The following is a 237,055-nucleotide window of genomic DNA, read 5'->3' as shown; positions in this document are numbered from 1 at the left end:
GAATGTAAAAAAGCTTTAAATTGGAGTTATTTTTTTCTAGTTCTGTAAGCTAATTCCTCGGAGAATCATGAATCCCTCTAAATGTAAATAAAAAAATACCTTGTTCCCCCTAAATGCAAAAGGCGCGTAGATCTGATCACATAGATATTACCTATTTATAAATTTGAATGGAGATGCTGGCGAAAAGTAATGTAATGAGCTATACACAAGCCGTGGACCTGTATCAATTCAAGCAGGACCAGGAGATGGATATCATGCCCAAAGAAGGTGCTGTTGTTATAGCATAGATAAAAAATAATGCACAATAATTGAAGAAAAAAAGGGGGTATCAACCAACAAAAATGATTCAACGAATCGATAGAAATTTTTGTCACAAAGTGGACCAAAACAAATTTAAGAAAAGTTGTAATTCATATAACCGAAAATGTCTAAAAATCTGGAACGCAGTAGCCGCGCCCGAACGTGACAAGTAGAGAGAAAAATACATTTTTTCAGTTCTGAATCTCCGAACAAGATAGTTTGATTTCCTGTGTTATCAGGTATCTGCTCAACTGGTTATGGTGCCCAGAGTAGCAGGGAATCAAAAATAGTGCTAAAGTGTTGAATCCTGTTGGTAAAAGTTTTGCACCTGTGATTGGATACAGCATTCAGAAGCATGGAGTTCTTGAAAATGGGATTCCAGAGACTTGGCTACGATAACTACGAGGGGTCGTGCGCAAATTACGTCACGCTTTTAGGGGGGAGGGGGGTTTGGCAAAATGTGACGAGCCATACAAAAAGTTTTAGGGTTGAAAAAGGTCGATTTTAGCGTGACATAATTTGTGTATCACCCCACGAAACTTGGAAGTTGCGTGCACGGCAAGTTTTGACGCGTGAAGGGCTATGGCAGTACATGGAGGACGACTTGCCTGGCATGCAGGTTAGGTCATCGGATGGAAAACGAAGAATGAACTGGTTCTGGGACCGTCGGTTTTCTGGTTGAAGACGCCCAGTTGCGGTTGATTCAGGACGTGGTAACTACCAAGGATGACTTGAGTAGGCTGCGGGCCTATTACATCAAGGACTCATCGGTAGGCGAAGTGGCTCTGATCAAGAAATTATCGAAAACAGAACTTTCCGAGGTAGGTGATTTGCGTCAACATCTAATGGATTTGGAACAGCTTTTCGAGAAAATAGAGAACGCGGGGTGTCGCATGGATGAAGATATGAATGCGGATTTTATACTTGCTAGTCTTCCGGAATCATACGAAAACACGGTTGCTGCGATACAGGGAAGAATGGAAGTTTTCACAATGAATTTTGTCTAGACGAAGTTACTGGAAGAATATGACCAAATTCGTAGATTCCAATGCGATGGTGGTGAAAGCAGTTCAGAGAATCGAGAACAAGCGATTATGCTACGCATGTGGAAGCCCGGAGAATTTGATTCGTGACTGCGACAAGCTGGAAAGTATGCGCGAGAAGACTTCGAGAAGCACTACTGCAGGTAACAGGACGCAAACAGCACGGTCAGCTCAAAGTGATGTTTATTCTGATCTTCACATCTACTTTGCAGCGCTTCAGGAGAAGACTGATGGGCATGGGTATCTTGATTCTGCTGCGTTAACACACATGACAGGAAACACAAATAATTTGGATTGGCATCGCAAGACGAAGAAGCAACGAGTGATCCTGGTTAATGGGGATGTGCTGCATTCTACTGCTGTAGGAGGAGTAATTCTACCCGCTGTTGCTCCTGGTGAAGAATCAGTTAATGTCGAGCTGAATAACGTTGTGGTTGTACCCGGACTCTCAACAAATTTAGTTTAAGTAGAAGTAATAACTAGTCAAGGGTATGCGATATTATTTAACGCGCAAACACCCGGGACGATCTACTTTTGGCAGAAATGCAATTTCATCTTTGTTTTTAAACATTTTACCCTGGATTTTTTTTATTGTCAAAGGGAATAGTTGTGCTATGAAATGCATGGTACCCTTGATGGTACCTCCTCCCTTTGCACCCTTCCCCTTTGGCTGGTAGCCGAAAATACGTGTTTTTTTTGTATTTTTTATAAATTCTACATGTTTTTACTAAAATTTCATCTTTTTGCTAATCATCAATACTTTTCCCTGATCCTTGACATGCATTGTATTACTACCCATCATAGTCTGGCGAAGTTTTGATCCCAGAGCTATTATAACTATCCAAAGTACTCCAAAGTTTGTGTCACAAATCCAACATCCTATACCAAATTTTATACACGATGAATCATCACAGAACATAGTCTACGGTACTCAGAAAACCTCAAAGCACTCCTAGAATATTCTAGGTCATCCAAACTACTCTGGCATTCATTTTCTTAAGATCTACAACATCTACCATCATTTGTGTTCACTCTGTTCATGAAATTCAGTCACGTTGATGTCCATTAGATCTCGCAATGCTACGAGCAACTCGATATTGTAGTAGTTGGACATTCTGTGAAATACAAATGCCCCCCAAAACACTTTGAAGTTTGGGTTACGATATCTACATACTGTATCATGTTTCAATTGTAAAAAATATTCGTGGGATGTAGTCTATACTGCTGATGAAGCCTCAGTGCACAACTATAATGCTTTTGGTACATTCATGGGGTATTCCAGGCTTTCCTAACTATTTTGGAATTAGGACCTTCAAGTTCTACAGGCTCTACTCATGTTTCTGTTCACTCTATCGGCATAATTCTTTCACGATTGTGTCTGTTGCACCTCAGAATATTGCGAGTATCTCTATGTGTTGCTATTTGGGTGTCCACTGGTATACAAATAGACCCAATGTATTTTGAAGTATGTGTCGCTATATCTGTAGATCTTATGATATTTATCGTAGCGAATGTTCGCAGAATATAATCTGCGCTACTCTTAGAGCCTCGGAGTGCAATTCTGATAACTAAGCAACATTCACTTGGTGATCTGATAACTTAGCAACATTCACTTGGTGAAATTATTCTGGAATTAGGACATTCAAGCTCCACAAGCTCTACTGAGTCTCTTTACTCTATCGGTGTAGCTTCTCTATTCTCTAAATCCTTCAGGAATTCTTCCAAGGCTTTCGCCAAGAATTCCTCAAATAATCTTTTCCAGGTATTCCTCCAAGAAATCCTGGAAGAATTCTCCCAGGATTTTTTTTCAAGAAATTCCTCGAAAAATCTTCCAGGAGTTCCTCTAAGTATTCTACCAGAAATTCCTACAAGAATCCCTCAAGTAATCAAGAATTTCAGGAATTTCTTCAATAATTTCTCCGAATTTCCCTCTAAAAGTTCTGTCAAGAACTTTTAAAAGAATCCCTCTAGGTATTCTTCCAACAATTTCTCCAGGAATTCCTCATAGACTTCGGCCAAGAAATTCTCCAAACATTCCTCCAGGAATTCCTCCAACAGTTTCTCCAGGAATTCCTCCTGGAATTCCTCGAAGTTATCCGCAGGTAATCGTCCAGAAATTCTTCCAAAAAATACTCCAGAGATTCATCCGAGATTACTTTCAGGCATTTCTCCAGAAATTTCACCAGAAATTCATGAAGAAATTTTTCAAGGAACTCCAACAGCAATTACTTCAGGAAATCCTCCAGGAATTCCTCCATGGATTTTTTTTAGGAAATTTCAAGAGTTCCTTCAGAAGTTATTTCATGAATACCTCCAGGATCCTTCAGGAAACTCCTCAGATTACTCTAAGAATTCGTACGAGAATTCCTTCAGAGATATCCTCAGAAATTCCTCCAGAAGTTCTTAAGGAATTACGGCGAAATTCCTCCTAAAATTACTCAAGGAACTCCTTAAGGAATTACTCCAGGAACACTGTCAGGAATTTCTTGATATTTTATTCCTGGTATTCCATCAGGAAGTTCTTCAGGGGTTCCTCTTATAATATCTTCTGGAACTCCCCCCAAGAATTCCTCCAGGAATTCCACCAATAATTCCTAAGCAGTTAAACTGCCAGTAAACTATGTAAGTCCACCTAGAAAAACAGCCTTTGACAAAAAAAAGTTACAGTTTAATCGCCAGTGAAAAAAGTCCATTTGGTCCAACGATGCTGGTTTTACTTTGCAAGTACTGCAAGTAGGGTCTGGGACCATTTGGGCAGGAGCACCTATTTTGGGCACTTGCTGCTATAACTCAGTCAAATTCAAACCAATTGATATGAAATTTTGTACATGGCTAGATTGGCTGAAAATTGACTGAGCTACAGCAGCAAGTGCCCAAAATAAGTGCTCCTGCCCAAATGGTCCCAAACCCTACTAAAATCTTGAAAATATTTGAAAACAATTTTAGGGCTTGACGTTCCGGAAACTGATCATCAACTGATAAAATTTATTAAAATAAGAAACAATATATCAGATCATGTTTAAATGTACTAAAATTATTTAATATAATGATCTCAGGTTTTCTTTGAAATATTTTTTTAGAAAAAATGGGGCATTCTGGAAAATAGTATAGAACCAATTCATCATAGTAGGGCCACAGACAATGCATACTGATAGACTCAATCAAGATAATGAGCTTATACAGGGGATAGACAAAATGATCGCCACAGGCAAAATTTCCCCTTCTAAGAAAAATTTCAAATAGCTGTAACTTTTCGAAAAGTGCATCGAATATTCTCAAATTTTTACTGTAAGTTGATCAACTATTTGTGTATCAGTGGACAAAATTCGGAAAAGATCGAACTATTCTGCACGAAATTATAAAAGTTCTAAAAAAAAGTATAATTCTACGATAGCCAACTTTGAGCTGTTATATTTCCGGATTCAATGAACCGAATGCAATGAAATTTTGACCATTTATGAGTTATATAATGAGCTTTAAAAACATTTGACATAAATTATAATTCTTAACACTCACAAAAATTATAACGAATAGATTTTTTTCTAATATAACACCAAATTTTCCAAAATTTCAACATCGTTTCAAAATTCAAAATGCTAATTATAGTTCCTTTAAATCCCCTCTGATTGTCTTGAATACAGATATGTTTTAAAGGAAAGTAACAACATAGGCGGCAATTCATTGAAAAAGTAATGGGATGCATATTAAAAATAGACCAATTTACTAAAAAATCATAAAATAATGAAATCACTATAACTTTTTCTCTTGTTAATCATTTAAAGTTGAGTCAAACGTTTTTCAGAGCTCATTATATAAGTCATAAATGGACAAAATTTCATTGCATTCGGTTCATTGAATCCGGAGATATAACAGCTCAAAGTTGGCTATCGGATAATTCTACCTATTTCTAAAATGCTTATATATCTTTTTGCTAATCATCAATACTTTTCCCTGATCCTTGACATGCATTGTATTACTACCCATCATAGTCTGGCGAAGTTTTGATCCCAGAGCTATTATAACTATCCAAAGTACTCCAAAGTTTGTGTCACAAATCCAACATCCTATACCAAATTGTATACACGATGAATCATCACAGAGCATAGTCTACGGTACTCAGAAAACCTCAAAGCACTCCTAGAATATTCTAGGTCATCCAAACTACTCTGGCATTCATTTTCTTAAGATCTACAACATCTACCATCATTTGTGTTCACTCTGTTCATGAAATTCAGTCACGTTGATGTCCATTAGATCTCGCAATGCTACGAGCAACTCGATATTGAAGTAGTTGGACATTCTGTGAAATACAAATGCCCCCCAAAACACTTTGAAGTTTGGGTTACGATATCTACATACTGTATCATGCTTCAATTGTAAAAAATATTCGTGGGATGTAGTCTATACTGCTGATGGGGCCTCAGTGTACAACTATAATGCTTTTGGTACATTCATGGGGTATTCCAGGCTTTCCAAACTATTTTGGAATTAGGACCTTCAAGTTCTACAGGCTCTTCTCTTGTTTTTGTTCACGCTAACGGCATAATTCTTTCACGATTGTGTCTGTTGCACCTCATAACATTGTGAGTATCTCTATGTGTTGCTATGTGGGTGTCCACTGGTATTCAAAAAGACCCAATGTATTTTGAAGTATGGGTCGCTATATCTGTAGATCTTATGATATTTATCGTAGCGAATGTTCGCGGAATATAATCTGCGCTACTCTTTGAGCCTCGGAGTGCAATTCTGATAACTAAGCAACATTTACTTGGTGATCTGATATATTAGCAACATTCACTTGGTGACATTATTCTGGCATTAGGACATTCAAGCTCAACAAGCTCTACTGAGTCTCTTTACTCTATCGGTGTAGCTTTTCTAAAAAATCCTTCAGGAATTCTTCCAAGGCTTTCGCCAAGAATTCCTCAAATAATCTTTTCCAGGATTTTTTTTTCAAGAAATTCCTCGAAAATTCTTCCAGGAGTTCCTCTAAGTATTCTACCAGAAATTCCTACAAGAATCCCTCAAGTAATCAAGTATTCTACCAGGAATTTCTTCAATAATTTTTCCGAATTTCTCTCTAAAAATTCTGCCAAGAATTCTTAGAAGAATCCCTCTAGGTATTCTTCCAACAATTTCTCCAGGAATTCCTCATAGACTTCGGTCAAGAAATTCTCCAAACATTCCTCAAGGAATTCCTCCAACAGTTTCTCCAGGAATTCCTCCTGGAATTCCTCGAAGTTATCCGCAGGTAATCGTCCAGAAATTCTTCCAAAAATTACTCCAGAGATTCATCCGAGATTACTTTCAGGCATTTCTCCAGAAATTTCACCAGAAATTCGTGAAGAAATTTTTCAAGGAACTCCAACAGCAATTACTTCAGGAAATCCTCCAGGAATTCCTCCATGGATTTTTTTAGGAAATTTTAAGAGTTCCTTCAGAAGTTATTTCATGAATACCTCCAGGATCCTTCAGGAAACTCCTCAGATTACTCTAAGAATTCGTACGAGAATTCCTTCAGAGATATCCTCAGAAATTCCTCCAGAAGTTCTTAAGGAATTACGGCAAAATTCCTCAAGAAATTACTCAAGGAACTCCTTCAGGAATTACTCCAGGAACTCTGTCAGGAATTGCTTGATATTTCATTCCTGGAATTCCACCAGGAACTTTTTCAGGGATTCCTTTTATAATATCTTAAGGAACTCCCCCAAGAATTCCTCCAGGAATTCCACCAATAATTCCTCAAGAAATCACTTTATGAATTCCAGGAATTCCTCCAGCAATCCAGAATGGGGCACGTTCGGTGTAGTACTAGATTTGTAGTAATGTGCTGAATTTTAGTACGGTGAGAAGGTCAGTTCTCTGTTTCTGCAATGAAATGGTACCAAAAGCGTGGGTATTATGATGCGTTGCCTAATTTGATGCTGTTTGAGCAAAACTTTGGATAACTATGTTGTTTATGTTGCAAGAAATGGAGAAAACAACAACACTGTTGCCCAAAGTTTTGCTCAAACAGCATCAAATTAGGCAAGGAATCATAATACCCACGCTTTTTGCACCATTTCAGTGCAGAAACGAATAATTGACCTTTTCACCATACTAAAATTCAGCTCATTACTACAAATCTAGTACTTCACCGATCTGTCCTATTCCTGCCGGAATTACCTTCAGGAATACCTTCAAGACTTCTTTTAAGGACAAACGTCTTGACATCCCGCTTCAACAATGCATCAAAACTTCAAACGCACAAATCTCAAGAAGCAAGCTTTACACAACAAAGCATTTTATTATTCTGTTCTTGATCACTTGTGATAAGCTTAAAATAAGAAGATCAGGTGCGCTGGTTTTGATTACGAAGAGATTTGTGCCCTCGAAATCGTGAGTAGGTGCCAAAGTCGGCCATTGTGGCGGCCATGTTGGGATTCTAACAAGTGTGTCCTGAAGAATTCCACCAAGATTTTCTTTAGGAATTTCTTCAGGAATTCCCTGAAAAATTCTTTCTGAAATTCCTGCAAGAATTCCTAAAACAATTCTACCAGGAATGTGTCCTAGAATTTCTTGAAGAAATTTCTATATAAATCCTGCAGGAATTCCTGGAGTACTTTTTGGAAGAATTCATGTAGTGTGAAGAATTTTTAAAAGAAAATTCTGGGGGAGTTTTTAGAGGAAGTCCTGAAGGAACTACTGGAGGAATTTTCGAAGTTATATTTTTTTTGCCATTTTTATTTCCTGGAATACGAATTCATGGACTACTTCCTGGTATAAATCTTGGAGGAAATCCTGGAGGAATTCCTGGAGAAATCTTTGGAGTGTTTTCTGGAGGAATTCCCGGAACATTTCTTGTAGGAATTTCCTGGAGTATTTGCTGGATTAATTCCTAGAGGAATTCCTGTAGTATTTCCAGGAGGAATTCGTAGAGCAATTCCTGGAGGAATGCCTGGAGAAATTCCTGAAGGAATTACTGGAGTACTTGCTGGATGAATTTCTGGAATATATCCTGGAGGTATTCCTGGACGAATTCTTGGAGAAATTATTAGCAGAAGTTTTGGAGGAATACCTGGAGAAATTTGCTGGAGGAATTTTTGAAGAAATTCTTGGAGAAGTTCCTGATGGGATTCTTGGAGGAATTCTGGGAAGAAGTCTCGGAGCAGTTCCTGGAGAATTACCTGAAAGAATTGTCAGAGGAATCCATGGGGTTGAAAAAATACTTGGATATATTCCTGGCAAAATTCCTGAAGGGATTCTTGACAGTAGTCCTGAAGGAACCCCTGGTGAAATTCTTGGGGAAGGCCCTGTAGGAATTTTAAGAGGAATTCCTGAAGGTATTCTTGAAATAATTTTAGGCATATGTCTTAGATGAATACCTGGATGAATTCTTGGAGATATTCCTTGGGGAATTCTTGCAGAACTTCCTGGTGGAGTCCTGAAAGAGTTCCTGGAGCAATTCCTGGAGTAGTTCCTGAAGGAGTTTCTTAAGGAATTTCGGGAGGAATTTTTGACGAAATTCCTCAACAGTTTTCGGAGGTATTGCTGAGGAAATTCCTGAAGGAATTCTCGGACGAATTCTTAGAGATATCTCAGGAGTTTTTTTTTTTTGAGGAATTACTAGAGGATTTTCGAAGGAGCCTAGGGGTGTTCATGGAAGAATTTGTGAAGGATTTTTTGAAAAACTGTCCAAAAAAATCCCTGGAAGAATTCTACGAAAAATTCCTGAATAAGTTCCTGGAGGATTTCCTGAAGTATTTTCTGTTGGAATTCCTAGAAAAAATTATTCACGAATTTCTGGAAGAATTTCTGGAGAAATGCCTGAAAATAATCTCGGATGAACCCCTGGAGTAATTTTTGGACGATTTCCCGGAGGTTTCAGGAGAAATTCTATGAGGGTTTTCTAGAGAAATTCCTTGAAAGCTTCTTGGAAAAAAAACAAAGAGTAATTAATGGAGGAATTCCTGGAGAAACTTGGAGGAATTTGGACATTTGCGGATGGACTTGAGAATCAGAGAAAATTTTGGAATACTTGACATGGCTATTATCACCATCATCACAATGTTCAAATTGGATTATGCACATAAGTGACTCTGTTGATCACATGTAGCTTACTTTTCCGTTAAAACAAAATCATGACGAACAAGGGTATGATAAAGATTACTCTCCAACATTACATCTCAACGCTCTGCACAACCAACCAAGAGAGCCATCTCTGTTATTGTGTGCTTAACCTTTAAATCCCACCCAATCGCGCACATGGCGTCTCGAGAAACCCCAACAAAAACAGAGCCCGCGCCAAAACAGAGAGGCCACAGCAAAGCCTTCCGCATGATTCTCTCGCTCTCCAGGAATTTTCCTTTCGTTTCGTGGAAATCAGGTCATTTTTCTCGCACTCTCCGACCAACCGTACCGACGACTATCATTTCCCGGAAGAACATTGGCCTCCACAGTTGGCCGACGGCCTCGACGACTGGCAGTTCGTGTTCGCAACTCCACTCGGACGGATACTAGTGTGCCTGTTTGTTTCGAACCCCCACCTTGATCCTGTGTAGTAGAAGACCCACCACCACCTGTGCTCCTTTCCGGTTCGCTTCCGCGTGCGACGCGTCGTCTATCTCTGTCTGTCCCAAGGGAAAGCGCGTTCGAATATGTTGTATATACATATTCTTATTTTCCCACCGCTTTGGTTGGTTTGAAGTGCACGCAGAGTCCTTTCGGTGCAGGTCCTTGAGTGAGTGGTGAAAAGAGTTCAAGGAGTGGTGAAGAGCAGCCGGATTTTGTTCAATCTAAAGTGCGATTTCCCTGTTTGCGGTGAATCTATGCTTTTCGCCACGGATGTCTAACATGTGTCAAATTATTTGCTGTACAATTTCTTTCCGTGAATAATTGAGCCGTCGTCGAGGGAAAGCATTCAATGTGACGAGGACGAGACCGAGCTGGGCTCCGACAGAAGGGAGGAATCCGAGGAATCTGTGTGGGAAAATTGAGTTTTCGTGTTGTTGATGCGGGTCCAATCGGAATCGTATAGTTAAATGGTGAAACAATCCTCGATGCTCGGTTTCCGTTTGTTCAGCGAGAAAACGTGCCGATCCTTTTTTCATGTTGTGTTTTTTTTTATCATCGTTCTATTCACCAGGGAAATTTCACTGCAACCGAGTGCAGAGCACACAGCTCGGTGCGGTCGTACACGACAATAATGCTGTCCCAGTGCTGCAGTGGAGAGCGGGTAATCAGATTATTTAGTTGATGCAGCAACAGAAGATCTCCGCGTGGAAAAGTGGCTGCGGAAAACGAGTGCACAGTGTTCTTGCTATCACGGGAAAGGGATGAAATTTGTTTTCTTGTCCGGTCGATTTTGACCAAGCTCTTGAATCTAACTATTTTTACATTTATTATTTCCAAATTTTTCTGTCCCTTATCGAATTGCGTTACGGAAGTATTGTATTGGAGGAGATAATGGGAATGGGTTTAGCCAGAGGTTACCAAACTATTTGCTGTCGCGGCGCCCTTTGACATTTCCAAAAATGTCACGGCGCACCAAAGTTTTTTTTTAAATTTTGGGCAACTTTCACTTTACAGTGTGCAAGGCAAAATAGTGAAACGCTTCTCTAATGTCATGTTTTCAGAATTCAATAATTGGAAAACTAACTATTTTTTTAATTAATTTTACAAAGACATATATGTAAGATTTAAAAAATCATGTTGATTTCATCATAGAAGTTTTAAAAATAAGAAGAAACTCAGATGTACAGGTAAAACAAGCTGGTAAATTTCAACAATTCAGCCAAAAATTCTAAAACGTTTGCAATAATTTAAAAAATCTTATTGAATGAAAATGACTGCACAGAACTTGACCAAAGCTTCAACTTTTTGCGGAAATTGCAAAGCAATTCTTTTATTTATTTTGGAAAATTTCGGCAAACTGGGACACATGAAAAGATTGTAAAGACCTGCCAGGTGGGCTTTGATTGAACTTATTTTCATAAATTTCAACTTAAACCCTTTGGGCCTGGATTGGCCATAAATAACCCCATTGATGCAACCGAGCCTAACAAACATATTCGAGTTCAGCGAGGTTGCGGCAGTACTGATGAAACAGTTCGGTTCAAAAAGGTCAAAGCTAGCTCCAAACCAGATCGGAAAACCTGCATGCCGATAAGCTGTTCCGAAGACCTTGTAATTATTCTGAAAAGAACGTAAATAATGTTCTTGAAATAAAAACTTTGGACAAGTTACCTATAGTAAAATCAAAAGCTAAGCTGAAGCTTAAGAATTCCAAAAACAATTTCGAGTCAAGTACAAGACACTGAAGACGACCTTACAGTTGAGGTCGAAAAACGTATCTGTCAAAGGATGCAAATTCTTAGTGGAATTAAAAGGAAAAGTACTTAACGCGATTTTCTTTTTTTATTTAATTTCAAAAACTTGAAATTTTAATATGTGGTTTCAATTGATATGTTTAAAAAGTATACCAGAAATCCTATGGAACAATCTGACTCTTCGAAAGAATAAAAAAAGTGAGCGACACTAGTTATTCTAATAAAAAAACATTAAAGATGTTCCGCAATACAAATAAAGAGATTGTTTTATTTTTGTTTCATCACAAAAGCCAAAATCCTGCGGCGCACCTGGGAAAGGTTCGCGGCGCACCAGGGCACCGCGGCGCACAGTTTGGGAAGCACTGGGTTTAGCTATAACTTTACTGTTAGTTTGCCAAAACGTCAGAGGTTTCATAAAAACTTTATGTAGCCATCTGAAGCACCCTGAAACGTCTTGACACGCCTCGACCTGGTCAATTGGCCAAGTACCCATACAAATTGAGCAGAATTTGATGAATTCAGATTAGTGTTCGACAAGCGATAGCTAACTTTGACCTAGAGTTGGCCGAAGCGAGTGCTTTAATAGCAGCTTGGCTATCCGAAAACATAGGTAGGGTGGGGCGGGGCAAGATGGGCCGCGGGGCAAGATGGGTCAGTGCCATTTCGGAGCGAGTCATATTTTGATTATGTTAATAATTTTGTTAGGTGACCAGCATGAATATACAAAAGTTTAGGGTATTGATTGAAAAACTATTCACTCTGATTGGAAATGAAAAATAAAATGGCTTTTAGCCATTTTTCTTATACGATACATTCCATATACAGTATGACCCATAAAAAATGCGGAAGTTTTCAAAGTCATCGTTCCCCTACTTCGAACTGATTAACCTTGCATGTATCTATTGGATAGTGGCTCTTTTTTTTTTGTTTTTCCTTCTAAACCATAGGGGGATAATCTGCTTAACAGACACCCTAACAGAAGGTTAGGGTAGTGTAGGTCTGACAGGCCGTCTTCTACAACAAAAGTAAAATCCAGGACTACTCTCTCCTCGTACCCACTAAACCATTCCTATGGTCGCCAAACCCTACGTCTCTCCGGAACCACCAAGAAGGTATTGCTTCAGAGAGGGGCTAGTGCACATCGCACCCACAAGGTTAGCTGCGTAGCCTGCAGCAACGAACATCGATGACTCGCTTTGGAGAGTCCATCACGGTAGCATGCTGGCGCTTAGCCAGTTTCCCGAGTGGTCCTCGCCACTCCCTTTGTCCTCGGAAGGCGGGCAGGGTCAACCCCGCCCGCGCCCTACTGCTGAGCGGACATCAAGAACTGATGCCCACATGCAACCCGATCTGACCTGCCCGCAAAGGAAGGGTATCACTACCCTTCAGGCCCTATCAGATGCATCCGTAGGTTGCAGACAGCAGGATCTCACCTACCCCGACCCTTGCCGGGGACCCCTTTCCAACCGCGGGCTCGGATCCAACCCAGTAGACCGACGCCACGACAGCACCGCTACCGGGACTTCCTCTCCGCGGCCACTTAATCGCTGTAAGGGTCGATCTCGACCACAGGGCACCGGTATGACCTACGAAGCCGACTCCGAACCCCTGGACCACCTCTTGTACTGCATCTGGACTAGCCATTCTCCGAGTCCACGCGCCAACTCCTCTGTAGCTCCCAGACGATGTGGGTAATAGCCGTTGAAACGGCGTTCCAGCCAAACTCATCCCTACACATCCTCTGGACCAAGTTGTCCGGAGTTGTGTCCTCCCCGCATGTGGCAAGCATGCGGTCACGCATTGTGCGAAAACGCGGGCACACGAACAAAACGTGTTCCGCCGTTTCCTCTAAACCATTGTACACTGGGCATTCGGGAGAATCCGCATGCCCGAAACGGTGTAGATACTGTCGGAAGCAACCATGACCTGTAAGGACCTGTGTCAGGTGGAATGTGACTTCCCCATGGCGTCTATTAATCCAACTATCTACCCTCGGTATCAACCTATAGGTCCACCTTCCTTTGGTGGAACTGTCCCACGCGCGCTGCCATTTGACCATAGAGGCCATCCTGACAGTCCTGCGTATGCCTCTTGTGCCGCGCATTTCGAAGCACTCCATGTCCTCACTGATAAGAATGCTGATAGGCACCATACCAGTAATGACGCAGAGAGCGTCGTGTGACACGGTACGGTACGCGCTCGCAACCCTCAGGCACATAAGCCTGTAAGTACTTTCCAGCTTCCGTCGATAGCATTTAGTTCTTAGCGCGGTGCCCCACGCCGGGCCGCCATACCTAAGTATGGATGTAGCAACACTAGCCAGAAGCTTGCGCTTACTGGCGTACACCGCAGAGCTATTGGACATCATCCGGGACAGTGCCGCAATAGCTGTGGAGGCTCTTTTACAGGCATAATCGACGTGGCTACCGAAGGTAAGCTTATCGTCGATCATCACGCCCAAGTGTTTGACGGAGCGCTTTGACAGGATAGTACAGTCTCCTACACTGATCTCCGTCTGCTGCTCCGACTTCAGGTTGTTAACAACCGTCACCTCTGTCTTGCGGTGAGCCAGCTCCAGTTTTCTGGACCGCATCCACGCCTCCACAACCTTGATCGAGTGGTTGGTAGTCAACTTTACCTCCTCGATCGTTTCACCGTAGACTTCGAGCGTAATGTCGTCGGCAAATCCGACAATCACCACTCCCACTGGATACTCTAACCTCAACACCTCGTCGTACATGACATTCCATAACACCGGACCCAGGATGGAACCTTGCGGGACTCCTGAGGTTATGTGAAAGCACTTCCGACCCACCTCCGTGTCGTAGACTAGTACACGATTCTGAAAGTAACTTCCGAGAATCTTGTACAGGTACTCCGGTATCCCCAGACGCAAGAGCGCATCGGCAATAGCAGACCAGCTGGAGCTATTAAACGCATTCCTTACATCCAGAGTCACTACCGCGCAAAAACGAATTCCCCTCCTCTTAGGCTCGAGTGCTTTCTCGGCGGTTTTTGTAACCGACAAGATAGCGTCTACGGTGGACCTCCCCTTCCGGAAGCCGTACTGGTTACTCGAAAGACCATTTTCGCCCTCGGTGAACCGCAACATTCTATTGAGGATGATCTTTTCGAGCACCTTCCCCGCCGTGTCAATCAAGCATATTGGTCTATATGCCGACGGGTCTCCGGGTGGTTTCCCCGCCTTTGGCAATAGTACCAGGCTCTGCCTCTTCCAAGCTTCTGGGAAAACTCCCTCGTCCAGGCATTTCTGCATAGCAGACCTGAACACTTCGGGAGCCTCTGCAATAGCTACTTTTAAGGCCAGGTTCGGAACTCCATCCGGACCTGGGGCCTTACCTACGCTAAGGGACTTAGGTATCCCCGCAAGTTCCACATCGGTGACCCTCTCCTCATCGCCAGCCCCAGTCCCCGGCTGTCCTACGAAAGGAGGCCAAGGACTAGGATCATGACGCGGAAAAAGTCCTCCAATGATCCCCTCCAACATCTCTGGAGATTGCTCTGTAGGAGCCATCACACCTCTCGTCTTGGCCATAACGATCCTGTAGGCGTCACCCCACGGGTTCGTATTGGCACTCTGACAGAGACCCTCAAAGCAGGCCTTTTTGCTTGCTCTTATCTCGGTCTTAAGCGCGGCTTTTGCAGCGGCGAACACCACCCGCCGTTCGTTTCGCTCTTCCTCTGATCGTGCTCGCTGCATCCGCCGCCTAGCCCGTAGGCAGGTGCGGCGCAGGTCCGCAATCGCGTCGGTCCACCAGTAAGCCGGTGGCCTCCCATTTCTAGGGTGGACTCGCCTAGGCATGGTCGCATCACACGCACGTGAGAGCACCGCTACCAGCTCGTCGCCGTCTAAACCGATTAAGTTTCGCTCACGGCGGAGCGCCTCCCTAAATACCCCTTCGTCAAAGTATGATGTCTTCCACCTGCGAGGGCTTGGCCTTGGCCTAGCCGCCTCTTCTTCTATCCGCTGTCTGCTGTTATTGTAGTCGATACTGTAGCGAACCGCCAGGTGGTCGCTGTGAGTGTAGCCATCATCTACTCTCCAGTTCGAACTACTTGTTAGGCCAGGACTACAAAAGGTCACGTCAATAATTGACTCCGCTCCGTTTCGACTAAAGGTACTCTTGGTACCGACATTAGCCAAGTCGACATCTAAGATGGCCAGTGTTTCTAGCAGGATCTGACCCCGCTGGTTCGTGAAACGGCTTCCCCATTCCACGGCCCAGGCATTAAAGTCGCCCGCTATTATCACCGGCCTTCGCCCTGTTAGCACGGTCGTTAAGCGGTCCAGCATTTGCGTGAACTGCTCGATCGGCCACCGCGGAGGCGCATAACAGCTACAGAAGAAGACCCCGTTTACTTTGGCGACCACGAAGCCCTCATAGGTAGTAGACACCAACTCCTGAACGGGGTATTTACCCGTTGTCCATATCGCCGCCATTTTTCTGGTCCCATCCGCGACCCAGTTGCCGTTGCCGGCGGGTACTCGGTATGGGTCCGATATGATGGCGATATCCGTCTCCCACTCAGAAACTGCCTGACAAAGCAGTTGCTGAGCCGCATCACAGTGGTTCAGGTTCAGCTGCGTTACCTGCACTGTGATTTGTTGTTCACTGCGGCTTTCTTGAAGGCCGGGCACCTTGGACCACCCATCGGATGTCTGTTATTCGAGGATTTCCCGGTACAGATCATGCAGATGGGCGGACTCGTGCAGCTTTGGGCCTTATGACCTTCAGCGCCGCATCGCCTGCACAGTTTGCGCCTGTCGGGGCCTTTGCAGTCCCACGACTTGTGTCCTGGTTCCAGACACCTGAAGCAAACCTCTGGTGGCTCGTGGAATGTCAGGTGACATACACACCAACCCACCTTTATGCTCCCTACTTTAACGGACTTTTTGACGTCCGCCACAGGTAGCTGAACCAAAGCTATCTGTGTCCCTGCTGGCCCTTTCCGTAGCTTAACGGCTGCGGCGGCCACCTGCACATCGCACTGTTGCCGCAGTGCCGTGACGAGCTCTTCCACTTCAGTGATCTCATCGATGTCCTTGACCTTCAGAGTCGCCTCATGTGTCAGAGCCCTCACCTGCACACCCTCACCAAGGACCTCTTCTGCCAGCCTCTTATAGGCGGCGCCCTTGTGCTCCTTCTGGCGCTTCAGCTCCAGGATCATCTCGCCCGTACGAGTACGTTTAATACTGCGTACGTCGGCTCCAAGACCCTCAAGCTTGGCGTCGCTTCGCATCATCTTCAAGACGTCCGAGTACTTGGACTGTTCCGTCTTGATGACGATAGCGTCGCCTTTCTCGCGCTTGGCACCTGCCCTCCTACGCCTTGGCTTGGCGTCCTGCGCTACTACCTGCGGATTCGCCTTCTTCTTCCTCTTCCGCTCTACCTTCGTCCAAGGGGGGTCCTCCCTTCCCAGCTTTCCGGGAACCCTGGCTGGATTCCGACCTTCCGGCATTATTGGGGTAATGATTCGCCTGGCCTTGCGGGCACCGCCAGACAGCTCCTCGCCTGACGGTTGCCTCGCCCGCTTCTGCGATTGCTTGCCCCGTTTGTCGCGAGCAGTCGCTTCCGCCAATAGAAATACACTAGAACTTCAATGGCGCTGTAGTCACTTTTCCTATTTAATTGATTTCATAACTTTTATTGTAATAATTGATCTTTTTTTTGTGTCCAGCTTGAAGAGGTTCTTTTGTTTTGGTAAACAAAATTTATTTGACACTTCTAGTACCGCTACTGACGCTGTAAGGGCGTGGCAAACTAGATGTTAGTCACACGAACAGTCGCGACATTGAACTTCTGTGGCTAGTTATTCTAATCTTCCGCCTTATTCGGACTTCCTGCAAAGGAGAAGGCCTCCGTTTGGGTAAACTTCGGCACTTTCTCATTTGCAGGCTCCGCTGCTGCAGCAGTCAGCAACGCGAGTGCCGCGTGCTCCTGCTTGGCATCGTCGATCGACGCCCTAAGTCGAAGCAAGGCCGTTTTCAGGTCCTTGCTTATGTTCGACTTAGTGGACGCAAAGTCGATGATTTTGCCAAGCTGCTGCTCAGCCACCTCTATTGCGGACCGTCCTTTGGATCCTCGGTTGACGGCCCTCAACAACCACGCTCCGTCCATAACCTCCACCGGCTGGCTTGCCGGGAAGTGGACTGGAGCACCCACGCTTGAGCTGCGTACGCAACTCCCAGCGCCTATCTCCTCACTTCTCCTTGTCGGAGATCTCATCAGCCCGCTTCTTGTGAAGGGGTTGATCCCACCACTATTTCCACCTAGATTCTGATTTTTATTTGACTTCATGATTAAATCCCACGAGTAGCACGGGAAAGAATGTCCACCACGCCAGAGCCCTGCATTAACGCGGTAAGGGACAGCTTACTGTGGGGGGTACCCAGGTACCCCACAGGCTCCGTTAAAGATCGAGCATCTTTTTCACCCCCTCGATCACTCATTCCTCAGCACGGGTCGCTTGACACCTTGAATTGGGGTTAGTAGTCCTATTCTTAGCCGGCGACTACGCGGCTGACTCGCAAGCGGGGGGGTGCGTCAGGCCCCAGGACTTTCGTCCCTGCTGCCCCTGGATAGTGGCTCTACTACCACTTATCTGATAATGGCAAAGGAACATAGACTTATTTCATGCACCTTTGGAAACATAACGTTGAACATATGGATGTCGAAATCGTTCACGCGCCAGAGGCCGTTTTTTAAGGATATAATTTTTTTCAATAGGACAGATCGGTGAAGTACTAGATTTGTAGTAATGAGCTGAATTTTAGTATGGTGAGAAGGTAAATTCTCCGTTTCTGCAATGAAATGGTGCAAAAAGCGTGGGTATTATGATTCCTTGCCTAATTTGATGCTGTTTGAGCAAAACTTTGGGCAACAGTGTTGTTTTCGTTTTTTCTTGTAACATAAACAGCATAGTTATCCAAAGTTTTGCTCAAACAGCATCAAATTAGGCAAGGAATTATAATACCCACGCTTTTTGCACCATTTCTTCGCAGAAACGGAGAATTGACCTTCTCACCATACAAAAATTCAGCTCATTACTACAAATCTAGTACTACACCGAACGTGCCCCATTGCTTTCAATCACATTCAATCAAATTTTATTTTCAAAATAGTACTTTTATGGCTGAATAAGGTCTTCACCAGGAGTTCGTTGGTTTGCCGAACAAGAACGATAAAAATATTAACTTATAAATTAAGAGACATTTTCTGAAAATTGAACTATTTGACAAATGACAGTTTTTAGAAAATATTATGTTTTGAGCATGAAATTGTTTTTAGGTACTTAGTATTTGTACCTATCATAAAGGTAGGTTTATATGCCTTCATCGACAAAAAATTGTTCTGAAAAATGTTCTTTTTTTATTAATTTTATTAATTTATTAATTTATCTTAAGCACAGTGTTCACTCGGACGTCGATGCGATAACACGTGTTTTATCGACTGTACTGAGATTTTTTTTGCCGCACGTCTAGTGCACCTTTTTATTTTCTCAAACGGAATCTATTCTCTGAATAGATATTACAAAATGGACAAAGTACGAAAGAATACGCTTAAGGTAGTTTTCGCGAGTGGACTCCGGGCACCTGCTCATCTGGATGTGATCCGGTTCACTGCAAATGTGCTGAAAATTCCCGCACCAGAGGTACACACGATCTACAAGGATGAAAACGACCGCTGTTTTTACATCAAGTTTCTGGACGAGCCGGACTTTAATTGTTTTGTGTCGGGAATTGAGGAGCAGTACCGTTTTGAGTATGGAGACGGAGAATCAACGTTTGTAAAACTCGAAGTTGCCAGTCAGCTATTCAGGTACGTGAGGATTTTCAACCTCCCTCCGGAGGTGGACGACAGGGACATCGCCGCGGCTCTTGGCCAATTCGGGACGATACGACAACACGTTCGTGAGCGCTACCCTTCTGACTACGGTTACGCGGTGTTCAGTGGAATTCGCGGTGTCCACATGGAAATAGCCAAGGAGGTCCCTGCCAACCTGTACATCGGTCACTTCAAGGCGCGTCTGTACTATGAGGGGTTGAAGAACAGATGCTTTTTCTGCAAGCAAGAAGGGCATTTGAAGGCCGATTGCCCCAAAGCGAAGAGTATGAAGGTTGCTGCAACGGCAGGATCATACAGCGGAATAGTAGCCGGCGCCCTTGCGAACAATCGGTCAAAATCCAATGATGGCGCATCTCAATTGAAGATGACGCCATTGCAATCGAGAAACGATGGAACTGCTTCGAAAGCAAGCGAACATCCCGTGAACCAACCTGGAACATCAGGAGGAACAATTTCGAAAACGAAGACAACGAGTTCATCTGTATCAACACACCAGGAGAGCGAGAGCATGGATGCTGCCGATATCGCTCTTGAGCAAAATAGGGATACTGTCGAGGCATCGGAAGGCTACAGTGGATCATCCAGCAAGGTATCACCAAGAAGAGCGCGCTCTCGGAGCAAAAAACAAACTGTGGAACGAATGGAACAACTGCTGTCACAATGGACTTATCCACCGATGAACCGAATTCATCGCGGTCCGAGAATTTTGACACTAGAGCGGGGCCGTTCCAATCAGAATTTGACGATTCTGATTGGAACAGACCCCGCTCTAGTGTCAAAATTCTCGGACCGCGATGAATTTGGTTCATCGGTGGATAAGTCCATTGTCTGGTAGATCAAGGTCTCGGAGTACGGGTAAGCGCAGAGAAAAAGCGAAAGGTAAGGAGAGCGGAGATCAAGCGTAGTGCTTGTCTCTGAAGATTAATCTGTAGAGCAGTATAGGTGAGTGCAGCGTGTTTATCCGGAACTCACCAATCAAAATGTGAACAATCCATGCCGTTTATTCGTAATGTTGGTACAATCAACCTAAATGGGATTAACTCTCAGGTCAAAAAGTCACTTTTAAAAGATTTCATATGGAATCACGATCTTGATATAATCTTCATTCAAGAGCTCGCTTTCGAAAATTTTGCGTTTATAGGTAGTCATACGGCCATAGTCAACATCAGCGAAGACAAAAAAGGAACTGGAGTCCTTTTGCGTAATAACTTGAAGTACTCAAACGTTATACTGAATATCAATGGTCGAATCACGTCATTAACGGTCGATTCGGTGAATTTCATTAACATCTATGCACATTCGGGTAGCGGTTTTAGAAAGGAAAGAGAGAAGTTATTTCGCGAAGATGTACTCATTCATCTTGTCCATGGCGTAGAAAATGTGTTGGTGGGAGATTTTAACTGTGTGTTGAATGGAGACGACATGCTGGGATCAGTGAAAAATTTTTGTGGTGGCCTTAGATCGTTAGTAGAATCTCTCGATTTAAAAGATGTGGAAAAAGTAATTTTGAAAAAGCATGCAAACTACACTTTTGTAAGAGGTGCATCCAAATCTCGATTAGATCGAGATTTTTAGCATCAGAGCGTATGATTCATTCGGTACGGGAAATCAAAACGATTCCGTTGTCTTTTTCTGATCATCACAGCGTTATTCTTAAACTTGATGTTACTAAGAACCAGGAGGTGATTTTTACTGGCCGTGGATATTGGAAATTGAACCCGTTTTTTTTGAACCATGACGATATCATGGAGAGATTTGCAAACATGTACACTAATCTGAAAAACCGCAATTCGTATAACAATCTAAATTTCTGGTGGAATAACGATTTCAAGTTTAACGTTAAAAAGTTTTTTAAAAGTGAATCTTTTCACCGTAACCAAGAAATTAATAGAGAAAAAAGTTTTTACTACAGATGTTTAGATGAACTGTTTATAGAACAAGCAAATAACAATCCTGTTGATAATGAAATGAAAATCGTCAAATCAAAGCTGATGCAAATCGAGCAGAAGAAATTAGAATTTTACAAAGGAACGTTCCACAACGACAATGTTCTACAAGATGAAAAATTAAGTTTATTTCAAATCGCATCCAGATTGAAAAAATCAACTCCAGCGTCAGCAGCCGTCTTGCGAATCAACGGACAACTAACTTCCGAGGCCAGAGTTTTGAAGGCCGGCATTTTCGATTATTATACTAACACATTCAAAAAGCAAAACAGTGATTTGGTCGATCATGATAATGCATTGAGTTCAGTAAGATTATTTTTAACTGACGAAGATAAAGAAACTTTAAGTAAACCAATTGAAATGTCAGAACTTGACGACGTTGTACGAAATGCATCCAAAAATTCTTCACCGGGTCCGGATGGATTATCATATGCTTTTTATCGAAAATGCTATGATATAGTTAAACATGATATGCTAAAACTTTTCAATCAATACCTAACGCAAGGTGAATACCCACCCGCACTTTTCTCAGCCGGAATCATAGCTTTAATCCCTAAGAAAGGCGACAGCCATGATTTGAATAACCGACGCCCCATCAGCATGTTGAATACGGACTATAAATTGTTCACAAAAATTTTGTGGACAAGACTGCACCCCTTGTTGAGTAAACTGATAGGACCAGGTCAATCTGCCTGTATTGCTGAGCAATCTTGCACAAAAAATGTACGCATCTTAAGAAACATCATGCTGAAGGCCAAACAGACAAGGCATTTCAAAGGAATGCTATTGAGTTTGGACCTAGAAAAAGCATTTGATCGAGTCGATCACGATTTTCTGTGGCTTGTTCTGGAAAAGTTTAATTTTCCTGGAATTTTTATTAATTGTCTAAAAAAATTATACAAAAATGCCACATCGAAAGTTATATTTAATGGATTTTTCACAAACTCTTTTCCGATTCAAACTTCAGTGCGACAAGGATGCCCATTAAGTATGGCGCTTTTTTGCTTATACATTGAACCACTAGTTCGCATGCTTTATGATGCTGTTGGTGGTTGTCTGATAAGCAACTACTTCGTAAAGGTAGTTGCATACGCGGATGACATCAATGTCTTGATCCGCAACAATCACGAGTTTGATAAGGTCTTGGAGTTAGTCAACTACTTTAGCATCTATGCTAAAATAAGGTTGAATGTTGTTAAATCAAAATTCATGCGATTTAACAATTGCAACTCAGGGCCCCATATGGTAAAAGAGGTCGACAATCTAGAAATTCTCGGAATAAATCTTCACAGTAATTACAGTTTAACAATTGAAAGTAATTATAACAAACTGATATCCAAAATAAAATTTTCTATTGCAATGCACGATCGTAGAAACCTAAACATTTTTCAAAAGACCGTAATACTTAATGTACTGGTGTTATCAAAGCTGTGGTATACAGCACAAATTTTCCCGCCTAACAACAAGCATATTGCACAAATACGTCAAATTTGTTTCAGATTTATATGGAAAGGGCATTTTTACAGCGTATCTAAAGATCAACTTTATCTTCCTGTTTACAAAGGAGGATTAGCACTAGAAGATATCGAATGCAAAGCAAAAAGCCTCTTTATAAGAAATATTTTGTACATGGACAAAACTCCCGACCAAAACATTGATGATTTCATGCTCCAACAATATCAAAACAAATTCGTTACTCGAAATACTCGAGAATGGTTGCAAGCAGCTGAACGACTAAAACAGCAGACTGTTTTAAACACAACCGGCTTAATTTATTCTTATTTGATCAACGAAAAAGCTATAACACCTAGAATTCAAAATGAATTACCTAACGTAGACTGGGAAAACATCTGGCAAAATTTGAATCAAAAGTTTATAACGACATCGGCCAAATCAACTTTGTTTCTTATTTTAAATGATTTAATTCCTACAAAAAGCAAAATGTTAAGGCACAACGTATCAGGGATTCAGAATTCCCTATGTGAATACTGCAATTCTCGTGATACAATGCAGCACCGTATCGAAGTTTGCGGTGATTCTAAAGTAACTTGGAACTGGGTAAGAAATATAATCCGTGATAGAATGAAAATTGTAATCCAAAGTCCAGACGAGATATTGTCACTGAACATAGGGGAGAAGGATCACAAATCAAAAGCAGCTCTTTGGATTGTTGTGGAAGTTATGAAATTTAATATAAGTAATTTTGGTAAAAAGAAAAACGGCACAGACTGCGTTAATGAATTTAAAAATGTAATACGAGAATCACGATGGAACAATAAGTATTGTTTTGCAAAACATTTTAAACAGTTTTTGAATATATGCTAAATTAAAACAGTTAATAATGTAATGTACTAAATGTAATATTGTAACGATAAAAGAAATTAAGAAAATAAAGCATTAAAAAAAAAAAAAAAAAAAAAAAAAAAAAAAAAAAAAAAAAAAAAAAAAAAGCACGGTTTTTAATATGTAACACCTTTTTTAGATTTTGTTTCCTAAACATTTGAAATTGTTTTTAAAATATTTTTTAAACATGGGCGTATTAAAGAGTACATATTTCTTCATGGTTTCCTCGCGTGCCTGGACATTTAGGCGCGCCCGACGTGTGGCCCTTGTTCGCCGTGCAAATCAGGCGCTTTGGTGCATCCGATAGGTGGTAACTGCAAGAAAGTGCTTCTTATTTAAGATGAATGTGTAGTAAAGCAACGTCAAAGAGAACTTCGAGCGCTGCCGTGGGAAATGAAGAGAACGCTCCAGAAATTGCCATTAAACACATCCTTTAGAGATGGCCTAATTTTGTTTGAGTTGTTCTCTCTTCGATCTTTTGCCACCATACAAGACATCCATAGGAAAATATTGGCCATTGTGCAAATCCATTTGATATACTTGGGGTTTAGACACCAAGTTTTGCCAAAGGTTCGCCAGCATTGGACGAAGGCCATACAAGCTTTTTTTTATTCTGAACTCGATATGGAGTGTCCAGGAAAGCTTGGAATCAAGAATAACTCCGACGTACTTAACCTGTTTAGTCAAAATGGTTTTAGAATCAAAGAGACGCAAAGGTTGAACGCCATCACGGTTTCGCCTTTCCGTAAAAAGAACAATAGATGTTTTACTCGGATATACCGAAATGCCGTATTGGCGACACCAACCCTCAACTACTTGAAGAGCGCTTCACATCGAAAAGGGTGCTGATACACATACCGACTAACAATGTTAGGTAGTCGTCAGCAAAACCATAAATATAGGAAAATCGCTGTTATTGAGCTGTCTCAATAGCGTATCTGCCACGAGAGTGACGACAAGACTCCCCTTTGAGGGCATCCACAAACATTCAATTAACCTTCCGTTAATCGCGCTGTTGTACTTTGTACAACGCATGAGAATTATCGACTATTACTTTGAAACCATCTTTTCTATCGATGTCAACACCAAATGTATTTTACAGGAATCTTATTTGGAATATTATAAGACCTTTTTTGAAAACAGTATAACTCCTTATAATGCGGAAAATTGAAAATCGCAATATGATGAACGTACTATATTTAAGATAAGATAGACAGTTGAATGTGAATTAGTGTATTTCAAAATCTAAATGATCTAGAAATATGGTGTCTTCGGCAAAGTTACTTGGGATATCAAGGGCCTTCGCGAGGTGATCTGAGAAATTCAGATTTCAACCGATAGGCGGCACTAGTGAGCATGTAATTTTTATATCCCATATAACTCAGGATCCTGAGTACTTAGAAAGATGGTGTCTTCGGCAAAGTTGTTTGGTTGGTTAAACACTTACTGATGGAGAGCCATTTGGTTTGAAATTCCACATCTAGGTGGCGCTAGTGGGCATTGAAATTTTATAACTCGTATGTCTCAGGACCCTGATTACTTAGAAAGAAGGTGTCTTCTGATCTACCAAAGATATCAACAAGATTCTGAATCTACCTAATAGATTCTGAATCTACCTTGCCAAAGATATCAACTTCCCAGGTAATCAGACTCGGAGATATATAAGATATAAAATTTGCATACTCATTAGCACCACTTACTGGCGAAATATTGATTTCAACGACCCATCAACCAAATGCACTTAACCTATTTGACAACTTTGCCGAAACCACCATCTCTCTTCTAGTAACCAGGATCCTGTGAACTATTGCATATACATTTTTTATGTTCACTAGCGTCATCTAGTAGTGAAACTACGATTCAAACGGACAACTATCTGTAAGTTTTCGATCTTTTAGAAGGTCGGCACAAGAGGTAACTTCTCCTCCATTTGGTCTTTGAACTACCAACTGAACAACTTTGCCGAAGACACCATCTATCTGAGTAAAGTGGAGCTTCGTGGCCGTTCGGTTAGCGTTACCAAGTGTGTAACCGCACCATGCTATCCACTGGTGCATGTAATGTATGTCGTGTCCATGGTCTAGTGTCATGTTCTTCTCAGTCTGTACAGCCTCTGGCTGAAGACGGTGTCCCGTGCCTTTTTAATCGGAACCCTGAGCTACATGAGATTAAAAATTTACATGCTCACTAGCGCCTCCTAGTGGTGGCATTTGAAATCAAACTGTCACTAATCTATAAGCCCTTGATATACCAATCATCTTTGCCGAAGACACTATCTTTCTAAGTAATGAGGGTCCAGAGATACATAATATATAATATTTACGTGCTCACTAGCGCCGCCAACTGATGAAATTTCAAATTAAACTGCGAATCATCCGTAAGTACTTGACCTACCAAACAACTTTGTCGAAGACACCATCTTTATAAGTTATCAGGTTCCCGAGATACATAGGATATAAAGTTTATTTGCTCACTAGCGCCGCCTAGTGGTGGAATTTCTAATTAAACGGCCAATAATCTGTAAGCTGTTTACCTACCAAATAACTTTGCCGAAGACACCATCTTTCTAAGACATCAGGATCCTAAGATATAAGATATAACATAATATTGCTAAATAAAAGAAAATCGGGTTAAGTACGGTTCCTTTGAATTCCACTAAGAATTTGCATCCTTTGACAGATACGTATTTCGACCTCAACTGTAAGGTCGTCTTCAGTGTCTTGTACTTGTCTTGTACTTGACTCGACTCGAGTCAAGTCAAGTACAAGACACTGAAGACGACCTTACAGTTGAGGTCGAAATACGTATCTGTCAAAGGATGCAAATTCTTAGTGGAATTCAAAGGAACCGTACTTAACCCGATTTTCTTTTATTTACAGATATTCCCCTAACAAGCCCAGGTTAATCATCATAATATTGCTCACTAGCGCCGCCTAGTGGACGTATTACGAATCAACTTTGTCAGCATCAATCATCATCATCGGTCAGGCTAAGGCCGGGGTGGCCTCTGCTGTACATAGTAGCCGCCTCCATTCCACTCGGTCCATGGCTGTTTGCCTCCAGTTCCGCACTCTGCGTAGGGTCCGCAGATCGTCCTCCACTTGGTCGATCCACCTAGCTCGCTGCGCTCCACGTCTTCTTGTACCGGTCGGATGACTCTCGAGAACCATTTTAGTCGGGTTGCTATCCGACATCCTGATGACGTGACCCGCCCACCGTAGCCTCCCGATTTTCGCGGTATGGACGATGGTTGGTTCTCTCAGCAGCTGATGCAGCTCGTGGTTCATTCGCCGTCTCCAAGTCCCGTCTTCCATCTGCACTCCGCCGTAGATGGTACGCAACACCTTCCGTTCGAAAACTCCAAGGGCGCGTTGGTCCTCTGCACGTAGGGTCCATGTTTCGTGCCCATAGAGGACGACCGGTCTAATCAGCGTTTTGTAGATGGTTAACTTCGTGTTACGGCGAACTTTATTCGATCGTAGAGTTCTGCGGAGTCCAAAGTAAGAACGATTTCCTGCCACAATGCGCCTCTGAATTTCTCTGCTGGTGTCGTTGTCGGCGGTCACCAGTGAGCCCAAGTACACGAATTCTTCAACCGCCTCGATTTCATCACCGTCGATATGAATTCGGGGTGGCGGGCGCGGTGATTCCTCCCTGGAGCCCTTTGCCATCAAGTACTTTGTTTTCGACACATTAATGACTAATCCGATTCGCCTGGCTTCACTCTTTAGTCGGATGTACGTTTCCGCCATCGTCTCAAATTTACGAGCAATAATATCAATATCATCGGCGAAACCAAGCAGCTGAACGGACTTCGTGTTTATCCCACTCGTGTTTATCCCCGCTCTTCTTATTACACCCTCCAAAGCAATGTTGAACAGCAAGCACGAAAGACCATCACCTTGCCGTAACCCTCTGCGAGATTCGAAGGGACTCGAGAGTGTCCCTGATACTCGAACTACGCACATCACTCGATCCATCGTCGCCTTAATCAACCGTATCAGTTTATCCGGGAATCCGTATTCGTGCATAATCTGCCATAGCTGTTCTCGATCGATTGTATCATACGCCGATTTGAAATCGATGAACAAGTGATGTGTGGGCACGTTGTATTCGCGGCATTTCTGCAACACCTGGCGGATGGCGAACATCTGGTCCGTTGTAGCGCGTTCACCCATAAATCCAGCCTGATATTGCCCCACGAACTCTCTTGCAATCGGTGATAGACGGCGGCATAAAATTTGAGAGAGTATCTTGTAGGCAGCGCTCAGTAGTGTGATCGCGCGGTAGTTCCCGCAATCCAACTTGTCGCCCTTTTTGTAGATGGGACACACGATACCTTCCATCCATTCCTCCGGTAATACTTCCTCCTCCCAAATCTTGGTAATGACCCAGTGTAGTGCTCCAACCAGTGCTTCTCCACCGTATTTTAGAAGCTCGCTTGGTAGTTGATCTGCTCCAGCGGCTTTGTTGTTTTTCAACCGGCCAACCTCCTCCTCAATCTCTTGAAGGTCAGGGGCCGGAAGTCTTTCGTCCTGTGCACATACTCCTAGATCTGTTACCACGCCACCTTCGGTACTTGCAACGTCGCCATTGAGGTGCTCATCGTAATGCTGCCGCCACCTCTCGACCACCTCACGCTCGCTCGTGAGAATATTCCCGTGATTATCTCGGCACATGTCGGCTTGTGGCACAAAGCCTCTGCGCGAGCGGTTCAGCTTCTCGTAGAACTTTCGTGTGTCCTTAGCGCGGTACAGCTCTTCCATCGCTTCGCGATCTCGTTCTTCCTGCTGGCGCTTTTTCATCCGGAAGACTGAGTTCTGCCTGTTCCGCGCCTGTTTGTAACGTGCCTCATTCGCTCTCGTACGGTGTTGCAGCATTCTCGCCCATGCTGCATTCTTCTCGTTTTTCAACTGTTCACATTCGCCGTCGTACCAGTCGTTTCTGTGATTCGGAGTCGCGAAACCTAGTGCTGTAGCCGAGGTACTACCTATGGCGGATCGGATGTCCCTCCAGCCATCTTCAAGTGTAGCTGCGCCAAGCTGCTCTTCCGTTGGTAGGGCCACTGCTAACTGCTGCGCGTAGTCTTGAGCCACTTCTACGTTACGAAGTTGCTCGATGTTGAGCCGCGGCGTTCGACTTCGACGCGTGGTGATAACTGTCGAAAGTTTTGAGCGCATGCATACAGCGACTAAGTAGTGATCCGAATCTATATTCGCACTGCGGTATGTGCGGACGTTGGTTATATCTGAGAAGAATTTACCGTCGATTAGAACGTGGTCGATTTGGTTTTCTGTTTGATGGTCGGGTGATCTCCAGGTGGCTTTGTGGATATCTTTGCGGGGGAAGAAGGTGCTTCGGACTACCATACCACGGGAGGCTGCAAAGTTTACGCATCGCTGGCCGTTATCATTCGATACGGCGTGCAGGCTGTTTCGCCCGATTACCGGTCTGTACATTTCCTCCCTTCCTACCTGCGCGTTCATGTCGCCGACAACAATTTTCACGTCACGCGGCGAGCAACCATCGTATGTTTGCTCTAACTGCGCGTAGAACGCTTCTTTCTCGTCATCGGGTCTCCCTTCGTGTGGGCAGTGGACGTTGATGATGCTGTAGTTGAAGAAACGGCCCTTAATTCTCAACATGCACATCCTTGCGTTGATCGGCTGCCACCCGATCACACGTTGTCGCATCTTGCCCAACACTATAAATCCTGTTCCCAGTTCATTGGTGGTGCCACAGCTTTGGTAGAAGGTAGCCGCTCGATGCCCGCTTTTCCACACTTTCTGTCCAGTCCAACAAAGTTCCTGCAACGCCACAATGTCGAAGTTGCGGGGATGTAGTTCGTCGTAAATTATCCTGTCACATCCTGCGAAACCTAGTGACTTGCAATTCCATGTTCCAAGTTTCCAATCGTAGTCCTTATTTCGTCGCGTGGGTCTTTGCCGATTGTATCGAGTCGTATTTTCTCCTATGTTATTCGCAATGGGGATTTTTACGGGTGGCTTATTGGGCCTACGCCAACACTCCTGTCTCGCCGGAGGGCCATCGTGCCAGTTCTGTTTAACGTCCCAACCAACACTGGGACGACCACGCTGATGGGGCTACCACCTTGGATCTAGCTGGGCGTGGTGCAGCGTTTCTTACTCAGCCGCTGGATGCCAGAACAGACGCTGTTTGAGCCGCACCTCCTTGGTGAACAGACACTCGGATCGTACCTCCTCAATCTAGCTGAAGTCAGAAGGACAACAGTGCCCAGGCTGCACTACCAGCTAAGCACACAACTCTTAGCTGGCGGTCTTTGTCATCGCTTGACCCGTGGAAGCATGAGGTAGGAACTTGTGAGGACCAGAGCTATATTGGATGCTCTCCTTATCGACTCACCGTTTTGTCAGCATCAAGTAGCCCATGAAATTCACAACAACTTTGCCAAAGACAGTCCTTTTCTGAACAATCAGGATCCTTAGATATTTCAGAATGTATGGGTGTTGTACAAAGTACAACGCGCGACTGTTCGCGTTACAAAAATTGGCGCGAGTACTGAAAGGTTAAGGAATCGCTGCTAGACGCAATATCGAGAGGAGATTTCGGTTTTTGAGAATTTGGTGAATCCAATTGGAAATCATTGGAGATATACCATGACTCCGTGCGGCTGCCAATATGGCATCAGAAGGCACGTTGTCAAAGGCACCTTCGATATCTAAGATAACACCCAATTAAGATTGCTTTTGAGCGAATGCCTTCACGATATCGTAAACAACTTTGTGTTAAAAAGTCACAGTGGACCAACCAGATCGGAAGGCATGTTGGTTCACATTAAGTGACATGTTAGCCAGATGAAAAGAGGTCAAGCTGATAGGCCTGCAATTCTTTGCTTCTTCAATTCTGCATACGACGCACGACCCACTTTTAGAATAAACTTGACAGTAATATCTTGCCAGAATTTGGGAGTATACCCTGTAGCATAACTGCAAACAAGTAGTTTTTTTTTCAAAACATGTTTGAAATAATCAAACCTCTTTTTAAGCAAAGTATGATATATCCCATCTGCCCCAGGAGATTTGAAAGGAGCAAAACTATTAAGTGCCCACTCAATCGATTCTATTGTTACAATACTCCGAGCCGAGGCCAGGGAATCATAACAACAAGAAAAGACATCAGGTTCATCCGAAGATGTTATATCCACACATCCAGGGAAGTGTGTGCTGAATAGGCATTTCAGCACTTCCTTATCAGAGGAAGTAAGATCGCCATTTGGCAAACGAAGTTCGTTCACTCGGAAATCCTTAGATTTCGCAAGGATTTTGTCTAACCGACTGACTTCACTCAAACTGGAAACATTTGTACAAAGGTTCTTTGAAACGAATCGACAATATACAGTGCCGGGCCGACTCAAGACGCAAGAGACTCTCCGGCAATCCCAGGGTCGGCTAGCTACCGGGTAATCAAGGGGGTTTCGCGATACAAAATCTAAGAACACAAATCCTTCACTTTTCTTAGTATAATTGATTAAAACCCTAATTTGTGGCGTGTGCGTGTTGTTCTGTGTATAAAATTTGTGTTAATTTGTTAAGTGTTGCCTATTCTAATGCTTGTACCGGTACATACCGCTGCTTTCGTTGGTTGGTGGGTTCGTTGACCGAAACAGCGACTCCAGTCGAGCTGTGCGGCCGGAAATCTCGCCGGATGGCAAGGCGAGCGGTGTCTAGGCCGGTACTCGGCCGACGGGCCAGCGGGCGTTGCTGGTGGGGGGATGCAGGCGTCTTCCCTCTTGGACGCAATCGGCCGGCCGTGGACTAACCACCTTGGACGGACGAGAGGGGAAAGCTCCTTAGCGATTAGGGCCTATGACCCGAGCTATTGGTCCTCGTACAAGGACTCACGGTCTTTTACGATTAGGCGCGGGAACCGTTCCCGGTTCCACGGGCCGAGCCGTGTGCTGGACGGTAGACCCTAAAGGTCCATACAAAAGAGGTCCTGAGCGGTACTCCCCCAACGTTTCTTCTAGCATCCGCTAGTAAAAGGGGGGGGGGGGGGGGGTATTACACTTTAACCACTGCACTGAAAACACGTCTAAGCACACGGATGCCTGATTTTATAATCCTCAGCCTAATTTTGGCAATGGCAGTTAGAAATTCAATTTTCCCCATTCCGTCATTCTCATCATATACTGAATTTGCTCATTGCCTCAGCCATCTTCATTATTGGTAGCAAGACATCACATTTACAGCGGCACATGACCTTTTTACTTCTGTGGTATCTCTGCTGTTTTTACACAAGAAACGTGAAGGGTCCGACACATACAGCATATTAAAAAACAAAAATCAACAATTTGTAACCAAACGGTTACATCTTCCAGCCGGATCGTCCGGAGCCTCCGAACTAGCTTGAAGCATGCTTCTTCAAAAGCTTCCATGATGAAGGTCGTTGCATCATCTAAATCACTTGGAGTGTCAATGGTGAGTATCCATGAAATTTGGCCGTGACCAAATCAGTATAAAGATCCCAGTTTGTTGACCGGAGATTCCTGGAACGCAAAGTTTGCGAAGTAACATTTAAATGTTCATAAAAGATGTAGCGATGGACAGATAAAGATTCTTCATCTGACACATGCCAATTGGTCAGCTCGTGACTAATTCTACTAGAGCAAAGCGTTATGTCTAACACTTCCTCTCTAGTAGATACCATGAGAGTTGGGCGGTTGCCTATGTTAAGTAATGCAAGATCTGTACTACTTAAGTACTCTATCAAACTGGAGCCTCTCAAGTTAATGTCTGAGCTGCCCCAGATGATATGGTGAGCATTAGCATCACTGCCAACAATAAGCGGAAGGCTTTTTGAAGTACAGTAGGCGATGACATGTTGAAAGCATCCGTAGAGGATGGTTCATCATGCGGTAAATACACCGAACAATATACGTGTTTCCTGTTGAGGTTTCCAGCAGATACATCAATTGTGATAGCACATACATCTCTGGTAGTTAGTTCAGAGATGAGTGTAGCAACCATTGCGCTGTTGACAAGCACACAGGCTCGAGGCATGACACGCGAGTTTGACATTTCATGTTTACCAAAAGTAGCAAACACCCCAAGTAACACAGAAAACATCTTTTAAAATATACTTTTCAAAAGATGTATTATAAATGTCATATATGAGCATTAGGAAACATCTTTTGTTAATATTAGGCTCTATTTATGTTTATCAATTACAAACAACAAAAACACAATTTGTTTTGCTCATCGACTTCATCATGTATGAAATGTAGTGAATTTACTTTCAAATAACAATACTAGAGCATCACACTTATCGTGCAAGCAAAGTTATTTGCGTTCTCCCAACATTCAACCAAAACCAACTCCAGGTGCGATCAGAAATCTGCTCCAGCTGCAAGGCCAGAACGGCAGTGAAATCCCAAACGCCTATCCACCAGGAATCTTCTACGCGCTACAGCAAACTTTTTGGAACCAAATCGTTTTTAGTGAAACAGCCCTGTAATTAAGGATTTGCCAGCTTCCTGATGTGGCACTTTTTCTCACGGATTTCATCAGCACCTGCCGGTTGCCGATTGTTACATAGAATCATCCGCAAGCAAGTGTGCAATGCACCGTGATTCTATCACAGAGATCCGATGAGCTCAAACACCAGTATAAGCGTCCTTGTGCAGATAGCCAATTTCCTTACCATAATCAATATTTCGTTTTGATAATTTGGATTATTCAAGATTGTTTACCTTCAACAAATCAAACGTCACGATGCGAGAAAAATATTTTGACATGTGTCAAAATCTTAGCCTCACTAAAGAATAAGTTGTAATATAGTTATTCTTATGTTGTAATGATTGCCCCAAAACAAACAAACGAATATTTTTATATGCACGTGTTGAATTAACGCTATCGAGACGTATTACAAATGTTATTTAAAACTACCTCCACAATCTATTATTGGGTTGCTGTCATAATGCAATTTCAACGTTGTTTCAACTTCACAGGGATAATGAAGGCTTGTAGAAATTGATAAGTTTTTTAGTAACAGTACCGATCAAAAACTTGTCTACATATTTTTTGTTTAAATGAAAAAGTGAAATAAATTAGCTTTAATATTTTTCTATTTTATAAATAAAACTATTATTAACAGTACGTATGTACAATTTTCATACTAATATTTATTTGAGGCACTGTTAGAGTGGATTATTGTGATTCGGATTGTAGGTTTAACCAAAAATGTGATTGAAGTTGTTAAGAATACTTTGAACGGCACTGTAGACCTTTCGCCAATCTGCCTGCCATATTGCTTCTGCACGTGGATTTAAAATATATATTCACAAAGCAGTATTAATTGGTTGGGACATGTAATTTTTTCAATTCATATCAGTGGCGCTTAATTCACGGGCAAGTAAAAAGTGTTGTTTCACGATAAATCTTGAACCGCATGAAACACATTTGTATGCACCATTGAGTAATACCCAATTCAGATTTTTTTATTTGAATAGCTATGAAAAGCAGCCATCACTTGAAAACTTTTTTCGGGTTGAAAACATTAAATTAATTATATGTTTTTTTTTTCATTTTTCTACATTTAAATTGATTTTCTTCTTGATAAGTTATGATCGTAAGTTATTTCACTTAGAAATAGCTTAATCTCAACATTTGCATATGCAATGAAATATTAGTGTATTCTTTTAGTTATATCACTTGAAAGCAGCTTATTTCCAACTTCCAAATAAGATTGTATTTGTATCGTCTTTTCCAAGCTTTTATTGTACATAAATAACTAAATTACAACTAATAATTACTCGTGCGTTGATTCGAACGTATTGTGGACGTCATTTTAAGTTCTAAAAGTGTATTCAAATACATTATTATAACTTAGAAGATGTTTTATAAGCCGCCATTTTTTGCGCTGTTTTGATTATATAGGTGTTCTGTTTAAAGTCAATTTGACAAGAAAAATACTTCTGAATAAGCATTATAAGTGATTTTTAAACTATTATGAAACATGTTGTGTTTCTTGGGACCGGGTTCACAAGGTTTCCTAGATAGAAATTCCCCTTACGCAAGTAAGGTTCTTGGACCAAGGCTACTTGGGCTGCATTTTGCATAAGTCTGCAAAGATTGATTGTTGCTGTTATTTTATGCTGAAGATTGATCTGAGCTATCCTAACCGTACATAGCCGCTACCCATTTTTTTTTTCATTTATTTAGTATTACATCAAATTCAAGATAAAACTGAATCAACAATATTTCTCCATAATACACGGTTCGTGGCTGCCGCTCTCCATCCTCGGTCGCGCCCGATGCCCGCCAAGTCACGCTCCACCTGGTCCGCCCATCGTGATCTCTGCGCTCCACGCCTTCTTGTGCCAACTGGATCAGTTGCAAACACCAGCTTTGCAGGGTTGTTGTCCGGCATTCTCGCAACATGCCCTGCCCACCGTATCCTTCCGGCTTTGGCCAGCTTCTGGATGCTGGGTTCGCCGTAAAGTGCAGCGAGGTCGTGGTTCATTCTTCTCCGCCACACACCGTTCTCCTGCACACCGCCGAAGATCGTCCTTAGCACGCGTCGCTCCAAAACTCCGAGTGCTTGCAGGTCCTCCTCGAGCATGGTCCATGTCTCGTGCCCGTAGAGGATTACCGGTCTTATTAGCGTTTTGTACATGGTGCATGTGGTACGTGGGTGAATCTTTTTCGACCGCACTTTCTTCTGGAGCCCGTAGTAGGCCCGACTTCCGCTGATGATGCGCCTCCGAATTTCACGGCTCACGTTGTTGTCAGCCGTCAGTAAGGATCCGAGGTAGACGAATTCCTCCACCACCTCGAAAGTATCTCCGTCTATCGTAACATTACTACCCAGACGGATCCGGTCGTATTCGGTTCCGCCTACCAGCATGTACTTTGTTTTTGAGGCATTCACCACCAGTCCGACATTTGCAGCTTCGCGTTTCAGGCGGGTGTACAGCTCTGCCACCGTTCCAAATGTTCTGGCAATAATGTCCATGTCGTCCGCAAAGCACACAAATTGTCCGGATTTTGTGAAAATCGTTCCCCGGCTGTTGAGCCCGACTCGTCGCATCACACCTTCCAGAGCGATGTTGAAGAGTAGGCATGAGAGGCCATCACCTTGTCGCAGTCCCTGGTGAGATTCGAATGAATTAGATAGTTCACCCGAAACCCTTACGCAGTTTTGCACACCGTCCATCGTTGCTTTAATCAGTCTAGTCAGCTTCCCAGGAAAGCCGTTTGCGTCCATGATTCTCCATAGCTCTGCGCGGTCGATACTGTCGTATGCCGCTTTGAAGTAGATGAACAGGTGATGCGTTGGGATCTGGTATTCACGGCATTTCTGGAGGATTTGCCGTACGGTAAAGATCTGGTCCGTTGTTGACCGGCCGTCGATGAAGCCGGCTTGATAACTTCCCACGAACTCATTTGTTTTAGGTGACAGACGACGGAAGATGATCTGGGATAGCACTTTGTAGGCAGCATTCAAAATAGTGATCGCCCTGAAGTTCTCACATTCCAAATGGTCGCCCTTCTTGTGAATTACCCCTTCCTTCCACTCCTCCGGTAGCTGTTCGGTTTCTCAGATCCTGACTATCGGCCGATGCAGACAGGTGGCCAACTTTTCTGGGCCCATCTTGATGAGTTCAGCTGCGATACCATCCTTACCAGCTGCTTTGTTGGTTTTGAGCTGGTGAATGGCATCCTTAACTTCCCTCAGCGTGGGAGTTGGTTCATTTCCGTCCTCCGCTGCACTGGCGCCGTCGTTTCCTCCGTTGCCGTGGGCTCCCGTGCCTACGTTCTCCACGCCGTTCAGGTGCTGATCGAAGTGCTGCTTCCACCTTTCGATCACCTCACGTCCGTCCGTCAAGAGGCCTCCGTCTTTATCCCTACATATTTCGGCTCGCGGTACGAAGCCGTTGCGGGATGCGTTGAGCTTCTGATAGAACTTCCGAACTTGGGAACGGCACAGCAGTTCCATTTCTTCACACTCCGCTTCTTCCAGGCGGCGCTTTTTCTCCCGAAAGAGGCGGGTCTGCTGTTTCCGCTTCTGTTTATAACGTTGCACGTTCTGTCGAGTCCCTTGCTGCAGCATTACCGCCCTCGCTGCGTTCTTCTCCTCCAAAACCTTTCTGCACTCTTCGTCGAGCCATTCGTTCCGTCGATTCCTTTCCACGTACCCGATGGTGCTCTCGGCTGCATCGTTGATGGCTGCTTTCACTGTACTCCAGCAGTCCTCTAGAGGGGCCTCACCGAGCTCGCCCTCGTCTGGCAACGGCCTCGAGATTCTGCGCGTATGCTGAGGCGACATCCGGTTGTTTCAGTCGCTCTAGGTTGTACCGTGGCGGTCGCCGGTACCGTACATTGTTGATGACGGAGCGTTTTGGGCGCAGTTTGACCATCACCAGCTAGTGGTCGGTGTCGATGTTGGCGCCACGATAGGTCCTGACGTCGATAATGTCGGAGAAGTGCCGCCCGTCAATCAGAACGTGGTCGATTTGAGATTCCGTCTGATTTGGTGATCTCCAGGTGTAACGATAAGGGAGGCTGTGTTGGAAAAAGGTGCTACGTATGGCCATATTTTTGGAAGCGGCGAAATCAATGAGTCGTAGGCCGTTTTCGTTCGTCTGGTGGTGGGCGCTGAACTTACCAATCGTCGGTTTGAATTCCTCCTCCTGGCCTACCTGAGCGTTCAAATCACCTATGATGATCTTGACGTCGTGGCTTGGGCAGCGATCGTACTCGCATTCGAGCTGCGCGTAAAATGCGTCCTTGTCATCATCAGTACTTCCGGAGTGTGGACTGTGCACGTTTATTATGCTGAAGTTGAAGAATCGGCCTTTGATCCTCAACCTGCACATTCTTTCGTCGATCGGCCACCAACCGATCACGCGCCACTGCATATCACCCATCACAATGAAAGCTGTTCCCAGCTCGCGTGTGTTGCCGCAGCTCTGGTAGATGGTATGATTACCTCTAAACGTTCGCACCATGGATCCTGTCCAACACACCTCCTGCAGCGCTACGATGCCAAACCCGCGGTCCTTCAGTAGATCAGCGAGTATGCGGGTGCTCCCAATAAAGTTAAGAGATCGGCAGTTCCACGTACCGAGTTTCCAATCGCAAGTCCTTTTTGTTCGCTGGGGTCATTGCCGTTGGTCTCGGTTCGTATTATTCTGTTGCTGATTTTCCGTTACAATGGTTTTTTACAGCTGGCTCGTAGGGCCTGACACCAACCCCCTACTTTCCGGAGGACCATAGTGCACAATTGAGCTTAGAGTCCTGCCCTGGCACTCGGACGTAGATCAGCCGCCCCTAACATGGGGATCAGACGCTGTTGTGAGCCGCTTCGCCTGGAGAACAGACGCTCAGGTTTGCCGAAGCAAACCCCCCCCCCCCCCTTCCCTGTCAGCCTACGACCAAAGTTCCCACCGGCAGAGATGGCATGCTCCTCAGTGCGAAACGTGAGAAGAGAAAACATACACTACACACACGACTTTCAATGAGAGCGAGGGTGAACTACGCAACTTTTTTCACACACAAACCAGCCGCTCACTCTCTGGCATCCATCGCGGCACACTCAAAATGAGTGCTCAAACAAATGCTAGAACAAACATGTTTTTTCAGTTTCTGCGTGCACATTTTGTGCGCGCAGAAAATGTACACACAAAAATTCGTGTTGAGAGCGCACTCAGTCGTGCTTCCAGTGCACGACAAGTGCACAGTCAAGTAGATGTGACACTAACGAAATTTCAATCTCATATATCTTATGATCCTTATTACTTAGAGAGTTGGTGTCTTCGGCAAAGTTGTTTGGCTGGTCAATGACTAACCGATAATAAGACCTAAGATTCAAAATTTCACCACTAGGCGGTGCTAGTGAACTAACAAACTTTGTTTTTCATATATATCAGGAAAATTTGCAAAAAAATGCAACTAGCGCCACCTAGCTGCAGAAACTTGAACCAAACGGTAATTATTCTGAAAGCCCTTGATCTACCAAATAATATTGCCGTATACACCATCTTTCTACAAAATGAGGATGCTGAGATATGCTAAATTTAAAATTTGTTTGCTCTCTAGCGCCGCCTAGCGGTGGAATTTTAAATATTAAGTCTTATTATCGGTTAGTCCTTGACCAGCCAAACAACTTTGCCGAAGACATCAAGTCTCTAAGTAATCAGGATCATGAGATATATGAGATTGAAATTTCGTTAGTGTCACATCTACTTGTCTGTGATTTATGTGATATCTTAGACAAGCAGATGCAACACTGACAAAATTTCCATCATATATCTCAGAATCCTGATTACCTAGAGAGTTGATTTCTTCGGCAAAGTTGTTCAGCTGGTCAAGGGCTTTCAGAATATGGGCCGTATGATTCGTGATTTCACCGCTAGGCGGCGCTAGATAGCGTACAAATTTTACATTTCACATATCTCAGCATTCTGATTCTTTAGAAAGATGGTGTCTTCGGCAAAATTGTTTGGTAGATCAAGGGCTTTCAAAATAATTATCGTTTGGTTCGAGTTTCTGCAGCTAGGCGGCGCTAGTTGAATTTTTTTGCAAATTTTCCTGATTTATATGAAAAACAAAATTTGTTAGCTCACTAGCACCGCCTAGCGGTGGAATTTGGAATTGAAATATCCATCAACTGAAAGTCCTTGACCAGCTTAAGACGTCTGCTTGTCTCTGATATCACAGGGTTTGATACCCATTAGCGGGTTTTGGACTCATTGGCATGCTTTCGGTTCAGCAAATGCTCAAACAACACTGACCCCTTTGAACACACTGCGTGTGCACTGAGTTCTCTTTTTTCTGCGTGCGCACAGAAATTGCGCACTGGGATTATGGCTTGCGGGCTCTCATTGCTCTCACGCAGCACTCTAATCACCCGCACAAAAACTCTGCGTGAGAGAAATTATGTACATTTTATTGTGCGTTTTTTTCTCTTTCTCTTTTGTAAGGTAAATGAAACTGAGAAGTTCAGTGGAAGATGAGCGTAAATGGGCACAGTTTCTGCGTGACATGCCATCCCTGCCCACCGGGGTTGGTTACCCGATCTTCCCTAAGGTTGCTCATAGTTTCCGGCCGGTACCGCGTGGAGGTAGGGATAGGAGTTGCTGGGCAGAGGCTAGTGGATCACAATGGGATCTGAATTGCGCAGCATACCCAGCCTTTACCGTGCCTAGCCACTACCCACACTAGGCAAGATGAAACTCTTCGCAACAACAGCACAACAAAGAACAGTAGCAATAAAACCAGATCGGTATCGATTGGAAAACGCCAAAGGCGAGGATACACAGAATACACTGTGTAAATCGGATAATGCGAAACCAAATATGTAGGTGAGACTAAAAAAGGGCAGCTAATCGTCTCGGAGAAACACAAGGTCCACTGCACCATTGCTCCGGTTAGCGCAGTAAGGGCAACATACTGTGTAGTAGACCTGTTCACTTTTTTTGACCTACCCGTGTCACATCAAATTATCAATCCACATGCAAAAACAAGTCTTCAGTCCAAAATTGGGCCAAATTGATAAAGGTTTAGAGGTGTATCAAATCGATTTTGTGTTTTTTCGAGCATTTTCACGAAAATGTACTCCAATATCCAGAAAGTTGCACCGAAAAGGTACAGAAAACACCGTTAAAATATAGTTGGAACAATACTCTACAACTTTGCCGAAGATACTACGGTGTTAAAATTGCTTATTTCAAAGTTATTCAACAATTTTCGTTAAAAAATCGCGAAAAAATCCAATATTTTTACGGTTCTTCGTGTAAAATTCATGTAAATTTACATTGTTTTAAGTGACTAATTTAATTAGCTATTGCTCCTATGTGTTACGAACATTTCGTCCATACATCATTTTAGTGTAAGAATTCGTTTTCATTGACTAATTATCAAAAGTATGTCACGTTGATACTAAAAATCGCAAAGAGTTGCCAGCACAAAATTAAACAAAGTTACCCATGATTAAAACGTCATTACATTTCTTTGTCGCATCTGCATCAGTTTCAATTTGGTGTAGATGGTTGAGCATGAGACTGCCGATTCGAAGATTCAAGGTTCGAGCCCTGGAATAGGATTTTTTGCGTCTCGATCCAGCTATAAGTTAATGAGACTACACTCTGCATCTCATTGCAATTTGGCATCATAGCCTTGTTTCGAAACCGTAGTGCATAGTAAGAATGAAGTTTCCCTTTATCGTGTAGTTGTGTAGCTTGTGGCTAGATAGATGCAAGTAATCTCCACCGTTGTATGATAAATTTTGCATCCAGAAGCAATTCCATCATCGTATTGGATTGTTTTTGCTAAATTAATCGGTATCATACAGATGGGAGTTTTTGGTGGCAAAGTGTGCAGGCCGCGTTTTCATTCGGTCGTCGTCGTCGTCTATTTGACTGCTCATCTTTCTACGGGGCGATTTAGTGAGTTTTTGGTGGCAAAGTGTACAGGCCGCGTTTTCATTCGGTCGTCGTCGTCGTCTATTTGACTGCTCATCTTCGTACGGGGCGATTTAGTGAGTTTTTGGAGGCAAAGTGTACAGGCCGCGTTTTCATTCGGTCGTCGTCGTCGTCTATTTGACTGCTCATCTTTCTACGGGGCGATTTAGTGAGTTTTTGGTGGCAAAGTGTACAGGCCGCGTTTTCATTCGGTCGTCGTCGTCGTCTATTTGACTGCTCATCTTCGTACGGGGCGATTTAGTGAGTTTTTGGTGGCAAAGTGTACAGGCCGCGTTTTCATTCGGTCGTCGTCGTCGTCTATTTGACTGCTCATCTTCGTACGGGGCGATTTAGTGAGTTTTTGGAGGCAAAGTATACAGGCCGCGTTTTCATTCGGTCGTCGTCGTCGTCTATTTGACTGCTCATCTTTCTACGGGGCGATTTAGTGAGTTTTTGGTGGCAAAGTGTACAGGCCGCGTTTTCATTCGGTCGTCGTCGTCGTCTATTTGACTGCTCATCTTCGTACGGGGCGATTTAGTGAGTTTTTGGTGGCAAAGTGTACAGGCCGCGTTTTCATTCGGTCGTCGTCGTCGTCTATTTGACTGCTCATCTTCGTACGGGGCGATTTAGTGAGTTTTTGGTGGCAAAGTGTACAGGCCGCGTTTTCATTCGGTCGTCGTCGTCGTCTATTTGACTGCTCATCTTCGTACGGGGCGATTTAGTGAGTTTTTGGTGGCAAAGTGTAGGGTAGTGGAGGTATTTTGGACCGGGCAGGTATTTTGGCCCACCTAGGGAGTTTTATGATATATATCACATAATCTCTACAAAATCTTGGGATTTTTTTATTGGAACACGAAAAGTATTCAACTATGTGATGACTTTTATTTTGGATGTCAGTTAAATATGCTGGTCAGTATCAAAAATAGAGAAAATGTTTTCACTTCCAACGAAACGCACGGAAAAGCACCAAAAACAAAGAAGGTGATAAATTTGTAGTCGGCTTCGAAGAGGTATTAAATTTTACAAATAAATATTTATTTCATGTGAATGTAGTTAGGGCCTTATAAGAACTCAAAATAAACTGTTCTTAACCTCGGTGGAGCGATAATATTTACTAAAATGATTGTTTGAGGTATGGCCAAAATATGTTCAACATAATCAGATGTGGACATATTTTGGACCACCTGACAGATCCATCCCTCCAGTTCCTTCTAAAGGGAGAAAACATTCATGCCAATGTAATGTACTCTGAAAACAGATAAATATAATAAGTTGGGACCTCCCATGATCCGGGTTGTTATTCGTTTATTTTACAATGAGGGTGTTTTGGGTTCGATATGTTCTAACAACTTTTTGTTAAGTTAAAAATTTCGATTCGATTTGTGTCCTAACAACTTTTCGACAAGTTGAAATTTTCAGGTGTTCAGTCATCAAGTTTATAAAACTTGTACTTCTCTGCAATTAGTTGATGACTGAGACAATGTGTTATCTAATGCATGTTTGACAATTTAAGTATCATTCAAATTACTTTATTTTTGATGGCCTTTCCACTCATTACAATAATATGTGTGGAATACCTTTATATTTTGCAAAATCACTAGACTTTCACACTTGCTACGTTACATAATTTATGCATGGTGACTAACGTCATGCAATAGTTAATAAATACAAGTTTTGCGTAACATTTTTTTTACGAAACATCATACCATAATGCGTAAAAATTGACAATTGCAACAAAATTTCATCTTTTTTAACCGTTACGTAATTTTTAAACGCTTCCTGCTTTAAAAAATGAATAGAAAATATGTAAACTTCACGTAGTTTTAACTATGTTTAAATTTTTGCTGAGGTGGCTTTCATTTCATCAATCAATTGAAGTTTAATTTGGTGGGCCAAAATATGTGCACTTGGTGGTCCAAAATAAAATCAGGTGGTCCAAAATAGAAGCCCGAGATCCTTCAGGAGTTTTGATATTTCTTGTATTTACTACAACAGTTTTGAGTTCTGTTAGGCCTTTTTCGACAGAAATAATGTTGCTCTACGTAAAGCCTGCTGAAATTATCCATATTTTGAAGTGGGAGCCTTCTTTTTTCGCTGAATTGTTCATCCACTTCCTAAAGGGGTCCAAAATACCTCCCTTACCCTACAGGCCGCGTTTTCATTCGGATCGTCCGCGTGCACGTCGTCGTCGTCGTCTATTTTTCTGCTCATCTTCGTACGGGGCGATTTATGATACGATAAATGCAACAAACAACATTTTTTGCGATTTTAGTCAACAGACATTGAAATGTTCGTCACGTCAAGTGTCGGCCCAAGCTCCAAAGCCACGTTGGTTCAAATCACTTTATTTTCTCTTTCGTTAATTTTCGCACTTCGAAAACTATCTGAATGGTTCGTCATCTTCGATGTCGGCATGTGTTTTGTTTTAGTCCAAATGAAAATAAGTGGTTTGATATTAATAGGGTTGCATGAATCACTCCACTTACCAAAGTGAACTCATATCATGCGCCCTTCCCCTCCCCACTAACAAAAAGTCCTTCCCATGACAGACGTGGAGACGCAGAGGTGATCTCGGTCTTTAGTAAGCAACGCACGTCATAATAACATTCCTTTCCTTCCTCGATGACCGTAAGGACGTGGCCGGCGCCGTTATTGACCTAATAAAGTTTGGAATTCTCGAAGATGCACATTGAGGACGGTAAGCTACTCCCAAGCTCCGTCTGTTGGTTCCTTGTGCAACTTCGATTGTTCTGGTCAATCACGGAGTAGCAACTACGAATAGTACGGTCATCTATGCTCATGCTCAATTAATCGGTATCATACAGATGTCCAATATTTCGTCCAGCTGATCTCGTCGACACGATTTCTTGTCAACAAGTAAACTAAATATCTAGCTAGTCCTGGAATGGGCTTAATTGGCAGGTCCCGATCATCATTATTTGGGAGATTTCGTGTAAGTCATGGGCCATGGCTCACGGCAGATTCATCATCCTAACTGCTACAAAGAAAGAAAAAAAAAGTTTATTATGTATTTGAGCTTGAACCTGGGACCTTCTGATCCACAGGCTCGAGCCTTATCATCTACGCTATTTCTGATACTTGAATCAAAAGACATTAGAATACGATGGCATGACGTCTAAATGATGGGTAACTTTGTTTTAATTCGTGCTGGCAACTCTACGCGATTTTTAGTATCAACGTGACATACTTTTGATAATTAGTCATTGAAAACGAATTCCTACACAAAAACGATGTATGGACGAAATGTTCGTTACACAAAGGAGAAATAGCTAATTAATTTAGTCACGTAAAATAATGTAAAATTACATGACTTTTATATGTAAAATCGTAAAAATATCGTGTTTTTTCGTGATTTTTTAACTAAAATTATTGAATAGCTTCGAAATAAGCAATTTAAACACCGTAGTATCTTCGGCAAAGTTGTAGAGTATTGTACTAACTATGTCCTAACTGTATTTTTGGCACCCTTTCGGAGCAATTTTCTGGATTTATGAGTAAATTTCTGTGAAAACGGTTAAAAAAACACAAAATCGATTTGATACACCTTTAAATCTTTATCAATTTGGCTCAATTTTGGACTGAAGACTTGTTTTTGCATGTGTGTTGATAATTTGATGTGTCACGGAGAATCGGAGAAAAAAAGTTTCAAAGTGAACAGGTCTACTGTGTAGGGCGCCCTGGTACTCCACAGGCTCCGTTTGCGGTTAGGTTTTTATTAAACCCCCCCCCCCCCCAGCCATTCATTCCTAGGCACGGTAAGCATAAAGCCGCATCACACCATGGATTAGGGGTCACCTGTTTAGTGGACACTTACCACTGGATCAGGCCGTCTGTAGTGTTATTCTTAGCCAAATGAGACAACCGCTACCGACACTACACAGCTATCTAGGCTGGTCGAGAAAAGAAGTAAATATTGATGATCAACTTCATACGAGCTCGAACAGCCAGCGGCTTCTAAAAGTTGCGATTTTGGGTCAATTTTGCGTCGGCTATAATGACAAGCCGAATTGTGATAAGGATCTCCTTTAACCCTATTAGGATGTTGGGGTCAATCACCCAGGAAGGCACGCTGATCGTACCTTATGCTATCGTGGTGCGAAGATCCTAACATCTTAGGAGGGTTAATTAAGGGAATGTCTTTTCCGTGTTTGTATTCCTGGCGATTGTCTTGTTTTTTACTCAGCGTCGATAATTATTCGCAATTCCCTAAAATCAGCGTAGAAGATTATGTTCAACACTCGTATGACCTTGTGCAGAGGACTCAATGGCCTCAAGTAGACAAGCGCTTGCAATCACTTCCTTCCCCTATCTCACATTGATCCGTATCCTGACGTAGCAGGCTCATTTTCGCCCAAACGCTTACACACTGAAGATACCTGAAGATTAAGATCCAAACAGCTTGCTTGGTTCTTTGTGGAGTGTAGCTGATCTGGCGAATTCTGAAGTAGCTACGGGATGGGCGGTCAATCAAGGACAAGCTCCAAAAAGAACTCAACACGCTAATGATACTGGAAAGAACGAAAAATTTAATCAAAATCATGCAATACATTCTAGTTACGTAAAATAAGTATGTAGAAAAAAAAAAAGACGTTTCGTTAGTTACAGATCGGTCACCATAATTTTAAATGACAACAAAAGTGGTAGTAGGGGCCCGTGGCGCAGTGGTCCACACGTTCGCTTCATAAGCGGATGGTCATGGGTTCGAACCCAGCCCCGGCACTTGCAATTTTTCGTCAGCTGCTTTTCCCCCCGAGAGCAGCTGGCACCTAACCCTTTTCGGAGCATATAGCTCTAACGAACCCGGAATTTTGGATATCGGTGAACCGCAACTCATAATTGGACCCCCAATTGGACTGGAAAAGGAACAGCAGTCACACATCAGCATCATCGTGCTCATCATTCTACCATGGACAGGGTACCCTAATAGAAAAATATGATACAACGCGCTTAACAACCCTTTCGGGCTATCATTTTGATCATACATGGAATGATACAATCATACGACAAATTGCCAGTGTATAATACATTTTTATTAGGGTAGAAGAATGAAAGAAGCACAAAGGCAACCAGTTCAATACAGTAGAATAGAATAGAATACATTTAGGCGCTGTACAAAGTGGAATCGCTCACGTAGTACCCTTGTGGACAAAAGAGCTGTAAATTAGGTTAAGTGCAGTGTGTGGATTTTTATCGCGAACCACTGAATGGTCCATGCTCAGCAAGTGATACATTCGCGAATGTAACATTTCATGAACCAACATGATCGGGAACGCTCCCCGAAATGCTGTTCATTCTCTTGCCCGGTTCGATACGAGAGCGCAATCAAGAGAGAAGATACTCGATGACGCTAATGAAAGCGATGCATTCGGTAAGAATATTTTATTGCCATAATTCTTTTTTTATTGTGACTACACAACCTGCAACGTCATGAATACAGTTAAATTAAATAGTATTTCACGTTTTTAAAGCGAAAACGCATTAAATACTGATGAAAATAACGATTATTCACAGTTGCCCCAAGCCAACGATGAGCGATCATCGGTAAGTGTTACACTTAGCGATGCCCGCTCATCGCCGCAGCTTGTTTATATCGAAGTATCCTCTTTGTGTTCCTTCGTGAACCATGCGACTCGACGAGAGAACATACACCGCTTGGTAATTGAAACAGAACCAACAGAAGGGAAGAAAAACTGCCGAGTGGTTCACTGATCACTTTTTCGTCCAAACACTGGTTAAGTGATTAAGAATAAAAATTAAAAAAAAAACTACAGTGACTGCATATTACTAACTATTACAACACTTTTATTCTTTAGTAAGAACACTGTGCACTGGGCTTCCTGGATGGGTTGCCTCGCAGCACATAATGGAGGATTTAATTGATCTCTCGTTCACAGCAACTGCGTCGACAACAGCGTCAACAACGACGACGACGACAATGCTCGCTCACATTGCCGCAGCAGTGGCTATAAAAATCAGTGAAGCTGAAAGTGACATGCCACCCCGTTGAACTGGGGGAAAAAAAAGTGAGTGCCGGACGTTTCCTGTGCTAAGCTCTACCACGGATGAAACATGCGTATGAAGTATGGGAAGTTGTTCATCGTTTTTATGATTTGCTTCAATTTGGTAGTGTTTTACTATTCCTGGAAATACTTTCTAACGAGTACCAATTTGCTGGCGGAAACGTTCAGCAATCGAGAGCAGCGTGATACGGGCGATGAGCTTAACAGCTTTAGTTCCCATGATAGTTCGCTACTGTTGGAAAGTGTTCGAATAACTTCCAGGGATCGGGACAGGTCGACGAAAGTTACCAAGTTCAGTCGAATACGAGACCGGATACAAAATACTAACAAATTTCTGAAGAAAAGTCTTACTGTGATCTTTCGTGATTTTTACGACTTCGATAACGACCTTACGCAGTCAATTGCTAGTGTAACGAACCTTATCCCGAATGTGCAAGTTTTCGTCATATCACCGGAGATTCCATATCCGCCTCTAGACATATTCACCAATCCTGGTCAATCGACGAATCAAACCACGTGGTTTGAAAAAGACAGCAACGTCAAGTTTTTCAGCCTCGGCTACGACGTTACGAAATCCCTCAAAGACACCCTACCGATTCTGCAAGTGCAAACCAAATATGTCTTATTCCTGCCGGACAGTGTTCGTTTAAATGGCCGCTCCCTGCTGACCCGTATGCTCCGTGAAATAGCCACCCCCTCCCAGAACGAGCTGCTTCTCCAGCAGCACCAGAATGTCCTTCTGCGGCAGAACAATCAAGCGGTGGAGAATAAAATCGACCTCAACCAGAAGCCCGAACGGAGGATAATTGCGGTTCCGTTCGCAGGGAACCCAAAGTCCACGGCCAACTGCTGCCATCTGCTGCTGGATCTTCCCAACTGGACCCTGGAATACGTGACCGGCAACGACACCGACAGCTGTGACATGGTAATTGAATCAATTATGCAGGATAATCATTTGCGTTTTTTTTTCTGTCTGTCTCTTCTCCGGCGCCATGCATACTTAATTAGGGGAAACACCCAGGCAAACATACCGTCACTGGGGGTGAAGTTTATTTTGAGGACATAATTTTGTAGATCTATTAAGAGAGCATATACCTTTGAGAAGAAGTAAAGAACCAAATACCAAAATTGCTTAAAATTCTGTTTTCACATTGAGTTTATAAATATCAGAAAGATGATTACTTTTTGCAAAATAATGGTTTTTGATTTACAAATTTTATCGAGAAAAAGAAGGTCCAAAACAATGAATGAATATTTGATTTTTTTTTTCATGCTAAACTTTAACATGTAGACTTAGGTATGCTATGGTGCACTATTAAACTACATATTTGAAAAACAATATTCCAGAAACGAACTCATTCCAAATAAAATCATTTTCACGCTCAACGACGGTACACATATTTCAAGCGTCACGCTTTCACCATCATAAAATTTCATTTGTGGGATGCTTTCGTGCATCCATATGTATGCTTATGCATTTGCGCACGACGGGGTGCCGTAATAATAATAATAAACGAAACTGGAATGCCAGATAAGCATGGAGGGCGGGCATTCCAAATAAACTGAGATGCATGGCATATTTTCAGCAAGCATTGGTCAATAACAGGAAGTTTCTAACTTTTGCTGCACAGTATGCGGCAGGAAAAAATGCGAAAGTGTTTTTCAACTTCAAACCTCGTTTTCGTCCATTTGACGTTAACCATTCTATGTTTCAACGTTCCATGATCTCTAATAGGCTAGTTTTATGAAAATTTAATTAAAAAATTTCCCATTTTGGTCACTAACCTTTGCAGGGCGACGCCTGAAGACTATCAGAATTTTCAAATCGCAGAAAAGTACACAGGTCGCTAAATTTCGTATCTGATAAAACAAAATGTTTAATTTTCTCTACAGTGTCATCTAATGCCAAGTGAATGTGAAGGTTTTTGGTTCGATTCCAAATGAAGGCGTGTTTCATTTTTGCATTTTTTTTTCCTGGTCAGCCATTCCCGTGAGACTGATTATTCGTTTGCCTGCCCTGTTCGGTGCAAGCCACCCAACGAAAATGCCAACAAAGAGAAACGCCAAAACTTTTTCGTCGCGACCAGCAAACTGACTGACGGTGTTTGAAGAAAAATAGTCAAGAGCTGCTGACTCAGTGACACTGAACGAAATCTCCCGCCGTACAGAGAATGATTTGTCATTCAATGCGATACAAATCCGCAGAATCCGAATTTTGAACGATTTTGTAACAAAATGAGTTTACTGCGCTCTCTTGATTGAAAATCATCCTGTAATAAAATTAGAATCGACACAAATTACGAATGAATTTGAGTCAGAGTTTGTTGTGATTGATTATCATCACAAAACCATCTGAAATCGTTTCTATATGTGCCTCATACTGAAAATCATTCAATACACAGAACGAAAATCCTTACGACCTAAGTATGATTCCTCATTCAATCGTGTGCTCAATCCATCATTCCTAAAAAACGTTATCGAATGATTCTCCGCGCATTTTTTGTCGAGTTTGTGTTCGACTTCTGTATTTTTATTTTCTGCAAGTTGTCTGACAAATTTGAACGGGCAGAATGTGCATATGAGCCAGGGTTGCCACTACATTTTTGAACTTATCTGGCAAGTCCGTAATTAAAAATCTGGCAAAATCTGGCACTACACGTTGCTAAGAAAATCCTTAACTTTGATCAAATTTCTACTGAATTTATGATTTGAATAATGAAGCAGTGTTAAATAATATTTGTTTCATTAGATTGGAATGCCTTCAACACAATTTCATATGTAGTATACCGCATTTAGTTCACCTCTGGACTGCGCACTCAGTCTCCATAAGTGCGAAAACGTAAATAAAAGTGCGCGATAGCATCAAATCAAGTTGATGTCTTCGGCGCACTATTTCTTCAATTTATGCTGAATAAGTTCTCTGAAGACACCGAGTTGATATGATGCCATCGCGCACTTTTATTTGCGTTTTCGCACTCGTGAAAACTAGTGCGATAGTCTAGTGGTGAACTAAATGCGCTATATGATAAAAATCATAATCAGTAGTTCAAAATTATCTTAAATTTTAGTATTGTGTTCAAGGTGCAAAATGTTTACAGTTATTGAGAAAAGCTAACTGGACTATTTCTGCATTGAATATTCAAAGTAAAAATACATTGCCGTTTCCCCTCTTCGTCGAGTCAATAATACGAAGTCGAACAAGAATTATTCACGAGTATATATAGCTACAATTTCCACCAAACCAGCTAAACAGTATACAAGCTGTGTAACTTTGTACTTAGATAACATAATTACAAATATTCTCTAAATCTTATTCAGCTGAAAAACGAGAACCGACAATAATTATCGATGATTATTTGAATGTGCAAGAAAATTAACGAGTTTTCGGCAAACAGATTAAGATATAAGACGCCGAATTTTTGGTTGTCTAAAAATGGCTAGATCGATAAGATAATTTTTCAAAAAACCAAGGAGGAGTTGCGTTGATAATCTGGCTTAAAATAAAAAAATCTGGCAAAATCGATGGTTTCTCTTTTTGTCTTTTTGCCACCTGAAAATCTGGCAGCGCCAGATAAATCTGGCATAATGGCAACCCTGATATGAGCACAATTCGAAAACAAGCTGAATGTGTTCCATCACAGCACCATTCCGAAAATCATTCTATTTTAGTTTGGCTTTTTATTTTGTTGTTGACGCACCAGTTTAAGATAGAAAAAAAAAACAAATGAAGCGGTCGAAGTGGTCGCCTGAAATTTAAAATATTGAAGTCTGTTTTCAAAAAATTATGAAATGTGCCCAAACAGTGGTCAGTTTAGTGGTAGTTAATGTTTTAATCGTGAATGTTCTGTGTGATTTTTTAAAAATAAAGCGCATTTCTACGACTAAATTTTGTCTGTTATTATTTTCGAATATTCTAGGAAAAATAATGTCATAACCTTGCCAAGTAGTACGAGAGAAATTGACTCTCAATTTCTCCTCAACTAGTTGAAATGGTTGTGATTTTATTTTTCCTAGGATATTTGAAGCAGAATTGAAACAGATTCAAGAGAATGACACCTATATGAGCAACATTAGATTTTACGATGACTTTCATCTATATATGAACCGCAAAACTGGATGGATTTTGAATGACAATCATCCTTACCTAGATTTGTTTTGATTCAGAATAGAATGATTATAATTATAACACTGAATGATTTCCATATCGCTTGTTTTGTATCCGTCAGAGTTGAATGACGGCCTTCTACAAATCATCTGATATTAGGCATGGGGCTCCAATGAAGCACTTTTCATTCAATTTATGGCGGGGATTTTCGTTCAGTGGACGCAAACTTTTTATTACCCGCTGTCGTCAGTGATTATGCTTCAGCTCCATGACTGTTAACAACCCTGCAACAAGCATACCATCAGAGCTGATTCATCAGCTCCGAAATACCGAGGCTAAATCGTCAATAAAAGCTTGACTGGTTCGCCGCTACTTAATCGCTGTTTCGACCGCAGGGCACCGGTATGACCTACGAAGCCGACTCCGAACCCCTGGACCACCTCTTGTACTGCACCTGAACTAGCCATTCTCCGAGTCCACATGACACATCCTTTATAGCCCCCAGATGATATGGGTGATAGCCGTTGAAACGGCGTTCCAGCCAAACTCATCCCTACACATCCTCTGGACCAAATTGTCCGGAGTTGTGTCCTCCCAGCATGTGGCAAGCATGCGGTCACGCATTGTGCGAAAACGTGGGCACACGAACAAAACGTGTTCCGCCGTTTCCTCTAAAAAACCATTGCACATTGGGCATTCGGGAGAATCCGCAGAGACTAGGAGCTTTTTTTTCCTTCTAAACCATAGGGGGATAATCTGCTCAACAGACACCCTAACAGAAGGTTAGGGTAGTGTAGGTCTGACAGGCCGTCTTCTACAACAAAAGTAAAATCCAGGACTACTCTCTCCTCATACCCACTAAACCATTCCTATGGTCGCCAAACCCTACGTCTCTCCGGAACCACCAAGAAGGTATTGCTTCAGAGAGGGGCTAGTGCACATCGCGCCCACAAGGTTAGCTGCGTAGCCTGCAGCAACGAACATCGATGACTCGCTTTGGAGAGTCCATCACGGTAGCATGCTGGCGCTTAGCCAGTTTCCCGAGTGGTCCTCGCCACTCCCTTTGTCCTCGGAAGGCGGGCAGGGTCAACCCCGCCCGCGCCCTACTGCTGAGCGGACATCAAGAACTGATGCCCACGTGCAACCCGATCTGACCTGCCCGTAAGGAAGGGTATCACTACCCTTCAGGCCCTATCAGATGCACCCGTAGGTTGCAGACAGCAGGATCTCACCTACCCCGACCCTTGCCGGGGACCCCTTTCCAACCGCGGGCTCGGATCCAACCCAGTAGACCGACGCCACGACAGCACCGCTACCGGGACTTCCTCTCCGCGGCCACTTAATCGTTGTAAGGGTCGATCTCGACCGCAGGGCACCGGTATGACCTACGAAGCCGACTCCGAACCCCTGGACCACCTCTTGTACTGCATCTGGACTAGCCACTCTCCGAGCCACGCGCCACCTCCTCCGTAGTTCCCAGATGATATGGGTGATAGCCGTTGAAACGGCGTTCCAGCCAAACTCATCCCTACACATCCTCTGGACCAAGTTGTCCGGGTTTGTGTCCTCCCCGCATGTGGCAAGCATGCGGTCACGCATTGTGCGAAAACGCGGGCACACGAACAAAACGTGTTCCGCCGTTTCCTCTAAACCATTGCACGCTGGGCATTCGGGAGAATCTGCATGCCCGAAACGGTGTAGATACTGTCGGAAGCAACCATGACCTGTAAGGACCTGTGTCAGGTGGAATGTAACTTCCCCATGGCGCCTATTAATCCAACTATCTACCCTCGGTATCAACCTATGGGTCCACCTTCCTTTGGTGGAACTGTCCCACGCGCGCTGCCATTCGACCATAGAGGCAAATATACTATATTAACAATATAGGTCACTCTTACGATTTTTTGGCGACACCTTTTTAGTGAATGTGGCGCCATCAAGCGTCAGAAGAGGTACTACTACACACTAAATGCATGCGCTATCCGAATGACGTTTATTCTGTCGAACTGTCATTGCATGGTGGGGATGCCCATTTCTTCTGAGATAATCGATTAACATTAATCGATTTTTTTTTCAACTATTCAAATTAGAACAAATTTAATTCTCTCTTCTTAAACAATTTTTGGCGTATATTATCGTCGCAGCACCAAATCGAAGTCGCGACATGCGAAGTAAATTTGAACTGATAAACGTTCATAACAGACTAAAACACAGATGACCCAAATCGAACTTTCCGTTAGCGAGTTATGAACGGTATTTTCTCCGGAAATTACACAAGAATTTCCTTGTTTGATCCTTTAAGAATTGTACCCTGAATTTTTTTTTTCTCCAAGATTCCTTCAGAAGCTCTTGAGGAATTCCTACTAGGAATAATACTGGAATTATTTTAGGAACTCCTTTCGGGATTGCTTAGGGAGAGCGTTCCTCCTCCATCCTCCAACATTTTTTATCAATCTCTCCAGCAGTTTTGTAAAAATTCCTCCAGATGTGCGTTCTGTTTTTTTTTTCAAGTTCCTTCTGGGATTACATATCTCCATGAACAAAACGCAATCAGTGAAGAACTTGATTTGTAGTAATAAGCTGAATTTTTGTATAATGAGAAAGTGAATTCTCCTTTACTGCAATAAAATGATAACTGCAACAATGGTAACAAAAAAGCAAGGGTTTTATGACTGCTGGTCTGATTTGATGCTGTTTGAGCAAAACTTTGGGAAACTGTGTTATTGTTTTTTTCATTTATTGCAACTTCAACAACATAGTTCCCCAAAGTTTTGCTCAAACAGCATCAAACTAGGCTAGGAATCATAATACCCATGAGTTTGCACCGTTTCAATGCAGAAACGGAGAGTTTAGCATCTCACCATACAAAAACCAACTCACTACTACAAATCCAATATTGACTTATTCCTTCTGGGAATCTCAGAAAAAGTACTTCTGAAGCCATTTCAAATTTACAGAAATCTCGGAAGGAATCACAAAAATAATTCCTGGAGGATTTCTGATACTTCAAAAAGGAAACTTGTGAAGGAATCCTGGAAAGATCCCTCGAAAAATAATTATAAAACTGTTCATATAAAATCGCGTTGGAGATTTACAGAGTCACTTCGGAATTTCTCCGGAATTTCAAAAGAAACTCCTTGACAAATCCTTAAAGGACGGAGAGAATTCCAGAAGGAACTTTTGGAGGAATACTGGTATAAATATCGGTTGAAATTCCCAGAAAGAGGAATTTTTAAAGGAAATCTTGGATAAATCCCTGAAACAACTCCTGGTCGTTCTTGGAAAATTTTGGAGGAATTCCAGAAGGAACTCCGGGGGTGTTAGTAAAAAAAACTGCTGAGGGAATCGTTGAAGGAGCTTCTGCAGGAATCCAAGAAAGACTCCAAGAAACTCCTATAAGGAAATCCCATAACGAACTTCTTGACGAATCCTAGGAGAGCATTCTTGAGGATTCCTAGAATTAATTCTTGAAGGAACATGAGAAGAAATCGCTGGAGTAGTTTCAGTAGGAACTCCTGGGGGTCCCTCGAATTAACTTCTGGAGAAATTAGAGAAAAAAAAACTTTAAATCAATCTCAGAAGGCACTCCTGGATGAATTTCAAAAAGAGCTCCTGAATGAATCTCTGAAAAAAAAACTCTAGGAGGAAACCAAGGGGAATGACATATCCTTTTCTAATCGGAAAATCCGCATTTATCCGTTCCTTACCGTCGCTAACCGCTGCTAACTGAGCTGCTATGCGCAGTTAGACGCGATAAACGACTGTTAGCAACGGATACATGCGGATTTTTCCAGTTAGCAAAGGAAATGTAATTCCCCCTGGAGGAACTTGAGAAGGAACTTCCATTGGAAAATCAGAAGGAATATCTGAAGGAATGCCTGACTTAATTTATGGAGGATTATCACTCTGCAGCAGACGAATTTGCTAGAATATTTTTACTAACTGAAGTTCACCCAGAAGCCCATGACTATATTGCAAGGATTTCGCGACGATCGTGTAAATGTACAATCTTTGACAGCACAATGTTCATACATCCAACAACAAAGCAAACCGATTAGTCCGAAATAAAATAATCAGTATTTGAATAAACTCACAGTTCACTTCGGAAGAACAACGAAATTAATCGAAATTGAATTTGACGGGTTCCATTCTCAGGTCCGGTCCCGGAGTTCATTTTTTGTAAGAACGCCGCTCAAACGTTGAAATTATTAAGTTCGTGCATCGGTCCATTAGCTTGTGCGCCCTTGCACAGTGGCGGGCCTCCATACAAAAGTCGGACAAAACCTCAAATGTTGACCAAAATTGCTGAAATTCACAGGTTATGATGATTTTAGTTACCTAAATCTATTTCTGATATGAAACTTTTCATATATTTTGATATTGCTATATTAGGGTGGTTCAAAATTTTGAAATCTGCTGATTAGGGAAAGAATGTAAAAATAATCGATAATAAGCTAGCACGATGTGCTTTCTGAACGTAGATTTTGATTAACCTTAATCTGGGGGTTCTTAAATCATGTATTGGTATTGAAATAAGCTATAATTGTGTATTTGTTGCTGTTAGGGTGGTCCAAAATCTTCAAAACTACATGAATCATTAGAAAAAATCGTTTACCTACGTTTTCTCTCAATGGATCAATTCAGATACACACCAATGTTGGCTGACAAGACGTGGTCTATTCTCAGGGACTGCCCATAGACCACGTGACATTTTACGGTGGCTACACGGAGATGTGTTATGGGGTCAGATAGTCTAATATGCGTAAAATTTGAACTGCTTTTTATCAACTTCGTTTTAACAACTTCATATATGCTCTTCCAAGTTTAGGTTGTAAGGTACATCGATCTCTGCTATCACTTGTGGAAGCAACCGAAACAACCCTATCTATAAAGAATTGGCAATTCATATTCGCAATATTGAAGGGAGTTTTTGATAAACGATCATCAGAGATCGGTAATCATATTGATGAACAGTTCAGTTCCAGCAAATATTTTCAAAATTTTTATCACTCTGTGTATCGTTCAGCAGAAATGTGTTTAATGAAACCGCATGAATAACATGCAATAAAACTTCAAGTTTAAAAAATCAATATAAGGGGTTTCACTCAAGAGCGTGAAATATTCGTTTCATAAAATTGCGATTAAAATATTCAAACATTGCCTTGGTGATCGCGACGTTTACGCAGAAAAATGTTTACGTTTTACGCTGTTTAGTGAATTCCTTTTATAGTTTATAGATGATTGTTGCTTTGAACTGTAGCGATGTGCGTGTAGAAAAGAAACAAGTAGATGTCTCTATAAATTGAAACTTCAATAGAAGTTCGTGAAGAGATTGCTTCCAAGGTTGTTGAGCAATACTAAAGATTAAAATGAATCGAAGAAACGATCAGTTTAAGAACATCAGTGAGCAATGGTTTGTTTAGTTATTTTTACATGTTTTCACGGTTGTTTTTTTATTTCTTTTATTTTAATGGTTAAAAGAGTTAGTTGTATCTGGTGAAGCAACATGTAGATAGTGTCTAAGTAAATAAAGGCTTATTCATACTTAGTCGTCACTCCTTTCCTCTCTACCTTACTGTTTTAACTGGAGTACCCACCTTCTTCTGTAAAATAATATTTAAAAAAAAATAATTAAAAAAAATGTTGAAGCTGTGGCCATTAAATTATCAGACCCCCCCCCCCCCCTCCACTTATGACCATCTGACTTGGTGAAAATCTCTAACAAGAATGAAAATTACACTAAATTGTTAGTATTCTGAAGTCAATTTGAACTATGTTCAGATAAAATTTAAACTTCAAACAGTATCACTTCCTCCACAACCATGCGGCTCCATTGTGACCTGATAGAAAAAAAAAAAATTTTCGCGCTTAGTGCAAAAATGCGCAAACAGTGACCTATATAGCCAAAAACTAGACAAAATTGCACGTTAGATCCGGGATACGGCGTCGTTTTCTGATGTTTCCTAAACAAGTGCTGAATCTCTTCAATACGAAGTTTTTCTCCAAAATTTCATAAAAGTCAATATGTTTGCATATTGTAAAAACATAATAATTTTGTGATTTAATTCCAAACAATCCTCGAAATGTAATTGTTATTAATACCCAAAAACACAAAAAATATTGTCACATTGTTCAAGTCTTCCTAACTTTTACAACGAACTCATGAAGGAAGCTCATGAAATAAAGACAATCAATACTAATATTGTAGCACATAAAACTTCAACTTTGAAAAAATCTACTAGTCTCAATTTTCGACCAAATGATTTAAAAATTTGGGGTTTTCTTAGTTGAAGTATCTATAATGGAAAAAAAATATTTGAAAAGTAAAATATTGAAGTCGATTTTTGAGGTTTTGTCCGGCTTCCGGCCACTGTGCCTTGGCTGCAATGTCTTGCACTCTCTACAACAAATTTGACGTGCATTTGGTTGGTGATCTTCCGGATTTTTTGTAAGCTAACATCCGATGTATGTATGTCAGCGTGGACATTAAGAAAGATGATACTAAAAGCCATTGCCAAAGGAAAGTAGCAACCACCAGGGCAAAATATAAGTTAATTTTGAGGGTGAAAATCTCGGTGAAAATTTTAAATTTCGAAGTTAAACGATTTCGGTGACGACAATGAGGGATCATTCAAATTCTTCTACAGATATATTTGTAGATGTCATCTCATGAACTATTATTTTGTTTGTGTACCTATATTGTAAATCGATTATTTATTAATCGATTATTTGGGAACAAAAAAACTTTGGCACCCCTAACATCTTTTTTTGAGAAATGTCACCTTGTACGGTAAACTAAAATTGATCAAAATACAATTATTGACTTTTTCTGACAACAGGTGGTGCTGTAATCATTTGTAAACGGCGTCTCCATGTCGTTGTATGTAAAAACACGAAGTGACCTATATTGTTAATATAGTATATTTGATAGAGGCCATCCTGGCAGTCCTGCGTATGCCTCTTGTGCCGCGCATTTCGAAGCACTCCATGTCCTCACTGATAAGAATGCTGATAGGCACCATACCAGTAATGACGCAGAGAGCGTCGTGTGACACGGTACGGTATGCGCTCGCAACCCTCAGGCACATAAGCCTGTAAGTACTTTCCAGCTTCCGTCGGTAGCATTTAGAACTTAGCGCGGTGCCCCACGCCGGGCCACCATATGGACGTAGCAACACTAGCCAGAAGCTTGCGCTTACTGGCGTACACCGCAGAGCTATTGGACAACATCCGGGACAGTGCCGCAATAGCTGTGGAGGCTCTTTTACAGTCATAATCGACGTGGCTACCGAAGGTACACTGTGGTGCATAATTGATCGGACAAACGCCGATTTTCATACAAAATGGCCAAGTTTGAGATGCTGTAACTATGGTTTGCTTTGGTGGATTGAGCTCAATTTTTGACACGGAACTACGAATATGCTGAATTTTGTGTATACAAAGTATAAAATGTTTTCGTTCACAGGTCTGGGCGTGGCAAGGCGTTGAAAATATTGCAAAAGTGATCGGACAGCGGTACCCCTTTGATTTACACGCGTGCCGCTGTCCGATCACTTTTGCAATATTTTCAACGCCTTGCCACGCCCAGACCTGTGAACGAAAACATTTTATACTTTGTATACACAAAATTCAGCATATTCTTAGTTCCGTGTCAAAAATTGAGCTCAATCCACCAAAGCAAACCATAGTTACAGCATCTCAAACTTGGCCATTTTGTATGAAAATCGGCGTTTGTCCGATCAATTATGCACCACAGTGTAAGCTTATCGTCGATCATCACGCCCAAGTGTTTGACGGAGCGCTTTGACAGGATAGTACACTCTCCTACACTGATCTCCGTCTGCTGCTCCGACTTCAGGTTGTTAACAACCGTCACCTCTGTCTTGTGATGAACCAGCTCTAGTTTCCTGGACCGCATCCACGCCTCCACAACCTTGATCGAGTGGTTGGTAGTCAACTTTACCTCCTCGATCGTTTCACCGTAGACTTCGAGCGTAATGTCGTCGGCAAATCCGACAATCACCACTCCCACTGGGTACTCTAACCTCAACACCTCGTCGTACATGACATTCTATAACACCGGACCCAGGATGGAACCTTGCGGGACTCCTGAGTTTATGTGAAAGCACTTCCGACCCACCTCCGTGTCGTAGACTAGTACACGATTCTGAAAGTAACTTCCGAGAATCTTGTACAGGTACTCCGGTATCCCCAGACGCAAGAGCGCATCGGCAATAGCAGACCAGCTGGCGCTATTAAACGCATTCCTTACATCCAGAGTCACTACCGCGCAAAAGCGAATTCCCCTCCTCTTGGGATCGAGTGCTTTCTCGGCGGTTTTTGTAACCGACAAGATAGCGTCTACGGTGGACCTCCCCTTCCGGAAGCCGTACTGGTTACTCGAAAGACCATTTTCGCCCTCGGTGAACCGCAACATTCTATTGAGGATGATCTTTTCGAGCACCTTCCCCGCCGTGTCAATCAAGCATATTGGTCTATATGCCGACGGGTCTCCGGGTGGTTTCCCCGCCTTTGGCAATAGTACCAGGCTCTGCCTCTTCCAAGCTTCTGGGAAAACTCCCTCGTCCAGGCATTTCTGCATAGCAGACCTGAACATCTCGGGAGCCTCTGCAATGGCTACTTTTAAGGCCAGGTTAGGAACTCCGTCCGGACCTGGGGCCTTACCTACGCTAAGGGACTTAGCTATCCCCACAAGTTCCACATCGGTGACCCTCTCCTCATCGCCAGCCCCAGTCCCCGGCTGTCCTACGAAAGGAGGCCAAGGATTAGGATCATGACGCGGAAAAAGTCCTCCAATGATCCCCTCCAACATCTCTGGAGATTGCTCTGTAGAAGCCATCACACCTCTCGTCTTGGCCATAACGATCCTGTAGGCGTCACCCCACGGGTTCGTATTGGCACTCTGACAGAGACCCTCAAAGCAGGCCTTTTTGCTTTCTCTTATCTCGGTCTTAAGCGCGGCTTTTGCAGCGGCGAACACCACCCGCCGTTCGTTTCGCTCTTCCTCTGATCGTGCTCGCTGCATCCGCCGCCTAGCCCGTAGGCAGGCGCGGCGCAGGTCCGCAATCGCGTCGGTCCACCAGTAAGCCGGTGGCCTCCAAACTGGGAGCTTGATCGTGGCGATCTGCATGCCTGCCGGGTCTTTTCGCAGGCGGATTGATGCACTTGGTGCATCTACCTCGCACTGCTGCTTGAGGGCGGCTGCGAGCTCCTCCTCCGCCCAGGTTTTTCTACACTGGAGACTCGTTTCCGCCGTCCGGTTACCACGCAACGCAACTGGAGACTCGCCTCCGCCGTCCGAGCTCTCACCTGCATTTTCTCTCCTATTTCCTCATGGGCTAGTGCTTGGGCTAGTGGCTTGTAGTAGGTGCCTTTCTTGGTCACCTTCTTCAGCTCTAGCGTCATCTCTCCTCTCCTGGTGCGCCGGATGCTTTAAACATCTGCGCCCAGTGCACTAAGGGCCAGAATCGCAATCTAGCGGAGCAAAATTAATTACTCCAAAACGAAGCATTTCCGACACATGGTATCTTCGACAAAGTTGCTTGACATCAGCAGGGGCATCTATTGATAAGAGCGTAGTAGTTCGCAAATCGTCCGCATAGGTGGCGCCACCATCTAACTTCTTTGTTTTACGTCCTAGAGACTTGGCGTCTTCGGCAAAGTTGTTCATTTTGGCAAAATAAACAACTCTTTCTCAGTCGTCAAAATTCCACAGCCTACTGTTTTCGAGTTATTTCAAAAATAAAATACATTCAATGAAAAACCAGTTTGTTAAGCTTATTTTGACATTTTTACTAGAAACCATGTGAGTTTAAACTTTTTCCTAATGCAAATATGTCAAACCAAACACATTCTATGGAAATATATTCAATATTATCATTAAAAATTTGAAATTAAAATACAAATTCGAAAAATAGTGTGAATTTCAAGCCTTAATATCTCACAAAGCGCAAAAAATCGCAACTTCAAATTTTCAGCAAATATGAAGCAATACTAGGTGAACATACTGTCAAAAATTTGGAGAGGTATTTTTTGATGTTTTTGAGATAATAGCTTTTTAGTAACACCATAAATATAAGTAGTGCCAGCGTGTAACTTTTTACTGTTACACATTAGAGAGTTTATGTCTTCGAGAAAGTTGTTCATTTTGACTAAATAAACAAATGTTTTTTAGACGTCAAAATTCCACGGCCTACTGTTTTCGAGTTATTGTGTATTAACTATATTTTATTGATAAAATTTGTCAGTAAAACACATTTTGATGCAATAGTATTAACTTTTTTTTATTGTTTTTGATTTTACGATACATAGTAGGTCATGAAAATGTTAGTTTCGTGGAGCTCCAGTTTCACAATCTCTAGAGATTGATCAACGTCCTTTCCATTCAGGAACAAATCCACGAGCTCTCAGCAAGATATTTCGCGCTCTAAAATTTAAAATGATTGACAAAAAAGGTTAAGCTTAAAACATTTGGAAAATAACATGCAAAAAATTAAAAGTTACCTTGAGCCATGCTGACAATGGTATACTGACATTTTCATAACCTACTATGTATCGTAAAAATTAAAACAATAAAAAATAGTTCATACTATTGCATCAAAATGTGTTTTATTGACAAATTGTATCAATAAAATCTAGTTTATACACAATAATTCGAAAACAGTAGGCCGTGGAATTTTGACGTCTAAGAAACAGTTGTTTATTTAATCAAAATGAACAACTTTCTCGAAGACATAAACTCTCTAATGTGTAACAGTAAAAAGTTACACGCTGGCACTACTTATATTTATGGTGTTACTAAAAAGCTATTATCTCAAAAACACCAAAAAATACCTCTCCAAATTTTTGACAGTATGTTCACCTAGTATTGCTTCATATTTGCTGAAAATTTGAAGTTGCGATTTTTTGCGCTTTGTGAGATATTAAGGCTTGAAATTCACACTATTTTTTCGAATTTGTAATTTAATTTCAAATTTTTAATGATAATATTGAATATATTTCCATAGAATGTGTTTGGTTTGACATATTTGCATTGGGAAAAAAATTAAACTCACATGGTTTCTAGTAAAAATGTCAAAATAAGCTTAAAAACTGGTTTTTCATTGAATGTATTTTATTTTTGAAATAACTCGAAAACAGTAGGCTGTGGAATTTTGACGACTGAGGAAGAGGTGTTTATTTTGCCAAAATGAACAACTTTGCCGAAGACGCCAAGTCTCTAGGACGTAAAACAAAGAAGTTAGATGGTGGCACCACCTATGCGGACGATTTGCGAACTACTACGTTCTTAGCAATAGATGCCCCTGCTGATGTCAAGCAACTTTGTCGAAGATACCATGTGCCGGAAATGCTTCGTTTTGGAGTAATTAATTTTGTTCCGCCAGATTGCGATTCTGGCCCTTAGTGCAGTGGTAAGAGAAGATTTTTGCACCGCATGGCCCTCTGCTTCTCGGCACATATATCCACTTCAGTTTTGAAGACCAACGCATTGCTCCTTTCGTGCTTACGGGCTGGTTTAGCCCTGCCGTTTCTCATTATCTTTTCCCAACCGTGATCCTTCTCTTAAACCGGTTAGCCCCTAGTTGGGGTTCGCCTCTTGTGCGTTTTGCAAACAGCTTGGGAGCCTGGTTGCTCACGTATCGACCATGCTCTGCTCTTCGGTTAGGAGATCGTACTCCTTTTTGGCCAGAGCCACCGACTTGTGGAGCTTCAGTAGTCCTTGCTCGTGGAATCAATCAGCTCGTCGAGCTGCTGACCCGAGCAAAGCCTGATAGCAAATTGAAAACTAATTTTGATGCTGTGATATTGCAATTCTTGATAACTCAGGTTGTTGTCGTTTTGGTCGTTTTAACGGTTAAAACATCAAAAATAAGAGCAGAAAAATGTTCCTGTGACAGCAAATTGAAAACCATTCCTGCTATCGATGATAGCAAATTGATAACTGTTTTTGTTATCAGCGCAAGAAAAATGAAAAATCGTTAAATGTAGAGTTTTTTGGTTGATATCAAATCCTAAATGCAATAATACAATTGCACTAACGATATATCCCTAGAATTACTTCACATAGTTTACTACAAGATTTAAAAACTATTGTAACACTAAATATTTACATTAATTCAAAATGACAGCAAACCGAAAGCAAAATTTGAAATCAAATTAAGTAAAGATAAAATGATATCAAAATGTGATATCAATTTGTTGCTGAATACAAATCATGTTTTCGATTTGTTGTAATTTTGTTGTTGGACTTTGCTCGGGGAGCGACCCCTTATTTTGCGGTTCAGCACCCGCGTGTGGTTGTGGTGTTCGTTAGTCATCTGGGCATCATCAGCTCGCGCTGCACCGTGTCGTGTCGCCAATTGGCTCGCAGTTTGAACACTCGTAGCGACGTTCTCATCAGCCCACCTCTCGCAAACAGGTTTCATGGCTGTTTGGGTTTCCCTCAGACTTGCTATCCCTCTCAGACAATGAAGAAGTTGCCAATGATCCTGGTTGTTATCGTTGCAAACAGGGAGGCCAGCTGAGGGTTGGCATAGGTCCTTATAGGGCCTGATCACAGAGTCGGATCAGCGCATATTAGGAGTAGGGTAGGGCGGGGCAAGATGAGCACCCTAAGGATGACGTTGAGTTTATTGAAAGTTAACACAAATTTTCAAAGTACCTCTCAGTAGTTCTTTTCTTTATCATGTTTTCTACCACCCATAAATATGGCAGGGTTCAAAATTCACAATAAGGATGATTTATTTGACTAAACAAAAAAGATGTATTATGGTCAATTCAAACATGCTGCGGGGCAAGACGAGCACCCCTACGGGGCAAGAAGAGCACTTCATGAAAATCAAAATATTTAAATTATAAATTGGCCATACAGTGATTGAAATAGTAAATTTTGTTTATTGCTATGGTAACAAGTTCTAAAATGATCAGTTTTTTTTCGATTATTAAAAAAATGGCGGTTTTATAATACTTAATACAAAATGACCCAAAAAACAATGAACGACTATTAAGTGGCTTATTTTTAGAAATTAACGCAACCAAATAGTTGCAAAGAATACGGAAACCTATGTTCGGCACTATTGAGTGGATTACAATAATTTCAAAATATTTTCTATATTCCCATCAGGGGTGCTCATCTTGCCCCACTATAGGGAAACAACTAAAATTGAATATATTTTAATGTTTGTTTCAAGAAACTATTTTCTAATGCAAGTTAAAATGTTTTGCAATAAGCTAGTAATGTTGGCTGATAACCAAAATTATGGTAAAAATTTGATTCTGACATAAAAACCTTATTTTATGCTGGTGATTCTTATAAAAAAATGCTAAAAATCCATGCTATTGACTAATTTGACGAAATTTTTCAATTCGTTCGTTATTAGGTACCTTTTATCAGGTTTACAAACAGGATGAACTTTATTCTAACGGATTTTGAAGTTGTTTGGACAAAATTCATCATAAAAGTAGTAAAACAGAGGGGTGCTCATCTTGCCCCGGGTGGCCATCTTGCCCCGTCCTACCCTATTCTTCTGAACTTACTTTCACCCAGTAAATTGCCTAAGCTGGGTACAGGTCGCTACGGTTCAAGGCGAAACTGGAAGCATTTCCTCACTTTTTGGTTTTTGATTTTTTATTAAATAACGAAGCAATATTTTCAAAATTGGTTTTCGTGTATGGATCAAGGTATCTTCTGATTTTTTTTTTTGTAGTGGAAAATGTTTTTCGTCTTCGCAGAAACCATTTTTGAACAAAATTTTACAAAAAAATGGTTTCTGCGAAAATGGAAAGCATTTTCCACCTCAAAAAGTTCAGAAGATACCTTGATCCATACTCTACATGTGCACGAAAACCAATTTTGAAAATATTGCTTCGTTATTTAATAAAAAATCAAAAACCAAAAAAATGAGAAAATGCTTCCAGTTCCGCCTTAATGGGACGGACAACATCGCCGCCATTAGCCCATCCATTGTTTCAGGTCAGTCCCCTGGGCAAAAAGAGGTAACCCAAGTAGCATTCCGAAATCAAATTGGCTCAAGGAAGTCTTTAGAATTATCAAAAATTCAAAATAGCTTCATAAAGGTTTTATTACTATTCTCAGAATCTCCCCAGAACTAGTTAGACTTCAAATTGTTGTCGATGTTTGGTCTTTTGATTATCCTCACATGAAAGACATCTATGTCGATCATCCATGGAACCATGTGCCCTCGAATGTGTAATGTGATGAGCCTGGCTAAACAGCCGTGGCTCGACCTTCACGAAATCCTGCCAATTTGTCTGTTTTGCGTATGATATGGATCTTATAGCTAGAACATTTTGAACAGTGGCAGAACTGTACATCCGCCTGAGACGCGAAAGACCAAAAGTCGGACTGATCGTGGATGCGGGTGGAACCGAACGATATAGGACAAGCTGTTTACGTATTTAACCCTTATGTGGCCCGGGTACCCAGCGCCTATTTAAAAAGCACGGTGTAGAAAAAAGCAAAAAGTTTGTCGGACACATAACGGTTAAGCTATGTTTTCATTTGCTGAAGGTTTCAAAATATTCTATTGGCAAACGTTTTCCCCATACATATGGGCCAAAACGTTAATTTTATTCAATTTAGTACTAGGAACAGTTAAAAACATGAAAAAAAATACATTTTCTTTGAATATGTTCAAGACAAAATCAGGAAAGTGACTAAAACTGGACAGATATAGTGCGGATTAATTAGTTTCATCATAATAGTTATTGACATCGATAAACTAAATTCCAAATTCAATAGTGAAACCAAAAAAACTCGTTTTAGTCGTTTATGACACCCATTTCGTAAAATAAATACAAGATTCAATAAAACTAAATCTAATATCTTTCTATCTTCTCCACCTCCAGTACAAACAGAAACACGCCATCCTAGTGGAAACGGCTCTTCTAAAGGAGATGCCCGATACATTATCGTCTCCATTTCCGGATCTGTTCTACATCCAAGCCAAACTGGCCAACGTCAAGGTAAGGCGAGAACAGTAGTGGTTGTGTTTATATTACACCTGGCATCCGGTGTTCGATGTGAACTCTTACGAAACAATCCCTTTCCCCATGTACACTTCCCTCTGCCCTCATTGAACATTCCTCAAGGAGTGCTTGCTGGCGAAAGTTGAAAAGCTGTGCAATTCTGCACAGCTGTGTTCTTTCGTACCACCAACCAGTCTGTAGGAATTGTTATATGTACATACATTGTCAGTCGAAGCCAAAGGGTGAGCTGAGACCTAATCCTCCAAAGGTGCTTTGCATTCCATTATCGTACCGAAAATTTTGGTTTCGTCGGTATACTTATCCGGTTTCGTCCATCAAAATCGGACGTGATCCCAAGACGACGATATCCGTAATGACCGACTGTAGCATGTCTTGGTTTGGGTTGGAAGCGAGCTGAAAGCGTTTGATTCCTGGCCGGTTTCCTCCGGTAGAACACCCATCTCACAGACAGACGACATCTAACCAACCCGGCTGACCCCCACAAGCACGGACGTTTGTGGGCCATCCAACAACGGCACTGCATATGAGATGAGTGAATGGTGCGTGCTAGCTTTGGTCCTGCTGTCCTGTTTCGGATGGTACGTTTCTTGCATGGAGATTAGCCTGCTGAATCGATTAAATTTTCATACGTTTGACAACTGTCGGGCTTATTGGACCCTTCGGTACAATTATTAAAGCTTTTTTGAGATGGGGCAGAGCTTTTGATAGTATGTGGAAGCAATATCTTTGGCCTGCAAATATTCAAGTCTCACAAAAAGTCATTTATTTTTAAACACTACTAGTTTAAAAAAAAACATAGCATAGCATAGCATCAATACTTGCACAAATCTTGGATGGAGTGCAAAGTTGAATATATCCATTGACATTGCTGATGTCGCTACTATCTACAATGTCATAGATTCACTCAGCTCCACACACCTGGCCAAGTTCTTGCAAGCATTTAAAAATCCCATTATCAACTAAGAAAGAGCCCAGAACTGAAGCAGCTTCCAATAGATGAAAGGATGTTGAAAATAGTGAATTTTCAACTTATATGCAGTTATATAGCAAATATATACTGAAGTAGAATTATGTATAAATAAATAATATTGGAAAGATCTCACCAATTGTTGTGTGGTTTTTGTCCGATCATCTAATTGTCTTGATTAATGTATTTCTCTGCAGAAAACAACACAGTACTCAGCAAAGAACAACACAATACTGAACACTAAACACTCGCGCATCTATTGATTTGATTTTCACGCGACACAATAGCGAACGCGATCGATTATGCTGCCATACATACCCCTTACAGGACTAACTTCAAAAAACCATGCATACCACAGGAAGAGGTTGCACGCGCGTGGATAGTCATTCGAGCGTTCCAGGTCGTATTTTTTAATTTTTTTTAAATAGTGTAATTTGTGCAGTGTGATTTGTGCAAATAGTGGTGTGGAAGATTGGCCGACCAAACCGGTTGCGCGACCGGACGATTTTCGGCAGGAAGAGCTCGGCTCCGCGAGGAATTTAGAAGAAATATTGTTCAGTGCGGGGACAGTGATTCGGAGAAAAATTTGCAAATGGCGCCGACCTAGGATGCCAACCACCCCAGCTCAATAAAGGAAGAAGAAAACAGTGTTTAAGGACGACATTCAGCCGAAGAAAACAAATCGATATATACATACTAGTTTAAATAGTGTAAATAGATAAGAGGAAAAGAAGGTGAGAAGTGCTCAATTAGATGCTAAGGACAACAAAAATCGAAAATTTCCAGAAGTGTAAATAGATAAGTTAAGAGAAAAATTAGTTAAGTGAATAGTTAAGAAAAGAAAAAAGAAAAAGTCAGAAGAATAGAACGAAATAGTAAAAGGAAAACGAAATGAGAAGATTACGATCAAACAGCTCGCAACAAGGCTCGGCTGCAGCACTGACGGCGAGTAAAACGGGGACGATTCGAAAACCCAGCGCGGCCACAAGGAGCCTCGCAAAGATTGATGAAACCAACCTGCAAACCATGTCGGAAGTGGCGGTCCTCGAGCCAGTTGATTTCCAGAAGGAGTTTCCCGGCCACCCAATCGACGTTGGAAAGATCCTAGCACAGGAAAATTTCACCAGGCAAAGGGACGTCATCAAGGTAGGTCGATTTCGCTTCAAAATAATTCTAGAGCGGAAGGAGCACTACCCACAACTGGAGAAGATCCGGTTCGAGAAGCATAACCTTCGGTTGTTTGCACCAAAGTCGGTTTCCCAAACCACCTGCTTCGTGCGAGGTATCCCCAAGGAGTACGACGAGGAAGAGATCCAAAGGAACCTGGCAACAAGCGTGCCGATCCTCAAAGTAGAAAGGATCATGAAGCGGGGTCAACAAGGAACGGAAGAGCTGGTGCCACAAAGTATATTAAGGTGATCGTCAAAGGAGGAAAAGTACCCGAATCGTTCCGAATGTACGACTGTCCGGTTAGAGCAGAACTCTACGTGTTCCCGGTGAAACAGTGCCAGAAATGCTGGAGATTCGGGCACAGTCAGAAGCTCTGCCGAGGTAAAAGCAGATGTCCGTCTTGTGCCGAAGAACACCCACAAGAAACTCCCTGCACGAAGAACAACAAGTGTGCCAACTGTGGAGGTGACCATAAAGCAAGCGACAAAGTCTGCAGGGAAAGAGTAAGAAGGGAGAAAATTCTTAAATCAATGAGGACGGATAAAGTGACCTACGCCGAAGCAGAGTCCCAATTCCCTAGGCTGAGCAACAGATTCGACATCCTGGATATCGAATCCGAGGACGAATTCCCGGAGCTGGAATATGGCGAAGAGCAAAGAAAGAGAAGAGAGGAAGGCAGAACAGGGGGGAAAGAAAGAGGAGGTAAAACATCAGGATCGTCAAGTCGAGGCAGCCAACAAGTCAGGACAAAGCGGACGACCCCACGAGACAGGAATCAGGAACAAATGAGCGACTGGCCCCTCAACGACTGGGATAAGGAAGAGCAGGTACGAGATACGCGAAAATACGATGTCATCATCGTGGAGACGATAGTGGAAAGGTTGCGGCAGGACCTGATCAAGCAGCTGAGGTTGAAGAGCTGGCTTAAATCGCTGATCGAACTAAGGGACGAAATATCAAGACGGATGCAAGGAGAAGTGACAGGACTGGAGACAGACCAACTAATAGTGTACATCTTCGGAAGAATCAACGAAATCACCGAACACAACCCAAGACTCCAACAGGAGGAACAGAGAATAGCCCAAGCGAGTCAAAATGGCCAGTAAAATAGGAATTATCCCACACAACATCCAAAGCCTAAGACCAGCCGAAACAAAAGAAGAACTGTACACACACATGACGGAAAATGCGGTGGATATCGCATTGCTCCAGGAAATATGGTTAAAAGAGGACGAACCATTCAGAATGAAAAACTACACCCTGGAATCGAAGAGAAGACCAGACGGATACGGAGGAGCAGGAGTCCTAATACGCCAAGGAGTCGAAGCGAACAACCTAAGAATGCCGGAATTCTCCATCCTGGAGGCCGTAGGGGTCGAAACAAAGAGCGAAGCAGGCCGGATCAGCGTCATTTCAGCGTATTCGCCAGCCAATACCAGTAATCAAGCGACAGAAGACATCAAAAAACTTTTCCAGTGGCTAGAGCATCTGGAAGGTGAAATCATCGTCGGAGCAGACCTGAACGCCCATCACAGCACCTGGAGCCCGGAATTCCCCGAATGCTCCAGAGGAAAACTGATCAATCAGATCTCCATGGATTCCAAACTGATCCTTCTGAACGACGGGTCCCCCACAATGTGCCTAGCCCCAGGAAATCGTCCATCAGCGATCGATCTCACCTGGGTAACAGAAGGAATAGCCACCCGAGTAGAGGAAAAGAGCTCAATAATAGCATATTTTGATATGGAGATCAAAAAGTGATATGGGTTTGATTGACATAAGAGATAAAAGATCTAAAAATAAAATCAAAAATTTACTCCTGGAACATCATCATCATATCACATTTAGATTTTGTAAGATCTAGCCAATAGCAGCGAGCTATTCGTTTGATCTTATAATATCAAATTTTGATATTGTTCAGATGTTCCAGGAACATTTTTCAGATATTATTTTCAGATCTTTTATCTCTTATATCAATCAAACCAATATCACGTTTTGATCGTCAGTATTTCACCTCTACCCGGGCAGGAAAGCAAAGTGGGAAGTATTAGACGAGGAGTTTGGGAGCGCCCACCTAACCATCCGGATAGGAATAGGAGATGAAATCCCTAGAGTTAAAAAAACTACGAAACGCGTTAATCAAGACAAGGTAATAAAAGAACTTAATGGAATTAGACCGCAATACATCTACAATCCGGAAGAAATGCAGGAGATTTTCGAAGAAGCATTAGAAAAGGCATCATACGTAGTGAAGAACAAAAAAGGAAACTTCCTAAAAAGATGGTGGACGAAAGAACTCTCTTTGTTGTACAAATCAAAAAGAGTGGCCCTTAGAACGTACAATCGCAATCGTTCGGAAAATAACTACTTGGAGCTACAGAAGCGAAGGGCGATTTTGAAGAAGGAGCTCAGAAGGACCAAGAGAGCCTACGTGAAGGAATTGTCAGAGAACATAGATGAAAGTACCCCCCCCCCCCCCCCCCCCCCAAAACAGGTTTGGAACATTGTGAAGGGCATTGACACATCCTTAACTGGAAGCGACAGGAGGCTAACAGAGCTAAGCCTTGAAAAAGGTACTGAATTCATGAACCATTACTTCGGGGACAAACTACATCCAGTGAGATGCCCAGTGGTTCAAACAGAAAAAGAATTGGAAGGTTTCGAAGTAGCGTTAAAGGAGAATGAAGTCCTGAAAACCCTGAAGAAAAAGAAAAAGCATTCGGCGGCCGGAGAAGACAGGATGTCCTACTACATCCATAAGGGACTGAACATCAATATGCAGCTTAAGGTCGTAAAGATGCTGTCGGACGTGTTTTTGTCCGAAAGGATCCTGGAGAGGTGGAGGATAACAGAAATCAAACCCATACCCAAGCAAGGCACAGACCCTTCGCTACCAAACTCAAAAAGGCCAATCGCACTTATGAATGTAAATTTGAAACTAATCAACGCTACAGTGAAAGACAGGATAACAGAAGTGGTCGAAATCAACAACCTGATGCCGGAAACTTCGTTTGGATTTAGAAGTAATTGTTCATCAACCACCTGCATCAATTTCGTTGTAAACGAAATTTCAGACGCAAAGAAGAAAAAGCTGGAATGCCTTGTGGTGTTCTAAGACGTTTCAAAGGCCTTTGATTCGGTCAAAACGGAACTGCTGCTGGACACCATGGCAGAACAGAAAATCCCAAGCAAACTAATTGAATGGATTCATACCTACCTGAAGGAAAGAACGCTAGTCCTGAAATCTGACCAAGGAGACATCAGGATGAAGGTCAACCAAGGACTACCACAGGGATGCCCACTGTCTCCGGTGCTTTTTAATCTATACACCTCAAAATTACACGAGGACAACGAGGAGGACTGTATGCTAGTACAATTGGGTTGTTTAGTTAATAAAATATTGTTATTTTCTATAGCCTAATCGAAAGAGATCATTTTTCTGAGTATAACGTGATTTTATTGCACTCCAGTTCCTTTGTTTTGATCATTAAATAAACAAAACAGTTTTAATTTCCATGGATAGAATGACAGTTCAATCGATAAAATGACAGTTCCCCCCGAACAAAAAAATTTCTCCATACAAACTTTAAATGCATTTTAAAAATAGTTTCCGACCACTAAAAATTATGAAATTTTGGATTTCGACTAATTTTTGGACGGAGATTCCGAATATGTAATAATCCAGATACCCCTAAGGAACCCAATTCGCGGACGACTTCGCGTTGATTACCAAGGCAGAAACACTAGAAGCAGCAGAGGAAGTAGCAAACAGGAGATTACGGAGTCTGTCAGCGAAGCTGGAGATCATGGGTCTCGGAGTCAACCCCCAGAAAAGTGCGGTGGTCCCATTCACTAGGAAGGCGACGGATCACCTGAGGATAAAACTAAACAACCAGAGGATAACAATACAGAATACCCACAAATACCTAGGTTACACGATGGACAGGGAACTAAGACACCGGAAACACATAGAGGACGTATGCAAGAAAGCTAATAACAAGCCCCTCTATTCAAAATGTTGGCAGGGAAAAAGAGGCATGCCAATCCGGCAACTCTGATTAAGACAGGCAACGCACTCATAAGAAGTAAACTAGGATACGGCGCCATGATATACGGTTCAGCAGCAGAAACCAACCTTCAAAAAATTCAGATAGTTCAGAACAGCTACCTCAGAATAGCCTTGCATCTTCTAAAATCGACACCAGTCCATGTAATACTATCGGAAACCGGACAAATCCCAATGAAGGAAAGAATCGAATATCTATCGAAGAGGGAAATTATCAAAAGCATGTACAACAAGAACCAACTAGCCAAATTCATCTGGAAAACAATAGACGCCGAGGAAACAAGCGGAACAAATCTATCATCAGTCACCGATAAACACCTCGATGTGGTCATGCAAGTCCATCCAAAGAGTGAAAACATAGCGTGGGATGCCAGACCGAAAATAGTAGGAGGAACCAACATTCGGCGGAAAATAAGGAAGACACTGGACAAAAACCAGACCAAAAAGGAAAACCTATCGAAACTTCAATGGAAACAACTATTTTGGGAAACCATGGACACAGATTACAAGGAATATAACAGGATCTTCACGGATGGCAGCAAGACGGAAGAAGGAACAGCCTTTGCGTTCTTTGACGAGAAGACCAACAGCACCAAAGCACACAAAATCAATCCAAAAGTCACCATAACCAACGCAAAACTAATGGCCATTGAAGCAGCGATAGAGTGGGCCTTACAACACTCTTACACCAAGGTGGTCATATTAACGGACTCAGCAAGTGCATGCTCCATACTCCAAAACCAAGAAGAATCAAAGAACAACTATATCGCGTGGAACATCCTCAAAATGCTGCTACGACAAGAAACCTCCAAATACAGACTACAATGGATACCCAGTCACTGCGAAATAGAAGGCAACGAAACGGCAGACAAGGCAGCAGTAGAAGCAACAGCAGGTCGGCAAACGCTACACAACTCTCTTACGGTAGGTGACGCTTTGCTCTTGGCCAAAGAAGAAACGTGGGAAAGATGGAACCTCGATTTCATCGAAATAAGCCGAGAAAAAGGACTATGGTACAAAAGGATACAGCAACAACCCCTCAAGAAACCATGGTTCAAAAAAACTAATCATCAACCCAAGGGAGATAAAAAAAACTCAGCAGAATACGTTCGGGACACACGCTCACCAAGGAGAGAAGATTCCTATGGAAATGGGAAATCACCGATCAATGCGAACTGTGTGACGAAACAGAAAACATAAAGCATATCCTGTACGATTGCCCCAAGTACAACAATACCAGAAGCAAATACCCAGCCCTTGAGTACTTCGAGCCTCTGGAACAGATCTTCAAGGAAGAATCTGAAGCCAGTATGACGCAAATACATCGCTTCTTATTGGAAGCCAAAATCCAGATATAACGAAAACGACAACATTGCCACAACTATACCCAACAGGCGAGATGGGCCAACCCTGGCCTCAGCCTGTCACACTAGTGACAAACGCAAAGAAAAAAAAACATGCATTGTAGAACAAACATTTTTAGTGAAATCGACGCCAAATCACCACAGCAATCCAATAAAAATACTAAGAGAAAAGAATTTCTCAGAAATTTTTTCACCATAGAGAAAAAACGTCTAAAAATGCTGATAAAAGTACCGTCTGTATCATCATGGTGTACTGCAATGTACGTTGGTGACAAAGTTACGTTGCAATTAGCATATTGTATTTGCTCGTTGCAAAGCAAATATGTTGCAACAGGTCAACGGCCGCTGTTATAGATGGCTTCCTATGAAAATATAGCGACCGACCGTTGGTTTTTCGGCTATATCTCTAAAACGGTAAGAACTTCCATTTTGGCGTCAAAGAACGAAAGGAAGAACATTAGCTTTTGCGCTTAGAAAATTTTTGTTGAAAATAATCTATGATACAGACGGTACTTTTATCAGCATTTTTAGACGTTTTTTTCTTTTAGTATTTTTATTGGATTGCTGAGGTAATTTGGCGTCGATTTCATTAAAAAAGGTTGTTCTACGAGGAAGTTTCTAATAGCGTTTTCCGGAAAAAATAGTCCACTATGATTTTTTTGAATTCCATAAATGATCATATATCCGCGGCTGCAAAACGGTGAGTCGATAAGGAGAGCGTCCAACATACCTCTGGTCCTCACAAGTTCCTACCTCATGCTTCCACAGGTCAAGCGATGACAAAGACCGCCAGCTAAGAGTTGTGTGCTTAGCTGGTAGTGCAGCCTGGGCACTGTTGTCCTTCTGACTTCAGCTAGATTGAGGAGGTACTGTTCACCCAGGAGGTGCGGCTCAAACAGCGTCTGTTCTGGCATCCAGCGGCTGAGTAAAAAATGCTGCATCACACCCAGCAAGATCCAAGGTGGTAGCCCCATCAGTGTGGTCGTCCCAGTATTGTTTGGGACACTAAACAGAACTGGCACGATAGCCCTCCGGCGAGACAGGAGTGCTGGCGTAGGTCCAATAAGCCACCCGTAAAAATCCCCATTGCGAATAACATAGGAGAAAATACGACTCGATACAATCGGCAAAGACCCACGCGACGAAATAAGGACTACGATTGGAAACTTGGAACATGGAATTGCAAGTCACTAGGTTTCGCAGGATGTGACAGGATAATCTACGACGAACTACATCCCCGCAACTTCGACATCGTGGCATTGCTTAGTTGGAACTTAGTTGGACTGGACAGAAAGTGTGGAAAAGCGGGCATCGAGCGGCTACCTTCTACCAATGCTATGGCACCACCAATGAACTGGGAACAGGATTTATAGTGTTGGGAAAGATGCGACAACGTGTGATCGAGTGGCAGCCGATCAACGCAAGGATGTGCATGTTGAGAGTTAAGGGCCGTTTTTTCAACTACAGCATCATCAACGTCCACTGCCCACACGAAGGGAGACACGATGATGAGAAAGAAGCGTTCTACGCGCAGTTAGAGCAAACATACGATGGTTGCCCGCCGCGTGACGTGGAAATCGTTGTCGGCGGCATGAACGCGCAGATAGGAAGGAAGGAAATGTACAGACCGGTAATCGGGCGAAACAGCCTGCACGCCGTATTGAATGATAACGGCCAGCGATGCGTAAACTTTGCAGCCTCCCGTGGTATGGTAGTCCGAAGCACCTTCTTCCCCCGCAAAGATATCCACAAAGCCACCTGGAGATCACCCGACCAACAAACAGAAAATCAAATCGACCACGTTCTAATCGACGGTAAATTCTTCTCGGATATAACCAATGTCCGCACATACCGCAGTGCGAATATAGATTCGGATCACTACTTAGTCGCTGTATGCATGCGCTCAAAACTTTCGACAGTTATCACCACGCGTCGAAGTCGAACGCCGCGGCTCAACATCGAGCAACTTCGTAACGCAGAGGTGGCTCAAGACTACGCGCAGCAGTTAGCAGTGGCCCTACCAACGGAAGAGCAGCTTGGCGCAGCTACACTTGAAGATGACTGGAGGGACATCCGATCCGCCATAGGTAGTACCTCGGCTACAGCACTAGGCTTCGCGACTCCAAATCACAGAAACGACTGGCGAATGTGAACATTTGAAAAACGAGAAGAATGCAGCATGGGCGAGAATGCTGCAACACCGTACGAGTGCGAACGAGGCACGTTACAGACAGGCGCGGAACAGGCAGAACTCAGTCTTCCGGATGAAGAAGCGCCAGCAGGAAGAACGAGATCGCGAAGTGATGGAAGAGCTGTACCGCGCTAAGGACACACGAAAGTTCTACGAGAAGCTGAACTGCTCGCGCATAGGCTTTGTGCCACAAGCCGACAGGTGCCGAGATAATCACGGGAATATTCTGACGAGCGAGCGTGAGGTGGTCGAAAGGTGGCGGCAGCATTACGATGAGCTGAGCACCTCAATGGCCACGTTGTGAGCACCAAAGGTGGCGCGGTAACAGATCTAGGAGAACGTGCGCAGGACGAAAGATTTCCAGCCCTTAAACTCGAAGAGATTGAAGAGGAGGTTAGCCGGTTGAAAAACAACAAAGCCGCTGGAGCAGATCAACTACCAAGAGAGCTTCTAAAATACGGTGGGGAAGCACTGGGGAGAGCACTACACTGGGTCATTACCAAGATTTGGGAGGAGGAAGTACAGTCAGGTTTTTTTTACGAAAAAAATTTCATCGTCTTATTTTTGCATGATTCGTCGAGAAATGGTGAGACTTTTTTTACGCGGTTTTTCGGATTTTGAACTGAGTTTTTTTTTACGCGGTACGTATCCCCCGCGTAAAAAAAACCGGACTGTATTACCAGAGGAATGGATGGAAGGTATCGTGTGTCCCATCTACAAAAAGGGCGACAAGTTGGATTGCGGAAAATACCGCGCGATCACACTACTGAGCGCTGCCTACAAGGTACTCTCTCAAATTTTATGCCGCCGTCTATCACCGATTGCAAGAGAGTTCGTGGGGCAATATCAGGCTGGATTCATGGGTGAACGCGCTACAACGGACCAGATGTTCGCCATCCACCAGGTGTTGCAGAAACGCCGTGAATACAGCGTGCCCACACATCACTTATTCATCGATTTCAAATCGGCGTATGATACAATCGATCGAGAACAGCTATGGCAGATTATGCACGAATACGGATTCCCAGATAAACTGATACGATTGATCAAGGCGACGATGGATCGAGTAATGTGCGTAATTCGAGTATCAGAGACACTCTCGAGTCCCTTCGAATCTCGCAGTGGGTTACGGCAAGGTGATGGTCTTTCGTGCTTGCTGTTCAACATTGCGTTAGAGGGTGTAATAAGGAGAGCGGGGATAGACACGAGTGGGGCGATTTTCACGAAGTCCGTTCAGCTGCTTGGCTTCGCTGATGATATTGATATTATTGCTCGAAAATTTGAGACGATGGCGGAAACGTACATCCGACTAAAGAGTGAAGCCAGACGAATCGGATTAGTCATTAATGTGTCGAAGACAAAGTACATGATGGCAAAGGGCTCCAGGGAGTAATCACCGTGCCCGCCATTCCGAATTTCTATCGACGGTGATGAAATCGAGGCGGTTGAAGAATTCGTGTACTTGGGCTCACTGGTGACCGCCGACAACGACGCCAGCAGAGAAATTCAGAGACGCATTGTGGCAGAAAATCGTGCTTACTTTGGACTCCGCAGAACTCTACGATCGAAGTGCAGATGGAAGACGGGACTAGGAGAAGGCGAAAGAACCACGAGCTGCATCAACTGCTGAGAGAACTAACCATCGTCCATACCACGAAAATCGGGAGGCTACGGTGGGTGGGTCACGTCATCAGGATGTCGGATAGCAACCCGACTAAAATGGTTATCGAGAGTCATCCAAGCGGTACAAGAAGATGTGGAGCGCAGCGAGCTAGGTGGGTCGACCAAGTGGAGGACAATCTGTGGACCCTACGCTGAGTGCGGAACTGGAGACAAACAGCCATGGACCGAGTGGAATGGAGACGGCCTTAGCCTGATCGGTAAGGTAAGTAAACAAACTAATTCCTTCTACTGAGATGGTGTGTGTACTGTCTGCGGAACTCTTTCATACTTCTCCAAGTATTTAATTGGCCAATCTTACTCAGTTGTCTTATGACGTTTCGGCATATAAGGTATGCACACAGCAAAATCTAGCCACCGCATTTTGGATAGAAATTTCTCTATTTTCAACGAATCGTGGCAATCTCTGGCGCAAATGAAAGCTTATTGTGTAAGGAATCGAAAAATATTTACTTCGGGATATATTTTGACATTGTGTTTAAAATAGAGTCAAGGGAACAAGAAGTCCTCGAAAAGTTTTTGCACAAACGTGCTGAAAATCTGACAATGTACATTAAAGCGACCGTCCCCGCAGACCTAAGTTAGCTTTCAAGTATTCGGTTCTATACATCATTACAACCTGGAAAGGTTGCAGATCAACTTAAGAGCAAGAAAAAATCGAAGTTTGGCAAGAAATACATAGTTTGGTCAACAATATGAATTTGTGGTTTGAAAAACCGAACTTTTAGAAATACATGTACAGCAAATCATCTTTTTCACTACGGGAAATGTCGGGAAAAATGGCTGGCACCCCTTATTCAAAAGCTTAGATATTGTGTATTGATTTGAATTGATTTTGTCCCCTGTTTTTGGCGGAGAATGCTTGCGTTTGTATGCAGAAAACTATGTAGAAATTGTACTGCATTTTTCCAAAAAACGTAAAATCTCATACACTTCAAAACTCAACCCAATTGAAAAATATTGAGTAACCGTGAATTGGAACCTTCAAAACATGTCAAGAACGACAGCTTTCATCGAAAAATAAGATTGATTTTGACACAAAGGTGGTAAAAATTTCTTGGCATGCGGTCGAAGGTACTGTGCAAAACTTTACGGAAGGACTCAAGCTCAAAACTCGAGATGACGGATATAACAAGTCAAATCAGCAATGTCTTGATGTTGATTTAAAGTAAATTAATGCTTTTTACGATGAATTGCTTTTGGTTTGGGAATAAGTTGGAATGAATTATTACTGCTTGATTTTCTTTGGCCAGATTTTGCTGTGCGCATACCTTACTTATTCTTTTAATATATCTTTCAGGGATATATTTGAAAACATTCTTCAAGAATACCTTCAGAACTACAGAATTCTCAGAGAATTCTTCATAACACTATTTCTTGATACTTCTATTTAACATTTTTTCCAGGTTTTTTGCTGGAAAACCTTCAATGAATGTCTCTAGAAATTTTCCAGCATATCCATCAATTTTTTTTTATTAAGATTCCTGCAAAAGGATAACTTAAAATCTCTTTAATTGATTTCCTCAGTAATTCCTCCATGGATTTCTTTAGAAAATTAAGCAGAGATTTCTTTTGGAATCACTCCAGGGGTTCCATGATCACTAGAGATTGATCCATAAATTTCTGCTTTTAATGGATTTCCTCATGAATTCCACCAGAAAATCGTGAATTTTGAGTTCCTTCAGAAATTTCTCTAGGTATTCTGCTGGAAAACCTGCCATGGATTTCATGCAACAACTCTCGTTATTTGATTATTTTGAAAGCCTTCCATGAATTCACTGATATATGTTGCTCTTTACTGGCATTTACCAGATTTGCTGGTATGTCATAAACATACAGAAAAACTTGTAGTTAGAAGACACAGAATGTTGCTAATTGACAAATTGAGGGATGAATTTTTGAAAAAAAATCGCGTTCTGGTGGGATTCGAACCCACGACCCCGTATTCGCTAGACCGGTGCTTTAACCAACTAAGCCACAGAACAGGTGATAATTCTGCGGAATAAAAAGCCAAACTGAACCCGAGCCCTCACCATGAACATTCACTTTTTCAAGAACCATCTCTCTTTCGGCTTACACTGAGCGAAAAATCCACTTAAATTCTACTGAAAATCTTAAGTAGATTTTTTCCATCTAACTTAACATTTGAAACTTAAATGATTAGTTAATGAAAATATTCTACTGAAAAAATGTAATAAAATTTAAGTGAAATATTTCATTGAATTTTTCATATGAATTTAAATTACTCATTTTGTACTAATCATAATACAAACTGAAAACAGATTAGATTTTACAAATTTTACGATGAAAACAACTTTTTTTCGCTTCTAGTTAACAACTAGTTTAGGTAATTATCATTGACTTGGGCTTAAAATACTTTATGCAGTATTGTGGGCAAAATCCAGCGTACAATTTCATTTGAAAAGAGCATTTTCTCACTGGATCTGTACTTTTCTTTTCGAAAAACTATGTGTGCTGGAATTCATCTACTGGATTTTCTAAATATTTCCTATTGTCGAATGTCACAACATTATGACGTTTTATGCGTTTATATACGTTCGAAAACTAGTTCGAAAAAGTTATTATTTTCCCGCATTTAGCTGTTCACAATATATCGGAAAAATTTGTTTATACCATGAAAACATTCACTACCATATTTGAGTGAAAATTACATACCCGCAAAAGCACGTTATACAGACACTGTTTTCCCAGTACAAGCACAACTATAAAGTTTAACCGTAAGAAAAACTTGAAAGATTAAACTTTCTTCCGCATTGCTCTCGGAAGAAACTTCTACAATCAAACGAAACCCACCACACCATTGACCCCTACAAAGTGATAAATAAGCCCCCTAATGTTCCTCGATGAGACCGCAACAGCACATTCCCAGAGCATGCTTCTAGCTAATCAGCTGGCTAAATAGAAATAGCTAACTTTCTTTGCTACTTTCCTTTGAAGTGGGCTGATTTTCGGTTTGCAAGAGAAAGCCCTTTCTTTAGCCATTGCTGGTCAGTTGAAATCCGGACGTACGATTTTTTCTGTGTTCATGTTCGTTCAATGTCCATTGTATAGTATCTTGATTGGAAGAAAAAGCCACAACCATACCAAAGTATATGATTGACAGCAGTTTTGAGTGCCCGGTTCTGACATGTCACTGGATTTTATGCATATGCACATGTGTATCATGATTTGAAATGATATCTTACCCAGCTGTTTCGGGTGCTAAGGTCAACGTTCCACCACTTTTTTTTATAATACAAATGCGCGGTTCTCGACGGCAGACAAAGGCTATTTTTTCTTATATAAACACATTACATTCCACCGCCCGCCCTCCACCACCGGCTGCCTTGAATACACGGAAAGGAAAAAAATGAAGCCTCCAATTGTAAAGTTGACGTAGATTAGAGACAAGATAAAAGGAAATTTAATATTTAATTTTTTCGACGCTTTACCACAACTGGTTGGAGCTAAAGCTTTCACACAGCTACGGAACCGCGGGGGACGTCTTTTCCATTGTGAAGAGATTTAACATGATTGGGAAGGAGCGAAGAAGCAGCAGCGACAAAAAGCCGGAAGCAGGAGTAAGGTGGAGCTTTGAACTCACAGAGTTTTGTCCCAGCATGACCGTTCCCGCCGGTTGTTCGCTGTGCTTTACAGTGAACGAGTCCTGAGCTGAAAGCAAAGCGGTTTCCTCCATCTCTTTGTTGTAGCACATCCTTAGTGGCATGTTTATGAATGTATTTTTAGCAGAATTAATCTCAGCAGAGTAGCTACATCTGCCTTATGCTACACGATTCGACGAACGAGCAAGGCTCTTGGATTAGCAGACAAGGGCACACGTCTTGAGTTAGGCATACGATATATGTACGAGTGGTGTCGTGCAAAGATGGGAACAAAATTGGAAGCGATTAATTGTGGTTTGGGAAATTGTCTTTTGTCATGGCACTTACGAACATCATTAATTTCTGCTTCTTCCAGACGTCTGTCATGGGGATTGTGGTAAATCAATTTGGGAACCAAATTAGTATATTTGATGACGTTACATGACGTTGAATTAAGATGAGAAGAATTGATATTTTTGGAGCCTTCAAGCATATGTGTTGAACATTATCGATGGTATTCAAACGCGTATCTTCTGGCATCCAGCGGCTGAATATGAAATGCTCCTCCACCGGAAGCTATACCTAAAATGGCAGCCCCACCTCGGTGGATAGGAGACGTTAGATAAACAACATATTGTTTACAAAACCCAAAGTGACAGAATCCAAAAATTAAAGAAAATTGACAGATTTAACGGTAACGACTTTTAGCATGAAACAACGGACAGGAATGGGAAAATGAAAAGTATTAATATTATATTAGTTTATCAGCCCAGCACGGTAAACTGATACAACTATCCAATCAGGCATGTCGTATGAAGCTTAAAATCCTGAGCGAAGTCCGTTGACCGAACTTTGGAGTACTCTACGAGGCAAACATGCTTCTAGTAACCGTGGTGTTTGTTTAGGTAAAGGGACAAAGTTGAAATTGCTAAGGTGGGGTAAAATGGTCCATTTCAATCATTCTTGAATGTGATTCGATCATTATTATAGGTGAAACGGTCCAACCTACTACACTAATACATTCCAAGTTCCAATTCTTGTCCGTTGTTTCGCGCTAAAAGTCGTTACCGTTAAATCAGTTCGTAATCTTTCATTCTCCAGTCTCCAGTTAGCTTAGTGGTTAAGGCTATGGATCGCCAATCCAGAGGCGGCGGGTTCGATTCCCGTTCCGGTCGGGGAAATTGTCTCGACTCTCTGGGCATAGTGTATCATTGTCCTTGCCTCACAATGTACAAATTCATACAATGGCAGGCAAAGAAAAAAGCCCTTTAATTAATAACTGTGGAAGTGCTCAAAAAACACTAAGTTGAAGCGAGGCAGGCCAAGTCTCCCAGTGAGATGAAGATGATGCCCCATTGTCATTGATTTGATAATCCCTGGGCCAGTAACACCTGCATTAACCTGATAATCTAATTTAGAACCACCATTGTAAAATATGATCGATCTTGGTTGTAAATAGCTGTGGGCCACCGTTTTCCCACATATATCTTCTAGGATTGTTCACTTGAAATGAACGCTGAAAATTGAATCGTCTGCTCATCAAATCACCATTGCTTGTGACTACACTGAACGAAACCCCCCGCCCAAGATCGACTGAGAGGCGATACGATCACGCCCCTTAACGACATTGATTGATGCCATCTTAAAACCGGATGACAGTGATATGAAAATAGAATGTCGACCATATCGTCGAGCAACTTTGATTTTTAGCGATTGATAACAATAATGTCACCGCTATCTTTCTCGAAAAACTATGTGCTTGTGGCCAGGGTAACCCTTGCGGGCACCCTTTTCAAAAAATATGACATGTTCAGGATAGGACATGCGACTTATAATCGTCAACGTCCCGGGTGTCACGATCAGGGAACTTGTTACGCTATCGATGAATAAATTCGGTGCATCTGTGTGGCCTTCGCTCTGCAACTAATATTCATTCACATAGCGTGCGTCGACTCATACGTGAATAAGATGATCGTCATCCGCTTTTTAGGATGATTGCCGTATGACTGATTCGTCATTCGAAAACACGATTTTGGTAATTTGGACTGGATGGTCGGACAAATCAGTCGATTTCGGGATGGGGTTTTCGTTCAGTGTAGCGAGTTGATACTAATGCTTTTGCCTTTCTCGTACACCGAAGTGTACTGAAAGGCTGTATGTTCACACAAAAAACGAATTTTCGATAGAAGGCTCGGAGGGTCAAGTCACATATACCAATCAACTCAGTTCGACAAATTGAAATAATGGCTGTATGTGTGTATGTATGTGTGTATGTATGTGCGCCAAAACGTTCACTTATTTTAAGGCACTTCCCATTGGCCGATTTTTTCGATTATAGCTCGAACCGAACCGAAATTTTACCGCATTGTTCCGGACCAGCACCGGTAGAACTGGCCGCATATAAAACTGGACCAAGTCCCATCATGCGACACATCAAACTGCGGCGAGTTAGTAACCTCTACACTCAGGAAAATTGCCTCATACTTAATGGAAAATATCCATGTGCCAAACCACATCCAAAGTATATGCAACCAATACCCGATTATGCAGGCAAATTAGCGCATGAATAGTATGTGCTCTAAATTGTATGAGTTGCTGCTGTATGGTGCCTCATCAAAAGTATGAGTCGCACTAATGGAAAACATTTGTTTACCCCCATTGCAAAAATCCATGTCCCGGATACATAGAAGGAATAAAGATTTTTTTCCCAGTGTAGCACGGTTGATGAATTCTATGCGAAAAAGAATACTGGAGACCAGAAATTGCACGATGTCGGCCCAAAATTCAAGATGCCAGCCTAACATTCATGATGGCGGCTGTTCAATAGAGTATTAGACTATAAAACCATGCAATATGGGTATATTTGTTATGAGGAAGATGTCTGAAGCAGTGCTGCAATTTTTCGACAGGTTTTTGTGATAGCGATATTTTCCTTTTTTTCATTTTCTCCGTTTTGGTTTTCCTGTCAATGTTGCTTTCCGATCAGCAAAACAGGAGCGAAATGAAATAGGTACTCACACTCGCACGCAGCGTGCTGAAAGCGAGAGCTGACAGGGTTAAATTTCCATTCAATTTTCTGTACTTAAGTGTTTTCACCCGTGGTAGCGTATAGGGCACTCACTCTCACAAGCCACCGCTTGAGACGAATGGCCTTTCAGCATGAGTACACTGAACGGCTGCTTGCGGTGAAAATTACTATTCTGAGGTTCAATTTAAATACACAACGCCACTAAATTTGTGCAGACTGAGTTTCGTTTCAATTCAACAGAATTATGATAATTTAATTTTATTGGCTTTTCTCGGTGAACTTAATACTACTCAAAGAAGGAGGGAGTAACGAAAGTAATGAAAGAAACGGTGGATAGAATCGCAAGTGTGCGACGAGAGAAATTGAATAGAAGTTGAAAATTAAGAGAGGGCCATAATTGAACAACACAATCACAACGACGACCCCTTTGCCTAACGTTCTCGTGTTGAACGGCTAGGTACTAGTAGTTTGATGATGACTACTAGCCCTAGACAGGCAAAAAGATCGTGGTTGTGATCTGTTAAATGTTGTTCGGCTTTGCTTTCGGTTCTATCGATCTGTGACACTTGTTCAAAGATTCATATCGAGCGAACGATACTTATTTGATTTTCGCGCTTTCATCTCGTATGCTCCTATTGTGTCCAAATGATCTTATTCGAACCGAGTTTCATTCTTTCTTGCCAACTGGATTTTACTTTCTAGGTTTAATCACCGCATGACTTTATGATAATTGAATTTTATTGGCTTTTCTCGGTGAACTTAATACTACTCAAAGAAGGAGGGAGTAACGAAAGTAATGAAAGAAACGGTGGATAGTTAGGCAAAGGGGTCGTCGTTGTGATTGTGTTGTTCAATCATGGCCCTCTGTTAATTTTCAACTTCTATTCAATTTCTCTCGTCGCACACTTGCGATTCTATCCTCCGTTTCTTTCATTACTTTCGTTACTCCCTCCTTCTTTGAGTAGTATTAAGTTCACCGAGAAAAGCCAATAAAATTCAATTATCATAAAGTGATGCGGTGATTAAACCTAGAAAGTAAAAGTCAACAGAATTATGTTTTCAATTTTACCATGGACTCGACTTTCAATTAAAAAAAGTTTCTATTGGCAACCGGATTCGAACCAAGAACCTTGACATCACCAGGCTCGCACGCTACACTCAGCCAAATAACCTTAACATTTCCATAAGGCCCAACTTATGAAACGGCCTTTAAATTATTCATCCTCTCCTCTTCTTGGCGTAACGTCCTCACTGGGACAAAGCCTGCTTCTCAGCTTAGTGTTCTATGAGCACTTCCACAGTTATTAACTGAGAGCTTCCTCTGCCAATGACCATTTTGCATGTGTATATCGTGTGGCAGGCACGAAGATACTCTATGCCCAAGGAAGTCAAGGAAATTTCCTTTACGAAAAGATCCTGGACCGACCGGGAATCGAACCCGTCACCCTCAGCATGGTCATGCTGAATACCCGTGCGTTTACCGCCTCGGCTATATGGGCCCTTAAAAATTATTTAAATTATTCATAATGATTCGGATGAATTTTATAAGGTCACTCTATGACGTGAAATCGTCTCACAGCTTGGCTTTTATTCATGTTTAACAACATGGTATTCCCAAGCGTCGGTAGCCGTGTGGATAAAACACGGGTTCGGTGATCCCGACGTTCATGGATCGAATCCAGTCTGCATCATTTTAAGATTTTTTTGTTCTTTTCATGAGTCTATCTTATGAAATTTGTCATCGCAAGCACGATCAATTTTCATAAGGTATTCTTATGCCATCCATAAGAATTAGTTATAGCAAATTTTCATAAGGTATTTCGATGAATTTTGCTAGGTTTTTTCGCTGAGTGTACCACTCGGCTATCGAACCGGTTGATGTGAGAAGAAACAAAACACACACAAGAAGCGTTGGTTCGTCGATGATCATGTTTTGCCATAGTTAATTTAAAAACATTTTTATGCTTGTCACTACTGCAAGCCGTCTTTCAGTGTAATGTGTGGATGATTGGGAATTGATCTTGTTGGGTCGCTCACGAATGGAGCTCTCGGACTCTGTCAGTTCTCACATTGAGGAACTGAAAACGACCTCCGCAGTCATTCATTTTCGGCTGAAAAACAGGCACTGAGACTGATATTTTGCAGGACTGGTCTGAAGTCCATAAATGGCAACCAGAATATCCAAGATGGTGGTCTAAAATCTAAGATGGCGGCTCCAAATTCAAGATGGCGACTGTTTTTGAGTTTTAGGACCTGAAGCCATGCAATATGGGTCTACTAGGTATGGGGTTGAAGTCTGGACTCCAAAAATGGCGACCAGAATATCCAAAATGGCGGTCTAAAATCCAAGATGGCGGTTCATAATTCAAGATGGCTGCTATTTAATGGAGTATTAGGATCTAAAACCAAGCAAAATGGGTATATTTAGTATGGTGAAGATGTCCAGAGTCCAAAAATGGCGACCAGAATATCCAAAATGGCGGTCTAAAATCCAAGATGGCGATTCATCATTCAAGATGACTGCTGTTTAATGGAGTATTAGGATCTAAAACCAAGCTAAATGGGTATATTTAGTATGGTGAAGATGTCCAGAGTCCAAAAATGGCCAGCAGAATATCCAAAATGGTGGTTCAACATTCAAGATGGCGACTGTTTAATGAAGTTTTAGACTCTAAAACCATGCAATATTGGTATTGGAAAGATGTCTGGAATCCAAAAATGACGATTAAAATATTCAAGATGGCGACCAAAATATCCAAGATGGCGTCTCAAAATTCAAAATGGCGACAGTTTGATGGAGTTTTAGGGCCTGAAACCATGCAATATGGGTATATTTGATATGGGAAGAAGTCTGGACTCCAAAAATGACAACCAGAATATTCAAGATGGCGGTCTAAAATCCAAGATGGCAGCTCAAAATTCAAATGGCTTCTGCTTAACCGTTATGTGACCGGCAAACTTTTTGCTTTTTTCTACACCGTGTATTTTAAATGGGTGCTGGGTACCCGGGTACCCTGCCGGCCACATAAGGGTTAATGGAGTTTTAGGCTCTAAAACCATGCAATGTGGGTATGTCTGTTATTGGGAAGAAGTCTGGAAATGATTCTTCTACAAGAAGCGTTGATTGATTTGAATTACGGAGACAAGGGGCGACCTCTGGGATTTTTTGTTTGAAAGTGTAACTTTTCCCATAGTAAATCCAATGCAAACTTTGAACCGCTTGCGCTAAATTCATCAACATGTTATTGCTGACTGCACCCCAAATTGGACTGACACAATAGTGTGCACAGACCTTCAAAGTGTGATTGCAGCGCAGGATAACGTCGGATCGAGTTGAGGTCTTCGGTGCACTTATTTCTTGTAAATAGAGGAATAAGTGCACCGAAGACGTCGAGCCGATGCGAGGCAAATGTGCACTATTATCACACTTTTTAGGCGTATCAAAAAAGTGTGATAGTCCAATTTGGGATGTAGTCTGCAATACCTGAGTTGTGTAAAAATGTGTTTTTCGAAGGCACGAGAAAGGCGGCATCACCGTTAGGTTAATTAACTAGGATTTTTTTTTTTTTCGAATACAGAGATGTCCCCTCAGGTCACCTTCAAAGAGCTTTTGGTTCTTTTTGGTTCCAAAAAATTCTTGGCAGCTTCTAATTGAACAAAGTGATGCAATGGAAGTCCTCCCATAACCTCTTACATAATTAATGGGCAGCCCCTTGGTGAAAAGACGTACCTCCTCAAACTAACTGAAATAAAAAAAACATTAATGCCCACGCGAAGCATACAACTCTTAGCTGGCGGTCTTTGTCATCGACTGACCCGTGGAAGCATGAGATAGAAATTTGTGAGGACCAGATCTACATCGGACGCCATGAGTTCAAGGTTGTCGATTGCTCAGGTATTGCAGTCCATACAGCAAGAAAAAGCATCTTAAAAAAACGGTTTTGTCTAATCCATTCAACACACAATCCCATAAAAATAATAAAAATCAATATCTAATTGAGTAGACCACTTTACTTCCTTCATCCAAACATTCTCATCCTCAACCGGAAGCATCATCAAATCGAACAATCTTCCCATCACCCTACCTCTGTCAAGCCAGATTCCATTCGATTCATTTCAATTCTTTATCTATTTTCTGCTTTTTTTCTCATTCCAGAAAGTTCTCCTGAATGCATCGTTCCAGGACGGCAAAAAACTGTTCACCTCGTACCACACCAAGACCAAGCGGCGCAATTTGCGTAAGGACCAGTTCCGAGCGCTCTATCGCAAGCTGCAAATCAAAAAGGTGGTGCACAAAAACTACCTTTATGACAAGTCCAAACTTGCCAAGCGGAAACTGATCAAGAGCTTCGAGCATAACAATCAGACCATTTCGCTGCTGACGGAAATCAGCTTCTACGGGTGCGAGAAGCAAACGAAGAGCTGCATCGGCCAGGTGTACAACTCGCAGCCGTTCTACACGTACCTGGGGAGGCACACTCCGCCGTGCTGTCTGGATAAGCTCAAAACCGTCTTCCGGCACGTGGTCGATGAGTTCGAGAACGTCGGCATCCGCTATTGGTTGGATAACTATGCGCTGAAGAATGCCATCGAGTTGAAGTCGCTGTCGCCGGATGCGTACGAAATCGATGTGAGCTTTAACAGTGACGACGTTCAACGGTCGGTCGCACTGCGGAAGGCCCAAACCAAACCATACACCGACGGGGACGGGTTCCACTGGCTGAAGGCCACCGACGGGCACTACTTCCGGGTGCAATACTCGAAGGTTAATCAGATTGCGGTCAATTTGCTGCCGTTCGACCTTAGCGGTGAAGTGGTTCGCCCCAACGGGTTCTACGGCTGGAAGGCGAAGAAGTTTTCGGTGGAATTTCTGCATCCCATGTCGACGGTGCTCTTTTTGGGCAAGCCGATTATGTGCCCGAACAATGTGATGGAGTATCTGGAGACGAAGGGTGTCAAGTAGGATAGTGTTGGGAAATATGGGGGTTGACGAGCTTCTGTGATAGAGAACGGTGCTGTTGCTGTTGAAAGGGATTGAAGCGGGTGCGATGATGAAGTGAGAAAAAGATGACACTCGGGACGGCTTGTAAATAACTAAGTAGCTAGCGCTAGTAGAACACTTGAGAAAGTAGGTTTAGCGGGTAGGTAAATCATTGTGAGTATTTTAATAGAGAAAAAGGTCGTGCCTGCGACGCTGGAGTTTTGTTTCTAGAGCAAATTTATTATGGAAGTTTAAGCGGCTTTTGTGCCAATCAAGGGTTTTATTATGTGGAGCTGTATGTAAATGAAAGTAATTATAATGCTAATGCAAGGTGATGAACTAAGATTGGAAGCTGTTCATAAACCACGTAGAACAAAATTTGGTCATTTCAGACCCCCCCTTCCCCCTCGTAGACTTTTGTTCATACAAGGATTTTGAAATTTGTATGGAGCGTAGACTTTGGCCAGAACCCCCCCCCCCTCCCCCTTACAAGTCTACGTGGTTTATGAACGGTCCCTTGACGATACCACTTATTTTGTGTATGTTTAAACCAGAAGTTAAATGGAGAAGCGTGACAACTTTTATTACTTGTGTAATTTCAGGAAGAATTTTGGTAAAATTGAAAAAAAAGTGGATTCTGGAAGGATAATAGGTGGCAATCTAGATTCGGTGTCCGGCCATTTGGCCGGCGTTCAGCCAAACGGCGTTCGGTTTAATGACCCGGAACCATTCAGATTCAACTCAAGGCCAGTCTCGATTATCCGTATTGCGTTATAATGACGGTAAGCTACACAGCGTATTAGACGCCAATCACGTAGAAAACTCTCGATTTTCTTGAGCACCAAACGGTATTATCCTTGATTTCCATCTGAGACAGAAATTTGTTTGAGGATGTCTATAGGAATGATTTCGGATTTTCTACGGCAAATGGCTTCGGGTATTCCAACGGGAATTGATCCTGATACCCTTTCGATGTTTGCTTTAGGGTATTCCTGTTTGGGGATTGTTCAAAGAATTTCTTCGGGGATCCTTAATGGAGGGACCATTAGAAAATAAAAGGGATTGCACGGATTTCCTTTAAGAACCCCTTCGGTAATTCCTCAAAAGGTCCCCCGAGGGATTCCCCGGGGATTCCCCGGGGATTCTCCACGGGATTCCTTCGAAAATTCCCCATGGGATTCCTCCGGGAAGTCCCCCAGGGATTCCTCCGGGAAGTCCCCCAGGGATTCCTCCGGGAAGTCCCCCAGGGATTCCTCCGGGAAGTCCCCCAGGGATTCCTCCGGGAAGTCCCCCAGGGATTCCTCCGGGAAGTCCCCCAGGGATTCCTCCGGGAAGTCCCCCAGGGATTCCTCCGGGAAGTCCCCCAGGGATTCCTCCGGGAAGTCCCCCAGGGATTCCTCCGGGAAGTCCCCCAGGGATTCCTCCGGGAAGTCCCCCAGGGATTCCTCCGGGAAGTCCCCCAGGGATTCCTCCGGGAAGTCCCCCAGGGATTCCTCCGGGAAGTCCCCCAGGGATTCCTCCGGGAAGTCCCCCAGGGATTCCTCCGGGAAGTCCCCCAGGGATTCCTCCGGGAAGTCCCCCAGGGATTCCTCCGGGAAGTCCCCCAGGGATTCCTCCGGGAAGTCCCCCAGGGATTCCTCCGGGAAGTCCCCCAGGGATTCCTCCGGGAAGTCCCCCAGGGATTCCTCCGGGAAGTCCCCCAGGGATTCCTCCGGGAAGTCCCCCAGGGATTCCTCCGGGAAGTCCCCCAGGGATTCTTCCGGGAAGTCCCCCAGGGATTCCTCCGAAAATGCCCTCAGGGATTCCTCCGGGAAGTCACCCAGGGATTCCTCCGGGAAAACCTCCAGGGATTCCTCCGGGAAATCCCTCAGGAATTCCTCCGGGAAGTTTCCCAAAGATTCTTTCGGGCAGTCCTCCAGGAACCTTCGAGAAGTCTCCCAACAATTCCAACAGATTCATCGGACAGTTTCTTCAGGAAGGAATTCCGACAGGAAGGGAATTCCCAAAGAAATTTCTATGGGAATTTCCGGAAAAATTTCTGGAGAAGTTCCGGAATCCCTGATAAAATTCTTGGAACAATTATTGAAGGAATTTCTGAAGGAATTTCTAGAGGAATTTCTGAAGGAATTTCTGGAAGATTTTCTGGAAGATATCAGGGAGGAGTTTCTGGAGGAATTCCTTAAAGAATATCTGAAGCATCTGGGAGAATTTCGAGAGGAACTACAAGAGGAATTTATGGCTGATTTCTGAAGCAATTCTAAGAGGAATTTCTGAAGGAATTCCCGAGAAAACTTCGACAGGAATCTCTGGGAGTGTTTATGGAAAAAAAAAATTGGAATGGAATGGATAGGAATGCTGGTGGGAATTTTCTGGAGAAGTCCATGGAAAAATTCCCGGAATAATCTCTGAAGGAACTGGTAAAATTGTTCGAGGAATTTCCTTGAAATTCCTTGAAAAAAATCTGGAATTGCTGGAGGTTTTACTTGACAAATTCCTTTGGAGGAATTCCTGTAGGAATCTTTGGAGGATTTCCTAAAGGAACTTCTGAAGGAGTTCCTGGGGGAATTTATGGAAGAATTCCGTGAGGAACCCATGGTATAATCCCAGGAACAATTTCTAGAGGAACCCAAGGAGAAATTGCTCGAAGAATTTTTGGAGAAATTTCTGTAGGAACTCCTGGGGGGCATTTCCGGAGGGATTCCCGGACGAGTTCCTGGAGGAGTTTCTGAAAGAATTTCCGGAGGAGTTTCTGAAGGAATTTCTGGAGGAGTTTATGAAGGAACTCCTGAAAGAATTTCAGGGAGAATACTCGGAGGATTCCATGGGGGAATTCCTGGAATAATCTATGGAGTAACTCCTGGAGGAATTGCTCTAGGATTCTTTGGATGATTTTCTGTAGGAACTCATGGGAACTGCTGGAGGAATGTCTGTACGAATTTCCTGAGGATTCTATGGCAGAATGCCTGGAACAATCATTTGAAGAACTCATGGAGAAATAGCTCGAAAATTTTTTGGAGGAATTTCCAGAGGGATTCCTGGAGAAATTTTCGCAGGATCTTACACAGGATTTTCCTGAGGAATTCCCGGATAAACTCTCGTAGGAATTCCTGGATGGATTCTCGTAGGAATTCTAGGAGAAATCTTCGTACGAATTTTTGGAGCAATTCCCGGAGGAATTTCCCTTTCCAAGTAACATTTTATAGTCGAATAGACTAGAAGAGGTTCTTGAAACCTTCATAAAACCAAAACAAAAGGTGTTATGATTAATGACGGTTCATCAAAATTTTACTTGTGTAATAAATCTGTAGTTCTTCAAAGATTAGCCTACGCTCTTAAAAAAATAGGAATTTACACGTGACGTAAACCATCAACGTACGTAAACATTTCATGACTGAATGGCAGATTTGACTCAATTTTAAAATCCATCATGTAAGTTCGAGTTGGTTGCACAGAGTGTCAACAAACGTACCTGTCCACATAGGTAGAAACAGTTTTACAATTCGACAATGATTTTTCATAAGGGCCTAACTGACTTGATCGATTTCTCTTCGTCGACTCTCTCTTTCGCTAATAACTTGTTCAAAACAAACAAAATCATTAGGGGTACTCACTAAACAGATTAAATTGCTGCGTAAGCCATGATTTTCTGCTTATTTGAAATGTTTCATGATTTTGCGAATGAAATAATCAAAGATTGCCTTGGTGATCGCGACATTTAATCAGTTTAATCAGTTTACGCTGTTAAGTGAATCCCCCTATTATTCTTTTTGTTTCTATAGCAACATGTAGTCGTCTTCTTCGCATTTCAACCAAAAAATCTTTGGAAAACTCAATACATATTCTGTGATAACACAAAGAGAGGATCGTTGAAGAGAACTCGAAAATGTCAGTTAGGCCCAAATGAAAAATCAGTGTCGAATTATCATTTGCCTCACAACTCGGTGATACAGCCGAGAGGTATAGTACGTGCCTCTCTTTTACTTACTCTTATTTTACTTACGAATGTTTTATCTCTCGCTTCGGCTCTAGCGATTGCTGGTGCGACTTTATTTGTCATACAGTGCGAGAAATTAGTATAAAGACAGAGCCGTTTTCCATACAAAATAATCATGTTTAGGGATCAAAATCTCTTTTTCTAGCGATTCGATTGTTATGGAATTTTGTCTGCAACCTTAAAATAACTAGAACTTTGGCTAGATATATAAATCATCATCCATGAAAACGTTTATATCGATTTTTCAGATTCAAATAGACATAAAGACACTTATTTCCATATAAAAATGTGTCTTTATATTTATATGAATCTGAAAAGTCGATTTAAAGTTTTCATGGATGATGATTTATATTTCTAGCCAAAATTCTAGTTATTTTAAGGTTGCAGACAAAATTCCATAACAATTGAATCGCTAGAAAAAGAGATTTTGATCCCTAAACATGATCATTTTGTATGGAAAACGACTCTGTCTTTATACTTATTTCTCGCACTGTAGAAGACGTAAATTTGTGTCAAACGGGCCGCTCCTTTTATGTGCATCCAAGTGAACTTAAATTTACATGATTTCTTCTAAGAGTGTAGGAGTTCCTTCAATAATTCCTAGCTCCTAGGTGTACCTTAAGGAATTAGTCCAGGAGTTCCTTTAGAGATTCCTCTAGGAGTTTCTGCAAAAAATCTTTCAGGAGTTCCTTCAAACATTCCTCTAGAATTCCAATCAGGGATTTTTCCTTACGTCCCTTGGAGATATTTCTAGGAGTTTCTTCACTTAACACTCCAGGAGATCGTTCAGGGTCCACTTCAGGAGTTCCATCAAGGGTTCCTACAGGAGTTCCTTCTGGGATCCCTCTTGGAATTTTACCAAGAATCCCATCTAAAATTCGTTCCGAGATTCCTCTAGGAATACCTTTGGGATGCCTCATGGAGATTTTTCAGGGGTTCTTTAAAGGATATCGTTAGGAGTTCTTTCAGGTAATCCTATTGAAGCTCTTCGAGGAATTAATCCGGGAGTTCCTACGAAAATTCCTGAAGTTTAGTAGTTCTTTCGGGGATTGCTCCAGAGGTTCCTTCAGTGGTCTCCAGTGATGCAACAAGGGGGTGCGGAGGGTGCTTCCAGAATTCTTTCCCTTAAAGATTCCTTTAGCGATAAAACCAGGATTCATCCAGATTTCCTTCATGCATGACACATTTTGAAAATTCATCCAACATCTTCATCAAGTATTTCTTGAAGGACTCCTGCGAGAATTAGCAATTTACGTAGCAGTAACTTCAAGGACTTCTTCAAAAATTCCAATAAGATTTCTTTCACAACTTGTTCTTGATATTTCTTTAGGAAATCGTGCAAAAAATTATACAGGAATGCCTCTACGAATTCCTTCATAAAGGCCTTCAAGGATTACGTCATGAAGCTCTTCAAAGAAATCATTCAGATGAATCATGAAGAAGTGCTCCTAGGATAAGAGATTTCTCCAAATGAGGAATCTTGCAGGAATTCCTCATGGAAAAATATCTTTGCTTGGAGCCATACCAGAATGAATTGGGGAAATTTTTCAAAGGAATTTTAGAGGAATTCCTGAACGAGACCTTGAAGAAACGCTTGAAAGAAATTTTGGAGATATTTCTGAAGGTCTCTAGATTTCTAGATAAATTCTAAGATGTGTTGCTGGAGCAATCAACACCAGCGGCTAGTCTCGTTGGATAAATATACGACTCATGCTGAAAAAACTACTTTTTGCAACTCGTTATATAAATAACTATTGGGCAAATGAAAAACAAGCTTTTAAAGAATTCCTATAGATTTCATTGAAAGAATTTCTGCAAGAGACTATGGAGGATATTCCGTCCCTGAGGTCCCCCTGAGGATATTTGTGCAGGAATCCTAAGAGGATGCATGTATCCGTCCTTGTAGAATCATCTGAAGGAAAACGTTGAGAAATACTTGAAGGAATTTTGAATACTTGGGGGAAAAAGTATTTTTTTGCTGAAATTTAAAGGTTTCATAAACGAATTGTAAAAGAGGACTTGGAAAAAACGCCTAAAATCTTTGAACGATTTCCTACACCAACTATTGGAGGAATTTTTGAAGAACTATCTAAAAGAATGGTTGAAGAGATACCTACGAAATTCTTGAAAAGGCTTTCAGAAAAAAAAAACGTTTAAAGGATTGAAAAAAGATCACTTGAGGAAAATTCGGTAAAAATCCCTAAATAAATTCCTCAAGGATTCCTCAAGATAATTGTTGAAGGGATCATGTCGGGTAGTCCCAAAGGAATCGTTTCCAAACATTTTCAGGAAATTCTATATGGAATTCTTTATAATATTATTAAAGGAATGTTTCAAGTAACGCTTGGAGGAGTTCGCGAAGCAAACGCTGGAGCAGCTTTTGAAGAAATTGGTTAAGGATACCTTGAAGTAACTAGATGATTTGTAAAATATATCCAAGGAAGAATTCTTGGGGAAGTTTCTCATGGAATATTTGGAAAAATTCTTGATGAAATCATTCAAAAATTTCTAAGAGATTTCCTTAAGGAAATCTGGATGAATTCTTGGTGTACTCGCTCAAAAATCTTCAAAGGTATCAGAAGAAAAAAATCCTGATGAAAACCTTGGAGAATTTCGGAATAATGTTTTAATGAGTTTCAGTAGAATTTATTAGACAATTTCCGTGCGAAATTTGGAAAGAATTTTTGGATTTCTATGAATTTCCAAAGCATTTATAGCAAAAATAGTCAAAGAATTTTCTAGGAGAATTCATATAGAAATTCTTGGAGAAATTTGTGTTAGAATCTATGGGAAAAATCTCGCATAACAAAATCCTTGCATGAGAGAATTCCTGAAGAATTTATTGGAAGATTTTCTTACAAAGCTATTGGTGAAATTCCTGCGGAAATCATGTATCATTTTTCTAATGGAATACTTGGAGAAACGCTTCATGAAAGCTTTTTTTAGAAACTCTAAATGAATAGTTGAATAAAATTCAAAATAATCTTTGGAGAAATCGTAAGGGAATTTATTGGAAGAACTATAATTATAGTATTCTTTGAAAAAATTCCTGAAGGAATTTTAGGAGGAATGTCTAAAAGTATTTTTTAAAGAATTTCTTTAGAATTTCAAATAAAATCTTGGTAGAATCCCCCTGGAAATTACTAAATAAATTTATGCAATTCAGTATCATAATTTATATTTTATGCAATTCAGTATCATAATTTATATTTGATCTAACTCATTTTGGTATCATAATGGCCATTTTTTCCGAACTGGCTCATTATGCAACTCAAATTAGTTGCATAAAGAAAAATAGTAGTATAATGTTCATAATGCAACTCATTTGAGTTGCATTATGAATATTATGCAACTCAAATGAGTTGCATTATGAAAAAATCATTGCATAAAATTTTGTATGGAACTCGTTGCAAAACTCGCTTTTTTCAGCACTCTTCGTATTTATCCAACTCGGCAAGCCTCATTGGATAAATGTACGACTCGTGCTGAAAAAATCAACTTTTTGCAACTCGTTACACAAATAACTATAAACAACAAATTTTTGATTGATAAAACCTTTGCAGGAATTCCTAAGAAGATGCTGGAAGAAATTTTGAAAGAATCTATGAGATTCATTGCAGTTATTGATGAAGAAATCTTTCAAGTAATTTCTGAAAGAATTCTTATATAAAAAATATTAAAAAATCTCGTAGTAAAACCTTAGAGAAACTACTTATAGAATCCTTGCGGATTTTTTTCCGAATACAACGTTGCAGTTATTCCTGAAGGAATCCTTGGAAGAAATTCTTAAGAAATCTTCAAAAACGTCAAGATGAATTATGAATAATTGTGGACATGCCAAGAAAAATCATTAAAGTAACCCTTCAAGAGTCTTTGTAGAAATACTTGTCCTTCTTGAAAAAAATACAAATCACAGGACTATTTGGAAGATCTCCGGAAAGAAACCATGAATGTATGTTTGAAGAAATTCTAGAGAGACCATTCTTCCTCTAGCGGAATTCCGACATATTTTCTTGGAAGAATATCTGGTTCCAAAGTAATCATTCAAACATTTTTTGTAGTTATTACTTTTGGATTTTTTAAGAACTCTTTAAATGACCTTCCGCATGAATCTCCAGAGATATGATTTATAGAATAGGTATAATAATCCTTGAATAGAGAATATTTAGAGAAATACTTGATGAAGCCTTTGCAAGACTCTTTTGAAGGACTCTAAATTAATTTTAAAAACATCTTCGGTGACAACACTATGAGAAATCCTGAAGAAGTGCCCAGGCAATCAGACAAATTCCTAAAAAAATATTTCCTAAATAAAATGTGAAAAAGTTTTTCGACAGAATTCTTAGGAAAAATCTCACGTTCTTAGACGTTACTTCGGGATACATCCCTAAATAAATTCACAAAGGAATGCTTGAAAAAATGCCTGATTAAATTATTCGTAAAATATGTTACCGTAAAATGGGGTAACTTTGATAGTTTTTAGCGAATTTTCTTAATATTTTTCCATGCAACAGTATTTCCCCGAGTTTTATGTTTTTAAAACAAGTACTGGGGTATCAGTTATCAATTGCAATTGAAAGATTCGATAATCTGAAATATTTTGGATAACTTTTAGTTTTTCATATGAGCGAGAATCAGATTTTCATTTTGGGGTAACTTTGATAATGCCCTGAAAACACATCAAATATTAAATAATAATCACAGATTGAAATCTTAGGAGTATGAACATGATAAGAGAAGCCTTGTGGAATATATCAGATAGAATTTTTATATCAAAACATTGATTTTTACTAATTTCTACATATAAAAATGTGTTTGTTGAGTACTGAGTGAAAAACACAGTGAATTTAGCTATCAAAAATCATTAACGGTACATCAACATATGATTACATGCTGTTCATGGTGAGTTCTCCTTTTTTTGGGTTGTTTTTTAGTGTTTTATTAACAAATTTTTAACAACACTGATTCATCTACATGATATTACAAGGGCATTGCATACTTTTAGGCGTTTATCATTGTATGGAGATTTATGTCACAATTTACAAAAATGCTTCCATTTCGTAAAAACACACTTCGTTAAGAGATTCAAGGCCAGATTTGGAATCTACTATGATGATTCTAACGAGAATAAGAGTTCATTCATTGAAAAAATAGTTGTAACGAAGTCGTATACCAGATTGTTTGAAGGGGTTGACAAATGACAAAAATATTAACAATTTTCATTTTTTGTTCAAAAAGTTGTATTTAAACTAAGTTTTAATGAAAATACGTCTAAGATGAACATTCATATGTATAGAATTGATCTACGTTTGCCTTTTTCTGAACTGTTTGAAGGAATCATAGTTATAAGATTAACTATACAATGCCTGTCGCACTATCAAAGTTACCCGCATTATCAAAGATACCCCGTTTTATGGTACACCTTTTTATTTTACAAATTTGATTCCGCACCAGGTTCCCGGCTACGTCACTGGTGGTCTCTCTAGTAGTTCCAAGAGATCATCAGGGATTCCTTAAGAAGTTGCCTCAGTTATTCCTATAAGGAGTTTTCTCAGGTAGGCTTCCAGAAGTTCCCTCAGGAATTTCTACAGGAGGTCTTTTAGAAATCAGTCTAGGAGTACATCCAGGGAATCCTTCTAAAGTTCCTTTAGGAGTTCCTGCAGGATCTCCTTCAGGGATTAGCTAGGAGTTGCTTCAGAGATTCCTCCAGGAGTTTCAGGTATTCGTGTAAATTGTTCTTCTGAATTCCCTCGGGGATTCCGCCAAATGTTCCGCCACGATTTCCTTCAGAGGTCTCTCCAGGATTTTCTTCAGAGATTCTTACAGGGGGATCCAAGGATACCTCCAGGATAATTCAGGGATGAGGAGCGGACCTGCTGTGATGGTTAGAACACTTGACTATCACTCCGAGGACCTGGGATCGAATCCCACTCCCGACAAACTCGCAAAATGTGAGTTCTTCCTTCGGAAGGGAGGTAAAGCGTGGGTCGCGAGATGAACTAGCCTAGGGTTAAAAATCTCTTTAATACAGATAAAAAAAATCAGGGATTCCCCTCAAAGTTTTTTTCAGGGATTCCCTCAGAATTTCATCCAATGATTAGTTCAGGAGTTCTAAGATTCCTCTAGGAGTTCCTTCGATGAATCCTCGAGAATTTCCTTTAGACATTCCTCCAGGAGTTCTTCCAGAGATCGCTTCTTTCGAAGATTTTTCCAGGAAAATTCACAGATGCTTCCAGGAGTTACATAAGCTGTATCTTCAGTAGTTTAGAGATTTATAAAAAAAAAAGTTCCTTCTAGAATATCCTTAGGTCTATAATCACCAATATCTCCAGGATATTATTGAAGGTTCTCTCATGGAATTCCTACAAGAATCATGGAGTTCCTCAAAGAATCCTCCAGGATTTCTTTTAGAGAATCCCCAGGATTTTCTTCTTAAATTTCTCCAGGAACTTCTTCGAGTACTCCTTCCGAAAATCCTGCCCCCTTGCTGGAAGATTCCTTCTAGAAATCTTTCATGGATACTTCCTGGTATTTCTTAGGAATTCCTTTTGGAAATTCTTCAGGGATTCCACATGGTTCTTTGGAGATTCTTTTGGGAATTTCTTCGATGATTCCTTCTAGAAAATCTTGCTGAAATTCCATTGGTATTACTACTGGTACGATTTCGGGAAATCCTTCGTGGATTTTTCCTGGAATTCCTTCGGCAATTCCTCCAAGAATTCCTTCTGAGATTCCTCCTGACAATTTTTCGGGGAATTTTTCTGGAAAGTCTTCGCCATTCTTGGAAAGACTTCCTTGGTTTTTTTTACGGATTCCTCCTGTAATTTCCTCATGAATTCCTCCTGAAATTCCTTCGGGAATTCTTCCTGGGTTATTTTCTTTTTTCGAGAATCCTCTTGGAAATGCAGGAAACCTTCGATTACACCAGCCTCAGCTATTTTAGAGCGAACAATTCTTAACGTGTTTCAGTTACTTAATAATCTCAGTTCCTCTACTCCTATTTTAATAACTGTGCAAAAGCGTTGTGTGCATTACTGTTTTAGAAATGTAGTTCTTTATATATAAGGGGTAGCATAAATATTCGAACTTGAAAACACCAGTCAGAAGACAATATTTTGTATCAAAAGATAAGCGTTACAACTAATTGAATAAATGCTCATAATTTTGCGGCAATACTAATAGGAATACTCACAAAAATAGTATTCAAGTCAATATGCTTGCTGTGCATAAATATCAAACCAAAAATGACCCAAAGATGTAGTAGAATAAAATAGAATATAAACCAAATTCTTGTATTACATTTCACAACAATACCTGCAATCGTGTTCCGGATATCGGATTAATGATATAGACATCACAACTTTGCATCGAACGTTAACAACTCAAGCTACACTATCGATCCGTTTTACTAAATGTTGCAATAGAAGTAACACCTAAAATTCAATTACAAATTCTTCCACACACAAAACATTAATCCAATGTACAACGATCTTGATCGAAACACATGTGTTATCTGAAATTGAAACTGACTAGAAAATAAATCTTTTATTATGTCCACTATAAACCAAAGATTTTCAAGTGTTCCGTTCTCCAGAATCACAATCCCTAAACATGAAACATTGCTACATATTATCATCGAGCATTGCCGGCGTTGATTGGCGCTCTAGTTGGAAGCCACGGTGGAAACCGTCTCCTTTACCAGCTCACCCTCCGGAAGCTCCCGCACCAGTGACAGCAGTCGGTCCAGCTTCTGCACTTCCAGCGAATGTGGATCCACCGGGACGGTTTTCTTCGGTGCTTTCGTTTTGATGCGCAGGTTGGGTGACAGCTTGAGCGTGATGGTTGTTCCCCTGTAACGAAATATTTCACGTCAGAGGTACACGGCAGCAAAAAGGGGCTCCCTAACTCCGGATCTCACAAACAGTGCCCCCCCCCCCACGTCCTAATGACGGTTATCACTCACTTGTCGTCCCCGACGATGATAAACGGTAGCTTGTGATTGAAAGCAATCCGAGACAGTTTGTTCTTCCGCTTGGATACGACCGCCTGCACGCAGATCGCTTTGTACTTGTTCACGCTCAGGTCAAATACAAACACTTTGCCCTCGGTTGTGACCGCCGCAAACACCGTGCTCGAGTAGGGAGCCCACTTCACGTCGCCCACTGAGGCACCCAGGTCGAAGATGAACAGCGGTTCGCTACAGAAAAAAAGAGGAACAACGGATGAGAAGAGAGAAAGAATAAAACGAGCGCAAAGGCCATAAACGGGAAATGGGGGAAATTAATTTTCCACCGCGTGAAGCGCAAAACATAAAACGAAAAATGAAAAGAATTTAATTTTCACATACGGTCTCATATCCTCCCATATCTTGACGCGCCAGTCGCCGCTGCAGGATGCGAAAATGTTCGAGTTGAACTTGTTGTAGTCCATGCGGTGGACGGAAAGGTAGTGCGCATAATAGGTCATCAGATATCTGCGAAAGTGGAAAATTGGGCAACCGAGTTAATTGGGTCAGTATAGATCGGACGGAGCAGATGAGTGCCGCCGCCGTCAAGTTGAATTATTGATGTGGCGTGAAATTAAAGGAAGGTGGAGAGTGTCTGCTGGCTGCGCTGGTGATGGCAAAATTGATGATGATCCCGCAATGCTGGGGAACTTTGGGAAAGTTTTGGGTCGGGAGAGAATTATTACCGAAGGCTCCAGTGAAAACGGTTCATTCGATGGCCATTTGATGGCTATCTCTTCTGACACTCAGGCTGTCTATAGACTATCTGGACGCGTGATCATGCGTGTTGGCGTGTTATATTTAGCAAATCTGAATGGTGTGCATCTGTTTTTTATTCTGATAGATATTTATTGCGCTCATACGACTAGTATAGTCTAGCTAGAGCAATTAATTTAAAGAAACCTGCAAAATGATAGAATCGACTACTTCTAGTTAAAAACAACAAATGAAAAGATTTTTAAAGTAAATACGAAATGCCTTAGAATAAGGCAGCAGAAATGTTACATATTATTTTTGTTACTATCCCCTCTGGAGCCCCAGGCAACCAGAAATCGCATAAGGATGTACGCTGTATATCGTATAAAGTACTAATTTAACTCACTATCGCATATATATACGGCTGAATGACAATTTTCATCGCATATGATGTTATTTTTTGAACTTATTGCGATGTATCTGGTAAAATCATGTAAGAGTGCAAATTAACTTTTATAATGTATAACTACATCGTAGTAAGGACTGTTCATTTTATAAAGAGGACAAATTTGCAAGTCTATAAAAAGAAAACGCGTAGTTCAAATTTGAGCAGCCTTGGTTAGTTGTTCAGTACATTATATTAGCAGATAATAACCATAAATTAATTGGGTTAAAATTATTTAACTTCATAGAAATGTGGCAAAGTGTTTCGAGAGATCAATTTTTCAATTCCCAAAAACTACAGATAAACACAAAATTTCTGTAAAACATCGGTGTATCGTTTTTAATTGCATAAAAGTGTTTGCCATGCTGCAGCAGTTTGAGTGATACATATTCTGGCAAAATATAAACCTAATCGGAATAACGGTTGTTGAGATATTAAAGTTACAAGTTGGACTCGATTTTCAGAATAAAATTAATTTGTTAAACAAAAACGTTTAAAAATATTAAATTTTGAATGTTTTCAATGGATCTAGTCGAAAGTACTAATAATACAATTTCAAATGCAGAAAACCGCTTCTTGATAGTATTGTTGGATTGGTTACTGTGCTTCATGGCAGTTACCGGAGATAAAACCGCTTCGTTCTTTGAAAGTTCTTCTAAATAACGATGTACTCTATTGCAAATACAACTTAACAATGATGTCGAAAATAAAAATTTACATGTAGTTATTTTCAAATAAGGTATATAATCACATAGGGTCAGACCTTGCTGAAAATAAATGATAATAAGCTCCTCTAGAACCAAAAACTTGCATTTATGGAGCAAAAAGTATGCAATTTTTCATTATGTCCATCATTAAGTATTAAATTTATGATGAAGAATGTACTTTAAAGCATATTTTTCTTCGGTATCATTTAGAACGCGATTCTCTTCTATACTGGACAAATTTTGAACTGATTCCGTAGTGTTATTGCATCACTGGACTTAAATAAGTATTTTTTTTATCAATTTCATTGATAACAAGGCAACTCACTATATCAAGCTGTATAATGCTTGGTGCATTATTACTGACCAACTATTACACTCTACCTTTAGAAGAATAGTATTAGATCCCAACACATTAAAAAGTTCATGAAAATTTTAAAGTTATGTATGTGGAGAGTTGTGTAGAATTTTGAGAAATGGGGTTTTATTGAGTTTTAAAGAAAACCGTTTCAGTTCCATAACTAAGGACAATTTGAATAATGTTATATTTTTCCTACACTGCAGAATAGCTATGGAAAAGTATGCAAAAAACCAATAATGATTTTATAGAAAAATAGAAAAGATATCACACAAATAAGGTGTCCTCTTTATAAAATGAACAGTCCTTAGACGATATTCTGATGTTTTATTGCGTTGAACTTTACTTATTCGCAAAAGAATTCGAGCGGACTCGCAAAGTGTCAATTGAATTCGCATAATTGCGCACTGCGATGATTATACAACTTCGCTTGGTCCTTTTCCTATTATGTCAGTGAAACTCGCATTGGTGTACAAACTAAATCGCATAAAAGTGAAAATAAACTCGTTCTAATATACATAAAACCCGCATGAGCTAGAATCGTTAACGTTGGTATATTGCGATGTAATATGTGATAACAATGAAAGAGGTGCTGTTGGAGTGCCAAAAAGCTACAAGAAAGTTAACAGTCATTATGGTTACAATAGTAGTTTACGCAACAAGGTGCAGAATGAAGATTTTTACAGCACGAGTCGTACTCTTATCCAACGAGGCTTGCCAAGTTGGATAATTACGACGAGCGCTGTAAAAATCGAGTTCTGCACCGAGATGCGTACAACATTTTTTGCAATTTTATAAATTACCGCTTGAGGATAGTTTTTAACAAAACCTTTCCATCAAACTGCACACTGATGATCATAGACATTGCTAAGAAATTCTGATCATAGGAGGTTATACTGTGCAGTTGTCAAAAATTTTCAAAACTGCGTCCTGAAAGCATCAAGAAGTTGATCAACACTGAAAACAGTGCTGTAATGGTTCATTATATAATTGCGTATACGCAACGCAAATCAGTGCTGTAATGAACCTAGATTACAGCACTGCTAATGTGATGTGGAAAAGTAGGCCTTTTCCTGGCAGACTTGCGTGAGGTAAAACAGCCTGTTACGATGAGAAATTGCAAAAAATAAGTTATACAGTCATCATTTTTGTTTTTATGACCTGATAATTTATAATGGGTGGTGCTAGCAAGAGAGAGGTAGTGATATCTGTGCGGGAAATCACGTTTCGTCATTTTGAGCTCTAGAGCTGCACGGAAACCAAGTGCATTGCAACACTGAGGTGAGTTAGATGGTCATGACATTTAATCAGTGTGATTCATAAGTAGTGTTTGGTGTTCAGTGTGAAGTGTGGCGTCGCAATAGTGCACACCGTGCATCGCATAAGATATCGCCTGAAGTCATAGAGCGTTATTATTTGTTCGTCAATGCACGTATAGCGCCTCCACTTTTGTACGCATAAGGCAGTTTTACTGCATCTTATGCGATGTAACTTTACCGCATAAAAGTACGTATAACATGAACATAAACTTCATTATACGTGTAAATTGGTTGTCTGTCGAGTAGACCTGTACGCCGCCGCCGCCGACACTTTTTGTCCCACGCCGACGCCGATCGAGGTATCGGCGGCGCGCCATACGCCGCTGTTTGTCACGCCGCCGATTTTCATTTTTCGCGCCGGTGATCAATGCCTTCTATCTTCTTCTTCTTGGCGTAAAGTCCTCACTGGGACAGAGCCTGCTTCTCAGCTTAGTGTTCTTATGAGGCACTTCCACAGTTATTAAGTGAGAACTTCCTCTGCCAATGACCATTTTGCATGTGTATATCGTGTGGCAGGCACGAAAATACTCTATGCCCAAGGAAGTCAAGGAAATTTCCTTTACGAAAAGATCCTGGACCGACCGGGAATCGAACCCGTCACCCTCAGCATGGTCATGCTGAATACCCGTGCGTTTACCGCCTCGGCTATATGGGCCCCAATGCCTTCTATAGATACATCAAAGATGCATTCAGAAGATCCTCAGGGTCTGAGAGTTTACTCAGGGATTAACTCTGAAGTTCCTTCAGAAATTTCTACAAAAGTTTCTTTAGAAACTAGTCGAGGAGTTCCCTCAGAGATTCCTCCAGGACATAATTCACAAATTCCTCTACAATTCTAACAAGGGATTTCTCCTGACGTTTTATAGGGATCGCTCGAGGAGATCCTTCATGGATCACTCCGGGAGTTTTATATGGGCTTCCTTAGGAATTCCTTCTAGCATCCCTCCTGAAATTCCTTCGAGCAATCCTCTTGGAATTACTTCGGGATGCCTCATGAAAATTTTTCAGAGATTCTTTCAGGAGTTCTTTCCAGGATTGCTCCAGAAGTTCCCTCGATGATTTCTCCAGGAGTTCGGTAAGAGATTCTAATAGCTTCAAGAGGGATGCCTCCACGTGTTCAATAGTAATTCCTCCAGAAATTTATTAAAACAGGAGTTTGTTCAGGTATCCTTCCAGAAGTCCCTTCAGAGATTATTAAAGGAGGATTCATAAATGCCCCCCTGGAGATCCATCGAGAATTCCGTAAGAAGTTTCTTCACAGATTCCTCCAGGATTTTCAGGGTTATTGCAGATGTTTCTTCAAAGATTCCTCCTGAATTTCTTCAGGGATTCTTACAGAAGTTCATTTCAAAATTTCTCCAAGAGTTCCTTCAGAGAGTCTTATCGGAGGATCCAGAGATACCTGCAGGAGAATTCAGGGATTCCCCCATAAGTTAATTCAGGGATTCCTATATAAGATTCCTTTCTAAGATTCCTTTCTAAGATTCCTTTAGGATATCCTTAGGGGATTCCTCGAGAAGTTTCTTTATGGATTCTTTCAGGAGTTCTTCCAGGGATCGCTGCCGGGATTCTTTCAGATTGTGGATCAAAATTGAGAACTTTCCAGGAGGACTCACGGATGCCTCCATGAGTTACATTAGAGATCTCTCCAGAGGCTCATTCAGGAATTCAGAGTGACTTGTATGGGAAATATCGTACCTAACATAAATTTCTTAAACTATTAAATTCGATTTGGTCAAACGAAATATTTTGCATGACTCGTTAATTTAGATGTTAATTGACCAATTTACCTTTCGATTGCCAAAAAAAATCCATGCTGACTGCAAGCTATAGTCAAAAATTCCAAAAATCGCATATTTTGCCCTATAAATTGAGGTATAGCTCAAAATTGTGACTGGAGCAAATCTGAGCCCGGATTTAGATTCAGCGGCCCAAAATCTGTCAGAGACACATGAATTTGCTTTTGAGACAGACCAAAAGTTAATTTTTGTTACGCTGTGTTATTGGAACTTCCAATAATCATTTGCCAAGATTTTGTAGAGATTACATGATATTTTTTTTCATGGAGTTTCTACAAGAATTCCTCCAGGATGTCCTTCTGGAATTCCTCCAGGAATTCTTTAGAGAAGATACCTCCTGCATATCATTCCGCATACCCAGAAAGATTCCCTTCGAAAGATTTAGCTAAAAGTCCTTCGAGGATTCCGCCTGGAAATCCTCCGGACATTCCTACCAGAATTCCTTCGGGAATTCCCCCTGGAATTCCTGCAGGGAATTCTCCTGTAATTTCTTCGGGGATTTTTCCTGGACTTCCTTCACGGGTTCCCCTGGACTTCCTTAGAGGGTTCCTCCTGGAATTCCTTCGGTAATTCCTCCTGGAATATCTTCGGAGATTCCTCCTGTAATTCCTTCGGGAATTTCTCATGGAACTCTTTCGGGGATATATCTTGAAATTCCCTTGGGGATTCTTCCTAGATTTTCTTTTGTAGATTCTTCCTAGACTTCCTTCGAGTATTCTTCCTGAAATTTTTTCGAGGATTCCTCCTGATATTCCGTCGGAGCTTCCTCCTGGAATTTCGTTGATGATTTCTCTTAGAATTCCTCCAGGAATCATCCTGTAATTCCTTCGATGATTTCTCTCAGAAATTCTTCGGGGATTCATCCTGAAATTCGTTCTGGGATTTCACTTGGAATCCCTTCGGGGATTCTTCCTAGGGTTCCTTTGAGTAATCCTCCTGGAATTCCTCCGGAGATTGCTCTTGGACTTACTATGGAGATTCCTTGTGAAACTCCTTTGGCGATTCCTCTTAAAATTCATTCAGTGCTTCTTCATTAAATTCCTCCAATGATTTCTCCTGAATATTTTTCGATGGTTCCTTCCACAAATTTTTTGGGGATTTCTTCTCGAATCCCTTTGGCAAATCCTTTCTGGAATTCCATCTAGGATTCTTCCTGAACTTCTTTCTTAAACTCCCCCTGAAAATCTTTCGGTTATTCCTCTTGATATTCCGTCGTGGATTCCTCTTGGAATTTCTTCGAGATTTCCATATCGAATTTCCTCGGTAATTTTTCTTAGAATTCCTTCCTATAGTTCCTTTGAGAATTCCTGCGGTATTTCCTCTTGAAAAACCTTTGAGAATTTTTTTTTATCTGTATTAACGAGATTTTTAGCCCTAGGCTAGTTCATCTCGGGACCCACGCTTTACTTCCCTTCCGAAGGAAGAACTCACATTTTTTTTTTTGTGAGTTTGTCGGGAGTGGGATTCGATCCCAGGCTAGATCCCAGGTCCTCGGCGTGATAGTTCCTTTGAGAATTCTGCTTGGAATTCCTTCGGAGGTTGCTCCCGGAATTCCTTGGGTGGTTCCCCATGGGATTCCTGCTGGGATTTTTCCTGCAATTTCTTCGAGATTCCTCCGAGACTTCCTTCGAAGATTCTTTCTGGAATTTCTTCGACGATTCTTCCTGAAATTCCTTCGGAGATTCTTCCTAAAATTCTTTCTGGACTTCCTTCGAGGATTCCTCTTGATATTTCGTCGGGCATCCCTCCTGGAATTCCTTCGGGATTTTTTTCTTGGAATACCTTTGGTGATTCCTGAATCACAACATCTCGCCTTAGGTGCCGTCCACAAATTACGCAACGCTTCAGGGGGAGGGGGTCAGAGGGGGAAGGGGGTTTAAAATGTTGGTTTAAGCGTTAGGTAATAAAGAAGAAGTAGATGACAAGCAGTCGCGTACTTGATGACCTGAACGAATACAATTGAGGCACAATTGAAGTCTTCGAGTCTCCTTCTCCTTCTCTCCTGTCTCGAGTTCATAAAAGACAGGACACATGTAGATTGTATGGTGTTTGGAACAAAAGGCGTCTTTTCGCCTAAAGTTGATTTAACTAGTACCATGGCTGGACGAGATGTAGTCCTTTTCGGTTTAACAGTGGAAGTTGGCGTGTTAACAGTCCCCCGTATTGTTTTTGTTTGGAAAACAGATACCCGCATTTAGATGAATGATGTAAGATCCTTGAAGGAAATCTGGTTCTGTGTCGATGAATGCTCGTCCCACTTCCTACGGGTCGTAGGATCAAGACGGCTACTCAACATGCGAATGAGAACTAAATCCCAGAGCTCGGTTTTCTCCCCAAACTGGGTCGATTGCCTGCTGATTCACGTCTAAACGTTGGAAATTCGAACAGCGCGTCTAAATAGGTTTGTTTTAGACGTGCTGTACGAAGAACCATGGGCTTGCGCACTTGAATTTGAACATGTTGGCATGGTACGTAGCCGAGTTTTATTTATTGAAAATGAAACACTTTGACTCGATAGTACGACGTCTTGAATTCAGCCTTTTCTTTGAACTGCTCGTCAGTAGGCTTGTAGACATTCCTCAGCACAATGAGGTTTTAAAGCCGAACGGAGACTTCAGGGACATTTCTTTCCTCATCGAAGTTCTTTTCGTACACCTTGATTAGATTGAACGACGAAAGAAGGTCTTTTTTGTCTCGTCTTGAACGCCTTGAGTCAACGCTCGTTCGACATGTTGCATGAAGAACCGGATCTCGAATATTTGCAATTGAAGGTAATTGCAAGGCCTTGTAAAACAGATCAGGTAGCAATATAGATGTGGAGTCCAGTAAAGTAGCGTGGATGGAACGTTAAATGAAGAGGAGATACGGGCAGAATGTGCAAAAATGTTCGGACAGCGGTACGAATGTGTGAATCAAAGGGGTACCGTTGTCCGATCACTTTTGCGCATTTTGGACGCTTTTTTACGCTCAGACCTAAGAACGAAAACGTTTTATACTTTGTACACGTCAAATTCAGCATATTTTTAGTTCTATGTCAAACATTGTGCTCAATCCAAGTCTCAATCCATCAAAGAAAACCATAGTTTTAGTTTGTCAGCATCTCAAACTTGGCCATTTGGTATGAAAATCATTTGTCCGATAAATTATGCACCATCAGTAAGTTTCCATCATGGTTGTTGCAATGACCGAAGAAAGCGTTGTTTTTCTACACTGAAAATATTCTACACGTTCGAGCCACATGTTTTAAACATGAATTTTCACCACTTGGGAAACATCTGAATTTAACGTGTCAAACCAGTCATAAATCTACTTTTCGAAATCATGTGTAAAACACGTTAGTTTAGCATCATAAATGTCAAATTTCTTAGAATATCAGTACCAGGCACCCAGCTACTTAACGCGGGCGAGTTTGGTGATGTACATTTCATTAAAGGCGAACCATCTCCATTATTGATACATAAACATACTTTCAAACACGATAAAATCATGTGTAAAAGACAGTGGTTCAAAACCTCAACTATTCAACATCTGATTCAAAGGAAATACACGTTAATATAGCGTGCTGTTTTGAACGATACATTAACGTGTAAAAGAACATGGATGAGGCGTGTCGATTATTTTCAGTGTACGCATGTCATTGGCAGTTTCATAAAACCTCCATATATCATTCCCAGACAACCAGTAATCGTAAGATGATAAAGTGGAGGCCATATGCGTACATGTCTCTATTAAGGCACATGTAAAGTGTACGCATATCGCCTCCACTTTAACATCTTAATCAACATCCTTTACGATCACTGGTTGACTGAGTTCTGTTCCATACTCTCTACCGTCCGAGAAATCACATTTCCCTGACACTCTTTTTTGCGGTGGATTTGTTTTTCGGCTAATCTTGCTTACCTATATCACTCCCTGCTCTACCGGATACCCGACACCACTCGTTCCCTAGGATAGGATGTGACACCTGCAACTTCTCTGTCTAATTTCACAGCTTGCTGTCTTGTTTTTCCGCGTTGCTAAGATTATTGGTCCCCAAATTGGTCTCTTTTGGGCTGACTAGTTGTCGTATCCTATCCTAGCTCGTTCCTAGGTCGTCTTTGAGCAGCACATATCACCTCCCACGCTACGGTTCTCATCGCTCCGTGGATAGACTCCCACAGAGTGTTGAGATTATCGCTCTCGTTGATCTCATTTATCCGCTCATCCAGCTTCTGGTAATAATCAACTAGCGTACTGTCTACTGAAAAATGCTGGATGATTAAAAGCATCGATCGCTGATTCCTAGACTCCGACACGGTTGACCCTACGAGACAATCATCTGAGTCAATGTTAGGATCCCTAAAAGGTCTAACATCAATGACGTCCGAAAAGTGTCGGTCATCCATCATTGATTTGGTTGCAAACTTGCGGATTGTGTGCTTGCGGATACCCTTGCGTGCAACGAAGGTGCTACTAATGGCCATCTCCATGACAGCAGCAAAATTCACCGTTGTAAATAGGGCACTGCATGAAATTCTCTCTTTCTCTTTCACTCTTATAGAAATTGTGTAAACAACAAGGCCAATAAACGTCAAAATCCCATACAAAATCAAAACAGTGCAGTGCCCTATAGTAACGGAGTGAAAGCTCTCCGTAACCGATGATTTGGCTTAAAAAATGCTTTCTTCCGAGTCAGACAAATTCAGGTCAAATTTTGCTATTGGTCCAGAATGCAAAATATGTTGTACAGTATGCGGCAGGAAAAAATGCGAAAGTGTTTTTCAACTTCAAACCTCATTTTCGTCCATTTGACATTAACCAATCTATGTTTCAACGTTCCATGATCTATAATAGGCTAGTTTTCTGAAAAGTTAAGTCTGTAAGTGGATTAAAACCCAATTTTCGTTGAATCATTGTCGAGCTTTTCACTTTTGAATTAAGCAATACTTTTGCCGGCTGTTCGGGCTCTAAAGAAGTTGATCATCAATATTAATTTCTATTCCCGATCAGCCTAGATAGCCGTGTAGTGGCGGTAGCAGTTACCTCAACTGGCTAAGAATATCACTACGGATTGCCTAATCCGGTGGTAAAAGTCCACCAAACAAGCGACCCCTAATTCATGGTGTTAAGCGTACCGTGCCTAGGAATGAATGGTTAGGGGGGTCTAATAAAAACTTAACCGTGAACGGAGCCTGTGGAGTACCAGGGCACCCTCCACAGTATGTTGCCCTTACTGTGTTAAACGGAGCAATGACGCAGTGGACCTTATTTGTCTCCGGGATAATCGGCCACTTTTCTTACGTCTCAATTCCGAGGTTTAATAAAAGTGGGTAAATGAAATTATTTTATGGCGGGAATTAAGTTCATACAGGTAAACCTTCATCACGCAAAAGGTGCTTCTGCTGTGTTGAGTCGAAGGTTTAAAAAAGAAGGACTGGAAGTGGCGCTTATTCAAGAGCCGTGGTCCAACAAACGAAAGATTCTTGGTGTTCTGACACAAAATAGTAAACTATTTTATGATGAGCAACAAGATTCTCCCAGAACCGCTGTCTTAGTACGCAAAACGTTAAAATGCTATCCTATTACAGAGTTTATCAGAAAGGACATTGTTGCGGTCATGGTAGAGGTACCAACCACTAGAGGTAAAACTGAGATCGCTGTGGCTTCAGCTTACTTTCCTGGTGATGTTCCTGAGGTACCTCCTCCTGAGATCGCATCATTTGTTCAATTCTGTAAAGAAAACAACAAATCGTTTATCATTGGCTGTGACGCCAATGCACATCACACGGTTTGGGGTAGTACGGATATTAACAGTCGAGGTGAGTCACTATTAGAGTATCTGTCTTCTAACAATATAGACATTTGCAATAATGGTGATAAACCTACTTTCTCAAATGTAATCAGACAAGAGGTCTTGGATCTAACACTGTGCAATGCTGTAATCTTTGACAAGATCACAAACTGGCACGTGTCAGATGAGATTTCTCTATCTGATCATAGACACATAATCTTCAATTGGAGTGGTGGAGATTACTCTAGAACCGCATTTAGAAATCCCAGGAGGACAAACTGGGATCAATATGTAGAATTGTTGAATACGCATTCATTTACAATGGGAGAACCTATTGATTCAACCCAAAAGTTGGAATCATTTTCTCAAAGGGTAAATGAAAGTATCATCAATTCCTTTAACGGAAGTTGTTCCACCATACAATCGTCTTCTACTAGAGACGTGCCATGGTGGAACTTTAAACTGGATCGCCTTAGAAAATTTTCTCGTAAAATGTTCAATAGAGCGAAACAAACGGGAGATTGGACTCAGTACAGGAAAGCCCTGACTGATTACAACAACGAAATACGAAAATCTAAAAGAAAGTCTTGGATGCTGACATGTGAAAACATAAACAGCACTCCTGTAGTTGCAAGACTACAGAAAACGCTCGCAAAAGATCATTCAAATGAATTGGGAAACCTGAAGCGCGACGATGGAGCTTTTACCAAAACTCCTCGTGAAACTTTGGATTTGATGATGGAAACCCATTTTCCGGGTTCGGTTCTAAGTGTGGATTCCAATGATACTATATCTCTGGAAGGTGAAGGATGTCCTAGTATAAACTCTTCGGAGTCAACTAGGACAATAAACACCACCTCAGATTTAGCTGATGAAATCTTCACGAAGGCCAGAGTGGAAAATGCAATTAGATCTTTTCAGCCTTTTAAATCTGCAGGAGTTGATGGAATATTTCCAGCACTGATTCAAAATGGAGAAGCGGTGTTGGTACCATCACTAATTGAGATGTTCAAGGCTAGTTTAAGATTGAATTACGTTCCATCAAAATGGAGACTTGTAAAAGTTATCTTTATACCAAAAAAAGGGAAGCAAGACAAGACGCATCCCAAAGCATACAGGCCAATTAGTCTTTCTTCAGTTTTGTTGAAGACTATGGAAAAGGTTTTGAAGGATTTTATCAATTCTTCTTACATAAAAGACCATCCCCTATCTGACTTCCAGTTTGCTTATCAATCTGGTAAGTCAACGGTTACAGCACTTCATTCGCTAGTAACAAAAGTGGAAAAAACGTTTTCAGCAAAAGAAATAGCTCTATGCGCCTTTTTAGACATAGAAGGAGCATTTGATAATGCCTCCAATTCATCTATGAAGCGTGCCATGGAGAACAAAAACTTCGACCAATGTATCATACATTGGATTTATACTGTGCTTGCAAAAAGAGAAATCACCTCTGAGCTGGGAAGTTCTTCTATAACAGTAAGGGCAACGAAAGGTTGCCCTCAAGGAGGAGTCCTCTCACCACTATTGTGGTCCTTAGTTGTAGACGATCTTCTAAGAAGCTTGAAGGAAAAAGGTTTCGAAGTTGTGGGCTTTGCAGACGATATAGTCATAATAGTGAGAGGAAAGTATGACGAAACTGTTTCGGAGAGAATGCAAAGGGCCCTAAACTATACACATTCATGGTGTATTAAGGAGGGCCTTAGCATCAACCCGTCAAAAGCCGTAATTGTCCCTTTCACTAGGAGAAGGAAGATCAACCTAAAAGCTTTTCGGCTTGGAGGGATACAAATTCATCCTAGTGATCGAGTCAAATACTTAGGTTTGATACTGGATGCTAAACTGAACTGGAATGCTCAAATTGAGTCCGTGATCGGTAAGGCAACAAGTGCGTTCTGGTTATGCTCCAAAACTATTGGCAGGAAGTGGGGCTTGAAACCAAAAATGATAATGTGGATTTATACTGCCATAATCCGCCCAAAAGTGACGTATGCTTCGTTTGTCTGGTGGCCAAAAACGAAAGAGGCTACCACACAAACAAAGCTTGCGAAAATTCAACGTCTTGCGTCCATTGCTGTTACAGGAGCGATGCGAAGCACTCCATCAAAAGCTTTAGATGCGATTCTCAATCTGCTACCTTTGCACGAGTACGTGCAATTAGAAGCAGAAAAGGAATTGCTGAGACTTGAACGAGTTGAAATGTTTATGCCAGGTGATCTTGTAGGTCACCTGAGCATTTCACAATACTTCCAAAATAGGCCAGTAATGAAAATGATTAAAGACTGGATGAAACCTGTGGAGAACCATGATGTTCCTTACAAGTTGCACGAAACAACTCGTGCAGATTGGGAAGTCGGAGGTCCCACTGTTCGTCAAGGGTCAATCAAATTCTTCACAGATGGCTCAAAAGTTGGAATAAAAACGGGAGCGGGAATCTACGGCCCTGGAATACAAATTTCAGTGGCGATGGGACACTATCCTACGGTGTTTCAAGCAGAGATTCTTGCTATTTTGAAATGCGCAAATATCTGCCTTGAGAGAAAATACAGATACGCAAATATTTGTATTTTCTCAGATAGTCAAGCTGCACTAAAAGCATTGTGCGCTTACAAATGTACTTCAAAGCTTGTCTGGGAATGCATTCTTTCACTGCGCAGGCTGTGCCAAGGGAATTCAGTAAACTTATACTGGGTTCCAGGTCACTGTGGCATTGAAGGAAATGAAATGGCAGACGAGCTTGCTAAAAGTGGTTCCAATTTACAGTTTGCTGGTCCAGAACCATTCTGTGGTATATCAAACTGTACAATTAAAATTGACCTGAAACGCTGGGCTGAGCAGAGGGTGATATCCAATTGGATGGACGTCAAAAATTGCAATCAGTCAAAACGATTTATAACACCAAATGCTTCTAAAACCAAAAAGCTCTTAGAGCTCAACAAGAGAGCTCTATGTACATACACTGGCCTAGTAACTGGACACTGCCCGAGCAGGTATCACTTGAAAAATATTGGCCATATTCAGAGTGATATCTGTCGTTTCTGTAATACGGAACGTGAAACCTCGGAACATCTGCTTTGCAGTTGTGGTGCTTTATACACGCGCAGGCAAAGATTTCTAAATAGTGGTTGCTTGCAACCCAGTGAGATCTGGTCTGCAAAACCTGGGAAGGTCTTGGAGTTTATTAATTCCATTGCACCTGACTGGGAGACGACGCGTCGTGGCAGTAGCTGATTAAATGTCAATTTCTTGATTTTGCTTTGGCTGACCAAGCCATGTGGGAAATTACACTGTTGAAAATGCTTTGACATCCATGTGCACAACAGAACATGTGCTCGATGAACAAATTGAGATTTGAAATTATGAAAAGAAATCCACGTACTCCGGTGAGACTCGAACTCACGACTCCCAATTCGCTAGACGGGCGCTTCTATTCCTTCAAGCTACGGAGTCACTCGACTATCTCCGTCGCCAGCAGGCCTAGAACTGAACTCGATTCCACAATCGCACATGGTTATCTTCTTTTCACAATCCAAACCCCCTTCGGATGGGATTAGATGAACATCTAACACATTGTCTGTTGTGCACATGTATGTCAAAGCGGGAGAGGAAGTTATTTTTAATTGTCGAGAGCTTCGGGCACTGCCTTCCAATCACTTATTGGTATGGCAATTAGTGTGCAGTCGGACTCTCGACGGGTCGGTCCTCGGCCGACCGAATACGGTAAGGGTGACCGTAGCACCTTACAAATGTCAATTTCTTGATTTTGCTTTGGCTGACCAAGCCATGTGGGAAATTACACTGTTGAAAATGCTTTGACATCCATGTGCACAACAGAACATGTGCTCGATGAACAAATTGAGATTTGAAATTATGAAAAGAAATCCACGTACTCCGGTGAGACTCGAACTCACGACTCCCAATTCGCTAGACGGGCGCTTCTATTCCTTCAAGCTACGGAGTCACTCGACTATCTCCGTCGCCAGCAGGCCTAGAACTGAACTCGATTCCACAATCGCACATGGTTATCTTCTTTTCACAATCCAAACCCCCTTCGGATGGGATTAGATGAACATCTAACACATTGTCTGTTGTGCACATGTATGTCAAAGCGGGAGAGGAAGTTATTTTTAATTGTCGAGAGCTTCGGGCACTGCCTTCCAATCACTTATTGGTATGGCAATTAGTGTGCAGTCGGACTCTCGACGGGTCGGTCCTCGGCCGACCGAATACGGTAAGGGACCGACCCGTCGAGAGTCCGACTGCACACTAATTGCCATACCAATAAGTGATTGGAAGGCAGTGCCCGAAGCTCTCGACAATTAAAAATAACTTCCTCTCCCGCTTTGACATACATGTGCACAACAGACAATGTGTTAGATGTTCATCTAATCCCATCCGAAGGGGGTTTGGATTGTGAAAAGAAGATAACCATGTGCGATTGTGGAATCGAGTTCAGTTCTAGGCCTGCTGGCGACGGAGATAGTCGAGTGACTCCGTAGCTTGAAGGAATAGAAGCGCCCGTCTAGCGAATTGGGAGTCGTGAGTTCGAGTCTCACCGGAGTACGTGGATTTCTTTTCATAATTTCAAATCTCAATTTGTTCATCGAGCACATGTTCTGTTGTGCACATGGATGTCAAAGCATTTTCAACAGAGTAGCTGATTACTTGACACATGGTAATTAGCTGGCTAGATGCGAATATCAAAACGGGACATGCCACAAAAGTTCAGCCTATTGGACGCAGTGGCTTAATTTCCCCAACAGGGGAGGAAAAAAAAAAAAAAAAAAAAAAGCAATACTTCTTTATTGTTACGTGGTGTGGATCTGGTGTGATGGTCACAGCATACGACTATCACGCCTAGGACCTGGGATCGAGTTCCACTACCGACAAACTAACAAAATGTGAGTTCTTTCTTCGAAAGGGTAGCAAAGCGTGGGTCTCGTCCAGGGCTAAGAATCTCGTTAATGCAGAAAAAACTGTTTGATATGTGTAATAGAAATACACTAGAACGCCAATGGCGCTGTACTCAGTTTTCCTATTTTATTATTTTAATAACTTAAGTTGTAATAATCTATCTATATCTATATCTATCTATATATATAAAAATGAGTTTGAAGTTCCTTTGAGGCAACAAAACTCAAGACCGGCTGGACCAATCAGGATGAATCTAGCATGGTTTGGTTCGTCTTCATGGTGTCTGTGTTTATATGTAAAAAAAGTTACGAACATTAACTAGAAAAATAAGAAAATTTAAAAAGTACTGATGTTTTATGACCGGGGAAGAAAATCAACACGATTGAAATGAAACCAATCTAGAGTGCGGTGCATAAATGAGTTCAAAATCTGTCAAACCACCACAAAAATGGCAAGACAAAGTTTGCCGGGGCAGCTAGTTGATTATGTTTAAGTGCCCATCTTGTAGAGGACCTTTTGTTTTGGTAAACAAAATTTATTTGACACTTATAGTACCGCTTCTGGCGCTGTAAGGGCGAGGCAAACTACCCGAGCAAAGGCGGATAATAAAATGATAACAAGTTCTGTTACCTGGTTATCATTCGTTTGATAATTGAGTTTGTTATCATTTAGGTTGAATTAAGAGCCAACATAACAAAAATGATAACCCAAATTTACTCCACTAATACCAAAATGATAAGAAGTTAAGTTATCATTGAGTTCAAGTTGATAACTAATTGTGTTATACAGTATTTTATTCAATATTACATTTAGTTATCAACATGAAAAAATACAGCTGATTGATAACAGGTTTTGTTATCATTTGGTTATCATTCATAGCTATTTTACCGACCAAAATAGTAAAAAATCTACTTTATCGACATAGTTGGCAGTTGAAAAAAAGTTTCTTATATATATATAATTCATATTTCCAACTATTGCGCCCAGTGGGTCTCGAACCCTGATCGAGTGATTACCGGTCACAGCCGATACCCCTGTACCAGAGGGACTCAGTGAGAGGAAAAGTGGTTGAATGCTACGCTTTCGTACTGCAGTAGCATTGAAGATGGAAAGCGGAATCTATTTTTAGATTCGAAGTCCTCCAGACCCTCAGTTCTGGGAAAGCTTTGAAATGTGCGTTTGGAATCTGATAACTTATTCTGTTATCATTTGGTATTTTTATGTTATCGCGATAGATCAAAATTATTGATAACTAAATTTGTTATCATCTGATTATCATCAATTGGAAAAGATGATAACAAAAATAACAATATGATGATGTGGAGCGGACCTGGTGTGGTGGTTAGAACACTTGACTATCACGCCGAGGACCTGGGATCGAATCCCACTCCCGACATACTCACAAAAACGTGGGTTCTTCTTTCGGAAGGGAAGTAAAACGTGGGTCCCGAGATGAACTAGCCTAGGGTTAAAAATCTCGTTAATACAGACAAAAAAAAAAAAAAAAACAATATGATAACATCGATAACATAGTTTATTATCAAAGTGATATCACTTAGTTATCCGTCTTTGCTCGGGTAGATGTTAGTCACACGAACAGTTGCGACATTGGATTTCTGTGGCTGATTATTCTAATATTGGTGTAAACCACCACGTATGAAAATATTACTATTTATAGAGGTTAAAAAGCTAACCTCAGCGCCTGCTTGACTGCACCTTTAATAAATCGAACCAAACGCCACATCCTGGAACAAAGAAAAAAGGAAGAACTCAACTTACTTGGAACTGTATGCAGTACTGCACTTGAAAATGTAGCCCTCCTCCGTTCCGACCAGAAATATCTCCGGATTATTGGGATGAAACACCATGCACATTCCGCAGCCCTTCAGCTTCAGGCTGCTCCCATCCGGTCCGCCCACCTGGTCGATGTCCAAGAACAGCGATATAATCGTCGTGATAGCGAGCTTATTCTGCATCAACACCCAGTTGAACACTCGCCCGTCGCCGGAAACCGTGAAGAAGTTGATCTCCCCGTCCTGCATGTCCGGTCCCCACTTGAGCTCCCACACCGACTCCGAGTGTTTACCGTTGACGCCGTGGGACATGTAGACCGGCTCCTTGGTGCCCACCTGTAGGTTGTAAACGATAACGTTCCCGTCGTACAGCCCGACCGCAATCAAATACGGATACTTCGGATGGATATCACAGCACATGGCTCCACTCTCGGTCGTTACTGAAATAGACGGGTGGGGATGTAATGTAAAAATGATTTTTATTTAATGGCTAAAACATAAGCGATTCCGGCTGCTGACAAACCCACTAATGGTTTAGGTTTCGGAAGGCGTTGAAGCGTGTTTCTCGCTTTTCTCAGGCACGCGTGTGTATACTTACTTCTGTAATCCGGAAAGGAGGGATTTTTGATCGTGAACAAACACACTGCTCCTTCGTTGCCTTGTTTCATGAAATCCACTGGGGGGAGATTCACGATGGTGGCATGAAAATAAGGGGAAGAAGAGGAAAACGGATAACGTTAATCAACTAAAACAGCACGGTAAGCCTTATGCCTGTCATTCAATATCCTGAACACAGTGTATCTGTATTAAGTGGGTTCAGTTGTTACAAGCTCTAAATCCAACCCCACTTCAAATATTGTCGGAACAAATTCCTTGTTGAAACAACACAGATGGAAGATAGCAATAACAAAGGCGGATTTTACGATATCTGAGTTGGAGTGTACAGAGCACCTTTTAATTCAATGAGCAGAATAAGCAAAGGTAAGCATCATAAAAAAGTTGTACAGCTGTTCTTTCGCATTTTCTCCATCATCCCTTGCCGCATTTCAATGAGCACTGAGCATCAGAGGAACCTGTTGTACATCGGTCGGATCCGCCTACCGTACCACCGACGATGAAAATCAAATTTCCAGGATGGATACTGCTGCAGCAGCACCAACGATACAGGTGTTTGCAGGTGTAGATGTAGGCAGGCGTTCCAGATCCGAAACATACAAAAGTGCGATAATAATAAAACCCTACACTACATGGCAGCAAGCTTTATCGGTGGAAAAGAGAGGTCATAAAACTTGAATTAATTCTGATTTTACGACGCTTTGATGGGTGTTTATTCACTTTACGATGGATAAAGCGATTTTCAGCCGGATGGGGTTGCTCTTACTTCAGCTGATTGAAAGCTAGCTAGCTGATGGTGATGACCAGTTTGTTTGGATTTAATACATTAGCGAGGACACGCAATTCTAGGCTAATCCGCAGTACGCCAATTAAAAAACGGAGACCCACATAAGTAAATTGAAGTAGCCGTTGTACCTGTACAGTGGTACATACTTTTCTAATTTTTCACATGTCCCATATTGCCATAAGACCGGTCAAACCCTCGATTCACGCTCCTGTGACGTAAATGGGATTCCAATTTGAAGATGTTTCTCGAATGATCTACGCATGTGATCCTCGTGTTACGGGACACGCGAATCTCTCAAAAACTTGATAGTGCCATGGAGAGGGAAACAAAGTCCTAAATGCCAAGGTTGTGTAAAATGGTCCAACTAATAAAATCATCCCTGAATGTGATTTTATCAATACTACCGTCTAGCCTCGTTGGTTTGAACGACTCCTCATGCAAACCAACGGGGTTTATTTTTTAATTTGAACTTCTAGTAACCCTCTGGGCATCGAAAAACACACTGATGGAAACAGGGGACCCGCATGCGGCAAGGTAGGCCTACTGCTCATCTTTTGCGAGTGTGTTAGTGTGACTGGCAACGCGACCAGAAGCCTAGTCGAATCCTGCTTGGAAATTTGTTTGTTTTGTCGATGGGGGTGGCCCGCGAAATCGCATTGTGTTGTTTGGGAAGGCCCGCTCGATGCATGTTAGGTAGGCGTAGTTTGTTCGAGTTTGACGTGCCTGCACCCTCCCTGGATGGAAACCCTTTCTGCGGTTTTTTTTTTTTTTTGATTCAATTGACCCATTAAAAAGTGTTCAGATTAGATGCGGTCAAACCAAAGAAGGTAGACGGTATAGGTGAATGGTGTCAAGATATGTGTGTATGAAACATCCTTCTAGAACCCAGGTAGACAAACCCACGAAAAAACACTTGATTTCCCAATGAAAATTGGCAATTTTCGGTATTTCTTGCTTGCAATTAAGATTTTCTGGGGATCCAAGTCTTTCCAAGGAGATTGCGAAACACATGGAGGCGCATGGTTGTTGTTGTCTAGGCTATCCATGTTAAGAGTCACCTATGACCGATGAGACCGATGACGATCATCATCTAGAGAAGAGATGGTCTGTGCAAGTGTGACTATCCTTGTATTGAGTAGACGAAAAAGCTTGACAAGTGGAGGAAAGGAGGCTTGAAATACCCGAAAAATGATGGACGTAATTTTTGAATATTTACTTATAAAGCGAAATCATATCCCATGACAAATGGCATGTTTTGCACCACTTTCGTGTAACGAACCAGATAGAAATACACTAGTTTCGTGAATATTTCTGCTGAAGTAGCAATCAAATACTTTTAGTTGCTATTAGCAATTTGAATGCCTATAAATGAAGTTATTTATCATTGAAAATTATTAAAGCTTGAAAAATGGCATCTTACCCCACTTTACCCTACTTAAGGTTTCCCAACTGCTGCATCCCCTATATTTTCATGCCTCCATTGGAATAATTTACATCCTTATTGTGCATATTCAGCAAATATTCTTCTATAGATTACTCCGAAAATAAGAATGTATTTCTTCTCAGGTAGTTCTTTAGAATTTTCTCCATGACTTGAGGGTAGTCTTGAGGGGACTTCGACAGAAAATCCTTTAGGATTCTATCAAAGTATACCATTTTTTCGGAATTTTTATAGAACAAAATTCTTACATGAGTTTCTAGAATGATTTCAGCAGAATCCCCCCAAAAATTCATCCAAACATCCTTTAAGAATCCATTCATGTCCATGTAGGTATTAGAGTGGGTCATCGTTTATATGGAAAAATGAAAAATGTAATGGTATCCCATCAGATCAAAGCTTTTTTGATCCCATTTCAGGATCCAAATAAGTGTGCAAAATTTGGGCACGATCGGTTATGTCTACGTTTTGCGCCTCGCGTTCGAAGTTTGTATGGGGTTTTACATATGAAAACACACTTTTTTTGCATTTTTCTCATAACATGCTCGAATTTTTCTAAAACCATGTAACCGATAAAGTGAAAACATAGCCTAGGGTGTCCTGAAAAACTTTGTCAAAGAACGCGAAGTGATCTGATGCTTATGAAAAAAGTTATAGCGTTGGCGTTGCTTGGTTAAACAGCATAATTTTGTTGCTATTGTTATTCCTTTACACGTTAAAACATAAACACATGCATGCGGTTCGTTGGTTATAACTATTTTCACAAGCATCGGATCGCTTTGCGGTCTTCAACAAAGTTTTCCAGAACATCCTAGGCTATCATTTTATAGTATCGGTTAAAATGTTTCAGACAAACTTTTTCAACTTATGACAAAAATGCAAAAAAGTATGTTTTCCCATACAAAATCCCATACAAATTTCAATTGTAGACGCAACCAATCGCGCTCAAATTTTGCACAGATACTCAGGACCGGAAACGAAACCAATAAAGCTTTGATCTGAGAAAACGGTTCCGATGACCCACACTAGTAGGTATGTCTTTAAAATTCCTACAGAAACTCTTTTTGAAATTCCTCCTTTAATCCATAGGTTTCAAAAAATTAGGGATTTTTTAGGAAATCCTTCCCAGAATTGCAATGAAAATGGGTGCATGTTTTCCTTCATAGTTTGATTTTCAACCAATTCTGAAAGAATTCCTGTAGTAATACTGTCAGGTTTCCTTCCGGAGTATTCCTTTGGGATTTCTCTCAAATTCTTCTAAAAATTTCCAAAGTTTTTCTCAAACAGAATCAAATTAGGATAGGAATCATAATACCCACGCTTTTTGTACTTTTTCATTGCAGAAACAGAGAACTGACCTTCTCACCATACTAAAATTCAGCTCATTACTACAAATCTAGTACTACACAGAACGTGCCCCATTAGGGTAGAAATTTACTTCGTCGAATGCGTTAATTTCCGTCATATAAGACGGAAAATAGCCTAACAGATATTTCAACTTCCCGAGCAGAAGGGCATACCTTACAAATACCATGCGAAGAGCAACATGTGCTCTAATACCTAAAATTTTTATTGCAGCGTTATTGTACGAAATGTTATGAGAACATCACAATAACAGTTGGAGGTATTTGAGCAGAGTATGGTATTGATGTAGTATTTGCTAGTTTTGCAGTGAAAATAACCGAAGAACAAGATTTGCTTTTACATCATGAAGTCATCGAACATATGAAACATTTAATAACAAGAAATGTTATGAGTTTGCTATTCAATAACTTTGGAATAACAAATACAGCTATTGAAATTTTAGGTATGTATTTATTATTGAAATAACAAGACTTGTTATTTTCTAGGTATTATTTATACAAAATTTTGGTATTCGTTTTTGTTATTTTGCCTTTTATTACCACCTAATGAAGGGCATATCAAGGTATGGTAGTATTTAAGATAAATACCTTGATATGTTATTCACTTGTCATTTTCTTCTGCTCGGGTTACCATTGCTCATCAGATGGAATGAAAAAGATGTAGACAATCAATAGCCACCCCCTATAACACAAGAAATCGAATAAATTTCACGTCTCAATTTCATTCCACTTATACTGTGGTGCATAATTGATCGGACAAACACCGATTTTCATACAAAATGGCCAACTTTGAGATGCTGTAACTATGGTTTGCTTTGATGGATAGGGCCCAATTTTTGACAGGGAATCACAAATATGCTGAATTTTGCGTTAACTAAGTAGGTACAACATGTTTTCGTGAACAGGTCTAGGCGTGACGAGGCATTCAAAAAATGCAAGTGTTCGAACAGCGGCACCTTTTCGATTTACACGCTGCATGTCAAAGTAGATCATTTTATATGAAAATCAGCTTTCACTTCGATTTTTATGAACACAATTAGGGTATATTAGCCAATAATGGATCCTTAAGGCGAAGATATGCGGAAGCCTCACGTAGAATTTACAAGAACGCAAATCTGAAGAACCGGTATTTACGTAACCAGTCGATCAACCTTTCAGCGCAAACTGACAATCAGATTTGTGCCCTTGAAAATTCTGCGGGTGGCTTCGTCATATCTTCACCTCAACCAATACACAGAAAAAAGTTTTGAATATCAACAAAAGCGTAAAAATGGATATTTCGTGTAAATGCTAACTGTAATCCTGTTCCTGTCATGATTCAAAAGATTGATCATGCACACACAGCGTCACACACAAATTATGAAAGCTTATACTATTTCATTCGAGTTGCCCATGATTTTCATTATGTATTTTTCAACTGAAATAGTATAAATTTACACGATTTTCGCTCAATGCAGTCACCCAAGTAACACAGCGAAACAAGTTGCTGCTAAAAATATGTTAAAATATGTTATACAAAAGTTTTTCAAAAACATTTCTAGTTAAAAAGTAGTTTTCACAGGTTTTTGGAGAACATGTGCATCCAAAGTAGTGTTTCGAATATGTTTTTTGAAAACAAACACGAAAAATGCGTGTCTCGCCACCAAGTAATGGTTTTGTCACTCAAATTTGTTAAACATGTTATAATTTAGTTTTATCAACAACACGAATAACATCATTCCTTCATAATATGAAATACACACAAATGTTTGTTTACATTCTGTCGTGAACCCGTCAGTGAGTGCAGTTCTGTGAATCTGAGCAGTTCTGGTAAAAAAAAATAGATAGAACGGATTTAAATAATTACTTTCTTTAATCCAGCGAGGAGAGATGCCATTTGGCGAAAACGGATTTGTGTAGTTACTCCTCCAGCTTTGAGCTGCTAGTGATCATGCGCATTCCCCGAACCAGAAAAACCTTAACGAATCTCGCTCAGTCTCCTGCACTCACTATGGAAGGCATCACGCTGCCTCTTTTACTGTTGTTATGTGGCCGGTAATTGTTTGTTACTCCGTTTCGGCTGCGAAACCAAGCAAAACTTCCATGTCTTCCTCTTTCTAGTTTCGAGCGCTGTTGATCTTTCTTCGTGGCGGACGACCGTCGAAGCGGGGATGCATTTCTGTTTCCTTTCATCCCACTACTGCCACACAGCGACGAAGAATGATTCGAGATAATTACAACAAAATATTAAATCCACTACTGCAGGAATTAGAATCCACTACTGCAGGAGGACAACTTGTTGAAATTTTGTCATTTTTCCGTATGTTTATGCGACGCATGTTGTGCAAATCAGCTGATTGTTGTTTGGATGAGAGGGCTACGAAATGAGAAGATTTTTGTCATGTTGTTTTGCAATACTTTTGGGTAACATATTTCAAAACATAATAAAGGCTTGCATTACAAACATAACCGCACAAATTCTCATACATGCGCTGCTTGGGCGATATGTTTTCAGTTACAGTGCATGTCAAAAATATTTACAACAAAGAAATTGAGTTCTGCAAGGAAAGTTAACCTCAATGTTTGCCGTGCGGGAGAAAAAAACGGCAACGAATGGGAATCAAAACAAACCACTGGGAGCTGTCAAAATTCGTGTGGGATGGAAAAGAAAGGCACTAACGAAAATGAACTAAACGTTCATTCGTGCCGTTATCTTGCAAAGCGTGATAAACAGAAATTATTTGAGAGCTGCATGCGAAAACTGGAAACACATGAATATTCTTGGCAGCCACACAAGAGACAATCAAACGTACCATCTAAAAGTTTTGCCACAACATGTTTTTACTTTGTTCAACTACCACCAATGTTCTGTGAAGCATCATGTTGCTTCCATGAGTCCAAAATTATTTGATATTAATAAATATAAGAACATAATTGGAAAAATGGATGCATTTATAACAATGAAATATCTTAATGTTTACCCCACCGATGAGTTGATAAGTTTGTTGAAAACAAATAACACTAAAAAATCACATGTGAAAATGTTTTTGGTTGGCACTGTATATTCTTCGTGCTGGCCTTTGGTGCTACCGCCATATTGAGCTTTGTTGAACATCGACAAAAAATATTCAGAAATATTCAGTCGATCGAATAGCGCAATAATTTTGTGGAGGTAAAATGCCAAAATCCACCGTAAATTTTAAAGCGCACACTTTTTCCGGCATTGGAATCACTCAATTTTGGATAAGTTTTGCTCAACCGTATTCAGGTTTACGTTTTATTCTTCAATCACTTAACCTAATTTACAGCTCTATTGTCCACTAGGGCACTGCGTGAGCGATTCCAATTGGAAGCTGTACATACACTTTGTACAGCGCCTAAATTTATTCTATTTCTAATTGTACTACATCGAACTGGTGGCCGTTGCGCTGCTTTCACTTTCTACCTATCATGGTAGAATGATGAGCTCGAGGATGTTGATGTGTGGCTGTTGGTTGTTCCTGTTTCCAGTCCGATTGGGGGTCCATTATGGGTTGCCGTTCGCCGATGTCCAAGTATCCGGGTTCATTTGAGCCATGGGCTCAGAAGAGGGTCAATGTCAGCTGCTCTCAGGGGGAAAGAGCAACTGACGAAAGTGCCGGGGCTGGGATCGAACCCATGACCATCTGCTTATGAAGCAAACGTGTAGCCACTACGCCACGGGCCCCGGCAGGTTTACGTTTCTCCAATTTATTTGTGAGTCTGATTCATAGCAAGATTTAGTTCTGACGAACTGCTGTCAAAAAAGTCAATAATACTTCTATGTGTTTGTGTTTGTGATAATTGTGCTCTCACTCTTGTTTGTCAGCTGATGTTAGAATTTTGTTTTTTTTTAAGTAATAAACACCACAAAAATACTTCCGTCTTTGAGCTATGATATGTATATCATAACAACTTGCTAACATGTTTGTTTGTTTTCAGTTAGTTACGTCAAAACTTTTACAAAACAAAACATGTTGCAGAAGTCATTTTTCGTGCGCTTTTTCGGTCACGCAAAAGTCATGGAACATGTTGCCGCATCTTTAGTCCATGAATGTAAGATGTTTTGGAGAAGCTCGTGAAACTTATCCATAACAAAGTGTGTTGCTTGGGCAGTTGCAGTTGCTGTTCATAGTGTTTACATCCGCCATATTGGCTTAGTAGAAGTTGCCGCGATTGCTGCCGATTAGAGAAATTGAGTATGGAAACCTTTTAAAAGGTAAATAAAAGTGATAGGGTCTTGTACCATTTGGGCAGGTGTACCTATTTTGGGCACTTGCCGCTATAACTAAGTCAATTTCAATCCGATTGATTTGAAATTTTGTCCAGAGTTAGGCACGTACAGTATCTAACTCTGTACAAAAATTCAAATCAATCGGTTTGAAATTGACTTAGTTATAGCGACAAGTGCCCAAAATAGGTACACCTGCTCAAATAGTGCAATACCCTATATCAAAAAATAAAATCTGTCCTTTATCTAGACTAGATATAATTAGTGCCGTGCGTTTAAAAGTGAATTTTGACAACAAAATGTGTGGAGCATTGTCTTGTTACCGTGCCTACCGACACTGAGCCAACTCTCTCGATCACAGTTATATGTCAATCATATATTACTGCACTATTGGAATATCATATGAATCTAATCTAAGGTTGAAAATGGGAAGTGAGAGTTATATGCGACGCATGTGGTATAGTGGTTTCTGCTTTTAGTAGTGTTGTGTGTACGTACACGCTGCATTACACGAACACCACTTGAGTTACTGGTTGAAAATAGTAAACAAAGATCAGCTGTTTCCAGCAAAATCAAATGGGCATATTTTCAACCAGTAGATTTGCATTAGTGTTCGTGACACCGCGCTGCGAAACCACTATTGTCGAATTCGTTTTTGAACCTGGGTTGGAACTGGATTGGCGGAAAATGTGTAAACCAACAAACTCAAACAAACTTTAGTACAAGCGAAACCGAAGTCGGGTTGAGGTTGAAACTGTGATCTCATCCAGTTCCAACCCAGGTTGGAACTGAATCAAAAACGAATTCGACATATGACTCTCAGGTCGCCATGATACTGTTATATGTAAGGCATTTTGCTTCTATCATGCGAGCTGGGTGCGCCAAAGTATATGCAACTCCAATAATATCCTTCACATTTTGAAAAAAAGTTTCCTCGGCTGAAGTGGGAATCGAACTCACAACGCCTTTATGACCGACGCCGCTAGCCGCACGGCCACGAAGCTCAGTTACTGGGATTGCGGTATTCTGCAAAACGTGTTCCACTTTATCTGCCAATGTTGCTTTTCCACCCGGCCAAAGTTATATGCACAGCTGATGTATCGATCGTATTATGTACATATAACTCCGATATGCGCAAGTGTCATTTAGTTTCATTAGAAGGCTTTTCAATCGGAACTGTTTATGATATGATACGTATAACGATTCATTTGAAGTGAACGTGTCAGACTAGGGGTAAAATGTATGTGTAGCGTCTGATGAAATAGTCTCTTAGAATTATTTCAGTGGATGCAGTCCTGCTGCGGGCAATCGTTTTTTCTGTTTGAAAAACAGACTATTTGCTAAAAAATAGTTAATTTAATAAATGATGTGATGACGAACATGTTTTGTTTCTTGTATTGCTGTGTGCGTTCAAGATGCAAACGGTGCCCAAATGCGCTTCAAACGCGGTAACACATGTTACCAAAGGCAACGTAGCAACCATAGCCAATATCACTGCCAACCTAGGATTCGAAAGCTCCCACTGACATCGGGTTACTTGTTAGAAAATCTTACCGCATTTGGTGCTCCCGCATTTGATATTTGCATTTTGAATGCACACAGCAATACCGACTTTTCGAACCCTCTAAACAGAATACCCGCTTCGAATGAGTGTAATCAGTTGAGGAAGATTACAAGTGGTAGTCGAAATACGCGTATCTGTCAAAGGATAAGCAACATAGGGCGGAATTAAAAGATACAAAACTGATTGCACTCATTCGAATGTTTTGTTTATTCATATACCTGAGAATAAAGCGTCTATGAAAGGTAACTTGAAGGCAATCCTCCTGGTCAGCAGTATTTTTTTTCGCTTTGTTGTTGTTAACTTCAGCAAACCAAAACAAATGAGGCTTTACATTATCTTTGAACTTTACTAACAGTAACCGATTGAATTCTTGGGTTCGTGTAAGTTTGCGCTATTCTTCGCATTCCCTTATGTGCATTATAATAGCATAATAACTTGGAGACAAAATCTCATATTCTTGAACAGTAGTTCCATGTGAAGGAATTACGCTGGAAAACAACTATTCGATAATTAGTAATTTTAAACACGTCTTGAGGCCAACTATTGGGTCTAGTCACCGGTTTAACATGGTAAGATAATGCGATTTGCCCAATACACCGTAAGAAAAAATAGGTATAAAATGCGAATAAATTCAATATCTCTGCTCGGAGTGGATGGATTCGAATGGATTTTTAAAACAAACTGCAAAAATCTCTATAGTTTCAGATAAGGAGAGTGTAATTCACCGCACGATGCTGGAAATCAGTGTATTGAACTCGTTTTACCCCGCTCTCTTTCACACATTTTTTGAGAAAATTCTCAACTATTCCCGACTGGCGTGCAAAATAAATTACTTATTTAACTCGTATTTGTGTAAAAGCTTGCATAGCATCGGCAATTTGACATAAGGTTGGTCCTGCTCTTATCGATTGCGTTCCACTTCGAGCAGAGATGCATCTACAAGTTATAAGAAATAGGGATTTGTGCCATCAGTAATTTCCCAAGTAACACAGAAAACATCTTTGAAAATAAAAAAATCAAAATATGTTTCATAAGTGTTATATATGCATTTCACAAAACATCTTTAGTTATTTTCAAGCTCTAATGATGTTCACCGATTACAAGAATCAAGAATACAGTTTTTTTCCTTTCATCGGTATTATTAAGTATGACATGCACTGATTATACAATTAAATAACATTAATAAAACATCAAAACACAAGGTTATCGTGATAGCAAACAGTGTTTACATTCTTACGGCGCACTGGTTATTTTTGTTATTAGTAAATAATAATATTTGGCTCTTATATTATTGAAAATGCCACGGTTCATTGATTAATCATCAAATAACTCAGTCTCAAACTTTTTTTTTCAGTCTCTACTTTTCATCCAACAGTTGCACTACTATTCATAATAAATACCTTTTCCAGATAGGATCGACAACCATTCAATTGGATGCGCTAAGCATTACGGTAGACCGACAAGGTTGAAACGGTATACACTGGCGATGAACCAGATTTAACCAGCAGAACTCCATGATCTACAAACTGCAGCATACCTTCTAGTTGCATCAAACTGTAGGCCCATTTCGACAGTGGATCTCTCAACTTCTTGGTGTGACTTTTTTCCACTTCTTAACTGCCAGCACTGATAACAGCTGTTGGCTGTATAAAATATTCCACCAGCAGATGCAAAACTTCACTATTCGATCAATCGAACTGGGAGTCACTGTCTTCATCATTATCTCGCACTCGCGGAATCCGTCTAATAGTGGATTATTCCGAATCTAAACGCGTTGAGCGCGTAAATTGCCGATAATCATAAAATGTTTTCTCGAAATTCCTTGGAACGGTAACAAAACGAAAACAAATGACAACAATGTTGTGACATTTGGCAGAGTTGGCCTTACTAGAAAACAAGTTATAATTGAGTTATTCCAGAGTAATAATGATTGTCATAAAACAAAAATAATACGTTCGAGGTGCGTGTGTTACAAAAAACGCTACCGAGACATGTTATAAACGTAATTTGAAACCTCTCAACAATTGATCGAATTTGCCATTAGAAAAACTATGCAGATTACAGTACCGGCAAAACTTGTGAAAACAAGTTTTTACGTAAATATAAATTAAAAACAAATTTATGTATATTCTTATTTCCCCTGATTTGCCAATTGATCTTAAAACAAAGGTAACTATTGCAGTTTTAATAATATCCTAATATTCGAAACACTTTGTAGGTATAATGAACATAATTATTCTTGCTGATTGTTAAATATAATGTTGATTAAAGTTGTTTCAAAAAAAATTAACTGCACTGTGAGCCTTAGCAAGTTGCCATGTTGCTTCTTTGCGTGGTTTTTAATTAAATCTTTATAAAGCGTTATTATTTGGTAGATACATGTTACATTTTTTTTATTTAACTAAGTGGCGCCTGATTTATGAAGAAGGAAAAAAAATGTTCCACCATAAATCTGGAAGCGCAGGTAAACGTCACTCCCTTCACTGAGTAAACCCTATTTCAGAATATTTTATCTGAAAAGTTTATGAAATGTAAATTTGTCCATCACAGAGACATAATTTTTCGAACTGTGTTTATGAATACTATTTGTTTTGTTTTGTTTTCTGTCAGTTTATCCGCTTCGCATTTTATTTGTTGGCAAATTACTAATTCACAACCAATAATGAACCGTGGATGCTAGGTTTAGTACTATAAGTATATTAGAATACATCTTATATAACTTGTATGATGTTTTATAAGCCGCCATTTTTTGCGCTGTTTTGATTATATAGGTGTTCGGTTCTAAGTCGATATAACACGGAAAATACTATTGGATAAGTATTAAAAGAGAATATATAACTATTATAGTACAAGTTGTGTTACTTGGGTTCACGTTCCCATATTCATCCTATTCGAAAACAAGCGATTACGGCGCCGATTGATTCCGTTCTTTTTGTTTTCATGGGCGTTCACTTCTAACAAAAAATACAAAAATATTTTATTTATTTTATTTTATTTTATTGATGCACAAGGGGGTCATGGGGCCAAGTCTCCAATGCAAGTCCAAGAACTCACATCGTCCATAATACACCGTAGAATTTGGGAGTAGGCAAAGCAACCTCTTTAGCCATGCGTCTTTTAAGTTTTACGTGGCCTCAAGGATTAGGAAAGGCGGGAAATTGATTTTGTGTATTGAACTGTGAAAAAATTTGTTGTTAGTGAAATGGCCAACGTTAATTACCTTTGTGAATTTCATTCAAAATGGAAATGTATGATAGGATGCTTAATTTCCAATGAACCGTGAATGTCTTCAAAACTAGTCAGCTCGGATAATAAAGTCAAAAGAAGGGAAAGTTATGTATCAACTTCTTTCCTGCAAATAGGAATCAAATATATCAAAAACAACAAAAAAGGACCGTGGCGCTTCTTTATTTGATCACGAAAAGTATCGGTTCTTGGTGGCACCACGAGTGTGCATCTTTCTCTATAGAGTAAAGATGCATTTAAGCCCCGAGACCTGCTCAGGGTCTAACAAAAAATACAAAAATAAGAAACAAAACAAACAGTATATCCTTTGTTTTTCGTAGGATGAAAATGGGAGCCACATGCTTAATAAGGGAACCAATACCCTATATTAATTTTAAAGGCCATGTGGTGAGCCAAACCAGCTCCATTCGATACTACTCAAGTTTTTACACAAACACAAATTAAATAAATCATTTATTTTGCACTCCAGTATTTTTCCAAAAAGATAAAAAGAGACAGAGAGTGGGGTAAAACGGGCAGGATAAACTGATTTCCAGCATCGTGCGGCGAATGACACGTTGCTTATCTGAAGCTGTAGAGATTTTTCAGTTTGTGTCAAAAGCTAATTCGAATCCATTCACTCCGAGCATAGTTATTAAATTTATTCGCGTTTAAAACTCATTTTTCCCATTATGCAATAGTCTACACCAGCAACCCAATAATGAATTTCGGTGTGTTCACTATACTATAATTTTGAATGTATTTCATATGACTATTTTCTGAAAAAGTTTCAGGTGTTTCTGAAAAGTGTTTGTGTGCTGTATATAGGAAATTAGAGAGCTCGTTGAGTAATCGTTGGTAAAGAAATTTAATTTAGGATATCATACTACATATACTGTTTTACAATCAGGACAAATTTAAGCTACCCGAGCAGAGGAAAATATCAAAATAATAACAACGGAATCACAAAACCTATTTTTATATCTCGGTTTGTTATTATTAACTTATTAAGTCATCACCGTTCCATAACATGTTCTGTTGGGCAATCTTATTTTGTTATGATCGTGCTCTTGGTAAATTTTCTTTAAATTACATTTTAATAGCATGTTTTGTTGTAGCACAAGTTCAGTTATTATTGTGAGACTAGTACAAATATTTGATCATTAATATTACAACATAACTAGCTTTGCAATCAAATCTACACCATTCGAGATTTTCGTTGTTCACAGCATTCCGTGAGGAACTGTAAGAGAAACCATTATTTTGTTATCAGTTCCTCTTCTTACTGACATTACGTTACAGTGCCAACTTATCAGCCTTTTGTTTTATAAGCACTTTGAAAAGAATACCTGTTTTTTGTCCCAGTTTCAGTTAGGTATGAATACGGAAATAGAGAGTGTAATAGAGTGTTAGCCATTTTATGAAATATTTTGAATCAACTGGTGGAATTCAACGACGAACAACACATTTTCGACAAAAATGTAAAAAATAAGTCATCAAGAACTCCATTGATTATTTTTAGACATTTTATTTTCATTGATTTCACTGCATCGAGCCCACTTAACTAGGATAAATGTGTCAATCAATGAGGTAATAATGTAAATTAATCTTATAAACAATGAACCACTTAATAAAGGGTTTCAAAACGACGGTAGTTTTTCATCGTAAGTTGTTTGGAAAATAAACGAGAACTATTGTTTGTCTCTGTTTTCGATAAGAAATCGCTTGCGACAACAATAGCGTCCCAATTATGAATGAAACATTTAACAATAGTTCCTATTGTTGCGTATCCCATTGAATGCATATGGGACTTTGGAGGAGTTCCTATCCGCAACAGAAAAAAGCAAATTTTGTTTTCAGATTGTTATCAATAACGTATTCATATCAAAATTTGTTATTAAAATATTTCCAAAATTCGCTGTTATTAAGTTGTTATTGAAACTAACAAAACATGTTATTAAACAGGTCTTCCAGGAACATTTTTTTGTTATAATATTTGTTATTTTGCCGCTTATGACAGACAAGTTTATAACAGGATATGTTATGTAAATAACATGAAAATAACTCTTTCCGCTACTCAGTTATTTTTCCAAAATAACACATTTTATTATGCTGTTGCTATTCCCTTCTGCTCGGGTACTAAGGAGTCAACTATTGGATAAAATGCACTATATATCTAAACAATTCCTTCTCCACTTGTGCTCTAAGTGAAATGAAAGCGTGGGTGGGACAAAAAGTTGATAAACTGTAATCACCGGCCATCAATCAATTGGGGCCATATGTAACCCTCATCTAGAAACGATGAGCTCAGTCGTCCCCCAAACTTTTAATGATGTCTTCATCAATCCGATTGACACATCCAACAAACTATAGGGCCGTCACATAACTCCCATCCCACATACCCATAGTTAGCGAAATCCACCGATTCCCAGATTGAAAATCTGAACTGAGCTGGCTTTCGATTCTAACTCCTCTCCTATTTGCTCCATTTTCCCAGTGTCGATCAAATAAAGTTTTATGCTGTTTGGGGGAAAAGTGTCATGCCAAATACGTCAATAAATCAATTCGACTATCAATCAATCAAGCACAACATGTGCCTCGATCTGCACGAATGCATGGTTGATGTTTTCCCTCAACAGCGCATCAGACACCTAAATTTGAATATTGAACGGCATAGGCAAACCATCATCGAGAGATCCGACTTACACGTTCCGAAGCAAACCGCAAACAAGTCGTAGTACAGCGTGTTGAAGCACAAGTCCGTCACGCACATCTTCTTCGTCTTCTCGTAGGAGAACTTCCACAGGGGCAGCAGGGTGCCCTCCTCCTCGCGGAACTCATCCGAGGGATCCTCCCAGTAGCGGTAGTCCTGTGCGATTTCGTCGTAAATATTTTGGTTCACCATCCGTTCGATAATCTGGCAGGCCTGCAGATAGCGCTTGTTGAACTCTTCCGTCTGCTTGGCCTTGTCGTCCTTGCGGGATTTTTCATCCCGCTTGTGCAGCATCGGCTTTTTCTCCTTTTCGCGCTCCTTCTCGCGCTGCTGCTGTGCGTAGTCCTCGGAGTACGAGTCGTAAATAACCCACTGCAGCACGCTGGATCCATAGTTGGACCGGGGCGGCGGAATCGTTTGCGTATCGACCGACTGGAAATGGAAAGATTTTGTTATAGGTATATCTGCGAAAAACATGCTGAGGGGACACTTTTTGATTTCGGATTTTTTTAATACATAAAAATATGTTACTTGAAAGTGGTGTTTGTTAAGGGCAGATCTCAAAAGCCTCCGGTGGGGGGGCTAAAAACCTCGCTATTTCACAGCAATTTTAACCAAAATGTTTACCGTGTTGATGCAAGCCACCTGGATTTAAAGTTGAGCTGGTACAACCCAATGACTACTAGAACTTATCATGGAACGAAAACGAAATTAGATTTGGACTTAGAATCTACTGTGTACTAGCTTTATGGCCTCTGAACTACCATGCGCCTCCTTCTGCTTATATTTCACAATGGTCCGAATCCTCGTTTAAGCTGGAAAAAAATCTTTTCCTGGAAACTGGAAACTTTTTTTTCAATAGCGTTTTTGTTTGATTTTTTTTTTTCGAGAATATGGCCTTTGAAACATTTGAAGAACGCTTGGATTGTTTCTCATCCCTTCCGAGCAAACCACTAGCACAAACAGTAAGATAAAATCTTCCTCTTTCGTCAATTGATGCGGATTGAGTGAGATAAATGAAATACTATCCACAGCTTTGTAAGAAGAATTGGTTGCAAAAGCAGTTACGCCCTTTTGAAATGTTTGTGTCAAATTTCGTTTTTTTACAGTTCATTTTTATGCATTTTGTGAACTTAGAGCGTCAAGAAACGCATAGGCAAGACAAAGTTTGTCGGACACAGCTAGTATTTTTAAATAGCACACATTTTTTAGCCTCCTTTGTAACATTAGTAGACTTTCATTGATATGGTGAAAATATCTTGAAACAAAACGAAACCGAAAGACAACATAAGAGTGGCTTCCCACTGCAACACATTTTTAATAATCGGATAAGTAGAAACAAGGTGAGTGAATGAGTTGAAGAATTGGAAAGTTAGGGAATAGGTAAAGTCACTTACCCACTGCTCAAAGGTTTAGTGAGTTTTTGAATGAATGAGTTGTGGCGGTACCACGATTATTTGAATTGAAAAATGAATTAATAAATGAAGTTGTGTAGTTGTTACTTATTCGTTTATTTGGAAGGCTCGGGCACCACATGGGCATAACTGAGCCGAAATCTTTTGTTTTTACATTGATTTTACATTTTACAATTTATTACTGCCTTAAGACTATGTTAGTTTGGGAAGCCGAAGTACTCGCGGCTGTTTCGAGGTTAAGGATTTGAAAATAATTAAATAAAATTGAGAAGGACGGTTTTATGGGTTTAAAAACTAAATTATTTGCTAACTTATACTAAAAACATTGATGGAACAAATTGTCCATATCTGTAACGGAACCAAAAAGAAAGGACTTTATTGGTAGACAACGACAAGAAGAGGACAAACGGAAGGGGGCGACGACAGACAGGGTCGAACAACAAAAACAAAAGGCAGACAACGAAAACAAGGAACGTACTACATCAAACTCTGACATCAACACGTTTTAAAAACTGGTAAATCAGGTTCATGTATTCCAAACCAAGTCCTGCCAACACTTCTCTAACGGGTTTCTGTTGTTTTCCTCGGACCCGGAGAATTTCATGCAGCTCAGATCTGACCTCACGATACTCATTGCATCCCCACACGACATGTTCGATATCCTGGTAAGCTACGCCACAGACACAGAGATTGCTTTCTGAGAGCCCAATACGGAAGGTATGTGCATTCAACAAATAGTGGTTGGACATCAGCCGACACATTACAAGAATGAAATCGCGGCCTAAATCTAACCCTTTGAACCATGGCTTCTTCGACACCTGTGGAATGATGGAGTGTAACCATCTACCCATCTCTCCATCTCTCCATTTGTGTTGCCAGCTGATCAAGGTCTCCTGACGGGCCAATGCAAAAAATTCGTCGAAGGCGATTTGACGCTCGTAAATATCGCCTCCGCTAGCGCCCACCTTAGCCAGAGAGTCCGCTTTCTCATTGCCCGGAATTGAGCAATGTGAAGGGACCCAAGCTATGGTGATGATGTATGAGCGTTTGGACAAAGCACTCAAGACTTGGCGTATTCCATTCAGGAAGTACGCTGAGTGCTTCATCGGTTTCATTGACCGAACAGCCTCAGCCTCCAGAGAGCTTAGACTGTCGGTAAAAATGAAGTAGTGCTCAGGTGGAAGAGTGCGAATGTACTCTAAGGTGTAGTATATAGCCGCTAGCTCAGCAATGTATACCGAACATGGCTTATGAAGCATGCAGGTGGCGCTATGAAATTCATTGTAGACACCGAAACCAGTCGAATCATCGGTTTTCGAACCGTCTGTGAAGAACTGTCTGTCCCCGCTAACATGCCCGAACTTACTTGCAAAAATTTGTGGAATACACACGGAACGAAAAGATTCTGGTATTCCGGTGATCTCATCCTTCATGGACAGATCAAGATCTACAGAGCAACTGTCGAAGTTTGAGAAGTTGTCACGATTGGTGTTAACCGGAGATGGGCTTACCTCCAGCGTCATGTACCAGTAGTACACACTCATAAAACGAGTTTGAGGGTTCAGTTCGAGCAGCTTTTCGAAATTTTCTATGGCCAATGGATTCACAACCTCGCATCGGATGAGGAACCAGAACGATAACTCCGCAAAGCGGTCTGTCAGAGGCTGTACACCAGCGAGTACCTCTAAACTCATAGTGTGAGTTGAGTTCATGCAACCTAACGCGATCCGAAGACAACGGTACTGAACCCGTTGAAGCTTCAGCAAGTGTGTTTTCGCCGCGGATTGAAAACAGAAGCTACCGTATTCTAAAACCGACAGAATGGTTGTTTGGTACAGCCTGATCAGATCTTCCGGATGTGCTCCCCACCATGTTCCGGTAATAGTTCGCATAAAGTTGATTCGCTTTTGACATTTCTGTATCAGATACACAATGTGCTTCCCCCAGGTGCATTTGGAGTCGAACCAGACGCCGAGATATTGAGAAGACATGCTATGAGTGATTGTCTTACCCATCAGATGAAGCGGAAACTTTGCCGGTTTGTGTTTTTTAAAAAAAGACAACCATCTCAGTTTTCTCCGGAGAGAATTCGATACCCAGCTTGAGAGCCCAAGTAGACAAATATCCTGTAGTGGTCCTTGCAGATCGACTGCTATTGATCCCGTTATAGAAACAACACAGTCATCCGCAAGCTGTCTTAACGTGCAATTTTCCATGAGACAATCATCTATGTCTCTGACATAAAAATTGTAAAGAAGGGGGCTTAAACATGAACCCTGGGGGAGACCCATGTAGCTAATTCGTGAAACTGTCAAGTCGCCATGAGCAAAACTCATCTGCTTCTCAAACAGCAAATTATACAAAAAGTTGTTCAAAATTGGTGAAAGGCCACTTTCGTATAGTTTGTCGGAAAGAACATCAACACAAACTGAATCAAAAGCCCCCTTAATATCCAAAAACACTGAGCCCATTTGCTGCTTTTGAGCAAAAGCAAGCTGAATTTCTAAAGAAAGCAACGCAAGGCAGTCGTTCGTCCCTTTGCCTCTGCGGAAACCAAACTGTGTATCTGACAACATGCCATTCGATTCAACCAATTTGTCCAGTCGAAAGAGAATCATCTTCTCCAACAGCTTCCGTAGACAAGACAACATCGCGATTGGACGGTACGAATTATGATCCGACGCGGGTTTCCCGGGTTTTTGAATAGCTATCACTCTCACTTGCCTCCAATCATCCGGAACGATGTTGTTATCCAGGAACTGATTGAACAAGTTCAACAAGCGCCTCTTAGCGAAGTCGGGGAGGTTTTTAAGCAAGTTGAACTTGATTCGATCCATTCCTGGAGCGGAATTGTTACATGAAAGAAGAGCAAGTGAGAATTCAACCATCGAAAACGGCCTATCCATATTGTCTCTATCCTCGGAAACGTCACGAATTATTCGCTCCACGGGCACGGAATCTTGACAAACTTTTTTTGCAAACTTGAGAATCCACCGAGGAGAGCTTTCTCGATCCTCGTTAATCGACGACGCGTTACGCATTCTTCTTCCGACGTTCCAAAGAGTTCTCATCGAAGTCTCGCGCGACAAACCCTAAACGAACCGACGCCAGTAACCGCTTTTCTTCGCCTTGATGAAGTTCTTGAACTTGCTTTCAAGGGAAGCGTACCGCTGAAAGTTTTCGACCGAACCGCGTTTCCGAAACTCTTTGAACGCCGCGGATTTCTCGCGATAGATTTCTGTACACTCACTATCCCACCACGGATTGGGGGGTTTCCTGCGAACCGACGGACCTGGTACTGGTCGACGTTGTGCCTGAAGCGCGCTACTGATGATCAGCTCGGACAGAAACCGATACTCTTCCCGCGGTGGAAGAACTTCTACCGATTGCTCTCTCTCTCTCTCTCTTCTTGGCGTAACGTCCTCATTGGGACAAAGCCTGCTTCTCAGCTTAGTGTTCTATGAGCACTTCCACAGTTATTAACTGAGAGCTTCCTCTGCCAATGACCATTTTGCATGCGTATATCGTGTGGCAGGCACGAAGATACTCTATGCCCAAGGAAGTCAAAGAAATTTCCTTTACGAAAAGATCCTGGACCGACCGGGAATCGAACCCGTCACCCTCAGCATGGTCATGCTGAATACCCGTGCGTTTACCGCCTCGGCTATATGGGCCCGATTGCTCACCGTCGATAATTACTTCCGCGTACTTCTCCCAGTCAATGTGCTTGGTGAGATCATAGGCGATGTCGATAGATGGAGGTTGATGTGACCCATTGGCAATAGAAACAACAATCGGCAGATGATCACTACCATGGGGATCCTGGATAACCTTCCATGTACACTCCAGCGATAGTGAGCACGAACAGATTGAGAGGTCCAATCGGCTGTTTCTAGGGCTGCCATCTTGAGCTGGAGGTGCCACTCGCGTAACTTCTCCGGTGTTCAAAATTGTCATGTTGAAGTCGTCGCAGAGGTCATATATCAAAGTTGAACGGCTGTTATCGTACAGTTCCCCCCAGCCTGTACCATGGGAGTTGAAATCTCCCATGAGCAGCCGTGGCTCAGGCGTAACCAAGCAGATGTGGGCGAGATCCCTGCGAGATATCGCAGTTCTCGGTGGAAGATATATGGAGGCAACACTGAGGGTTTTACCTCGGATAGTCACCTCACATGCGACGGCTTCGATGCCTGTCATCGGTTGAAAATCGACTCTGTAAAATGAGTGCTGCTTTTCGATCCCTAAAAGCACCTAGAATATGATATAGTCCATTGAATTACCTCCTGTATATGTATAGAGCACTTAAGTTGAATGTAATTAGAATTAGAGTACATTTGTTCATTTGCTCCACACCGCATACCAAAGACAAAATGAGTACCATGGGGCTGTCCATAAACCACGTGGCCAGGGGGGGGTGGGGGTTTGGTTCGGCCAATGACCATTTTGTATGGACGAATAAAAAAAATTGTATGGACTAATGACCACGCGGGGGGGTTGAGAAGTCCCAAAAAAATGACCACGTGGTTTATGGACAGCCCCCATGTGTAATTCTGGTGCCGAGCGTAAAGCGACAGCCAAATTAGAAATCAAGCTTGAGCTTCGGGCATCGACCTAGGTTTAAATATCGTTGACCCCTCGATTCTTTTATTGAGGTTTGGGAGGGAAACGAGTTGATTGATCGGGTCTCCAGAGGGAAATGGAATGCTTTCTCCGGACGGGTAAAGAAAGTGGTGTGTGTGTGTGTGTGTGTATGTGAAGGCGATTTTTGACCTTCGCGAAGTTCCACTTCGTGGATTTCGCGTAATTTCCGTCGACGAAGATTTTCATATCTCGCGCCTATTCTGAGGATCTTAGAACTTGACTCGTCCACTTCGTTCTGGACTGCGGAAGAGGCGAGATCGGTCCAAGTTTAGTCTACCACGCCGTGGTGTGAAAGTTCAGGTGAACTTAAGAAACGTGAAAGGTCTTTGAAGTTTTACTAATCTAGATTTTCTCCCAATTCCCTCAAATAGCTAGTTAGGCAAATTCAAGTGTCGTATTAGTGCGTTGTGCGAAAAGGCGGTATAATTGAGTGCGAGTGTTGAACCCTGGATGTAACAGGTAAATCAAGTGTATTTTAGTGTGCTCAAAGTGTGGTTAAGTCACGTGCCGTGCAACGGTATTTTTCGAACAGGTTCGTGGCAAGTTGCGAAGCCCGTCACACCACACCCAAAAGTCAGCGACCGTTTTCGACCCCGCTTTACAGCTTCGGAGTTTGGCCCGGCGATACACGTGGGCCGGACAGGGCAGCGTCCGTCAATACCGCGTCCTTGGCAGGGCGGCAACAACGTAGTCCTTCGGTTCCCCAAAACTAACATAGTTTATAAGACAAAAACATGAAATTGTAAATAGTTTTAACTGAATTCGGCTCCGTTATGCCTGTTGGCGCATGAGCCTTAAATAAATGATTAAGTAAAAAAAAAAAAACAACGTAGTCCGGTTTCGTATCGGCATAACCAATCGTGAATACCGTGAAGAAGTGAAGTTTTCGTGAGGAAAAGTTTTTGAAGCGACCACCGACCGGTTTCGAACCGAAGTCCCCGCTACCTCGACGCCACCGCTGGTGACGACCAGTGGATCGACGGCTGTATCCCGTCGGAGGAGACCACGAACCTCGTGTGAGGCGCCGTTGAGCACGCACTGCATGATCCCGTAGCAGAAGCCCGGAGGAGTCACCGCGTGCCGACCACGTGACACGCCCACAGCAGCTACAAGTAACCGCCAATGCCTCCACACCAGTAAAGCCAGTGAGTACTCCGTTAATTTTTCCCCATGCGCATGGTGAATTTCGCCCCTAGTCTGGTCAAACCGCTAGCGTGGCCCCACCGATCATTTTTCCCGCGCCCTACCGTTCGCTCGCTTATGCGACAGTAGCCGGCTGCTATAAATTGCACGTTTTTTTGCAAATAAACACCGAAAGTCGCACCGCACGTTAGATTGATCGCACGAAGAGAGAGTAAGAGAGAATAGAACACTGAAAATATTCTACACGTTCGAGCCACATGTTTTAAATATGAATTTTCACCACTTGGAAAATATCTGATTTTAACGTGTCAAACCAGTCATAAATTTGCTTTTCGAAATCATGTGTAAAACACGTTAAACTGGCATCATAAATGTCAATTTTCTTAGTGTACCAGTTGCAGGCACCCTGTTGCGGGTTCCTGATCTCTAAAAAATGAAGTATGCTTAGGCATACTTAACGCGAGCGAGTGCGGTGATGTACATTAAGTGGTAGGCGAACCATTTCCATTATCGATACATAAACACACTGTCAAACACGTTCAAATCATGTGTAAAAGCCAGTGGTTTAGAACCTAAACTATTCAACATCTGATTCAAAATAATTACACGTTAATATAGCTTGCTGTTTTAAACGATAAAATAGCGTGAAAAAGAACATGGATGAGGCTTGTCGATTATTTTCAGTGAAGCTAGAGGGAATGAGAGTTGAGCTGGGCCTAGCGTGTTAGAGAATATCGGTAAAGTAGAAGTGAAATGATGTACAAATGTAGAATGAATTAGAATAGATGTGGAATTGATTATTTCAATGCGTCAGAATGAATGGGTAGTTTGAGCATAACTGGCGTTGAATCGTTCTTTTAGTGGGAGAAATCTGAAGAGGTAGTTAGGGAGTCAGTGAGTGGAGCAGTGGCCCGCATTGCCAATGGGTAAGTGAGTTGGTGGGGGGAGTAAATGAATAAGTGAGATAATTAGTGAGTTAGTCAGTATCGAGGGAAATAATGAGCGAGTATGTGACTGAGTGAGGGAGAGACGAACCAGCCAAGGGCTGAAAGTCTCTTTAATAAAGACAAGTCAATCAATAAATCACTGAGTGAGTTGATAAATGAGGGAGTTAATGAGTGACTAGAGTGAGTTGTTAAATGATGGAATCAATAAAATAATTAGTGGGAAACATGAATGAGCTGGTAAATGAACAACTGAGTTAATGACTTTTGTATAGTTTGTGAGCTAGAGAGTTTGAAAGTTAGTGAATAAGTATATAGGTTAGTTAGTTGATTAGTTAAAAGTAAATGAGGGATTTATTGAATTAGTGATTGAAGTAGTGAATTATAAAATTAATGTGTGAGTGAGCTAGGATGTTAGTGAATTAGAGAGTGAGTGAACTTGTATGTGAGTGAAAGTGTGAGAAAGTGAGTGAGTTAAAGATCAAGTGGGTGAGTTAGTGAGCCTGGTAATAAGTAAGTGAGTGAGCATGCTAGTTAGCTGTTAGTGAGTAAACGAGTCAGTTAGTGGGAATAGAGGGATATAGTGAGTTAGTGAGTAATGTAGTGAGTTTGTGAGGGATTTAGTGAATTTGTAAGCTATGTATTGAGTAAATAAGTAAATGAGTGAGTTAGCGAATTAGTGAGTACGTAAGTGAGTTAGTGAATTAGTGAGCGAGTGAGTAAATATTTGAATCAGTAAGTGAGTAAGTGAGTGAATTGATGAGTGATGTAGTGAGTTAATAACTCAATAAGTGAGTGAGTTCGTAAGTGCGTGAATAAATGAGTGATTGAGGCTGTTTATAAGTGATGTAGCTAGTTGATATAACAATTAAAGAGTGAGTCGATAAGTGAGTGAGCTGATGAGCGAATGAACGAGTGAGTGAGTTCGCTAATGAGTTAGTGAATTAGTGTGAGGTTCACTGTAAATAAATGAATGTGCGAGTAAATGAGTGAGTTATTTAGATAGTTAGTGAATGATGTATTGAGTTAATATGTTAAAGGGTGTATGGGTGAGTGAGTGAATGCGTGGTTTTATGAATGAGTCAGTGAGTGAATTTATGAGTAAGTCTGTGTTCACGTGAATGACAATTATGGACACTAACTGACGAGTATAGCATCTATAATGAAAAAAATACAAAAAAATAGGTAGTAATAAAGTAATGATCCCCATGCCAACCTGTGTAATGTCATTGCCATCAATATTGAGTAGTAGAATGATATGTACGTGGTGTTATACATTTTATCGTTTCGTCTTGAAGAGAATAGCTTAGATAGAAATGTCGCAAGCTTACCGCTACTACATATGCATAAGAATAGTCACAGCAAGCCGCTTTCTTGCGACATCACTTACTTGCCAACTCACTCGCTTTTGCATCCCTCCCTTACCAACACACTTACTCGCCAATTCACTCACTCAATAAAATTCACTTACTCATCAAGTCACATGGGGTTCAATGCACTAATTAATCAGCTTACTCACCAACTCACCAGCTCACTAATACAATCATACACATACTTTTTCATCTACTCACTTACTCATCAATCTGTTCTTTTTCCTGAATTCATTCACTCACCATTATTTACCTCTAAATTATAAATTACATGCCACATTTATCAATTCACTCGCTCATGTGCAATTTTGCGAATTGTAGATTTTCTGTGGTCTTTCGTGATACAAGCGACTGTATCGATGAATGAAAATCAATTCACTCACTCACCTACTCAAAATATAAAACCGCCAATGTCCTCGTTCGTATGTGGTAAAGTATGTGATTTCCAAGTCACTCAATCAATCATTCCAATAAAAAAAGAAAAATGCACATATTAAACGACTTACAAATTACCATTCTCACCAACCCGCTTACACTCTGACATTGTTCACACTCACGGACATACCAGTAGTCATACTGTTCAGCATCCTCAACGTCATTAGCGGTTCTGTCATGCTTCACGACATTTGAGATTCTTGGTCGAAACTTAGTCATGTTGAATGAACACTATGTCAGACCACAAACATTTTTCACATGTGTCGGATCACTTTGCGGTCTAAGACAAAGTTGTTTGGCATAAAGTCACCTACAGAAATTGCCCCCTTACGGCAATAATCAAAAACTTAAGATTTCTGCATAAATTTTCGCATATCAAGCTCAAGCTCGTTGCTTTGTGTAAGGACAATTATTTAAGTAATTTGTTTGGAATTCTTTCAAGCATGTTTTGGATATTCCGTTCGGTATTCTTTCGATATATTCATATAAGGTTCTTTTTCAAGTTTCTTCGAGAATTACTTCTAGAATCACTTTTAATTATTTTCTTGGGAATTTGTTCGCTAATTCTATTGTAAATTACATTAATCCTAGTAGGATGTTGGGATCAATATAACCCAGACATCAAGATTCGAGCATCCTAATATCTTAGGAGGGTTGAAATTACTTGGGTAACCTTTGGAATATTTTTTTTACGATTCTTTTTAAAAGTTTCTTCGGCATTTACTTTGGAAATTTGCTTGGGATTTTTTAGTCAATTTCATTTCATTTCATTCCTTCGACAAATTTCAAGAAATTCCTAGGCCGTAAATTATTTTTCGATAAAAGAAGTTTCCCTCATTTTAAACCGTATCACGTTCATGATCAGCACAAGGTTCAGCAGATTCAATAACTTACCCTAGATGGATTCGCTATGGTCAGCGCAGCACGTTCACAAAAATTGAACTGGTTGGTCAACTTTTTCTTCGGAGCTTCCTCCTCGGGAGCTGCCTGGACCTCTTCCTCCTGTTCCTGAGCTTCGGCATCGGCATCTGCTTCTTCTAAACGAATGAAATAAATTCCGATTAATTAGGTCATCTCCGTGACACGAATCAACTTTAATCAAGCTCTACATTCAACTTACGGTAAACTTCGCCTGAACAAAGCTTGCTAATTAGAGATTCAGTCTACCAATCTGAAGTTAACAAACTTCTACTATCTATCCTGCCGTGAATCGCAAGTCAGTCCCATCTGCATTTTGGGCAAAAATGAGTTAATGACCGTTTTCGAGCTTTCTTCGGATGATCTTTCAGCTGCGTGCATAAAAATATATAGTTTGTTCAGTAAAATTGAAAAACAACACCAAGTCAGATTGTCCCATAATGAAATGTAATCGCAAGTCAGTCCCATTACGAACTTGTGTGCCCTCCAGTACAAGACCTAACACTATTTTAGCTAGTTTTACATTTTTCACTGTTATGTTTTAACGTTTGAAACAATATGTGAAAGTTTCATGATGATCGCAGAAGTTTTCAATTCATAGCGATTTTTTAGAGTTTCGTATAGAAATCGAATTTGAAAACTTCAGAGGCCATTTTCTCAATGCCTACTTTTTACATATGGGACTGACTTGCGATTCACGGCAGTATCTCTCTAAAGACTAATCAATGCAAGTGTTTAACCAACCTAGAAATTATACACGGGTATTACAGCGGAAACAGCTTACATTCAATACTCTGCAATGTGGACTGTAGGAAGCAGTTGTACAACAACAGAAAAGGTTTACTTAGAATTTGAATAATTGAAGGAACAGATATGAACTAGATATACAAAATACAGATAGAGTGAGCTGATATTGATTGCGATATGAAGAAAGTTCGTAGAATGTGGTGGATAGGTTCAGCGTTGGTGGAGGTATAGGTACAATGTGAGCGGCACAGAATTAGCATAAGACTGCCAAAAGCAGCCACAGCAGCAGCAGCAGCCTGGGAATGCAAAACATGGAAATTACCTTCTTCTCGCTCGGCATCTTCGCCGTCCGGAGTTTCGGGCGGCGGTGGTGCGGCTTCCTCTTCCGGGCTCGGTTCCGGCGGTTTATCCAAGGTGACATTCAGTTCTTGAAATTTGATTTTGTTGATGGCGATGGACGTGGGATTTTTTGGTGAGAACGGTTTGTGTTCGTAATTCCAATTCGGGGTTCAGATGAGGTGGATGGTGTTTCATATTGTGTAACCAAAGAGAACGGGGTAAGTAGTGAAACATGCAACCAGGCAGGTGGTATGGGTAAAGATGCCGATTGTTATTGCTATATTCAGTGACGCAATTTGATCGTTATGGAAATTTCGTTCGGATTTTCAGGAAAAAAAAGTATACATTAGTGAAATTACTTCGCTGAGAAACTTACTTCCTATTGCTTAGGTGCCTTCAAGAATTTTAAAGCGAAGCTACTCGACAAAAAACATATTTTACAGGAAATGTATCCATACACTCTTCTATGAGTAAATGACGACAATATTGAGCATAGAAACTTTTTAGCTCCATTGTGTCCCTTCAAAATGGTAGGTATTGGTTCGGCCTTACGTTTGCTTAGTTTTCGGGTGGTCATGGGTTCAGTTACCAGTGGACTAAAAAGCTATTAGATACGCCCACAGTTGTGAAAAACATAAAATTCGAAAAATGCCAAGTCTTTCCACCAAAACTTACATCCTAAATCAGTTGTTTTGAACTCCCACAAGCTACGTTCAAAATTTTAGAAAAATCGATTAAGGCTAAGGGGCGCACAACGAGCTTAAAGTTTGTGTGGGAAAACTTGGCCAAATTTATGCAGGAATTTTAAGTTTGAAATTTTTGGCGCTAGGTCGCGCTGTATGCGGACAATAATTAAAACTTTTTTATTCTTGTAGGTGACCCCCTGTACTACTCCTGAAATACCCTGAGGCCTCCTGAGACCCCATGAAATGCCACCGAAAAGTTCTGAGCCCCTTATACCACCTGAGATTCCCCCAAAACAACTCTGAAGCCTCCAGGAATCCCATGAGACGTCATGGGACCCCTAGCAATTGCCGGACTGCGTCACTGTGGTTTAGATTCAGTTGCGTTAGCAGCACTGTCATTTGTCAGCTGTGGACAGCCTGTGGCCCTTCTGAAGACCGGGCACTAGACTGGCCCAATTTAAATATGGAATACAAAGGATTCGAAAAATGTCATGTCTTACTTCCTGAATCAGTTATTTTGAAATCTTAGAAGCTATGTTCAAAATTTAAACGAAATCGATTAAGTTTAAGAATGCCAGTCATGGACAACTGATTCAGGAGGTAAGACTGGCAATTTAGAGTTTTATTCTCTTCATATAAGTGTGCCCCATCGGACATCTTGAACACCCGATTGGGTACTGACTGTTCGTGTATTCCCCGGAACAAATCAAGCACTTGGGTATACTGGTACAGCCTTGTGCCTTGTGGCTTTCACCACCACATCCTTGCTCCCTAGACCCTCTGAGGCCTCATGAAACCCACTGAAATCACGTGAAACCATCTGAGACCCACTAAAACTGCCCCTGAAACCTCTGTTACTCTCTCTGAGTTCCCCCTGAGACCACCTGAAACGCCCCTGAGATCCCTTGAGTTCTCCGAAAAGCCCCTGGGACTCCCTCGAACCTCTCTTAAACCCCCTGATACCCACTGAAATGCTCCTGAGACCCCTGAAACGCCTGAGACTCACTTAGACTTCACCGAAACCACTACAGATTTCGTAGAACCCCCCTAAAGCCTCCTAAATATAACTTGGCAATTCCGTGGAGCTCCCTGTAACGCCCCTGAGGTCGCATGAGACCCCCTGATACTCCCCTGAGATTCCCTTAGACTTCTCCGAAACGCCCTTGAGATCTTGTGGAACCCACCTAGAGCCTCCTAAAACAACTTGGCAATTCCGTGGAGCTCCTTGTAACGGCCCTGAGGCCACCTGGGTCCTCCCTGAGATTTCCAGAGATCCCATTGAAAAGTCCATTGAGACTCTATAGAATCCCCCCTGAAACTTTCTGAGATCCACTGACACCTACTGAGACCCTTTGGAACCCCTTGAACTTTCAAAAACTACCAATTTTTTTATTGTAACTAAATAATTTAAAGCATATCACAATTTTAAAACTTTGTAATTTCAATCTGTAAAAACTGAATAATGTTTTCACACTAAATCCGAAATAACGCTCCCATAATTTACGCTCAAACTTGGTATATGGGAATTCCTCCTGTAATTCCCCCGTAAATTTCTCCAGGGATTCCTTCGAGAATACTATTACTTTTTCGTACCCTCCTTAAGGGGGGAGGCAATCTATAGCACACTGAAACACATGTCTTAAAATCAACAAAATATTGTCGTGAAAAAAATATGTTTGGCTGCCTGCTTGTATGAAGCCGACCTGCCCTGGATGACTTGGCGTGAAAATTATTAATACAAATAAACACAACCACCTGAATAAAAGCCAAAGAATTAAAAGTTCTTCATTTGCCATGATACGAATCGTAAGTTTCTCAGCATTCAATTTCACTTCATTTCGGGGCTTCAAAACACATTCGGATGCGGACTAAAGGATTCAAAAAGTTGAAAGTCATTCCAAAAGTTCATGCAAAAAGTCTTTCAGTTATTCACAAAAACAACTTTCTTTCGCAGCAGCAAGTCTTCTGTGACTCGTTTCTTTTCGACAAAAAAGAGACATTCCCTTCACGCGGTTTTCTGCGTTGAACGAAATGATATAATTACCATCGGTTCCTTTGCGCGCGATTTGCTCCTTCGCCTCCGGTGTATCCTTATGCAGTGCGGTTCCTTCAAACTCAAGCAGCGTTACCGTATTCTCCGGCGGTGGTACCGGTTCGTACGTTCCCTCGTGAAAGTTGTAGATCACCAAATTCCTCGGGAGATGTCGATTTTCCGTCGACAGCAACTTGGGAATCTCTTCGCCCAACTCGGCCTCCGTGAGGTCCAGCTGGTCGTCCGGTTTGAGCAGCTGCTTCGATTTGACCCACGACTCGAACTCATCGTTATCGACGGGTTCTCCTTTGCCCGGTTTCTGCATCGACGATGATGCGCGGATCTGTGGAGGAGGTTAATAAGGTTCGAATATATTAATGTGTTAGGCGTTATTACGACTGCAATAGCTAAAACAAATACTGAAACTACTTTAAAGCTCTGATAAAACCAGTAGTGTAACTTGAATTCAAACACATTTCGAGTCAACGTACTTCACTGCCATCGCTTTCCAAGCTGTGAAACGAAGCCGGAGAAGCCATGACTGTGTCCTTTTGTGGTTCAATTGGCCACACCTGGGCCAATCAACCTGCCCTGGCGGAAGCTAATCACAAACTAACGGAAAAACTGCTCCGGGTCCCGTGTGACAGGACACTACAAATCACATGTCTGCCAGCAGTTGAATCCGATTTCGTGATCCCTCGCCTGCTTCCCACAGCCCCACGGTTTTGTCGCGTCGGAATAAATTTAAAAAATTAGAACTTTTCGCCTTAAAGGGAAAACTTTTGCCAAGGCTTTGCGTTCCCCGTGCCGAAATGCCAACCGTATAATGAACAAGATGGAATGCTGTCTTGCACACGGTTTCTTGTTGCTGATTTAAAACCGTGAGTCAGGACACCCGCCAACTGGCTGTCGTTTGCTCTAGCCAGAGGTGAAGCGCAGGTCAGGCAAACGGAAATGCTCTATCTTATCCAGGCGGCGCAATTATTGCGAAACATAACTTTAGACAAACGAAGAAGCGTTGGTTGTAGTGACGGCAATCCAGGCAAGGGACCTGCTGCTGTTGCTGCTGTGTAGGCAGACACGATATTCCTACTCACGTGATCAGACGGAAAGACAAATCACGACATTATTATAATGGCTTGGGTTCAACTTGGTCTCCGTTGGGGGAATTGCTGATTTAGAAAACAAACAAAACATGGGATACGTTAAATTTATTCATATTCAATGAATTTATATTCCTACTGTTCTTGAAATTGAATAGCCAATTTTTCCGTTAAATCAAAATAATAATCTAGGAGAATCTAAAATATTTCTACGTAATTTCTGGAAGAACCAAACAATTATTAGATATATATATATTTTTTATATATTATATTTTCTCCTTTTCATTTTTGGAGGAATTGCGGAGGAACTTCATGCAGGAACCCCTGAAACCCTGAAAGAATTCCAGGAGAAATATCAGACAAATTAACAGGGTTTTTTCTTGAGAGGAATCTCTGGAAAAATACAGAACTGAACCTCTACTCGGTCCATGGCTTTGTGTCTCCAGTTCCGCACTCTGCGAAGGGTCCGCATATCGTCCTCCACCTGGTCGACCCATCCTAGAGAAATGTCCTAAAGCATATCTTGAGGAAGTCACATAGACATATTTACAGAAACTCATAAATGAACTCCATAAAGGACGAGTTCCTGGCCAAATTTCGAAAAAAATCTCAGGAAGAATTCCTAGAAGAAATTCCGAATAAACTCTTAGAAGAATTTGCAAATTCCTGCAAGAATTTGTGGATGAATTTCAGATAAATACCTTGGTAGAATTCCTGGATAATCTTTGGACAAATCCCTGCATGAATATCTCAAAGAATTTCTAAAAGCTTCCTTGGAATAAGTCCTGGTGTAATTTCTCAGAAATCCTTAAGAAAAAAACGACGGAATCATAGGAGGTATAGAATATTCCGAATTCCCTTGAGGAATTTCTACAGAAATTACCGAGAAATTCCCAAAGAAATTTATAAAGGGACTCCTTGAAGAATCTCCGGAAGTGTTCCATAAGGAATCCTAGAGGGAATTCGTTGGAGAATCTCACCAAGGAATATTTAAAGAAGACCTGGAGAACTCCTCTAAAACAATTCTTGTAAAGTTTCTAGAAGATATGCTGGAGTAATTGGAAGAATTTTGGTAAAGTATTTTAATTTAATCAAACCGAGTCTCTGCGAAGAAACTTTAGGAGGAATCCCCGGTAGAAAACTTTTGAAGAATCCCTGGGAACAACCCATGACGAGTTTCCAAAAAAGCATGATGATTTCTTGAGAATCATTGGAAAAAGCTGTTATAGTCAGTAGGTAAAGGAATCTTAGAAAGAATTTCTAAAGAAAGCCTCGTTAGGAAAATTTCTAGAGGAATACCTAAAGCCATCCCTGAAAAAAATCTCTGGAGAAATACCTAGTGGAATTTTAGGAGGAATTCTATCATGAATCTCTGGAGTAATTCCTAATGAAATCCTGGAGAAATTGTTGAAGCAATCGCTGAAGGAAGTCCTGGCCGAAATATCTGAAGGAATTTCTGGTAGGATCTATGGAGAAATTATTAGAGGAATCCTTGAATTTTTTTTTTTAAGAAGTCTCTCGAGGAATTCCTGAAGAAAACATTGGAAGAATTTTTGATGAAATCTTTGAAGCAGTTCTTACTAGAATTGCTGAAGGAGTAGCTAGAGCAGTCCCTGGAGAAAGTCTTGCAGCAATTCCCAAAAAATATCTTCAAGAATTTTTAGCGATGTCCCAGGAAGAGTTCCTGAAATAGTTCTTGAAGGAATCCCTGGTGTTATTCCTTAAAAGAAAAATTATGGTATAATCGATTGTGGAACTCCAGATGATTTTTTAAGGTATGCTCGGTGTAATCTCTTGTGCCATCCAGCTTTAGATAGCTACACGTCACAAAAAAATAGCACGACCTAGTGCCCGACCATATTTTAGCAGCCAGAAACTTCTTTATCTGCCAATCTTCCATTTGATTTATGCGCAGAAGTGAAATCTACGATCAGCTGTCTGATTTATAGAAACAGTTCTATTCTGTGACATGTATCCTTAACTTCTGAAGGTCGTAGCAGGATGCACAGTGGTAGGGATCCATGCAAAAAGGGAACAAAGTTCAACCCATTTTAGATGAGTCTGCAATAACCAGCGATGGGTGGTGTTATGTGAAGTAGATTATTTTCAAGTGAATTTCGCTCATGCATGAGCTTCTATCTCATAATATTACTCTTATGATTTGTATTGCAATGAGCCATTTTACGAAGTGACAATAATGTAGGTGATGATGAACCTTTAATGAAACCTTTAAAATTTGCCTAGTGGCCTAGGATTGCCAAATGTTTCTAATTTTTTTTTTCTATATTTTTCGGTTTTCATCGATATTCAGTACGAGCAGCACGATACAAATTTTTACATTTTTTTCTTCAGCCTAAAGCCTTTATCCGCAATAATCGGGACACAGAAATACAGCTGTAACTATGCAATAGAAATATTTAAAACTAGCTGACCCCGGCAAACTTTGTCTTGCCTACTGCGTTTTTTGACGTTTCAAGACCAAGTCCCCATACGCAAATTGCATAATAAATCTATTTTTAAAAACTCTCATTTATTTTTTATTTATTTCATCTTATTTGAAACAAAATGAATGATACTTACTGCATAGACATTGAACCACACATATTTGTTAAATTTACATACTAAAACTTAACGTAAAGTTGCCTTATTTTTTGAAGCGTGGTAAAATGTGCTAACTTTACATAACATTTTTATATACAAAAATCGTTAAATACGTTAAGTTGAAGACATCATACGTAAATTTAGTTAATAATCTTTGAAATGAGCCAAAAATAATTAAAATTGAACTATAGATGACGAAGATATCACCAAATTAATTTTCTATGTTTTACGAAAGTGACCCCAAACTTTTGGCCAATACATCATATTGAGGGGTGACCCCAAACTTTTGGTCGATGACATCAAGGATTAATTTACTTAATAACTTTTTTTCTAGATCTTTTAGCTAAGTTCTGTAAAAAGCAGTTGAAAGCTAATAGAAAATGGGTCATATTACCGCTCTCATCTTAAAATTTGGTCGACCCAACTTCCAGCGACACTGCCGTAAGTTTATATTCATTTTTTAGAAAATTTGGCAACTTTGGGTTAAGTTTACATACAAAGTTTTTTGAAAAAGTTTCTTTTAAATCATGTTCAAAGTTTCTTTGACTTATTATCTTTTGAATGAAACCTAGGGTTTTGAAATCGGACGCAAATTGGCGGAGATATGGGCCTAAAAAAATGACATGTTTTTGAGGGGGTGACCCCAAACTTTTGAACGGGAGTGTATGCCACTGCATTTTTATATATATAGATTGCTAAAGTTTGGCCTAATAACATCTTAAGATGTGTCCATCTCACCTATCAAAATTTCATGTGAATCGTAGCAGTCCTTTCTATTGAAGCAATGAAGGAGTGGAATGTGCGCCATTGAATTTTGTACAGCCACTAGTTTTGCTTGTCAGCGCTGTAACTTTTGAATTTAGCAAAGGAAATGGCAGAAATTGTAGACACAAACCTCTCAATCTGCATTGGTGGCATAGGCAAATTTAAAAAAAAAAAAAAAGTATGCGCTATCAACAATTTTATAGTCGAAACATGTATTGGGACTGAACGTGATTTTAGCCCCTCTAACAGCAATTAGTTTCGTTTATACTATTGGAAACTATCAATAACACTAGTTTACAGCATTTTTGAACTCGGTAAGCTGATGGTCATTTTTGGTGTAGAATCATGCCCTGAGTTCGAAAACTCGAAGGAAAAAAATTACAGTAGAGCGGAAATTTTTTCGACTTTCCATACAAGGTTGATGATTTGAAATCGATTTTTGTTCTATTTTTAAGCAAAGTCGCTCACTTTAAACATCTCATTCTCCGTAATCAATGCTCTGATTCAGCTGAATTTTTTACTGTAACTCGCCTACATATGATTTGTCAAATAAACGTCGAGAAAGAATTTTTAAATTGTTTTTTTCTCGATGAAAAAAATACAAATCTCCAAAAATTTTTGGGAATTTTGTTAAAATTTAAGGAGATCGTCCCAAAAACTCGCCAATATCTTGAATTTCATCAATCTGACGCAAAACCTGTATTCAGATGATCGAATGGTATGTATTGTATTCAGCTATTAATTCATGGAAAAAGATTTAAAATTGGTTGAACAAAACGTAATATATTTGAATTTAAGTAAATTGCATATTTTGAAATGTTGTAAAGCTCGATATTGAGCTAAAACTCAAAAACTGTCCTACTTAAAATTTTTTGAAGGTCGGTTACGAAATCAGCGCTAAATTGTGCTTCAAAAATTTTGGTCGTTGACAGAAGTTCACGACTTTCGTTTTATTTTGTAAACTTGTGTAATTATCAAATTTTGCAAGCATGATATGCACATAATTAACTACCTTCTCTGAAAATTTCAAAACAATTGGCTGAGAAATTCAAAAGTTATGAATAGGCAAACATCGCACAAAAAAACACAAAACAAGGAGCGGACCTGGTGTGGTGGTTAGAACACATGACTATCATGCCGAGGACCTGGGATCAAATCCCACTCCCGACAAACTCGCAAAATGTGAGTTCTTCCTTCGGAAGGGAAGTAAAGCGTGGGTCCCGAGATGAACTAACCTAGGGCTAAAAATCTCGTTAATACAGATTAAAAAAAAAACACAAAACAATCACTAACACTCACCCCTATTAACACCAGTAGCTTTCAAACCAATTGATTAAAACTAATGAAATTTTGCAAGAAAATATCTCTGAAAGTATCATAACTGCTTACGAAATTTCATAATTATCATCACAGAACTTTAAACTGTAGCGTAAAAGAACCATCTGTTATGCGAATAAAAGTGGGTCATAATTGTACAAAATGCTTAAAACCATGTCTGATTGTTTTTCATCCACAGTTAAAAGTAATGCATTGATTTTTATGAAATTTGCAACAATTAATGAACATACGCCAAAGAGTTTGTCAGTGAATTATTTGGCCAATTTTACCGATTCATTACAGAGCTACAGCCGTACTTCTGTGTACTGATTATTGCGGATACAGGCTTTATGCTCCTATGTTCATTCTACTTTGAAAACAGACGGTTTAAACACCGAGTGTGTCCGTTCTTTTTGTCATCATGCTTGCTCATTCCTAACAAAAAATTAAAAAAATAGCGCTTACTGGATTCGTCTTAGATCAAATGAAAATGGGAGCACTTTGCTTAAAATGAGTCCAATACCCCTTAATAGGGTAAACACATGGTGGCCCACACTTACAGGGGATGGCCAAAATGTTTGGGATAGGCAACTTTTTTTCTCTCACAAAAAAGTTCAACAAGCTATAACTTTTCATAGAGCGCATCAAAAAATCTCAAATTTTGACTGTTTGTCAACCTATTATGTGTGCATCATTGGTACAAATTTGGGCTCGATTGATTAATATTTCGCAAAGTTAGAACTGTTCGCGTAAAACACTATTATTTAGACATCTCATTTTTGAGGTGTCATATATCGGAAACAAGTGAACCGAATTGAATGAAATTTTGAACGTACACTAACAATATGTGAATGCTTCACAAACAATTAAAACATAGGTACTTTTTAAACATTGAAAAAAGTTATCATGGATTGACACTTTTTCGATTTTTCTCGAAAAAATGTAATTTTTTTACATCAATGTCAATAAATTTTAGTGTTGATATCCAAAGATTTTCCACTTCTGTTATCAAGTTATCTCTAATCAGATATATTAGAGCCTATTTAGATTGAAGGAAGAACACATTCAGTAATTTTTGTGTGGTATTGCAAATTTGACTTATTTTCCTCTATATGGGTAAAAATTTCAATCCGGTATAACTTAATTCGTCGTGAGAAAATATTACATTTTATAACGTCGTATTAAGTATCAATATATTGCTGATAAACGTTAAAAAATCCATTCAATTCGGTTCACTGGTTTCCGAGATATGACAGTTCAAAAATGAGTTGTCTAAATAATAGTGTTTTAGCCGAACGGTTCTAACTTCGCGAAAAATTAATCAATTGAGCCCAAATTTGTACCAATGATACACATATAATAGGTTGACAAACAGTCAAAATTTGAGATTTTTTGATGCACTCTATTAAAAGTTACAGCATGTTGATTTTTTTTGTGGGAGAAAAAAAGTTGCCTATCCCAAACATTTTGGCCACCCCCTGTATATGAAAAACAAAAATTTCGAAAAATGCAGAGTCTTACCTCCTCAATCAGTTGTTTTGGACTCCCAGAAGCTACGTTCAAAATTTGAGCAAAATCGGTTGAGCCTAAGGGGGCGCTCAAAACGCTCGAAGTTTGTATGGGAAAACTTGGCCAAATGTATGCAGAAATTTTAAGTTTTCGAATTTTGCTGCTACGTGGCGCTGTAAGCGTTCAATAATCAAACCCTTTGGTATTATTGTAGGTGACTATATGCCAAACAACTTTGTCGAAGACCGCAAAGTGATTCAACGTCTGTGAAAAAAGTTATACCCTAGAAAAAGTAAGGATACATCTTATTGTTATTTTTCCAATGCATGTAAAGGAATAATATCAATAATGAAATCTCGATACTTTGTCTCACATTGCTTAGGGTATAACTTTTTCACAGCCGTCGGATGACTTTGCGGTCTTCGACAAAGTTCTCTGACATATAGTCACCTACAATAATACCAAAGGGTTTGATTATTGAACGCTTACAGCGCCACCTATCGGCAAAATTCGAAAACACAAAATTTCTGCATACATTTGGCCAAGTTTTCCCATACAAACTTCAAACGTTTTGAGTGCCCCCTTAGGCACAACCGAATTTGCTCAAATTTTGAACGTAGCTTCTGGGAGTCCAAAACAACTGATTTAGGAGGTAAGACTTGGTATTTTTCGAAATTTTTGTTTTTCATATAAGTGTGGGCCACCCTAGTAAACAGGTATAATATGCCCCCCCCCCCTAAGCAGAAATGGCAATATATCTGAAACTGGCACCTTATTCCATCTATTGATCACTGCAAATCGTTGTTACTAAAGTTAGTGAAGTGTTGCATGCGAACTTTGCCTTTGAAGAGGTGGCTATGGAAGCTTTGAAACGTTTTTTCGAAAACGTTCTAAAATTTGCCTTTTCAAAACAAACGGGGCAATACGCCCCATCAAAAGAAAAACGTCCAGCCTTGTGATAAAACTGTCTCAGGGGATAATTCCACCACATGCTTATCCTAGGAGGGTCTTCCAACAAATGTTTAACTGCAAAAAAGTTGCAAAGTAACACAAGCGAACAGAACTAGCTTCGTTTACAATGAAATCAGCTTACAATAGGTAAAATATTACGCCAGAAGCCTCGATTTCAGACTTTTTGATATTTTTATTGCTTTTCTCTACCATTCCACTAACGGTCCAGCTTGATAGCAGTTATTCTTCAATATTTGAGATTTCTAATCGATCACGCATGCGAAAAGCGCTTGAATCGCTAGAAAATGAAGGGGACGTTTTGCCCCGGTGGGGCGCATCCGCGCATTATACCCTTTTACCCTAAATATCAAATTAACTAGCTGTCCCGGAAAACTTTGTCTTGTCTTGTTCTGGTTGTTTGACAATTGTTAAGGTCATCGCAGCATGGCACTCTAGATTGCTTTCATTTCCATCGTGTTAATTTTGTTCCCAGCTCATAGAAAATCATTACTTTATAAATTTTCTTACTTTTTTAGTTGATTTTCGCAACTTTTACTATTTATAAACACAGCCACCATGAGTACGAATCAAACCATGCATGAGTCATTCTGATCGGTTCACCCGTTCGTGAGTTTTGTTGCCTCAAAGGAACTTCAAACTCATTTTTATATATATAGATAGACAAGTCTATACATTTCAACCAAAACTCTTTGAAAACACATCGATCGTATTACACTGCAGCCTCTTTCAATGCCATAGGCTAGAGGTGCATAAATTTAAAATGTGCCCAAATTAAAGAGAGCATAAAAAGAGGGAATTTGGTGCATAAATTGAGTAAGGGATTAAAATAAGGGAATCTAGTTCTCGAGAACTGGTCTTGCTCCTAGGCATTTGCGCTGGCCGATGGGGCCAAGGGAGTTGCCAGGAAGTTTCCAGAAAGTCCAAAAAATAAGGTTCCAAGAGGATTCAGGGGCGTTTCAGGAAATTGTTTTAGAGGATTTCAGGAGCCTTTCAAGGGAGTTCCACCAGGTTTCATTAGCGTTTTATTAGAATTGTGGGTATTTCAGGGGCGCTTCAAAAGTAATAATGTGGTTTCAGAGACATTTTAAGGAGCTTAAGGACGATTCAGGGGGGTTTCAGAATCCATTGAAGGGCGTTTCAAGGGGTTTCAGAGGCATTTCAGATGCATTCCAGAGAGTTTCAGGAACGTTTAAAGGGCGTTCCGAGAGGTTTCTGAAGCGTTTAATAGCACTCCAGGGGGGTTTCAAGGGGTTTTCAGGTGCGTTCCAGGGGGCTTCTGGAGCCTTTCAAAGGCTTTCGAAAGGGGTTTTAGGGGCGTTTCAATTGGATTACGAAGGTTTAAGGGACGTTCAGAATATCCTCCGAAACTTCATGCGTCGTGTATACCCCTAAAACGCCCACGGAGTCCGTATAACGCACCTTGTTCCAGAAGAGTCACGGCAGCGCAGGTTTTCGTTGTGCAGAAGTTACTGGGGCCTAATTGTAACAAATAAATCTTTACTTGCTAGAAGTAAGTCACAGCGACTTCTGTGCAACCAAAATCTGTGCCCCCCTTCTGAATTATCTGTGACAAGTATGTTACTTGGGCGTCTAGAGACGACTCTTACACTCACTGACAGGGTTCGTAATTTTCGTTTCTGTGAAACGAAATACGCTATTCTCACGTCAGAGGAAGAGTTTATTTTCACTTTTTTGCATGAGGAACACTTTTCGCTCCCACTACTGTTCTGGAGAGTAACGACAAATGATCACTGAAAATCACTTCAACCAGCGGATTATTATTTTTCGTTCAGCCATATTTTCACTTTCCAAATTCTCACGAGAAGATTTTCAAAGCAAATTACCAAAATTGTGGTTGACACGGGATTCGAACCTGGAACTAAAATCAAACGCGACACACGCACATTAAAACCACACTACAACGCTAACTACACAGAAGAGGGAATAAATTTGCTCCATAAAAGCTACCATTGTTGTCGTCATAGGAGTCAAGAAAAGACAACATGATCGAGCAATCGAAGCAATCGAAAATCTCGCAGCTCTGGGAGTGAGTGAAAATTTGTTTTCGTTCACCTCTTCGTAAGGGAGCTTTCGCAAACCAGATTTTGGCTGAAAACTGTGCAAGGGAGAATTCGATTTTCGTGAGAATGAGTGAGCATTCCGAACGCTGCTCACCGAAAATTCTCCGAAACTTCTGAAACTCCTTTGAAATCCGCCTAAAATCCTCTTGCACCCCATGTAACGTTCCCAATTCCCTCTGGTACGGCATAAAATGCCTGCGTGACGCCTCTAAAACCCGCTAAAGATCTTCTGAAACTCTCTGCACTGCTTTCGAACTTTTCTGCAATAAGTGTGTTGCTGAAACTTCCTGAAATTCCTCAGAAATCCCCCTGAAATCCCCACAATCCCCATGTAACGTGCCTGAGCCCCTTCCGAACACCCTAAAATACCTCATAAATTTCCTAAAATGCCACGAAATCCCCCCAAAATCTCCTCGGACCCATGTAGCGCACCTGAGATCAACCTCCTCTAGTCCCCGACTCACGGTAACATGGAATCGTCGACAATACCCGAAAATCCTCTGAAACTCTCTGCAATGCCTTCGGAGATTGAATATAAATAACATTCATGCATCGAATGTAACATGAATGTAGTGTGTATAGGTAGTATACATCATTAACCATGGCTGGAAGTGCCTGAAACGCTCCTGAAGCGCCCCTGAAACCACCTCAAATGGCCCTGAGACGTTTATGTACTCTCTGAAGCCCCTTTGAATCTCTTAAAACGCTCCTAGAACCCTCTAAAACTCCATTGAGACTTATTTTTACATCTCCTGAGATCTCTTGATACCCCTGGTGTCCCCTGAAACACCTCTGAGACCTATTGGAACTCCCCTGGAACCCCCAAAAAACGCTTGAAGGCCCATAAGACTTTTCTCTTCCCTGTATCCACCCCGCTCACCGTTTCCATAGTTACCGTCGTTGATACATATTCTTATGTACACAGAAAAAAATATGTAATTAAAATTCAGCAAGAAATCATGCACATAAAGGGAATGCTAGAGTTATTGCATTTTTACATGAGATATAATGTAAAATTACATTACCATCGTGTTAATTTCCGCCAGCCATCGCCTAAACCATCATGGATTCCAACCGGTTACGTGACTATTAGCGGTAATTTACACGATTGTAACGTTATTTTACATGATATCTCATGTAAATATGCACTAACTCTAGCATTCCCTTTATGTGCATGATTTCTCGCTGAATTTTACACGAATATTTTTTTAGCGTGGGATATCACAGAAGTTCACATGACATATTATGAAAAAAATCATAAAATATCATGTAAACTTCCATTATATGTCATGTAATTCCTCATGACTCTGAGTGTTTACATGACATATAACACAAATTTACATGATATATCATGTAAACCATTATAACACTAAGTTTACATGACTAAAATGAAATTTACATGACGTGTAAATCTCAATATTTTTATCTGTGTATTGGTTCTGAATAGTTGTCCCTCTTTTTATGCAGGGCATAAAAAAAGTGCATGAATCAAATTTGCAGAAGAACTCCCTGCAAAAAACGATGATTAAGTGTACGTTTTTTTAACACTCCGCACTGATTTTGGCACAACATATATTGAACAGATAATCATTTATATTAACTTTCTCTTATCACGTAGATAATCATTATAAGCTAACATAAACATTTATTAAAAACAAGAAAGTCGCAAGCAGCAGAAGGTCAAACAAATGATCAACCACCATACCCGAATTTCTGCAAAACACGACATATAGATCCTTATGGTACCGTACCTATCATTTGGTACTCACTGCTTCCATCAACAGAAATACTGTTACAACCGAACCAAGCAGGAAACCCTCATCAAAACAAAATCCTTATGCAACTGTATCCAACTTCCTTGGCATTTGCTATTAGATTCCACATTGTCAAGTATTAACTCCTAAACTACCAAGGGTCCAAAAAAAGTCGGAAGTCCAACTTTGCCAAGGCATTTCTCGGCCGTTTTTCAACCGATTTCAAAACTTTTTTTTGCAATGGAACCGGACAGGTTTCAAGATCATCGTCCATTTAAAAAAATATAAAATAGATGCGTCTACCCAAAGTTATTAAGCAAAAGGCACTTCCTAGTTTTTTAGAAAGCGCATTTTTTGCGCACATTGATCAATAAAACAAAATTTAAAGCGATGACATATGGTTTTTTCGACTCTAAATCATGCGTACAGCTGGAGTGAACACGTTTATGCAAAATAACTGATTTTTCAGTACACTGATAATTTACGTTACTCAAAAAACTGCTAAAATACCCTATTTTTCACATAAAATAAGCAATAAATCAAAATTCAAAGCGATGACATATAGTTTTTTTGGTCTCAAATTGTTCGTAGGATTGTACTCGACATTTTTGCTGAACAATGAAAATGTTCTAATTACACTCTTATTTTGTTTTACCCGGAAAACTACGAAAATTCCGTACTTTTTACACAAAGTAGTCAACAAAACTAAATTTAAAACGATAACATGTAGTTTTTTAGCCTTAAAATGTTCGTAGCAGTTATACTTGAAGGACATACTTGAAGAATAATAGTGATGTTTTCATTACACTCAAATTTTGATTCACTCAAACCTGAAAAGTACCACATTTTTCACGCAAAGTGGTTAACAATAATGATGGCTAACAATGCAAAGTAGTATTTTACCTTTAAATTATTCGGGAAAGCGTACTGGACGTTCTTGATAAGTAATAGTGACGTTTTCATGACACACTTAATTTATTTTACTCGAAAAACTACAAAAATACCATAATTTTCATACAAAACAGTCAATAAAACAAAATTTAAAGCCATAACATGTAGTTGTATGGCCTTAAATTTTCCGTTACAATGTTCTGGACCTGTTTTTGATAAAATGTTGATGTTTACAATACACTTATATTTTGTTTTATAAAAAAATGTACGAAAATACCACAAAAAAGCGAATAAGCCAAAATTTAAAGTAATGATATGTGGTTATTCAACTTTGATTTTATCGTAGTAGTTTAGTGGATTTATTTGAACAATCTTAGTGATTTTTTTATTACACTCATATTTTATTTCACTCGGAATACTAGGAAAATACCACATTTTTCACACAAAGTAGTCAACAAATAAAAATATAAGGCAATGCATTCTGATTTTTTGGCTTGCATTTTTCGTGAAATGATGAACGTTGAACAATAATACCGCCTTCATGACACTCTTAATTCATTTTACCAAACAAGATTTTAAAATACCATAATTTTCTTACAAAATGGTCAATAAAACAAAATTTGAAGCAATGACATGTAGTTGTTAGTCTTAAAATTTTCTGTTGGAATGTACTAGACATGGATTTGATAAAATTTTGATGTTCACATAACATCCACGTTTTGTTTTACTAAAAAATCACGAATGTGCCATATTTTTCACACAAAATAGCCAATAACACAAAATTCAAAACAAACACATGCAGATTTCTATTACTGACTTTTTTGTACCAGTTTCAGATTATCTAATACCTAAAAAAAAACACAAAGCAAACCGAAAATTCACCAGGGATTTTTTTTTATTTGAGTCCATTTGCGTCTCCTGTAGTAGCAATCACCAAAAAATAAACGGAAATCCCGCGAAAATGAAAAAAAGTTACGAACTTAACTAGTTTCCAAAGTTAAGGTTAGGTTATGTGTCTTTATTAGAGAGATTTCCAGCCTCGGTAAGCCTAACCGGTAAGGTAAGTAAATAAAGCCTGACCGGTAAGGTAAGTAAATAAAAGAAAAACACTTTGCATGGGAACTAGGATGGAAACTAGGAAGAGAACTGCAGAAAGCCAGAAAAAAAACTTCAAAAATGCTCCAGGAAAAAAAATAAGAGATTCCTGAAAAAATATGATAATATTCTAAATGAGTCCTTGGAGAAATTTATCAAGCAATCGCCAAAGGAATTTCTGATGAAAACCCAAAGGAATAATACACGGAAACATTTCGAAAGTTTTCTTAAAGAATTCCTCGAGAAATAGAACCCCTAAATAAATTCCGCATGAATCCTTGATGTTTTTGAAAATATCCCTGAAGGAATCTCTGTAATATTTTTGAAAGATTTTCGAAAGGAACCAACGACAAAATATTTTGAAAGAATCTTTGAAAGATATCATGAAATATAAATGCACCTTTTGGGAAATTTCTGAAAAACAAATGTATATAGAAGAGTTTCAGACGCAATACCGTAAAACGGGGTAGCTTTGATAGTTTTTCAGCAAATTTCCTCAATATTATTCCATGTATTTTTCCTGTTTTGATGATTTTAAAACAAGTACTGGTGTCTCAGATATAATTGCAATGTAAGGATTGGACAGTTTTAATTGTTTTGGGTGATCAATATATTTTTTTCATATGAGCGAGAATCACATTTTCATTTTGGGGAAACTTTGATAGTGCTCTGACAAACATATTAAATCCCAAAAAAAATTACAGATTGCAACGCAAAGAGTATCAGCCTGATGGAAAAGTCGTATAAAACATGATAGTTTCATCAAAACATGAAGAATTTTATAAAATTATAAATAACAAATTGAGTCAGTACTCCACCTGAGTGAAAATCTCAGTGCTTTTAGCTGTCAAAAATAATTATCTGTGTAAAAATATATTTTTTTACGGTACATCAACATGTGACTATAAGCAGCGCATAGTAAGTTCTCTTTATTTGAGTTGTTTTTGATTTTTTATAAACAAATTTAGAAAACAACGAGTGTAATTGAAAGATCCTAATTGTTTATCAAACAAGTCTAGTACTTTTTTTTACAAATAATTTCATGGCAAAAAAAAACTATAATGCATTGACTCCAATTTTTATTTGATGACTTCTTTGTGTGAAAAATGTGGTATTTTCCTAGTATTCCGAGTGAAATAAAATATGAGTGTAATAAAAAAATCACTAAGATTGTTCAAATAAATCCACTAAACTACTACGATAAAATCAAAGTTGAATAACCAAATATCATTACTTTAAATTTTGGCTTATTCGCTTTTTTGTGGTATTTTCGTACATTTTTTTATAAAACAAAATATAAGTGTAATGTAAACATCAACATTTTATCAAAAACAGGTCCAGAACATTGTAACGGAAAATTTAAGGCCATACAACTACATGTTATGGCTTTAAATTTTGTTTATTGACTGTTTTGTATGAAAATTATGGTATTTTTGTAGTTTTTCGAGTAAAATAAATTAAGTGTGTCATGAAAACGTCACTATTACTTATCAAGAACGTCCAGTACGCTTTCCCGAATAATTTAAAGGTAAAATACTACTTTGCATTGTAAGCCATCATTTTTGTTAACCACTTTGCGTGAAAAATGTGGTACTTTCGTTGATTTTTGAGTGAATCAAAATTTGAGTGTAATGAAAACATCACTATTATTCTTCAAGTATGTCCCCCAAACTGCTACGAACATTTCAAGGCTAAAAAACTACATGTTATCGTTTTAAATTTAGTTTTGTTGACTACTTTGTGTAAAAAGTACGGAATTTTCGTAGTTTTCCGGGTAAAACAAAATAAGAGTGTAATTAGAACATTTTCATTGTTCAGCAAAAATGTCGAGTACAATCCTACGAACAATTTGAGACCAAAAAAATTATATGTCATCGCTTTGAATTTTGATTTATTGCTTATTTTATGTGAAAAATAGGGTATTTTAGCAGTTTTTTGAGTAACGTAAATTATCAGTGTACTGAAAAATCAGTTATTTTGCATAAACGTGTTCACTCCAGCTGTACGCATGATTTAGAGTCGAAAAAACCATATGTCATCGCTTTAAATTTTGTTTTATTGATCAATGTGCGCAAAAAATGCGCTTTCAAAAAAACTAGGAAGTGCCTTTTGCTTAATAACTTTGGGTAGACGCATCTATTTTATATTTTTTTTAAATGGACGATGATCTTGAAACCCGTCCGGTTCCATCGCAAAAAAAAGTTTTGAAATCGGTTGAAAAACGGCCGAGCAATGCATTGTCAAAGTTGGACTTCCGACTTTTTTTGGACCCTTGGTAGTTCGCGGGAGTTTTCACCCCCTCGGTAGTTTAAGTGTTAAGCAAGATTTTGGAACCAAACTAACATCTAATCATTTTAAGAAACTATCTGGTAATTGAGCTGTGCAACGTAAAAGAAGTACTTATCGAAATACAATGCTATGTCATAAACTTTCATAATAATGTTCATATTTTTACTCAATGATTGTCAAATTATAGTATAAGTTTCACAAGCCTATGAACTTTTTTCTTCCACATCACTTTGGAAAAAAAAACTTCAACCGTTGGACCTACCTCTAGCAGTTAAGAAGATAACCGGTGGCACCATTTGTAAGTTGAACAGAAAGTCATCAACAAAAACCTATCGTTTCGAGTGTAACTCATAATTCTAATGAGCTAATATACGAAACAATAAAGCTTTGGGTAGCAATCGGTAACATCAACTTCTAGAATACAATACTTAAGTTCTGTAACATACCACTCAGTAATAGTTATTGAACCCTTTCTATTAGTTGGCTCTCATTTTCCCTCAAAAGCAATCAGTTTTACCCGAAGCCGCGTTCTGATCAAATCCGTTATGAAATTGGGTACAATTTTCTTCCCTTTTGGTATTGCAATCCACATTTTTATCACCGAATGCAGTGAATCTTTAGTTCGCTTTTCACCAAACCTTTACGAATGTCAACTCATCGATTGTTCGATAATCCAGGACGCCGTTGTACTTCCCCTGTCTTGCAATGAAAGTCATTTTGCTGCGAGTGAACAGTTGTCAGTTTATAAAGTTTATAGAGTGCATCAATTCAATGGAGCCTTCTTCAATCTGTTTACGAATTCATCTACATACCCATGCCATTACCTAACGATAAGCGTAGAAAAGGGCACCAAAGTTCAACTGGTACTACAAGTGTCGTGCATGGACTACAGATCCCGCAGAAGTACCGTAACTAGAAGGCTGCTCATCCATACCTACCCCACAACTGGTCTATGGAAATGCATTGAACCTATGCCCCTCTCAAAAACTCCGAATGAAAACTGTGATTTGTTAAAGAAAGACCGATTTCAGCTTCGCGTTAGACACGATGGTCAGCTAGAACTGGAAAGCTTGACCGGTGTGGACCAAAGCCAATCGGCTATTTTATTCCACTCCGTCGATACAGAGGTCCCGCCCAAAAATTGCAACTGTCAAAGTATTAATCAACTTCGACAGCATATAAAACGCTGCATGTCTGTCGATTCGGACTATTTGCTGTTTGTGGGTATAATAATAATGATACTTCTTGCAACCATCGTAGTCATTTGTGCTTTGATGTAGTGAACCCAGATGTAATTGATTGAAATGTTCATCGTATATTGTTATAAAAAATAAAACTTCTATTCCCCTACAAATAAACTCGCCATCTGATTTTCAGAGAACAAGCACTTAAAGTCTTCCAATCATTTTTTTAATAATCCTTTTATGTAGAAAGATAAACAGCATCGAAATATGACTTATTCCATTCAAATTCTCAGCCCACACACACGTGCACATACATACCTACAAAGGGCAAAAGTTCGTCCATTTTGGCGCTACAAACTATGATCATATTTCAGCTACTGTGAACACAACCCCAATCCTTCTTGTCCGTTGCCAAGCAGTACCAAGACGCAAGACCTCCGGACGAACAAACTTACCAACCGACATTCGGTGCATAATGCACCGCAGCACCATCAGCCAGCGTGGCGACGTGTTCGGACGATGCAAATGTCGTTTCCCTTCCATTTAACATAATAAATATTTGTTCAAGTTCATCTTGATAGAGGCAGAAAATTGTGAAGCCTTCTTGCCACTTCGCCATCTCTGGTCCCCCATCTGTACCTAGGTGGCCAACTGGAAGTTTTCCCAAGTTTTTCCATCATGCTCACCGTTGCAACTAACGCGGTATAAGGAAGGGAGGGCATACCTTGAGGTTGTGGGTAAACATAGAAAAGAGAATGAACCTGGCTTCTTTGGCACTGTTCGTCGAAAAACAATATTAAAAACAATTGTACTTGATTTGAGACTAAATGGTCAATTTGCAAACATGCGTGCTCACTTCTAACGAAAAATATAAAAATAAGAATCAAAACAAACAGCGTTTTTGTATGGAAAAAAATCTACTAAAGGAGTTTTATCGACGTGATTTACAAAAAGCATCAAATGTTCAAGTATGCAGTTTTTGGCAGGTTTCACAAACAAAAATGTACACTAAAATCTGCAAATTCTAAAATAATTCCACCAAAAAATACAAATTACAAATACACTCAAGAGAAATTTCCATCAATTTCGTCGATAGTTCCCCTTTGATATCATCAATTTTATTATTCATTTCTTCAACAGTTTTTGAAGAAACCTTTCAAAAGATTCTTTTTTTTAGTGTCCGAGTAGGTGAGAAAATCTAACGAATAACACATTCAGATATTAAAAATAGAATTACTGAAGAACAAAAACTGATATTGGTTTGATTGAGATAAGAGATAAAACATCAGCAATTATAATTTTAAAATATAGTATGGAGAAGTGCTCAATAATAGCCCGTTAAGATATTACAATTCCAAACCATAGCAGACAAGATTTGTCGATCACTTTCTTGAAAAAAAAATGAAAAAAAACACTGCCAACATCCAGAATTGAACCTACGACCTTCGGATTCACAGGCGGCATTGCTTACCACTCAACTGCGTCTCACTGTTATGAATATCATGGCAACAAGGGGCCGTTCATAAACCACGTAGACTTTGGGGGGGTCTGGCCAAAGTCTACGCTCCATACAAATTTCAAAATTTTTGTATGGACAAAAGTCTACGAGGAGGGACGGGGGTTGGTCTGAGATTGCCAAATTTTGGTCTACGTGGTTTATGAACAGCCCCCAAGAGCATGAGGTTCTTCGTTTTCCCAGCTTACAAAGGGGCACATGGTATTTCACTAACATTGAGCCATCTCTATGAGTGTATGTGTTCCATTTCGTGCAGAAGAGCTAAATTTGTTTTTATGTAGAAATTTCAGATATTTCGACAAGAACAAAAATTGATATCATATCACTTTGAGTTATTGGTGCAATATTCTTAAATTTTTGGATAACACATCAAAATCACAACTAGCTATGACAGCAAAAATTGTTCGATTTGAGATTTGATTTAGATATTCTCGTCTGCCCGGGTAGTGCACGGGTTTCGCAAGGTTTTTCTCCAAGAATTATTGAAGAGATTTTTACGCAATTATTTCAAAGATTGCTTCAGTAATTAGTACTTTTTTATAAATTTCTGGAAAAATACTCTCCGGGATTTATTTTCTCCAACAATTTTTCTCGGGGATATCTCCAGGAATTCATCATAAATTTTCTCAGGAAATTCTTTTTGGAATTTCTCTTGCTTCCCATGGATTTTTCTAGGTGTTCTTCCACATATTCCATAAAAGTTATATTCCTTTACAATTTCTTGTAGGATTACATTTAAAAATTCTAGCCGAAATTCCTCCACGGATTTCTTTGCAGATTCTCTCAGGGATTCTTGCTGGAATTTATCTATCGATGACTTCATTTTTTTTTTAATAATTCGTTCAAATTTCTCCATATTTTTTTCAGGAAATTACTAGGAGTGCCAATGTATACCAGAAGTAGTGCAGAGTGTTCTTCAGTACTTAAAATTATTCCTTTGAAGATTCCGCAACAAATATTTACTTTATTAAATTTATTCATTAATGGATTTCTCCACGATTATGGTTTAAACAAAATCATCACGCTTTCTACTCATGTCTTGAAAACTTATACAAGAAATTCTTCAAAGCATTTCTCCTGAGGTATCTCAATCTTTCAGGGATTGCGAAATTTGTCAGGATTTTTGATATTTTCTACAGGCATATTCCATTCAGGGATTCAGAAAATCCTTAATTTTGTGGAATTTCAGGACGATCTGCTGAAATATCTTAGAATTGAGATCTTTGAAGGAAATCCTGGAAATATTTCTGACGAAATCGCAGGAGCAACTCCAAAAAGAATCTTTGTAGGATATTGTGCTGGAATCCCTGAAGCAATTTCTCAATGAATTTATGAAGGAACTTTTTTAGTAGTTTGCATTGTTTCAAAGGTAGCGGAATGTTATGAAGAAAAAAAATCCATAGAACCACTTTTGAAGAAATCCCTTGCTTAAATTTCTTAAGAAAACATTCAAATACTGAAAGAGTTCTAGCAGAGGAGGGGTGGTGTGGCGCTGTTACTCTAGTTTAACCAAGCCGAAATATACCCAAAAAAAAGCCTAAAAAAGACGAAAAAACTGCTAAAACACCCAAAAGTTTTGTGGATTTTATTATTTTTTTTTACTTTTTTTTCACTTTTCTTGGGATAAAGTTTTGGCTTGGGACTAGTGCAGCCCCCAGCCAAGAGCCAAGAAGGAATTCACCTAAGGATTTTGATAAAAATTCAGAAGGAGTTTTCGGAGAAACCACCCGTTTAATTCCTGTAAAATTTTCTATGTAATTGTATTTTGGAAGCAATTCCAGGGAATTTTTGCATAAATTCTTGGAGGTACATACTCCAGGAAAACTTTTCGGAAAACGCTTGGTGAATTTCCAAGAAAAAAATGAGAAACTTTAGAAGAGTTCCTGAAGATATCCTTCTATAGAGTATATGGAAGATTTTCCTGAAAAAAAAACCCTGGGGCGCCAGGGTAAAAAAGGCTCAAACTACTATGTATATCTCAGAATCTTGATAAGATAGAATGATGCCATCTTCAACAAAGTTCTTCAGCAAGCTAAAAACTGTCTGGTATTTATGTCTTTAATTCGGGATTTATTTTTTTTTCCTCCCCTGTTGGGGAAATTAAGCCACTGCGTCCAATAGGCTGAACTATTGTGGCATGTCCCGTTTTGATATTCGCATCTAGCCAGCTAATTACCATGTGTCAAGTAATCAGCTACTGCCACGACGCGTCGTCTCCCAGTCAGGTGCAATGGAATTGATAAACTCCAAGACCTTCCCAGGTTTTGCAGACCAGATCTCACTGGGTTGCAAGCAACCACTATTTAGAAATCTTTGCCTGCGCGTGTATAAAGCACCACAACTGCAAAGCAGATGTTCCGAGGTTTCACGTTCCGTATTACAGAAACGACAGATATCACTCTGAATATGGCCAATATTTTTCAAGTGATACCTGCTCGGGCAGTGTCCAGTTACTAGGCCAGTGTATGTACATAGAGCTCTCTTGTTGAGCTCTAAGAGCTTTTTGGTTTTATAAGCATTTGGTGTTATAAATCGTTTTGACTGATTGCAATTTTTGACGTCCATCCAATTGGATATCACCCTCTGCTCAGCCCAGCGTTTCAGGTCCATTTTAATTGTACAGTTTGATATACCACAGAATGGTTCTGGACCAGCAAACTGTAAATTGGAACCACTTTTAGCAAGCTCGTCTGCCAATTCATTCCCTTCAATGCCACAGTGACCTGGAACCCAGTATAAGTTTACTGAATTCCCTTGGCACAGCCTGCGCAGTGAAAGAATGCATTCCCAGACAAGCTTTGAAGTACATTTGTAAGCGCACAATGCTTTTAGTGCAGCTTGACTATCTGAGAAAATACAAATATTTGCGTATCTGTATTTTCTCTCAAGGCAGATATTTGCGCATTTCAAAATAGCAAGAATCTCTGCTTGAAACACCGTAGGATAGTGTCCCATCGCCACTGAAATTTGTATTCCAGGGCCGTAGATTCCCGCTCCCGTTTTTATTCCAACTTTAGAGCCATCTGTGAAGAATTTGATTGACCCTTGACGAACAGTGGGACCTCCGACTTCCCAATCTGCACGAGTTGTTTCGTGCAACTTGTAAGGAACATCATGGTTCTCCACAGGTTTCATCCAGTCTTTAATCATTTTCATTACTGGCCTATTTTGGAAGTATTGTGAAATGCTCAAGTGACCTACAAGATCACCTGGCATAAACTTTTCAACTCGTTCAAGTCTCAGCAATTCCTTTCCTGCTTCTAATTGCACGTACTCGTGCAAAGGTAGCAGATTGAGAATCGCATCTAAAGCTTTTGATGGAGTGCTTCGCATCGCTCCTGTAACAGCAATGGACGCAAGACGTTGAATTTTGGCAAGCTTTGTTTGTGTGGTAACCTCTTTTGTTTTTGGCCACCAGACAAACGAAGCATACGTTATTTTGGGGCGCATTATGGCAGTATAAATCCACATTATCATTTTTGGTTTCAAGCCCCACTTCCTGCCAATAGTTTTGGAGCATAACCAGAACGCACTTGTTGCCTTACCGATCACGGACTCAATTTGAGCATTCCAGTTCAGTTTAGCATCCAGTATCAAACCTAAGTATTTGACTCGATCACTAGGATGAATTTGTATCCCTCCAAGCCGAAAAGCTTTTAGGTTGATCTTCCTTCTCCTAGTGCAGTGGTGCTCAGGCTGGAGGATACCGCGGGCCAAATTTGCAATTCGGGATCGACCTGGGCCGCATAAAACATCGATGCACAAAAAACAACAAAAAAAAAACAATTCTGAAGCAAATTTATTAAAAATCTGAACTGTTCAGAACTTGTGTATGGGTGAAACTTAATAATCTATTGCCCTTCGTGGAGTTGAATTTAGATTCATAAGTTTAGTTGAGAAAAACGTTTGAGCTTCAAATTGAAATTCAAACAAACAATTTAGAAGTTGCCCCTAAAATTGCCTTGAAGCCACTTCAAGAACTTGTCAAGCAGCTTTTACAAGAATTTCTTTTGAATCGCTCCTAAAAGGTTTGCTGGATTTTCTCCTGAAATTTCTTGTGGAGATGCTCCAGAAAGTTTTCGAGATATTTCTTGAAGTTTCTTTTAGTTACTATCAAATTTTCGTGATTTGTGCCAACGTAAGAACAGTAACGACATTCACAATACGCGCGACGTGAGACGAAACATAACACTTATAGTTCTTACAATCGTCAAGATATTTAAATTTACCTTTCGTCGACCGGTTTCGGGCGCGATGTCGCCCATCAACAGGACAATGTCCGACTGATTGCCTTCAGTTTTCGTACGATGTTCGTACACGTCCGAAGAGAAGAGATGCTACTGGGGAATCGTGTCTACCAGACTAAAAAGACACGACGCAATGGGCGGGTCGTCTTCATTCATCAACGGCCTTCGTGTGTTGCTGATGAACATTGACTCCCAAGCGTTTAAGTGTAACGTTTTTCTTACGCTTTTGACGAGTTTGGCATTATTCCAATCAATTTCATGTTGGGAGTCTACTGTATGCGCTGCCACGCTGGATTCGGTTGCTTTGGAAGACTGGACAGCATTTTTGTGCTCTTTTAAACGGACCTTTACTTTCCGGCGAGTTTGGCCAATGTAAACTGCCGGGCAGTCCTTACATGGTATCTCGTATATTCCGGATTGTTCATCCGGCGGTACCTTGTCCTTTAGGTTGCATAAAAGGTCACGTAGGATCTTGTCGCTCTTATGCACAACGTGTAGGTTTTGTCGGCGAAGGGCTGTTTTTATTTGATTGGTTATCCTGGGGTAAAACGGCAAGCTAATTCTTCTGGTTTCTTCTGGGTTCTGTTGAAGGGTGGTAATGTTCCTGCGGTGGTTTTTCCGTTTGTGCTTCTTCAAAATTTTGTTCACAAAAGGCCTGTCGTATCCGTTCACCTCAGCTGCTGTATACACACGACTTTTTTCTTCTTCAAACTCGTCGCGCTCCATGGGTATATTGTACAGCCGGTGTGCCATGGAGTGAAAAGCAGCTTGCTTCTGAGCTCCAAAGTGATTGGAGTCAGATGTGATATACCTATCCGTTGATGTGGGTTTGCGGTATATACCGAACTTCAACGTGTCGTCTTCCTTTCTGGTGATCAATAAATCGAGAAACGGCAGGCTCCCTTCCACTTCTCTCTCTACAGTAAAATTGATTGTGTTGTGTTGTGAATTTAGCATCGCCAGAGTCTGCTCGAGGTAACGCTCCTTCACCGGGGCGAAAACATCATCTACATATCGCCACCAGATTCTCGGAAACAGTTTTTTCTTCTGAGCTTCATCCTCGAAGTCGCTCATGAAGAGGTCTGCAAGCAGTGGGGACAACTTGCTACCCATGCTAAGTCCAAACGTCTGTTTATAATCTGTTTATAAGCTATCCGTAGCTCAGGTATGCATGAATCAAAACTTTTTCACCTTCAGGGGAAAGTTTTATAAACAGACGTTTGGACTTAGCATGGGTAGCAAGTTGTCCCCACTGCTTGCAGACCTCTTCATGAGCGACTTCGAGGATGAAGCTCAGAAGAAAAAACTGTTTCCGAGAATCTGGTGGCGATATGTAGATGATGTTTTCGCCCCGGTGAAGGAGCGTTACCTCGAGCAGACTCTGGCGATGCTAAATTCACAACACAACACAATCAATTTTACTGTAGAGAGAGAAGTGGAAGGGAGCCTGCCGTTTCTCGATTTATTGATCACCAGAAAGGAAGACGACACGTTGAAGTTCGGTATATACCGCAAACCCACATCAACGGATAGGTATATCACATCTGACTCCAATCACTTTGGAGCTCAGAAGCAAGCTGCTTTTCACTCCATGGCACACCGGCTGTACAATATACCCATGGAGCGCGACGAGTTTGAAGAAGAAAAAAGTCGTGTGTATACAGCAGCTGAGGTGAACGGATACGACAGGCCTTTTGTGAACAAAATTTTGAAGAAGCACAAACGGAAAAACCACCGCAGGAACATTACCACCCTTCAACAGAACCCAGAAGAAACCAGAAGAATTAGCTTGCCGTTTTACCCCAGGATAACCAATCAAATAAAAACAGCCCTTCGCCGACAAAACCTACACGTTGTGCATAAGAGCGACAAGATCCTACGTGACCTTTTATGCAACCTAAAGGACAAGGTACCGCCGGATGAACAATCCGGAATATACGAGATACCATGTAAGGACTGCCCGGCAGTTTACATTGGCCAAACTCGCCGGAAAGTAAAGGTCCGTTTAAAAGAGCACAAAAATGCTGTCCAGTCTTCCAAAGCAACCGAATCCAGCGTGGCAGCGCATACAGTAGACTCCCAACATGAAATTGATTGGAATAATGCCAAACTCGTCAAAAGCGTAAGAAAAACGTTACACTTAAACGCTTGGGAGTCAATGTTCATCAGCAACACACGAAGGCCGTTGATGAATGAAGACGACCCGCCCATTGCGTCGTGTCTTTTTAGTCTGGTAGACACGATTCCCCAGTAGCATCTCTTCTCTTCGGACGTGTACGAACATCGTACGAAAACTGAAGGCAATCAGTCGGACATTGTCCTGTTGATGGGCGACATCGCGCCCGAAACCGGTCGACGAAAGGTAAATTTAAATATCTTGACGATTGTAAGAACTATAAGTGTTATGTTTCGTCTCACGTCGCGCGTATTGTGAATGTCGTTTCTTTTAGTTATTCTAGAAATCTCTTGGAACACCTCCAAGAAATCCTCTTAGATTTGCCTTTGGAACTGCCGTGAAGTTACTTCAGGAATCCCTCATTAATCGTTTCGAAGAATTTCTCCTAGCATAGCTTCCGGATTTTTCCGAAAATTTTCCGGGAGTTTCTTGAAGATTTTAGTAAATTCTTTCCATAAGTCTCTTATAAAGTTGGTGAAATACTTCATCATTAAATTTCTTCAAAAATTAGATTTTTAACAATTGTTTCCGGAAGCTTCTTCAACATTATCTTCTCAAGTTTCTGCATAAGTTGCTTCAAATTTATTGTTCAAATTTTCCTCAGGCGTTCTAGGCATCTTTTGTGTCTTAATGCAGTTGGTCCTGGAATCTTTTTTGTAGTTACTGTAGAGTGGCACCTGAACATTTTTCTAGGAGATGCTCCTATAATTTCCATGCAGTATCGCCTCAACTTTCTCATTGAGTTTCTTCAGGTTTATTTTTTCCAGGATGATTTGAGTTTCTCCATATATTCCGCTTAGAGTAGCTTAAATTTTTTCTCCAATAATGTTTCCTGGAGTTTCTACAAAAATGTATCCAAAAGCTTCTCCAAAAGGGAGACGGTTTATGAATCTCGCCTGAGATTTTTTTTTCTTTAAGTTCGTTCAGGAGTTTCGCATGCACAATTCAAATTGGATTCGTAAGTTTTGTTTCGAAAAATGTGTGAGTCTTATAACAGAAATTTAAACAAACAGTGAAATTTAAAAATATTAGCAACCAAGTTGAGATTTGTTGAGAATTTTGTTAAAAACTTTGTGCTTTGTGTTTTTATGTCCTTCGGAAAGGCTAAATGTGATTAAAAACTGCAACTCGTTTTTAAATGATTAAAGATTACATTTTCAACAAACTTTCATTTGATTCGTACCACTTATAAATAACTATGAGCTGGCTTCGTGACTTAGCTGAAATGCCGAAATATTTCTGAGTTGCGATTTCGAATCTTACCAGAACGGATTGTTCTTTATGTTTATTTATCATTTAATTTGTGTTCAACACTGTGAAAATTGATGAGCATTTTTTTTTGTTTCCTAATAAATTTAACGAGTTAATTCAAATAATCGTTCAAAAATTTCGATTCGTCTTAAAGTACTCCGCGGGCCGCATCTTAAGGCTTGGAGGGCCGCATGCGGCCCGCGGGCCGCAGGATGAGCACCACTGTCCTAGTGAAAGGGACAATTACGACTTTTGACGGGTTGATGCTAAGGCCCTCCTTAATACACCATGAATGTGTATAGTTTAGGGCCCTTTGCATTCTCTCCGAAACAGTTTCGTCATACTTTCCTCTCACTATTATGACTATATCGTCTGCAAAGCCCACAACTTCGAAACCTTTTTCCTTCAAGCTTCTTAGAAGATCGTCTACAACTAAGGACCACAATAGTGGTGAGAGGACTCCTCCTTGAGGGCAACCTTTCGTTGCCCTTACTGTTATAGAAGAACTTCCCAGCTCAGAGGTGATTTCTCTTTTTGCAAGCACAGTATAAATCCAATGTATGATACATTGGTCGAAGTTTTTGTTCTCCATGGCACGCTTCATAGATGAATAGGAGGCATTATCAAATGCTCCTTCTATGTCTAAAAAGGCGCATAGAGCTATTTGTTTTGCTGAAAACGTTTTTTCCACTTTTGTTACTAGCGAATGAAGTGCTGTAACCGTTGACTTACCAGATTGATAAGCAAACTGGAAGTCAGATAGGGGATGGTCTTTTATGTAAGAAGAATTGATAAAATCCTTCAAAACCTTCTCCATAGTCTTCAACAAAACTGAAGAAAGACTAATTGGCCTGTATGCTTTGGGATGCGTCTTGTCTCGCTTCCCCTTTTTTGGTATAAAGATAACTTTTACAAGTCTCCATTTTGATGGAACGTAATTCAATCTTAAACTAGCCTTGAACATCTCAATTAGTGATGGTACCAACACCGCTTCTCCATTTTGAATCAGTGCTGGAAATATTCCATCAACTCCTGCAGATTTAAAAGGCTGAAAAGATCTAATTGCATTTTCCACTCTGGCCTTCGTGAAGATATCATCAGCTAAATCTGAGGTGGTGTTTATTGTCCTAGTTGACTCCGAAGAGTTTATACTAGGACATCCTTCACCTTCCAGAGATATAGTATCATTGGAATCCACACTTAGAACCGAATCTGGAAAATGGGTTTCCATCATTAAATCCAAAGTTTCACGAGGAGTTTTGGTAAAAGCTCCATCGTCGCGCTTCAGGTTTCCCAATTCATTTGAATGATCTTTTGCGAGCGTTTTCTGTAGTCTTGCAACTACAGGAGTGCTGTTTATGTTTTCACATGTCAGCATCCAAGACTTTCTTTTAGATTTTCGTATTTCGTTGTTGTACTCAGTCAGGGCTTTCCTGTACTGAGTCCAATCTCCCGTTTGTTTCGCTCTATTGAACATTTTACGAGAAAATTTTCTAAGGCGATCCAGTTTAAAGTTCCACCATGGCACGTCTCTAGTAGAAGACGATTGTATGGTGGGACAACTTCCGTTAAAGGAATTGATGATACTTTCATTTACCCTTTGAGAAAATGATTCCAACTTTTGGGTTGAATCAATAGTTTCTCCCATTGTAAATGAATGCGTATTCAACAATTCTACATATTGATCCCAGTTTGTCCTCCTGGGATTTCTAAATGCGGTTCTAGAGTAATCTCCACCACTCCAATTGAATATTATGTGTTTTTGATCAGATAGAGAAATCTCATCTGACACGTGCCAGTTTGTGATCTTGTCAAAGATTGCAGCATTGCACAGTGTTAGATCCAAGACCTCTTGTCTGATTACATTTGAGAAAGTAGGTTTATCACCATTATTGCAAATGTCTATATTGTTGGAAGACAGATACTCTAATAGTGACTCACCTCGACTGTTAATATCCGTACTACCCCAAACCGTGTGATGCGCATTGGCGTCACAGCCAATGATAAACGATGTGTTGTTTTCTTTACAGAATTGAACAAATGATGCGATCTCAGGAGGAGGTACCTCAGGAACATCACCAGGAAAGTAAGCTGAAGCCACAGCGATCTCAGTTTTACCTCTAGTGGTTGGTACCTCTACCATGACCGCAACAATGTCCTTTCTGATAAACTCTGTAATAGGATAGCATTTTAACGTTTTGCGTACTAAGACAGCGGTTCTGGGAGAATCTTGTTGCTCATCATAAAATAGTTTACTATTTTGTGTCAGAACACCAAGAATCTTTCTTTTATTGGACCACGGCTCTTGAATAAGCGCCACTTCCAGTCCTTCTTTTTCAAACCTTCGACTCAACACAGCAGAAGCACCTTTTGCATGATGAAGGTTTACCTGTACGAACTTAATTCCTGCCATAAAAAAATTTCATTTACCCACTTTTATTAAGCCTCGGTATTGAGACGTAAGAAAAGTGGCCGATTATCCCGGAGACAAATAAGGTCCACTGCGTCATTGCTCCGTTTAACACAGTAAGGGCAACATACTGTGGAGGGTGCCCTGGTACTCCACAGGCTCCGTTCACGGTTAAGTTTTTATTAGACCCCCCTTACCATTCATTCCTAGGCACGGTACGCTTAACACCATGAATTAGGGGTCGCTTGTTTGGTGGACTTTTACCACCGGATTAGGCAATCCGTAGTGATATTCTTAGCCAGTTGAGGTAACTGCTACCGCCACTACACGGCTATCTAGGCTGATCGGGAATAGAAATTAATATTGATGATCAACTTCTTTAGAGCCCGAATAGCCAGCAGGGATTTATTCACTTGGTGGCACGTTGTGTCTTAAATACGTGTATCTCGTTACTCTAATGAGCTAAACGCATGGCGATTTCTGCAAAATTGTTCGGCAGGTTGAGATCTATTCGGCAATGGTGATGCTAGGTGACACCAGCAATCAAAGCATTCAAACAATTTTATCTCAAAAATCGGAAAATGTCCAGCAAATGGTTCTTTAAGTTAAGAGGAAGTAAGACGTATCTGGTGTCCATGGTTCTGATAATATTCGATAGGTTCCGTCTAGTATTAAGAAAATGAACACCCAAATGAACAAGAAGTATTCCATTTTCAGCATAGTTGTTCAGCAAGCTAAGAGCCATTTGGCAGGATAGTAGACGGTCGAGGCAATACTTTAACACCGTCTTTGACCTCCTGCAGACAAATTTGGTCACCCTACAATATTGCTTCTTTTGCTCCGTTTTTTCTTCCGGGAATTTCTACAGGAACTCTTCCAAGATTTGTCCCAGCAATTTCTCCGAGAATTCCACCGAGAATTAATCCAATATTTCCACTGACAATTCCTCAAGAACTTCCTCAAACAATTTCTACAGGAAATCTTCTAGGGATTCCTCTAGGACATCCTCCAGAAGTTCCTCTAGGACTCCCATCAGGAACTTCTTCAGGAATTCCTTCGGCAATTTCTGCAGGAATTCTTCAGGGTTTTTTTCCAGGAATTCCTCCGGATTATTTTCCAAGATTTCTCCGGAAATTTCACTGAGAATTTCCCCTCCGGGTGCCTGCGGGAATTTCTCCATGAACTCGGGATTTTCTTCAGGAATTCCTCCGGGATGTTCTATAGGAATTCCTCCGAGAATTTCTCTAGGAATTTCGACGGGATTTTTTCCTGGGGTTTCTCCAGGAACATATCCGATAATTTTCTAACGAAAACTTTCGGTTTTTTTTTACATAAAATCCTCTGGGTATTTCTCCAAGAATCTCTTCAGGAAGTCTTCCATGGTTTTTCTTTCTCACAAAACCCTCTGGGAATTTCTCCCGGAATTCTTCTAGGATTTCCTTTACGAATACCTCCGGGAATCACTCCGATAATTTCCTCAGGAATTCCTCCGAGAATGTCTCCAGGAATTTCTTCAGGAAATACTCTAGGAATTACTTTGGGAATTTCTTCTGGAAATTTTCCAGAAAATGCTTCAGGAATTCTTCCAGGAATTTTTTTAGAAATTATTCCGGAGATTTTTTTTTTAAGGAAATCCTGTGGGCATTTCTCCGATTTTTCCTCTGGGAATCCCTCTAGGATTACCTCCAGGAATTCCTCAGGAAATTTCTATAGGAATTCCTCCGGCATTTCTCCAGTAATTCCTCTGGAACATTCTTCAGGGAATCCTCCTTTCTGGGGGATTCCCCGGAGGAAATTCCTGGAAGTATCTCTGGAAGAATCCCCCAAGGGAATTCCTGGAGGAATCCCCGGGTGAATTCATGGAGATATACCCGAAATAATTCCTGGAAATAATCCTGGAAAAAATCCTACAGAAATTACTGAAGGAATCACCGGAGGAATTGCTGATGGAAGTCCTAGAAAAACTCCCGGAGAAAATCCTGGAGGAAGTTCGTGGTAGAATTCCAGGAGATATGTTGAAAGGATTTCCTGAAGAAATTTCTCGTGGAATTTCTGGAGAAATTCCAGGGAGAATTTCCAGAGACATTCCCGGAGAAATTCCCGGAGGAATTCCTGGAGAAATCCAAGGAGGAATTTCTGTAGAAATTCCCAGGGGGATTGTTAGAGAAATTCTCAGAGGGTTTTCTAAAAAAAAGACACGGATGATTTCCTGAAGTAGATAAATTCCCAGTGGATTTTTTTAACTGGAAGTTTTTCTAAAGAAATTCTCAGAGGAATTTCTGGGGGAATTCCCGGAGGAATTCCTGGAAGATTTTCTGGAGGATTTCCCAGACAATTTCTTGAAGAAATTTCCGAAGCAATTCCTGGCGGATTTGCTGAAGAAATTCCCGAAGGGAAGGTCCGGAGACAACCCCGGAGATATTTCTGGAGGAACTCCTAGAAAAATTCTCGGAGAAATTCTTGAGGGAATTTCTGAGGAAAATCCCAGAGCAATTCATGGAGTGATTCCCGGAGGAACTCTTGGAGATATTCCTGGGTAAATTGTCGGAGGAAATCCGTAGGAATTCCTGGAGAAATTCCCAGAAGATTACTGGGGAAATTACCAAAAGAATTCCTGAAGGAATCTCCGCAGGAGTTCCTGATGAGGGTCCTAGAGGAAATCCTGGAAAAAATTACGGAAGAATTCCCGAAGACAGAGGAATTCCTAGAGAAATACCTGGAGGAACTCCTGAAGGAATTCCTGGAATTCCTGGAGGAATCCCTAAAGCAGTTTCTGGAAGTGTGTGAAGAATTAGCTTAAGTTAAAATTCACAAATAAAAAGAAATTGAAAAAAAAAGTTTCTGGAAGAATCCCCAGATAAAATCTTGGAGGATTATCCGGAGAAATGGATGTCCTAGAGGAATTCTCGGAAGATTTCCTGAAGAAATTCCTGGAGGAAGTTCTTTAGGAATTCTTGGAGAAATTCTCGGTGGAATGCCCGCAGATTTTTTTTTATCTGTATTAACGAGATTTTTAGCCCTAGGCTAGTTCATCTCGGAAACCACGCTTTACTTCCCTTCCGAAGGAAGAACTCATATTTTGCGAGTTTGTCGGGAGTGGGATTCGATCCCAGGTCCTCGGCGTAAAATCCCGCAGAAGTTCCTGGAAAGATTCCCGGAAGAGTTCCTGTAGAAATTCCCGGAGACATTTCCGGAAGGAAAAACGGAGCAAAAGAAGCAATATTGTGGGGTGACAAAATTTGTCTGCAGGGAGTCAAAGACAGTGTTGCGAATAACCTAGCGAATGAATCACGAATGAAAGACTCAACTACCAGACAGTTTTTAGCTTGCTGAAGAAATTTGTTGAAGACAGCATCATTCTATCTTATCAGAATTCTGAGATATAGAAGTTTGAACATTTGTTTACCCTGGCGCCACCTAGCGGAGGATTCTCGAACCAAAAACGCCATTGCCAGATAGTTCCTAGCGTATCAAGATATACGTGTTTGAACTTTTCAGACACAAGGCGCCACCTAGCGGATAAATCACGAATCAAAGACTCAACCATCAGACAGTTCTGCGCTTGCTGAAGAACTTTGCCGAAGACAGCGTCATTCTATCTTATCAGGTTTCTGAGATATGAGGGTTTGACAATTTTTGACACTGGTGCCGCCTAGCGGCCGAATCGCGAACCAAAGTTGCCGTTGCCAGTTTGTTCTTAACATGTTAAACAAATTCGCCGAAGACACTAGGGGGATTCACTAAACAGCGTAAACTGATTAAACTGATTAAACATCGCGATCACCAAGGCAATCTTTGATTATTTCATTCGCAAAATCATGAAACATTTCAAATAAGCAGAAAATCATGGCTTACGCAGCAATTTAATCTGTTTAGTGAGTACCCCTACTATACTTCTACCTCATCGGGATCTTGAGATATACGTTTCGCAAAGTATGTGGCCAATTTTGGTACCCAAGACAATCCGGAATAACTCCAGAACCATGTGGACCAGGCACCATAAACTTGAAGAGTTTTTCGGGAAATTGTGAAAATTTCATCAAAATTCATCGAAAAACAAAAAAGTTTTGACCATTTTTGTGCTTTCACGAAGGTGGTGAATGTACGTTGGCTGGATGAAGGTTAAAAAAAATCCTGGAGACATTCCTACAAATATTTACAATGAAATCCTTAAAAAAAAATTCCGAGGAAATCTCTGAAAGAGTTCGTAAAAATAGCTGTTCAAATTCCTGAAGGAATATTTTTAGAAAAAAAAAACGTTGTTGAAAGAATTTCTAAAAATATCTTTGAAAAAATTTCTGAATGCAGAGATGAACCAATTTTAACCTTTCGGAACTCGCGCGGTTGACCACCACTGATAGCACTACGCTAATGCTGAGTACAAAAAGCGAGTGTGTTTCAACGTGTTGTACAAAATACAACAGCGCGATCGCTCGAGGATTAAAGACATTTAAAATTCTGAAAAAATACTGATTCCTTCGCAGGGATTTTCTGGACGAAACTCTAGAAGAATTTCTGAAGTAATCCCAGGAAAAGTATCTGAGGGAGTTCACAGAAAACTTCCTAAGCGAATTCTTGCAGAATTTTCTGAAAAAATCTTAACGGCATATCTGGAGGAAATCTTGAAGAAATGTCCCTAAAAGAGTTTTTGAATCCTTGGAAGATCTTATGAATGAATTTCTAAAGTAATTTCAGAAAGATCCATTAGGGTGGCCCACACTTATATGAAAAACAAAAATTTCGAAAAATGCCAAGTCTTACCTCCTAAATCAGTTGCTTTGGGCTCCCAAAAGCTTTGTTCAAAATTTGAGCAAAATCGGTTGAGCCTAAGGGGGTGCTCAAAACGCTTGAAGTTTGTATGGGAAAACTTGGCCAAATGTATGCAGAAATTTTAAGTTTTCAAATTTTGCCGCTAGGTGGCGCTGTAAGCGTTCAATCATCAATCCTAGGCAAAGTGAAGCAAAGTATTGAGATTTCATTATTGATATTATTCCTTTGCATGTATTGGAAAAACAACTATAAAGTTTATCCTCACTTTACCTAGGGTATAACTTTTTTCACAGACGTTGAATCACTTTGCGGTCTTCGACAAAGTTGTTTGACATATAGTCACCTACAATAATACCAATGGGTTTGATGATTGAACGCTTACAGCGCAACCTAGCGGCAAAATTCGAAAACTTAAAATTTCGGCTTACATTTGGCCAAGTTTTCCCATACAAACTTCAAGCGTTTTGAGCGCCCCCTTAGGCTTAACTGATTTTGCTCAAATTTTGAAGGTAGCTTCTGGGAGTCCAAAACAACTGACTTAGGAGGTAAGACTAGGCATTTTTCGAAATGTTTGTTTTTCATATAAGTTTGGGCCACCTTAATATCCATAGAATAATTTCGGAAGGAATCCATAGATGACTTTCAAAAGGAGACACTCCTGATTCCTGAAGAAAGCCCTGGAAGAATAAAAAGAAAAAAACTTCGTAGATTTTTTCATGAATCCCTTGAAGATTATCTTAAGGAATCCCTTTAAGGGTTATCTATAAGAATTTCTGAAAGAAATCCTGAAAAAACGTTAAAAGATTTGCTTTCAAGAAACCCTTTGCAAAATTTTGAATTTTTGATTTTCTGAAAGAAATTGTTGGGTGTTTTTTAATGATTTCCATGGACGAATTTTTGAAAAAATCTTAGGATCTGTTTTCTAAGCCTATGGAGCATTTTCGGAAGAATCTAATGGAATTTTGGAGGAATTTCAGTAGCATTTAATAGAGGACTTTCCTAAGTGTAGCCACGCAGACTTCGTTTCACGACCCCCAATCGCTCGCAGACACGTTTCGATTTTTCTACGAAATCAATGGAAGTATTGTTGAAAAAATTCGTGAATGGTTTTCTAAATTATTATTTCGAGTAATTTCTGGAGGAACCTCTTGAAGAATTTCTGAAGGAACTCCTAAAAGGCTACTGATGAAATTCATGGAGGAATTTCTGATGTAATCCTGTAAGATTTTCTAAAATAAACCTTTGAGAAATGTTTGCCGAAATATCCAATGTAAATTCCGAAGAAAATTTCTCGGAAGGTGGAGTAAAACTTTCTTGATACTGGAAAGGAGATTTTTCTTTAAAAGCAAAACATGTTGAAAAAGGCTGAGGTAACTTCTTAAATTTGTGGGGGCGCTCAAAATTTTGAAAAAACGATCATGAGCCAACTACAATGACTAACATAGTGCCGCCAAATTATGATTGATTGATTTGTCTTTATTAGAGAGACTTTCAGCCCTTGGCTGGTTAGTCTCTGCCAAATTATGAACAGAATTCTTTTCCATGATTCAAGCTTCTTATGTCTCTTACCGCCAAATGGCTATGATACTGGATACGCCAAATTATCACTGAGAGAATAGATTGACCTACAGGATGTAGCCTACAAAAAGAACTACTAATCAATAATTTTAAAATGCCAGTGTTTTCTAACTGCGTCCATACCTTCTGGGGCGGTCTTTAGAAAAAAAACCCTGCCAAATTTCAGACGAAGTTGCCATAAATGAAGTAGATCAAATCCAACTCAGTTGAAAGAAATATTCGTTATAGTTGCATAACCGATTTTCTACATGATTTCCTGATTTTCTCAAAAATGTCATCTGAGTAATTTATTTCGCTGGACGGTGTTATCCCATGGTGAGAAAAGTTATATAAATAAAACTTTCCTGAAAGTGTTGCTCTCTACATGTATATTATCACGAATCAAGTCCAACAAACTTTGAACTTACGGTACAAACTCAGCCAAGAACACGACACAAACGCGCAGACACGGAACGGCACGGACCGGACGATAAATTTTCCCACGCCTGTATAAATTAAAAATGAACTTTATTTCCTCTTTCAAAATTATGGCATTTATCTCCTGTTTCCTCTGGTACTCTCTCTGCCGCTTGACAACCACGCACACGTGCGCTACGCGATTCTACAAATGATAGCTTTTTCCTTGCAGGACCCGGTTTGGAAAACGCGCGCGCCAAAACTATTTCGCGATCATATCGTTAGCGAAAGCAAAAAATAACTGATGAAACGAGCCAGCAAACTAATCCAACCCGTCCCACAACCGTTGGGTTTTCGTGCCTCGAGCGTCATTCATTAGTGTGTACAAGCGATTCCTAAATTTGGGCCACCGTCGAAGAACAGGCTTTCACCTAGACCCGATTCCACATGGAACCGCAAATCTCGACACCGGACGAAATTCCAGCGACGACAATCGCTTCAAGAATTGCGATATAATCGGCCATAAAAATTGTTATTTTCCCTCCGCTTCCCTTCCGGTAAGAAACGTAATCAATCTGCCAAAAAACTGGAGGATTTATTTTGGGCTGGTCTGAAGGGTACTCCATCGATGAGAAATTTCCTTTCCATGTTATTTTGGTTTTAGTTTTTGCCGCCATCAGTACGTATGCGACACAAACTCTTGAATTCGCCCCGAACAAATGGATCTTGTATGCATGGAGACGAAGACGTAGCAATAGCGAAATTTTACACTGCCGGGAGTGAAACGACTATGTAATATATTGTTATTTAGTTTTAGTGTACGTTGTACAACCATCTACTGACCATACCACGAATGGGTTCAACTAGGGATTCTTTTTGAGAAGAAAGAAATTTGATGAATCGTCTGATTGTCTATGCTAGATAGTTGTTTGCTGACGTCGATCTACCATTGGGACAAATAATTTGTGATTTAAATGTTGATAGTTGAATATTGTGCACATACACGGAAGGCTTGCAGCATAATATGGGGTATTGGAGTATGATGTGCAAACATTTTGTTCAACAGAATTGTCTAGAATTAGGGTCTAAGACCATTTGGAAAGTGAACATATTTTGGGCACTTTCTTCTATAACTCAGTCAATTTTTAACCGATTGACTTGATGATGATTAACCTGGGCTTGTTAGGGGAATATCTGTAAATAAAAAGAAAATCGCGTAAGTACTGTTCCTTTGAATTCCACTAAGAATTTGCATCCTTTGACAGATACGTATTACGACCTCAACTGTAAGGTCGTCTTCAGTGTCTTGTACTTGGTCGAGTCAAGTACAAGACACTGAAGATGACCTTACATTTGAGGTCGAAATACGTATCTGTCAAAGGATGCAAATTCTTAGTGGAATTCAAAGGAACAGTACTTAACGCGATTTTCTTTCGATTGACACGATCAAATATGTACAGATTAATGCCATGTTCGAAAATTTAAGTCAATCGGTTTGAAATTGACTGAGTTATAGCACCAAATGCCTAAAATAGGTCCCCCTGCCCAGATTCGCTTAAAACGTTAAATCGTGGTTTAGCTCAAACACCACAGTAATCAGCCTTTAGAATACGAATCAAAGAAACAAAGCATTTTTGTAAACTTTTTGAAACTAGCGACCATGCGTTTCCTTATTTTCTCGTTTTCACTGCACTTTGTTTATTGTTATATGATTATAGGTAGGTTAGGTTGTATTTGTTTATTAAAACGTAAAGACCAATTAGCAACAGATCTCCAATATATCTGCAGCGATAGAAGCACACCTAAAACGTTGTACCTTCAATGGAATGCCAAAAGAAGCAAGTTGTGGATTTAAAAGCATTAGGTACAATGGAACCAACCTACCCTCTTCAATCCCGATGCCCCATCCATCTCACAACAAAGGAGAAACAGTCAGTCAAGGTAGACCCGCTTTCATAATGCTAAAAAGGCATGACAATGCCGAGGAAGTCAAGAAGCCGAGCTTCCTGCATACGGAAGGATACAACACACCTAATTTGGTCTCTGTGAATAAGCTGATGACAAAGCTTTTAGTGTGACCGAAACACTTTGTGTTACATCACTTGGTCGGATGGTTACTGGCTTCAAACTTTTTGTGAAGGGATTACCTAGATAGATATAAAGTGTTTTCGATGACATTGCGTCACAAGATAATGGATTTTTGTAGGCATACTGCTGCCGTGTGCAGCATATTTGTCTCATGTTAATAGGGATTCCCATAAAACATGGGACAGCAATGCTGCACACGGCAGAATATCCCATGCAATGCGCCTTTTAAAAGTTATAAGATAATTTAGTTGGCTCGGTAAAGGATGGGTTAGGAGCATTACATACATTTGTTTACTCAGTACTCGGTTTGTGGCTGCCGCACTCTATCCTCCGTAACGCCCAATGCTCGCCAGGTCACGCTCCACCTGGTCCACCTATCGTGCTCTCTGCGCTCTAAGCCTTTTTGTGCCAACCGGATCAGTGGCAAACAACAACTTTGAAGGGTTGTTATCTGGCATTCTTGCAACATGCCCTGTCCACCATGCCCTTCCGGTTTTGGCCACCTTCTGGATGCTGCGTTCGCCATAAAGTGCTGCGAGCACGTGGTTTATACTTCTCCGTCACACACCGTTCTCTTGCACACCGCCTTTTGTCTTTTGCACGTGTCGCTTGAAAACTAGGAGTGCTTGCAGGTCCTCCTCGAGCATGGTGCATGTCTCTTGTCCGTAGAGGATCACCGATCATATTAGCGTTTTGTAACGTAGTAGGTACTACCCAAGTAACCACAAGCATTATATCATTGCACGAATTAGACTGAATATCAACATTTGCAATGCGAAATGCAGTAATTCCACACTTGTCATGCAATAATCCTTTAGATTGGCATTATCAATGTAATGATGCATTGCATTTTTCTTTACATAAGGGTTCATTAAAAGGTGATATAAGATAATTCAATAATTCAACACTGCAAAAACTGAATAAATGCAATGTACAAACTAGCAAAGTTTGCTCTAACAATACAATTATAAAAGCTTGACTCTAATGGTAAACAAATCAAATCAAGAAGATTGAACAACTTTACGGTCAGCTCCATCAGTATTCAACATTTCTGGTTCGACTCCCGACCAACTTAATCCCCATTTGAGCCATCGATCGACGACATCAAAACCTTTTTAGAGATGACCTTTTCTCTTTTCTGTAGGCTGCAATCATATGCCAATAATGATGGAAATCACAATTAGCATATGAGCAGTGTGCGAAGGGTGTTTTAATCGTCGTTTTAGTTTTCTTATATTGATTAAATATCTTCTAAAATGCATTATTTATTTATCAGAATGTAATGAATTACTGTATTCTATTACATATGACATAGTCGTTTTGCCTTCTACTGCAATGATTGAGACAGAAGATCAGTTTCCTTTTAGTTAATGAAAAATCTGTTGTTATCACTGCAGCAGAAACGGTCCAAGGCACCAGCGCGATGGAACTCATCTAGCGGTCTTCAACACTTCTGGTTCGACTCCCGACCCGGCGACAAAAAAATAATGGTTAAAACAGTCATGTGTGGGGGGCATCAGTACCGTCGATAACAAAACGGTGCTAAAAATAGATTTTTGTTTTGGTTTTTCGTGTTGCACGTATTAAGCATGTGCAAATACAAATATACAGCACATGCATTTATGTTACTTTAGCAATGGCTGTCAGCGAGCTGCAATATGTGGCACTTATTTGATTTAAGTGGGGCCCTTTTCGACTTTAATATTGCTACAATGAGGGGTTTAAAGCAATGCAGCATTATATTCATAATTTTAAATATAAATATAGGGCAAAATTGATGCACTTATATACGGCTTCGTGGTTACTTGGGTACTTCCGCTGATGATGCACTTTAAAATTACACGACTGGCATTATTGTCAGCCTTCAGTATGAAAGCGAGTCAGACGAATTCCTCCACCACCACGCCCAATGCTCGCCAGGTTACGCTTCACCTAGCCTACCCATCGTGGTCTCTGCACTCCACGCCTTCTTGTCTTGCCAACAGGATCAGTAGCGAACACCTACTTTGCAGGATTGTTATCTGGTATTCTTGCAACATACCCTGCCGTATCCTTACTGAAATGGCTTTCTAAACACAGGTTCGTCGTGAAGTACAGCGAGCTCGTGTTTCATGGTCCATGTCTCGTGTCTGTAGAGGACCACCGGTCTTATTAGCGTTATGTACATGATGTATTTGATGCGTGGGTGAATCTTTTTAGACCGCAGCTTCATCTTCATCTTGATGATGCGTCTTCGAATTTCACGACTGACATTGTTGTCAATAAAGATCCGAGGTATACGAATTCCCCCACCACCTCGAAGGTATCCCCGTCTATCGGTTCCGTTTCCCCGTTTTCGGTTCCGCTTGGTTGAAAAGCAACAAAGCCGTTGGATCAGATCAACTACCAATCGAGCTTCTAAAATACGACGGACAAGCACTGGTAAGAGCACTACACTGGGTAATTACCAAGATGTGGGAGGAGGAATAAAGCATTGTCCAGTTAGAATCCGGACGCAAAGGATAATTTATTGTGACGCTCTAAATGATCATAATCATATTTTTTTCACTGCAGTCTGATCTTAAACAAGTCCTCTATTGATGGTGAAAATTTCATCAATTTTCTTGCTACAAGTGAAAAATTATTTCAGATTGAAGACATACGAAGGAAAAAAATCTTGCACAATCACGCTAAACAATTAGGGTGGTCAGGTACGACAGTCGCGAAAAATGTTAATAGCATAGCATAGCCGACCGTACACATCCTGGGGTGGCTGTCGATAGAGACGTTTAATGCGCCAGAAAAGTTGCCTGGGATTTGACAACCCTTTCATTTAACGAACTCTCGACACCTGGCCAGGTCGTTACGATCAGCAGGGATAGGGAGGAAATGTTGATTAGATATCTACTCAGAATATGTCCAAGAACTTGGCCCTCTCTCTCTCTCTTCTTGGCGTAACGTCCTCATTGGGACAAAGCCTGCTTCTCAGCTTAGTGTTCTATGAGCACTTCCACAGTTATTAACTGAGAGCTTCCTCTGCCAATGACCATTTTGCATGTGTATATCGTGTGGCAGGCACGAAGATACTCTATGCCCAAGGAAGTCAAGGAAATTTCCTTTACGAAAAGATCCTGGACTGACCGGGAATCGAACCCGTCACCCTCAGCATGGTCATGCTGAATACCCGTGCGTTTACCGCCTCGGCTATATGGCCCACTTCATAGATATCTGGAGCTGGAAATTGGATAGGGTTTAATGAGGTGCTTTCCTTGGCGAAAAAGCGTACGAGAAATTGTCATGGTTTAACTATTTACCTGGTTAACTCTATGGTAAAGTTTTAAAAAATGAAAAAAAAACCCACCCAAGCAGCACACAAGTCACAAAGGAGTGTCGACAGCGCAGGTTTTTGGTTGCACAGGAGCTACATTCATGTAATTCTAACTCAAAGGCAGAATAACTTGAAAATGACTCGTGTCCAACCAAAAACCTGCGCTGTCGACACTCCTTTGTGACTTGTGTGTTGCTTGGGCAACGGCTGTTCTGTGGTTGCTCAGCAACATCACGCTACATTTGTGTACAACCAGTGAGGCGTTTTCATCACATGTTAACCAAAAAAATTTACTTACAAGTGTGTAATATAAATCAACAAAATAGGATTTCCAAACTCGATACTAATTTTCCGATATATTTTCCTTTAGAGTATCAGCCGAATTGAAGTTTCGCCGTACAAAAATAAAAATTCACGGGAACGAAAAAAACGGTGAAAAATGTTAATATCTCCGGAACCATTATGTGTGATGTGCTCAGATGTTGTTACCCATGCCATGAGGAATTGTCCAAGGAAGGCTGAAGTTTATTTTCATAGATAAATCTGCTTGGAATTCCAAGATTTTCTAGAAAGTTCGAGCTCTGGACATCGTTTTCTCACATTACGATTTTGACACCAAATGTGTACAAAGATGATAACCTCAAGAATCGCGTGTTGCTTTTCAAAAATGCACACAAGGGATCTGTAGAGGTTTGAGCTACTTTGGTGAGCTATCACGACAGCATGGGATGTGCAGTGGTGTCATCACTGTTGGATAGTGTTTATTAACGAAAAAACACTCAAATTTCACTTCTTTGGAATTCACTGAATAGCCCTTAATTTCGCAAGAAGAGAAATATTTGGCAAAGTTTCTTTGGAATCCAGACTGGAAGAGGGTCTCAGGACACTACAGAGATGACCCGATTGTAAAACAAATACGTCGAAGGGGTTGATGGTCAAATTTACAACCATTTGTGCAGATTTTTAAGGAAGTTATCACGAAAAAAATGAGAAAATGTATTAAAAATTAGATAAAATAATTTCAATGATATTTTTCCATGAAACTACAGTAAATTATCTTTGTTTTGAGGGCTTAACCTTTTCTGTTTGTTATTCCACCTCTGAGATATAAGTGATTATCTGCGTCCGGATTCTAACTGGACAATGCCTTATTACTGAAGGAATGGATGGAATGTATCGTGTGTCCCACGCCCGTGAAGCTGCCGGCTTAGAATAGTACTACGGACTACCTGTTCCGGGGGTAAAAGTCCACCAAACAGGTAACCCCAATCCAAGGTGACGACCCGTGCTGAGGGATGAATGGTTGAGGGAGTTTAAAACATGCTCGATCTTTAACGGAGCCCGTAGCGTGGGTAGATCACCTTTTTGGGTCGCGTTGTGGCAAAAGATCTACCAAACTGAAATCTAGTGTCGTCCTATTTTTTTCAATTTTAGAAAATGTGTTCTGATAATTTAAGGAATCATATTATTTAGTTTTAGTACTTGTTACTGTTTCCAGTTTTTGGAACACAATTTGGAGATGTACAAGCGGGCAACTCTGCAGTCGGGAAGACGAAACACCCTTCTTAATTTTGAAGCAACCTTATCATTCGGTGGCGGGTTGACCACGTTGTTCGCGTCGTTTTTATTCGAGCCGAGTGTCGTAATGTCGCGGGTGTGAATGCGTTTTTTTTAGAAAACTTAAATTTTTTTTTCGGATCGCCAACCATGGTTACGCTTACTCGTTTTACGCGATCTTGTTTTATTTATTTTTTTTAGATAAACTGAGATATTTTTTGTTGTTATGTAACGCAATTTTTTTTGTTTATTTTATTTTATATTTATTTTTTGTTTGGTTATTTTTCGAGTCACCATTTTTTTTTTCCTTGCGTGTTAAACATTTATTGCAAATTTCCGATGACCCTGGAGGGATCGGTCCTGCTTGTGCCTCGCACTGAGCCGAAACATACTTATTTATACAATAAATAGAAAAAAAAATATCTTTTGATTTTATTTTCTTCAGCTCGTTTTCCGTATTTTTTTTTAAATAAATGGAGATGTTTTTTTTTCGTTGTTTTCGCGTTTTTTTTATGTAAATTGAGTTTTTTTCCTCGAATCGCCAGTTTTTTTTTTCACGCGTTTCAAACATCTATTACAAAGTTCCGATGACCCTGGAGGGATCGGTTCTGCTTGGGCCTCTTACTGAGCAGAAACATAATTATTTAAACAATAAATAGATAAAAATTTCTTTTGATTGCCGGCTTTCAAAAGATTTAATTTTAACCAACTAAACAACCAATGCCGTGGGTCCATCGCCAGCTTTTCAGGCGAATCCTTGACCTACATAATACATCTCCCAACCACCCACTCCGTAGTACTTATGGGAGTGTCACTGAGTCGGAGGCCTCTTAAATAAGTGCTACATCAACATTTCCTTCCCCTATCCCAAGTTACGGAAAAGATGGGCGTGGCCGGGAATAATGACATTTGTGCTTTTGGTATTCTTGCATAAGATTGGAGCGAAGTTAACTCCCCAGCTTTGTTCCGAAAAGCAATCCGAGCAAGATTAACAAAAGGTACATGAATGTTGTTAGTATCCAATCTACGAAGTATACCGTAACTACGCTAACGCTAACGCTAACGCTTGTTACTGTTTCCAGTTTTTGAAATAAACTAAGTTAACCAACTTTACTTTGCAAGTTGTTAAAAACCTCCCCATCCGAGGCTAAACTCAATGCAAAGGAAAATAAATTGGGGTTGGGATCAATGTATGCACTAACTCTTCAAAGACTGGTAAGTGCTAGGTGCAAGAAACATACCAAAATCCTTATTACTGAACACCCCAAGTAACACACAAAATATCTTACCAGATCAATTTTTTAAAAGATATATTATAAACGTCATATAAGTGTTTTTGGAAACATCTGGTGTTATTTTCAAGCTCTAACTATGTTGGCATATTACAAATAAAAACAAATATTTTGTTTTTGTATTTCAGATTCATCATGTATGAAATACGTATATTATACAAGTAATTAACATTAATTGAGCATCAAGACCCAACATTACCGCGTTAGCAAATTTTTGCGTTATTGGTATAATATTCACCATGACTAAATAAAGTCCGCTCATCTTTCTGCTCAACCCAAAAGGTCAGAACTGCCGCAATTTAAGCTCCATCGGTAATCCACCGGAATCAACCTGAGATCTACCCCAAGCAACACACATGTTCTATATTAGTTACGACAGCGCAAGTTTTGGTTGTATAGAAGTTCATATTACGTTATTTTAACACAAGGTTAGAATTACGTAAAATTAACTTCTATACAACCAAAACTTGCGCTGTCGTAACTCTTATATAACATGTGTGTTGCTTGGGACATTTGTTTTAAATTTTCAACACTTCAACACCTGAAACTTCAACACGATTTTCAAGCACTTATAGGAGGCAAAAGTTATTCCTTCAAATAGAACTGCAAACAAAGTTACACCGCGCAGTATGTAGGTCTACGCTGAGCGTGGATTCGTTTGCATCCTGATGACTATTCTTTACATATCGGCGTTTTTTGGAACTGTTGTTAATAGCCGCTGTTAGGGTACTTGCACAGAATCATCCGCCATTGAATACGTTCTGCTTTGGAACGCTGATGCATCCGAAGTGTTCAATCGCCATTCAAAGCGACTTTGTGCTCATGGGTGCATTAACACAAAGTTTTCATTCGTAGAAGCACTCGCGGATTTATCCAAAGGCGTTCACCGGGCAAAACGCTGATAGTCTTGCAAAGGACATTCGATTAACCGAGGAAACTAAAAAAAGGCCGACGACGGTTTCCACCATGAACAAAGTAAACATTGCGATTGATAAAAACAATATTTTGACATTTGGCAGATCTGATCGGAATGAAAATTTCAGTTATAATTGAGTTCTTTAAATGTTGAAATACTTGTTGCAAAACATAATAAAAACATGTAATGTGCTAATGTTGAAGAAATGTTATGGAAACATATTATAAACGTTCATTAAAAACATATCCATATTTTAATATTGCATTGCTGTCATAACGTAATTTGAACGTTATTTCAACTTAATTTCACATCAAAGCTTGTTGAAATAATTAGATTCTTTTAGCTTACAGTACCGACCACACACAAGAATACATATGTTTTATGTAAATACAAATTTAAAACTAATGGATACTCTGATTTTATTCATTTTCCGATTCCTCAAAATGAGACTACTCCTACATTCTGATCTATACATCACATTTAAGATATTACCAGTAATAATTATTGTAAACCAAAAAAAAATAGCAAATGAATTTGTTTGTAACATTTTGAACTGTACTGTAACTTTTTCGAGAAATTGGCCATATTGCTTTTCTCTAGTGGATTTTAAATCTATATCCCAAAGCAGTATTTTGTTTGATTCGTATTACATTTCCAATTTAACTCAGTGGCGCTTGATTTATTGGCGAGTAAAAATAAAGGTTTCACCATAAATCTTGAATCGCATGCAAAACTATACTACCATTACTGAGTGAATCTCATTTCAGAATTTGATATCTGAATAATATATAAAAAAACATCTTGAATTGCATGCATAACATACAAACTATTTTTCTGGCTAAAAAATAAATATATTTATAAACACACTTTGTTTTGATTTTTTATTTTCTATTATGTCAGCTTCTACGCTTTGTTTTACGATTACTTTCATTAACTTGTTTGAAAATAAGTTATATCACATAGAATCAGCGCAGTCTGAACATATGCATAAGGTATGTAGTATAAATGTATTCTGTAAGCTATTTCACTTGGAGGCAGCACATTAAGAATCAATAAAAATATTGGTTTATAATCGATTTTTTCAAGTTTTCATTGTTGACGAATAACTCAATTATAAGCAACAATTATACAAGCCTTGAATTGAATGTACTGCAGATGTAATATAAGTGTATTAGAATACATCTTATATAACTTGTAAGATGTTTTATAAGCCGCCATTTTTTGCGCTGTTTTGAGTTTATAGGTGTTTGGTATCAAGTAAATATCACAAGAAAAATACTTCTGAATAAGTATTAAAAGTGAATTTTAAACTATTATGTAACAAGTTGTGTTACTTGGGACATGTGCCATTATTGGAATGATATTGCTGCTAATGTTAAAACTCGGGTTCTAAACTTCCTACTAAGGAGAATATAACAGTAAAACAAGGGTGATGCTAGGTCTCCGATGCATGGCCAATATCAGTACTCTTGTTTTGTTTTCATCACTCAAATAAAAATAGATCCCTGATGAAGATCCAAATTGGGATCGAAATTATTAAGACTGCAAGCCAGAACAAATTATTCGAAACAAAACAAAAACTGATTCAAAATCGATACCTTATTGTCCCTCAATAGCATGGCATGAGTAATGCGACATGCACCATACTGAGTATACATATAATGTCACAAAAGATCTACCGCAATGACAAACCCGAAAAGGGAAAAAATGTGTGTCCCATCTACAAAAAGGGCGACAAGTTGGATTGCGAAAACTACCGCGCGATCACGCCACTGAGCGCTGCCTACGAGATACTTTCTCAATTCTTATGCCGCCGATTATCACCGATTACTAGTGAATTCGAGGCTGGGTTCATGGGTGAACGTGCTGCTATGGACCAGATGTTCGCCAACCGCCAGGTGTTGCAGAAATGCCGCGAATACAACGTGCCCACATATCAGGTTTTTTTTTTTATTATCGTACAAATTGGGCCGAAGGGTTTCAGATTTTCATGAAACTTTTTCCACAGGCATGGCTCATGGATATATGAACAAAAAAAATTGAGAAAAAATCAGGGTCGCCTATTTTCCAGGAAAACTCAGATGGAATTTTTTCCCCCTGATACTACTTACTTTGAAAAATCATAACTCTAGAAGCATCGTAAAAACAAAGTTTTTTTTTTAGAAATGAAAGCAAATTTTCTCAAAAAAAATATGAACTGGAAAAAGTTTCCCACAAAATTTTACACAGTTGAGAAAATTCGTAAAGAAAAGCCGGAAAAACTATGCAGGTAATTTCATAAGCTTTAATCGCTGAAATTTTTGGAATGCACTTTTTTTCGTTTTTGAGTTATGGCCAATTTAGTTTAAAAATGTCCAAATGTGCCACAAAAGCCTTTTCTTTGAAGAATCATAACTCAAGAACGAAGCATCGAAGAAACAAAGTTTTTTAATGAAAATGAAAGCAAATTTTCTCAGGCATCCAAAAAAAATATGAAGTGGAAAAAGTTTTCCACAAAATTTTCCACCATTTAGAAAATTCATAAAGAAAAGCCGGAAAAACTATGTCCGAACTCGTGGAAAATTAAAAAAAAAAAATTTTGGGAATGTATTTTTATAAGCTTTTATCGCTGAAATTTTTGGAATGTACTTTTTTCTCGTTACTGAGTTATGGTCAAATATGTGAAAATGACCATCTAAGCCTATATTATATGGTCATTTTTCACAAAATTTGCCATAACTCAGGAACGAATATTAAGTGCATTCCAAAAATTTCAGCGATCAAAGCTTATAAAACTACCTTCTCAAAAACATTTTTTTTTAATTTTTCCACGAGTTTGGACATAGTTTTTCCGGCTTTTCTTTATAAATTCTCTCAACGGTGAAAAATTTTGTGGAAAACTTTTTCTATTTTTTTTTTCCTGGGAAAGTTTGCTTTCATTTTCTAAAAAAAAAAACTTTGCTTCTACGATGCTTCGTTCACATTCACAATGCGTGTTTGTTGGGTTGCTTTATTCAGCTAATCGCATGCTCCCTACCGTACATTAATATTAAAGCGAGTTTGAAGTACTTTGTGATCATAAGAGATGGAAAAAATGATTCCAAAAACTGATCAACAAACTAAAATTAACGGTTAACAAAAAATTGTTGATGTTTTTGCATTTGACAGTGGGCGCTATTTACTAGCGCCCTGGACATCCTGTCTACCATGATTCCAATGCATTGATGTAGGCCGTGTCAGGGGCCTGGATTCAACCGATCGAGACCAGCTATGGCAAATTATACAATTAAATAAATTAATAAATAAATTGCTGAATAGTTTTTAGCCTACGGAAGAACTTGCTGAAAATTGCAAACTTGTAGCTCATTGGAGTATCGAGATGTACGGGTTTGAAATTAGTTTGAAGCAAGGCGCCACCTAGCGGAAAAGTCCCAAATCAAAGACTCAACTATAAGTTAGTTCTTAGCTTGCTGAAGAACTTTGCCGAAAACAGCATCATTCTATCTTATTAGAATTCTGAGATATTGACAATGGCGCCACCTAGCGGCCAAATCTTTAACCGAAGTCGCCGTTTCCAGTTACTTCTTAACCTGCTGAACAAACTTTCCTAAGACACTATTCTTCTATCCCATCGGGATCTTGAGGTATACGTTGTGCAAAGTATGTGGCCAATTTTGGGACCCCAAGACAATCCGGAATAACTCCAAAACCATAAGGAACAAGTGCCCATTTTCCCATCCTAAGAGTTTTTCGGCAAGTTGTGAAAATTTTATCAAAATCCATGGAAAAATAAAAAAAAAATTAACCATGTTTGTACTTTTCTGATGGTGGGAAATATATGTTGACTAGATGAAGATTTAAATTGTGGCCGGTGCGTGCCGTAATTGACTTTTCAAATGGTGAACTTTCAAATTGTACACATTGAGAATGGTAAGCTAGTCCCAAGCCCTATTCACTGGTTCTCTGAGCAATTTCGATTATTTTGATCAATAACGGAGTGGCAACTACGATATGTCGGGTAAAGTGGCTAAGATGCCATTTTTTCAAACTTTAATTGTTTTCAATGATAAATAGCCTCATTTGTCAGGCATTCAAACTGGTAACTACAACTAAACACTATTTACTTGCAACTTCAGTAGAAATATTCACGCAACTAATGCATTTTTATCGATTTTCAACGATTTTATAAACTGGTTCCTTAAACGAAAGTGAGCCTTCCCCCTTGGGGTAAGATGCCACTTTATGAAAACATTTCAAAATTCCTTACCCACCTCTGTCCAGCTTGTTTCGTATACTCAACAGAGTGTTTCACCCCTCCCCCCTAAACGATGGTCGTCATATTTGAATGACCCAAGCGTAGACATCAACAACCATGCGCCTCCATGTGTTTCTCAATCTCCTTATAAACACTTGGCTGATAACACTAGTTTACACCATTTTTGAACTCGGTAAACTGATGATCGTTTTTGGTGTAAAATCATGCCCTGAGTTCGTAAACGCGAAGGAAAAAGTTACAGTAGAGCGGAATTTTTTTCGACTTACCATACAAGGTTGATGAAGGGCCCATATAGCCGAGGCGGTAAACGCACGGGTATTCAGCATGACCATGCTGAGGGTGACGGGTTCGATTCCCGGTCGGTCCAGGACAAGGGGTGGATCACTCTTTGAACATCTGATGCATCATCAAAATTGTTTGCATTCAAATGCATTTGAATGCATTCATTCATTCATTTATAAATTCACATGGCTTACTACAATATCCTAGACTACAATGATTGACTGTTGACAGTTGCCTGAGCAGTTGTCAGTTTCGATCAACAAGCTTAACAAGTTTCAAATAGTGCTAACTGACTAGCACATCGAAACAATTTACTTTTGCCATCCAAAGATCTGGTAATCTATATTTATAAAAATGAGTTTGTAGCTTCTTTGAGGCAACAAAGCTAATGAACGGCCGAACCGATCAGCATGACCCTTGCACGTTTCGTTTTGCATTCATGGTGGCTGTGTTTATATGTATAAAAAGTTACGAAAATCAATCAGAAAAGTAAAAAAAAAATGATAAAGTACTGATTTTTCATGAGCTGAGAAGGAAATCAACACGATCGAAATAAACCAATCTAGAGTGCGGTGCTACTTTGAGCTCAACAAGTGTCAAACCACAACAAAACGGCAAGACGAAGTTTGCCGGGACAGCTAGTATCCTATAAGCGTTCGATAATACAATTGGCAGGACGGTTATGTACTGACAGTGATGCGAAAATTGAAACAAAAACCCAGGCAAAAACCTCCATGTTTGTTTAGCCTTGCCGGTTCCTCGAGGGAGAAGAGATACAGGAAATGAGGAAATTGCTAACATGCATTGGTGGCATGCGCTAATGGGGCACATTTTATTCCTTCAGATAGACGTTACCCAGCATTTTTCATACAAACTGCAGACCGTGTAGATGATTCTGATTATAGGTATCATATATATATCAGGTGAAATAAATTCTCAATTATTAGGTCGAATCGTGTGGTCGGCATGTATGCTAGTTCAGATAAAGAAATCTAATTATCAAATTGAATGGCAAGCAAATTGCCGAAGTGACATTGACTTTTCTGAAGCAATAAAACACTCTTTCCTTACTGCGTGAAGAACTTGCCTGATGTTCACTTAATATTGAAAGATTCTATTTTACAATTTTTTGTTCAATATTGCTTCTCATTCTATATATGGTCCTCCAGTTTAACTGTAGAGTTTTAACGATCTCTGAGGAATTTGCCCCAGCCAGCAGGTCGCAGCCAGACCCTCCCTGGACGTCTAACACTCTTATATTGCGGATTTTTTGAAAAATTTCCACTCTGCGGTAGCCGCCGAGTTCTACCGCAGCTGTCAAAGTCCTACCGCAGCTATAAAAATGATCGTATCATTGAAAAGTTTGGTCAAATCAAAGCATGCTTGCAAAGTGAAATGTTCTGAAAAGCAACAACAAACAATGATCATCGGCGTCGTATCCAAGGCTCGATCCAAGGTATCCTTGGACTGATTGATGATACATTGGTGAAAATCATCAGTCTGACAGCTACGGTAGCTTTTAAATCTTCCGTAAAGTGGAAAATTTTCTCTGAATTAGCAATATTTGTTGTGGGTAAACCAGTTAAACGGTCGTTTCCATCCGAAGCCAAAACTACTCCTGAAAAGATTTTCGCGATATTAGTTTGCCGAAAAAATTGGCAAATATGATCTATCCATCACAACGGAGTTTTTATGTTTTGAAAACTTTTGGTTTGACATTGGAGTATATCAATGCTAAGTTGATGAAAAAACATAAAAATGCATTTTCATACATTAGATGCAAATCAAATGCATATGCAAAGAGTGATCTGCCCCTTGGTCCAGTATCTTTTCGTAAAGGAAATTTCCTTGACTTCCTTGGGCATAGAGTATCTTCGTGCCTGCCACACGATATACACATGCAAAATGGTCATTGGCAGAGGAAGCTCTCAGTTAATAACTGTGGAAGTGCTCATAGAACACTAAGCTGAGAAGCAGGTTTTGTCCCAATAAGGACGTTACGCCAAGAAGAGAGAGAGAGACAAGGTTGATGATTTGAAATCGATTTTTGTTCTATTTTTAAGCAAGGTCGCTCACTTCACACATCTCATTCTCTGTAATCAATGCTTCGATTGAGCTGATTTTTTTACTATAACTCGCCTACATAAGATATGTCAAATAAACGTTGAGAAAAAAATTTTAAATTGTTTTTTTCTTATTGAAAAAAAAATTACATTTCTACATATATTTTTGGAAATTTTGCTAAAATTTAAGGAGATCGTCCCCAAAACTCGCCAATATCATGAATTTCATTGATCTGACGCAAAACCTGTATTCAGATGATCGAATGGTATTATATTCAGCTTTCAATTTATGGAAAAAGATTTAAAATTGATTGAACAAAACGCAAGATATTTTCATTTTCATTTTGCAACATTTGGTGGGGCAATGAGAGCGCAAGTCAGTCCAAAGCCGATGATAAGAAGGGGTAATGGCTGAATAGTCTTTGCTGATCACATAAACGCCATGAGATAGGAAAAGAGTATTTTGGTGTGGGATAAGGGTGTTGGTACAGACTTGACAATATCAATGCTATTATTTTTTTTTTTTGCTAGGTTTCTAGCTGGGGGGTCAACAAAGTCGATTTTTCGGAACAAAGCTTTTTCGATTCCTTTTAGCGTCCAAAACAACTGTGTAAAATTTGGGAGCGATTGGTTGCTTCCCCGTATTCCGCATTGCGATTGAAATTTGTAAGGGATTTAGTATAAGAAAACGTGCTTTTTTGCATTTTTCTCATAAATTGATTTTTTTCGTTTAAACCGATCTAACTAATGACGTTAAAGTATAGCCTAGAATATGCAGAAAATCTTTGCCGAAGACCGCAAAGTGATCCGACACTTGTGAAAAAAGTTATAACGTACAGATTGCTCGGTGGTGCTTAACATTTAACATGTAAAGGAATAACATCAATAATAAAATCTCAATTTTTGGCCCAAGTTACCAGGCTAATAACTTTTTTCACTAGCATCGGATCACTTTACGGTCTTCGGCAAAGATTTTCGGCATATCCTAGGCTATACTTTAACGTCATTAGCTACATAGTATTGGACAAAAGAATTTAAGTTATGAGTAAAATGCGACAAAGTACGTTTTCCCATACAATCGCAATGCGGAATACGGAGACGCAACCAATCGCTCCCAAATTTTGCACAGTTGTTTTGGACGCTAATATAGATTTTTTTTTTTTTTTTTTTTTTTTTTTTGTAAAATTTGGTTGTATTTGTCAGTTCAGCGGTTTACAGTATTATTTACAATTTGTTATTCTAATTTAATTTGTTATTCTAAGTTCAGATGAAATAGAAGTTCGTTCACATCTATTCTAATGTTACACGTGTCAACAAAGCAGATGTATTTTACAACTATTTTCAAAATTTCACTTCGTCTACATCTATTTACTCCCACCAAGGTTGGCCTCAGCAGGTCTTCGAACGTCAGTCTTCTCCATCCATTCATAGCGGCTGCTATCCTCTGCTGTAGGACCGTCCATGCCGGGCCGACACGAGCACAGTCGCAATATTTATGCCGGAGCGTTTCAGTTGTTCGACCGTCGCAGTAGGTACAATTTTCGTTGTCTGCTCTCTGCATCACGAAAAGAAGTTTTCGGTGTTCCCACTTCTCGTTCACCAACAGATATAATTTGGATCTCTCGGCTGAAGATAGCTGCTTTGCATGAATGTTGCGCCACACACGCCGCCAGTCAATCGTCGGATTATCCCGTTCCACTTTAGGCACTTCCGTCTGTTGAGTGAAATGCCGGTGGATAAGATCGGCGGAGGGGTTTTCTTGGATAAGGTGGGGAAGTTGGGAGTAATTTGATAGGATTGTTTTGATATCAGGATTGTCTATGGAGATTGCTGGGCGGGGATGAGCGTGGAGAAGAAGGGATTTGTAATAGGGAATGGAATCGATCTCTTTGTAATGTCGGTTGATGGCGAGCGATTTCGCCTTAAAGGCTGGCAAATGCAGATTGAGGCCTCCTTGGTCCTTACTGCGAACAAGCTGCACAATCGGGACGCGAGCGACTATCCCCCTCCACAGGAATGTGCCCATCGTTGAAGTGATCTTTGCCGTATGTACTGCAAGAGGCGGCAAGACAGACGACAAATACCATAACTTGGAGGTGCCAAACGTGTTCAGCATGATCACTTTTTGATGCAGAGTTAGCATACGCAAAGATTGCAGCCACATTTGTTGCGCGAACTTGCCAACCATCGCGTCCCAGTTAATCTTTGTCATTAGCCGAATCGAGTTCGTGAAGGTAATACCCAAAATTTTGACTACATTGACTGTCTGTAGCCACTGGGTGTTGATCGAATTACCTTCACAAAACCCAACATTTATTGCCACCGTTTTCCGTAGATTCAAACGTGCTCCGGCAACCGTTTGAAAACGAGCGAATATCTCATTAATTGATTCGATTTGACCAGCTGATGTGACGATAACACTGATGTCGTCGGCATACGCGACCAGCAAGTCGTCACCGCATGCTTGTTCGAGCCGACACACCAGGGGGTGGAGGTACAGCACGAATAGGTGCATGGAGAGCGGGTCGCCTTGCCGGACCGAGCGTTGGATTTCGAACGGGCGCGAGAGACGTCCGTTAACCAGCAGCCTGGAGGTGGCTCGGTTGGCAATGTTCGAGAGAAGAGCGATGAGTTCCCGATTAAAGCCGAGCGAACGCATGGTGTCGAAAAGAAACGAGTGGCGGACCCGATCAAACGCATTTTCCAGGTCGAAACTGATGAGCTTACCGGCGCGCCGGTGGTGACGAAGACTCGCAATCCGATCTTTCAGAGCGAGAGTGGCCTGGAAGATGTTACGCTCCGAGTTGGAACATTTTTGCCCGTCGGTTAGGATGCGGTGGGCTCTCATTACGCACTCCAGCCTGGACTTAAGAATGCGGGAGAGCAACTTGTAATCGCTGTTGAGCAGCGATATGGGGCGATATGATCGGGCCGTGTTGTCACCTCCCTTCTTTTTCACCAGAACGATGATGCCTTCCACAAATGCAGGAGGGAGATTACCCGCCAGCGCTTCGTTCAGCAAGAGATTTAGCTCACGGTGGATTACATCAAACACACGGAGATAGAATTCTCGTGGTATGCCGTCGTTGCCGGGGGAGCGCTTCGGAGCACTCGCTTTGATCGCAGCGAAGATTTCTGCGGTGGAGATTTCGTTCGTGCAGGCTTCATTGGTGGGATCATCTGGGGGTATCACGCGATCGCACTCAAAACCGTCGTTGTTGTTATTTGCTGCTTCTTCCGTGTAGAGACTCGAGAAGAAGTTAAGCAGATTTGCTTCGATCGCCGGCGGCTCGACCACGATCTCGTTCTCTTCCGTCCGCAGCTGTGTGATTACCGTTTTCTTCCTTCGCCTCTCCCCCAGCTGAAAGATGGATAGTGGTTCGCCCGCCAAATATGTCGCGTTGACACGCATGAACATGTGCGAAAAATTGCGCTGCAATGCCAGCATCTCGCCTTTCAGCCGATTTATGGTGATCAACATTTCGGGGTGCTGGTAGTACCCGTCGTACGCTTGCCGTAGTTGCGCATATAAACGCTGATGTGCGTCGTGAAATTCGTCGAAGACGATTCGCGATTTGCGCTTAAAAAACGTTTTAATTTTGGGCTTGGCGTATGACAGCCACCACTCCATCCACGAGCCGTAGGCTCTCCGCTGCCGGGTCCAATATTGCCACTGCTGTTGGAACTCTTCAACGTTTTCGTCGGTGAGAAGATGCGGTCGGAGGGACCAGAAACCGCGCCCAGGCTCGTGTCCGAGCTGGGGAAGGCAGAGTCGGAGCGTTACCGCTTTATGGTCTGTAAACGAGCAGACATGGGTATGCGCGGTACGCAGATGATCTCGCAAACTACTGCTGACATAGATGCGGTCGAGACGTGATTGCGCATTCCGACAGATGTACGTGAAGCCTGTATCACGCGGGCACAGCTTTTCCCATGCATCGTGGAGCTGTAGCTGTTGCACAGCTGTTTTGAGCGCCGGGCTGGTATTCGGGCTGGACGAATCGCATGCGCGCAGTACGCAATTGAAATCGCCAGCGAGGATGACGTGTTGAGAGGGATGTCGAAGGTAGTAGGCAAGCGTGCCGTTGAAAAATTCCTCCCGGGCAGCTCGCTGAGCTGTGCCGGAGGGAGCGTAAATATTACAAATTGTAGTGTCGTGCACTCTCACCGCAATCAGGCGGCCGTCCAGACTCTTCTCAACGTGAGAGACCTGAATGTGTTCCTTCAGAGCAACAGCTGTCCCTCTTCTTGTGTGATCCACATTGGCGAAAACGGCAAAGCCAGGCAAGGAGAGCTGTTCGTTCTCTACCTCTTGCAGACACACAATATCAAGATTTAGGCTGTTGATGAAGCTTCGTAGCGCCGCAATTTTCGTGGGATTGGTGATCGTGCCGATGTTGATGGAAGCGAGATTGTACGATGTGAGAGCCATTTATAGTTGCCGATCTTCACCCTGCTCGTCGTTCTTGTCTTCCCGGCGGGGCTTTTTACCGGGTGGTCGATGCCGGCTTCGGCTGCTGCTCGTTGATGCAGATGATTCGTCCGATACATTGCCATTGCCGCTGTTGCTGTGCGATCGCAGCGCATATGTAGGCTTCTTGAATAGATCAGCTATATCGGTGACCTCAGAAGCTTGGGATGGAGGCCGGAGAGACGAGGATGAGGCACGAGTACTTTGTGGCTGCTCGCGGGGGGAAATTGTCAAGTCAACCTTGTCGGGTTGACTGTTGGCTCGTGTACCCGAAGCAGACTGTTCGGTCTGGCTGGGAGGCTTCGGCAGCTCGGGAAAGGCAACCGATGACGTTAGTGTTGGTGCGGTAGAACTGTGACCAGCCGGTTTCGTGTTCGGTGGTCTCGCTCCAGCCGGTTTTTTGGGTGGTTGGCGGTTGCCACTTTGTTTCGCTACATTCGCGTAGCTCTTCTGCACCAGTAGCTTCTTGTTCTGGACACATGATATGCCAGTGTGCGCCAGCTCATTGCAGTGTTTGCATGATAGGAGCTGCCCCTTGTACACGACGTACGCCTGCTGCCCATCGATGGTGACCCAAGAGTCGATGTTTCGTTTGATCAGCATTCGGGCGGACCACACTCCGAGTGGGATGCCTCCGAAGTCGAAGCTCTCACCCCACGTTAGCTCACGAATCGCGATCACTTCACCGAACGCACTCAAAAACTCCACGATCTTCTCTTCCGTCACATCTTCGGGTAGGTCGTGGATCTTCACTTCGACACTTCCATCCTCGATGGTTAAACGAAGCGTGTACTTCTTCCCATCCAATTCAACTTCGTGTCGTCCATCATGATCGTTCACTATTTTCTGTGCGAGCGTCAGGTCGCTAACCTTGACGAACGCACATTGTTCACCTCCACTGCACTGTAGTCTTGTCACATCTTCCTTCTTCAGGCCGAGCACTGTGCGGCAGAAACCATGCACTTTCTCGAAAGACGGTTTCACCGGAAAGGTCGAATAATCGATCCTGAAGGTGTTTTCTCGCCTCATCGCGTAGCACTACACACGCGACGCGGCACTGCGAGGATAAACACAGAACGGCAGAAAAAATGCTTGGCTAATGAGGAGCGCAATCGTAAAAACACGTCCGTGTCTCTCAGAAGCTGAGCGATAACTGAATATAGATTGAAAAAGCTTTGTTCCGGGTTGATACGATCAAATTGAAAGTTTCTCCATACAACGTTGACCCACTCTAGTACTTAATCTTTCAGAAGCAGTTTGCCAGCCGTACGCGGAAAATGATATCCATTAAGACACTGTTGCAAACTGACTCATAAAGTTACGGTAGAAGATTGGAAAGTTTTCAATTGGTCAGTCAGTCAGAATTTGCCTATGTAGTGTTATGGTCACACAGTTTGCGTTTGTCTTCTTGTTTGATTGTGTGGTATGGTTAAATATGTTTTTCTCCTCGTTAAGTCAGTATACGACAACTTATTTTTTTTTTCATCGAATCAATCGAACCCCGTATGCTAAAATATAGTCGATCCTGTGTCAAATTGATTTCTTGATTTCGCTAATCGTTTTCTACTTCTCTGTGTTCATCTCTTGTGTCCTTAAATTGCCATCGGTCCAAAACCCACAGAAACATGTAACTGAATTTCTGTTGGTGTCACAATACCAGCTAAGAGATAAACAAAAATACGCCAGTCAGTTGATTGCAATAAAATAAAAAAAAAAAAATAATAATGATTGCTTGCCAACTATTATGTATTCATCTCCCTACAAATACTATGAAAAATATTCAAATTCGTTCAATTGTCCTATTGGTTCTACCTAGATAAACCATGTCATTTTCTCATGCGTAGCCTAGAAATGTCAACCTAGTCATACACAAGTAACGTTGTTCAGTTAATAAAAGCAGTCAGTTTTTGTCCAAAATGTCACGTCGAACACATTGACGTCAACAATGCATTTAATGTCGTTTTCGTTTTTGATTCAGTTCCAACCTGGGTTGGAACTGGATGAGATCACAGTTTCAACCCCAACCCGACTTCGGTTTCGCTTGTACTAAAGTTTGTTTGAGTTTGTTTGACGTTTGTTTGTTTACACATTTTCCGCCAACCCAGTTCCAACCAGGGGCGTACAATTTCGTTTCAATGATACACTTTCATGCAACATTTGAATGAGTCACTTCAAGTGTTTCATACATTTTTCTAATGACTCGGTCGTTAAAAAAAACTTTTCCACTCATCGTAGCACTCGGTAGTCTCCCACCCGGTCGCATTGCTTGTGCTTCACCCGTCAGAGCATTAGTGTCTCACTGGTGCGCGCTAGTCTCTCAATGGCTACGGGCGCCGGTTAATTGGATTTAAGTGATCGAATTTGTTATCCTCTTTCATAAAACATAATTATCATTCTATTGGCGTGCACCACTATTTAAAAATGTGGTTTAAATAGTGTTTTTAGCATGTTGAAGTATTTCAATGACTCATAAATGAAACGAAAATCCAAGTGTATCATCCCATGTTTCATACACACTTGTTTCTGTAGCAGCAACGAACGAGTGTGTTGCTGGATGAGAGATGAAGCATCACAGCAGTCCGTTCGCAAGGGAAACGATTTGCTACAGTCGTCGTACGTCATGTTTTCCTTTCGAAATTGCACGACCCTGGTTCCAACCCAGGTTCAAAAACGAATTCGACATAAGTGTTCGCACGTTAGCTTTGAATCTATCAACACAATTAAGTGCTGCAAATCTCCTTCCCACTATTAATTCTTCGGTCGATTTTAATTGCTTTATTTAAAGAAAATATGACTAACTAGCATTGCAAAAAATCAAAAAAGCGACTATGACATCAATAAATTACTAATCAAAATCAACCAAACAACATTTTGAAGTCAGATGGCTGTAAAAGGTTCCAAAAGCTGTCACAAATCCTAGAATGCTTTTATTAGGATTTGTTATGATCATCAAAACCTTCTCAAATCCAACCGACTTGGAACTATTGCTTGGGAATAGACTCTAATGAGCCCCGGCGGTTCCTCCGTGTTTATCGAGCATGTCTGATGCATATGATCAGCCATACTCCATCTGGAGCAGCCGATTCGTGATGAACCGTTGGAGGCGCATTAAAGTGTTAAAAAGGTGATATGTTTCACTAAAGAACACTACATTACAATAATCAAAATGAAACTCCTTCACTTTAATACCGTCAACCCCTGCGAACTTGGCCAGGGAAAGTGAAGAGCAACTCTTTACATTTGTACTAAAATGTTCTGCCTCAAAACAATTACCCCCATCACCCCCTTCCATTATCTTTGCACGATGGCAAAAGCTCTTTAGGACATATGGATGGTAACCTGTTCTTCGCCGCAGGACGTTATTTAGAGTCCTCCTTCCTAATATCCCTCAAACATGCGAGAACAACCGGGTAAAATTTTAAATTTTAAATCTAGTTTATACATAACCGGGAGGAGTAAATAAATGAAATGAAAACAACCATTCAGCAGAGCCAAGAAAGGAAAAAACCTGTATATGAATAGAAAAGTACCGTGTTCCGCCGTTGCATCGACTTCAGTGGCATCCTGGTATCTTGTCCTTGCGCGCCGTGTAGAGCAGTGGAAGTCGTTCGTCTTTTGCCTAGCCCAAGGCTTCCTTTTCACTTCAGCTTCTGCTTGTTAGGCACAATGAAATCTGCACCTTTTTTCCCCCGGATCCCAAACAACGGTAACGGCGGTAGTTCGTCAAGTCCGGACTCACAGTTTATCAATTAATTATGGAGCACCTAGAGAAGGCAGCCCAGCCCAAGCAGGCAAAAGGAGCTTTCTACAAGGATAATCAGGTGCGCTTCTGCCTCGGCTCAATGACACGCGGCGGCGGCGACAGCGGCGGGTTTCGCTTGTTTGCGATTTGGGGCACCGAATTTCGTGATTCACTCGCGTTTTTCACAATTTTTCGCGTACGCCAAGCATTGCGGGTAAAAATAGCCGTCCGGTTGACGGATTGCGGGGACGGAACCTTCAATCCTGGCACCGAAAACGTAGAACCGTCGTCGCGTCGGGTCGCGTCTTTAAATTTAGACAATTTTAATCGATTTTCACAATGACACAGAAACGGCAAAACAAACAAACAAACGAATTAGGACTTTTCGCATCGGGTTCCGATATGGATTTTGGCCTCGTGGGCGCCGCGGATTTCGCGTTTTGTTTATCGGAGGAAAACAACCAGCGCGGTCCGTCGTTATCTGTTGTCATGGAGCACTTGGATGGGTATCCTACGTCCGTATGAATATTGCACGTGGTTCTTCAGGATCGATTCTGATATGACGTCATTATTTTTTGCATAGGAATTATTATCTTTTAGGGTTTTCGTTACCAATACTTGACCTTATCAGCAGCAATCGATTTTATTTAATTCATAAAGAAACATTTGGAAACATCCATAATGAAATTTTTTGACATATTGCAGGAGTTGAACTGGGGTCTCCAGTTAGCCTAGTGGGTGAGGCTATGGATTACCAATCCGGAGACGGCGTGTTCCATACTCATTCCAGTCGGGTACATTTTCTCGACTCCCTAAAAACTTGCCTCACAATATACAAATTCGACGATCTTAGTTTTGAAACATTTTTTTATAGTAAAGGGGAATAGTTGTGCTATGAAATATATGGTATCTCCCCCTTTTGTACCCTCCCTATTTTTCTGGGAGCTGAGAATACGTGGCTTTTTTTTATAAATTCTACATGTTTTTGCTCAAATTTCATCGTTTTGCTAATCATCAATAGGGCACAGCACTGTTTTGATTTTGTATGGGATTTTGACGTTTCGTGGCCTTGTTGTTTACAAAATTTCTGTGAGAGTGAAAGAGAAGGAGATAATTTCATGCACTGCCCTATAGTTTTCACTGATCCTTGACATGCAATGTATTACTACCCATCATAGTCTGTTGAAGTTTTGATCCTAAAGCTATTCTAAGGCCTCCAAAGTACTCCGATATTTGTGACACAAATCCAAAGGTGAAAAAGTCATTATTTTAGTTGGGCGCCATTTTGTATTTTCCGCCTTGTTCTGGACTCATAACGGAGTCTTCAAGCCTCGCTGTTCCCATGATCCGTCGGAATACATTTCAGGCCAAACATGTCTAAAGGTCCTATCTGCAGAAGAGAGGCTCTCTTTGGTTTCCCTCTCTTTCGTTAATATCTCAGCTGTTCATTTGTATTATGATTGTCTCCTTGCATTGAACGATGGTTAAAACAAGCGTCTTTTGATTTGTACTGCAAAAATAGTTGAAAAGTGTACCATTACATTGCAATAATTGAAAGAGAAAGTAAACAAAAAAAGCCTCTCAAATCCAGATAGGACCTATTGAAATGTTTGGCCTGATTGGTTTAGTCGAGACCCCCCCCCCCTTACATTCTGCAAAAATACAATATACAATATAGGTCACTCTTACGAATTTTTGGCGACTCCTTTTTAGTGAAGGTGTCGCCACCAAGCGGCAGAAGAGGTACTACTACACACTAAATGCATGCGCTATCCGAATGACGATTATTCTGTCGAACTGTCATTGCATGATGGGGATGCCCATTTCTTCTCAAATAATCGATTAAATAACAATCGATTTATTTTTCAACTACTTAAATTAGAACACATTTTATTCTCTCTTCTTTAACATTTTCTGGCGTAATATAGACTCTCAGATATAGACGAAGTCAAATATCCCCCAATTGTAGAGGCGCTAGTTGAGGTAAGGTGAAAATCGTTTGTTTACAACAAAAGTTATTTTTTGTCTTTAAAATTAACTTATATTTCGCTCTATAAGTGATTATTTTCCATTGCCTCAAATATCATCATTCTCGATGTCCACGCCAACAGACATCGGATTGACAAGCAAACAAAAAATCCGGATGATTGCCCAAGAAAGGCAAAGCAAGTGCTCCTCAACTTGATCACATAAATTGTTCGTAAGTACCTGCCGGATCTAAGCGCAACTGAAAGAGAATTACATTTTCTATACAAAAAGTGCTCGTTTGGTTCTCTACAATGCAGAATTAGATAAAAAAAAAATGTGGCCGGTTTTGATTATCTGGAGTCAGGTTCTGAAGCTGCCCCAAGATATATCTTAGGAACGAAACTATCTACAAAGCTGAAATTTTGACTGATTACTAATCTAGATTGGCTTGATAAAATGTCAAAATTTCAGCGTTATACATCATTCCGTTCTCCAGTTATACATCTGGGAAGCAGAATCCGACTGCGGATAATCGTCTGACCTGTACTGCGCCATAGAACTGTTTGGCAGAGTTACTCTTTTCATAGGGTTTAGTTTACATTTAGTTATCAACTTGAAAAAAGGCACCTGTTTGATAACAGGTTTTGTCTTGATTAGTTATCATTCAGATCTATTTTATCGACCAAAATAGTAAAAATATACTTTATCGTCAGCTATTGAAAAAAGTTTCATATAGAGGATTTGAACATGGTTTTAATTATAGCGCCCAGTGGGCCCCGAACCCTGACGAGTGATTATCAGTCGCAGCCGATAGCCCCTATACCACGGGACTTAGTGAGAGGGAGAATGATTTAAGGATACGTATCGTACTGCAATCACATTGACCGTGGAAAGTTCAATCTATTTTTTTAAGATTCGAGATTCACCCTTTAGGACAGCTTTGAATTGTGTGTTTGGAAGCTGATAAATAACATGTTTTGTTATCATTTAATATTTTTCTCTTGCAAAATTATTGATAACTAAACTTGCTATCGGCCAGTTACTATCAATTTGAAAAGATAACAAAAATAACAAAATTATAACATCGATACCACAATTGACTAGTAAAGTGATATCACTTCGTCGTCCGCGTTTACTCGGGAAACCCTGACAAAAGTACAACTCCGTCAAGGCGAAGCATAGGTAGAGTGAACTTTTCTCACTTTTCATCAAGTTCTGCTCCATAGATATACAAACGATCCATTTCTTAACAGAGAAGTATATTCATCTATCACAAATGATACGATAAAATTGAGCAGCTCTTGATATGCCTCTGGTTGGTGATCTTCCGGTTTTTTTGTAAGCTATCCAATCCGATATATGTTAGCGTGGGCATCAAGAATGATGATATTAAAAGTTATTGTCAAAGCAAAATCGCAACCACCAGTTAATATTGAAAGAGAAAAAATAAAACTTTGATGTTAACGGATTTCGGCGCCGTTACAATGAAGGAAAATTCAAATTCTTCTATAGATGTATTTGCAGATGTCATCTATAATGAAATTTTATTTTGTTTGTGTATATTGTAAATCGATTATTTCGACACTGATTTTTTATTTGGGCCTAGCTGACATTTTCGAGTTCTCTTCATCGATCCTCTCTCTGTGTTATCACAGAATGTATATTGAGTTTTCCAAAGATTTTATGGTTAAAATGCGAAGAAGATAACTACATGTTGCTATAGAAACAAAAAGAATAATGATTTTGTTTGTTTTGATTAAGTTATTAGCGAAAGAGAGAGTCGACGAAGAGAAATCGATCAAGTCAGTTAGGCCGTTATGAAAAATCATTGTAGATTTATTGTCGTCGCGGTTGAAACCCGAACAATCGAGTTTTCTCCAAATCCATACGTGGAACCAAACCTCGGACGTTGTGCGCTGGGCGGCGGATCTGGCCCTCTAACCATTAGCATTAGCATTAGCATTAAGCGAGTCGCACAAATTCGTAGGTGGTACAGTCCTAGACCGCTGATATGAGGGTTGCTTCCTTCCCGTCCGAACCAAAGCACAAAGATTTGGGACTAATCTCTGACTCTTAGACAATACTGACGCAATCCTCCAATGGTCGAGCACTGTCCTGGTCACGTCCTTGCGACTGCTGAGGAATGGGAAAGGATGGTTAGTTTTGAGCACCTATGAAAAATGTAGACAACTCTACGATCTCTCAGGCCTAGGTGTCACGGAAATTTGGGTGATATTAGTGGAAGGGTAAACTCCAAAGGATACGCTTGGTTAACGTTCAGGCACACCATTGTTAGACTGCTTCGAATCAGTTGTTTGGATGAATTCTGGTTTCCTCGTCATCTTGTTGGCATTTGGTTGAATTACTAGATTCTTCGGTTGATAATCTGAAATATAAAATAATATTAACGTCAAATAAGCCACATATTAGTGATACGCTCGCCACATTTACATATTTTTAAAATATTATTTGTGTGGTATATGTCTGACAATGATCATCTCTCAGTGTCTACAGAGTCTTGTCCCTCAATATGTTAACGGACAATTGATAACGCACGCACATTGCCCACCCGGGGTAACGCCTACGCTGTCGACTGACAGCTGCTGATGAGAACATAGCAGGCCACCGCTCTGCCTCTTTCTTCGGTCAGCGTTCGCCCACGTCGGACATGCTGCAGTGCATCGGGTCGCTGCGCTGGGCGACTCTCAACGAGAACCATAAGCCAAATTCCCACATTATTTATATCGTACGATACATTTTCCCATATAGCCGAGGCGGTAAACGCACGGGTATTCAGCATGACCATGCTGAGGGTGACGGGTTCGATTCCCGGTCGGTCCAGGATCTTTTCGTAAAGGAAATTTCCTTGAATTCCTTGGGCATAGAGTATCTTCGTGCCTGCCACACGATAAACACATGCAAAATGGTCATTGGCAGAGGAAGCTCTCAGTTAATAAATGTGGAAGTGCTCATAGAACACTAAGCTGAGAAGCAGGCTTTGTCCCAGTGAGGACGTTACGCCAAGAAGAGAGAGAGATACATTTTCCTGAATCCTGCTGAAATAAAATATTAATTAGCAGTACATTGAAACACAAATACTACAAAACACAAGGAAAAGAGCATCAAACTTTGATCTTGGAATATTTAAAAATACGGTAAATATCAAGATCAAAATTTGATTTGGTAGATCTTACACCGCAACGCACCATTCTCAGGCGGATCTGGCCCTCTATCCAGCGCACTTATTCCGGTGCACGTCCGACGCACGGTTTGGCAGAGAAATTTTTTTTCGCGTGTCAAAAATTTCGATTTTCAACTACACGAACAATATATATTAATCGATTACATGGGAACAAAAAACTTCGACACCCCTAACAGCTTTTTCGAGAAATGTCGCATTGCACGGTAAACTAAAAGTGATCAAAATACAATTATTGACTTTTTCTGACAACAGGTGGTGCTGTAATCATTCACCAACGGTGTCTCCATGTCGTTGTATGTGAAAAGGCGAAGTGAACTATATTGTTAATCTATATATATATATATAAATGCAGTGGCATACGTGGGACCGCGCATAACTTGCGAACGGAAGGTCCGAATTTGGTCGTCTTAGTTTTGTTCTGTTAGTTTTCACCCAAGGAAGGTTTATGAGGCATAAAACATAAAAGAAAATTAGAGTTTTTGAAAATCGATCTTCCATACATTTTGACCGGGGATTTGGTCTTGGCTAGAAACTTAAAACGTCAAAAAACGCAGTAGGCAAGACAAAGTTTGCCGGGTACAGCTAGTATAATATATTTGTAATCTGTGTTTGTATGACTGTTCATCACTGTTTGATACTGTGCTCTATTTGTGAGAATCTTATACCATAGTTCCTGTTAGTAAAGTGTCCGCAGACGAGTGAGGAAACTGAGGGTTCAAGCCATCCTATAAGCATGACCCTGAGAATCCCTAAATCCCCAATCCCTGAGCTAGAGAGTTACAAAATGGCGCCCAACGTGGGGCCCGATGGATTGCAATGGCGACTCCTATCGGCGCGCTAACGACCATCGTTGGTCGTGGGTGGAATGGTACATCACCTCACGACGTGGCAGTTTTTTGACACGAAACCCAGTTTTCGTTGATGGGTACGCACGTCCGGGAAGGTGGTTCCCGAGGATCTTCTGTCAGCGGTAGAATAAAAATACGGAGAAAAATGCCCAATTGACGGACCTAACCACACTTATTAGCACCTCATGACTTCACTATGAAAAGCCCTATAAATTGCCCTACTATAACAATAAATTCAAGAATTTACCTTTTTCTATAGTTTCTTCACACACACACACACACACTTTTCAATTCTTCGTTGTGTTGTTTGTTCGTGTCTAGCTTTTAGCATAATAGTAACTGTGGGAAATATCTAATTAGCTTTAAGTTCTTTCTAACAACTTTCTAGATACTAACCGTACTAATATTTGCATGATTTGTTTCGAATAACATTTGCACTAACCGTTACCTACTAACAATTATTTCGACCTAAGAAAAAAGATACAACACTGAATAATAAAACTTTCACAATATTCAAATTTTAACAATTTACATACAAACTCTATATTCTACACCAGTGATTCCCAAAGTGGGCGAAATCGCCCCCCTGGGGGCGAAAATCAGGCCCAGGGGGGCGAAAATTTGGGAAATCAAAATTGGGCGGCGAAAATACTAACAAGGGGGGCGATTTTTCAATGAATGGAAAACATCAACATCAGTATTGAGTTACAAGTCGAAAATATCAACTGAATCATAAAAATTCCCGTCAAGTTTACAGTTCAATATTTGTCTGGCATAATAAAAAATGCTGTTACTATTAAACATCGACTTATTTTACAGAATTATTGGTATTTATGTGGACTCTTTGGCAAAATTGCTAGAAAAAAAAAAGACTGCCACACGTATTTCTGAAGGAATTTAACGAACATTCGTGAATCGTGATCAGTTTTTGTCAAAATTATGAAAAGAACAAAGTTTTTTTTTTCGCGAATTGGTGAGCAAAATTCCGTTTCAACACGTAGGCGGATTTTACCATGGAATTTTCAAGCAAAAGCATGAGGTTCAGACGAATTTCAGAACTATTTTCTGATGGAATTCGTAACACAGTGTTTACAAAAAAAACTCCACACACAGTATTTGAAAATTTTTCAGAGAAGTTTCTCGGAGGAATTCCAAACTTTACTGGAAGTTAATTTGAAAACATCTCAAACATCTGCGTAAAATTCCGTTCAAATCTAGTCATGCATGCTGCATATTTACTTATTTAACCCTTATGTGGCCGGCAGGGTACCCGGGTACCCAGCACCCATTTAAAATACACGGTGTAGAAAAAAGCAAAAAGTTTGCCGGCCACATAACGGTTAATAATTTATTTGAAACACAGGAAGTATTCAAATTTATAAGGAACTCATTGGTTTGGATCTGCATTTGTATTTTGAGAAAAGTAACTACATTAGAAAATACACCGATATTTATTATTAATATTTTTCCTGATTATCGAAATTTTCAGCCCTCGGCAACACACCGATATTTTTCTGAGTTGCACTTTTTCACAAAACATATTTTTGTAATTGTTTCTAAATTCTCCACCAGGTTTATTTGATACTTGTGACCAAATATTGATTCTGAGTTGTTGCAAAACAATGATAAAATATTTGGTTGGGAATAACGAGTGTTCATAGGAGTTCACAGTCCGTTCTATTTCGATTGATCAATGCTGAAATAACAACGGTTTGAAAAGTAGGCACATACACGATATCAACTATATTTTTTTCAAAAGCGGAAAATCAACGCATTTATAAAACAATTTTTTGCAATTGCGTTGCTTATTTCCCTACTTTTCACTCGCGGTAGCAATCATATAACGGCCTACTTTTCTTCACTAAAGCAAAAGTGCCGAAAAGTGCTACTTTTCGGCACTCTTTTGAGAACTGAAAAGTAGCACTTTTCGGCACCTTTGCTTACGCACACTTTTTACTAACTGGCACATTTTCCGCTGGTACAGCTGTTGCGTCTACATCCACTGAGCACTCGTCTGAATCAGGAAGATTCAGTTTAGTGCAGATCAGGCATAGAAACACTAGCTGAAACTCCCTACTCTAGTCCATACTGCTGTTTGATGACGACGGAAGAAAATCTGTGACACCTACTACGCCATAGCCTACCTGATCAAACATAACAGCCGCGCTGTCGTGCATGAGAGTTTCCACGTGGTTCTACCTCATTTCATGTATGTGAATCTAGGAAGATTATCCTGAATGAGTATTTTTCGCAATTACAAAAAACTTTGTATGCAACTCGTTGCAAAACTCGATTTTTTCAGCACTCGTCGTATTTATCCAACTCGGCAAGCCTCGTTGGATAAATGTACGACTCGTGCTGAAAAAATCATCATTTTGCAACTTGTTGCATAAATAACTATTATGAAAATGAGAGTGACAAAGATTAAGTTGCACTGAAGGGACTACTAGCTTTTCCACAGTAGCTCTTTTATAGGCTTATTAAGCTAAGCATAGTTTCAGCTTTCTGCTGTAGACAAAACAAAACATAACCTAGGGGGCGAAATAGTTATAAATACGACGAGTGCTGAAAAAATCGAGTTTTGCAACGCGTTGCATACAAAGTTTTTTGTAATTGCAAAACTACCCGTACAGTATAATCTCTCTTGCCACACAAACGTGTATCAGCAGCAACCACGTGCGAGCCTCCATGCGCGACAGGACGTAGTGCATAGTATTTTCTTTGATCAGGTAGGCTGTGATGGTAGGCCAACTGTCGCAAGTTTTCAAGCTCCCGCCGTCGTCCTGCGGCATCATAAGCAAAAGCAAAAGTAGGTTCAGTTTCTGCTTCTACGCCTGATTGGCAGTTAAAATCAGAATCGTTCTGATTTGGATTCGAACTGCTCAGTGCATGTAGAAGCAGAAACTGTATCTACGGAAGTGCCGGTACTTAACAAAAAGTGTGTGCTGGCAAAAGTGCCGAAAAGTACTACTTTTCAGCACTCTAAAGAGTGCCGAAAAGTAGTACTTTTCGGCACCTTTGCTTCAGTGAAGAAAAGTAGGCCGTTTTAACATAGTTTCCGCGAGTGAAAAGTAGGGGAAATCGCAACGCAATTACAAAAATATTTTTTTGCAATTGCGTTGCTTATTTCCCTACTTTTCACTCGCGGTAGCAATCATATAACGGCCTACTTTTCTTCACTAAAGCAAAAGTGCCGAAAAGTGCTACTTTTCGGCACTCTTTTGAGAACTGAAAAGTAGCACTTTTCGGCACCTTTGCTTACGCACACTTTTTACTAACTGGCACATTTTCCGCTGGTACAGCTGTTGCGTCTACATCCACTGAGCACTCGTCTGAATCAGGAAGATTCAGTTTAGTGCAGATCAGGCATAGAAACACTAGCTGAAACTCCCTACTCTAGTCCATACTGCTGTTTGATGACGACGGAAGAAAATCTGTGACACCTACTACGCCATAGCCTACCTGATCAAACATAACAGCCGCGCTGTCGTGCATGAGAGTTTCCACGTGGTTCTACCTCATTTCATGTATGTGAATCTAGGAAGATTATCCTGAATGAGTATTTTTCGCAATTACAAAAAACTTTGTATGCAACTCGTTGCAAAACTCGATTTTTTCAGCACTCGTCGTATTTATCCAACTCGGCAAGCCTCGTTGGATAAATGTACGACTCGTGCTGAAAAAATCATCATTTTGCAACTTGTTGCATAAATAACTATTTGGAAGCTCTAAGGGGGCGATACCTCCTAAAAGTTTGGGAAACATTGTTCTACACACTCGCGCACTACAACTCTATTCGAAGATCACGATCGTAAAAGAAACTCAGAGAGGAAGCTCTGAGCTTTTTATAGACGAGTCAAACATACATTTGAGGGAGTTATAAGCAAAGGGGTGTAAGTGACAAAAACCTACTTTGGAGTAAATGACGTTTAAAGATTATCACCAATTTTTCATCCCATACAACATGTATGGAGGTTCAAAATCGACCAAATTTTCTCCGATTTACTGTATTTTTTCTAATCATCGTAAAAATAATCTTAAAAAAGTTCCTGAAAGCTAGAAACCTGAAGAGTTTTTTGATATGCTCAGCTCAAAATCGACAAAAGGGTCACTTACACCCCTTTGATTCTGGGCCCCTCATTTAACATTTCCATACAAATAAAATAAAGTTGCATTGTATGCACCTTTAATGCTGGAAATATGAACAAGCTGGCTCCATCTGTGAGTGAACAACGATTGACCCAGTTATGTTTTGGCCTGACAGCTCAAACTGTTGTTCGTGTATGCTAAAGCATGATACAGTTTGTAGATATCGTAACCTAAACTTCAAAGTGTATTGGAGGCCCTCTGTATTTCACGGAATGTCCAACTACCACAATTTCAAGTTGCTCATAACATTGCGAGGTCTAATGGACATCAACGTGACTAAATTTCTTAAACAGAGTGAACACAAACGATGGTAGATGTCGTAGATCTTAAGAAAATGAATTCCTGAGTAGTTTGGATGGCCTAGATCACCCAATTCATGTGCCATGAATTTTCTAGGGGTGCTTTGAGTCTTTTTGAGTAGGTACCGTAGACTATGTTCTGTGATCATTTATCGTGTATAAAATTTGGTTAAGAATGTTGGATTTGTGTGACAATCTTCGGAGAACTTTGGAGGCCTTAGAATAGCTCTGGGATCAAAACTTCAACAGACTATGATGGGTAGTAATACATTGTACACTACCCGTCATAAGTACGAACTCACAAAAAGTATTGCAACAATATTGCATCACCCTAACTCACCTCGATATCTCCAAAACCTGAGGACTTACAAAGATGCTGTCTTCAGGAAAGTTATTCAGAAGACCAAAAGCAACAACTTTTCTGAAGGCAGTCTTTCTGAAGGTGTTCTGGTTTTAGAGATATTGAGGTGAGTCAGGGTGATGCAATATTGTTGCAATACTTTTTATGAGTCCGTACTTATGACGGGTAGTGTATCAGTGTATCAGTATCAGTGAAAACTATTGATGATTAGCAAAACGATGAAACTTGACCAAAAGCATGTAGAATTTATAAAAAAAAATACAAAAAACACGTATTTTCGGCTCCCAGCAGAAGGGGGAGGGGGCAAAGGGGGGGGGGGAGGTACCATGCATTTCTTAGCACAACTATTCCCCTTGACTAAAAAAAAAATCCGGGGTAAAATGTTTTAAAACAAAGAAGATATTGCATTTCTACAGAACTTCAAAGCGTTTAACAAGAAACTTCAGAGAATACAAACATGGCTGCCACAATGGCTGACTTGGTCCCCTACTAACGTTTTCAAGAGCACCACTCTTGAAAATTTGTAAACAAATGCTCTCGATTTGTAAAAGCTGCCTCTTTTTGGAAGTGATCGAAGCCAGGAAAAACAAGCGCGGCTTGGCTCGATGCTTTGTTCGTCAGATTTGTGCCTATGAAAAATTGCAATGGGATTTCTTGATGTTTCACCTTAATGTTACCGTCTACCCCCGTTGGTTTGACCTCATTTAATCTAAACACTTTTTAATTTGACCCCCTCTAATCTGCACATCGTTCAAACTAAAAATGGTTCAAACGTCATTCAAACGGAACGCACAATCAAAACAAAACAGCAAAAATGGTTACCATCAGTGTGTTCTTCGATGTCCACAGGATTACTAGAAGTTCAAATTATAAAAAGGAACCCCGTTGGTTTGCATGAGGTGTCGTTCAAACCTAGGGGGGAAGCCCGAGCAAAGCTTGACAGCAAATTGAAAACTAATTTTGATGTTGTGATATTGCAAATTATGATAACTCAGCTTGTTGTCATTTTGGTCGTTTTAACGGTTAAAACATCAAAAATGAGAGCAGAAAAATGTTCCCGTAACAGCAAGTTAAAAACAATTTCTGCCATCAGTGATATCAAATTGATAACTATTTTTGCTATCAGTGCGAAAAAATGGAAAAATCGATAAATGTATAGTTTTACGAATGATATGAAAACTTAAATGCAATATGTTAATTGCACTGATGGTATAGCATTAGTTGTATTATACAAGGTCATCTAGAAGTTTTGAAATTGGTTAAAAACTTTAATATTTATAATAAGTTGAAGTGACAGCAAAACGAAATCAAAATTTGAATTCAAGTTGAATCAAGACAATCTGATATCAAATTGTGACATCAATTTGCTGCTGATTACAAATCGTGTTTTCGATTTGCTATCATTTTGTTGTAAGACTTTGCTCGGGAGACGGTACCTAGAACATCACCAGGGCATTACTTACCTTTCCGGTCAGACTTCGTGCCCATAGAGACCGATCTAATCAGCGTTTTGTAGATAGTTAACTACGTGTGACGGCGAACTTCGATCGTAGTGTTCTGCGGAGTCCAAAGTAAGCTCGATGTCCTGCCACAATGTATCTCTGAATTTCTCTGCTTCGCTGTCGGCAGTCACCAGTGAGCCCAAAGCCCAAAGGCGGGCGCGTTAATTTTCCACCTAATGCCCTTTGCCATTATGTACTTTGTCTTCGACACATTAATGACTAATCCGACCCACCTGGATTCATTCTTAAGATGTACGTTTCCGATAGTGTCCCCTGATACTCGAACTACGCACATCACTCGGTCCATCGTCGCCTTGATCAATCGTATCAATTTATCCGGGAATCCGTAATCTGCCATAGCTGGTCTCGATCGACCGTATCACACGCCGATTTTAAATCGATGAACAAGTGTAGAGTGGGCACGTTGTATTCGCGGCATTTCTGCAACACCTGGCGGTTGGCGAACATCCGGTCCGTTGTAGCGCGTTCACCCATGAGTCCAGCCTGAAATTGCTCCACGAACTCGCTTGCAATCGGTGATAGACAGGCATAAAATTTGAGAGAGTATCTTGCAGGCAGCGCTCAGTAGTGTGATCGCGCGATAGTTCCCGCAATCTAACTTGTCGCCCTTTTTGTAGATGGGACACACGATACCTTCCATCCATTCCTCCGGTAATACTTCCTCCTCCCAAATCTTGGTAATGACCCAGTGTAGTGCTCTCACCAGTGCTTCTCCACCGTATTTTAGATGCTCGCCTGGTAGTTGATCTGCTCCAGCGGATTTGTTGTTTTTCAATCGGCCAACCTCCTCTTCAATCTCTTGGAGGTTTGGGCCGGAAATCTTCCGTCCTGCGGACGTACTTCTACATGTGTTACCACGCCACCTTGCGGTGCTTGCAACGTCGCCATTTGAGATGTTCATCGTAATGCTGCCGCCACCCTCACGCTAGCTCGTGAGAAGATTCCCGTGATTGTCTCGAAACATGTCGGCTTGTAGCACAAAACTTCTGCGCGAGCGGAATTAAAAGGTACAAAACTGATTGCACTCATTCGAAGAGGGTATTCTGCTTAGAGGGTTCGAAACGTCAGTACAAGAAAGAAAGGAAGAACACTCAGGACATTCTCAAAAATCAATATTGCCGTCCACATATATATATGTGTAAAATATATTTCTTGTCTTTATTTATTTCGTTTCAATACAATACGACATAAAAAATATACATTCATATCAAAAAAGAGTCCTTATCTTCTAACGATCCTAAACCTAGATGAGCTTACAATCAACCACAGAAAAGGTGCCGTCAACAAATTTTGAACGCATAATTTCCAATTTGTGCCTAACCATTTTCCAGGATATAAATGCGTCAATTGGTACCCGTACAAAAATAAGCTTTAAAATGATAATAAAAAAAAAACTCAAAATCATAATTTCCAAATGAGAAGTAGATAGCTACATTCCTACTGTGATGCTTCCGAAGTCGATGCGGTCAGCTCCGAGGTATTCCCCTGTGGGAGTCAAATCTTCAATCTCAAATGGGAGAAGCAAAAGCCAGACAATAATTTAATATCTTATCATAATACTCGAATACGAATAAATACAGCAGTCTCCTGTTTCCTCGTGACTACACAACAACACGGTGCGATGTGAGCTTGGGCGATTGTTTTACGGTTAACTACTTTTATGAGGATAATCACATTTGAAACGCGATTAATGACGAGATTTGGCATTCGGGACATTTGGGTTTCAACAGAAGGCTATACAGATATGGCAGCGAGGGATGAAGAACTCTATATCATCGCTGACCTCGTCGCTAGACCGCATCGAACGGTACGTAATGCAGTCGCCGTATCAGCAGCAGAGGGAGCTCCGGCAGACACACGCTGACCACGAACAGGACCGGACTGAAGAACACCAACAGGGCGGCCCATATCACTATCAACCAGAGAGAGGTAGCGCCAATCACCGACAGTATCATGATGGAATAGTGAGGTTTGTGCTTGTCCTGTTATCCTATATATGTGTCGTTAAGAGGGGGAAAAGTAGTGTTGTCACAAGGCACAAACGTTACGTAGCGTGGTTTGTAGAGGTATTAATCACTAGTGCTCGTTCGAATCAGCCTGCCAGCAGTAGTCTACGAACGCCACCTGGAAAGAGGAGAAACGAGAAGAAAAATAAACTTTAGCAAAATGGTCATTGAAGTTGGAACGTAGCTCATCGTCCACGGCCAAAAAAACGATAGGAAATTTGCGAAAACGAAGGAAGATCGAATCAAAACAATCGTTGCTAAAAACGTCCGGCGATGAATTATACTCTACACATACTCTGCGAGCGAGCAGCTCAAGTTTTGCCGGTTGGTGGTTCAATGTCAGAAATAATTGCCCCATGATGATGAGGCGGCTGTGTGATACACCTGGGTGAATCGTAAAAGCAAGAGAGTCGGTAACAACCCTGGCATTCACTCATGTATGTAGAATGTAAATAGTGATCTTTTCTCCAGTCATGAGTTGGTGGATCATCAAGGCAGCATCCATTCGGTGGATATAAAAAAAAAAATAAGAACACTGCAACCTCTTTTTATACCATCGCAGCTGGGGGTGCATAAAGGCAAACGGGTGTAGAAAAAGGGTTTTTTTTTTGCCAAAATTAAGTCAGAACTTTGATGAGGGAATCTTACGAAAATTGGTCATGCTCCAGAATATTTGAGGTCTCCAGGTAGCTTCCTAGAGAGCCCAAGGGTTTCCAAGGGACTTCAGGAGCGTTTCAGGATATGTCAGGAGCCTTTTAGGGGTTTCCTTCAGGTTTCGGTTTCGTGGCATTAATATTCAGAGGTGGACTCAAGAGCCTTCAAAGGGAGTTACAATTGATTATGATGGTTTCAAGGGCGTTTCAATGGCATTTTGCTGGTTTCAGGGGCGATTCGAGGCATTTTAAGTCAGGATCGTTTCAATGGGGGTTGCAGAACACCCTTTAATCCAAGAGGCTTCAGGGGCTTTTAAATGGATGGGCATTTTAAATGTAATGCATCTGAAACCCGCTGAAAAGGTTTTGAAACTCCCATAAATGCCTCCTAAATCCCCCTAAAGTCCCTACGAGCCCCGTGTGAAACGCTGAAGCACCTTCCGATGCCCCCGAAACCACCTTCGTAATGCCTAGGAAACCCCCCAAAACCACTGAAAATCCTCCGAAACTTTCTGAAATGCCTCCGAAATCTCTAAGAATTTCTGAAATGCGATCTGAAATGTATCTCCCAAAATCCTAAAATCCCTTTAGACCAACACACCTGAATTCTCCGAAATCACTAAAAATGCCTCCGTAATGTGTTTGAAACACACCGAAAATTCTGTAAAAACTTCCTAAAAAAGCCTCCGAAACCCCCCCTAAAAACCACCTCGGACGCATATAACGCACTTGAGACCTTTGGAAACCCCCGAAAATGTCTCCGTTACGTCACTAAGATCACATGAAGCCCCCCCCCCCCCCCCCCCCCCAAAACCCTTGAAATCCCCTGAAACGCCATTCAGACCCTTCAAACGCCTTCAGACTTCCCAGTACTCCTTGAATTCCCCTGGGACATCCTTGAAACACCCCTGATACCTCGTGCTACTCGATGAAACCCCCTGAAACGCCCCGGAGACCCGATGAAACTCAGCTGGAACTCTATGAGATCTTTTAATCTTTGGTCTACGTATTGATTGACGACAAATAAATAAGTATTAATGCACCCCTGAGGCCCTCTGACCCTACTGGGACCCACTCAAACATCTCTGAGACCTTCTGGTATCTACTGAAACCCCCTGGGACTCTACTGAAACCCCTTGTAAAGTTTCAGATTCTCTATCTCGGGATCGAAAGCAGATAGAAAGGTGTCGTCTTCGGTAAAGTTGTTCAGAAGGACAAGACTACTCTCGTGATTCACCAATTAGTTGGTGATTTCGCTGCTAGGTGGTGCTTGTTACTTGAGTAACAAGTAACATTCGAACATTCGAATTGCTTACTTCACACCATATCAGATATATTGAGCTATATTTGAATCTGTATGATCATTATTGCCAGCAATAATATATTTTTTAGTTCCAACGTGAAAAAAATGTACTGCACTTGAGGTGCACTATAACATTGTCGAACATTCGAATTGCTGATCTCATACCATATAGAGATATTGAGCTATATTTGAATCTGTATGATCGGTGTTGCCAGCAAAAATATATTTTTTTTTGTCCCAACGTGAAACAATGTACTGCACTTGAGGCAAACTATAACATTGTCGAACATTCCAATTGTCTATCTCACACCACATTAGAGCTATTGAGCTAAATTTGAATCTGTATGACCAGTGTTGCCAGCAGTAATAGATTTTTGTGTCCCAACGCGAAACAATGTACTGCACTTGAAGTACACTATAACATTGTCGAACATTTAAATTGCCTTTCTCACACCATATCAAAGATAATAGCTATATTTGCATCTGTATAACCAGTGTGCAATACCATTTTTGTGTCGCAATGTGTAACGATGCACTTCAGGTGCACTATAACATTGTCGACCATTCGAATTGCCTTTCGCACACCATATATATTGAGCTATATTTGAATCGGTGTGACCAGTGTTGCCAGCAGCAATATACAAGGTGTTAGGTTCCTGAGTGCAAATTTTAAAGAATGATAGAGGACCATAAATAATGAAAAAAATTGTTCTACTTATATGGTCAAATTTCAACCGTTACGTAGTTAATAAACTTCCCATGTTTTGACTGTTATTGCCTTAACTGGCTATAACTTGCAAATGGTCAAACTTATCACAGTTTTTTTACTGTTATTCGAAAGATTATTGAATTTTTTATCAAATGGCATCTTCGAATCGATTGGTTTAGTTAAATAACTAAGTTTTCTAGAGCAAATAGCACAAAAGAAGTGTGTTTAAATTTGTTTTTGTCAATTATCTTTGAAAAATGCGTAATAATTTAAAACTCTTACTTAGGCCAACTTTGCTTTCTTTGCCAACTTTACCTAAGAAAGAATTTTAATTTATTACCATTGCAGATTTGGGAAAATATTCGACTGGGATTTTTGATAGCTACGGAGTTTTTCGGCTTTCAGTCACGATATAAAATTATCAACGCTTTTTCCCGTGACTGAAAGCCGAAAAACTCCGTAGCTATCAAAAATCCCAGTCGAATTAATTTATTACGCATGTTTCAAAGATAATTGACATGTTACACACTATTTTTAGCTTTTTTGATCTAGAAAGCTTTGATAGAAAATTTAATAATCTTTCGAATAAGTGTCAAAAAACTGCGATAAGTTTGATCATTTTAAAGTTATAGCCAATTAAGGCAGTAATAATCGAATACATGGAAAGTTCAATAACTACGTAACGGTTGAGATTTGACCATATGCGTAGAACAAAATTTTTCACCATTTATGGTCTTCTATCACCCTTTAAAAAGTTTGCACTCATGAACCTAACACCCTGTATTTTTTTGTTCAAACGTGAAACAAAGTATGTACTGTACTTGAGGTGTATTATAACATTGTCGAACATTCGAATGGCCTATCTCACATCGTATCTGTGATATTGAGCTATATTTGAATCTCATGACCAGTGCACTAAGGGCCAGAATCGCAATCTAGCGGAACTAAATTAATTATTCCAAAACGAAGCATTTCCGACACATGGTGTCTTCCACAAAGTTGTTTGACATCAGCAGGGGCATCTATTTCTTAGAACGTAGTAGTTTGCAACTCGTCCGCATAGGTGGCGCCACCATCTAACATCTTTGTTTTACGTCCTAGAGACTTGGCGTCTTCGGCAAAGTTGTTTATTTTGGCAAAATTAACAACTCTTTCTCAGACGTCAAAATTCCACAGCCTACTGTTTTCAAGTTATTTAAAAAATAAAAACTTATCAATGAAAAAACAGTTTTTTAAGCTAATTTTGACATTTTTACCAGAAACCATGTGAGTTTAATTTTTTCCTAATGCATATGAGTCAAGCCAATCACATTGTACGGGAATATGTTGAATATCATCATTTAAAATTTAAAATAAAAATACAAATTCGAAAAAATAGTGTGAATTTCAAGCCCTAATATCTCACAAAGCGCAAAAAATCGCAACATCAAATTTTCAGCAAAAACGAAGGAATACTAGGTGAACATACTGCCAAAAATTTGGAGAGGTATTTTTTGGTGTTTTTGAGATAATAGCTTTTTAGTAACAGTATAAATATTAGTAATGTCAGCATGTAACTTTTTACTGTTACACATTAGAGAGTTTATGTCTTCGAAAAAGTTGTTTATTTTGGCTGAATAAACACCTCTTTCTTAGACGTCAAAACTGCACGGCCTACTGTTTTCGAATTACTGCATATAAACTAGATTGTATTGATAAAAATGACAATAAAACACATTTTGATACAATACTATTAACTATTTTTATTGTTTTTACTTTTACGATACATAGTAGGTCATGAACATGTCAGTTTCGTGGAGCTTCTGTTTCACAATCTTCGATCAACGCCCTTTCCATCCAGAAACAGATCCACAAGCTTTCGATAAGATATTTCGCGCTCTAAAATTTAAAATGATTGACAAAATAGGTTAAGCTTAAAACACTTTGAAATTAACATGCAAAAAATTAAAAGATATCTTGACCCATGCTGACAATAGTAAACTGACATTTGCTTAAACTTCTATGTATCGTAAAAGTAAAAACAATAAAAAATAGTTCATAGTATTGCATCAAAATGTGTTTTATTATCAGTTTTTATCAATAACATCTAGTTTATATGCAATAATTCGAAAACAGTAGGCCGTGGAGTTTTGACGTCTAGGAAAGAGTTGTTTATTTAGTCAAAATGAACAACTTTTTCGAAGACATAAACTCTCTAATGTGTAACAGTAAAAAGTTACATGCTGACATTACTAATATTTATACTGTTACTAAAAAGCTATTATCTCAAAAACACCAAAAAATACCTCTCCAAATTTTTGGCAGTATGTTCACCTAGTATTCCTTCGTTTTTTGCTGAAAATTTGATGTTGCGATTTTTTGCGCTTTGTGAGATATTAAGGCTTGAAATACACACTATTTTTTTCGAATCTGTATTTTTATTTTAAATTTTAAATGATAATATTCAACATATTCCCGTACAATGTGATTGGCTTGACACATATGCATTAGGAAAAAATTCAAACTCACATGATTTCTGATAAAAATGTCAAAATTAGCTTAAAAACTGTTTTTTCATTGATAAGTTTTTATTTTTTAAGTAACTTGAAATCAGTAGGCTGTGGAATTTTGACGTCTGAGAAAGAGTTGTTAATTTTGCCAAAATAAACAACTTTGTCGAAGACGCCAAGTCTCTAGGACGTAAAACAAAGAAGTTAGATGGTGGCGCCACCTATGCGGACGAGTTGCGAACTACTACGTTCTTAGCAATAGATGCCCCTGCTGATGTCAAACAACTTTGTGGAAGACACCATGTGTCGGAAGTGTTTCGTTTTGGAGTAATTAATTTAGTTCCGCTAGATTGCGATTCTGGCCTTTAGTGCAGTGTTGCCAGCTATAGGGTGTCCCAGAAAGTATGGGCACAACTTTGCCGCTCTGCCATTTGGGAATGGATGCATAAACAAACTTTTTTTTCACACATATCCTGCCTTAATATGTCAACATCAAATGCCAATCATTAAAATTTGTATTTCATACTTCGTTTGAATGCGGTTGAACATTTCCTGAAAGACCTTTTAAAGCTTCTGCACAAATTGCTATATTTTTCAATAACATCGCTAAATAAATTGTTTTCTACGCATGAAATTAAGCTCGATAAAAATTTCAAAAAATATATCCGTGTATTTCTACATGCGTATCTATTATACAACCCTAAGTTCGAATTGAAAACATATACTTTTGAACCTGAAAAATGAATTGAAACACCAAAATTGATATTTTCGGACACCCGTTTTTCTAATAGTTGAAAACAAGCTTCTGAATATGTATCAAAACGTACAGAAAATTGCATTTTAATTTCACTATAAGTTCAATAAATGCTCCAGCTTTATAAAATGTAGATTGAATTGTTTCTATTCTCGACAAATCATGTTTTAAAACTCGAATGTCTGTGGGCATGTCCAATCCAGAAATAGAAAAGGCGAATTTTTCAGTTTTCTCAAAATTATGATTTATCCGTACGCACAACCAAAATATATTTTTATAAAAAAAAATCAATCAACCGTCTGAGGAAACATGTTTTTGAATGTATCATGTGACAAGAATTCGAAAAAAAATATTTCGAATTTGAATATTTGACAAAACCGTAAAAAAGTAGTTTGTGCAGAAGAAAAAGATGTTTTTCCATTTAAATCATTCTGCATATAGAAACCATTTTTAATGTATAAACTCTTCACAGTTATCAATCAAAATGCTCTGAATAATAATACAAAAATATAAAAATTATTGTTTGTTAAGAAAATGCTTGTATTTTCGCTATACAAAGTTGTGCCCATACTTTCTGGGACACCCTATACTACAAAAATTATGTGTAAAATTTCTTTAGTTTAAAATGACGCTAAAGATGCCACTTGACTTCTACATAATCTTAACTGAACAATCGAATTCGATATATTATCTCAAAATCGTGTTGATCGATGTTCAACATTATGCAGTGATGCAAGCTGCAGAGATAATTTTAAAGAACCAAATTTTACAAACCCAAGTAACAATTCCATCGCTGATTGGTTTTGTTTGATTTTTATTAATGTTTTATTACAGCAATAATTAAAACTCACAGTTTTATGACTGCTTTTATGAAAACCAACAATAAAATGTTTTATAGTATACTTGAAGATATTCATAAAGACAGATTTCAAGAGTAAACAAAACTTTCCGATATGTAAACCTTCTGGCAATCATTATTACCGCAATAAAACTGCTAAAACTCTCAACAGATGGCGATCCGTTCGATTAGTAACGACATCTGTTGGTGGAAAAGCAGAAACTACGACACTGCTAGGTTTATGGCGGTCATAATAAAAGTAAACTTGCTTTCGTTTTATTTTCACTGATTATGGTCGTCGCCATATTGAAGAATTAGATTACGCGAGTGAAAAGCAGTTAATTTTGCTTAAATTAGCAATGAATTGGTAGTTTGCAACCATTTTCATAACATGCTCATATAAATAAACTCTCTCTGCTGAGTTTTCTTGTGATTCGGGATAGTTTTACTAAATTCACAAATTGATTTATTTTATCCCAAGATGATAATATTCACTATTTTCGAAGCGCATTAATTTTATGATTCTGCAACCTCAATATTCACGGTAAATTCGAATGCGCATTAGCCTACCAGTACAATAACTACTAAAATAACACTTTGAAATAATCGCTTTCTACTTACGAATGATGTATCCTCCTGAAATTTACGTGCCATCGAAGAAGCTTCTCTGCATCTTGAGCTGTCATAGTTTTTGTTGAAAAAAAAACAACAACAATCGAGAATGGGAAATATTTCAACTTGGTTTTAAAATGGGTTTATTGCTACTCTTAGTGCAGTTTGCAAAACCTCTCCGAGAGCGGTCCACTTAGCCGCAAGATACTCTTAAAGAGGTTATCAAGAGGTTTTGATGTATGATTCAGTTTTATAAAATTGGTCATGAAGATCTCTTGTAGAGCCGAACAAAACTTAAAATGTTACTTGGGAAGACAAGTACTCATGATAATTCAAGATAACTTGCTGATATTGTGTTACGTTACGTAGTTTGAAGTATGAAAATGAACATCATCCCGATTGTAGTGAGTAATATATTCAGATTTTGGTTTACAGTGCGGCAGTGTTGCCAGATTAAAAAAAAACTTCGTATTATTCTATTTAACATGAAACTGCGTTTGACGTCTACTTAAATTATGCTGAAGAATCTTTTATATTAGATATATTCATATGTATTACTCAGGAATATATGGTTCTATTTAAACAATGTTGCCATCTAACATAAGAGATAATGATATCAGGAACTATCACTGGTTGGCCTTTGTTGACCATTCGAACTTTACTGAAGATCACATGTGTATGTTTAGTAAAGGTTTAGAACAATGATTGAAATGGACGTTATTCGAAATTTTGGATTTAAAAGGTGGACGTAAATCAATCCGTCGTAAAATACACGGACGTTAAATAAGGTCGAAGTGTAGTTCATTTTGACTATTTGAAATATTCATGTGAAGCACAGTAGGACGAATTTGGAAAAAATAGGACAATGAGATCTGCAGCATAGCTATTGAGCATAACCATAACCATTTCATGTCTTCGGAAGACTTTCATATTTTTGAGTACTTTTTAAATGTGCTTGTTGGGGTTGATAGTAGCTAGTCGGCCAAGAGAAACCCCCCAAAGATTCCCGTTAAATTCTCCTCAAACTTCTTGAAGCCCTCTGAAAGTCCCCGAAGCAACCCACAAACACCATGAAACCCCTCCAAAACCCACTTGAAATACTCGGGAGCCCCATAATGCTCCTCTGAAATGCTTTGAAACGCCTTGAAACCACTCTGAAATTCCCAAAAGACAACCGTAAACTAAAACTCTCTTGAAGCCCCCCTAAAATTGCTGGAATGCTTTGAAACATCTCTGGAAATCTCCTGGAAAACCACCCAAGTAACATTTTAAGTTTTGTTCGGCTCTACAAGAGATCTTCATGACCAATTTTATAAAACTTGCAATAAAACTGAATCATACATCAAAACCTCTTGATAACCTCTTTAAGAGTATCTTGCGGCAAAGTGGACCACTCTCGGAGAGGTTTTGCAAACTGCACTAAGAGTAGCAATAAACCCATTTCAGAACCAAGTTGAAATATTTCCCATTCTCGATTGTTGTTGTTTTTTTTTTCAACAAAAACTATGACAGCTCAAGATGCAGAGAAGCTTCTTCGATGGCACGTAAATTTCAGGAGGATACATCATTCGTAAGTAGAAAGCGATTATTTCAAAGTGTTATTTTAGTAGTTATTGTGCTGGTAGGCTAATGCGCATTCGAATTTACCGTGAATATTGGGGTTGCAGAATCATAAAATTAATGCGCTTCGAAAATAGTGAATATTATCATCTTGGGATAAAATAAATCAATTTGTGAATTTAGTAAAACTATCCCGAATCACAAGAAAACTCAGCAGAGAGAGTTTATTTATATGAGCATGTTATGAAAATGGTTGCAAACTACCAATTCATTGCTAATTTAAGCAAAATTAACTGCTTTTCACTCGCGTAATCTAATTCTTCAATATGGCGACGACCATAATCAGTGAAAATAAAACGAAAGCAAGTTTACTTTTATTATGACCGCCATAAACCTAGCAGTGTCGTAGTTTCTGCTTTTCCACCAACAGATGTCGTTACTAATCGAACGGATCGCCATCTGTTGAGAGTTTTAGCAGTTTTATTGCGGTAATAATGATTGCCAGAAGGTTTACATATCGGAAAGTTTTGTTTACTCTTAAAATCTGTCTTTATGAATATCTTCAAGTATACTATAAAACATTTTATTATTGGTTTTCATAAAAGCAGTCATAAAACTGTGAGTTTTAATTATTGCTGTAATAAAACATTAATAAAAATCAAACAAAACCAATCAGCGATGGAATTGTTACTTGGGCATGAAATATCTGGGAACTCTCGTTAAGCTCCCTGAATCGTCTTGAAATGCCTCTCATGAACCCTTTGGGACCCCTTTTGAATCCCCCTGAAGTTCCTTGGAACTTCTTTGAAACCCTCCGACGAAGAAAAAACTCTTGAATGTTCATCAACATCCCTGATTCGTCTGGAATGTCCCGAAAGAGCGGAGCCTCGTGGCCGTGCGGTTAGCATTATCAAGCGTATAAACGTACCATGCCATGGGGTAAGGGTTCGATTCCCGCTTCCTCGTATCCGCTGGTGCTCGTAATGTGTGTTGTGTCCGTTGTCTAGAGTTAAGCTTCGTTCAGTCTGTACAGCCTCTGGCTGTACGGTGTCCGCGTCTTTTGAGAACTTTGGAATGATTCATACCACTCCAAGGAGGTCACAATTAATAGTTGCATACGTGTTGTTGCAATTCATGGCGAAGATCATTAATGTAACATCTGTAGACGTCAAGGACTACACTCCAAGATAGTTTGGACGACGTTGAATATCCCAAAAGAACACAACAAATTATATCAGTCTTCAGTAATTTACATTGATTGTGCAACGTAATGCTGTATAGAAAATATGACTACTGTCACGAGTGTACATCTGAAGTGTTGCTCCTCGGAGTATTTTGGTTGATTTGGAGTGGTTCGAACAGTTTCATCATAGTTTGGACAACATGTCATAATGAAAATAACTACTGTTGAGCTGCAGATGTCAAGGGCAAAACTCAATCATAGTTTGAACGAGCCTGAATATCCCAAAAGTATATAATAAAATAAATCAGTCTTGCAGTAGGTTGGGTAACCATAGTTGATAACGCATCGTTAGGTACTCTGTAAGACCAAGCCCACTCGTGGGCTTCATACTACACACGCAACAGCACGTCGTTAACGATTTTTAATTTCGTTATCCACCCATTTTCGCACCGGTCGTTCGTTTCCATGTGAGTAAAATAATGATCGGTCGCCTTTGCGCACCGGTGGTCTCTATTCTATCCGTACCATCGGTTTTTTGCACTTCTGTAAATCATCGCAACATTTTGTGTATTTCTATGGTGTTATTGCAAATCTTATTCAGTATAATAATCTGTGCTCATATTTTGAAAGAAGGGGTTTCGGATAAGACTGAAAACAGTTAGTAAAACTTGAACTCAAATAAATAATTCCCTTGGAGATTTGTACCAGTTTTGGTGCGTTTAAAGATATTTTCTCAATAATGTATGATTGTATTTAATCTCGGAATTCAAGCAATCTTTTTTTAAATTATGTGTTTGTTGCTTACTGTATGACTTGTAGGTTGAATTTTATTCTAAAATAATATCAATCTCTTCGATATCCATGTTGCCTTTCTCGCAAGAAATTTATCTGAATTTGAGATTTTGATCATCTTTTTAATAATTAGGTTTATTGAATAATTACATCCCTTGCATTTCCAACACATTTATAACGTAGTTATCTCCTTTACAACTTCGCGTAGGTCAAGATTTTTGAATCCTGGACATAGTAGAAGCTGTCTTCTAACAGTCTGCGATAAGTTTGCGCAACCTTTTTTCATGACGTGTATTTAAACTTCAGCTTATTCTATACTCAGTCACAACCTTTTAGTTACAAAGCATCAATCGGAAATCTTAATATATATTGCGATCCTTTGGATGCTGGTATATGAATATTTTGTTGGAAGCAGATTCTATGCGCTTGAAGTAGACTGCGTATTTGTCAAATTACATAATGAGCCCACTCTCCTTTTTGGCACTTCATACAACAATTGTTGTATTTTAACATCCAACACCTTGCTTTTTCTATAACGAGGAACCTACAATATGGCAGTCCTGCACATCGCCTATTTTAATTGATGAAACTTGGCAGCTCGACTACATTTTTTTTAGATTATTATCGGTATGATTAAAGTTTGTTTTTACAAAAAAAAATTACTGAAGTGTTTCTATGATATCTGAATTGAGTTAGGTACAGTTGAAGCATCTTTGAAAAATCGTAACAACTCTTATCTAATCTTATACATACGCAGCCAGTACGGAATCACCCTGGAAAGCAATCGTGTTACTTTTCTTGTCAATATTGATGCTTGCAGCATATCATAGATATGACACATGCATCAAAGCGGCCAGGTCTAATGCGTTTTATTTACGCGCAAAGATGATTCTACGAAATACTTGGAGTACAGAATATTTTCTTTCGGCAAGGTACTTCTCGAATTTACAGGGGAGGAAGGATGCGTGGACATATTATACCAAACGATCCAGATAACATGTTGATGAATATGTTTTAAATATATGAAAATGTGGATAAAAGAGCTGTGAATAAATGTGTAATATTGGAAAGATCTCCCCAATTGTTGGGTTGTTTTTATAGATCTAATGTCGAACCTCCTATTCTGTATGATCGGTGTTATTCGCATGGGGTCTTCGCAGATTTTTTTTCTGCTTTGCCTTATTGTTTCTACAAGGGTGAAGTTACCCATTTCGTACACTTTCTTCCTAATGTCTCGTTTGTTTAATTTATATTTTTAAATTTATATTTAATAAACCACCCACTGACGACCACCATTTTCAAAAACAGCAATCAAACCAAAACACCTTTGCCTTTTTCGAAATATTCACGACAAAACGAAAGGCGAGGCACAGCTCTTTCAAAGCGGGGGATCTCAGCCCGGAAAGTGAAGAAAGAAAACCTTGTGGTCACTTATTACCGTCAAATGGTATCTTTCCGGGTTAGAAAATACGCACATCTTCTCACCGGAATCTGCGACGGATGACGATAATTTTGAAACTTGTCGGAACAAACTTCGCGAGTTATTTATTTGGACATTTTTCTAAATGTGCGAAACCAAACTTTACTTGCTGCGTAGCAACCCCGGCTCAAACATGTAGGGTATCGGGATGCTTCGTTGGCATAGTCCCCTCGTTCGGCCTATCTTAACGTTAACCAAAAACTCAAACAAACATGCCGAACTGGATATCGGAAAAGCTTTGCGCCAAACAACTGTAACATTTCGCTTCAATTTTAGCACTTTGGAGTATTAAAATTGTATAAAAATGTCACTTTGTTTAGCTTTTGTAGACGCCATGATTCTTCAGCTTAGTGGGTAGTCTATACACATGGTCATAAATGGCATGATTCTGGAATATTTCGAATTGTCTTTTCAATAACTGAACATTTGATCCGACGGTCAAAGATGCTAGTTTGAATTTGTATGTTTGTTTTTAACGAATAATAACTATTTTACAAATTACATGTGGGCCGAATATTGAGGACATTTTTTTCACTATGTACCCAAATCTTGGCCCATCAGTAAAGTGACGTCAA

General features: G+C 40.3%; 2 protein-coding genes across 7 annotated transcripts; one reads left to right on the top strand and one right to left on the bottom strand.

Annotated features, from left to right (window-relative positions):
- Positions 1-9,517: 9,517 nt before the first annotated feature.
- Positions 9,518-89,863, top strand: LOC109420900 (ribitol 5-phosphate transferase FKRP). Of its 3 annotated transcripts, none has more exons than XM_062850627.1 (5): positions 9,518-9,849; positions 10,468-10,557; positions 47,166-48,216; positions 66,286-66,402; positions 88,651-89,863. In XM_062850627.1, exons 3-5 carry the CDS (start codon positions 47,341-47,343, stop codon positions 89,455-89,457), a joined length of 1,800 nt encoding a protein of 599 aa, XP_062706611.1. In that variant the 5' UTR covers positions 9,518-9,849; positions 10,468-10,557; positions 47,166-47,340; the 3' UTR covers positions 89,458-89,863. The 3 variants fall into 3 exon arrangements, with proteins under 3 accessions (XP_062706611.1, XP_062706610.1, XP_062706609.1); XM_062850626.1 differs by having other exon boundaries at positions 9,518-10,062; XM_062850625.1 differs by having other exon boundaries at positions 9,518-10,366.
- An 11,115-nt stretch (positions 89,864-100,978) lies between these two features.
- On the bottom strand, positions 100,979-210,257 carry LOC115253569 (dynein intermediate chain 2, ciliary). Of its 4 annotated transcripts, none has more exons than XM_029874830.2 (10): positions 209,540-210,257; positions 149,886-150,216; positions 147,139-147,243; positions 146,046-146,188; positions 135,197-135,635; positions 119,868-119,945; positions 119,256-119,709; positions 101,817-101,942; positions 101,433-101,666; positions 100,979-101,319 (listed from the first exon to the last, which is right to left on the bottom strand). In XM_029874830.2, exons 1-10 carry the CDS (start codon positions 209,570-209,572, stop codon positions 101,133-101,135), a joined length of 2,130 nt encoding a protein of 709 aa, XP_029730690.1. In that variant the 5' UTR covers positions 209,573-210,257; the 3' UTR covers positions 100,979-101,132. The 4 variants fall into 4 exon arrangements, with proteins under 4 accessions (XP_029730690.1, XP_029730691.1, XP_029730689.1 ...); XM_029874831.2 differs by lacking the exon at positions 209,540-210,257 and adding an exon at positions 185,790-186,292; XM_029874829.2 differs by lacking the exon at positions 209,540-210,257 and adding an exon at positions 150,365-150,836.
- Between the last annotated feature and the right edge of the window lie 26,798 nt (positions 210,258-237,055).

The sequence above is a fragment of the Aedes albopictus genome, chromosome 2 (genome assembly GCF_035046485.1).
Source record: "Aedes albopictus strain Foshan chromosome 2, AalbF5, whole genome shotgun sequence".
In the NCBI taxonomy this organism is placed as follows: domain Eukaryota; kingdom Metazoa; phylum Arthropoda; class Insecta; order Diptera; family Culicidae; genus Aedes; species Aedes albopictus.
This window is presented reverse-complemented; position numbering and strand designations above follow the sequence as displayed.

Excerpts from the sequence above, each read along its gene's own strand:
- LOC115253569 (XM_029874829.2), bottom strand. The coding sequence starts at position 150,412 with ATGGCTTCTCCGGCTTCGTTTCACAGCTTGGAAAGCGATGGCAGTGAA. Across the intron at positions 150,217-150,364 it reads TGGAAAGCGATGGCAGTGAA|ATCCGCGCATCATCGTCGAT; the intron begins GTACGTTGACTC and ends CCTCCTCCACAG. Across the intron at positions 135,636-146,045 it reads CCATAGCGAATCCATCTAGG|TCGGTCGATACGCAAACGAT; the intron begins GTAAGTTATTGA and ends TTCCATTTCCAG.
- LOC109420900 (XM_062850627.1), top strand. The coding sequence starts at position 47,341 with ATGCGTATGAAGTATGGGAAGTTGTTCATCGTTTTTATGATTTGCTTC. Across the intron at positions 48,217-66,285 it reads ACACCGACAGCTGTGACATG|TACAAACAGAAACACGCCAT; the intron begins GTAATTGAATCA and ends CTCCACCTCCAG. Across the intron at positions 66,403-88,650 it reads CCAAACTGGCCAACGTCAAG|AAAGTTCTCCTGAATGCATC; the intron begins GTAAGGCGAGAA and ends TTCTCATTCCAG.